The sequence below is a fragment of the Sabethes cyaneus genome, chromosome 3 (genome assembly GCF_943734655.1).
Source record: "Sabethes cyaneus chromosome 3, idSabCyanKW18_F2, whole genome shotgun sequence".
Taxonomy (NCBI): Eukaryota; Metazoa; Arthropoda; class Insecta; order Diptera; family Culicidae; genus Sabethes; species Sabethes cyaneus.
This window is the reverse complement of record NC_071355.1, coordinates 76,563,526-76,851,883: the sequence shown is the minus strand read 5'-3', so window position 1 is coordinate 76,851,883 and position 288,358 is coordinate 76,563,526. Positions and strand designations below refer to the sequence as shown.

At 39.9% G+C, this 288,358-nt stretch overlaps 12 protein-coding genes and 1 long non-coding RNA gene across 18 annotated transcripts; 6 read left to right on the top strand and 7 right to left on the bottom strand.

Annotated features, from left to right (window-relative positions):
• Window positions 1-5,697: 5,697 nt before the first annotated feature.
• LOC128742667 (coiled-coil domain-containing protein 174) lies at window positions 5,698-25,502 on the bottom strand. Of its 2 annotated transcripts, XM_053839095.1 has the most exons (5): window positions 25,456-25,502; window positions 24,965-25,051; window positions 24,485-24,903; window positions 24,129-24,430; window positions 5,698-7,063 (listed from the first exon to the last, which is right to left on the bottom strand). In XM_053839095.1, exons 2-5 carry the CDS (start codon window positions 25,004-25,006, stop codon window positions 5,709-5,711), a joined length of 2,118 nt encoding a protein of 705 aa, XP_053695070.1. In that variant the 5' UTR covers window positions 25,007-25,051; window positions 25,456-25,502; the 3' UTR covers window positions 5,698-5,708. The 2 variants fall into 2 exon arrangements, with proteins under 2 accessions (XP_053695070.1, XP_053695069.1); XM_053839094.1 differs by lacking the exon at window positions 25,456-25,502 and having other exon boundaries at window positions 24,965-25,089.
• A 379-nt stretch (window positions 25,503-25,881) lies between these two features.
• On the top strand, window positions 25,882-34,834 carry LOC128742461 (activating signal cointegrator 1 complex subunit 3). The gene is made up of 9 exons (XM_053838832.1): window positions 25,882-26,227; window positions 26,284-26,551; window positions 26,616-26,771; window positions 26,834-28,684; window positions 30,251-33,444; window positions 33,510-33,678; window positions 33,742-33,908; window positions 33,984-34,438; window positions 34,500-34,834. Exons 1-9 carry the CDS (start codon window positions 26,097-26,099, stop codon window positions 34,661-34,663), a joined length of 6,555 nt encoding a protein of 2,184 aa, XP_053694807.1. The 5' UTR covers window positions 25,882-26,096; the 3' UTR covers window positions 34,664-34,834.
• A 19,105-nt stretch (window positions 34,835-53,939) lies between these two features.
• LOC128741622 (unextended protein) lies at window positions 53,940-57,555 on the bottom strand. Its single transcript, XM_053837569.1, has one exon. It carries the CDS (start codon window positions 57,425-57,427, stop codon window positions 54,455-54,457), a length of 2,973 nt encoding a protein of 990 aa, XP_053693544.1. The 5' UTR covers window positions 57,428-57,555; the 3' UTR covers window positions 53,940-54,454.
• Window positions 57,556-61,442: 3,887 nt separating this feature from the next.
• LOC128742665 (copper homeostasis protein cutC homolog) lies at window positions 61,443-62,409 on the top strand. Its single transcript, XM_053839092.1, has 2 exons — window positions 61,443-62,061; window positions 62,119-62,409. Exons 1-2 carry the CDS (start codon window positions 61,501-61,503, stop codon window positions 62,347-62,349), a joined length of 792 nt encoding a protein of 263 aa, XP_053695067.1. The 5' UTR covers window positions 61,443-61,500; the 3' UTR covers window positions 62,350-62,409.
• Window positions 62,350-64,216, bottom strand: LOC128742664 (vacuolar protein sorting-associated protein 16B). Its single transcript, XM_053839091.1, has 6 exons — window positions 64,100-64,216; window positions 63,526-64,037; window positions 63,434-63,461; window positions 63,148-63,295; window positions 62,542-63,083; window positions 62,350-62,478 (listed from the first exon to the last, which is right to left on the bottom strand). Exons 1-6 carry the CDS (start codon window positions 64,166-64,168, stop codon window positions 62,437-62,439), a joined length of 1,341 nt encoding a protein of 446 aa, XP_053695066.1. The 5' UTR covers window positions 64,169-64,216; the 3' UTR covers window positions 62,350-62,436.
• Window positions 64,217-64,464: 248 nt separating this feature from the next.
• LOC128742424 (alpha-1,3/1,6-mannosyltransferase ALG2) lies at window positions 64,465-66,397 on the top strand. Its single transcript, XM_053838782.1, has 2 exons — window positions 64,465-64,552; window positions 64,619-66,397. Exon 2 carries the CDS (start codon window positions 64,621-64,623, stop codon window positions 65,866-65,868), a length of 1,248 nt encoding a protein of 415 aa, XP_053694757.1. The 5' UTR covers window positions 64,465-64,552; window positions 64,619-64,620; the 3' UTR covers window positions 65,869-66,397.
• A 6,773-nt stretch (window positions 66,398-73,170) lies between these two features.
• Window positions 73,171-94,927, bottom strand: LOC128744533 (protein krasavietz). Of its 2 annotated transcripts, XM_053841605.1 has the most exons (11): window positions 94,822-94,927; window positions 93,886-94,018; window positions 92,210-92,281; window positions 80,747-80,920; window positions 80,584-80,684; window positions 80,185-80,323; window positions 79,636-79,937; window positions 75,752-75,859; window positions 75,182-75,401; window positions 74,987-75,109; window positions 73,171-74,230 (listed from the first exon to the last, which is right to left on the bottom strand). In XM_053841605.1, the coding sequence occupies exons 3-11, from the start codon at window positions 92,268-92,270 to the stop codon at window positions 74,205-74,207; spliced, it is 1,254 nt and encodes a 417-aa protein (XP_053697580.1). In that variant the 5' UTR covers window positions 92,271-92,281; window positions 93,886-94,018; window positions 94,822-94,927; the 3' UTR covers window positions 73,171-74,204. The 2 variants fall into 2 exon arrangements, with proteins under 2 accessions (XP_053697580.1, XP_053697581.1); XM_053841606.1 differs by lacking the exon at window positions 93,886-94,018 and having other exon boundaries at window positions 94,822-94,918.
• A 22,030-nt stretch (window positions 94,928-116,957) lies between these two features.
• Window positions 116,958-118,095, top strand: LOC128743133 (probable 39S ribosomal protein L45, mitochondrial). The gene is made up of 2 exons (XM_053839657.1): window positions 116,958-117,060; window positions 117,119-118,095. The coding sequence occupies exons 1-2, from the start codon at window positions 117,013-117,015 to the stop codon at window positions 118,079-118,081; spliced, it is 1,011 nt and encodes a 336-aa protein (XP_053695632.1). The 5' UTR covers window positions 116,958-117,012; the 3' UTR covers window positions 118,082-118,095.
• Window positions 118,096-123,034: 4,939 nt separating this feature from the next.
• LOC128744407 (V-type proton ATPase subunit E) lies at window positions 123,035-127,167 on the bottom strand. The gene is made up of 6 exons (XM_053841403.1): window positions 127,011-127,167; window positions 126,834-126,898; window positions 125,415-125,627; window positions 125,221-125,352; window positions 124,968-125,162; window positions 123,035-124,905 (listed from the first exon to the last, which is right to left on the bottom strand). Exons 2-6 carry the CDS (start codon window positions 126,864-126,866, stop codon window positions 124,798-124,800), a joined length of 681 nt encoding a protein of 226 aa, XP_053697378.1. The 5' UTR covers window positions 126,867-126,898; window positions 127,011-127,167; the 3' UTR covers window positions 123,035-124,797.
• Window positions 127,168-132,497: 5,330 nt separating this feature from the next.
• Window positions 132,498-183,806, top strand: LOC128744713 (regulator of gene activity). Of its 4 annotated transcripts, none has more exons than XM_053841902.1 (8): window positions 132,498-132,619; window positions 134,336-134,840; window positions 149,295-149,825; window positions 172,705-172,927; window positions 181,647-181,949; window positions 182,027-182,231; window positions 183,109-183,273; window positions 183,506-183,806. In XM_053841902.1, exons 3-8 carry the CDS (start codon window positions 149,298-149,300, stop codon window positions 183,729-183,731), a joined length of 1,650 nt encoding a protein of 549 aa, XP_053697877.1. In that variant the 5' UTR covers window positions 132,498-132,619; window positions 134,336-134,840; window positions 149,295-149,297; the 3' UTR covers window positions 183,732-183,806. The 4 variants fall into 4 exon arrangements, with proteins under 4 accessions (XP_053697877.1, XP_053697874.1, XP_053697875.1 ...); XM_053841899.1 differs by having other exon boundaries at window positions 172,705-172,933; XM_053841900.1 differs by having other exon boundaries at window positions 132,498-132,642; window positions 172,705-172,933.
• A 3,410-nt stretch (window positions 183,807-187,216) lies between these two features.
• Window positions 187,217-190,775, bottom strand: LOC128742923 (myosin heavy chain, striated muscle). Its single transcript, XM_053839418.1, has 5 exons — window positions 190,331-190,775; window positions 189,474-190,262; window positions 188,444-189,407; window positions 187,481-188,389; window positions 187,217-187,416 (listed from the first exon to the last, which is right to left on the bottom strand). The coding sequence occupies exons 1-5, from the start codon at window positions 190,624-190,626 to the stop codon at window positions 187,219-187,221; spliced, it is 3,156 nt and encodes a 1,051-aa protein (XP_053695393.1). The 5' UTR covers window positions 190,627-190,775; the 3' UTR covers window positions 187,217-187,218.
• Window positions 190,776-192,894: 2,119 nt separating this feature from the next.
• On the top strand, window positions 192,895-193,278 carry LOC128744241 (uncharacterized). Its single transcript, XR_008412374.1, has 3 exons — window positions 192,895-192,997; window positions 193,055-193,145; window positions 193,201-193,278. It is a non-coding gene; the product is annotated as an uncharacterized LOC128744241 (long non-coding RNA).
• A 10,326-nt stretch (window positions 193,279-203,604) lies between these two features.
• LOC128739736 (uncharacterized) lies at window positions 203,605-268,713 on the bottom strand. The gene is made up of 9 exons (XM_053835232.1): window positions 268,649-268,713; window positions 267,455-267,499; window positions 255,638-255,802; window positions 254,967-255,087; window positions 241,342-241,489; window positions 240,335-240,783; window positions 219,650-219,805; window positions 205,508-205,646; window positions 203,605-204,365 (listed from the first exon to the last, which is right to left on the bottom strand). The coding sequence occupies exons 1-9, from the start codon at window positions 268,711-268,713 to the stop codon at window positions 203,605-203,607; spliced, it is 2,049 nt and encodes a 682-aa protein (XP_053691207.1).
• Between the last annotated feature and the right edge of the window lie 19,645 nt (window positions 268,714-288,358).

The following is a 288,358-nucleotide window of genomic DNA, read 5'->3' as shown; positions in this document are numbered from 1 at the left end:
CACTTTAAAAATATGTTTAAAAAATGAAAATACAAGATATTTTTTTCTGAGTCAATTTTTATTGAAGCAGTGTTTATTGAGAACCTTTACGACATATTTGGTGGAAGCACCCCCTCTTTGTACTTTATGACGAGCTTGATACGTTTCTCAAGAGAATTGCACGCGGCACGCACCTGGTCCATGGTCATCTCGTCCCAGATCACGGAAATGAGCTTCTTAAATTGGTTCATAGTGCTCACTTTATGTTCGCTCTGCTTGGCCAGCATGTACGACCATACATAAAAGTCCCGGGGATTAAGATCCGGGGAGCTGGGAGGCCACAAAGTCTTATCGAGAAAATCAGCCTAATTCTCCCGAAACCACGCTTGGACGATATTCGTCGTGTGGGCCGGGGTGTCGTTCTGTTGAAAGGCGTAATGATGTTTCCCGTAGAGGTCACGAAGTGCAAGGGCCGCAACCTTCTCCAGAACCTCGGTCTTATAGTACGCGGCGTTGATTTTTACGTTTTTCTCGATAAACACCAGTGGAATCTTCCCACGCTTTGATACGGCCCCCCAAACCATCACCAACGTGGCGCTCTGGAACCGCGAGATGTTTATGTGGGACGGGGGATACTGGCCAACGTCGGCGCCCACAGCTGATCATTTTGGACATTGTGCGACTATTGCAAGATGAAGAGTTTGTCATCAGATCAGTTTTGCTCTGTCCAGCCTCTTCTTCGTTGTAGCCTTCGTTACCCCGTTAACTTTGCGTTTCTTGTACGGCTTGCATCCCAGGTCCTTCGTCATGATGGTGTGGGTAGTTCCGATCGACACATCCAGGTCAACAGCGGTCTTCCGAATCGAGCGGTTCATTTTTCGACAAACCCACTCCCTCATCACCTTGATGGCTGCTGGCGTCCTCGCCGAACGCAGCTGACCGGATCTAGCACGGTCCTAGACCGAGCCCGTCTCCCGATACCGACGGATGGTGTTATAGATGAAATTCCGTTTCACCCCGTGGGATTTCAACCGCCGAAATATGTTGCCGGGTCGCTCACCTCTGACACCAATACCAACACACAGAATGCACAGGATGCGCACTTACACAACGATGAAAAGTCAAATTCGAATTTATTGAACACCCTGTGCGCCTTATTGGGCCGTATGATTAAAAGAGTTAGAGGAAATGCTCCCATACGATTTAAACGGGAAAAGCAAACTGTTTTATTCATACGGTCTATTATCTCCGGAACTTGAATTTGAATCTGCTAGGCAACTTGCTGCGGGCCTTATAGAGTTCGACCCCTGGGATTTGGTTGAAATCGATTTTCGCATAAGTTTCATCGTCCAGCAAGCACCTCATATAGTTTGCGAGCCCGGATGCTGGCCACAATTTGTTGTTTGAAGTTTCAGTTGAGCTTTGTATTTTCTCGGTAATATTTGTGCCTTCCAAAGGGACGGGTTCGGTAACAAAAGCATCAAGAGATGCCGAGAAGTGTCTGACACACCATTTTAGATCAAAAGTGGCTGAGCATATCTTCAACGACAACCATTCGCTGACCATTGACAACGCAAAAGTAATAAACAACTGCTCTACGTGGAAGATGGATGTAACGGAAAGTTTAGAGATTTACAACAGGTGCTCCTCCACTTTACTAAACAAAGACCCTGGAAACGGTTACTCTTGGCTTTTTATATATGTGCCAAAACACAGACATACAGAGACACACTCAGACGAAACAACTTCTGATTAAAAAACTTCGCTCTCTCTCCTTTCTCAGATCTCGGTTTCGCATTATTCGCATAATCCCATTAGGCTTTTTCAGGTTTTCCTCAATTTAGAATTCACCAATAGAATTTTGTTTACAATAGAATTAGTTTACCTACACTAACTGTAAAATTGCCTTGAGTAAAAGTCATAGGCGAAATACGTATCTGTCAAGAATAAAATACCCAGGTAACCAATAAGCATTTCCAATGCAATTTAAATGCAAACCAATAAGCATCTAAGTTGCCTTAAGGTGAAACGGTAGTGGATCCAAACATGGCCGGAAAAATGGGGCAATATCCTCACATGGGCGCCATCTTTTCGGCGATAGTTGGATTCAGTACCGCTTCACCTTGAATGCTACTTAAATGCTATTTTGTCAAAATTTGAGGCTATTTTACTACTAGCCCTCTTATAGTGCTGACAATGCTTATTTGCAGCTAGTTACCGACAAGAAGAATTTAAATAGAATTGTGGATGCCAATTTACAACAGTTATGCAGTCAAAAGTCTGATAAGCAGCAACCTGTAGTATAAAACGCCAGGGATGCTAATAAACGATTGATTTACTGCTTATACTAATGCTTGTTGGTTACCTGGGTATACATAGTAAAATTAAATTGGATAAGTTTTCTTTTTATTTAATTTTTAGGTTACGTATTCTACTAAGACGCTCCCAAAATTTCAGTAAATAATTTTCATTGTTCCAAGATTTTCACCTTTATGAACTACTATAGACATAGATGTTTGCGTTGTAGATAACTAAAAAGTGATACAATAATCTTATTCCGCAACCTATTGTTAGAAGCAAATACCACAAAATCCAATCTTCTTCTCATCCGTCAGATGTATAATAAATAGTTCTTCACATTTTACACATTATCCTCCTGCGTCCTGCCTGTTGTCTTGAATCCCTTTTACGACCGACCCCTTGCGAAACAGAAACCTTTAAAAATAAAAATTGCTTTCCACCTGGGGTATTTTCCAAGTGAATAAGTTTACCATTCGTCCCAGTAGCAACACCAATGCTAACAACTTTAAAATTAAATACGGTACGGGAGTTGAACAATACACATATCAATATGTTCTCCAACATTTGGCAGGTTTCATGTAATTCATATAAACGATTTATCAATTGTTCAATTGTCAACTAATGAATGATTTCACACCTTTTGTCTATATGATAACCCTAGTACTTAACATACCACGTAAGTCTCAATAGAGCAATAAATTTGCTTTTTTATCTTTCTACTGGTCATAAAAGGGTAGATCAACTGCAACCATTCACCGCAACAGCACGCGGTAGAGAAAAATAAAAATGCAATGAATAAATTAATCTGACAAATGCAGAGCTCTTGACTATAGTTACTATATATATAGTTCGGCGGATAGAAAACCAGGCGAATTGGCATCCCTGATTTATGAAATTAAATTTGAAATTATGGTGAAATGTGCAGGTTTTTACGAAAAATAATCACTGGCGGGTGTTGAAAATGACTAGTTCTATGAAAAGAAAGTGTATTTTTTTATCATTACTCCTGCATTTTGGATTTTGAAAAGCTTTTGGCTCCGCTTTTGACGTTTATTTGGCTCCCGATTTTCTATCCGCCGAACTATATATATAGTAACTATACTCTTGACTTGCTAAATAGAAATGCGATAAACAAACGACCTTTGGTTAGTTGTCTGCATTCGCTAGTGCCTATGCATGGAAATTTATGGAGGCTTATGATCCTGATTGAGAAGTCTTAATATAACACTCTGTGAAATTTGTTTAATAAGCATCAATCATCGATAGAGAACATTACATTAAATTTTAAACGTACTGCAAATCAAGACATTAGGTAGTGCACTAAAGCTTCTGATATATAAAATCCAACGTTTGTTTGTATGTTTACATATGCACCCGGACAAAATGTTTTGCTTGGTTCAGTCAAATTCTTGAATGAAATCATGATTTTGCGAAAAAAGAGATTGAGAAGAAAGAAAACATCACTTATACCGAACCGCTTATCTTAAATATGAAAAAAAAAAAACAAGGAAACCAGTTGATGATTAACTTTTCGAAGCAAACAGAAAGTATCTTTAGTCAACAAATATGCAAAAAATAAGAGATTTCAAACATTTTGGCATGTTTTTTTTCAGAACTATAATTGGTTAATTTTATGATTTTTATTAAGACACAATTTTTAAGTATTGATTTTTATCGATTTCTCATTATTTGCATTTGCATGCAGTTAATAAAAACTGAAGTAATGCTAAGTGTTGATTTTTATATAGGGGGAAGTCCCCCAGTACCAGACACCTAAGGATTTGCCTCGGATGTGTTTGTTGACGGCTTCCGATCGACCGACAGGATGTAAGTTCGAATCCGGGTGAGTGAAAAAAGGTATAATGGCGGCCTTGATTAATTTTGAGTCAACCAATGATTTCCTAATAAGTATCTCATTGAATTATAATATCAGTGATAATATAATTATCAAATCAGTGATAATTATATTGTCACTTTGCATACGAAAACCCGAATTTTCAACTCAAACGTAAAATTCGTATTACTATACGCCTGTGATATGTGGTGCGTCTCTGCGGAGACAACGCAAAAACTACAGTTATTTATTATTCACAGCTTCCGACATATTATGTGCGTGCGTGTTAGTCTGACAATTGGATATTCAACGAGGAATTCCATCATCGATGTTATCAACGGTCGATAGCAACCCAAGTAACAATTTGGGTTTTATAACACTCTTGCGATGGCATTTAATACCAAAATTGGTTATGAAAGCCGCCATAAGAGTACAATAAAACTCACATTGTTGCTTGGGAACAGGAATTTGAGAACATAGGTGAAAGTGGGTCGGAGGAGAGGACCGAACGAGATCTGTAGAGAAGCACTCGATTACAATCCACAAGGACAACGACGTAAAGGAAGACCCAAAGGCTCATGGCGACGCATCCAGGCTGTTAACGAGAATCTGTCCTGGCGACAGGTGAAAGCTATGGTGGGTAACCGTCGGCAGTGTAGATCTCTGATTTCAACCCTTTGTTTTACCGGACCGGCGGACATAGACCAATAAGTAACATTTGTCTGAACCGGTTGATTGTAAGAATTTGGAATACAAAACGGCTACCGGAGAAAGACAAAGGTGGGGTTATCTATGTAAAGGTTATCTGCCCGATCCACAAGAAAAGCGACAATCTGGGCTGTGAGAACCGCCAGAAATCATTTTCCACCGAAACTCATTAATTGTGAACCGATTTGTGAAAAGTTTTCAGGCCTGCTTCATTGAAGGACAATTAGCGATGAACGGAATCATTAAGCTGCAGCAGATCCATCAAAAGGATTTTTTTTGTTTAGATTATAGTTACTTTAACCAGTTTTGGGTCATTCGTGACTTCTGCGAGGTTGGGATTTGAACCCGGGTCCTCGGCGTGAGAGGTGTGAATGCTAACCACTACGCCGGGACTGACCCCTCAAAAGGATTTAAAGCAGCATATGATATTATCGAACACAGTGCTATGGAAAATAATGGACGAAACGGTAACTCAACAGACTGATTAAGATTGTGATGGGGGATTTCGGGTGGATTTTAGAGTTCATTCGAATCCAGCGGGTGACTACCTCTAGCTTGCCCGTTGTGAATATAGCGCTACAAGGTGTTATAAAAGGAGCGTGGCACAATCTAACAAATCTAATCAATTCGTCGACTTCACCGATGATATGGACATCGGTAAAAGATCTATGGCGATGGTTGATCAGTACACCAGAAGCAAGCGCGCAACAGAGAATATCTGGTTAAAGATAACTACGTCCAAAGCTAATATGTAAAGCTTTGCATTTAGCAGTGTTTTTGTTTTTCTCAAAATTTCTAATAATGGCTGTTAGCTCACAAACAGTAAAGAAAACTTAGCTACTATATAATAACTCATTATAAAATTCATTCATCACAAACGCACCGTTCAATAGTCTGCATTAGAGGTCCATTTATTCTTCGTCGACAAACTAGGTCCATCCGCTTTATCGGATTGATTCCGCAGGAACTTCAAACCGGCTTCAATGGATGCTTCTAAGGCCGATTTCGAGACTGGCGGTTGACGAGGTACCGGTTTTCGTTTGCCGGACGATGGGCCGTAATATTCAAAAGTGGGTGGTGGCGCAATTTGCACACCCCCCTCGGCATCGACTTGCCTACGCTCGATCTGCTGCTCAAATTCGTCGTCACTCAATTCGTTCCGTATAGGAATAGACTGTTGATGAGGCGGTTCAACAGTTTTGTTTGGAGCATCGTTTGTCTTAACAACCGAATCGTAATTCTTTCGCTTAAACTCCATTTTCTTGCCAGTGATCAATAACTTTTGATGTGGTTCTTCCGAGGGGATCTCACTAGAGAAAGGAGGTAGATTATTGGAAATTGTTTGGTCGACATGATCGAATTTTCGTTTAAACCCTTTTTTCTTACTAGTGAAAAATAATGTTCGATTCGTTTCCTCATGGAAAATATCGGTTTCCATACCTGGAATTGTTGGTAAACAGACCTCTTCTTTACTGCAACTAGATGTCGATTGTTGATTGCCATCTAGAAGCTTGTCAGTAGCGGAGGTACTATTGGTCCATCCAGTAGGACAAGGACCAATCAGTTCATCCTCGTCTTCATCTTCATTCTCGTATAGCTCTGAATTACTATACGATTGGAATAGTGGATTGTTAGACAATAATGTTTTTGGATTCCTGTCGTCATTTTGTATTTTGTCATCATCGCAATAAGATTTGAACAAAGGGTTATTTTTAAAGTTTTCCACACCTGCTGAAGGCTTTTCTACAGGTGGAGCAAATTCTTCAATTCTTTCCTTTCGCTTCATTTCGTTCCATTCCTCCTGAGACATAACATGCCATTCGCGAGCCGGTTTCCAATCCAACTCATCGTCTCTTTCTTTGCCTTGATCCCAAGGTCGCACGTGTTTCTGTCGTTCTCGTTCCCGTTTCTTTTCTTCCTTCGCTTTTTTCTTTAGCGCCTTGGCTTCTGCTTTCAATCTCTTTTTCTCAGCCGCTGTATCGTACAGTTCTTCGTCTTTAGCATCATTTTTTGCTGACTCTTCTTCGTCCTCCGGCGGCAACCCGAGCCGAGCTCGCTGCCTTGCCTTGGCCGCTTTGACTCTCTCCGCGATTATTTTATCGCGGGCTTTGCGCAAATCTTCCTTTTCTTTCTGCGCTTCCATCGTGGCTTCCCGTATGGAGTCCAGCTCATGCTGCTGGCGGATACGTTCCTCGCGATCGGTCGAAAACCCGTAGTAGCCAACGCCATGCTGACGGGCCTCTGTGGAAAATAGAAAGAAAGACATGATATGAAATATACATTCAGCTGAAAAATGTTCGAAATTAGTGAGCATCTTCACATTAACTTAACTAATCGACACAGATTTCACTTCCAACATGCAAGTCGCAGGCGATACAAGCATCTATCAAATTATTAAATAAATAGTAACATTAAAAGGAAAAGTCATGTCTTTCTCAATAAATTTTAGGTAAAGAATGAAATCAAACATGTGAGTATATTGGAACGGTGTCAAATCATGACATCGAACTATAACGGTATCTATTCCGAATAGATATAATTAACTTCGATTTGAAATTCGGCTTTGCAAGCCTAATTTAAAAAAAAATACTTTTCAAGAGAAAATACAATCCTTCAGTGAGAGAGACCGAACTCATTCGACAAGTAAACTACAAAAAAACTATCGATTTCATCATTACATATGGTCGGTGGATTGTATACCATTCCCCCGAAAACCATTCCCCAGAATTCCAAACCCCAGAATGACCCATTCCCCAGAAAACTATTTCCCAGAATATACTATTCTCCAGAAAACCATTCCCCAGAAAGTCATTATTCCGAAAATACCATTCCCCAGAAAGCCACTTCCCAGAACCTACCATTCCCTAGAAATCACCGCAATTACTTTCGTTAGTGAATTTCCGTGCAGTACAAGGACCTTCGTGACCATTCCCACCAATAATTCTATCAATTCGGCCTAGTCAATTGTTGGGTATATGCTGTCCTTACTCACTGCCGCTCGTTCGGACTTAACTACGGGATAACCTATATAGAGGTGGTTTCTGCGGGGGGACTGCCGCCGGTACATTCGGGTGAATGATTTTCTGGGGAATGGGATTCTAGGAAATGGGTTTCTGGGGAATGGGTTTCGAGGGAATGGCATACAATCTGGTTGGTGTTAAGTTGGACCGAACCAAGTAACAAAATTCTGATTTTGAGAAAAACGCGTTCAAAGTTTGCTGCTCTGCATGGTTTATAGCTATTAATCATTCAAAATCATCTCATATTTTTGGCATTGGCAAAATTCTCAATCGCTGTCATTAACTCTTTTTTTAATTTTGCGACTAAGACCGGTCTGATTTAACACCGACCATATGTAGTCGAAGAAACATTATTGCCTAACAATGAAATAATTACTGCCAGCAGGACTGAATATACCCCGTCATACTAAACTGACCCTAGAAACCTAGACACGAATAAAAGAATTCATGGAACGGTTACAAAACTTTCGTAAAAATAAAATTTTACTTTACGATGAAATCGCTTGCACGAAGCGTATGCTGCAAAACTATCCAACCCGCACCACGAAATGCCGACGCTTACATTGTTCTAATTATTTCATTTTGATAATTCGGGCAATTATATTTTTCCACTTACCTCGATGCTCTCGTTTGCGCGAAACAGCAGATTTTTCCCGGTTGTTATTACATTTTCCCTTCCCGTGGCAGCAGCGCCACCCCGCTGTCGCATAATCGACAGATGGTCGCTTTTCTCAAACGATTGTACGGCTCAAAACGAAGTATACTTCGTTCAACCTCGCCACTCCGACAAAGCGTCCTGCAGTACGATTATTACTTCCACCAGCTGGCCGGTCTACATTCCCATCCTCATCTGACCAGCAAAATGTTTGCCATCTTCTAGCTCCGCTAGTTTGCAATGCACACCCAACCGCCCGAGAAATGTTTGATAACAAAATGAGGATAATACGCGAAACATTCCCGATTAGAATGGAGTAGAAAAAAATAGTATCTCCTTATTATATTATAGTACTACCAAGTTGTAAGATTTTTTCAAACTCTATCTTGAAGTGGTAGAATTAAAAAAAAAACGAATATTTTTGTCGACGGTTTCCGAAACTATAAACTTTTGTTCGATCTCTGCATAATTGTTTACAAAATATGCATCAGTTGCGGCTTATTGTCAATGTCAGATCTCTTTAACTGGAGTATAGTAAATTGTTGATTTTACGATCGTTTTCCTCAAATTTCCATCCCACAATAATGCAATGTATATTAGTCAATGTTGACCGTCTGGCAGTTCGATAGAATGTCATAGAAGGATTTCGCACCAACTCGACCAGAGGTTAGCATGATCCCCTTAGAATCTAATGAAATTCTGTGTGTGTGTGAAAAGTTCATGTAAGCAGTGGCGACTCGTCCGCATGTTCAACCTGTTCATAGGACAGGCAACAAAATTCAACCCGACAAAATTTTTTTTCATCACTAGTTCATGATTTCGTTTGAACCGACGCACATGCAATACGAATAATTCGGTAAATTATTAGTTTAGTTTACGAAGCTGCTGAGCAAACTGTTCAACACGACGTTTGAACGTTGCTTTGATCTCAATGCACAAGCATATACCAACACATTATTCCTGGTGTTGATTCTGGGTACGAAGGATATAAAAAGAGAATGTGAAACAGCTTTTACTCGGGCGCATTATTGTCTCATTACTCGTTCATCTTCAGCATTGAACAACTTACTACCCCATATTCCTATGGCCTGCGCTTTGATTCCACTTTATCGAGTTACGAAGCTAATGAGCAAAACGTTCAATACGACGCTTGAACGTTGCTTTAGAGATTAGCACCAGGACAATGTATTGGTACGAAGGGGATGGCATGCATTATTCGCAAAATTTTCTCATTAACTCGTTCATCTTTAGCATTGAACAACTTACGCATATTGCTTGTGGTGCGTGTGGTGGTTATTCTTGAATTTGGTTCAATAGGTAAATTGAACGGAAAGTCTTAGGTTCGTAGTTAAAATTCAGAGACGGGTTTGCTGCTAAAGTAAACCGCCGTATTCCGTTGTTATTCAAATAATAGGGGTATTCCCGTAGCGCTTGTTATGTTGCGTATACGGAGTATTGCGTATTTAAACTGCCGCTACTCTGCCGCTTCCATAGAAACCGGAACTGCTATGCGAATTGCGGCAGCATATACACGAAATACACCGTTTACGCAACATAGCAAGCGCTACGTGCATACACCTAATGTTTGTTTTATGAATAAAATATAGAATTTCGATAATAAAAAAAGCTGCGTATTAATTTGTATTTTTCGCTGGTTGAACAGGTAAGCTAAACCACCACGAGTCGCCACTGCATGTAAGTAAGCAACTTTGCATACTCCCGCCCGCCTTCCAGCATTAGCGACTTTCACATAGTGGATTCGCCGAAGAGCTGCGCCAGCTCGTGGTTTATCCTTATCCTCTATACACCGTTCTAACATACCCCGCCAAAGATTACCCTGAACACACGACGTTCGAAAACGGCCAGTGCTTGCAAGTCCCCGTCGAGTATTGTTCACGTTTCGTACCTATAGAGGACTACCGGTATTATTAGCGTTTTGTGCATGATATATTTAGTACGTGGGTGAAGCTTATCAGACCTTAGGGTCTTGTAGAGTAAGTACGACTTTCGGCAAGAATACACCTGTGCATTTCTTTGCTATACAATTATTATCATCAACGTCTAGAGGTATACAAATTTGTCCACCACCTCGAACTCGCTAGCTGGTACTTGAAAATCCGCACGTTTCATAACACCTTCTAGCGCAATGTTGAACATGAGACAGGAAATGCGGTCGCCTTGACGAAGTCCCCTGCATGTTTCAAACGGGCTTGATAACGCGCCCGGTATCCTCACCAGGGCTTGAAAAGGGATCGCAAGTTGAATGTGACTGCCGTGAATGCGAACTTTCCGCATTCAAACTCCGCTTTTTGAACGATCATTTGACTGTTTTTTCAATTCAGTCAAGCTGCCGCTTGCGCTGCTGCCGCCTTACAATTCATGCGGCATCTCTGCAAAAGCAAACAGTCGATCTCCCGTTTTGCTTTGCGCTTTGAGAATATAAACTGCAAACTGACTGGAAGCATACGGTGACGTATTTTTTCGTTTCTCTTTTTGTCTCCAAATCGGCTGCTCACAGTAATAGTTTGTCACCCGGACGTCGGTCCGACGCAAGCAAAATATTCGTTTGTATTGGACGGAGTCCGACCGACTTCTTCCATGCACATGTAGTGGTTGTTTTTTTTTTGTAGTATTGAATCATACGATTGAATCATACGATTGTGCGGTTGCTTTTCGTAAGCGTGGTGACTGCCAGTCATTTGACTGTTTTGCAGTCATTCGCTGCTCCAAACGGTAAAGGCAACTTGATCGAAATGAAAATGTTAAAAAGCTTTAGAATCCGTTCATACTACTGCGTGCCATCGGCGTTTGACTGAGCAAACTGCCAGTTGTGTTATGCATAGCGTTCGTATTCCATCACTAAACGGACGGTGTGAACTTGAATGCGCGTTGGTGGGACTGCGGTAGAAAAAAAGGATCGGTCGAAGCCCTGATCCTCACACTCACACACCATCCACCGTGGCCTTAGTCTTGCATTCAGACTTTATAATTCTGATTGCCAGATCCTGACTATCAACCGATGCAGACAGATTACCAATGTATCCGGGCCCGACTTATTGTTCTTGAGCTGCTTGATGGCTTCGATCACTACTCCTATTTTGGCAGATCTCCATCAACTGCTTTCTCCTTTCGATCACCTCACGTTCTTTCGACAAGATCCCTCCGTTTTTACCCTGTTTCTTCCTGAGGGAGAAACAGCTGTTCTATGTCCTCGTTCTCAATTTATTCCAAGCGGCGCTTCTTATCCCGGAAAACTGAGTTTACTGTCAGTTTCTGTCTATAATGTTCCACGTTTTGCTGAGTCCCCTGCTGTAGCGTCGACGCCTGCACAGCATTGTTCTCGTGTAATACCATCTGGCATTCCTCGTTGTAATGTCGACACTTTTTAGCGATCCCAATGGCATCCACTGCACTGTTGATGGCTTCTTTAACGTCCTCCCAGTAGTCCCCGAGAGGGACTTTGTTTAGTTCTTCCTCAACCGGCAGTGCTACTTTTGCCTGTACTTAGCAGCGACTTCAGGTAACTTGAGTCGTTCCAGATTGTACTGTGGCGGGTGAAGGAAAGTTTTTGGCGCAGTTTAACTATCAAAAGATAGTGGTTAGAATCGCGTCACAGCAGGTTTTAATGTCGATGATATCCGAGAAGTGCCTTCCATCAATTAAAACGTGGTCGATTTCCGAGTCGGTCGGTTGATATTCAGCTCAACTGCCATTTTCCGTACGGAACCTTCAGTACGGGTACCTTTTAGACCTCTGCGGTTCTAACGCTTCGTTTTCCTCTGTTTTTTATACGGTTTTCAACCGATCCCGTCTCGACGAATCTTTTTACTATATAGTATGAAAGTCCTCTTCTTATGCCGAGTTGTTTGAGGTCACGAAAAATAGTGCTGCATGCAGCTCCGTTTCGGAATTTATTTATTATCAACGACCGTAACTTAAACATTAGTACGTGTACACCGAACGAGACACAATACAAACTACATCAAGTAAAACTTAAATCATAATGACACACATACATGGTATTAGTTTGGTTGTATTAATTGTATATGCCGTTGCAAGCACACAGTGTTCAGATTAAAAACGGTCAAACGAACTGGGGTCCACGGTACTAGTCTTGCCCTGGGATGATCCGGTTCGACTGCCTCCTTACTAACATCGATGCGCTTTAATACGTCTGCCAATGCTAGCGAATAGGAGGGCTTTGCTGCAACGACTATTCATCTTTGATCTGCTAGGAGTTAATATAGACAGCCCGGAGCTCGACGCATACTCGAGGCATACTCGACGAGCTGATTTCTTTAGGCTTCCATTGCACCGTATCAGTTCGCTCAAAACAATCCAATTGACGTATGTTGTGTATTTAATACTGTTTCTGACGATTATGATTTTAATGTTACTCGGACTAGTTTCAAACTTAGAATAAGTAATCACTAAGAACTTTCTGTACGAAATTTCGAAGACTGGTATAAATAAATAAATAAATAAATAAATTACTTTTAAGGTTCAGAAAAGATCAATTTTGCGGTTCAAAGGTACAGGGTACCAGCGAGCCACATGCCCTGAGGGGTGTTGTGGGTTCGAATCAGGTTGTAATCTCAGGTTATAGCTTGGTTCAACCCATGCACCTTCCAGCATTGGACAAAAGTTAGAAGGCACAACGACTACCTGTTAAGCGTAGCTACCAATAACCTCCCCCCCTCTCTCACCTTTTCTCTCTTTCCCCTCCATTCCAAAAAAAATTCATAGCTTTCCCCAATCGTCCCTTCATCAATTGTAGAACCACCGTTTCAAAAAATATTCATATATATGCTTGACCGCATTTCGACGTAAAGACTAAAAACACGAGGTTGGTCTATACAAATATCCACTTTTCAATTATATTTTTGAAAATTTTTTACACCGCTCACCAGATTCCTAAATGCGGGGCAAACCAACAACCGGGTTGAAAGCCCCATTAAGAAGCAAATAAATCAATAAATATTACTACAATAGAGTTTTCCGTGCTTTCATGATGTGCTACTACAATGAAACCGCAACAACCAAAATTTCTAACGTATTTGGTGTAAATTCGTCACATTTCACGTGACAGATGAATATTGTTGATGAAGCTTCTGTGTTCAAAATTATGATAGCCCAAACTTTCAGATAAGCGCTTTTGTAGTATTTCGTCTTACTCTATCCAAATACGTTACAGAATTCGACTTTACTATGACTTAGTATTAGTATTATTTACTATGACTTAGTATACTTAGTACTCGTATGAAGCACAACACACTCAATACACCGCTTATCTTAATAGTTGTATTATTTAAACCATTTTTCGTATCATCGAATCATTCTAATTATACAAATAAGATTTCTCCAATAACTAAAGCTTATATTTCAATGGATCTAATTTAAAATTTATTTTAAATCTATGAACGTATTGACGAAGGAAAAATTAAATGGAAGTGTCCAAAATTAAGTACGCGTAACGCACTAATTAACCGGACAAATATCGTGCCATCAAAACGAAATTATAAGAAATAAACATTTAGAGTGAATATAAAACAATGTATTTTTAGACATATAATGGTCAAAAGATTTTTCTATAAAAATTATTTAAAAATCAAATTCAGCTTAGAAACTAAACTTGCAGATATATTTCTATTGTAACACATACAAAGTACAAAACAAACAAAAAGCCACCGACAGCGATCGGGATGCAATACAGCTCGGGTTCCGAAGCATTCCAGCCGGCAAAAAGCACAACCAAAGCCAAATCCGGCGAGCAATGATTTTCTGTAACTATATATTCTGTGTAGTTCTACTGTTACGACTGTTACTACTTTCAACAATGGCAAAGCGGTGAAGCAGATTTTCATTCAACTTTTAATTAAATTATGACTATCCCATGTAACGTTGCGAACTGGTGTATGCTCCACACCAGTTACCAGAGCAGACGGAAAACTGGAGCAACAAATTACCCCTATTCGGCACAGTTTCCATCAAGAAATGGACCCCAATATCCCACTCTGGCTCGGGAAATCAATGCAAAACTGCGGCAAGGTTTTCCAGCAATAATTAATAGAAGGAAAATAGTTACCTTTAGTGAAAACTAATTGAAGTAATTTAATTTTCATGAGAACTAAAACTTGCTAAAAATTTTGGAATAATTCAATTTTCGCACAAAAACGTGTCCTTCAGAGTGACTAAAATATAAGATGGAACTGTACTGCACTGTTGAACTTTTTAATGAAATTAATGAATATTTACATATTGCATTTAGCATTTAGTTAGTTTGGAGGAGAAGTACAGAATGGATACGTTATGTACTAATCCTCCACACTAACTAAGAGTTAGTATGACTAGAATTAGAACTACAAAATAACGTGTTTCTTTTATCTCCTACTAAGCAGTTTAAATTTTCACCAAATTCTGCAAACAGTAATAAATATAATAATATATTGAAATGCTTGGTATTTGTTTTTTAAGGATAATAACATTAATAATGAAATGAATTGAATAAAAATCAAAAGAGGCGAACCAGCCGCAGGCTGAAAACCTCTCTAATATAGAATTAAAAAAAAAAAAAAAAAAAAAAAATAAAAATCAAAAAGGGTTTCTAAACATTATGATACAAGGCACATACCACTCCATATGTGATGTAGACTGAGGAACCGCGAATAAATAAAACTATGTCCGTAACAACTGCCAAAAGTCATCGCAACAAGACTAACATTCGAATTATCCTGAAGTTAGTTTGAATCCTTTTGGGAATAACGATCTTGCCAGGTTGACACAGTGTGTTAAAAAGGCATTTTTCAAAATTATCGTACCAGATGGGCCGAAGGATTCTAGAATTTCATGAGATGTTGTACGCGGGCATAGCCTATTCATAGACGTATGAATGAATACAATATTCAACCAATTTGATGCATCCTATTCTTCCAGAAAATTCCAAAGGTTAGTTATCCGATTTTCTCGGGGATCGCTGATTTTAAAAATTTGTATCTCTGAAACTAAGCATTACAATGCTTTTTTGAATGAGAATGTAGGCCAATTTTCTCAGCAATCAAAGTATCTTGAAAAATATTTACTCAAAATTGTTCAAGTCGTCGAAGAAGTTAGGGAACCTACTTCTTGGAAAATTGTCAAAATATCTTTTTCTTGTTTGTTTATTCATAGTATTTTAGTGATAAAAATTCACGATAATGCTTCTTGGGTGTTGATTTGGGCGATTAACTCGATTTTTGGATTTCCATGGAATCCTGTACGTTAATTCTGAAAAATAGAGTATAGCAGTATAGCAACAAAGCAAAGTTTTGAGGACTTGAATGAACGCCTTGCGTTTAAAAAGTCCTAATAAACTAATAATAACAACAACAGCAACAAAGCAAAATTTTGATTGCAATCTGAATATTCTAAGTATATGTAGAAAATAAATCGCATCCCTCTCCAACCATCAATACAATACAGATGTTTCAAAATCCAATCTAGCGCAGTACTGTCAGCGACCGTCACACCACCGTTTCTAAAGCGGGGTTCTACCAATTGAGTGCAGTATATGGCATTTTGGCACACTATCATCAATTTCAGTTGCGTAATCAGGTTTCTACATTTTGGTTACATCTACATTTTGGGTATAAATGGGGTCATAACAAATATTAAGAAATGTGTTATGTGTAAATAGCATTACTGTCCTTTTAACCATCAACTAGTTTGTAACTCTTACCCACCCAACTGTTGCGGAACGGTGACTTGCTCTTGTATGCACTGGCGACGAGTAGCAGGTTATGCCGATTTCCATGAGCCCACAGCAAATGCATAAGCAGTGAAGCACGTTTGGACCGGAATAATTCCCGTACCTGCAACATGACCTGCTCTCAAAATGATGAATTCGATAAGCTCATCGCATTCGGCTATGATTCCATGTTTATGAATAATTATTTCTGTGCCATAAGCTACAGCTTAATCGGACAGACGGCAAACAAATGTATTATTCAACAGGATGGAATGGGAACCGTGGACTTGGACTTGCAGCTATCGACGAGTTGAGGCAGACTGTAATTGTTTTAGGGTAATTTGTGAATGCAGACTCCACCTAGCCAGCCTCACTAACTGAAACTTGGTTCTTGGCATGTCCCGGCCGGCGTAAGTGAAACGGAAATTAAGCAGACCATGCAAACCACTGTATCACAATAAATGGATTGAGAATTGCGCTACTGTTCGGCTGGCGTCAGGGGGAAAGCCTACCCAATCGCATGAAAATGAAAATGGAACTGTTCGTGACAATGCTGTTTTATGGTGATTTGTTGCGGTTTAATCGTCTTACACATATGTGCTAGGCTAATTTGCCGTAAGGGAAATGTTTTTGCACATTTATGAGTGATAGTACTTGTGGAAAATGTAACTGTTGAAACAGCAGAGGTCAACCCACTGAATACGTTAGGAAACAGTTGAGAAAACATGTTTATTAAAAGTAAAAACCCTACTTTGGTTCAGCGTTGAGTCGCTTAATTTGGTAATAATTTTATGTCAATTCGTCCAGGAGGTGTAAGGGAAGTAAACTATCAAAAATTTACAATAATAGTGGTGTGCCATACAATATATTTTCAAGCGATTTCCCAATACATTTTCTAACGATTTGTACATCATACTGCACTGTAATATATTTGCTATTGTGTCAGTATACTTGGGACATGATGTTTTGTAGTTTTTTAATTTTGCAAATATTATAAACAGACAGGGATGGCTCGATCAATTTGACACAATTTTGATTCATTTGCCAGTAGTGTTCAGCCAATAAAAAAATTGAAAAAGCTATATACGGGACGTTTGTAAAACTAGTTATTATTTACAATTCTGCTGAATAATGCTAGACTGCATCTTTTGTATTCATAATGCTATACAGCTGCTATTTTCTGGCAGCATTGTAGTACCGTAAATACAGAAGATAAGGGGCCGTGCACTAATTACGTAAGGCATAATGGGGGGAGGGGGTGTTCCGCGAAATCTTACAAAATCTTATTTGGGGGGTTTAATCATTTCTTACCTAAGATTTTCACACACGAAAAAATTGTGAAAAATTCACATTTTTAATAGCAACTCATATTAGTTGTTACAAAAAGTTTTAAATTAATAAGTTGTGAAGTGTCGAAATCCTTCATACTGCAAGGAAAGGCATACCAACCTGCTGAGTATTTTAGCCTTGCCCACTCAGGGAAACAACAGCTACTTGTTCTTGAGCCATCTGATGTCATCGGTTTATGCTATCCAGCTTTCCACGAGCGATGAGGGTGGCTGATGGGTACAACTTTCTGAAGGGCACAGCTTAGTTAGCGGTTACTGCGGTTACTATGGAAACCGCTACGGTTGTTTGCTGGTTGAGAGGAAAAATGTAAACATTGTTTTGTTTTCGCAGACCAGCCGAAAAGGAATTTAGCTATACGGAAGCGCAGTATTGTAACTATTCTTTGCTGAAATATTGTCACATTGACCCAATGCAAAGACTATTTCACAAAATAATAGCTAAGAAAGCACAAAAATTCGATTTTCTTCAACTAAATTCCTCTTCGGCTGGTCTGCAAAAATGTTTACCAATCACCAAACAACCATAGTGGCTTCCATAGTAACCGCAGTAACCGCTCCTGCATTGAATGTCATAACCTAACTACGCCCTTCAGAAAGTTGTACCCATCAGCCGCCATTATCGTTCGTGGAAAGCTGGATTATTCCAACATATTTCGTTGCAATTACTTATCTCAATCCCGTAAGGCAGCCGCAAAATCCCTTATGCTATCACGAGAAACATTTTTGTTTAAAAGTAGCTTATTCAACTAATGTATAGCTGTACCAATGGAACTAGTGCTAAGCTACTATACAACAAAAATGTTTCTAGGGATGTATTGTTCTTCTGTTCCTAAAGATCCTGAATGCCGCATGTGACTAGAGTGGGGTCAGTATTTTGCTTCAAAGTAAACCGCGGGTGATCATCACAGATCTGTACATCAGACGCAACGGAGTGCCAATTCCAACATAAGACTATGTCGCGTGGCATCTAGAAGAGGCAAAGAAGTTCTTTGTACGCTACTTGACGAGGACACGTGTTTAGACGATTTAGAGTGGATCAATGCGCATTAAGTGAACGCTGGTAAGTTTTTGAGCATACACCAACATTTATTGACAACCTCAATGCTGAAATACGTTCTGTTCGTGAGTGGGCCATAAAGGGATTTACAACAGATAATGGATATTGTTTTTTTAAATAATTTTATTGAACGTTGGTTTTTATAAACTTGTTTAAACTTTGTTGACTGTTTCAATATTCTTTCAATGTCTAACTTTTTAAATAAAACTTTTTTTTTTGTTTCAAAAAATCTTACTAAGATTTTTTTCTGGGGGGAGGGGGGATTGGCCAAAATCTTACAAAATCTTATATCTTATAAATACAGCAAAAATTTATTCAGCAACCAGCTGACCCGACAAACTTCGTATTGTCACAAATTAAACTGTGCTGTACATAAATCGTGAATCTCGGATGACCTTTGTCACAATCTCGTTTCCAAGGAGTTCAACCTTAGATGATTCATTTTGGCAATTACGTAACTATGAAAGCATGGGCAATATACAAATTTTCAATTTTTGTTTCATAGTAAAGTAGAAAACAAATCCCCTATTGTTTAGCCACATAAAAAAAGCGGATAGCATTTGAAAATTCGCCGTGATTGTATAACATTTCGCCGAATACCATTTTGCGGAAAACCAATTCTCGGTTGACCATAACGCGGAATATACCATTTCGCGAAAAACCTTTTCGCGGAAAGTGCTACTTCGCAGGGGTGATCCTTTCCTTATTCGCTGTTGATCGTTCGGACCCAACTGAAGGAAAGTAATAGAGGTCAGTAGACCTAGGTAAACAAATAAACCTAGACAGCGGTAATTTCTGCGGGGAAAGTGCCCCCCTCAGTGGCCAGCGCCTCCGACGGCGGGTTGCTGGCAATGCTCACGCCCTGCTGCCGTCTCTTTAAGTGGTTTTTGACGGTCTTCTTATTGAGTAATGTTTTATGGAAGAGTTTAAAATTTCTCGAGTTCGATTAGTTTTTGAGTTACACAAAAATTTCTGTTTCATTTGTATGAGAGTCCCCTCCCCCCGTACTACTGGGGTCTCAAACCAACATGAAATAAATTCAAGTCCCCAAAATCCCTCACATGCCAAATTAGGTTCTATTTACTTGATTAGTTCTCGATCTATGAGGAAATTTTTGTTTCATTTGTATGGGAGCCCTCCCCCCCTTCCCTTTTACCCACACATACCAAATTTGATTCGACTACTTGATTAGTTCTCGAATCATGCAGAAATTTGTGTTTCATTTGTACGAGAGCCCCTCTCTTAGAAGGGGCAGGGGTCTCAGTGCGCCGAGACGACGAGATTTTGCTTTTGCAGTGCTTTTCTGTTTTGCTCTGTTCCCGAGTGAGCGTCAGTTTTGTTTCATCTTTCTTTTTCTGCCGGAGCACTACCGAATGCCTGCTCTCAATGTCAAGGAGCATATCGTTTCAGTTCATATAATTGCCTGTCCCATGTTCTCTTTGGGATACGGAGCAAATAATATTTTGTCTCCAGTGTGCGAAGAAAATATTACCTCTGCTTGTAGTTGTGCTCCCTCTGCGCAAGATGAGTGATTATAAGAGAAAACGGTATTCAGGCATCATTCGGAGAGAGAGTAAACGGTCGAACAGAAAACGAACGCTCTTGGTTGTGTGAGAAGCAGATTGCTCTGTCTCTATATGCTGAAGATGAGCAAAATTAAGCTTACCTAAAACTCCTACATGCCAAATTTGGTTCCATTTGCTTGATTAGTTTTTCGAGTTATGCATAAATTTGTGTTTCATTTCTATGCGCCCCCCCCCCCCCCCCCTCTCTTAGAGAGGGAAGAGATCTCTAACCATCATAAAAACCTTCTCCGGCCCCAGAAATCCCTGCATACAAACTTTCATGCCGATCAGTTCAGTAGTTTCCGAGTCTATAAGGAACATACGGACAGACAGACAGAAATTCATTTTTTTTGTTAGATTATAGTCACTTTAACAGCTTATGTCATTCGTGACTTCTGCGGGGTTGGGATTTGAATCCGGGTCCTCGGCGTGAGAGGCGTGAATGCTGACCACTACGCCGGGACTGACCCCCGGAAATTCATTTTTATAAGTATAGATATTGTAGATAATAACTATTTCTACAAATGTCCCATATATAACTTTTTTGTAATTTTGCTTGGCTGAACTGTTAAATGAATCAAGATTGAGTCAAAGTAATCAAGCCATCCCTGTGACCATGTAAACACACTTTTCAATTTAAATTTAATTTAATTTAATAAATAAATCAATAAAGATAAAACTAATCGATATTTTTTAGTTCAGATATTAACTCGGACTTGACGCAATAAGACGCCACTTCTGTAAATCCATCTACCGCAACCCGGGGGAAATTGCTCACTGGGATGAAAGTGATCAAACGTACGAGTAAACCAATTTAAAGTTTTGGAGGTATTGTGAAATTAAATTTAAAGCCTTTTTTTTATATAATATACTTAAAACTAAACCACTTACTTACTTATTCTAGTGCGATATATCCCTTAGGATTTTACCGGCATAGCAAATATTCTGCCAACAAACTCGATCCATAGCACTCCGTCTCAAATTTTTCGAGTGTCCCACACTTTACAAGTCTTGTTTCATCTGGTCTAACATTCTAGCATGATGCGCACCTCTGCGTCTGGTACTGATCGGTTCGAGACGAACACCATTTTTGCAGGGTTGTTGTCCATTATTCTCACAACAGGTCCCGCCCATTGTACCTTTTGAGTCTTAGCACCTTTCTGAATACTGGGGGTATGAAATGGGGAAGGCAACTAGGAAGAAGCGCCCAACATAGCTCTAGCCATCCCAAGCCCCTACCTAGCGCCTCCACGTGGCCCTACCTGGAAATACTTCAATTTGTATAATTGAGTAGCCAAGCTAGGAGGTGCGGGGTCGTGCGGTTTTCAGTTCCTAACCTTACAAATGTAGTTTTAGGCAACCATTAAACCACACGACTTTAATTTCAAGTATTATATGATTTATACTAATTTTTTGGTAAACTAATCTATTTTCAGAGAGCGAAATAAGGCGCTATATCCTTGGCCAATTGCAGCCTGGCTTCTGGTCTAAATGCCATTAGTTCATCCCTGAGGGTCCGGAGTATCACATAACCCTTATTAGCAAAGATACTCCCAACGACTGTAAATAAATCATTATCTATGTATATGGGAAGCGTTTGGTACGGGAGGTCCACGCTTTCTTCCTTCCCTTGATTTCAAGGAGTTTGATGGAATTAGGTATTTTTTCTAGTTCCACTTGATTCCTTGGAATTCTCTCTGCGGTACATGCTGCGCAGTTGGCCTGGCCGTTGACAAGAAAAATGATTGATTCAAGTAATCGTCATTTTCCAGGATGCCTTCCAGAATTGGCTGCGTTAGTGTGAGATTAGATTAGATTAGAGATTAGCACCTTTCTGAATACTGGGTTCCTTCCTTTTTCTTCATACACCGTCCTCACATGCACCACCAAACATGATCCTAAGCACATGTCGTTCAAAAACGGCCAGTACTTTCAAGCCCCGTCGAGCATTGTCCACTGGTCTTATTAGCGTTTCGTACATCATACATTTAGTACGGTTGTGAAGCTAGCCAGACCTTCAGCATCTTTGGCTCGAGCAGCACGTGCCAGACCTTAGGATCTTGTTGAGTCCGTAGTAAGCACTACTTCCGGCAAGAATATGTATGTGTATTTCTCCGACGTCATCCAAGACCCGAGGTATACAAACTCGACCATCACCTCAAACTCGTTCACCATACTTTTGCCTATGCAAGCTCGATTCGAGATCAGAGCAGAAGAGCGCGAAAAAAGAGATTATACTGTCGGTTGAAAAAGAGAAGTCCCGTGACCACCAAGATCAATTGACGTGCTTTAGATTTACTCCGTGTCGGTGATAATCCCTTTTCTTCCTCCATTTGATATCCGTTATATTCACCACTAATCCAACCTTTACTGCTTTACAAAAAAACTGCTTTACAATAGAGCTTGGTATACTGCTCCAGTAACCACTTGGAACATCCTTCCGACAATGTTCACGTCGACAGTGTAACAAATAGATTGGCTAGATTTGTTGAAATCGTGCCCCGCATGTTAAAACCTGTACATTTCATAACACCTTCTAATGCGATTTGAACAGGACGCACGAAATGCCATGACCTTGACCATCGTGGCTTTAATCAGTCTTGTCAACTCCCCGTAAAAGCCGTTTTATATCCATAATTTTTCTTACGATCGATGATATCGTAGGCGGCCTTAATATCTATGAAACAAGTGGTGCGTAGGAACTTGGTATTAACGACATTTTTGTAGGATCTGTCGCAACACAAAGATTTGGTCCGTTGTCCGTTCACAAAACTTGCTTGATAACTTCCTACGAATCACTCGATAGTTCTCAAGATCCCTCCGTCTTTATCCCGACGACTGAGAACGGTATGGGTGCTCCATGTCCTTACACTCTATTTCTTCCAAGCGGCGCTTCTTATCCCGAAAAAACTATGCATCTGGGTTTGCTGTCTTCATTTCTGTCTATAACGTCCCACGTCTTGACGGATGCCCTACTGCAGCATCGACACCCGCACTGCATTCTTCTCGTTTAACATTCTCTGGCATTCCTCGTCGAACCAGTTGTTACGTCAATCCCTTTCAGCAAACCCAATGGCACCTTACACTGCTCATCAGCAATACTCGAGAAGGACTTTGCATAGCTCTGCCTCACCGGCAGCGTTACCACAAGGCTTTGGTCTTCAACCTAAGCGCTGAGCTCTTCTATGACATTTTAACGTTATGTCGTGGGCAGTTGTCGTATTCACGCCCAAGCAGTAAGTATCAAAAAGCATCTTTATTTAATATTTAACGATTAAAAAATAATGAGTAACACGAATTATAACACCTTCCATGCGATTTCAAAATCATGAAAATCAAGTTAGTCGTTCAAAAGTTGATTTTTTTAGAGAAAAGCAAAGATTGGGAACACGACGATAATAATGAACTATACATAAATTCCTGTAATGTCTTTTAAATTCATGTCAATAAAATTTTCTTACAAAATTTCATCAAATTTTTAGTTTCGGAGTGTTAAACTCTCTCATTTGATACTAAGATACCTAGTTAATACCAGATTCATTAGGCCGTATGAATAAAAGAGTTAGAGCAAATGCTGCCATACGATTTAAACGGAAAAAGCTAAGTAAACTGTTTTGTTCATACGGCCTATTATCTTGGTTAAAATCGTTATACAATATTATACATGTGATGTGTTGAAAACAACTGCTCATAACTTTTAAAGTAAACGTAATAAAAAAAAAACAATACAATAACAATCTAATAATTCTAATAATAATTGCCTGTCAAACAAGACTAATAACGCATAAGTCGGTTTGGCCATCTCTGAGAAACGTTCGGCCAATGGACACCTGCACTACTTGTTGGAAAACCTTTACCGTTAGACCAAGTGTACGGAACTGGGGAGCTCACGGTGTATATAGTAATGAAGAAAATTTTAATAACATTGAAAACTTACCATCGTAAAGCACATCTTGGTAGGTCACTGCTTCCTTTTCAAGATTTTCTTTGTCTTGTTTGGCCCATTGTTCCCGCACTGCGCGGAACCTCTCTCCAATGGTATCTTCCGTGATTGCCATTGACGGAACAGGCCCAATGGTTTCATTATTATCATCGCTGTAGTTCGCCTCCTCGGTTCGCGCTCGTTGCCCCTCTCGTGGGCTCGTCGCTCGAGCCAGTTCTCTATCTTTCAGCAAACAATCTTCTAACTCTTCTTTCCGACAACGTCGGCTTCTTCCCAAAAAATCTGTGAATTCCACCCTGTAACAAATTTGTGTTATAGAAAGCAATGTTATTATAAATCCCAAATAATACCAATCGTCTTCCGATTCCTTGGGTCGTCTGCCTAGCTTTTCAAGCAGATCATTTTCCGAATCTTCATCGGAGCTACTACTTCGATATTGTTGCTCAGAAGATGACAGCCCGGTTTGCTTCTTTCGGTTAAACATGACCAGACAATTTTCGTCACTGTTTAATGAACCACCAGATGCTACCATCTTGTCATAGTACCGAGCCTTAGCAGTTAGAACCTTCTTAGAGCGCTCTAGAGCAGCTGAATCTTCTAACTCCAGCGGTACTGGGGCCGATTGGACAGCTCGTTTTTTCTCAGATCCATTATCAGCTGTTTCTAGTTTTGGTACTCTTTTTGGCACGAAATCATCGATCGAATTGAACGCTTTGGCACGACTAACTTCCTCCTGCTTGCGAAGCAATTCCGCTTTCAGGCTAAGAAGCTGTGGTAGAAATCATTAGAAAATTATACAGAACTATTAAGAGAAGTATCTCTATGCTTACCGATGACTTGTCTATATCTATTTTCTTATTGGGATCATTCATTGTCTTTTAATTTGCTTGTTTAGATGAAAATACAGTAGGTGAAATCTGTAGCGGATAAACCAACAAACGTTTTAGCACCGTAGGCGGACAGTGGAACAAAATTTGGAAATGTTTAGAAAAAGTTGTAAAGCAAACCGCAAACGTCAAAATCATATGACTCAACCATACTCGATTCTTTTTACAAAAAGACTTAAGTAATATTGGGGGTACACTGTATACAGATATTTGTACATGCATAAATCTCAGTTGCAGTGATTTTTGGCTGTACTAATGTTCCTGAATTTTAAAGTACTCCATAAACTATTTATGATATTTAAAAGATTAGATCGAGAAATTAAAATACTCCGGAGAAAACGGTAGGGTCCCAAATTTAAGTAAGCACGAATATCTGTATCTACGGCAGTTCTGCTCTCTAACGACTTTGGGTTTTGGAGTTTTAGTTTTCGTACCATTTATTGCGGAAACCAGAAATGCCCGCCTTTTCCGAAGCAGAAAAATGATAGCAGTCTTTCGCAAAACATATTTTTGTCATTTTTGTAGCACACCTTCCACTTCTAGTTTTTGCACAAAACAAACAACCACAATCACAACAAATCACCCTCAGCAAATCACGTCTGCGTGCGTTGGTTGATTGGTTTGTATGGTTTGTATACCCGAGAGTTTAAAAAGTAAAAAACATGCGGAATGTGCATGTAATAAAAAAATCGGATTTTTTATATTTTTGAGGCATCCTTTGAGTTCTGTGAACGTACCCATTCCCAAATCACTTGGCATCGTTTTGACGATTTTGACGTTAGCTCTTTCACTTTTCGTTGACGATCAATCAGCAACACTTCGTTGTGAATTTTGTCGGTCGTTATCATATTTTAGTTGTCTTTCACAGTTTTACATATTATAATTTTACTTTTGGAAGAAACATTAAAACAATCAAGAAAACAACTGCAGTGTTGTGTACTGAATAAAATAAACGTATTTGATATTATCAAAAGTAAACAGCAGACGATTTGTGCATAGTTGCGTTTATCCCATATTGTGAAATTTTTTTCGCGAATTTTGTTGCACAAAAATCGAAATACTCGAAGTTGTTAAGATGGCCACGGAATTACCGAAGCTTTCGCGTTCAATGCGTGCCAATACAGATTTGGATACCACTCGGGTACTTTCGAACCGGCCGGAAGATTTTCCGTCTCTTCAAATGTTCCGTAATAAACAGGCTCTAAGGTAAATAGTTCCCAAAAAAATTAAAATGCCATTATTATAATTTAATGCCATTGCAGTGGAATTTCCTGGAAGGAACTAAAACTTTTCATCAATCAGCACGTTGAAACAAAAGAAGCTTCGCACCTAACTATTCAGTTGCGTGAACTGTGGAACTACTGTCGAGAAATGTTGGGCAGCGAGGAAAACTCGGTTCTCATTGATGAAGCAGCAATATTTATTTTGCGACTCTTTTTGGACCAGAAAATTGTTATGCTAAAGCACACCTCGCGAATTAAAAAAATGTTCGGTCAAGTTCCAAACGCTTTGATAAACAAAATGTGCTTAGTAAGTACACAAATTAGATTGTAATTGTAAAATCCATTGCAACTGTTTTTTTTTCTATTTTAAGCTTGTCAGTGACGTGAGCAATCATCTAAATGAAGACTGCAGGAAATATCTCGAGGAGACTGAACAAACCGAGGAAAGTAGTACAAAGCAAATATGGGGATCACATATCAAGTGCAACCTGCCGGAAGGGTCGACCTCCGATTATAGCTTATTGGCGGTATGGTAGATTCAGCAACTTAAATTTATTTTAGTACATGCGTTTGTATGTTTCCGTTTTAGGACCTTTCACCTGCTCAACCGGCCGAAACCAAGTCAGCCGCAAAGTTTTCTATGAAATATGATAGCCAAAAACATCGGCAAGCACCGAAATCACATCAACCAAGCGCCTCTGGTTCATCAGAGGAAAAATACACTCGTTCATGGCTTGCGAAACAAATGCTTCCTGACCTAATAGACAATCTGGTTGAAATTCTCAAATCAGGGAAAACGAATGACGAACTGCAAAACGAGTTGGTAGATTATCTCGGGTTTGAAAAATTTGAGCTGATTGAGGAAATATTACAGAACCGCAAGCACATTATAGAACGCGTGAAAGCAATTGCACAAATAAACGTGTTTAAGGAGAAAGCCGTTAAAAAGTTAGAAGCTATGCAACACGCCCCTGCCTATTTAATGCCTGTAATGATACAATCAGAATCAGAGAAACAGCTTCGAAAGCAGGTAAATAAGGAAGAAAAAAAGCTAAAGAAGTTCCTTAATTCTGTGGGCGGCGCCGCCGACGAAGATGACGAAGAACTCGATCCATTGAAAATGCGACTCAACTATCAGCAGAGTTTGCTGATAGCAGCCCAAATGACACCTCTACTTCAGGACGATAGGCCACCCAGAACGATGGCCCCCAAACCACCCAAACAGGTTAAGTATCCTAACGTGTTCGATTCGTACAGTGATGCCAAGTCGCATGTCGGATTTATTGCCGGAGGCAAACTATTACTGCCAGATAATGTTGAACGAAACGACAATAAAATGTACGAAGAAGTTAAAATTCCTGCAACCGACCCGCCACCGCTTTCCATTGGGAACAATCGAATTCAAATTGATTCGTTAGATGAAATAGGTCAAATTGCATTCAAAGGCTGTAAGGAACTAAATAGAATACAGAGCATCGTTTACCCGGCAGCCTATCACAGCAATGAAAATTTGCTAGTTTGCGCCCCAACGGGTGCTGGTAAAACAAATGTTGCTATGCTGACTATAGTGAATACTATTCGACAGTATGTTGACCAGGGTGTAATCCACCGAGATCAATTCAAGGTTGTATACGTTGCTCCAATGAAAGCACTTGCAGCCGAAATGACGAGCGGTTTCGGAAAGAAATTAGCCCCTCTGGGGATATCCGTACGGGAATTGACGGGTGACATGCAGCTAACAAAAACGGAAATGCAGCAAACCCAAATGATTGTTACTACTCCGGAAAAGTGGGATGTTGTAACTCGGAAAGGTGCTGGAGATGTTGCTTTCATTAGTCTTGTGAAGCTACTCATTATTGACGAAGTTCATCTGCTACATGGTGAACGAGGTCCGGTGGTTGAAGCGCTGGTCGCTCGAACCCTTCGTTTGGTGGAGTCTTCTCAGAGCATGATTCGAATTGTTGGTCTCTCGGCTACTCTCCCAAACTATATCGACGTGGCTCGTTTTTTGCGTGTCAATCCCATGATTGGCTTATTCTTCTTCGATTCCCGCTTCCGTCCGGTTCCGCTAAGTACCAACTTTGTTGGAGTTAAATCACTGAAGGCTTTACAGCAGCTGGCGGATATGGATATAATCTGCTATGATCGTTGCATCGAAATGGTTCGTCAGGGTCACCAGGTAATGGTGTTTGTGCACGCTCGAAACGCAACAGCCCGAACGGCAAACGTGATCAAGGAGTTCGCCCAGCAGAAGGGCCACATTCAGCTGCTGACTCCAGAGAGCAATCCGGAGTACGGGAACGCTGTTAAGGCGATATCCAAGAGTAGAAATAGACAACTGGTTGAACTGTTTCACAATGGCCTAGCGATGCATCATGCCGGAATGTTGCGACAGGACAGAAATTTGGTCGAGAAATATTTTGCCGATGGCATCATTAAGGTGAGTCTCAAAAACTGTTGTTTTAACTCAATACAAATTACATTCACGGAGCCAGATATCTTATGTCTGTGTTATAATGATCAAAGGTTTGATTTTTTAATGTGGTTTTAACAAGTTGGCCAGGTTTGATTTGTCTTTATTGATGTAATAGGTTTGACCAAAAAAACTTATCAACATTATGTAGAATTATTAAAATATAGCCTAAGATTAGATTTTAATTGAACACTAGAGATATTAAAAGAAGTGACGAGATGGATATCAGTTCCGGGCGTAATTCAGCAACCTGTTTGATAACTGGAACGGCCGAACCCTACACAAATATGAAGCACTGTATTTTCCAAAAACAACGTTTTTGAGGAATAGAATATCTATTAAAATTCTGCGATCGCTCAGACTGTTGATTCCTACTAGTGAGCAACAGATCGAAAATCCGGCATTTCGTCTCTCCAACCAAGATTACGCAAAGTATAATAAATTCGCTTTCGTTTTTCTCGATATGTTTACTGAAGGTTTGTTCAGTGTCCATTTCCACTCCTAAATCACTGTGTCCTTTGAACTAAGCCCGTATTGAGATGAACCGTATTGAGAACGACCGAATGAATTCACGTTACACTTGGATACGGTCACGTTTAACCCAAACGATTCACGAAAGTGGCGGAAACGATTTAAGTTCTCTTGAAGAAATGTACAATAAATACTTCATGCCACGGACTCGTATAAATATTTTTACGTCATAAGCATAAATTAACCCGAATGCATCGGCTAACGTGTCTGGGAGTTCATGTGTGCATTGATTACATCGACATACTGACTTTTATCAGGGGGTATGTATATACAATAGAGCAGTAGTTTTTTAACGCGGATAGTGGCACTTATACATACCTGCTCCAAACGATTGCCAGTCATCGTGCGTATGATTGAACGACTTTGTCGGGAGGATAACGGGGTTCCGTAATGCCTGTTACAGGGTGTCCCGGTTCCAAAACGGCAGCGGCAGTAACATCACTTAGCAGGGGGTGGTAGCATACGGCGAAATACTCATTCTGGGTGGTGCTAATGGTTTCAATATTTGGCGACTGGGGTTTTTTTTTGGTACATCAATAAATTCTCAACACAGCAAGCCGGTCGGCCAAGTCGTAGGGTTCAATGCAATCGGTTTCATATCAGGGTCGAGACCAACTTTGTATGATACGAAAGTCATACTGCTTGTATCTTTGTCTTAAGGTGCAAGCCGTATAGTATCAATCGGATCGGTAATGCTCAGACATCGCAAAAAAATTTTTTGGACGTCACCATCAGTGAGCGATGGCCTTAAGCCAAATACAGCCCGAACTTTTTAGGAGGAGTTCGAGTAGTGGGTGATTTATGAAATGATTCGGTCAAGTCAATTGTTGGGTATATATGCTATTCTTAATGCTGCATTCTGGAAGATAGTTTTCTGGAGAATGGTATGATTTACGTACTATTGGTTCTTGCAAAGTGATCTTATTCATTTTTTGTGCTTTTATACATTTTACTGCTGTAGAAATCGCGTAATTAATATAATCCTACTCTATTAATCCGCAGGTGCTGGTATGTACAGCCACACTGGCCTGGGGAGTCAATTTGCCGGCGCATGCTGTCATCATCAAGGGGACAGAAATCTACGATTCCAAGCACGGTACGTTTGTTGATCTGGGTATACTCGATGTACTCCAAATTTTTGGCCGCGCTGGAAGACCACAGTTTGATAAGAGCGGCATTGGTACGATTATTACGACTCACGACAAATTGAATCACTATTTGTCACTTCTGACGAACCAATTTCCGATTGAGTCAAACTTCATCCAGTGTCTGGCGGATAATTTAAACGCGGAAATAACGCTCGGTACGATCTGCAACATTGACGAAGCGATCGAATGGCTTAGCTACACTTACCTGTTCGTGCGGATGCGGAAAAATCCGCAGTGTTATGGATTAAATTATCAAGATTTGCAGGATGATCCTATGTTGGAGGTTAAAAGAAGGCAACTGATAAGCACGGCTGCGATGGCTTTGGACAAAGCAAGAATGGTAAGGTATAACGAGCGGACGGGAGATTTGAACGTTACAGATTTGGGAAGGACAGCGTCGCATTTCTATATCAAATACGACACAGTCGAAGTGTTTAATGAAATGTTAAAGCCAATCATGAATGATGCAGATATAATTGCGATGATGTCGAATGCGCAAGAGTTTGAACAACTTAAAGTTCGCGATGACGAAATGGATGAACTGGACGATTTGACAAGAGTATGCTGCGAAGTTCCGGTCCGGGGAGGAAGCGAGAATATCCACGGCAAGGTAAATATTCTGATGCAGACGTATCTGTCGAAGGGATTCGTAAAGTCATTTTCGTTAGTTTCGGATATGTCCTACATTACACAAAATGCAGTTCGAATTGCTCGGGCTCTTTTCACTATTGTTTTGCGACAGAATAATCCAATTCTTGCTGGCAGGATGCTCAATATAAGCAAGATGTTTGAGAAACAAATGTGGGAATTTATGACACCCATGTACCAATTCCCGATAATACCCTTGGACGTCATCGAGAAAATAGAACACCGCGGGCTTAGTGTTCTGGCATTGAGAGACATGGATCTGAAAGAAATTGGAGAAATGGTCAGAAACCACAGACACGCTGCAATAGTAAAACGATGCGCTGAGGAATTCCCACTGCTAGAAATAGACGCAACATTACAACCTATTACTCGAACGGTTCTGAGAATCCGCATATTCATCACACCTTCGTTCAAGTGGAACGATCGTGTCCACGGAAAAACTGCCGAATCGTTTTGGATTTGGATCGAAGATCCGGAAAGTAATTTCATCTATCATTCCGAGTACTTCCAAATGACAAAAAAGCAGACAATTCGAGGTGAAGTACAAGAACTGGTTATGACAATCCCATTGAAAGACCCTCTGCCTCCACAGTATTATATTCGAGCTACCAGTGATTCCTGGCTCGGAAGTTCCAACTTAGTGCCATTGTCCTTTAAACACCTCATTCTGCCAGAAGTACACCCACCGCATACGGAATTGCTTCCACTTCAACCACTTCCTGTAACCGTTCTCAACAATCGTAAATTTGAATCGCTCTACTCATTCACGCACTTCAACCCAATTCAAACACAAATATTCCACTGCCTCTACCATACCGATAACAACGTTCTGTTAGGTGCTCCTACTGGCTCCGGTAAAACCATTGCTGCAGAGATTGCGATGTTCCGGGTATTCAAAACTCTTCCGAAAGGAAAAGTTGTCTACATCGCCCCTCTTAAGGCGCTCGTTAAGGAACGTATCGACGACTGGAAAGTTCGATTGGAAAGAAATCTTGGCAAAAAGGTTGTAGAACTAACCGGTGATGTAACACCTGATATCAAAGCCATCCGGGAATCGCACGTAATAGTAACTACTCCGGAAAAATGGGACGGTATCAGTCGATCCTGGCAAACGCGTGACTATGTTCGAGATGTCGCTCTAATTGTTATCGACGAGATTCATCTGCTTGGTGAGGACCGAGGCCCAGTGTTGGAGGTGATTGTTTCTCGAACCAACTTCATTGCTTCGCACACGGAACGTACGCTAAGAATTGTTGGACTATCGACTGCTCTGGCCAATGCTCGCGATCTCGCAAACTGGTTGGGTATTGGAATGATGGGATTGTACAATTTTAAACCTTCCGTTCGGCCAGTACCGCTATCCGTACACATCCAAGGTTTCCCCGGAAAACATTACTGCCCACGAATGGCTACCATGAATCGTCCTGCCTTCCAGGCCATTCGGCAGTATTCCCCCTGCACTCCAGCTTTGATTTTCGTTGCGTCGCGAAAGCAAACTCGTATCACTGCATTGGATTTAATAGCGTTCTTGGCAGGTGAAGACAACCCGAAACAATTCTTGCATATTCCAGAACAGGAAATGGAGCAAATTTTGATGAATATTAAGGATAACAATCTCAAATTGACATTGGCCTTTGGTATTGGAATCCACCATGCTGGTTTACAAGACCGAGATCGAAAAACTGCAGAAGAGTTGTTCTTGCATAGAAAAATTCAAGTGCTGATCGCGACTGCTACTTTGGCCTGGGGAGTTAATCTTCCTGCTCATTTGGTCATTATCAAGGGTACCGAATATTTCGATGGAAAATTAAAACGGTACGTAGATATGCCAATCACAGACGTGCTACAGATGATGGGAAGAGCTGGACGACCACAGTTTGGTAACGAAGGTATTGCTTGCGTCTTCGTGCATGACGTAAAGAAAAATTTCTACAAAAAGTTCCTGTACGATCCGTTTCCTGTGGAATCAAGCCTCTTGGCCGTACTGCCAGATCATGTTAATGCGGAAATTGTTGCGGGAACGGTTCAGACAAAACAAAGCGTTCTAGATTATTTAACGTGGACCTATTTCTTCCGACGATTGCTGCGAAATCCGGCGTACTATGAATTGGACAACATCGAGCAGAGTGAAGTGAATGGCTACCTTTCAACGCTGGTCCAAAAAGTGTTGGATACCTTGGTGCGAGCTGGCTGTATTTGGATAGCGGAAGACGATCGAGGACTGATTCCCACTTCAATGGGAAGAATATCTTCGTACTATTATTTGTCTCATCAGAGTATGCGTCATTTTGCTGACACCTTAAGGCACGATATGGCCTTTGAGGAACTACTACGAGCGATGGCAGATGCGTGGGAATTCGAACAGCAACCAGTTCGACATCACGAGGATGTTTATAATACGTAAGTAGTTGCTCACATTTTAGAAGTTGTTCAGCTGGAGTAATTTCGATTTAAATCTTCATTAGGGATTTATCAAAACTATGTCGACTGAAAGTGGATCCACTGTTAATGGACAATCCTCACGTAAAAGTATTTTTGTTGATGCAAGCTCACCTTTCTCGTTTGCCTTTGCCAAACTCTGATTACGGTACAGATACGAAATCAGTACTGGATCAGAGCATTCGAATAATACAGGTATGTGCTTTACTTTATGCAACCTTGGCATTACACGAATGATTTAAAATGATAATATTTTAGGCTATGATCGACATTTGCGCCGAGCGTGGGTGGCTGGCTAGCACGCTCCGGATTCAGCAATTGATGCAATGTATCATTCAAGGACGATGGCTCGATGATCCAGTGGTTTTAACTCTGCCATTTGTTGAGCCCCACAACTATTACGTGTTCAGCCAAGTGAAATTAGAGTAAGTATAAAGTTTAATGTTTGGTTTTTTTCTGTTAGTCCGTAATAACTGAAAATTATCACAATCAACTTTCAGCTGCAAATTCATTACACTTCCGATTTTAAAAGAAAAATGCAATCGCAGATACGAAGTTTTGGCCGGTCCGCTTCGTCAAGAATTCGAAGAATCTGAAATCGAACAAATTTACAAGGTCGTCTGTAGTCTGCCATCAATCAACGTCCAGCTGTCGATTCGTGGTCCGTACGACACAGACCCGAACGCAGATCGTTCGGTGATACAGCCGCAATCCAGAGATCACTGGATGGAGCTATACGCTGGGCAGGAGTACGCGCTGAACGTACAGCTAATTCGGCTGGGCAGTTTTGAGACATTGAACATCCACTGTCCAAAGTTCCCAAAAGGCAAGGACGAAGGTTGGTTCCTTACTTTGGGCTACCAAGCTGAAGGTGAATTGATAGCGATGAAACGGTGTGTCTACAGAAACGCTAAAAGCTCCCATCAGCTGTGCTTTGTCGCACCCGGTCGAACAGGTATATCAAACAATGTGTACTCAATTAGAATTGACTAAAGTTACAATGATGTTTTTTCTAGGTCGTTACATCTACACAGTCTATCTTATGTCCGATGGCTACATCGGATTGGATCAGCAGTACGATATTAATCTGGAAGTAATTTCCAGCTCTGTTATTCTACAGGAACCGCCAGAAAACGGAGATGGGGTAGACTATTTTACGCTTCAGAATGAAAAATATTGAACAGCCTTACTGGTTCAATTTGCTATTCTATAAATTCCACGCTGTGCTTTTCGTGCATCAAGAATCGAAACATTTTTTACTGCGTACGAAAGGTAGGTGCAAAAATGTGATTTGTTACTATATTGGTAATATTTATTGCAAGTTCTTTTTTGAAGCTGATCTATGTTTCGTAAATACATACAAAGCTATTTATTATATCAAAAATGCTGCACCCGTTTGAAGAAAATAGAGCAAAAAAGAATATTGTAATGATGATAAGTTTTTCTTCTGCAAGCAGAAAGTTTAAAAGCCGCAACACACTTAACCGCTATTATCATTTTTGGGACATTAAGAATTTTTATTTGCCGACAATTAAATTTTACTGTAAGAAGTGTCAGTTTCTGTATTTCATACTATTAAATACTTGTATCCTGATAAAAGGATCAAGACTTGCCTTTATTAATATGTTAGCTTTTTGATAAATTGTATGTCACAAAATCACAGAGCCATACTTTCATTTTCGTCGTCAGCAGCGTAGAGTCTATAGGTGGCTCGTGCTGTTTCAAGCAGTCGTCTCCATTCAACTCGATCTTGGGCCACTCGTCGTCAATTTCCCAGTCGTCTCAGAAGTCGCATATCAATTCCGACCTGATCAAGCCATCTTGCACGTTGAACCCCTCTGTGCCTTGTGTCGAAGAGGTTGCTGAAGAGGACTATTTTCATCTCATTGGCATCCGGCATCCTTACGACGTGTCTGGCCCACCGTAGCCTACCGACTTTCGCCAGATGTAAGATAGGAATCTCTTCAAACAATACCTACCTGTAGCTCATGATTCAAACGCCTCTGCCATTCTCTTTCAGTTTGTACTCCGCAATATATCGTTCGCAGCACTTTCCGCTCGAACACGGTAAGGGAGCGTATGTCCTCCGTTATCAGCGTCACAGCTTCAAGTCCATAATGACTTATTGGTCTGATAAGGTTTTGTACAATGTAGGGTACGGGAGGGTATTTTCAACCCATTCAGCGATGGCATCTATTTCTTCGGACCTAGTTCCAGTGGAAGAACAGGTGGTTTTGACGTTCTTTGAATTAAAAATAGTAGGTTACTTACAGTCTTGAGAAAATAGTTATAACATATTAAAATTGTATGTCGGCAAAGTATATTTATTGGCGAAAGAAAAGGCAAACAGGCTGAATTTAAAAACCTGCTGAATATACCCTCCCGTACCCTAGCTCTGATCAGTCGCGTAAGCTTACCAGAAAATCCGCATTCGTACATTATCTATCATAGCTGATTTCATTCGACTGCATCGTATGCTGCTTTGAAATTGATAAACCTGTGGCGTGAGCTCCCTTGAAGCTTGATTAGTAGTTCCCTACAAATCCTTGGACTATCCTTAACAACTGGTGTAATACTATCTAGGAGTGTACCTTGTAGGCAGGGTTTTTCATACGATACGTCGGGACATTAACAGTTAAGCCGATCATCCTTTGGATGGATAGAATAAATAACTCCTTCCATCCACTTTTCCATTAGCGTTTCCTCCTTCCAAATCTTGGAAATTATCCCCAGCTCTGCTCGTTCTTTCTGGCGCCACTGTTGGCAGTGTTACAAACAAAGCCAACACTCGTGTGGTCTAATTTACTCACACACGCGTACTCATTCTAACGAACACGCCGGCATAAGCATCCCTTTAAAACTCCCGCTCTTATTTTTTCATGCACTGCAACGAGTTTTTGCGACTATGTGTTTAGTTAACAGATACAGTCGTCGCTCATCGTTCGTCGTTGCAACCCGATCTGCTGATACCGGTTACTCACGGCATCTCGTACTCCTGCCCGTCTTCGAGGGTGAAGATGAAGAATAAGAAGAAAAAGTAACGCACCAGCCCCACGGGCAGCTGATTCCCCACGAATTTTTTTGATTCGGGAGTTAGCTATGTAGGAAGACGATGTGAGGATGTGCGTGCGCGAGTGTGTGGGTAGCAGAATGTCTGCACACAGCACCGGCGGTTTTCTTTTACACATGCGTGTGCGGCGTAAGCGTTGAATGTCATGTTCTCATACTCTTTCGCGTGTGAGTAGGCATGGTTGACTTCTAGCTCGATTTGCAACATTGCCTGTTCCCTGTACCCGATTTTACGTTTAACCTGCAACTCAGTCTTCTTCTGTATTCCGACGGCTCCGACGGTGGATACGTAATCCGTAGAAAGCCCGATTCGCGACTGCAATTTGCCGTTTTACTTCGCGGCTTATATCGACCCATGTCACGAGCGTACCATGGTATATGAATTCCTCAACTACATATCATTCCCCACCCAGCTTAACCTCGGCACCAACATTGTTTGGACTCCACGTTCCCTGCCAGTAACCATGTACTTCGTTTTTCAGTTTAAAGGGCTTAAAGGCCTCTTCTACTGCTTTACGGTTGATTCCGATGATATCTACGTCATCCGCACAACCAAGAAGAATGTAAGATTTCGTGATGATAGTCCCGTGCCTTTCCACGTTTGCTCTTCGTATTGCATTTTCCAAAGCAATAGCAGGTTAGAGACTTAAGTTAGTTATTTGGAAGCTTTTCTCTTATTAATTGCGTCCATTTTAAGTTTACATTCATTTTCAAATCAGAAATAGGCGAAAAAATTGTTGTTAACTTAACTTGTTAGAAAGCGATTGTCAACGTAAACAAAATGGCGTTTATTGCATCCGAAGTACAGTTTAATTGTTCTGTAAACATGACTGAGATGGATTTTTAAAACAACTATTACTTTTGAGGATACAAACGGATACAGTCAATTGACACTTGCTTTTACAGGGTTTTTGTTGTACTTTTAGGTAGGAGTTGATTGATCTGCCACCATTTGCCACCTTGGGAAATATTTAAGCTCAAAGAAGTACTATTTTTCACCAAAAAAGCTCAAAATCTCCGAAACATTAGAAAAATAACATATAATAATGTTCTACAGAAACGTTGATTTTAGCAAGATAAACAACTTTCTAGAACACTATGAACAGGTCAAAATTGACCAGAATAAGTCAGGGTTTAAAAACTGTTTTAAAGGGTTTGTCCACGAATAACGCTTCATAGATAATTTCCATGAAGAGATACAAGTATGGTGTCTTTGACAAAGTTGTTTGTATTAATATTTACTACAACTTTGCCGAAAGTACTACACCTGTATCTCGAATATATGAGAAAATAAATTTCGTATCTCACTTTTAAGGGAATCAATCACCCAAAGATTTCTCTCACAAGAAGGGGCTTATTATACCAAGAAATGTTCCTAAAGACACTACATGCGAAAAACTTCACGTTTTGGCGCAATATCACACGATCACGTATTTCGCTGTTTGAACCACTGTGCGATGCCCCTCTGGCATACGAAAAAAAGCATCTGATTCGTCGTGAAGCGATCATCACGAAAAACCAGTTTGATACTCACCGACGAAGGACTCCGCTAACTCTGCACCTTATAGGTAGAATTGAGCAATATAATGCCTCGAAAGTTTTTCCACTCGAGTCAACGTCCTTTTTTGGAAATAGGGCAAATGAGGCCATCCAACGTTTCCGCCGGCATTTGTTCTTCCTCACAGATCTTGACAATGATCCGGTGGATTGCTCCGTACAGCCCCTTGCTCCCCGCTTTTAGAAGTTCACCCGGTTTATCGTCCTTCTCAGCAGTCTTCACTGCTTCTCATACTCGCGTTTTAGACGGTGGGTTCTTATTTCCGCAGATCTAGTCTCTAGAATGTTATCGTTGGTCGACAGATGAAAGCTATGACATCCAATGACAGAATGGAAGAATTCCTCCCTCCTCATCAACGCATTTGCATGTCCGATGATGATTGTCGCGTCATGTTTGGGCACTGTCTATCGGTCCTCTTGAGTCTAACGTAGAACTCGTCCTTAGCATAATCGGGTTTATCATTTGTTGGTGCATATATGTTGATTAGGCTGTAGTTCAAGAATTTGCCCTTAATTTTCATATACGGTCATCTAGGGGTATCCACCGAATATCTCGTTGCTTTTGCTTTCCAACACTACGAAATCGACGCCATATTCTGCCTTTCTACCGCCACTGTAGTAGATGTGGTATTTAAAAGAATTGCCTACAATAGGGTCTACTGGGCGCAACTCACTTTCTCCGGAATTTGGCCATCGCGGACATCACTTACTTTAAAAATACATAGCTCTAACCAAATCGAACCAAACATCCTAGAAAGAAAATTGTGACAAAATAGTAACATTTTTCTTAGATTGCTGGAAAAATTTGCTTGCATTCTCGTATATCAATGTTGATTCTAAGCAGCTTGGTTCATGAGACATGCTCTTTGTTGTAAAAATTATTGTTCAGGAATAATAATTTTTTTCGACCATAACTTAACCGTTATGTGTACGGGAAATTTAACACCCATAAGTGTTCGGATGGGTACCCGGGTACCCACCGAAATGAAATGCTTCTAACTTTATCAATTCTTGACCGATTTTAGATCTTGAACCGTCAAAAGATTGGAAAATTTGTCTATTTTTAGAGCATGAGAGTTACCAAGCCTGGGACCACGTATGGTTCCCGTAAATCCGGATCTCCAGGACCATGTTCCGGATCCAAAACAAATGTGTACAATTGTCAATAAAACCACACAATATTGGTATCAAAATTCATGAAATCACTCCAGGAGTTGATGTTTATCCATTTTGAGTCCATTTAACGAGTTGTCTTCGGAATGGCCATTCCGGAGCAGGTTCCTGTGGGGCCTTATGAGACCATTAACCTGTTTGGACTGAAACCCTAGCAATATGTATATCAAAATTCACGAAATCACTCTAGGAGTTGAGTTTTATCCATTTTGAGTCCATCTGATGATTTGTCCCCGGAATGGCCACTCCAGAGCTTCCTGTGGGGCTCTATGAGACCAGTAACATGTTTGGATAGAAACCCTAGCAATATGTATATCAAAATTCGTGAAATCACTCCAGGAATTGAAATTTATCCTTTTTGAGTTCAGTTGATGACATGTCCTTGGAATGGCCATTCCGAAACAGGTTCCTGTGGAGCCTTATGAGACCAGTAACATGTTTGGTTAGAACCCCCAGCAATATGTATGTCAAACTTCATGAAATCACTCCAGGAGTTGATTTTTATTCACTTTGAGTCCATGTAATGAGTGGTTCCCGGAATGGCCACTTCGTAGCAGATTCCCATGGGGCCCTGAGGCCACTAACATGTTTGGGTAGAAACCCTAGCAATATGTATGTCAAAATTCATGAAATCCCTCCAGGAATTGATTTTTGTCCATTTAAGTCGATTTGACGAGTTGTCCTCGGAATGGCCACTCCGGGGACAACTTGTCAGATGGACTCAAAATGGATAAAAATGAACTCCTGGCGTGATTTCATGAATTTTGACATACATATTGCTAGGGTTTCTATCCCATAGGACCCCACGGGAATCTGCTCCGGAATGGCCATTCTGGAGACAACTCATCAAATGGACTCAAAGTGGATAAAAATCAACTCTTGGAGTGATTTCATGAAGTTTGACATACATATTGCTGGGGTTTCTATCCAAACATGTTAATGGTTTCATAAGGCTCCACAGGAACCTGCCACGGAATGGCCATTCCAAGGACATGTCATCAACTGAACTCAAAAAGGATAAATTTCAATTCCTGGAGTGATTTCACGAATTTTGATATACATATTGCTAGGGTTTCATTCAAACATGTTACTGGTCTCATAGAGCCCCACAGGAACCTGCTTCGGAGTGGCCATTCCAGGGACAGCTTATCAAATGAACTTAAAATGGATAAAACTCAACACCTGGAGTGATTTCGTGAATTTTGATATACATATTGCTAGGGTTTTCTATCCAAATATGTTAGCGGTCTCGTAAGGCCCCACAGGAACCTGCTCCGGAGTGGCCATTCCGAAGACTATAAGTTGAATGGACTCAAAATGGATAAACATCAACTCCTGGAGTGATTTCATGAATTTTGATACCAATGTTGTGTGGTTTTATTGACAATTGTACACATTTGTTTTGGATCCGGAACATGGTCCCGGAGATCCGGATTTACGGGAACCAGACGTGGTCCCAGGCTTGGTAAGTCTCATGCTCTAAAAATAGACAAATTTTCCAATCTTTTGACGGTTCAAGATCCAAAATCGGTCAAGAATAGATAAAGTTAGAAGCATTTCATTTCGGTGGGTACCCGGGTACCCATCTGAACACTTATGGGGTAAAAAAATTCGAAGGCCCCCCCTTCAACCCCCCCTGCTGCTACAGGCAATCTGTTGATGACAAATGGTTTATTCCCACTAGTTAGGAGCATTCTACGAGTTTTAGCTGGCTGAGTTGTCGTAAACCTTGTTTTTCGAGGCTATAAAGTCTCAAAAGGTACCCGGGTACCCAGCCGAACACATAACGGTTAAACAAACCAAAGAGCAACCCCGCAACATTCAGAACATAGCTTTTCCATTTTTTTTTTGAGTTTTCTAGCACCGCACAGTGGGACCAATAATCGAAAACGAGGTCATTTACTATTGCATGAAAAATGCATAACTTTTCAAGAGGGTATTTTAAAGCAGTTCAATAATAAAATATAGCGCATCTTTTAGGCACACTATTAGGCTAACCGTGAGTCCACTATTAAAGTGGTACAAATTTTTAAATGTGTCCATAAGATATAATTTCTTCAGAAAAGTTTTACAACACACTGAAATGACCAACATTGTTGAATACAGTCCCGTACAGTTCTCTCTTACATTTGGTGTAATAAAATGATTTATTTGAACAAAAAGCACCTAAAAATCAATTTTGCTCAATAAGGCCATTGCAAATCATATTTAAAGTTTTTGTCACCCCCCCCCCCCCCCCCCCCCCTTGGATATTGGCTTGAAAAATCGGGGGGCAAAAAAATAATTTGTAGGATATGAGTCAAATTTCTTTTTATAAAATCAATTGTCTGTGGGCTCTACAGTCTGAAAAACTCGAAAAATGAGTCTCCGAGTTGAATTAACGCTTCTAGCACGAAACAGAAATGGAAATTCGAACAATGGAATTTCCGAAAATCGTCCAAAAAAATTTTCCTTCGTTTTTGTCTTTTTTCGTATATTTTTGCATAGAAAATAATAACGTATTCGGTTTTCACGTTTAAACCTTAAATAAAAATTCTTAAAATCCATGTTTTTTTTGCTCGATTAAAAAATTCACTTTGTTTTTTTTTTTGCCATCCCCCCCCCCTTCAGTGGCCTATCTTTGCACACTATTTTCTTAGTACTTCTAAACGTTCAACAAAGTTTAATTTTAATATAGTTTTAGCATGTTAAAATACATATTGTTACTGAAGACTATTTATCGTTAGGATGCACATTTAATGAGTTATAAAATATTTTATCAAACACCACCAGCCATTTTTGCAGAATAGGTGAGAAAATTTGCTTCCATTTGTATAAAAAAAACTATTTCACGACACTTGGTTTAGAAGAAATGAATTTTTGACATAATATATGTGCGAGAAAATATAAAATTGTTTCCTAAAATTAACTGGGAATGGGATTTCGCGTGGGAGTCTAAATAGGTGGAATCTCAACAATAAGGAATCTCATTTTTTAAACGTTGCTTTATAATCCATTTACCGTGTACAGAATTTCCTGAAACTCTTCCCTTCGGCCCATTTTGTACTAAAATTTAAAAAATCATGTGAAAAATGCTAAAGTTGATAGGCACATAAACAGTGAAAGGGTATATTGTGAAGGTGGTACCGGTAACATCCGACTTGCAAAAAATGTCAAAACCAAATCGAACAATAGATTGAAAATAACAGTCACAATTAATTTAACACAGTAAATTCATCAAAGTAAACGAGAGTTTCCTAGCTTAGACGCTCCTAGCTGTTCTCCATTAAACTGAAATAAATTAAACACTATTAAAACTGTTTTTTTTTTAGTTTTTGTCTAAACATTTTCTAAAATGTAAATTGTATAATAAATTGCAAAAACATTCTTTTCAAAATTCATACGGTCTCTATAAAAATAATAAAATAAAAATGAAATTGTTTATTTATTTTCTTAAAATTGTGCATCTATTTCCAAAACAAACATGTGAGTAGACACTCTTAATAACAATACGAACTTAATTTTAATATATTCCTATGTTGATTCGCTATCAGTCAGATCGAAAACCGTAGTAATAAAACGTCATGGCAAAGATTAAATTCGCTTTTGGGTGGATTGAATGGGATTTGTACTTCCGAAGCCATAAACGCAAAAAAAGTCAAAACATGCAAGTGTAAGCATGTTGCAACCCGTTTCAACCGGTCGGGGTGGGTTTATATTTGGGACGCGTCAGTCTTGTCTCATCCATATTAATACTAGACGAGCGTCTTACCGTAAGCAGCGGCACGGTCCACTATACACGTGAAAATCTTGCTCCCACTCGGATGCACGATCCGGGGCATGCGCCTGCAGCCCGTGGTCTCTTCGTTGGTTTGAATGATCAAAGACTATTTTTAGTGTGATATTTTGTTAAAAACTTAAGCACAGTTAGCATGCCTAACGTGCGTAAATAGTTGACGTCATTAAGCGGTGTGTGAGAACCTTTCATAAAGGTAAAGTAATGACGAGCATGATGATTCAAGGCACATTTAAAAAACAGAGCTTTTTCTTTGGACTATCAACGACGCCTGTTCACTAGATAAGCCAAGGAAACATTTGACTAAGGTAAACATGTTGGTAAACATATCATGTTGACCAACACCCAAACTTAGTTCAGTAATGATTTGACTGATTCTTTTACCTCACATTGAAAATCAGACGATTAACCGTTGAACCTACAATTTGTTACTACTTCGAATGAAACTTCTCTTTTGAAGTTTTTTTTTAACTATTTTAGGGTTTTTATTGCGTCCTGTCGTGAAACTTTGGGCTATCACGTAGGGAAACTTTCATAGAAGCCTAAAATTGATCGAAATGAACTTGAATTGAAGAAAGTGTGGTTAAATTGTTCAAACAAGTCGCCCCTACCACTGCCCAAAATTTGATGAATGGAGTGAAGGCTAAAGTGGAATGGAATTGATTGAATATTGTCATTCGAACAATCGATTATTTTTAAGAAAGAAATATCGATGATTGAAGAGTATGAACAATAATTGTTAGACACTACTATGAAGTATATTTTTAGTATGATCATGCAATCAGTGATTTATAAAATCGCTAAATGTTATCAATAAATAGGATAACCTTCAAGATAATGCGAAAAAGAAGCAAATACTTCAAAAACAAAAAAGAACATTTTCCATATGGCACCTTGGTTTGCCATAGCGATACCGGTTGCAGCGAGATTTTTTCGGTATATTGGACAGCTGTCCACTTCGTCATTACAAGCGTGTTTTTACGAATCGAACTGAATTTGATATGTAAGGATCGACGGGGGAAGACGAGCACCTTAAGTATGTATGCTGATGTCTTCCTGTTTACTTACACTTTTTGTGGATTTTAAATCCTACGGGACAACAGATCAGCACTCCCGTAAGCCTGCATATTAGTATCTATAATCATGTTTAATCAAATTTCTCAATGTTGCTGTATGTAGATATTATATGCAGCACTCGATAGTTTATAACCATTATATGTTCTAGCGAGCTTCCCACCGTAGACCGTAATTCCCTATGTACGTTTTCATCAATGAAAGAAGAAATAAATTGCAATAAGATTATAAGTTTACCTGTCTGCGTGTGTGACTACCGCGATATGATTCAACGGTTCTATCAGTTCTATCATTTGCCTGCAGTGCGTGTGATTAATGTGAACTGAAGAAAGATAATGCAAAGATAAAATACTCTGCGCCTATTGTAAAAAACAAACTTGAAACACGTGCTAGTGTGACCGCCTTTGTTGGGAAGGGCTCGTGATACTCTACACCTTTGAGAAGGTGTGATGTTATTTGTCATTTCTATTTCCATTTATCTATAAATCATTTACAACTTGAGCATGAGTTTGTTTATTATGTGGTTTATTTATCTACTGTTTTTATTTCAATGCTTCTTTTCTTAGTAACCAACAAAAAGTGAAATCATGTCAAAGAGAGCATTCGCATTTTTTACGGCGTCCACACACGCACGACAGGCAACATTCAAGTTCACATGACGAAATGTTGTTTCATTCAATACCATCAGTGATGAAGGTTGTTTCCGTACCACAGACAAATTCTTTCGCGCTGGTCATGCCACGAGCTACACACAATTAGCTTGCAACATTCTTGGCATGTCCAGTGTGAAAATAAAATCCAAATATTCAAGTTTCTTCAACGAAGCGCAAATTGAAAGACATTCGTTAACCCTTTATCTCTACCTTGAGGTCAATTTGACCCCATTCTGAAAAGCTAGAATTTTCTTATTGTTGAATTAATTAAAATCTACTTCTTTCACGATTAGGTGTATCCACCGAACTTTTTTATAGAAGTTACTAGCTGACCCGACAAACTTCGTATTGCCAAAAATGAAACGGTGCTCTACATAAATCCTGGGTGCTATCCCCCGCAGTGGCCGGCGCTTCCGACGGCAGGTCGCTGACAACACTCGCGGCCTGCGGCCGTCTCGCCTCAATCATCTAGTGTTACTATAGGTAGTTTTGGTGGTCTTGTTATTGACTAATGTTTTATGGAAGAGTCTGAAATTTCTCGAATTCGATTAGTTTTTAAGTTACGCAAAAATTTCTGGTCTCAAACCATCATAAAATAAATTCATGCTTCTAAAGTCCCCCACATGCCAAATTTAGATCCATTTGCCTTATTAGCTCTCGAGTTATGCAGAAATTTGTGTTTAATTTCTATGGGATCCACCCACGCATAGGTGGGAGGGGTCATAATTCCCCTCCTAAAGAGGGGAGGGGTCTCAACTCTCCATAGAAAAAAAATTGCCAAAAGCACCCACATGCCAAATGTGTTCTTGAGTTTTGAGGAAATTTGTATTTCAGGTTCATCATAGAAAAAATTCTTGCCTCCAAAAACATTTAAAAAACTTGAACAAATGTCATCGTCAGCATAGAGCCGGAATGGCTCGTACTGTTTCAAGCAGTCGTCTCCATTCAACTCGTTCTTGGGCCACTTGTCACCTATTCTCAGGCGTCTCCGAAGTCGCAAGTCACTTTCGATCCGGTCAAACCACCTTGCACGTTGGGCACCTCTGTTTCTGGTGTCGGTGGAGTTGTTGAAGAGAACCGTTTCGTACCGTAACCTATCGACTTTCGTCGAAGAATTTCGTCGAACAGTGTCCGCCGCTCGCCACTTTCCGCCTTCCGTTTGTACTCCATCAAATGTCATCCGCAGCACCTTCACCTCGGACACGGCATGGGTGCGTATGTCTTCTGTGAGTAGCGTCACAGCTTACTAGTACTTACTAGTGTTGTTGTCCCCGATCACTGATGATCGAATAGTCGCATTAGTTTGATCACTATCTGCCGTAGCTGGTTTCTACCCACTGTACTGTATGCTACTTTGAAGTATAAATATAAATAAATATGTGGTACTTGGGCACGTTGTACCCCTAAGATTTCTGCAAGTTCTGTCGGATGGAAAAAATTTGGTCCGTCTCTAAGCAAATGTTTGACCGATCTTTATGACAAACCCATCTAGCAGTTATTTTCAATATGTATTTGTACAGACCGGCTTATTCTACATTATATGTACAGACCGGTAGTCCTCTACGGACTTGAGACAGTAACTTTGCTTATGGAAGACATACGTTTACTTGCCGTATTTGAACGAAAGGTGTTGCAGACTATTTTTGGTGGAATTTGTTTGTCAAGCATATAGCGGAGAGTTGCGTAGGCGTTTGAATCACGAGTTGCAGGTACTACTTCGAGAGATTCCCATCGTACACCTGGCGAAAGTCGGTGAAAAGCAAGGAAATTCGTTCTCTTCAAGAACCCCACCAGCACCAGGAATAGGGCGACCCAGCGTACTAGATGGCTCGATGGTGGGTTGAAGCCGGCTTGCGTAAGTCGATACACTTAACGGATTGACGACGAGCAGCCCAAGACCGAGTACAGTGGAGAGGAATTCTTGATACACCAAGAGACCCCAAGATATACCTCGGCTCTATGCTGGTAAAAGTAAGAAGTACTAGCTCTGTGCTCATAAAGGTGGTGCTGTTTCCTCGCACAAACTATCGTACTATTTTTCGACGTTGCCTTAAAATGTAAGCACCTGCTTCTTCTAAATTCTTCATCGAGAGAGCTATTACAAGATAACTCAATCTGTTTCGTTCGCTCCTCTCCTTGAAAAATTCGATCTACCAAGCCACCAATCAAGTTTTAGGTGATGGCGCCAAACAGTAGACACAGAGTAGTCTAAGAGTTGACGATCTGCTGTCTTAGCCGGTCTGGTCCATGCCCTCTCTCTAGCCTTTAGCCTATCTCGGCTCATCGATCATCCTCCACATTTTATTCTGCATTCTGAACAGACTGAAACTCTGCCGGTGAATACAACAATGACTCCTAACTAACCCGTATCTTGCTTGCACTGATTTGTAAGATGGTGGCATCTCTGTCTCTGCTAACAGCTGTTGAATTCGATGTTCAGCGCAAGGAAAATAAGAAAATCGAATTGTCCGCCATTATTGCCAAATTTTTCGCAAACCCTCATTTGTGAACCGTTGATCTAGCACGTGGGTTTCCTCTATTTTGCTATACAGTCGTCCGGCATCCTTGCAACGTAGCCGACCAACCATAGCCCCCTGACTTTCGCCACGTGTACGATGAAATTCTCTCTAAATAATGTTTGCAGCTCTCGGCTCTCCGTTTGGTATAATCCGCAACATAATTGGTTTATACGGCAACTGCACGTTTACTACGTTGCGGAAATTTGACAGAAAACCCATGGAAAATCTGAAGTCGATAAACTATCGGTATGATTAGCTATTTGTACACCGTCAGCTTTGTGTGGTGGTGATCGAAATATATTGTGAAAAAAAAATAAGTCCCGCGACTTGAATGTGTCGTTAAATCTTTTTTACTCGTACTCGTTGCTCCTTATTTGTTCGTGGGAGGCGAATGTTGTTTTTTGGAGCCTCTTCCTACCGCTTATTTACTTAAGTGGCTTGCCGTCCTAACATAACTCGGTTGTGGGCTACCGCTTTCCAATTCCTCGACCACCGAGTACTATCCACCAGATCTCGCACCACCTAACCACCTTGTTCGCTGCGCTCCCGGTCGTCTTGTTCTACTGGATTTGTGGCGAACACCATCTTTGCAGGGTAGTTGTCCGGCATTCTTGCAACATGCCCTGCCCATCGTATCCGTCCAGCTTTAGCCACCTTTTGGATACTGAAATCGGCATAGGGCTGTGCCAGTTTATGGTTCGTTCTCTACCTCCACACTCCGTTCTCCTGTACGCCGCCGAAGATCGTTCTTAGCACTCGTCGTTTGAAAGCTTCGAGCACTCGCAGCTCCTCGAGCATTGTCCATGTTTCAGTTCGTAGAGAATTACCGGCCCAGGGCCGACGCTTCCCGTAAGCAAAACAAGCAGCTGCTTGGAGCGCCTCTTTAAGGGGCGCCATTTCGGCTATATTAAAAAAAACTGGAGTATTAAATATGTATTGCCTAGGTAGCTTCGAGGTCCGATGCTGATCTAACAAACCAGTCGTTGTGTGTTCGAATCTCGGCTGGGTGGTGCTGCTAGAGTCAGTAGAATCGTTACATTAGCGCGGTAATTGTCCTGTGATACTCTAATAACCGGCTGCGAGGTCTGTCGATAAAGAAGGGTAATGTCTAAAGACGGTTATATCCGAGGCTTTGCTTTGGAGTATTAAATAAATAAGTGGTTAATATAAAATTTTCCTCCTTTAGCAGCATATTTAGAGCCGGGATGGCTCGTGCTGTATCTAGAGTTACTCTCCACTGTACTCAGTCCTGGGCTATTCGCGGCCAATTCGTTGACCGTCTCGGCACACACAAGTCAGGTTTAACTTGGTCAATCCATCTAGCGCGTTGGGCCGCTCCATTCCTAGTGCCGGTGGGGCTCTTGAAGACACCGGATTTCACTAAGTCTGGTGATTTTTTGAATCTTTAGTATAAAGTTATTGAAGTTTGAAAAAAATGCTATCCAAGTCGGGAAAGACGGACACAAAGATTTAGAATTCATTTTGCCCAACATCGATTTAACATTGCAAATACTTACATATTATAGATGTAAAAGTAACCAGAAGTCATGTAACAGTTGGAATAGGCCAATTTTTAGGAACGATTAATTCTTCATCATTTAAAATATTCAAGAATATAAAAGGGAACCGTTTTGTTTCTTCACTCAAAAGCAGGATCGGGAAGGGGGTTTTCCCAAAAAAGTTCTTTCCAAAATGCAAGTTTAAATAGGTTAATCTTTCTAAATACTGATAATTCGACGACGCGTGACACCTTTCTGCGAGTGTCCATCTTTCTCATATCAAGTGTCTGTCTTTCCCGCCCATTCCAAAAAAAGTATACATTTTGGAAGAAATTTACCAGCACACGTTGTAGCTATACTAGACAAAGACTAAAAGGTTCAGTTCGTATGAAAATTGCGATCAATTTGAGTTATATTTGAGCAGATATTGAGTCTTAACCTCAAGGTCTTTACCACCCTTCCCCAATGCTTCAAATTTACATTTGAACAGTTAAAGAAGCATCAAAATGCCTTCAGTTTTCTCTGTGATATTGGAAGCATAAATAATCTTTTGCTTCAAAATTTTTAGAATAGCTGCAAGAATTTTAAACATGTTTTGATAAATACACTGAAGTCGCTTTTTACGCGGTTTGTTTTTTACGCGACTACGCGTAAAAATACTCAAATTACAAAATTTACGCAGTTTTTTACGCATATTTCGCAATTTACGCGATTTTCGGAATTTACGCGGATTTGCGCAATTAGTCTATTTTTTCGCGTTCTGCCAGACCTGTTGTTAGAAATGTTAGAAACCCTTAGCTGAAGCGGAAATTTTTGTTTGACTGCTGCTTTCCAGCAACATATTAAATTATACTCCACACTTTTGCAACGGGCGTGGCTTTGACCTTCTGTTCGGATTCGGATTGTCTTTTTTTAAGTTACGGAAACACGATGAAAAAATTTAAAATAATTTAAAATATTTTTCAATAAATGCTGCAAGAGTTTGAGTTGCTCTTTTTAGAGATCCAAAAACGGGTCAAATATGAATGTTAGTCGTATTTTCCAACTTTTTGCATGAGGTACATTTAAACAGCTTAGCTCTATCCCCTTATTAACACCATTCACACCAGCTGAACTGGATGCTGCAGCCAATGACCTACAGAGTAGGATTATTGATGCCTTTACTGCAAACTGTCCGTTAATCACGCGGACAGTCTGCCGCGACGTGCCCTGGTGGAATGAATCGCTCAGCAGCCTTCGTCGGGAGGCTAGGCGTTTATTCAACAGGGCTAAGACCACGTCCAATTGGGAGGCCTACAGGGCATCTTTCACCAAATACAACGCAGTTCAGAGTCAAGTTTTGCGAAAGCATCCAGACTGTGCCTGAGGCGGCGCGACTCCAACGCTTTTTGGAGCCAAGGACCATAATAATGGCCTAGGCCAATTGAAAAAAGAAGTTGGTAGTCTTACTGTTACTACTAGGGAAACGTTGGAGATTTCTCTGAACACGCATTTCCCTGGTTCGACAGTGTCCACTGGAAGCGACGCCGGCGCGCAGCAGCGAGTTGAGTCATCACGCACTGTGTCAAGCGATTCGGTTCTACTTGCACGCCGACTGTTTACGGAGGCTTCAATCAGTTGGGCACTCAGCTTCTTTGAACCAATGAAGTCTCCGAGTCCGGATGGCATACCTCCCATCTTCTTATGAAAAGCGGACGAGATTATAAGTCCCGGCAAGCAGGCGGAAGGTCAGGGTGGTGTTCATACCTAAGGCAGGCAAAAAAGATAAAGCCATGCCAAAAATTTCAGACCAATTAGTTTGACATCAACGCTTCTCAAGTTGATGGAAAAAATCACGGATAATAGCATCCGTAATGAGTTTTTAAATAACTCTCCTTTGCATGGCAATCAAGAATCAACATGCGTACCAATGCGGTAAATCTACGGAAACCACACTTCACTCCCTAGTGACGCTGATTGAAAAGTCGCTTCAATACCAGGAGACGGCCCTTTGTGCTTTCTTAACATTGAAGGCGCTTTCGACAACACGTCATTCGCTTCAATTAATACAAAGAGCTTATTAATCAAAGAGCTTTCTGCTTTTGCCGCATCAATAAGCTTAGAGAATGTAAACGAACTAACAGCTGACCAGCAATCAAGAACTCGCCTTCAATGCAAACGGATTAATTAGCCATTCTATTGATTCTATGCATTATTCAGCTGCTGCTGCAAATCTTAGACAAATCGGAATGTCTTGATAAAGAAAACAAACTATATTTCGGGATGTTCGTAGTGGGTGCGGTTGGCTGCGGATCAGCTGTGTTTATGTTTACAAGCTCTGCCATTTGACAAATATTACCAATACTAATGCAACATTCAAATAAACGTTTAGGTTTTTAACGAACACATGAGATGTACAGTACAGTGTTTGTCGCTCTAACACAATAACGTTAGCCACTTTCGGTGTCTCCTTAATAAAGGAACTGATCAGCCGACAATGAGCTGGATTCAAGCAATGCTGTCAAGCAGGGAAATCAGGGAAGTCAGTCAGTGCTGTCTAGCCGTATGCAAGGAGCTCTAATGACACATTCCAGCGTTACGGGACACTATCCCTACAATGCAGATCGGTTCCTGTTTCATTAAATCCCTGGTATTCTAGTGAAAAATGAAGTACTCTTCTAATAGCTATTTTACAAGGTATTTGCCAAAAATTGGTAAAACAGGAGGCGATTCACAGGGTAACAATGGGTGCTAATTGTGTCCCGTAACGCTGGAATGTGTCTAATCACCACTATTTCGTGATGTTTACGAGAGGGGCTTAATATAAACCCCTCCAAAACAGTTGTAATACCATTTACTAGGCGGAGGAAACATACGCTTACTCCCCCTACACTGAATGGCGTCAGACTAAGCTTCAGCAATTAAGTTAAACATCGGGGTATTATCCTGAATCCTGAATTATCAAGAAAGCAATTACAGCCATCTGGGCATGCAGTTCACTGTTTGGCAAAGCCTAAGGACTGAAACCTCAACTACCCCTTTGGTCATATACTACTATCGCACGGCCTAGGCTAACCTATGCCACTCTTGTATGGTGGCCGAAGGTAAATGAGGTGACGGCGCATACCAAGCTAAACAAAGTTCAACGCCTGGTATGTTTGCAATGACCAGCGCTATACGCACAACACCAACTACAGCCATGGAGGTAATGTTATGCTTGCTGCCTTTACATCTTCATGTAAAGTAGGAAGCCGCACTCGGTGCCTTAAGGTTGCAAAAGTGTCGTAACATACTTGAGGGGGACCAAATTGGTCATCTTCGCGTACTAAGGGAATTCAAACTATCACCCCTAGTAACGACAATCTCTGACTGGATGGAGGCACGGTCTAACATGGATGTTCCGTACAGTGTAATTGATACTGATCGCACTGTATGGAGCAATGGAGGGCCTGTTTGTCCATCCGGTACCGTCTGCTTTTTTACAGATGGATCAAAAAGTGGCACTTACACAGGTTCCGGAGTCTACCGACCCGGCATAAAGGAAGCTCTTCCACTGAGCAAACGGCCAACCGTGTTCCAAGCGGAAGTATATCCAATATATACATCTGCGCCAAGATATGTCTAAAACGAAAGTATAGACATGCGAAATTCGGAATGTTTACGGACAGCCAGGCTGCACTATTGGCTCTCAAGTCCACCAAATGTGCATCCAAATTAGTTTGGGAGTGCAGCACAACCTTAAGAGAGCTCTCCCGCCAGAACAAAGTTTCACTATTCTGGCTGCCTGGATACTGCGGAATCAAGGGCAATGAGCTTGCCGATAGCCTAACGAGACAAGAATCTGCTCATCAGTTCATTGACCCGAACCGTTTCTGGGGAACCTGACCTGGGAAAAGCTAGAAATAACATCCAGTTGGTACCAAACGCAAGGCTGTAGACAAGCTAAACAGTTTATCTATCCAGACCCTGCAGTAGTTAAAAAACTAGTCACCTTAACGCGTAGGGAACTGTACACAATCACGGGACTCCTCGCCGGACATTGTCCCACTCTTTACCATTTAAAGAGAATTGGCAAGGTCTTAACCGACATTTGTCGCTTTTGCAATTTAGAACTAGAAAGTTCAGCTCACTTGCTCTGTGGAGCTCTTGCGTCTTCCAGGTACAGCTTCTTCGGAAGCTACCTATTACCTCCATACTGTGTATGGAAACTTCATCCCAAGAAGGTAGACGGTTTAATTAACCATGTAGTACCTAATTGAGGCACAGTCTCACAACCTAGCTAAACTCCATCAATGGGTATGACCAATCCGTAAACTATGTACAGCAATCGGGGCCAGCCACAAAAGACAATCTTCGTGACTGTCGCAGTGGCATTTTTGAACCCAGTGCCCTTCTGGCAAAAACCCCCTTTTTTATACCAAACTTTGGTAAGATGCAAAAAGCCGGCAGTCACCTGGAATTAATTGTTTGTGTTGTTTCAAATGAGAATTGAAGAAAAAATAAACTCGTGATTTTCGGTCAATTCGACGTTTGCGTGATATGCTGTTCTCACTTGCTGCCGCTCGTTTTCTATTAGATATGTATTTTTTGCTGTTTTTAATGACAGCAGTGTTACTTTTTAATGTTTGACATTTTCATTTATTTCATAAGTGTTTTGTGACAAATTGTAGTTTTTTTGATTTATCATATAGAATTAGAATCAACATTCATTTCAATTCAAGAATCAATTGGCATAAACACCAAGTGCGAATTTGGACCTAAAGCTATTTTTATTAAACTTCTTTTCAAAATTAAGTACACATATTCTACTAAGCCAAATATATTTTCATGACATTTTTATTGAAATTCTAATTTTTTTACTTACTGTAACAATCGAAAAAATTAATTTTGCTCACGTTTTCACACGTCGTATAATTGATGCAAAAGAACAGAGTAAAACTACGCCCGCAGGAGCGTTCTAGTGGGGATTCACGATTCAACGCTAGCGATGATTAATTGTTCAGGAAAACCGGTTCATTCCAATGTTGAAGAAAAAGCACAGACAGGTTAAATGATGAGAAAGAAAAATGACAATTTCACAAATTCGAACTACGTAAATGGAGATGTTGAAGAGTTTGAAACAAACATTGTTTTTTATTTTCTATATCATATCATACAACAGTTTCATTTTGGTTTTGTGGTTGTGAAATGCAGGAGTTTTTGTGTGGACACACATCGTAACTAATTTTATATCGTTTTGTTATCAACTACAAATTCTGGTTTGTTCATAATGCAACAGTTTTTATTTTCTCTCTAAAGGAACTTAATTTGTGTACTAACCTAGTGGTGATAATACATTTAACTAAAATCTCGATGGTAGAAAGTGATATCAATTTACTCGAGTGATCTTCGAGTTCGTCAACGACCCGAACACTATTTCCGCACCTTAACGTGGGCGGATCGGAAGGCGTCCAATAGGAAGAAGGGAGAAAAATTTCGCTTACTTACTAGTATCATTTCAGTGTATTCTTTTTTGAAAGAAAAATAAAACGTTAGGAAGTACATGCCACTTACATGATAGCTTTGATTTGATTTGTTTTCTTTGCTAGTAATAATAGTATTTTCTTTGACTACAACCAGGACTACAAACATTACTTTTAAACTTATGTTGCAAAAAAACAGCAGGATTAGCGATTATGATTTAGAACGGGTTAGCAGCGGTTTTTCCGCTTCATCAAACGTACGCTGAGAGGTAACAGCTAAGCTGTTGCTGCGCATGTTCAGAGCACCGAGCCCCATTTGCGCAGCATTTGATACTGGTCCATTGTTTTGGTCTGGAATAGGCCGATCGGAGGTCATGAATGTTGGCGACGGCGCGTTGCTCGTTGGTTTGCTGGCCTTCGGTGTTTGCAGATTCGCAGTATCCGCTCCGACGCTGCGATCATCCTCATCCAACGAATGCAGCAACTTTTCCACCTCGTCGTCGATCGGCTCCAACGAGTGATCCCCTAAGCGTTGCGAACGTTCCATCAGCGTGGCCCGCTTAGCAGCTAAGTACAAGTTGCGCTTGATCTGAATGTATACCACCTCAGTCACGGCTTTGACTGTATAATCGGGCAGGAAAATGTGACGCAGCATAGCGTCCATATTCAATGATTGTAGTGATCCCATAATCTGCTGCGATGAATCCACCGGCACATCAACGCCTACGTTTTGCGTCAAAGCCTGTGTACCAAAATAAGTAAAAGGGCCGCTTTCGAAGACCAAATTTTCTCTGCCCACCGTTACTTCTACACGTCCTTCAAGAATAAGTACGAAAAAGTCCGCTGGTTTGCCACGAGTTATAATAAACATGCTGGGGTCATTCTTGTCTTTACCCTTTTGCTTAACATGATGAACAATATCCTGATTAAGTAATCGACGGAGAATAGTTTCCGATACCATATCGGCTTTAAACGCATCTACAGAAGTACTAAGATATTGGAATGTTGCCAGTGTTAACTGCGGTGAAATGCGCAGTCGTTGCGAAGTCCCATCACGCCCCTGAGAAAATACGGCGAAATCTTGACATTTGGCTCGATCACGACGCACCTTTCGACGGTTGTCGGTGAATACATCGGTTTCGTCCATGATTTCCGCCTGGATCAATTCCTCGATGACATCCTCTAGCGTTACCAAACCGATAGTTTCGTAAAATGGATCCCCTTCGCCTTCGTTGTTGACCTGATGTACAAAGGCCATGTGACCTTTGTGTCCCTCCTTAAACTGTTTAAACATCACATCAAGAGTTACATCTTCGAATACGAAATGGCACGGATTCTGATAGAACTCACACAGCGTCTTAAGTTGTGTATTATCGTCCGGGTCGACAAAAGCGAGATCTTTTATGTAAAGCAGCGTTACAATATTCTTGCGTTCGCCTTCGTAGACTGGAATACGAGAGAAACCTGATTTCATAATTTCGGTGATGGTTTCAAAATCTAGCACTGCATCCAACGATAACATAAAAGCATCCTCAATACGTGTCATTACATCCTCAACAGTTTTCTTGCGCAGCTCAAGCACTCCAGAAATCACGTTGACCTCGTCTTTGTCTAGGTCGTTGATATCGGTGGTCACTTTGACCAACTCTTTTAGGCGCTCGCGATTGTAAAAGTTGCCGATTTCCTCACCTAGGATATAATCAAGCACCTTCGAAGTTGGATAAGCTAACGGCGCTGTTATCACCATCACAGCCTTAGTGATAAGAATAGTTTTCGCTCCGACGGCCAGTCCATGTCTTGAGCAAATTGCTTGCGGTGTTATCTCGCCAAAAATTACGATAGCAATCGTAGAACAAAGGACCGCGACAAGCCCAGAAGTTAAACTGTCCAGCAATATAGTGAATGTGGAATTTACTAGGACATTACCTAGTAGAATACTACACAGTAGGAAGTTTCCATGATCGCGAACTGGTTGAATAGCTCTTGCATAGCGCTTTTCCTCTTCCGTGCCAGTGTTGCATAAAATTTTCAGATCGGTACGATCCAATGACATAAGACCGAGATTCAATCCAGAGAATAAAGCCGAAAACATTAGACAAGTTCCAATGATTATAAGCGAGGCCCACAAGGGCAGATAAGGTTCATAACTTGTTATACGCATCCATGGATCTTGACCTTGATGAATGAACGGTTCAACCATTTGAGCTGACTGCTGCCTGTCGTCTCTAGTGTTCGAGTCATATTTAGCGCAAATGTAAAAATAATTTCCTTCGATGGGCAACGGAAACTCAACTTTAATCAACGCTGTATTATCAAAGGCCGATCCAGGTACTACATGAAAAATTCTGGTTACTGGCACCAAACAAGATCCGCCAAAAACATTGGGCTCCTGAGTGAAAACCACCACCGTCTCTTCACTTAACCCTTGCCCAAACAGGCGCAATGTGACGGTTGAATGGCTTAAAACAGAAGGAACAGCATCGTCGTCAAATGTCGGCTCCTTATCTGCATGCTCGACACGAAAGCCAAATATTACCAAATTTTTACCAAACGATCCACCGCTTGGGAGTTGATTTTCTCGTTTCCTTCCATCAATACTGCGCGCTAGACGACGATCACTGGACCCACCTTGTCGCATACCACCCGCACCATTCCCATCAGCCACTATCAAAGACGACAGAGGCGAATAAAATAAATTGTTTTGCTTTGCATCAGCAATACACACACCAGCTATCGATGATCCTTCATCAATTCCAACGTTCAGCCAATTCTGCTGATGAGCGAAAAATTCTACCGACACCAGCAAATGCGTATCGTTTCGATCGACGATACGAGCCCTTCCATCGTTATAGTGTGTGATCTGCTTCCAGCAGTCTTGTTCATGCGACACTATCTTTACCAGCAGCTCTTCGTCACTTTTCAATTGAAATCGGGTCAAACTGCTCCACCTCCCGTCCTGCTGCTGGTAGGAAATCGCTAGTAAATGCTGATATGGTAGCAGGTTATCTATGTCCACTAGCGAATCACTTTCGTCTCTGGTTACAGAACCTTTTTTTTCATCGCCCTCACTGAGTACCGCAGCTGCGACAGATTCGTCGAAGGTTTTCACTAGAACTATTAGCACAATAGCTAGTCCAATCGAACAATGTTTCTTTCTTCCCGATACACTTCTAGCTCTCGGCATATTTATTTTCCACAAAACATAAACGGCTACGGCTACACTGCAGAGGAATGTTCGCTATCGCGTATTTTATCTTCAATCCAAAATTAGTGCTCTCGCTTCGAGGTGATTCACTCTTTTGTTGTGACTTTGGTTTCAATGTTCGATCCACGGCACAGCAGCGATGGCGAAAAGCGTATAAGCGAGAAAAACACTGAGTAATGAGTGCACATCCAGCGTGCGGTGTGTTTTTGCTGACAGTTGCAATTTCGATTGACATTGACAGGTGATTAAAGCTGGAATCACACTGACCGTCAGCGAACATCATCGGCAACGTATCGTAACGGAACGTCAGTGATGGTCACACGCATTTTCAATGAGCGCATTCCAGCGGGGTGCTATCCCTATCTTAACGAACGGTGTTTGACAGTCGACTTAACGAAGGGCGCTATTTCAAGAAATGCAAGAAATAGCGCCCGTCTGACAGGTAGATTTGCTGCCAACCTTCGAGATGTGCTGAGATGTTGGCAACAAAAACATGGCACCCATCGCAAGCCCCTGGCGCATTCACACGAGTGCCTTGACGTTCTGTGATGTGACGTTCCGGACGCGTGTGAATGCTGTGAACACAGAGAACAGACATCCAAGCGAAAGGTCCCCACTTGGATAAAACTAATGTCAAATTAGTTGAGAAACTATAGTGATGATGTCGCTAAAGGCGCAAAAAATTCTACACTAAACTCACAACAGCTAGCATCTGGCGCTAGCATAACGCTTATCCAACTTTCCACGAGCGATAATGGCGGTTATTGAGCACAAGTGGGCAAAATCTTTTGACATTCATTGGAGGAGCGTCGAGTTCGCCCTGACGGAGTTACTATGGAAACATCCATGATTGTTTGTTGTTCGAATCAAGGTTCGAATGTAAAAATGTAAACATTGTTCAATTTTGCAGATCAGCTAAAGAGGAACATAATTGAACGGACAACAAGTTTTATGAATTGTGGCTTCGCAGTTATCGGATATTTCAGAGAGAATGGCCAAATACGCAGCGAAAAGTTTCTTATCAAAACGAGACGCTGTTCGAGAGCAAACTTGGCAACGGTTCGACTAATATGAAGTTCAATGTTCACGTTTGCCTCTGAGGGCATTCGAATGTTTAATTCGCACGTTTGTAGAAAGTATCCTGAGCCGGTGCTTTCAGGAAATTATGGCCACAAACCACTACAAAAGTTTGAATCCGTTCAATTATGTTCCACTTCAGCTGATCTGCAAAATGAAACAATGTTTATATTTTTACACTCGAACAACAAACAATCATGAATGTTTCCATAGTAACTCCGTCAGGGCGAACTCGACGCTCCATCAATGAATGTCAAAAGATTGTGCCCACTTGTGCTCAATAACCGCCATTATCGCTCGTGGAAAGCTGGATAGTCCATATATTATCAATTTCCCACCCTTTCGTACGCGATGAATTATAACCGTCGCGGGCGAAACCGTCGCCAGAATCGCCGCGGGGGCAAATATCGTTTATTTTGTCAAGTAAATCAATAGCTTACGTGCTAGACAAGCATAATATATACTTATAACTTACATACAGCCAAGCAAATTCTCTCTGCGACGATTTCAAGCTATCAAAAAAGTGAGCAGCGCGTTTTGTTACCAAAGAAACGGACAATATACTAGCGCCAAAGGAGCCAAAGGTTGTCAGTGCGCAAATCAAATGAATCATTCAGTTGGGAAACTATAGTGGTGGTGACGCTAGCATATTAGGTGATTTTAATTCGAAATTTTATCGAAGAATTCCCGAAAAATTTGTTCCTGAATGGATGTCTGTTCTCTGTGGTTGAGTCCAGCAAAAAGTAACCCTCACTCGTTTTGTATTTGTTTACATTTTTGCAAAATTTTTACTCGATTGCCTCTATCCAGCTTTCCACGAGCGATAATGGCGGATATTGAGCACAAGTGGGCACAATCTTTTGACATTCATTGGAGAAGCGTCGATTTCGTCCTGACGGAGTTACTATGGATACATTCATGATTGTTTGTTGTTCGAATGTAAAAATGTAAACATTGTTCAATTTTGCAGATCGCGATGACGGCATTGAAAAAGATTTCGTAGGCTGCTCGCACTTACAGAAAATCTCATGCCGAACTGTCAACGTGTGCGTGATGACAAAAGCAAAAATACTTCCCTTTCTTTTTTTCTCACGCAAAACCCTGAACAATATCAGCAACACCGTCATAGACACGGGAATGACACTTCTAATACCAACCTGTACAAAAAAAACGTAACCAACATAGAGCGGGCCCAAGCTGACAGGTTCATAGATGGGCTCAAGCTGACAACCGAGTCGGATGTGTAAATTGTTAAATTTTGTTAGTTTTAGTTTGATTTTAGCCAAGGTTTTAGCATTAGAGTGACTATATACAGAGTGGCGACAATGTCAAAATTGGAATAATAATTATCTGCCAGTGTCATTCCAATCGAGCAGACGACCTATCCAACGCGTATGCAGGAAAGAGAAAGAAAAACCTTGGAAAAACCGCATTGCATACATTTGGGATGACTTGTCGCCACTCTGTATCACTTAGCTAATGCCAGGCAGGCAATTGATGCGAAATACGCAAGGGAATGCTCCATTAACGAGAGCAGCGAGTACAACATCGAACAAAGAAACTCGATGTTTTGCTTTTTTCTTTTTTTTCTCGCTATGTTACTGCATTGAAATTTGACACTTTTGGAAGCGTTGACAGTTTTGGAAGCGCGATGTTATCCTCTGACAAATACATAGCAAGGGATAGCACAGCGCATTCCCTCGGAAATACGTTAAACTGTGAAAATTTATTCGTTTTGTGAAATCGTTTTGCCTTTGCCGCCTTTTTCATATGAGCAACGAAAATGTGACGTCATATCAGCCCCCTGGTCATAGCGATATAGACCAAATCATCATACCGTCAATTGACAGATACTGGCGCCCTTGTTTACATTTTGGAAAACTTTCCTTCCCGTTTATAGCGAATGTAGCGTGTGTTTTAACATTTTACAGGCATAATGGCTTTTAAATTTAGTCCTAATTCTGTTTAAACTCGGTTTAAATAACAAACTTGCCGTTTAAACGGCTGAAACTTTTTTGGACTCTGCGGTCTGTTTGTAAACAAGGGCGCCAGTATCTGCCAGATGATGTCACCTTGATTTGGTCTATAGACCAAATCATCATACCGTCAATTGACGGATACTGGCGCCCTTGTTTACATTTTAGAAAACTTTCCTTTCCATTTATAGCGAATGTAGCGTGTTTTTTAACATTTTACAGGCATAATGGCTTTTAGATTTAGTCCTAATGCTGTTTAAACTCGGTTTAAACAACAAAATTGCTGTTTAAACAGTTGAAACTTTTTTGGATTCTGCGGTCTGTTTGTAAATAAGGGCGCGAGTATCTGCCAGATGACGTCATCTTGATTTGGTCTATTAGCGAATCTAGAGTGACTATATACAGAGTGGCGACAATGTCAAAATTGGAATGATAATTATCTGTCAGTGTCATTCCAATCGAGCAGACGGCCTATCCAACGCGTATGCAGGAAAGAGAAAGAAAAACCTTGGAAAAACCGCATTGCATACATTTGGGATGACTTGTCGCTACTCTGTATATAGTCACTCTAAGCGAATCAATAGACCAAATCAAGATGACGTCATCTGGCAGATACTCGCGCCCTTATTTACAAACAGACCGCAGAATCCAAAAAAGTTTCAACTGTTTAAACAGCAATTTTGTTGTTTAAACCGAGTTTAAACAGCATTAGGACTAAATCTAAAAGCCATTATGCCTGTAAAATGTTAAAAAACACGCTACATTCGCTATAAATGGAAAGGAAAGTTTTCTAAAATGTAAACAAGGGCGCCAGTATCCGTCAATTGACGGTATGATGATTTGGTCTATAGATATAAACGTCAACAGCTCAGAAAAATAAACATTCCTAACTGAAATCGCAGGTTTAAAACTAAAGCAGCATGGAAAGTAGCTGAGCTTAGCTTGGGTAAGCAAGAATTATTAGGCACTTTTTTAAAGATATTGTAGCTTGAGAATAAAATGAGACCACTGCTCGAAATTTGTGTTGATTCTTTTGAATCGGCTATGGCTGCCATACGGGGAGGAGCAGACCGACTCGAGCTTTGCGCTGCCTTAAGTGAAGGTGGTTTAACGCCTTCCATTGGACTCCTCTGTGAAATACGTGACTATCTTGGTCGTGAAGCCACCAATCGCGAGCTACCGAAGCTATACGCAATGATACGCTGTCGCCGAGGTAGCGATTTTTGCTATAGCGAACCGGAAATGCGAATCATGATACACGATCTAAGACTTCTCGCTGAAGCTGGAGCCGATGGCTTTGTTTTTGGAGCACTAACCGACGGCGGGCAGATTCATCGTGAGCACTGCCAGCGAATAGCTGCCGAAGCACTGATTGCTAAGAAACCGTTGACATTCCATCGAGCTTTCGATTGTACGAATCGTGAGCGAATGGCTGATACTTTGGAAGTCCTTGCCTCGCTAGGTTTCAGTACGGTTTTGACCAGTGGGTTCGAAACGACTGCACTGGCCGGCGTGGAAGCCATTGCTCGAACCATCGAATTGGCTGCAGAAATTGAAGCTGTAAGTTTATATCAGATTCCTTTTTATATTTTATGTTGTTTTTCCAATGCGTTGTAGAAGCACGGCACATCAATTGGGATTATGCCTGGATCGGGCGTTAGTCCGAGTAATGTGCGGGAGATAATAGAGAAAACCAAATGCACGGCAATTCACGCCTCAGCTAGGTCTGTAAAAAGATCGAACCAACTGATTTCCCTGTCAATGGGTGGAGGCACTGCTGATAGTGAAGGATTGATGGTTTGCGATGAAACCATTGTTCGGGATATTAAAAAGATAGCAGATGCATAGTTTTCCTTTTTTAGCCAAAATACAACAATGGGAAATCATAGTAATTACAAATTAGTATAAACATGGTACAAATTACAAAAAATTCTATTATTTAATTAGTTTGATTGCATCACTTTTCCACTTATTGTTCTGTAAAGACAAAAAGACGGTTAACCTGTCTCTGAACATACTAATAGTAAGAAATCTATTTACCATTGTTTTGAGTGCGTTTTCAGCATAAAACCTTTCGCCCGTACCGGCTCCCAAAGAATCGCGATAATTTTCAAGCTCTCCTCGATCCTTTAAGGCTACCAGTGCGTCGACAATTCCTTTCTTTGCATTAACCTTCCTGGCTAGTGCTAGTCGGCGCTGAGCGTCATCTACCTTAGCGAGAAAGTTAGTAAGTACTGGTTCAGGAGCATGCAGGGCAAACAGCCGCAGAATTGTTTTATCCAATGGGATATGCACGTTGAACGACTTCTGCTTCAAATTAAGCCACGCTTTCTTTTCAAAAATGTGCTCAAAATCGAGCCAAGCCTGACGCTGAGCACGTTCATTCAAAGCGATCCACTCCAGTTGCGACTGGGACACCTGATGACTTTCGGCTAATTTGAACGGATTTTCGTTAGTCTGCAGCGACGTATCACCCCATTTGTAACTACTGCAAACGCAGAACAGGGTCTCCAGAACGGATCGATCTAAAATGGAAACCGTGGAGCCCGTGCTAACCGAATGTTGTTTGGCTATTTGAAACTCTGCAATTTACGTTTGTTTAAATTGAATTTTTTTTCCATATTTTGCATTATTTTTCGCACTTACCAATAAGATTGATGTAGTTTGTTACTAGTTGAGCATAAAAGCTGTTTGCACCGGGCTGCGAGAAGTAATCAGCGCTAATCTTTTTCAGCCTTTGTCGCTTAAATTCGATGTTGGTCGTACTTCGAACATAAATCGAAAATTGCAGTAGCTGAAAATGTTTTAAAATAAAAAAGCATACAGAAATAATCTATATCTATTAATCGAATTAGAAAATGTTTGTTGTGATTTCATGATTTTTAATCTTTACTGGTATCGTGACAATACTGTATCATCTGTAAACACTTACGCTTGCTTCGTGATGTCTGCCCAAAAATCTGAAATGAAAAAGAATTGTTTTATTTACATTTATTTTATAGTACTAAATAGGCAGAGGCTCACACTAGTAGGTCAGTACATTCGCTGACCCTCAGCCGAATGGCCATATAGTTGATGTAGTGACTGACAGCTTCAGGGCGAAACTGCAGCAATCTGTAGAACAATTTTTTCTTGAGAGTTTTCTCTAAAAATAGCACCACTTTCAAAATTGCATTCCCGTTTCCGGATGCTATTGCGGCATCCAGGAGATCCTCTTTCTCGCGCAGCGATCGAAACATTTCCAACGAACATGGTTTGCCTAGAATAAGCATGGCCATTGTTGAATCCGTTGAAGGGGCATAGCTGAAATGTTGGAGTTTTTTTCTTAGCAGTTTGACTTCCTCCTCTATGCTAATGCCCTTGGGTAGCGGCACCTCATGGCGAGATTGATCTGCAAGCACTGACGCCAGATCTTGCTCGGAAATTAGTAAGTGTAGCGGGAGCTCACTCTGCGCGCTTGGGTAGTTTACTTCCGACGTGTTATCTTCACTAAACAAACTTCGCCGGTTAGTGCCCGGTACTTCTAGAATGGCCACCTGTAGAATTAAACAAGTATTTTAACCCACTATTATGTGCAATCAATCAACAATTTCTGGACCTCATCGTCGTCAAAATTAAACGACTTATTTGCGGTATCATTCCAATAATCATCATCTTTTGGTTCCATAGTTAATTTTTATTCAAATGCACTGGAGAATGGAAATATGAATCATTTAAGTTTTTCTGTTTTGTTTATTCGAAAACAACTACTCTTGTTAGCTAGCTGTATACTCTGTATACTGTAAACGAGTACGAGAGGAACATAAAGATGCATCGAGATTTGCGACGATTGGAAATTAGAGCACGTTCACATTGCTTTGTTAAGTTTGCCACAGGGGTCATCAGCTGTTCAAACTTCAAAAATGACAGTACCGTTATCTCTCCCTCACCCACATGCATGTTTTGCTGGCATATATTCCATCATTGCCGCGTACGTCCGTACATACAACCTAACAACGCTCGAAAGTCGAGAGGATTTTTTTAAATTTCGAGAAAAAAACATCGTAATCTGGTACGAAAAAAAACCGTAAAAAAGCAGAAATCAATTTATTGATCAGTCGCTGGCATTTGTTTTCAGACATGGTTCGCATTTTGTTCGTTCATCCAGATCTGGGCATCGGTGGTGCCGAAAGGCTAGTGGTGGATGCTGCGCTGGCACTGCAAAGCAAAGGTCATACGGTCAGCTTTCTGACTAATCACCATGATCCGGAGCATTGCTTTGAGGAAACTCGCGACGGCAAGCTGCAAGTGCGGACAGTAGGCGACTGGATTCCAAGAGATATCTTCGGAAAGTGCTACGCCGTTTTTGCGTACGTCCGAATGGTGTATGCGGCATTATATTTTAGCTTGTGTCTATCTAAAGAGGAAAGATTTGATGTGGTATTTTGTGATTTAATTTCACTTGGTATTCCTATTTTTCGGCTTGCCAAATCGAAACCGAAAGTTCTCTTTTACTGCCACTATCCAGACCAGCTTTTGTCCAAACCAGGAAGCTTGCTTAAGAAATACTACAGAATGCCACTGAACTATCTGGAAGAAGTCACCACTGGTCAAGCCGATGGGATATTAGTCAACAGTAAATTCACCAGCCGCGTTTTTAAGGAGACCTTCAAACGAATATCTGTAGATCCGGATATATTATATCCCTCATTGAACACAAAGTACTTCGACGAAACAGTCGTTGCCGAAGAAGATCAAATCATAGGCATTTCACCTGACTGCTTCGTATTCCTTTCGATTAACCGCTACGAGCGCAAAAAGAATCTCAACCTTGCACTGAACGCTTTTCAAAAGTTACAGGAATTGGTAACTTCTCAGGAGTGGAACCGTCTTATGCTCATTATCGCTGGCGGGTATGACGAGCGAGTTCTTGAGAATGTTGAACATTTCGACGAGTTGGAAGAATTAGCCGAAGATATGGGTCTTCGCTCGAAAATAAAATTTCTGCGCTCACCGAACGATCGCGAGAAGCTATTTCTACTGAAACGTGCTCAAGCGCTGGTCTACACACCGGAAAACGAACACTTTGGTATTGTGCCATTGGAGGGTATGTATCTCGGTAAACCCGTGATTGCGGCCAACAGCGGAGGTCCAACAGAAACAATCATTCACGACCAGACTGGATTTCTGTGTGATCCCCAACCGGTTAGCTTTGCCAGTGCTATGGCCAAACTTGTTCGAGAGGACAAAAACTGCGACAGGATGGGTGAGATGGGTCGCAAACGTGTCCAGCAACGGTTTTCATTCGAGGCTTTCAGCACCAAGTTGGATAATATCGTAACTGATTTAGTCACTCGAACACAGGTTGAACCGCGCAAGCAAAAATAGCAAAGACTTGTGTTTCCGCTGTCGAGTTTTCTACTTTTACAGACCATGCGGAATGTAATTAATTGACTGCTTCATCACTTCCTGTCAAGTTTTGGTTAATTTTTTGTGTTGCTATATTTGAATGGAAAGTGATTGTAGGCTAATCATGAAAAAAAAAATTAAAACCATGATATTTTTAAGTGTTAATCAAAAATGATATGCAAATGTTGTGCATTTGTGACTAAAATATCCCCATAAGTTTGCCATTTAGTGCAAACAATGTGTGCTAAAATAGATTCTTAATTGTTTAAAAAAAAACTTTTTCTTACTTCTTTGTATTCTAACAGTTAATGAATCACATTATAGCAGGTTCAGCTTACGCTATCAATCACGCCTGTTTAGAGAACATTACTTCTTTTAAAACTTAATAGGTACAAGAGTCCTGAGAATAATGCTAAAATACTAGAATAGAGAAAATATTGTTAGTTGCGTGCCACTTTCATCGTAGTAAATATTGCATATAATACACATTATAGCCCAGGTTTTAAGACACGTAATTCACACAATTTACTTGATCAGTTATCCGAAGTTCTAGCCAGTCAATTGGCTATAGTCCTTCTAACGTCTCTTTTGTTATGGCTCACAACTCACATATTTAATGGCATCCAAGCAGCAATACCTGCACGAGCGCACTCCAAATGTGTGTCTCCTAGCTACTAGAAATTTCCATAATGCAAGAATCATAACACTTTCTCTGAGTTTGGATGTCCCTCCCCCTTTTATTACCACAGCCACTTGTACTAGCATCGCTTTTCTTTTCGTTAATTGCTAAAGTCGCTTTTCCTTATTTAGTCCCCCCAGGAGCTGAAGAAACTGCCCAGTTAGCTTCGAGGTACGATAGATAGACTAGATAGATTGAATTAGTAGGACCATTGCACTAGCCCCGTAATTGTCCTGTCTTCTTATAGCCGGCTGCGGAACCTGGCGATAAAAATGGGTCAAGTCTGAGAAAGATGTTTAAGCTCAAAGCTTTGATTTGGGCTGAAAAAAAGCCTGTTTTCAACAATAACGATTTCATAAGTCAAACCGAACCAGTTCTGGCAGATAATACATGAACACGGTTTGCCGGACCAACTGACGCGTACGATCAGACCTACTTTGGATCGAGTGATGTGTTCCGTGCGCATCTCGGGGGTATTTTCAAGTCCCTTCATGACGCGGCGAGGTTTGACACAAGGTGACGACTTATTCTGCATGCTTTTCAACATCGCTTTTGAGGTGATCCAAAGAGGGGGCAACGAAACGAGAGGCAACAAAAGTAGCCAATTCTTAGATCGTAGATGACTTTGATTTTATAGCCAAGCATTTTGTGACAGTGAAGAGGAGCTTATATTTTTATGCAGCTTTGAAAAAATGTTCTAAAGACAACACTTTCACGGTGCAGTGTTGTGTAGGGTTTGCAAGGTGCCTACTACTAAAAATCTGCTCCCCTTTTCCTGGACCTCTCCCGGAACTACCGTTAGATTTTGCTTCAGGAGGGAGGACGTACCTTAGAACTCCACCGTTGTCGTTGTTGGCTGCCGCACCCATCAGCTGGGACCTGGGCTACCACTGAGCCCCTCATCTGACTCTAGCTCTGCTATGTCAGGCCCTGTCATTTGCACTTGTTCCAGCTGTTGCAACTCCGTCATCACGTCCGTCACCACCTTAACGACGGTGCTCCGCGCACATTCTCTGCATGATATTGTCGGCGTTCTATTCCAACGACCGCAAGCATCTCACGCCGAGTGGCCTCGAAACGGGGACAGTTAAACAACTCGTACTCCGGAGTTTCCTCAGCGCCGTACAAACGAGACAAAAGAGCGACCCTACCCGTCCATACGTGCGTAGGTATTTTTTATAACACCCGTGACCTAACAGAAATTGAGTAAGGTAATAATTTATCTCACCATCTCTTCTACCGATCTAGGACAAGATGTTCTGGGTCAGCGTATGGGTCCACCTGCCGTGTTGAGCGTGGTCCCATTCCGCCTGCCGTCTCCAGCCTAACTCTGTCTCGAATACCTCTCTCGTTCCTTTGCCTATGACCTCTGCCTCGATATCCTCACCTAGAAGTATGCATAAGGCAATCATGCCTGCAATGACCCCAGTTGTATCCAGCGATATGGTGCGGTACCCGTACGCTACACGCAGTGTCATGAGTCTGAATACTTTGTTTGGGCATGCCTGATTGCGCTTGCTACCCAAAGTTGAGGCCAAAGCCAGTGCACCATACCTAAGCACCGACAAAGCAATGCGCCATCAGATGTCTCTTTCCACCTAGTAGGTCCATAGCCGTTCGACATAATCTTGGACAGCGCAGTAATTGCTGTTGACGCCCTATCATAAGCATAATCCACATAGCTGGTGAAGTTCTGCCTATTGTCAGCCATTACTTCCAGATACTTCACATTACGTTTGGAGACAAAAACTTGTCCCCCTATGATAAATTTGGCCTCTAGGGCTGCGTTGCGGTTGTTGATCATTACCGCTTCCGTCTTGTGGTATGCCAATCGTAGATTGACACCAGCCATTCATCCCTATATTACGTTTATGGTGTCTGATGCCAACATTTCCACCTCTTCGAGAAACTGGCCTACCACCGTTACGACGATATTGCCAGCGAAGCCATGTGATCGCGACCCTAGTGGGCAGTTCGATCCTCAACACCCCATCGTACATGGCATTCCAGAGCGTAGAACCGAGAATCGATCCCTGTGGAACACTCGCTGTAACTTTGTACTTCTTCGCTCCATCAGCCGTGTCATACACTCGCGTCCGGTTTTCGAAGTAGCTTGTAATCTCCTGTAATATCCTCGTCTTATGCAGCGCTAGCGCGATCGCTTCCCAATTAGCGCTGTTACAGGCGTTTTTGACATCGATCGTGACTATGGCACATTACCTGTCGCCCAGCCTCTTCGGTTTCATAGGCTTCTCAGCCCTCTCAATAACAGACTTGGTGGCATCGATAGTGGACTTTCCCTTGCGCAATCCAAACTGCGTCCTTGTCATCCCGGTATCACTTTCCACAACGGGCCTATTTAGGATTACCCGCCCTAGTAACGGTGTTAAGTTGGCAAATCGACCTGTACAATGAGGGGTCCCCTGATGGTTTCTCCGGCTTTAGTAGCGGTACCAGTTTTTGGATTTTCCATAAGTTCGCATGCCTCTTGGCAGTTCTCAAGCGTCTCTCTAAACATATCAGGGTATGCCTAAATATCCGCTTTTAGGGCTTCGTTCGGAATCCTGTCAGGACCGGGCGCTTTCTTCATTTTTAGGCCAATGAATTTCTCATTCGTGACCGAAGTGGGGGTGTCATTCACTTGACCGTACCGGGGTCGAAGGCCACCATACTGGATCGTGTATGGGAATAATCCACAATGGCTTTCAGCTTATGTGGGCAGCTTTCCGGCGAAGTAGATGCACCTGTCATCTTTTTCATCACCACCTGGTAAGCACCACCCCAGGGGTTTGAATCCGCATCACGGCATTTTTGCTGAAACAGGATTTCTCACGGAAGAATTATGCACCCTTTGCCGTAGTTTACGGAGTACAAATTGAAAGCGAAGCGTAGCGAAGCCGTATGAATTGCGAGCTACGGGCACTGCCAGGAGAGCCCATCGTATCGTCGAACACGTCGTAAGAATGCCCAACGACAATGCGGCGGTACCAGAAGCAGAAGGGCCATACGTGCGAAATGACTCAATTAGGTCGACGGCTTGCGACTTGTGAGTTTTCAGATGCCTGGGAAATACCGACGGTTACCCGCCATGGCTTTGACCTGTCGCCAGGAAGGGTTCTCGTCTACAGCCCAGATGTCGCTGGCTAAGCTGCGTCACGATGAGGCTCTGGGTCTACCTCTTCTACGCTGTCATTGCGGATTCCAATCGAGTGCTTCTCTGCAGATGTCGTTCGCTCCTTTGCTCACGGCGTGTCCGATCCACTTCCACCTACGTTCACGAATTTCTGTTGCTTACGGCCGTTGATGACATCGACGATAGAGTTCGTCATTGGATATCCAGTTATCAGGTCACCAGGAATGAATGATATATCGCAGACGCCGGTTAATAAATACCTGCAGTTTTTGCGTAATCTCCGCTGAGATGCACCACGTTTCGCAGGCATACAGCAGTACGGATTTTACGTTTGCCACTCCTGGTCTTCTTGATCCGTGTGGCTATATCAGGCTTGGTACCACTATCGGGCATTGTCTGGCTACCAAGATAGTCTACCTGCTCAACTTGTTGTCCCGCTACTGTGAAGTTGGTGCGATAGTCAGTGTTCACTGACTTAATCTTCGTTTTTGCTATATTGACTGTGAGACCTGCTGCCTGGGAGCTCTCGAAGAGGTCACCTAACTTGCTCTGTACATCGTTTCGGCAGGCAAGACAATGTCATCGGCTAGGTCCAGGTCATTTAGCTGCTCCATCGTTAGACGATTCCAAGGCAATCCTCAATTCGGTCAATTGCTCCAACTAATATCTCATCCATAAGGATGAGAAACAGAAGCGGGGATAAAATTCAGCCCTGTCTCACACCAGCAGTAACCCTTATGGAGTCGGACAAGACGCCGTTTTGCAAAACCTTGTACGAGAATGCCTCGTACTGAGCCTCGATGAGATGGACTAGCTTATCTGGAACTCCTCTACGCCCAAGAGTGCAGTCTTGATGGCCGCTTCAATTTCATCCAGCGATGGCGCTTCCGAATTAACGCGGTTAATTCGACGAACTGTTGGCGTCACACGCTGGTGGCTTTGTAGGTCTCTGGCATTTGAAATTCGGAAGAGTTGTTCAAAATGTGCAATCCATCGTTTAAGCTTAAGCCGTTCTGTACGGTCAGTCAGTAGCTGACCATCTCTGTCCTTTAGCGGCATCTTTGTATTCATCCTGACACCACTAAGGCGGCGAAAAATATCGTACAACAAACAAATATCACAATTGGAGGCAGTGGTTTCTCCTTGTTTGGCTAGGGAGTTAGTCCAGGCTCTCTTGTTCCGCCTACAAACTCGTCTGACAGCCCTCGCCAGTTCGGCGTAGCGTTGACGGGTAGTTATCTTAGCCAATCTGGTTCGCGCTCGCTCAACCCTGGCTTTCGTCTCTCGGCGAGTATCATGCGGGATTTCGTGAGGATTGCTCCATGATGGATCAGATGTTTACCCCACGTCAGTTATTAGACAAATTCCGGGAGTACAACTTGCAGACTCATCTGTTTGTGGACTTTAAGGAGGTATACGATTCAGTTAAACGAAATGAGCTGTGGCAGATAATGCTGGAACATGAGTTTTCCAACAAAAGTGGTTACGCTGATTCGTGCAATGCTGGATGGGTAAAAATCATGTATTCTTTTATGACGTTGGATGGACTGAAGCAAGGCGATGCACTGCCTGTCCTGGAAGGTGCACTACGAAGAGCAAACGTGGAAAGGAACGGGACTACCATCATGAAATCTAACATGCTTTTTGGTTTTGCGGATGACGTCAATATCATCAGAATCAACCGCAGTAGAGTAGTGGAAGAGGTCTTTAGGCCTTTTATATGACAAGCAGCTAGACTGGGACCATCAACACCGCCTAAACGAAGTACACGGTCCAAATAGTATTAATACCAAGGTGAAACTGGGCTGGTAAGGATATGAAGTAGTGGTGGATTTCATATACCTTGGTACGCTCGTGACATGTGACAACGATGATAAGCCGCGAAGTAAAACGACAAATTACAGCTGTGAATTGGATTTGCTACGGATTACGTAGCCAGCTGTAGTCCCATAGTTAACAAATTCGCACAAAACTGCTGCTCTACAGAACGCTTATCCTTCCGGTGGCCCTTTACGGACATGAATCATGAACGCTGAAGAAGGCTAATCGATGAGTTTTTGATCGTAAAATTCTGTGATCTATCCTTGGTGGCAAAATGGAAAATGGAGTGCGGCGCAGACGCATGAACCACGATCTGTATCAAGCATACAAATATGCCGATATGCACCCTGTTCCTCTTCGGTGGAACAAGCAAAATGGACTGTAGGGCTTCTGTCGGAACAAGCAAACAAGGCGACGGAATAAGGATTCCTGATGGACAGCTTGCCTTCACATGATCACTACTTGCAGAGCACTAGGTTGCTTCTGCAGACTCGCTGGGTTGGAAACACTTGCACTAGAGTCAGGACTAACACTGTTCTTCACTTTTGGACTACATTGCTAGTAAAACACTGGTAATGGTTATCGAATATAAACGCGGTATATTTCACTTCAAACTTAAACTCTAACGTACAAGGAGGGCTATCTTAACCTAAAGTGCACAAGTCGCACACAAATACCCCCACCACTCGTGTTCGATGTTCCACGGGAGTTCCATTAAATGGGGCAAACTCATGTTGGAGCGAAAACGGCTGCCCAGATAAAGTTCCAACTGGATCGTTGTCGACTAAGCGGGTGCAATACAAATGTCGCATGCATCGGTAAAGCAGAAGGCACGTTGATTATACAGGATAAATGTCGCTCGGGTGGATGTAAACAAATGTCGATAATGCAGAAGCATGATTATCGATGATGCAGAAGCAAGATGGATATCGATAATATTGCGATGATAAAACAGTTAAATTTCCAACTGAAACCTTATTCATTATTTTGAACGGATCTTTATTCCGTTCGACTTGTTTCGAACGAGCTGTTTTGCCCATTTGATTTTACTGGCGGAATGAAGAATACCATCCACCCACTTTCGTTCGAAATACAGAATAGGGGTGATAGTGGAGGTGGTACCATGTGGCAGTCTGCGGTGGGCTGGGCAGGTGCCTAGACGAAAGAGTAGCTCAAAATTATTTTCAGCGAGAACCAGGAAGAGACCGTAGACTTCGGGTAGACCAGGTGGATGTGCGCTGTCAAGGACGATGCACGTTCAGCTGGTGTTCGAGAGGATTGGAGAACGGCACCCCAGAACTGACAAGATCGATAACGGACCGTTGCCACTAAATGTAAAGTAATCAAATCGGTTATCAAATCAAAGATATCAATAATTATTCTATAGAACTGGCAGAAGGCAAAGCCCTTAAGGGATCAATCAGAAGTATCTAGTTGTCCAACTAACAATTTGCCAAATTAAGTTTACGACACTTGTTTTGTCTCCATTTGCTTCCAAATTATCATTTTATGCGTTTAACGTCCTAACAAATGGAATGCTGCTAGACATTTTTGAGGCGATATAGTTACCACTACTTTAGGACGACTTAAAGCAATCAGTTTTGGGGTTTCTCTATCTAAATTCGAAAATTTAAAAAGGTTTTCGGTTGATATTAAAATGTTATATTTTTACTTTAATTTTAAACTTTCATGCTAAATTCACTGCATTCTACCTCATCTCGAAAATGCAAGTCGTGCATCGATTAATCGCCGGGAAGAGTCTTTATTGGTTTCCAGGGATAAATAGAATATACCTAATTCGTTTATAAGTTTTACTTTCTTCTTCTTCTGTTTTTCTACAATGTGCTATACTGTTTTGTGTGTGTGTGTGTGGTTATAGTTCAATTAGCAAAAAAGTGGAAGACTCCAAACTCTGCTCTACCTTCGAGTGTTTTCCGCTGTTACCTGAACTGTTTGATGCACCGAACCGCGGTCTGCTGTTTTTGGTTCTAGTTCTATTTCGCTTAACGGGAGAGTTTACTGATTTATGATTATTTTTTTTTTTTCAAGCTTACGAAGCTATACAGTAGCAGATATAGGTATACAACTATACATCGTTTTCAACTTCCGCTATGTATATCCGTTGTTTGTTTTTAGAATTGTTGTCGGTGTGCACACAAAGCATGGCAATATGGTCACTATTATACGATTTGGTGCAACGTACGTACGATTTGGTGCAACAATTTCTTTTTTTGTTCAAACTAGTGTTGTGTTCTCGACCGAAGAAATAACTTCCACTATATCTTAGTTCGGTTTGCGGTGTGTATTAGTTTTTATTGATTTTCATTATTTTTTTTTTGTATAAATTTGTGTTCACGGTAGACCGTTTTATCTATTTTCTTTCTAGTTTTCTAGAGATGAGTTTGATGCTCTCCACGAGTGAATTTGCCATTACATTTCACGAGTAATTTCTTGTCGGCTCACGATTTGCCAGAAGTGGTAGCTCCTCTGTTTCCAGACTTAATGATTTACATGAAAGTTGTTGGTTGTTTGTTGTTGGTTGGTGTGTTTTGTATAGAATAAATATGTTGCATTTCGCTCGCTATATAATGTATGCGTGTGTGTCTGTGTGGGTCTAAAGAATCTCTCTTCGTGTCCTCACGATATTCGTCATAAGTTTGGATTGTTAGGGGGGCGCACCATTTAATCCTCCTCTTCGGATTCGGTTTCTGTAAGTTATGGATAGAATAAATTAAAAAGTGCATGTTATACTATTGAGATGTCCAATTGCGAGTCGCAAATTGAAATCTGTATATCGCTGTGGAACAGAACACAGCTTCCTAAATTTTTGAAAAGCAAGTGCTACTATTTCGGTGGTAAATCTCTGAGGGTGGTCATCTATTTATTTGTATGAGCTCGGAGCGTACCATGCGAAATCATGGAAGGTGCACTGGCACCGTGCTCATTGGTGGCGAACCGAAAACCAAAGCACCGACACTACGTTCAATATTAGAAGCACCAAGTGCGGTGCATACATAAATCGGTAGGAACCGTGTCACTCTGAGCGGTGCTTAAATAAGTCTCTGTCATTACCGTGAGCTGTTCCTTACTCCAATTATAAAATAAAATCTGGCTCCGTTAAGTATTCGCTCATGAGCAGTATAAAATGTAAAGATATGTAATGTCAAGTGAAGAACTATTTTGCGAATATTGTTTCTCTAGAAGCATTTTGAGAAACTAGTTCTGAATTTGCCCCATAAGAAACCTGCTCAGCTCCGTTACAAAATGACGGTCTCGCAATGGCAATGTATCGCTTTCTTTAACCACCGACGATGTTACTTGTTAATCGTCGGCGGTGAAACGAAATCGAATTTTTTTAGCATCCATTTACGACCAGACAAAGGCAGTGGTCCTGTGAAGACGGCTCAAAGTCCGGGGTTTACGTGATGCATTAGCAAAAAAAAAGATCCACATAAGTTACTCACCTTCTTCAGCATTTTGCAGCCACTCGATAAATTTCTTCATCTGCTCCAAGAAGTGCATTTTGCCCTTGTTTGAGTGTCCTTCCTTGTACCATTTGAGGATCGAATCCTCGGAAACAACCTCGGCTGTTGGCAACAAGATGAAAAATGACAAGTTATTAAACATTATAACACCGTCAATTCAGCTCGTCGCCTTACTTTTGTAGAACAGAAGAACGATCTTCTGGAACGCCTTCATAAAGTTCATGTTTTCGTAGCAGAACTCCTGTACTTTGAGCAGTAGAGCCATTTCCGATCGACTGGAGGTAGTGAACGCTTCGAACAGTTGCGTGTAAGTACGCAGATGCTTCAACGCTTGTTCGGCTACCAATTCCTCCTTTTTGTTCCATTCAGCCAGTGACATTATGGTGTTCCAGATCTGATAACGGGGGAAACAAAAGAATAAATTAGTGAACACATTCGCCGCTAGGTGGTAATGTTGTAATGTAGAATTCCGCCTGACATGCAGCTGATTAGTATAAGCAATCAGCAATGTGGCGGTATTCCGGTTATGATCTAGCAACCGTTTGAACCATCTTGAAGTGGATTTTTGTCTTCCAAACGGATTTGTCTAGGTGCCATTCAATTTACTCTTCTCACACATGACTTTTTACATTTACTCTAAACGTTTGATTCTATCTTTTTGTAAAATTCAAATATTTATCGTTGATATTATGCGTGAAAAGGTTAAACGGACACTATAGAAATTTGACGGACCAAGATACTTACGAGACCGATAACTTCATGTTCAGGAATGTTTGATCTGACCGACGTCTCCCTAAGGTCGGCTATAATATCTTTTGCTGACTTGCCATCGTTAATATCATCACTCAGCAACTGAAATAAATTGCAGAAATTAATACACGTTCAATTAGTTGACACGCTTATAATGATATACGTATTTGTATGGTGAAAACTTTTGTTCTAGATCTTGATGCATTCGACAACAGGAGAAAGCTGTCGAATTCAGTATGACATAGATTTGCTCTACCAGAATTCGCAAATGTTCATCGACTATTGATAAGTTGATGTACTAACCAAGATTCTGGGCACTAATATTTAGCGAATTTGTTGAACAGTTTTTCCGTGCTGTATCAAACCTAAGGCTAGTGAATGCTCCATACTTCGCACAGTGAAAAGAAGCATTCACTGAAACAGGTTTGAGGATCTTTATTGTAGCACATGTTTCCACACCAGCCGATTTACGCAACAGAAATACGGCCAGTTCTACTAATAATGTGCGGTATTGCGATAGTTTTGATACATAATCTCAACAATCTTTGCTTGATTGAATATAGTTGCAATTTGGAGTTAATTTCAAGTATTTTTCGTTTCTGTTTTCTAAACCGTCTCGATAAACGCCATTCAACCATTTTTTCTTCTTTTTCTTAAACTGTTTCGTTTACAAAATTCAAAAGATATGTCTTTTCCAAGCTTCTACCAACAAAACAAAACCACAGTTGGATCCAATACGTTGATTGTTTTCCGAGAAAAGGCACATAAAATTTGAAAGTTCGGTTTCTACAGGAGCGACATTTTATTAAAACGTTGCTAAATTTAGCTACCTAATTACAAAAAATGCAAGAAACGTTTCAGGTCATCAGCGTATAACAGTTTGACCCGGCGGGCATTATGAAGTAAATGTCAACGATGAATATAGAGAACAGCAGCGGTCCGAGGTTACTTCCTTGTGGCACACCAAAAGATTCGATTCATGAAAGCCAAGTTTCACACGCAATCGACGGTTGGCGTGATATGACGCTATCCACCAACCTAGTCGGTGCATACTAGCGATAGATTGTAGCAGCTAAAATATTGTGATTAGCTTTGTCAAGCTGTTGTCAAAGTAGTCTATTTGCTGTCTTTTCGTCGGTCTTATGTTGTCTTTTCGCTATTTTTTGCAACGCGTTTCGGCGTCTTTTTTGTCGCCTTTTCATGGTCGTTTTGCCATCTTTACATCACGTCGTCACTTTTTCAACGGCTTTTTACCATTGTTGACGTCTTTTTTGTTACTGTTTTGGCATCGTCATTTTGTCGATTTTTTTTCGATTTTTGTTGTTTTTTCATCACCTTTTTGACACCTTTTCTCACTGCCGTGTTTGTTTTGAAGACAACCAAAACTGCCACAAAAGACGATCATTAAGACTGTCGCAATGCCCTTCTGGCATATAAAAAAAGCAACCAAGCAAATGCTTTTTAAACTGTCATTTTGTCGTGCTTCGTCGTCTTGTTTACGCTTTTCTAGTCATTTTTTGTCGTATTTTCTGTTCTTGTTGTTTTTTTTATGGCTTTTTGCCATTCTGGCTTATTTCCATCGTCATACAAACGGCTTTCTGCCACATATTCGTCATTTTTTTTTGCATGTTTCGACGTGTGTTTGACGCTTTTTTTAAACGTTTTTGGTCGTGTTTTGTTTTGTTTTTTTTTGCCGCTGTTTTGGCATCTTTTTGTCAGCTTCATCATATTGTCATGTTATTCCGTCGTTTTTTGCATTCGTTAATTTTTTCGGCGCCGTTTTAGCGTTTTTGTTGTTTAGGCATCTTTTTGTCATCTTTTCTTTGTTTTTTATTGTCATTTTTTTACTATATCTTCGTTGTTTTTTCGTCTCTTTTTGTCATATATTTGTCATCTTTTCGTCGTCTTTTGTCACCTTATTGTAGGTTTTCAATCATTTTTTTTGTCATGTTGTGCTATGACCTTGTTTTACCGTCTTTTTATTGTCTCTATCGACTTTCCGACAACTATTTAGTTATTCCGTCATCCTATTGTTCTTTTTTTCGATGCCCTTTCGTCTTCTTTTCAGTATCTTTGTTTTCTTTTATTCGTGTGCGTCGTCCATTGCCACCTCTTTGCCATATTTCTATCGTATCTTTATGATCTTTTTACTTGCATTTCAAGGTATTTTCGTCGTCTGTTCATCGTTTTTTGTAGTCTGCTCTTGGCATTTTTGTCGGTTTTCCATCGGGTATAGCCGTTTTCACCGTCTTTTTTATTTTGACTCTTTTAAACGTTTTTTTGTCGTGTTTTTGTTTGCCTTGTCTGTCATATTCAGTTTTGTTTTTTGTCGCTGTGTTGGCTTCCTTTCGTCATCATATTCGCCTTTTCGTCGTTGTCATATTTGATTTGGTTGTTTATTTGTTTATTTGGTTAAAAAGTCAACAGATTTCTGGATCCTAATGACTAATAAAAATTACTAGCTAATGTTCTAAAGCGAGATTTTAACACGTTGCGGCTAACGCCAAAGTCAAAACAGGATAGAAAACGGAATTGCGTTGTAGGCCAGTTATAGTGCTAAAGATGCTGTAGTTGGTTCTTCTGTGTGGTTGGAAACAAATATGTACACTCAAAACGCTTTTTACGCGAAGGATACGTCCCGCGTAAATCAAAACCGCGTAAATTCTGAAAACCGCGTAAAAAACCCGAGTAAATTTCGAAAACCGCGCAAAAAAAATCAAAATTTCGCGTAACAAAACTTTGTGAATTTCAACACTACGCGAAAAAATAGACGTTTTGAGCACATCCGCGTAAATTCCGAAAACCGCGTAAATTTTGAAAACCGTGTAAATTCCGAAAACCGCGTAAAAATAGTCGCGTAAAAAAACGCGTAAAAAGCGACTTCAGTGTATTCTAGAAAAATACTAGGTATCGGGCTATTTTTTATATTTTTAGGATTGCTGAGAATTTTTTTGATAAAAATGTTTGTCACAATGTGCCCCATTTTGTGCATGTCCTGTAGTAGTCTTCAGCTTTGCAGTTAGGTACCGTATGATTATCTTTCAAATCGTGTGGATGTCTGAATCATTGGAATCGTGCTCAATTAGGACTTCAATCCGAAATGCATCATTTATTCCAGAAACAGTTCACTTTCGGCCGTCGGACTGAACAACGCACAGGTGGAGATGCATTCGCTCTGCTTAATAGACGGCCTTTGTTTTGTTTTTCGTTTGAAAAGTAATCATCCACACCGTACATATCGGAACAAACCTAGCGATATTTATATTTTCGATTTCGATTTGTTGATTTTTTCCGTGAAAGTATTGTGTTTACCCCGCGAACGTTTCGACCTTCTTCGGTCATTGACTACGCATTAGCACGTTTATCGTCTGCCTCGTCATCTATCTATTTACTGTACTTATTATTAAACTTGCCGCAAACCAAATGAAAATAAAAGTAGGATTCCTATTTCTAGCTTGTTTTCCAACTCTAACAACTCTGTTTTTGTTACATATACAGCAAAGATGTAGAATCAACTCAATTTACAAACAAGCAAGAATTTGAAGCTCGTTTGTTTTGAACGCGTAGCTGTCGTTTGTTGTTGAATGTATTTTTAGCTCTTGCACAAAAGGATGTGCTCCCCATTTTCACGGTCAGAATATATTATTCCAACCGTTTGACGAGTCACATATCCAAAGTGCGAAGAGTTGTGTTTCTGCTACCAAAAAGCGAAGCACAAACTCGACAAAAATACAATCTATTTATTATTGCACACATGCGACACCTCCCGACGGACTGTAGCACACATTCGGAAGGCTCTAATTAGGTGCGTTCGCTCGAATGTATTTGCATTCATATGAAAAAAAAGAGTCAATCCAGATTACAGTTGCATTTCTCACCTGTGTCAGTTCTCGTTTGGCTTCCTGGCTCGCCTGAGCCATATGAAGCTTGAAGATGTCCGCTAATTCTTTCTCGATGAACACGGTCTTCAAGTAGTCCTCGCTTCGTTTGTTGATCGGCAAGAAGTCCAGTAGACGATTATCAAGACCGCCCTTGCGCAGAACCGCTACCAGCGGAGCCGTGCCTTTTTCCTGCTTGAAGGTTACGAACACTTCGAGCAAGAACTCGAGTGCGAGACCATCCTTCGTCAGGTGCTCGTTATTCAGCACGAGCAGCACGTGCGGCGGTATGGAATTGTTAGCTGTGTGGGGAAAAGTGACACCGTTAATTAAAATTCCTAGGAAAGTTTCAACTATAATGTTCCAATCATCATTGACATCACAATCTCATATCCTCCAGCAGAAGATGAGAAAAGATGTAAGCAAAAAGAATGGACATTTCGATTTGGGCACTCTTTTATTTAATAAAACCTTCAATTTGTTGCGTTTATTATCAAATATCCGGGGATCCAGGTGCCTAATAAAAATTCCGTGTAAAATGAAACTTACCAATCCATAGGGCCGTCATGCGCGCTAGCTTGAGCCTTTCCAGTGGAGTAAAACCTTTGATGAAGATCAAAACCTTCTTCATTTCCTCCTCAAACATTTTCTCGAGGTACTTGTATCGACGCATAAGCCGCGTAAAGATCTATAGTCATGAATTAGAACATAATCAAAAAAGTACACTATTAGTTCATCTTGTTAAGCATATTACATATTGATTATTTTCGTGTCGGAACTCAAGAAAGATACAAATCCAATGCGAATCGCAGGAATTGAATTCAAGCAAAGATATTCCATTTTACTGTTGCACATTTGTCCACACCAGATGAATTGGGAAATTACATCAACTGGCTCTAGCTAAATATGTGCACAGATAGAATTGAAAACTACAGGTCAACTATTTACCTGTTCGTGGTTACGCATCGATTCCATGTCTTCCGATGCTGCGAATAGACAGCAATTGGTACGTGGTTTCTCGCCATCTTGTGAAATAGATCCACCGGGTACTGTTGAAAAAAAAAACGACCTTTAACTATGATGAAATTTTTTGCGGCATCTTTACACTCACCAAGTAATCCACCAGCAATCAAAATATCGAATAATACTTCTCCGTAGCGACGATAATCAAGCTTGTTACCGGCACTGTCTAAAAACTTGAAAACTTGTTCTAGATCTCCAGCTGCTTCAAGACCTGCAATGACCGCGTCACGGAATCCCGTGGGGTCATTCTTCTCTCTTTCATCTGCAATACACAAAACAAACCAGAGGCAGCTTATCAGTGCAAAAGTTTTAAAATTAGAGTTTCTTTCCGACAATAATCTTTCTTCAACTTTGTCTCAACTTTGTCAGCTTCAACTTTCGCAACAAGTTTGTTTCGTAATATGGTTGAAAAGAAAAATATACTTCAACTGCGTCAGCCGTTTTTTGTTATTTTGCGCTGGTCTTTGAGGAAGAAAAATCAACCTCGAAAAAGCATAGAGCGTAATATATTACGATTATTTTGTCTCGAATCGGTTACTAAATGCTGTATAAAGATGCTCGTTCGACCAGCTTTTGACGGTTATAAGCATGTGATCGCTCGTATGTTTTGGCGTCATTCTTCTATACTACAATCGAGCGCGATGGCATAAGCATTAGGGTGACAATGTGTTCACGAATGAAAAACAGTTACCTGTTAAACAGATTCATGATTTTTTATGTTGATCTTTGTTTGCCAAAGCCAAGAGCTTTCAGCAATACAAATACAAAGGCTACACAAATAATTTAAAAAAAATTATGACAGATAATTTAAAAAAAATTATGGTAGACAAGAAACGTATTAATCGCCGATAGGGACCCATAGCGTGCACACCACACAATAACGGCAAACGATGTAAAAACTTTGTAACTTCCCAAGGCCTCGTGATTCGAAATCGAAACGCCTTTTTTAAGCAAATTGTGGATATCAATGCCACCTGAATATCACCTTATCAACGTATAATGAACCAGATTGACCACGTGCTCATGAATGACCTTGTTCTTCCCTGAAGATCACAAACAAAGGTTCCTTCTCGGTTGAACATTAGGCAGCTAGATAACCCGCAATTTGCCGAGAACAACGCGCAAATACTTGATAAGACGGTTGGGGCAGAATGCGCTCGACTATTGAAAAAGCCGCTACCGTGGTACAAAAGAATTGCTTTGATGAGGAAATCTAACAAGCGGTAAAACTGGCTAGGAAAAATTATTTGAGGGTTGCCACTAGAGAGAACTTGTCCAAATACCGACGAGCAAGGAAACAGTCGACAACAACCACGATGAGGAGTAAAAAGCGCCAGGACAGAGATCGTAAAGAATCAGAACTATATGAACCAATCTCGTAAGAGATACACACAGAAACCTGACATATGTTGGGATGAGTTAGGGAATCTGGTCACAAGCGAGCGCGAGTTGATCCATAGATGGAAACAGTTCTTCGATGAACACTTTAAGTAGGCGGAATGGAGATTAACCTATTAATGCCCATGGAAGATAGTAATGTTCCAGCACAGAATCTCTAAGAAGTTAAACAATAAATCGAGTTGCTGAAGACAAACAAAGCTGCCGGTAAGGACCGTCTACAAACAGAGCTTCTTAAGCGTGGTCGAGAAACGCTAACAATGGCGCGACGGCTGGGTAATTTCCAAGACTCGAGATTCTGGTCTCGGGGACACTCTCTATGGGTAGCTCGAGACACGGCGAAGGTTGAGACAAAGTGTAAAAGTGACGGCTTGTCTCCTGCGTGCTATTCAACATCGCTCTTGACGTGGTGAACCGGCGAGAGTGCATTGAAACGAGAGACACGGTTTTTACCAAAGGCCAACGCTTACGCTTGTTACGTAATATAAACTGCATGTCATATTAATACAAAGTTGAGGCAAAGTCATACGAACGCGCAGTACCGATAGGCACACCCTAAAACGAATGGCAGCACTGACAAGCACTGACAAAACGTCAGCGGAAGGAAAATCCGGTTCGTTCTTCTTCTGCTGATATCGTTGAATATGGAAGGATGTTTTTTCAGCACGAGGCGAAGAAAAAGTGCGTTTTTTTCTGACCGGCCTGCGAAACAATTTGACGCGAGTGTAATCATACGTAGTGTGCGGGGCTACAATATCACTCGAAAAAGCGAATGGTGCTACAATCGTAATCGAAAGGCGAAAAAACAGAAATTAGTGCTAGTGCATCCCGCTCAATGCCGGTACAGACTGCCAAAGAAAACTAAACAATGCCAGTAATCATGAGCGCTACGAGAGTGAAAAGAAGAGGAGAAATTGAGGTTTTCGCCGATCTTGGAATCTTGGATCTTGGAGGTTTCGCGATCAGTCGCGGTGTTCTAACAGCCCGCGTGAAAGCAAGACCCCGGACCCCGGTGGTGATAGATAGAGGAAGAAAACAAGAAAAATTGCAATTACCCGTCCGTGATCCTCGGTGTTCGGTCGAAAGGTGACGGCGTGGATGAACGATCCAGCCGGGGGAGTACGACATTCGCGCAGTCATTCGAGCAAGCTGCTGTTAGCGCGGGATGCTCGGGAGCACGAGCGAGCACGAGGCCACGAGTAAAGACAAGGTTAGTAACTTTACTATGCTCATAGTGCTAGAAAAACTGTAAAAATGTATAGGCTTTGCAGATGACTTTGATATCATTGCGACAGCGGAGGCAATTCTAATCTTTGCCAGACGGAAAGTAGAGTCTAGGAAAATTGGCTATAAAAGACGAAATATATGAAAGAAAGCGAGAAGTACAATCACGCGCTTCCCACGGACGGTAACCGTTGACGACGACGAACTACAAGTAGTAGATGAGGTGTATTTGGAATCGCTGCTGACCGCGGATAAGATTAGGAAGGAGATTTAGCGACGCATCCAAGCGGGAAATCGAGCCTACTTTGCTCTTTGCAAAACGCTACGATCAAGAAGCATAGCTAGGAAGCTTGAAGCTGTAACACTGCTCACATACTCGCCCTTACCAAGTTTGAGTGAAGGCCCGCAGACGATATTTGGCGGAGTACTAACATATTAACGGTATGGACCCATATTTTTTTTTATATTTTTACTGTAACTAGAGACTTTATAAAGGAAAGTTTTATATGGGAATCGTTTCTAGGAGTCAAAACCGAAGTTTTAATGAAAAACAAATTTTTGATGGGAAACCTTTATTATCGGGGCATTACTCTCCTCAACTCTGCATACAAATTCTTCCTCCGGACTCTGTCGCGCAGACGGAGGCCGTTGCAGGAGATTTTTGATGGCAAATACCAGAGCGACATTCGAGAGGGACGTTCCAGGATGAACCAAATGTGCACCACGCGACAGCTCCTCGTTAAAGTCCCGAAATTCAACTTGCAGATTCACCGTTTGTTTAAAGACTTCAAGGCGGCGTACGATTCAGCTAAACGAAATGAGTTGTGGTACATTATGCTTGAACATAATTTTCCAACAAAGCGGATCAGGCTGATCCGTGCTACCCCTGATGGTTCCGAGATCAAACGTCAGAATAGCGGGTGATATATCGGACTCGTTTGTAACGTTAGATGATTTGAAGCAAGGTTGCAGCCGTCGAGGTTGCAGGCTATCGAATTCGATGTACAACATGCATTGCATTGGAAGATGCTGTTCGAAGCGCACGGGTGAAAAGAAGTGATACCATCATCATGAAATCTCACATGCTCCTAGAGTTCGCGGACGACATTGATATCATCGATGTTATAGTAGCCGTGGGACGTATACGCATCCTAAGGGGGAAGCTGTCAGGATAGGGTTTATAATGAACTCTCCCAAAACGAAATACATGGTGGTAGGTAGAAATGTTTAATCTGGCTCTATTTTGAAGGATCAGCTCTCCGGTAAATCAGTTGATTTGGCCACCGTGCACCGTAAATATTGATACCGACAAGATATCCAATCGAAAACATCAAGCATCTAATTTACTGACTGAGCGTTCGACAGAATATTTAATTTTAAGTTTAGATAAGTCCGATATATTTTCCACATTTTTTTGTTTTCGAATCATTTGATATCCTTTGAAACGCTTGGCACCCTAATAGAAACACATTACATAAATATCAGTAATAATAGGTCATCATTCATCCTCACCATTTATCTATAATGACGCAAGCTGGCGTTGACGATAGGATGCCATTGTGCTTTCACCCACTAATCAATGACGACGAGTGTAGGTAACTAGTCGTAACCAGCATTACATACCTACTACATACGCCTCTTATTGAATTGGTTAGGGCGGTAGTGGGTGTTCAAAGAAAAGCACGGAAAAGTAATCAAAAGCTGTGCGGCAAGGCAACTACTCATCGGGGAAATCCGTAGAGACAGACTCAGACTGTGAAGTGATTGACTGCTCGTTGTCGCACTCGAGTAAGTTTTGTTTTACATTCAATCTGTTCGCATTTTTCGAAAACAATGAAAACTCCAGATAAGTCAAAACAATGACGAGATAGATGTTGGCCATTAAAGTGAAGAACAATTGGCTGGGAAAAGAGCATATATTTTGATGGAAATAATGATTGAAATAGCATCCGGGTTGCCTTTTTATATCCTTGATGATCAAAAGTATGATAGAGCATTTGAATGTTCCTAATATAGAATTCATATGAAGATAATGGCCTAGTTGTACAAGCTGCGAAGATAAGAAAATGCTTTAGAAGATACAGTTCGTATGGTTTTGAATGTCTAGTATATCCCATGGTGTATCTAGCATGGTGAAACGCTAATGTGAAATAGTAGGCGAAGTGGAGCATATGCTTTTGTTGTGCAGGGCAGGAGACGAAACGATGCTCTGTGACGTAGGAAGTTTGCAGCTTTTTTTCGTTGCTTTGAGAATAAACAATAACCAAAGCAACGAGCAGCTTTGCAGCTATATTGACAACAGTAAACAAGTATCGCTTACCGCATGTTGAAGCATTTTTTTTCGTTTTGGAAAAATTAAAACCAAGGTAAGTACGTAATATTGTACTAATATTCCAAAGCGAGTCTAATGCATACTTTTTAGATGCCATCTTTCTGCGCGGTAGTGGGGTGCGACAACAAACTGTCCCGTAACCCAGACGTCACGTATCATCATTTTCCACGAAACACAGAACGGCTGAGGTACTGGATAAGATTTTGCGGTCGTGAAGATCGTTGGATCCCGCAGAAGAATCAGGGAATTTGTTCGTGTCATTTCAACGAGAACAGCTATGATATTAGCTATAAACTGCGACACGAACTAATTGGTGCTAAAATGCGCCGAACATTGAATGCAAATGGTAGTATAAAAACTATTTTAAGAGGAGTAAATTTTAATTAACACCCTTTCCAGCAATACCGGGTAATATCAGTATTCAAGATACAACAGTAGATCAAGTACAAGAAACACTTTTAGGAGACATTGAGATGGCTGAGGATACGTCCCACGGTTTGTAAACGTTTTACATACAAAAAGTGCATACGTCCGCAGCCTTTACGAGTTAGCACTTTTATCGGACTCTATGTTTTATAATTACTCGTTCCTACCTGTTAGACCGCTGTCCGTTCATCTGCATATGCATGTTCGCTTGCATATGCTGGATAAGCCTATTAAGCCCAACCATTATTCGAATTGGTATTGCAAATGTAATCCAAGTTCATTTTTAATTCAAGTGTGTCAGACAAGCAGTGAAAAGTAGAGCCATTGCTCTTTGACGTTTTACAATTTTTTCGCGATATATGCGGCTTTCGTAGTTTGGCTACTGTAATATGCACTAGAACTGAACTGTGTAGTGGCTTCGTCCGCTGGGAGGATCGAACTTTTAAGCTGTCCTACTAATTTCCAATAGATTACGTTAAAATATGTTAGAGGTAGACAGTAAAGTAGAGATAATTGGTAATACATGTTTGTATTGATACAAGTAAAATGAACAATAATTTATATATTATGTATTATTAACAAGCGCTTGTGAAATGCATGGACATATGATGCAAATGACGCGACTTATATGATGATAAGTTTTCGTTTTTTCACCGGCCGTATACTTATAATGTATATGTCGATTAATATGTAGAAACAATAAAAATATTATTTATTCAAATGCATATACCGCTTGTTGTCATATTATCTTTTCCAACATTTATAGAATCAAGCCTAAAATGTTTTGAAGACGTGGATTGCGCAGCAATCAATGAAGCTAATAAGCCCGAAAATAGTCCGCTGGTAATACGAGCATTGCAGTCAAATTCCGCGGAATCTGAGCTCGAATTAGCATTTCGCACTATCAGGAATCAGGCACAGCAAATAATCGAACTTAAAGAAGTAAACCAAAGTTTGAAATTGCAGTTGGATCAAAAACGAAGCACTGAAGAGAAGTTGACAAATGAGCTTAGTTTGGCAAAACTTCAAATTCAGCAACAACAACAATTCATCACAGATTTGAAACTTGCGAACTCCAATCTGGCTAGCCAACATGTTTCTGAAGGAAAAGCCTTTAGAAAACAACTCTATAATATGGAGAAGCAGTTACGAATTTGTGAACTGCAACATATGGATCATACACAATTTGTTAAACAAATGAAACTGTCCTTAAGAGAAGTACTATCGGAGAATCAAGTGGATGTTATCCTTGGAAGGAAGCAACGTGTTCACTGGACTTCTGAGGAAATATCGAAAGCATTTGCTATTCGCGTTTTAAGTAAACGTTGTTATGTGCACTTGAGAAACGAATTAAAGTATCCTTTACCGGGTATTTCTACGCTTCAGGACTATGCAAGACGGATAGATTTGAAGAACGGTTTATTGCGAGATGTATTACGAGCTATGGATATAGTTGGTCAAGGACTACAACCTCAGGAGTTAGCTTGCATTATTACATTCGATGAGATGAGCGTACGAAAAATTATGGAATACGATCAACAGGCAGACGAAATCGTTGGCCCTTACACTCATGCTCAGATCGTAATGGTGCGTGGCTTATTCAGTAAATGGAAGCAAGTGATTTTTGTAGCCTTTGACCAACCGATGACGGAAGATATTTTGAACAATATTATAAAAGAACTACATAACATTCGCTACAATGTTGTTGGTATTACATCGGATAACGGGCCGGACAATATTTCCCTGCGCAATAGAATGGGAATTACGATTGAACATACGCACTTCGACCACCCCGTAACTCAAGAAAAAATCTACGTTTTCGGAGACGCTCCACATAATCTCAAGTTAGTTAGAAATTGGTTTGTGGGCGAAGGAATTGTTTGGAAAAATCGTACGTTAAATACTAGGCTTTTACGTACCCTTATTAATGAACGAGCAAACTGCGAACTAACGCCAATCTTTGCTCTCAATAATGGGCATCTGGAGCTGTCTCCAGCTGAGAAGCAGAACGTATCGAAGGCAGCAAAACTACTTTCGCATACTACAGCAGCTGCTTTGAGAGAGCGATTCCAGGACACGGAAGACATGATAGAGGCTAATCATCTTGCAGATTTTGTAGAAATTGTAAACAACTGGTTCGACGTTTTCAATTCATTTAAGGTGAGATGCGTTTTCATTAAGTTTTCAAATTTCAAAAACAGTTTTTTGGCGCAAAATGAAAGTTCTGTTTTTTGACATGCATTTACTGCATTTATCTTGCTGCTCTGTGCACAGAGCAAAGAATATATTTTCGTAAACAGAAATTTTATTTCAATTAAAAAACTGCTCCTAAAAATCATAAAATCATTGATGCCTCATTTCTCCGTAAGGCTTTTGACAAAATAGAGTTAAAACAATCATATAAAGCAACTGGACAACAATTGGAAACTCTCGATAACATGTGGGAATTAATGTTCGAATCTCGAGGAATCAGAAAAGGCGGAGTGATATGCAAATCGCTGGCAGTGTTTCAAAAGTCTATTTTAATGTCCATTGTATCGCTCAAAGGCCTGTTTACTGACATGGAAAAGAAATATGCAATAAAGTTTGTTTCAACATATAAGGTAAATATTTCCGTTCTGCACATCATTGTCTTACAGATGATAATGTGATAGTTATGCATGTTTGCAATTTAAATGTAAATGAATGTTGTTTTCTAAGCTAAATCAAGACTTGCTCGAGAATCTAATATCGCAGATTAGGACCAGAGGAGGGTTGGATGATAGGCCTGCTCCGCTACAAGTTTTATACCGATTACGTCTGATTATTCTGGGTAAAAATCCAGGAATTACTCACCGGAACTCGAACACTATAGATCAGGATCAGAAATGTGAAGAGCGGGATGAATTTATAACGGCACAACTGTTTATAAAAGCCAACGTAGTTCCTAGTGTTCCTGATGAGCCTAAGAACTACGTTGATGAGTTTGCATTAGTTGATTCCTCGTTGGTTCCGAATGCAGTGATTGTACCGAACGATAGCAATGACGATCAGCTGCCAGAATCGCTATCGCTAATGTCAGGCCAGGAACAAGACGGTTTTATCTATATCTTGGGATGGATAGCTTACAAGCTCCGTAGTTCACACCCGGAACTTGGTGATAAAACGGCAAACATTAGTATGTTGAATAAGGGAAATATACCATCGTTCTTAGCACGGCTTTCGTATGGTGGCCTCACCGTTCCGTCTCCTGAGTTTGAATCCATTGGCAAAGCAATGGAAAAAATTTTCATTCTTTGCCAAGGGACATCCGGATTCAAATTCAAAACAGAAGTATTAGCCACTGTTGAACGTCGAATTGCGGAACAACACCCTAACTTCGATAAAACCATTATACAAAAATTCGTCAAAATACGCACCATTGTGCGAATGCGATACGGAAATCTCATAGAACAGGGCTTATTGAAACCAGAAGAGAAAGCAAACGATGAAGGACCTTCCAAAAAGATTCAGCGAAAACGAATTCTCAGTAAAAGTTGCACGGCTAGGAAATACAAAAAATTAAGTTCTCAGTAATCATGTGAGTAAAGGAGATATTTTTGGCAATAAAGTCAATTAATCTTCATTTTTCAGGTACTCTGTCTCCTTAAACAACTATAATATTATAATATTAAAAATGAATCGATATTTATTTGATAAGTATTCTATTTTACCGGTGAGTAGTGGGAAAATGAATGTAAAGGCCCACAAATTAATTAGTTTCTTATTTAGGGAAATTACCGGAAACTGTACGTGTACCTATTGGAATCTGTTTTACCTGTTTTTTTATATTCAGCAACGATTCATTAGCATTATCATTGGCATTAGCATTATGTTCGCACTATGGGTATTGTCGGTAAGTTGCAGGAGAGTAACTTCGAACGCTTCTGAACTAACTCTGTTTTTGTTTAAGGAAGTTATCGGAAACTGTAAGTGTGCCTACTGGAATCTGTTTTACCTGTTATTTGATATTCAGCAACGATTAGCATTAGAATTATGTTCGCACAACGAGTATTGTCGGTAAGTTGTGGGAGAGTAACCTTGAAGGCTTCTGAGCTAATTCTATTTTTGTTTAAGGAAGTTACCGTACCGTAGAAGTGGTGATCGCGAACAACAGCACTAGTATGGAGACCCAAGCGGGAAATTGGGACTAGTTTGCACTTCGCAAAACGCTACGATCAAGTAGCACACCCCGCCATACGAAGGTGACAGTGTACAAAACTCTCATCAGACCGGTAGTTCTTTAAGCTGAACTCGAAGCTTAACGGAGGATACACGCGCCCTTTTCGTGCTCGAGCGGACGTTGCTGCGGATGATATTTGGCGGAGTACAAACTGGAAGCGGAGAGTAATTTGTAATTTATTCATAATTTAACAGAAAGCTACCAGTTACATAATTTTTTTTACACCAGTCACGGAGAGTAGCGGAGGATTATGAATCAAGAGTTACGGCCCTGTTTGAAGAGATTTCCATCTGGCATCTATGGTACATCTGGCGAAAGTCGGTAGATTACGGCCGGCCAACGAAAACAGTTTTCTTCACCAACCCCACTGTAACCAGGAACAGAGGAGCTCAGCTAGTGATGTCCGTTAATCATTCGAAGAGAACCGGTTAATAATAAATTGATAATTATAATATAATATAAATATATATTCCATGCGTTTCACTTTTTAATACTAGCCTGTTCGAAAATGTATTGTTTACTTCTATCAAAGGTGATAACTGATTTACTTCGTCCAAATTGCAAAGCTATCTTCGATGCACGTGTTTTAGACTGTAAGCTTTTACAAACGAGATGCCTACGTCACAGGTTTTTGAAGCTTTTTTTAAATGACTGCTTTTGATTTTTAGCATACCGTTTCACCATGTCTAGATACACCATGGTATATCCATTGAAATAGTCACAATGACTGAATTCGCTACATTTTGCCTAACATTTCGTGTGTTTTCAGCAATCCACTTGCGAATACCGTGTGTTCGTTTCTCTTTTTAGCCCAACTCGTCATGGAACACAACGACAAAGGCGGGTTTAGAATTGATTTGCTCTAAGCACTGTAAAAAACGCAATGTCCCTGGGAAAGTTGCCGGACACTACGACAGACTGGAAGTGCTCGATGCGTTAAATGGTAACAAGAGGATTGCTCAAAATACCCACGTATTTTTTTTTTAGTTGGTAGGCCGTGCTTAAATTTTGTTTCTAAAAAGTGTCTAAAAGAGTTCAGATTTCATTGGCTTGAAATTTTTTTTTCAAATTTCTCGAATAAGTGAGTCCCAATTGATCTATTATTCATAATGTGGTGCTTTGGGCTCATGTTCTTCTGTATACATTAAACCAGTTTCTCATAAGGAACTGAGAACCTGGACTTGTGAGAAGATGGGTTTTAGTATCAGCATGGTGAAAACGTTATCTTCCGAGGTGATACGGCAGAAGATACGGTAGAATATGCTGATCAAGACCACACAGACAGGAGGCTGTCCGCTTGCTTAATAATTTGGTCTAACGTTGTTTGGCATAATCCGTTACAAGTACGTGAAACCTGAACTTATACCAAACAGGTTAACCTCGCCTATATGCACACAATATGAACAAAGACCAATTGCTTTTGTTTGTTCTAAATGAGTTTGTAAGTATATAGGTATAGCGATAAAAATTATTTCGATTTCCGACAAACAAAGAAACCAAATTTCATAAAACTTTCCATCGCCAATTGTTGATTTACCATAATTTTCAGTAATGCCGCAGATTGATGAACCACGGCACACTAGTCGTTATGGATCTTCAAATCAGGAAATCGCTCAAAACCTAATCGCTTTTCGTGACGCTTGCATTTTTAGATTTTTAGAGGCACAATACCTTCCAGTAAAATGTAATCCTAGGTAAAAACAAACTCAGTGTACGTCTGCTCTACTTTTCACCCGTCTTGATGAATGCCTTAATGCAGCTGGCAGAAATTATAGTGATTCCAAGAAAGACACAAATATAGGTATGTGGTTTCCCTTAGATCGATTATTATTGATCCACATACCTATGTCTATCGTAAAAACTGCAAAGCTAATTTCTTAGAGGGCAGTACGAGGAAAAACCTTCCTGCACACCGGGCTGTGTTTAACCTAGATCTTAACAATAAATTATTATCAGCGAACATTACTCACCCCTTTTCCTGGTCTTGATGCGTTGACCTGATAGTACTGGTCTTTCGGCTTTCTGACTCATACAACAAATTACTGCTCCATCAATGAGAAAATAAAAGAAAAGGAAAGAAAAAACAACATGCATTATTGTTGCGAATAACGTTTAGTGTTATTTAATCGGTTTCTCATTCCGTTGAAAAAGAAACACTGACGATATTAGGCAAAGATATAAAGCAAATAGATGAATGAATAAAAAATAGGTCTATTTCGTCAGCTCTATACATTTCGATCATTGCTACCTATGGCCATAAAAACATATTGAAAGAATATCAACTTAGAAAAGGTTTTATTTCCCAGCAATAATTGTTTGTCGGCTGTTTAGGTCAAATCAGTTCAAGCGAGACAATTCTTACTAGGTCAGGTCAGTCAGCACTAGAAGAAAAATTCCTTGCCCGATAGTGACATTGTAGCGAGGCTGCGTGTTAGACCGAGCATGGGTTGTTCGCTCGAATAACATAGCTAAGCACACGCTTGATTGGTTTGCTCTGACAGTATTCCGATGAGGAATTCTCCACGAAAGGAACTGGTAACAGTTGTTCAATTCGTGGACCACCACTGTCCACAAATGCATATCGTCGTTTCGCGGAACAAGGAATCTTTCCATTCATAGCTGACGAAGCCTCTCTAACGAAGCTATTTGAGTAAATACAACTTCAGTCACACGAAGTGTGGCAGCAGCGCCATAAAATAGAAGGCCAAAATGGCAATTAAATCATCTCTTACTTTCACCTTCGGAGTTACCAACCACGCTATATATTCATTATGGACCTTGGACTGTCATAAACAATTAGCAGACACGTAGGTAATTTAATGACGATTCGTTCAAATAATTGTACTGCAGACAGGTTAGATTAAAAGTCACACAAAAGGAACAGACGACATATTAATTGGCCACTTTATCTTATAGATTAAAAGGAAAAAAAAGATTTATTTTTGGAAATCATATTTAAGAAATGAAGACAAGGTTTTAACCATTTGCTACAGAAACAACTTTCGCTCAACTGCGTCTTAATTTTTTGGCATAAAAAATCGTAAAACTAAAACTGGCAACCACACAGGGTGTGAGAAAAAACGTGTACGTGTACGCTTGTTTTTTACGCCTTTGTGCAAATTGATTACGAAAAATTGTGACATAATCTCAAATTACGTGGTTTCTTGTGGAAAAAAAAAGCTTCAGTAAAAAGCAAATTTTTAGAACTTTCTATTAAATTATATTTTGCATTTAATAAAACTTCTATCATTGCAAATTACGTAAGTTATGAATGATCCTATTGCAACAGCTGCCTTCCCCTTCATCGTTGCTAAGTAGGGTGTGCAATTTCGGTTCACTGTTATTTTTAAGGCAGTTTCAAAATTCATAATTAAAGTGACCTGAAAACATGAGAAATGTGTTGCAAACAGATAGTAATAAAACTGCTATACACCATACAAAGAATGCTAGACAAAGCACAAATGAAATAAAATGGTGACTAATGTGAGACTTATGGACCTCCATTACTGTACGTATAGGTACCATGTGGAGTGGAGTGCTTTTTAAGTTGCCGTAGGTGAGCAAATCGAAAAATATAAATGTACATTTTAGAAACTGACGAAAATTAACAACCTAAGAGAAATTAGGACGTAAAATAAAAGCTTACTTAGTGACTGGTTTTCCTCGAAATACACGGATCCAAATTCAAATAGGATAACAAAATTTAAGCCGTTCTTTCCGGTCCCGATGGAAAAATTAAATTAAACTCAAAAACTAAAATATCACAATTTAGGGTCGCACTAAAATATGAAGAGAAAGAAATAAATATACTTGTTTGCTAACGAAAACTATGACGTGAAAGAAAAAAAACTGCTGTATCGCGCGGACACGTCAAAGAGCCGAAAACGTGGACACTCCGCGCTCGCTTCGTTTCGTTCACCGTCGCCGACGTCTAACAACTTTCCTTTCCTTTTCTTGATTCAAGTGCTAAAGGGAGCTCGTACGTATCTTCGCTTGTTGGATTTCGCGCGATGGAGTTTCCCTGTAGAGAAAATCCGACACTAACATCACTAAATATGTCAAGAGCACAAAACGTCCTGAACCGGTTCACGAATACTCTTCTTCGTATCACACCAGAGCTCACGATTTTGTGAATCATTATGTACCGTTAATTACGTACACATTCACTTCAATTATTAGATATCATTTGAATGTGTGCGTTTATACTTGAAGGCTTCGACTTTCCGAGCTCTCGAGTCCCGATCATTGGACATTGAATTAAAAAACTATGGCAAATTCCGTATTGATGCTCAAGGTCTACAAGTTTATTTCCTTATCCATTTCGTCCACCAGCGCATAAAGAAATCATGATTAACAAAGCAAATCAATGTATGAAACCGATTGCAGTAACTTTTTGTGTTGCGCTATACGGTACTGCCATTTTGCTTGAATGAATAATTGAATCGTAATTATAAAATCGATAACGACATAGTAAAAAAAAAGTGCACGTATCTTTATCGCGAATGAAATAAAACGAAACTTTAGGGGAAAAACCGCCGCAACGAAAAGAAAAATGGCTCCCGGAGGTCACGATTTTACTTACAGATTTTTTTCTAGGCTAACTCGCGGAGAGCAATGAGACAGAAGTAGTGAAAACAGGGAGAGTTCACACGACACACAACCGAATGCTTCACACCACACGCGCTGATTAACGAAAGTCGAAAACTCCGTCCTCAACGCGGAAAGCGGAATTGGATTTTTGAGACAGTGTGCGTATGCAGACCTTGCGCTGGGAATAGATACGAGAAATTCGAAGGGGTGTGTGTGAAAAACATGTATTTAACATCGAATCGGTTTAAACGTCAAACCAACACATGCATTTCCAACGGAAGTTGCAGGGGTGGCGATTAATTTCGAAAGAAGCCATTTTCGAATGAAAAAATCCGTTCGACGATTTTTAGGGCAACATTACCGATACATGACCACTACCCAAGTAACAATTTCAGGCTGATCAAACGCTTTTATAGCTGATTTTATTCAACCTGTGGCTGATCTATGGTTTAGATTTAGAATTAAAACCTTTTTTCAGCTCTTAAACATCTAAATCTGGTGATTTAATCAAGCTTCAGGCTAATTAATAGCTGCTTTCGAAGCTGCAATGAAACTAAATCCAGCTTTTTACGAGCCATAATGGCGGACGTGTTCGTTATATTTAAACAGCATATTTGACATTTCCCTAATACATCGAACGTTTTCTTTCCGTACATTCCTTTAATTTTACCGTGAACACGCGGAAAGAAAACATGCGATGTATTAGGGAAATGTCAAAAATACTGTTCAAATATTACGAACACGTCCGCCATTATGGCTCGTTAAAAGCTGGATAGAAACTTTTTTGCACTTTTAAATAGCCAATTTGCGCAATGCTGTCAATTCTATTTTTAGAACGAGAAATAGTTTTGCAATCTACTTTTCCAGTCGCTTAATCAACGCTTCATCAACCTTTATGCAGCAAAAAAAATCTATTTTTAAATTTAAAAAAATGGAACGCATCATTTTTATTTCGCCGTCAACGCGATATATTTTTAGTTTGGAATAACTTTATAATTCGTACAAGTAACCCAAGTAACAACGGTAGATGAATTGCAAGTGCAATGGCTGTTTACGGGTTGGTTTAAGGCGATCAAAGCTGCATAAGGTAAACACTCAAATGGTGTTTAAATAAGCGATGTTTAAGCCACTTTAAGTTTTTCAAACCAGTTCTCTCCCAAAAGCTGATAAAAAAACTTAATAGCAGATTTTTCTGCTAAGCAATCTGCTTCTAAACAGCCATAAACATCAAACCGTTTTACGGCTGCTTAAAGGTGTTAAAATGTCGAGTGGAAGCTTTCATTAGGCTCACAGCTTTTAAACTACTTTAAGTCTGCTTAAGGGTGTTAAAGTGGCTTTACAAACTTCTACCAAGTTTTCTTTCGGCTCACAGCACACATCCTGTCAGATCATAGAATTTCGCAATTCGGCTGACAGCAAAAGTTTGTCAGTTATCGACATTATCGACTGCTTCACGCTAGGCGGGCTGAGCTTCAGGTATAAAGATATTCTCACTGTCTGTTCTGCAGATGCAAATGGGGCGGATCATACGGTGAGTGCTTATGGATCAAAAGATGGCGGGCTCAATTCCCGGAAAAAAGACATGCATTTTTTAATTAGTTAGCTTCCCAAGTAACAATTTTAGGCTGATCAAACGCTTTTATAGCTGATTTTATTCAACCTGTGGCTGATCTATGGTTTAGGTTTACGAATAAAAACCTTTTTTCAGCTCTTAAACATCTAAATCTGCTGATTTCATCAAGCTTCAGGCTAATTAATAGCTGCTTTCGAAGCTACAATAAAGCTTGATAGAAACTTTTTTGCGCTTTTAAATAGCCAATTTGCGCAATGCTGTCAATTATATTTTTAGAACGATAATTCATGTGAGAAATGGCTTAAAAAATTGTTACCTAAAAGCTCGTCATGTAAATTTTCTTCAAGTGGTAGATCGTCAGCCATCAAATTTTGCGATTCGTTATCTTGTACACTATTATCTGCAAAAACAACATCTACTGTTTCACCTGACTCACTGCGAATATACGTATTTTGAAATAAAACGTAACCATACGTTTTATTCGTTTATAACGCATATGCAGTTAATATCGATAACAAACGATTTTTTATAAGTTGTGCTTTTGTTATTGCATTTAATATGTAAAAAGTTGCATAAATAACAATTCAGTTTCACAATACAATTATTGCGTACTACTGGCACATGAAACATAACGTTTAAGTACGTTATTTTTAGTGATCAAATTAACGATATTCTCGATACAAGGGCGATATTTTTCGAACCAACACATACAACGCATATTCGCAGTGAGTCAGGTAACACAGTAGTGCAGTACAGTTTTCAGAATTTTCATGTGACATGATGGTTTGGAGCGAATTTTCGGATAATTCCACATCCTCGACTTCAAAGCCAAAGCCTTCGTATTCATTTTTATCTTCAGTATTGCTGATTGCAAGGAAAATTGTACCATTCAAAGTGCGATATCGCTCATAAAAGTGCTATTTTGCATTAAATCGTTTCAGTACCTTCGGCGCACTTTTTCGTTATATTCCAAGCAATAAGTGCGCCGAAGAGACCGAAACGATTTAGTGCAAAATAGCACTTTTATGAGCGATATCGCACTTTGGATGGTACAATTTTCATTGCAATTGACAATATATTCAATTACATTTTCTTGCATCAATGAACTGGAAGTTTCGTATACCATGGTGGTAGATACGTCGTTGCATTTAATTGTCTCGTTGCTCGCACTGCTATTGAGCTTGCTGACGTTTGCCGCACGCACACATCGACGCGCGATTTGTTGTTGCTGTTGTTAGATTTTACATTGATTTTACGCGTTTGTTTTTGTTTTTCCCCAGTTATACCCCGGTAAAAAACATACGTTTGAGTGAAAAACGATAAGTTTTTGTATCCTCTTGCACTGGGCTTAGCAAGCTCTATTGTCTGGTAATTCTACAATCGCGTAGCTCGTAGAGGGTGGACATATACGGAAGCCTCACTGTCGAAATCACGGCACTCATTGGATCCAGACGACGCTGTAAATTAAAATGTTTATTTTTGCACACCGGTGCATCAAAATTTTGAACCCTACCTTTACAAACTACTGGGAGGAATTGGGACGGTATCCAGTTTTCAGAATTAATATTCCTTGGGCTGGCAGGTTTTCCTTAAAGAAAAATCAAGGATTATAATAAAATTAAACGTAAAATTTCAAATATCTACCTGAGGCAAAATGTCGACCACATATTCTAGCAAAATTAAAATTTATGTCGTTCCGTCCTACAGCTTCGATCCACAGTCTTCGACGTGTTACGTCTAACCGAGTTTTTCCTGCAGGAAATCGGTGGAACGATATTTTACTCCGTGGATAAACGGAAGTACAATCATTTATACAACATCGAGCCACCATCTCGTTTTTATTCAGGAAACAATGTTTTAAACAGGAAAAAATAGCCACTAAATCACAAAAGTATTCTTCCGTTCAAAAAAATCGGTTACGTTTTTGAACTCATCAACAAATAATCGTAGAGGCTTCCATAGTAATCGCCCAATAAACCATTTGGTTTGTATATCTCGATTGCAACTAAGGTATACGAAATCCTATCTGAACGAAAAAGTTATATTTCACGCCATATAAGAGCATATATGTATCAAAGTGGAGGCGATATACGTGCGAAAATTTTAACAACTATTTGTAATTCTATTTTGCGCAGTTTTTATAACACGCAACTAAATACTACTGAATATACACTGAGAAAAAAACCATGGTAATGCGAAACATGTATGCATGGTCATCTTAATTATATTGCAATATTGTAGCGCTTACCATGATTATTGTCAACTTGAGAAGTTTCGTGGTTAAAACTACTATGACAACAAGCAAATCGCTGACTATTTCCGTGGTTAAATTGACTTTTCTCTCATACTTCTAATGACAATATTTTTGCAGCTTGATATAACAATATTGAATTGTCAACAGGACCATAAAATTGGTAACTTACTAACTGTAAGAATATCATGGTAGTTTTAACATTTTTATGGGTTATCGTAACAGTATAAGTTTAGTGCTTTTCAACCGACTATGGAAACGCGTTTCTTGATGACAATTTTATGTTTATTTTGCCCTTTTTCTTTCTGTCATTTGAAACCGCACCGCCATTACGAAAAATTTGAGTCACGAGTGATGTGCTTAGTTGTGAGTTTTTTGTTTTTATTAAAATTTTTTTGATATTATGAACAGTTTGTTAGTGCAAAACAAATAATAAAAGAAATCTAATCTTTAAGTGACAAATTGTATTAAATTATTTTCTGTGTACGTGAAAACAGGTTGAATTATTTTACTGTGTAGTGTACTAACAAAAACAAACTGCTAAACTGTTATGGTGTAATCGGTGTTATTTATAGCTTGTCTGTTTTATTTTTTTAATTGCGGATGGTGCTGGACTTCCGCTCTAAACAGTTCAATCGGTGGTTTAGACGTGTCCGTGAAGTGTTTTTGGATAAAATGCGAAATGATGTCCAAATATTTCCATTTAACTTGACTGCGGCGAGGGAGCTGCGGGATAGACTGTTGGAAACGTATATTTGGAACTGTAATAAAGGCAATTTATATATCCTATCTGCATGCAGACCATCATCTATAGGTAGTATTCGATATTTTTTGATTGCATGAATTATTGGTATTATCTTTTCTTTAATATTCGTCAGGTATATTTGGATTACTACACATGAGACGCAAACTACTAGGAGCAAATTGTGATAAATAACTTTTTTAGGAAATGTACTGGCTAAGCTATGGCTTTACGATTGCCAATTGCAATCCTTGAGCGTAAAATATACCCTTGTGAATTAGTCAATGACCTGGTGAGTAACGATTGAAAATTTAATAGTCATAATTTAATTGAAATGTTTTATACAGATCGAGTAATCCTTAAGCGACAAACATGCTCTTGAGTTAGGCCTTAGAGAGATCGCAATATGTGGAGGCGCGAGTGGAAAAGCACTATCGCAAGCGATTGAGCAGAGAATCATTACTGAACATAGATTGCAAATTGCATCAAAAGTTGCGAAACACAAGAATCTTGCAGACAGGTATGCATTTAATGTTTTTATTTTATTAGCTATTAATATGCTTTGATTTCAAATTCTCTTTTATAAAAATTACTCAATCTGAGCAATTACTTTAGATACATTAATTTCTCTTCCATGAGTAGGTGGTTTGTTGAGTCCTTCAGCAACCGCCAGTTTTAGTTTCATGTATAGCATGTAACCTAACCTAATAACCCAATAACCAACACTCTCTACTTTTAAAAGCCGCAATTACCGTCACCGAGAAAAATTGGAATAATGCGAACGATTGCCAAGTCCCCATTATACTATATCTGCTCGATTTTTCGTACTTCTGAGCGATAACACTGATCTTGAATAACTGTCAAGAATTGCGTTATGAAACTCCCTCTTCTGTTGAGTACTCTTACCACTGCGTCCATTATTTTGAACTATTGTGCTATGCCCCGTTTATTTCTTTTACTGTACGCTTCAAGCTTACCTATCACTTGTTAAGTAAGTAATAGGCTCGTAGCTGGAGCGAGACAGGTACCAATCAGGGATGACTTGGTTTTTGAACGTTGTTACCTTGATCGGCGACGCAAAGCAGATCTCCCTTGGCTCTGGTAGACCATTTTTGGGATACTGCACTCTACGTCCTATTAGTGCTCCACAATTGCAGAGCAAGTGTTCCGGAGGTATCACGCTCGGCATTACACAAGCGACAAATGTTATCTTGTACGAAACCGAGATTCCGAAGATGGTATTTACTCGCACAATGTCCTATCACAAGACCGGTAAGCGTGCTGAGATTTCTTGATGTCAACTTTTGAGTAACCCTAATACACGGCGTTATAATTTTTTTGATTGTTTGAGGGATTGTACGGCCATCCAATTGGCCATGCCTGTTCGGCTTTCCCGTTGTGTCAGCTCACTTTTCAGCACACAGTCAGGGATGCAGCGAAATGGATTTGGAACCGTGAATGGAGGGTTAGATCCACATCTGGCTGGTTCGTCTGCAAGTTCATTCCACTCTATAGCGCAATGACCAGGAACCTAGTACAATTTTACCGAGTTCACTTGGCTTAGTTGCCGTAAGAAGCAATTGCAATCCCAGACAATTTCTGAGGAGCACTTAAAAACTTTAAAGGCTTTTAGTGCCGCTCCCATACCAATGAAACACAAATTTCCTCGTAACTCGTGAACTAATCAAGCAAGTGGAACAAAATATGACATATGGGTGTTTTTGGAGACAAGAATGTTTTCTATGATGAATTGAAACCTTTCCCCGCTTCAGGAGAGGGGGCTCCTATACAAATGAAATACAAATTTCCTTATAACTCGAGAACTAGTTAATCAAATGGAACCATATTTGGCATGTGGGTGTTTTTGGAGGCATGAATTTTTTCTATGATGAAATTGGACCCCTCTCGGTTTTTAGGAGGGGGGGGGGCTCCCATGCAAATGAAATACAAATTTCCTTATAACTCGAGAAGTAATCAAGCAAATGGAACCAAATTTGGCATGTGGGGGGGTTTTGGAGCCAGCATTCTTTTAATGATGGTTTGAGACCCCTCACCCCTGTGGTAGGGGGATAAGGACTCTCATACAAATAAAACAGAAATTTTTGCGTAACTAAAAACTAATCGAATTCGAGCAATTTTAGATTCTTTCATAAAACATTAATCTTGTTATTAATTAACCACCAAAAACTATCAATAGTAACATTAAATAATTCAGCGTGCGACGGCCACACGCCGCGAGTGTTGCCGGCGACCTGCAGTCGGAAGCGCCGGCCACTGTGAGGGGCAGCCCCCCGTAGAGATTACCTCTATCTAGGTTTATTTATTTTCCTAGATCTACTGACCTCTATTACTTTCCTTCAGTTGGGTCACCCCTGCGAAATGGTACTTTCTACGAAAAGATTTTCCGTGAAATGGTACATCCCGCGTAAGGTTTTTCGCGAAATAGTATTTTGCGAAACTCTATATTCCGCGTTATAGTCAACCGAGAATTGGTGTTCCGCAAAATGGTATTCGGCTAAATGGTTTGCAATGATGGCGAATATCTAAATGCTATCCGCTTTATTTTATCAGGCTAAGCAATGGGGGAAGTTTGTCGGGTCAGCTAGTTTGTTATATACTACAAAGTTTTAAATAAACATGTATTTTGTTCTACCAGCTCAATAGGGGCAAGATGGGTTAGACTGAAAAAGACTTGTGTGGCACTCTATGTTTGTCCATATATCTATATTTTTGAGTTTATTTATTGTTGTTATTAAATAAGTTTTTAGCTGGCCCGGCATATATTTTATCCACAAAACAGTTAATGCGGCAAAAGGGTAGTTTTCCGACATTTCACTTTTTGTCTGATATAACTTTTATTTTGTTTCGTTTTATTTATTTTGGTTATTTTTGGATTTATATTATTAGTGATTTATCTAAATAAATGATAAGCTGCTTAAAATTGAATTCGTAGAAAAACGCATCGGGTACTTTCCTTAGGTGACCCGTCTTGCTCCACCTGACCCTATATTCTATTATAGCTGTTATCGCTGCCTGGACGACTGTGAGCCAGTCTCCCATAGCTACAGATATTCTTGTTCTGGGACCGTACACTCCAGCACCCATTTTGCCTTCCATTTTTGACCTGTCGGTATAGAACTTGATTGAACCACTGTGGAGGCTAGGTCCCTCCCCAACTCATACCGAACGTGAGAGTTCGTTTAATGTGTATGGGATGTCATAGTTGGTTCTAGCTTCCATCCAATCACTATTCATTTCCGCAGCTGGACCGACAAACAGGTAGAAGATTCAGGATACTCAAGTGACCGGTTTTATCTCCGTCGAGTATTGTCTTCAATCGTTTAAGTGTTAGGACACTTTTCTTAGCCTCTAACTGAACATGTTGGTTCAGGGGTAGTAAGTGGAGGATAGCTTCTAGAACCTTTGAAAGTGTGCTTTTCATTGCTCCAGTTACGGCCATGCATGATAATCGTTGAAGTTTGTTCAAATTTTCAATAGCTGTGGCTTTTATTAGTTTTTGGCCACCATACCTACGAGGCATAAGCTATGTTAGGTCTCACAACGGCGGTATAGACCCACATCACCATTTTTGGTTTGAGGACCCATTTTTTTCCTACCAGTCTAGAACATACCCATAAGGCAGTCTGCCTTGCTAATTATTAAATCTAAGTGTGCGTGCCAAGATAGTTTAGCGTATAGGATTACTCCTGAGACGAGACTCTACATTTAATTTCTTCCTTAAGGTGTAGAGATTGTAATTTCAACTTCTTCTTCCTAGTGAAACAACACAAACAATTGTTGTTATAGAGGGATTGATGCCCAGGCCTTCTTTACTACACCAAGGCCCTCTGCATTCTATCCGATATCACGTCGTCGAATTTTCAAAGAACCATGATGACCAAATCATCAGCAAAACCCACAAATTCGAAACCTTTTGCCTCTTAGCTTCTCACAAGATCAGGTCCAAGACTTCCTGCCTCATAGCATTCATGAATGTAGGTTCATTGTTTTTATTAGCAATGTCGATATTGTTTAACGAGAGAAATTCTAAAAGGCACTCATCTCGATTGTTGATGTCGGTGCCAGCGAGGTGGTGTGGCTGTCAAATCACATACATTGTCCATGTCCCACTCATTGGTTTTAATACCTTTGGTGCTGGGACCTACTTAAAGGTTGATTCGTTTTAAAAAAACTGAAATTAATTAGAAAGCAGTTAAACGTAGCCTTTTAGTTATAATTTAACTATTATTAGCTGTTATTTTCGATACGCTGGCTGGTTCCAAATTGTCGCCATTCATGGATGTTTAGTCCGCAAAATTTTGACAATTTCACACCCCTGGTCGGTGCTTCCCCCAAGGGGTCGGACACTCAGCACATAGTGCCTCGGCACTGCAGAGATATTAAACGGCACACCTCTAAAGCCTTATAAAAATAACATTTATATGGCTTTACACACCTCCGGTTCAATTTTACATATGAAATGGGAGCACTGCCAGTTGTCAAAATCATCTCGCACGGTTGCCAGATCTATCAGATTTTAACGAATTTAACAAATCTTCCAGTTCGGCACTTTCGGTACAGCACCGGCACAGTTCGGTTCGTTTCAAGTCGCCTAACATAAAAACGGCTGTGCCGAGTGACCGACCCCTTGGCTTCCCCACAAAATGCGATAGCGTTGGCATCGCAGCCGATAATACAGTCTTTGTTGACTTCTATGCAGAATTTGACGAACGCCGCAACCTCTTGAGTTGCAACCTTAGGAACGTCTCCAGGAAAATGGGGCGATGCTACGATAATATCGGATTTCCCTTGGCGATTGATACCTCAACTCTGATCGCCACTATGTCTCGTTTGATGAACTCTGTAATGGGCAAACAATTAATGTTTGCGTTGGCCAAGACAGCAGCTCTCGGAGGATCATATTTGTCATCATAGAAGAACTTACATGTTCTTGTTTGAATACCTTGTATTCTTCCTTTGTAGACCCAGGGCTCTTGAATCAGGGGTGGTATTGCCATTTTCGTTTCGAGTGATTTTAGTTCGTTTCGCCCATTCATTTAACGTGGTCGAAACGAACCAAAATCACTCGAAACGAGAATCGCAATGTCACCCCAGGGCCAGGTCCACACCGTGTTCGATAAACCTCCTGAAAATTACGCCCGAAACAGCTTTCGCAAGTGGAAGGTTTATCTGCACTGTATTTTTGTGATTTTTCCGCTCACTGGCATTTAGGAGAGACGGAATTACCGGAGGTTTGGCCTCATGGAGGCCGTAGTTTTCTTACTACCAGTAGCCGAACACACTTTGGATCGAGGGGGAGCTGGCTTCGTGTGGTCTCGCCTTTCCCACGTATATTACCGGAGTTTCCTAGAGACCACTTTTTTGGTTCCGCTCGAGGTTTCCACTCCTAGCGCCGAGGTTGCGACCCCGTTGACGGCCGAGCGTATCATACTCCACCCGTTTTCGAGGGTCGAAGCATCTAGCTTTAAGCGCACGTGTACTGCTATTAGGTAATTGTCCGAGTCGGTATCCGTACCCCGTAGGGAGTGTACGTTGGTGATATTCGAGAAAAACCGGCCCTCGATGTGAATATGGTCGATTTGGTTCGAAGTTCATTGGTCAGGTGATCTCCAGGTGGCTTTTTGGATATCTTTGTGGGAAAAGAAAGTGCTTCTGATCACCATCGCTGGCCGTTGTCGTTCGTATCGGTGTGCAGGCTATGGGACCCGATCACCGGTCTATACATTGCTTCCCTGCCGACCTGGGCGTTCATATTGCCGATGACGATCTTGATGTCCTGTCGTACGTTGCCTGCAGCTGTACATAGAACGCTTCCTTCTCGTCGTCGGGTCTACCTTCGTATGGACAATGCTCGTTTATGATGGTGTAGTTGAAGAAACGGCCTTTTATCCTCAGCACACACATCCTCTCGTTGATCGCTTTCCAGTCCATTACGTGATCCTGCATTTTTCCCAATACTACGAAGCCCGTTCCCAGCTCGTCGATCGCTCCACCGCTCTGGAAAAATTTGGCTTTACCGCCACGGATCCTCCACACCTTCTCGCCTTTGCGACAGATCTCTTGCAGTGCCGCGATAAAAATGTGAGCCAAAATATTTCGGGGGATGGGCCAAGGCCGCCAGGCCCCCCTGGCTACGTGGCTGCTCCCACCATTATTATTACGGCAGATAAAATAAAGCTAATAGTATTTAAATATTCACCGTGATTATATAACATTTCGCCGAATTTTCGCGGAAAACCAATTCTCAGTTGACCATAATGCGGAATATAGTGTTAGCGGAATACCATTTCGCGAAAACCCTTTTAGCGAAAAGTACTATTTCGCGGGTGCGATCCTCACTTACCCGCCGTCGCTCGTTCGGACCCAACTGAAGGAAAGTAATAGAGGGCAGTAGACCTAGGAAAACAAATAAACCTAGACAGAGGTGTTTTCTCTGGGGACTGCCCCCCCTCGTAGTGGTCAGCGCTTCCGCCGGCAGTACTCGCGACCTGCGGCCATCTCGCCCTGAATCATCTAGTGTATATAAGCAGTTTTTAGTGATCTTGATATTGACTAATGTTTATGGAAGAATTTTTCTCGAGTTCAATTAGTTTTTGAGTTTTGCAAAAATATCCGCTTTATTTGTGTGAGTACAACCCCTTCCAGAGAAGGGAAAACCCCACCTCATCCAAAATTTGGTTCAATTTGCTTGATTGGTTCTCGAGATATGTAAAATTTGGGTTTTATTTGTATGGGAGCCACCCTGTGTAGTATAATAAAATATTTATAAACTCTATTATCCGTTGATCTAGTAAACATAGATTCTTGGATATGCTATTTAATATACATACTGGGAAGTACAAACTTTACAACTGGGCGGCACAGACGTATTTTCATTAGCAGCACTAGCTAGTACAATAAGAACCTTCCCTGGCCCTAAAAACCGCATACAAATTTTCACTCCAATCGGTTTAGTAGTTTCCTAGTCTATAAGGCACATGCAGAACAGACAAAATTCATTTTTCTGTATACCCAACAAACATTTTTGTTTAATAGTATACCTTATTAAAACCATTGTATAGCTAATACCGAGTAGCAAACGCCTGATAAGTTGTTATATAACAAAAATATTTGTTGGGTACAATATTTTCTTTTTCTTTATATTTTCCGCAACATATTTTTAAGAAAATTTGCATCTGTTACTTGCTTCCGAAATATCGAACATAACCGGATTGCAGCTCTTTACAAAAACTAGGAATGAGCCAACACCATCCAGCAATCACAACATTTAGCCTCTATTGTGCGAACGGTATTGTTGTCGGGTCCAAGATCCACGTCATAGATCTTCTTGATTCGTCGTAAATACAATACAATGATCACGGTTTGCTCACCAACAGATGTTTTATATCGGAATCCACAGGCCAGTGAAACTTTTTATTTTATTAGGCCAGTGAAAAAAAAAAGAATCAATCCAAAGTTTTAATCGCCGTCATTATAACTCCATACCGTACGAACTACAGGAAGCACCATTTGTGCTTTAGGTATAAAGAAATAGAAAAATCATCTTTTATTATCTTCAAATACACCATAATAACTCTTTTTAGGACCAGCAATGAACTCGATTAGGACTGTTTCAAACGGTTGAGGCTAATATGTTGTTTTCCAGGTACAGTGTTTTACTGGATATTTCAGCAAAAAAAACAGAGGAAAGCGGCAATATAGTAGACCGACAGGAATCAAAAGTTAGTACATATTTTTCCTGACCGGTAGAGTGGCAGGTGCGGAACAAGCGTAGCATCCAGATGATCAGACAAACCAGTTCGAACATCCTGCCACACGTACAAACAAAAAGCAGGTTCTGGAACTGCCAACGATGGCTGATTCGTGTCGGGAATTGAGGATTACACTTTCGGTACCTTCAGTCGAATAATTCAAAATGACATCCTATGTAACACCAGCTAGACCAGTGATGGCCAAACTGCGGCTCTTCAATTTGGCCTTTGCGGCCCGCGAACTGGTTTGATAGATGGCGGACGGACACTATAGGTTGAATTTATTAATGTCAGAAGTCATTTCGGGCCGCGGATCTATTGGGGAGATCTGATTTAGCCCGCAATATGCTTGTACCGTGGCCACCACTGAGCTAGACCATCGTCAAACTATTTCCGTCAGCAGACACTGGAGCACAATAGACTTCTAAAACCGATCAGAGTCACAATTAGCAACTCCGAGACTTTGAAATATTTCAATCGTAAAATCTACTTCTACCAGCAGTTATGACGTCCTACTTGATCGCAAGATTTCGGCCGGCCTTTAAACTACCCCGAAACTACGGCATATCCAACGAACGAACGAAGTGAGTATTTAATTTTTGTCGTATTTCAATGTTTATTCAATTTTGTTCATTTCAGTCGTCTGTTATTCAAGTTGCTGACACACTACGAACGGACATAACGAAAACATCGCTCACAGTCGATGGTATTTATTATGAGGTTAATCCAGGATTTGTTGAGCAAAAAGTCTTCATCTCAAAAACTAGAATAGAACGTAAAACGCTTCCGATGCTGGTTCCAAAAATTTAGCGTACCGATTTGACCACAATGATATTTCAGCTGTGAATTAACGATTTCCTGCAGTTTGATTTTATGGATGCTCCGCTAGTTGAATTACTGTTGCCTGCTTCAGACCTATTGCACTCTTTATCTGCATTAGACAACGAAAGACAGCCGGCATGATTAGATTGCCGTATGACAGACTTTCCCTTAGAACCGAACATATATAAAATGCTAATTATGTCGGTTGTACCAACCTGTTCTGATGAAATTGATCAGAAACCAATTGTTAAATCACTTGACGGAGATCACCTTTGCTTGCCGTTTATAACAGTTGAAATAACAATATTTTCAATGCATGGTGCACGGTGGAGAATCTTATCCTGTAGTTAATTGGCATCATGGATAGGCTTAAGTTAGACGTGTTGTCTGCAGTCAAGAATACGGCATATGTCCAGAAAACTATTTCCAGGATTATCGATTTTCCCATCCGTACAGGATTCTGCTGCATAATGCCCCCGGGAGATGTTTCCAATTTATTCGAAGTCCCAATAACCGATGATCGTCATTGGATGTGCCATCATGATAAGGATTTTTAGAGTAGTAGCTACACGGGCTCGACAACTTTGAGGTAAATATTGGTATGTGTTAGTTTAGCACACGTCTAAAACCGCTTCTCATCCCAAATAGGATAACGTGAAGTCTATGCCACATTCGATTAATGTTCAGGCAGTTCAAACTAATAGGTAGCCAGTGGTTTCACTTCAGTATATTCCAGCTAAATATGCCAGATCTGACCGGCTCTGCTGCAGGCTGAACATCGCAAATTGTGGTTTTAGCCGCGGATGAATCTATACTCGGAATGCAGGTAACCACAGTCAGCAAACCTACACTGCAGATCCACACCAAAAACGTACGTAAAATTCCTGTTAAAATTATAGTAATCTACGATATATATGTATAGACATAACCGATTGTTTGTTATTTGGATTGTGAAATGATGAGAAATCCGTCTAATTTATTTATATATTACCGTTCACATTATGCTTACTTCGAAAGAATCATATGAATCTTTTGCAATAATTGAATGTGGTGCATCTGCAAGTATACTTGAAAGTTTCTCTGCAAGTATACCTGCAGGTGCACCACATTCATTTATTGCAAAAGATTCGTTTGATTCATTCGGAGTAAGTATAACGTGAATGATCATAAAAACTATAAAATTTATAGTTGAGATGACTACGTTCATGGTTATTTCAACAATAGTTAATAACGTCATTTTTACCACGAAATTGTCACGACAACCAACTCGTCCCGTTCATTGCGTGTTTAAGATGACTATTTTCTTGTCAGCAATATCATACAAAACCTGGTCATGATAACAAAACCATTGTCATGATGACAATTGTATAGTTTTAAATTATAGTTGTCCCAACCATACATGGTCATTTTTACCATAAAATTGTCACTGCAACCAGCTAGTTCCGTTTATTTTTTTGTCCAAGATGACTATTTTCTTGTCAGTAAAACTATACAAAAAGTGGTTAAGATAACTAAAGCATTGTAATGATGACAATTTTATGGTATACAGATTATAGTTATGCCTACTATGCGTGGTCAACCGTACCATGCGTCCATTGTTCAAGCTTATAGTCGAAATAACCATGAAAATGTTGTCTAGACCAGTTTTCCCAGTCGGTTGAAAACCACCATACTTTTCTGGTCAAGCTTACCCCTAAAATGGTAGAATTTACCATGAAATTTTTCTGTGTGTATGATATAGATATAATCATATATTGCAATTGTCTATCCTGCTTTATAATACACAGTCATGAATTGTATATGAAGACACGCACGACTGCAAAACAACTTATTGTTCACTTCGATTTGACATACTCTAATCATTATACAACTCCAATATGAAATTGACATGAAAACGATTTAATGTGAACTTTCTATTATGATTTTGTGTTATCTGGGCGATCCTGCATAAAAAGTCAAAATCAGTCTGTATTGTGAAAACTTTAGTTATTCTCAAAATTGTAACTTAAGAACTAATTATATATTACATATTTCTGAATTTTTGATATTATGCAGAAAACTTTCAATTCACTAAAAAATAAAAAAAAGTTCTGAATACTCAAATAAATGCAGCTTTCAGTAAACGATGGCTCGATTTTCGAACGTAGCACCTGAATCTATAATTTACAACGTGCTTATTTGCCGTCTGGAAAAAATGGAATATACCAGGATTATAGCTGATTGTATCTGGGATTTTTTAATTTGTGCAAATATAAATCGTTGTTCATACCCAAGTAACCACAAGCATTAACGCATAACCCCATATTGGCTATAGCTCGACATCGCTAATACCAGACAGCGGTATATCAGCAATTCGCATGGTTAAAACTTTTGTATAAACATTGCTAATGCGTTTAAGCATTATCGTAAATTAGCATTATTAAAAACACTATTTGCGTATATAATGTTACAATATGTTGCTTACAAGCCTTAGGACAAATCTTTAAAACGTACCGTAAATGTTAATAAAATGCTTATACCTGACTTCGTTTTTGCTTATTTACGGCCACTACTCATGCTCTGTTTCACCTAACTGCTGCTGTCTTTTTTCAACCAATTGAATTCTAAAATCAACTACGAACGACGATTTAAGTACGACTAATTACAACCCACTCATCTATAACAGCTGTGGTTAAGATATCAAAGGCGCTAGCAAATGAACCATGCAGGGATACACGCACCCATCAGGTTCAAGTCTCATTAAAGGTAACATTTGAAATGCAAAAAAAAATCCATTCGTCGTAAATAATGAAGTAACGCATAGCTTGAGAAGCTGCTAGAACCAGCGGACTTAAAAAATAAATATGAAATATATTTATTTTTGTCTTTTGACACGCCGGCCGAATTGATGTTTTTATATTTTTTTCGCAAACAAGTTAAAAATAACGATATGTCGATAATGCAGGCGAAGCGATGTTTATTTCATGCCGTAATGGTGCTTTAGCAATTGCTATTATAATGCAGCTTTAATTTGACAATAGTGGGGCCTAGAGTGGGGCCCTTTTCCACTTTATTACTGCATTTATTGTACATGTAAGAAAATAATACATTATATGATATGCTTTGTAGCGCACTATAAAGCATTTCAATTGAATTGATATAAAGCTTCGTGGTTACTTGGGTATTTTTATGCTTATTCATTCTCAAAAAGTAAAACAGAAACTGGGTCGCGTTTCACTTTCGATCGTATATCACCATGAGGACCTGTTGTGACAAATCCAGGGCGAATAGATACGTTTGACCCAAACTGCAAACATGAGCCAGTTGCAAGAATAGAGATTAAAAGATGGTATAACACGCGAATGCCACAAATGAGAAACCCGACAGATTTCTAATCGAAAAAGCCAAAGCCCATCATATCGTCATCCTCGGACTCAGATTCTTTGATCTTTTCCTCCTTGGTGGCAGCGACCGGAGCAGCAGCAGCCGCAAATTTGCTCGGATTCTCGGAACGGCGGCAACGGTCAGCAGATTATGCTTCAGGTGATTTCACTGCTATAATGAAAATCACGATGCATCAAATTTTGCTTATGCATATGTCAATGCAAGACTTACCTTTATTACAGTCAAACCTTTTAACCGGAAACACTTTTTTTTTAATTTGGGCAAATAGATGTTTATATTTTTATGCTTATTCATCCTCAATAAGTACCCAAGTAACCACGAAGCTTTATATCAATTCAATTGAAATGCTTTATAGTGCGCTACAAAGCATATCATATAATGTATTATTTTCTTACATGTACAATAAATGCAGTAATAAAGTGGAAAAGGGCCCCACTATTGTCAAATTAAAGCTGCATTATAATAGCAATTGCTAAAGCACCATTACGGCATGAAATAAACATCGCTTCGCCTGCATTATCGACATATCGTTATTTTTAACTTGTTTGCGAAAAAAATATAAAAACATCAATTGGGTCCTAAAGCCCTATGTTGTTTTTAGCTTGAATCGATGAGGTTAGGGTTAGGAACACATATTTTGATATTCAATTTTATATTTTTAGGCTATTGCCGTTAAAAACCTTTTTTTTAATTTTGTGAAATTTTGAACAAAAAATAAACATTTGGGCAACCTTATATAGACAAACTATAGTTGTGCATGGTTGTGTCAAGCGGTGTCTAGACAACACGAATTATAAAAAGAAACCATAGTATGTCTTGAAATGTCACGGAAAACTTTTTGTTTACCTTCACGCTCATGTGTGTCAAAAGTTGCAAAGTCAGGAAATGGCTTGGCAATCGCGACCTAAAACATTTTCTGAGTTTACAGCTCATTTTCCGGTTCCGGTCATCTCAGTTTAATTAAGGCCTTTGTCAAAATCAGCAATAAGCGTAGTGACTGCACTTGGTCACAGCGTGGATGGCTTCAGTTTTCGGATGCAACACCCGCCATCGAGATGCGACCGTGTTTAGTTAGAAACGCACAGAAATTTTTGGTCTGCCGTTCGCCCTACTGCTGATTCACATCGGAATAGCAGAACATACCAATCTGATTGATAATACGGTGCCAGTTTCGGTTGGCGTTTTTTTTTCATACTGTTCTGCGGGGTCGATTGTACCGAGATTATACTCTTGGCCATCAGTTTGACATCGTTTAGTCATTCTTAGCGCAAACTAGATTTGGACAAAGTCTAGCACCGTGAATCGATGGATTGGAATACATTGCCCGAATCAAAACTTTTATCCGATAACTAGTACAAATTTGATGTTCCACTTCCTTACGACCAGCAAAACGCAGACAAGCACAAGAGACAACTGCGAAGCTGTAACTGTCAAAACGATCAGCTGCTCAGAGATGCCATATTTTCTAAAAAAATGTCTGCAACTGCTCGAAAACCGGAAAAATCGAGCAGTTTTCCGGCTACTCGAATTTTCTGGTTTAAAAATAATCTGCGAAAATCTGCACACTTTTTTAGGAAGTCTGTGAAAGTTTAAAGAGCTTCGAACAAAAATCTGCAACAAAACAATAAAAGTCATAAAAACTGCAAATATCTGCAAATTTATAATCATCTGCAAGACCGTTCCAAAAATCTGCAATTTGCAGACAAATCTGCAAATCTGGTATCCCTGCAGCTGCTCTAATGTCAAACCAGAGTTGCCAGTGAGAAAAAGTTATCATTGTTGCCAGAAACGTGTTATTTTCGTTATGTCAAGGAAGATCTCTAATGTCAAGGGAGAATAAATTACAATATTTTTGTTTTTTAATTTTTTAGTGCTCTGCATCTTTTTAAAAAAGAAAAAACTATACTCTGGTAGTCATAATGAGAAGCTTTATCTTTCCTTCTAAAAAAATCATCTTTTTATCACAAATTTTAGGACCCAATTCGGCCGGCGTGTCAAAAGACAAAAATAAATATATTTCATATTTATTTTTTAAGTCCGCTGGTTCTAGCAGCTTCTCAAGCTATGCGTTACTTCATTATTTACGACGAATGGATTTTTTTTTGCATTTCAAATGTTACCTTTAATGAGACTTGAACCTGATGGGTGCGTGTATCCCTGCATGGTTCATTTGCTAGCGCCTTTGATATCTTAACCACAGCTGTTATAGATGAGTGGGTTGTAATTAGTCGTACTTAAATCGTCGTTCGTAGTTGATTTTAGAATTCAATTGGTTGAAAAAAGACAGCAGCAGTTAGGTGAAACAGAGCATGAGTAGTGGCCGTAAATAAGCAAAAACGAAGTCAGGTATAAGCATTTTATTAACATTTACGGTACGTTTTAAAGATTTGTCCTAAAGCTTGTAAGCAACATATTGTAACATTATATACGCAAATAGTGTTTTTAATAATGCTAATTTACGATAATGCTTAAACGCATTAGCAATGTTTATACAAAAATTTTAACCATGCGAATTGCTGATATACCGCTGTCTGGTATTAGCGATGTCGAGCTACAGCCAATATGGGGTTATGCGTTAATGCTTGTGGTTACTTGGGTAGAATAGAAACTGGGTCGCATTTCACTTTCGATCGTATATCACCATGAGGACCTGTTGTGACAAATCCAGGGCGAATAGATACGATTGACCCAAACTGCAAACATGAACCAGTTGCAAGAATCGAAATTAAAAGATGGTATAACACGCGAATGCCACAAATGAGAAACCCGACAGATTTCTAATCGAAAAAGCCAAAGCCCATATCATCATCCTCGGACTCAATCCATAACACTTGTTGTCCGTTCAATAATTGAACTTCAATTATGTTCCACTTCAGCTGATCTGCAAAATTGAACAATGTTTACATTTTTACATTCGAACAACGAACAATCATGAATATATCCATATAGTAACTCCGTCAGGGCGAACTCGACGCTCCTCCAATGAATGTCAAAAGATTGTGCCCACTTGTGCTCAATATCCCCCATTATCGCTCGTGGAAAGCTGGATAAAAATGTTACCACAGACAAACAGACGAGACACTCGCGATAATTCCATCGTCCAATCATAAATCACTCATTTTTCAAAAAAGCATGTTTCGCAACATGGCCACAACGCGGCGGGCGAGTGTTGCTTTGAGTTTTCAGTATAAAACCATTCAAATGTACAAAACCCTACAGCATAAAACCCTGCAAATGCAAGCTACTCCGCAACATGCATAACAGAGGGTGCTAGTGTGCAAGCAAAATGTGCAGGACGATGGTTTTTAAAGGATTTTCTTCTAAGTGTCATGTCAGTTCGTCAGTGATGTTACTTTTGATTACTTTACTGATTCCCGGGCAACCATTTCTTCATGTTTCTTCATTTTCCGATATATCAGTCTTTAAAGACACCAATAGAGAAAATCGATGGCGATCGTTACCATTTCTAAAAGAAATTTCTATAAACTTTAATCCAACTTTTTACGAGCCATAATGGCGGACGTGTTCGTAATATTTTAATAGCATTTTTGACATTTCTCCAATACATCGCACGTTTTTTTCCGTACATTCCTTTAGTTTTACCGTGAACGCGCGGGAAAAAAACGTGCGATGTATTGGGGAAATGTCAAAAATGCTGTTCAAATATTACGAACACGTCCGCCATTATGGCTCGTAAAAAGCTGGATAGAAAATTAAAGTTTACTTCATAAGGATCTTCACCATAATATCGATATCAACCGTCATCTTCGAAAATAAATATCAATTTCTGTCGCTATTGCTAATTGCAAGGAAAATTTTATCATCCAAAGTGCGCAATCGTTCATAAAACTGCTATTTTGGCTTAAATCGTTTCGGTCTCTTCGGCGCACTTATTGCTTGGAATGAAACGAAAAAGTGCGCCGAAGACACCGAAACGATTTAATGCTGGATCGCAGTTTTATGAGCGATTTCGCACTTTGGATGGTACAATTTTCCTTGCAATCAGCAATACAATTCGTTATTAATCTTGACGTATTTTTAATTGTTTTTATTTTTGGCTCGGGCAAGTTTCGAACCCATGCAATAAACTGTACCACTAATCTTCAGATCTACGACTACTCTTGGGGAGCTTAGATAAAAATGGCAATCATATTCTCAAGGACCCCATGCATGTATTAACCTATTGGCGAATTCGTCTATGTACGAGAGTCGTAAACTAATTTGGAGAAGCTGGCAGAAGATGCTTGGGTTCAGTGCTCAGTTCAAATGATTCGGCCAACGTATTGTTAATTTCGGGTTGAACATACATCATATATGCACATGTATACGCAATCGATGCCATATTCTTCATTATCCTTTGTCAATGATAAAAGATACAATGGTATCAAAACAGAAGCAGTTTTATATAAATATCTGCGAAGAAAATTGAAGTTTTTGCGATACTTTCATACTGAACGAAATTTAGTGTAATATCTTTAAAGATTTTTATCAAATTACTGACAAAGAAAATGTTTTAAATGCGAGTATCGATCTATGAAGGAGTTCAAATATTCGTATCGATATTATTGAAAACTAAACGTAAAGATTTATCGTCACAAAGCTTTATTTTTGCATAAAGAACTACATAGGAATTTCACGAGTGGTTGACCGAGTACCTCTGACTACCAGTAATCAATGATTTGTGATTACTAAAAATTAATTATGATTACCAATGATTACTTAAGATTATCATTGATTATTATACTGATTACCTAATTAATTCGTAAATGATTATAAAAGTAATCTCTGGTAACTACCGTGGACCCCCGTTGGTTTGCACGACGTGCAAATTAAAAATGGTTCAAATGTCATTCTCAATATGACATCATTTGCTTATGCAGACAATTCACATAAACACGATTTGTTTGTACTAATCTAGCGTGTTTATTCTGTTTTACAATGCGTTTTCCCAACGATCATGGTAGAAATCTGATCCGAGAATGAAATATTCGCTGCTTGCAACTGCCAACTGAAACAAATCACCAAAACAATAACAAAGAGTAGGGCAGCCAGTTCACACAAGCTCGAGCATATTTAGGGTTACCAGTTGTTCAAATTAAAAACTAACCCCGTTAGTTTGCATGAGGAATCGTTCAAACGAACGGGGGTCCACTGTATAAGGATTGCATAATGTGCGACTGTATTAGTGGTTTGTGTGCATCGTGAAAAATTTTTCGCTGCGAAAAAAATCTTAGAGATGCAAACAATAAACCGCGTATACGTATACGCGGCGAATTGTGCGTGCGGTAAATGTCAGCAATCTCTATCCAGCTTTTTACGAGCCATAATAGCGGACGTGTTCGTAATATTTGAACAGTATTTTTGACATTTCGATTTAATATTACGAACACGTCCGCCATTATGGCTCGTAAAAAGCTGGATACGCACTGATACGCCTTGCTGGAAGCCCCTCTTGAACGATCTTACTTTCGAAAATAATTTTCAACCCTACTTTTTCGAAAAACGGCCTCTCTTGTCGATTTCGACATTTTCGAAGGAAGTCCACAATATGACGTAACTGTCATAACAAAATCGTATTGATTTTGATTTGGTAATGATGTAATTGGACCTAAGATCGGGAGAAATTATAGTAATTTACGATGGCCTCAATTTCGTCTATTAGCCACATTGGTTGCAAAATGCTGCAGGTATTCTATTCATGACTTACATTCTCTACTCAAATCTGTTACGAAAAATGCTTTTTAGCTGCCCCAAGTAGGTTTGCTGGCGGCGGGTCTGCAAAACATATTTGCTATGCAGCAGCAGCAAGTTCGTCATCGCCGTACCAAACATTGGGATCCAAGGTGGAAGAAACTACGTAAAGCCAAAGTTGTTAAGATAGACATACCCAATCTAAATGAACGTGTGGAGGATTTGAGCCAGGAACAAATGAAAACAAGAATGAAGGAGCGCGGTATACTACCGCCGCGCCCATGGTTGGAACGTCCTTTCCATATCAGCTGCACAGGCGGAGTGTTTGAACCGTATGTTCCACCAGAAGGGGATGGCAAGATGTCAGCCATTTCGAAAGAGGGGGCCAAGCAAAAATTTGAGCTGTTGGAAAAGAAAACCAAGTCCATGATGGCCATCAGGAAAATCCGTAACTACGACGAAGATTTTGAAGCGCCCGAGTTTGCGGCTGAAGCTCAGAACATTTACATTAATGCGCATAATACGTTGGCCGAAAAAAATAAATACAAGCTGCGGGAGCTAGTAACTGAGCGAGCCTATCCAGAGTTGATGCATAATATAGCAGATAAAACAATTCACTGGAAATTTCTCCAGTCCCTAGAACCTCCACGAGTTGTACATGCTCGTGTAACGGATGTGATTAGTAAGGAAAATTTGTTCGCTCAGGTTACAGTTCGCTTCCACACCCAGCAGATGCTTGCTATCTATGACCGTTTCGGTCGGTTAATGCACGGAAGCGAAGCTATCGTGAAAGATTGCCTTGAATATGTAGTATTCGAAAAGCATTTGTCCAATGAATACGGAGTTTGGCGTCTACACGAAAAAATAGTCCCCGACTGGATGCCACCGAAAGCACCGGCTTACATAACGTATCGTGTGGACGACGAACCACCGGCACCGCCAGAGCCTGAAGATAGTAAGGAAGTAACGGCTGCCGATGTAGAAGGAGATAAAACTGTTACTACAGCTACGGCTTAAGATCGTCGACGGTTAGAAACAAAATAAAATAAGATCCTTTGGTAGAGGGATCTTTAAATCTTCAACTTCATCGCGTTTTAATGCTTTCTTAAAAATTGAATAATTTGTCGTTAAACGATTCATTGCATTTTTCCTATATCGCGTACCTATTATGAATTGTAAAATAGTAAATAGTTAAAATTCACTAATGTTCCTTTAAACAGCATTTTGGTAGAATGCAATGATTGGCATATTTCTGCTAACTCTAATTACCGGGCGTTGTCGTCTTGGTCAGCTGCCTAGAACCGGGGTGACTCGTGCTGTTTCGTGCCGCTTGTCGCCTATTCTCCAGAGGTCGTAAGTCATTTTTGGCCTGGTCTTGCACGTTGAGCCTCCCTGTTCCTGGTGCCGGTGGCGTTGTTGAAAAGAACTATTTCGTCGCCTTACCGTCCGGCATCCTTACGATCTGTCCAGCCTATCGACATTTGCCAGATGTACGGTCGAAATCTCTCCAAGTAGCGCCTGTAACCCGTATTTTTTATAAGCCTCCGCCATTCTCCGCTTTCAGTTTATATTCCGTCAAATATCGTCCCTAGTACCTTCAAGTCTATAAAGAACTGCCGGTCTGATACGGGTTGTTAGGTTCGTACGATGGCGTTTCTTGATCGTATTGATTTGCAAAATGAAAAGTAGGACCGATTTCCCCTTGAATGCACCGTTGAATCTCCTTACTAGTTTATTTTTAGCTCAATTCTCCTAGACTCCGCTTTCAGTCTGGCGTAGATTGCCTCCGCCGGTGCAAAGTTCCTGGCTGTGGTATCAAAGTATTCAGAAAAGCTCAAGAATTGGCTACCTATGGTGAAAATCGTATCTTTCGTATCGATGGCCGCGTTCGTCAGATTATTTCCTCGAGAGCGATGTTGAACAGCTTGCAGGATAAGCCGTCACCAAGTCGCAATTACTCGATCCAATGTAGTTCTGCATGATGCATTATCTGCCATAGCTGTTTTCGATCGACTGTATCGTATGTTGCTTTGAAATCAGGGGGACGTGTCCCCATAAAACCCGCCTGGTAATTCCCTGCGAAAGCTTGTGCTATCAATGATAGTCGGCGTAACAGGATCTGGGAAAGTATCTTGTACCAGCGTTATGTCGTGATTGTTGCAGCAGTTCTTTTTGTAGATAGGACAAGTCACTTCTTCTATCCATTCCTCCGGTAGCTTCTCATCCTTCCAAATCTTGGAAATCACCGAATGTAGAGCCGTTCCAGCGTTTCTCGGCCAAGTTTATAAAGTTTTGTCGGTAGGAGGTCCTTACCAGCGACTTTGTTAGTCTTCAGCAAGCCGATTTCTCGTTAATTTTTTGGAGATCAGGTGCTAGGACATCGTTCTCGTGTCAGTGTGGGGCGTACTGTCACGATGGTCCTCCGCCCTTCTGCGACACAGGGGGTAAGCTGATCTATTTTATTTATCGGTTGGTGCATGCCCTACAATCCAGCCGTAAAACATACTAGTACAGCCAGCAAATAATGTAAATAGGGACCGGAACAATTGGTATAGACCAAGGAAACAAAAAAGGATTAGCGATTGGAAGCTTGGAGCATGGAACTGCAAATCTCTCATTTTTCTGTGAAGTACCCGCATTCTTTCTGACTTATTGAGGGCCCGCAAGTTGAACATTGTAGCCCTGCTGAGGTATGCGGGAAGAGGTCTACGATACATTTGGAAAGGGATGAATACACCAACTACCAGAGCTGCGGCAATACTCACGAGCTGGGTACAGGGGGTGGCCAATTGACAGCCGTACGTGCAAGTTGAGGATTAGAGGCCGTTTCTTCAACATTAGCATTATAAACGTGCATAGCCCACACCTAGGATGTGACGAAGACGGTAAGGACGCTTTTTACGCGCAGCTTGAACCTGAATACGACAACTGCCCAAGACATGACATCAAAATCGTCATCGGAGACCTCAACGCTCAGGTTGGCCAGGAGGAGGAATTCAGACCGGTTATTGGTAAGATCAGCGTACACCTGCGAACGAAAACGGCCATCAACTCATTGATTTCGCCACCTCCAAAAACATGGCCATACGAAGTACCTTCTTCCGGCACAGCCTCCCATATCGGTACACCTGGAGATCACCACAACAGACGGAATCACAAATCGACCACATTTTGATTGATGGAAGGCACTTCTCGGATAACATCGACGTTAGAACCTATCGTGGCGCAAACATTGATTCTGACCACTACCTTTTCATGGTTAAAATGCACCAAAGACTTTTCTTTGTTACTAACATTCGGTACCGTCACTCGCCACGGTACGGAACGACTCAAGTTACCTGAGGTCGCTACTGAGTACGCGCAACGCGAAGCGCAGCCGAAGGTGCCATTGGATTCACTGTCAGGAGTCGACGTAACGACTGGTTCGACGAGGAATGCCAGAGGATGATAGATGAGAAGAATGCAGCGCGGGCGTCGATGCTGCAGCAGGAGACCCGTCAAAACGTAGAACGATATAGACAGAAACGAAAACAGCAAACCCACTTTTTCCGGGATAAGAAGCGCCGTCTGGAAGAAATGGAGGAACAGCTGTATCGTTCGCAGGAATGGCGTAAATGCTACAAAAAACTGAACGTATCTCACAGAGGCTTCGGGACGCGAGCCGAAACAGACCCTCCAAAAGGGTCGCGAATACCAAGTCCTTACGCATCATCTATTCCTAGATTTCATGGCCGCCTATGATACTATCGACCGTGAAGAGCTATGAAAAATTATGGACGAAAAAGGCTTTCCCGGGAAGCTGGCTAGACTGATTAAGCCGACGATGGATAATGTTCGGTGCTGTATGAGGATTTCAGGCGCGTTATCAAGCCCGTTTGAAACACGCAAGGGACTTCGACAAGGCGATGATATTTCCTGTCTTCTATTCAACATCGCGCTAGGAGGTGTTATGAAACGTGCGGGTTTTTACATACGGGGCACGATCTTCAACTACTCTAGTCAATTTATCTGTTTCGCTGACGACGTGGACATTGTCGGAAGGACGTTCCAGGCGGTTGCTGAGCAGTATACCAAACTGAAACGTGAAGCAGTAAAGGTTGGATTAGTGGTGAATACGTCCAAAACCAACTATATGTTAGCAGGAAGCACCGAGCGCGATCGAGCTCGCATAGGCAATAGTGTGGTAGTCGACGGGGACGAGTTCGAGGTGGTGGATGAATTCGTATACCTCGGGTCTTTGATGACGCCGGATAACAACATTCTTACCGGCAGTCGTGCTTAGTACGGACTCTACAAGAACCTAAAGTCTGGTAAGTTTCACCCCCGTACCAAATGTACTATATACAAAGCTCTAAGACCGGTAGTCCTCAACGGACACGAAACATGGACAATGCTCGATGGGGACTTGAAAGCACTGGCCGTTTTTGAACGTCGTGTTTAGGACTATCTTTGGCGGTGTATGTGAGAACGGAGTATGGTGGAGAAGGATTAACCACGAGCTAACCCAGTATCCAGAAAGTTGCTAAAGCTGGAAGGTTACAATGGGCGGGACGTGTTGTGAGAATGCCGGACAACAACCCCGCAAAGATGGTTTTCACCTCGAATCCGGTTGGTACTAGACGCAGATGTGCACAGCGTGCTCGATGGTTAGACCAAGTGGAGCAGGACCTGGAAAGTGTGGGGCAGTCGAGAAATTAGAGAAGCACAGCCATGAACCGAGTTAGTTGGCGAAACCTTATTGTGCAGGTCAAATCCTTGTTCGTCGGTATTTAGACAAGTTCTTCCTAGTGACAGTGCTCAGATAATTTGTCCAAACAATTTTTTTTTCTCTCCACCGGTTGTTGGCATTCCTTATCAAATCAATCATTTTGTGTACTCTGGAGCTCTTCACCAATAGCGGTATCTCCGATGGCAGAAGCACTCGACTGGAATTCGCACGGGCAGCGTACCTAAAGACTCATGGCGACGCAGCTTAGCCAACGACATCCTGGCTGTAGACGAGAACCTGTCCTGGCGGCAGGTAAAAGCCATGGCGGATTACCGTCAGCACTGCAGATCTCTGAATTCATCCATTTGTTTTGCCGGACCAGCGGACATGAAGACATAAGTAAGAAGACAACGTTCACGATAAGGAGAGAGTCTCTGGGTCTCTCGAAGGCATAACTCTGAGGGCAATATTGATAAATCGCCTTTGGATGCCTTCAATTCTTAGAATCTAGTTGAGCTGGTATGGCTGGCAAATCACACAGACTTTTTCAAGCAAAGGGCGGATTGCAAGCAGCGAGGAACCTTAAAATCTATTTGATTAAGCGATAAATCCTAGCTTTCCGGATGCTTTGGAAATACGTAGCAAAATGGTGGACGTTAAACATAATTTTAGAATCGAGTAAGATGCCGAGATCACTAACTTGCTCAACCCTCCGGAGAGTATTTTCATTTTTACTGTAGTCAAAGATGATAGGGTTCTGGATGCGATAGAACGTAATTACCTCACATTTTGCTGTGCATCTGGTTTGTAGTACTGAAGTTTTTGGGCGTCTTAGCAGAATACGAAACCTGGAAATTAAATAAAAAGAAAACTTATCCAATTTAATTCTACTATGTATATTTTATTCGTGACAGATACGTATTTCGCCTACGACTTGCCGCTTCCTCAGTGTCTGTTTCCGAACTACCCTAACTAAGTTCAAAAACAGACACTGAGGAAGTCTGCAAGTTGTAGGCGAAATACGTATCTGTCACGAATAAGATATACATAGTAGAATTAAATTGGATAAGTTTTGTTTTTATTTAATTTCCTGATTTCTAGTAGCATAACTACATCGTTGAAGAATAAGAAGAACAGCAATGGGCCCATATTGCTTCCTTAAGGAACACCAACCTATTCTAACAACCAAAGCGCATCAAAGTTTAATCGACAAACTCGATCTTCTTTTCAGTTCTACAGTGCAAAACAAATTACATTTGCCTCATGGTCGGTCCTTCATCCCGCACCACAGCAGTTTTTCTTTATTTTTGATTATTTTTGTTCTGTTTACTAGAGCTACACAACTGGTTCTTTTCCATTCTCCCAATACAAAGTATACAGCTCGTTTAAACATGCTTCGGTTCGGGGGTTCGCTTATTGGATGACTGTGCATGTTTGTGAATTCATAGAACGGTATTTCTACTACGGTACTGAAATTACTTTTTATTATATATCTGTGTGTGTTTTACAAATTTCAAATTGATTGATAGTTCCCACCAAATTAGGTGTGAGTTTGCCGGTGCAATACTAGAGTGAAATAAAACTAAAAATCCGCTGCATGATTGGGTCAAAATGTGTTTACGAATATACATGTTTGTCGTTTAATTGATACCATCGAAAGCGTCTCCCAAACGATAGTTTTGTCTAGCGTTTTTTTTTTTGTTAAGTATTTTTATTTTTTTTGTTTCAATTAATGATGTATTATTGATCAATTTTTATGCATTATACTTTAACTATTAGGTATATTAATTATGATTACAACAATATCTATATAATAATTACATATTATCTTTTACATACTTTTACCTTCTTATATTATCTTAAAATTAACTTCGCAGTTAAATCGGGGATTTTTAATGTGCCAATTGAAACCAACATTCGATTTGATTGCTGCAGTCTATGTTTTGTGCCTTTCATGCTTACTGCTCAACGGATCTTATTGTTTTACTGAACTTTTTTTACTGACTGACTCACACACCGATACAAAGGATTCTTTTGATTTTATAGATCCATTTCAACACACAATAGTTAATAATAGACAATAACGATTAAACATTTCGCATTCATGCCATTGCTTCAACATTCAGCAAAATATTTATCAAAATTTCGGTGCAAGCGAAGCAAGATGCTGTGGCAAGAGTTTTGAAACATTCAATCGTTATAGTCATTAGTTCCAGCAATTCACAAAATCTACCAAATGACATTCTGTTTCAATAAATTTTTACAGCAAGTCGTGAATCGGATAAAACTGCACAAACAATCAAACCGAATAGGTCGACTAACAGAAAAGAATCATACATAATTTGATGGATCAACAATAGCACTTACGAAATAGCCCATCATTGATCCGTACTGTACCAAAAAAACGAAGGAATGTGTACAACGTCGAAATTTATGTTATTTCTATTGTTGTTAAGGTTTCGATCTTGTAATTCAAAATCGAATATCGCCAATGCCGATGAATATTTCACTATGCAACAAGTTCTTGTCTTAAAATATTATAAAATAAAACAAATTTCTAAACTATTAAATGATACAATCAGATAAACTAATAGCATATTAAGCAAACATCAAAAAGAACGGACTGATTTTTTCATTTATAACATTGGAGTAAAACTCTAACCGAAAGATGACCAACGAATGGCATAAAAGTTTTCCCTCCAGGATGGAAGATGGCATTTCGGGGGAACACGAACAACAGTAAATGGTTTTGAGTAAAGAGTAGTGTGGCTTTTGAACGATTCCACAGCCATCTGACGGTTAGAATCAGCTCAGTTACATAACTACTATAATTTGTTGGCGCGATACAGCGTAAACTTAGAATCTGGTGGAACTGACCTTACTATGCGTAATTGCATCCGATCTATGCTGTACTTTGTTTTCAACTTTGTTTATTGTATGTGTATTTCATTTTAGACAGAAAAAAACGACGAAAAAAGGAAAACTGCTTGGGGCGAAGCACATTCTGCAGAACTGTGGATACTGTTTAGTCGGTGAATTTACGATTGATGTTGCGACCGAACAGAGCATTACGGATCGCTGGTATCAGCTGCTGGGCGATGAGCTCCAAACGGGACTCCAAAGTATTGGAGATCTTTTTATCGAAACATGTATTATTATAGAGTAATCAAAGAAAGCATGATAATTGGAACGTACCTTGATGCGACCAGACCGAGTGGTTAGATCGATTCCTCCAGTAGTATCTGCCGGCAGATACGTGGTCGTATCGAGAGTTACTTCAACCTCCTTACCGGACGTTTTCTTGTAATCTGCGACAGCCGATGGCAGAATATTTTGGATCAGCTGAGCATCAACTTGGCGACCTCGTACGACCACGTCGGCCTCCATGAGCTAGTTCAATGTTAAAGTGTTATAAGCTGTGGATAACCGTTGTACAACTTTGGCTTACCTGCAGCAAACCCTGAGTGATGAGAGCGGAGAGAACCTCGCCGTAACGGACTTGGTCACGGGTGACCTCTCCCAGCCGACGACGACATTCTTCGAGTACGTTGGCGACGTGATCTTCGCGTACTTTGAGCACCTGTTAAGCAAATGGTTTTGTCATGTCAAGCACATTGCATTTCATTCAACAGAATTTAGTACCTTCAGACGAGCTTGGTTCAGCATGTTAGAAGACTGAATCTTTTTCTGCAGCTCTACTTGTTTTTCCTTTTTCTCATAATACTCCATGATCTTCAGACGCTGCTGCTGCACCAAACGGCCCTTCTCGATGTTGAATTCTTCCTCGGCCTTGGCGTCGATTTCCTCCGCCTTTTCATTGGCCTCCTGCTCGATGAAGGCCATCATATGCTTGATCTGTAGTTATAGAAGATGAAATAATATTTATTACCGATTTGTATTTATTTTATTTAGCAATTAGGGTTGCATCCCGCTCCCTGGAAACATTAGCAAGAAATCAATTTTCCAGGATGCTGCGAAAATCTTATCTCTTTCTACTAGAAATACTATTTCTATCGTGTAGTTTTTATGCATAGAGACATTTTCAGATATTGAAAGCACTCGAGGAAACATATTTTGAAGATACGTTAGCCGAGAAATCACATTCGGATTTAACATTCAAACTACCAAAAGCTTTTGGACTTGTGCAACAATCTCATATCTAGCTCTTATCTCACGATTATTTTTGAAGCATTAAAAAAATTTTCATTGTTATGAAAAAATATTAACAGTAATCCGACATCCAAAGGTGTTCCAATTTCGAAAGGGGCTTTTCAGTAGAACTTTAAGTATGTTCTGAACATAAACCTAGTCAAACGTAATTGTTGAAAATATTTAGTACATATTCTTGTATATTTCGCCCTTCATAGTAAAACCAAAATTATAGTTTTAGAACTTTTTAAGAATCGTCATACCACAAAAATATGACTTAATTCAGTCCATAGGCTTGCATTGGAAACGGACATCAATAACATGGCGCTGTGCCTACATCATATGCGATAGTATTGGTCATGTGACACTTGTCTCGACACAACTCGATGAGAATTTTGATTGAGATTAGCTCCTCAAATCAAGTGTTAAAAGGTTCAGTTTTACACAATAAATTCACAGCTTATTTCGAAAGCCAAGTTGTTGAAATTATTACGAAAAAACACACTCTTGCCATCCTGCAACTCATCGAATTTCGATTTCATCTTCTCTTCCAAATAAAACCACACACATGCAAAAAATTTCGCTGCCATTCGTTTCACATGATAGGTGGTCCCGTGACCAGCAGCAAAATGTGAATTTTCATTTTTAAGTAAATTCGTATAGTTTTTCCTTAACAATATTGCTACAGTTTAGATAATTCATTAACTAGGATTGCAACAGTACATATCCAAGAAGGCATGATTGCAAGAAAAACCTTAGCCCGACATTTTGCGACCATTTATCTCAAAAATTCGAAACTGCATATAGAATTTATATTTTGATTTTCATTTCAACCTATCGCAATATATTTCAGATTTAGTATTTGTTATGCAATAGCTTTATCAGGGCTAGTTTTCCGGTGAAACTACTTACCTGTTTCTGGACATCTGCGTCGCTTAGGGCCATTTTGCGAGGAGGAAAGTATGATACGTATTCACCTGCAAAAAGTACAATCACCGAATAGAAATTAGGTGTTTCCTAAACAGACATTTTTACACTGAAACTAATGGAGAATTTTGTAAAACAGATACGACAGTAAACTGTTCGTACCGGAGAAAAATTAAAACTCAAAATCTGGTACTGTTGTCCCAACTCCGCTCGTCGGCTGCTTTCATCCACTACTAAGCGAAGGCTTCAGATTCCTAATTATGTACTGACTTATCGTTCGCACGCAATAATAGAATAGTAGTGAAAAATTACGAAAGAAAAAATATCTCACATGACAGGCAGTGAAGATAATGAGAAATAACGAGAGAGCGACTCTCTTCTATCGCGCACAATCAGAGGCCAGGCTTGACATTGACAGTTTTACATTGACAGGCATCTCGACGTACAGAGCCCCGCTAGCAAAACAACGGTAATCGAACATCCCAAGGTATTGCTAGGCAGTCATGTTTTTGCAGTCAACATCTAACCATTTGACACTACTATACGTTCTGTTCGTTTCACTCTGCAAAGCCGGTATGCTGGCAGATGGGTATTATTTTCAAATCTCAGCCAGATTTTTGAAAATAATACCCGTACCGACAGTAGATGTTGGCTACTGTCAAACACATAGGGTAAGGATAGGGTTGCCACTCCCTTGGATCATCCACATCAGAGAACAGACCCGCTTAGGCGTATCCGGCAGAAATCGAACAAAAATCTGGCAGCGAAAAACTTTTTCTGCCAGACATTCTGCCGGATTTCTGGCCGCCGTCACCCAAGTAGCTGGCAGACAGCCATGTTTTCGATGCCAACATGTTAGCGTTAGTGTAAACGACAAATCATATTTGCACTGGGCTTAGCAAGCTCTATTCGCCACTCTTCACACAAGTTAGCTCTTCAGCTGTCAGTGGGGCCCACGACTCCTGAGCCCGCCTGGTGTTAGCTCTCGTCAACGCAAAGCAAATGAGATAAAGGTGCCAGTTAGCTGCCGTCACCCATGAAAACTAGCAGAAATGACACATCCGATTCGGGCAGAAATTTCGCCTTGCGGTTTTTCTGCCGGATTTCTGTCAGAGGTTTCGAATACAAACCGGCTCTGTACCGATTCAGCCATTCAGCTTTCCCTCTTTTTTGGAGGGTAGCAGCAGCGAATTGTAGCAGCAAGAAGCGTGCAATAAACAGGTTAACAGTTAAATTATACCTGCTTTAGCGGGGTACGCTGCTGAAAAGAAAACAGCTCAAGAAAAAATCTTGCTATTTAGCGAAGAAATTTTGACAACTCCAATGCAAGCAACCACCTGTCATTTTTTCTTGTGGTAATAATTGCGCCGGATATTATTCCGTACGGAAAAGTGACGTTTTAATTCACCTGCATGTAAAACTGCGCCATCTGAACGTGAAATAATATTTCTTATGAAGTGCGTACTGCTTAAGAAATCGTAAACGAAATCGATTTCTTGAGCATTTCTTGTCCTATCTTTTTACCCATTACTTTTCAGCAGCGTACCCCGCTTTTGTCATGTTCCATATTATTCTCTTACCTTTTGCCCGAAACTGCAAAACTGATGAACCACTTTTCTTCAGCCTCAAAGTGTCACATTTGACATAAAAAGAATCGAGCGAAAAATGAAGACTGGTTCTGTTTGTTTTCTGTCAGGCATCCGACTTTTTCGTAAGCGGGGACATTCATCTTTGAGCTCGTAACGTGTGTAAAAGCTTAGCCACCATTTCGAAAGTAAGCGGTAATGCTCCCGTTACGTGGCGCTCACATCACTAACATACCCAGATAACACAAAATCGTAATAGAAAGTTCCCATTAAATCGTTTTCATGTCAATTTCGCATTGGAATTGTATAATGATTAGAGTATGTCAAACCGAAGTGAACAATAAGTTGTTTTGCAGTCGTGCGTATCTTCATATACAATTCATGACTGTGAATTATAAAGCAGGATAGACAATTGCAATATTTGATTATATCTTAATCATATATTCAGGAGTATTTTGTTGCGTGTTATAAAAACTGCGCAAAATAGAGTTACAAATAGTTGTCAAAATTTTCCCACGTATATCTCCTCCACTTTGGTACATACAGTGGACCCCCGTTCGTTTGAACGATTCCTCATGCAAACTAACGGGGTTACTTTTTAATTTGAACAACTGGTAACCCGAAATATGCTGAAACCTGTGTGAACTGGCCGCCCTGCTCTTTGTTATTGTTTTGGTGGTATGTTTTAGTTGGCAGTTGCAAGTGCGAATATTGCATTTTCTGATCGGATTTCTATCTTTACCGTTAGGAAAACGATATGTGAAACCGATTAAACACGCTAGGTCAGTACAAACAAATCGTGTTTATGTGCATTGTCTGCATAAACAAATGATGTCATGTTGAGAATGACGTTTGAACCATTTTTAATTTGCACGTCGTGCAAACCAACGGGGTTCAAATTAAAAAGTGTTCAGATTAAAAATGGTCAAACGAACGGGGGTCCACGGTATATGTTCTTATATGGCGTGAAATATAACTTTTTCGTTCAGATATGATTTCGTATACCTCAGTTGCAATCGAGATATACAAACCAAATGGTTTACTGGGTACTTGGCTTTGGTTGTTAATGTCTGTCAACGATTTGATTTTAGCTTTCGTCATATTTTCACCAAAGCTTTTAACAGTTGTTACCAGTGTTGGGCACCGCTAATTCGCTAATTCGCTAACCGATGCAATTTGCTCGATAATCGTGGAAATTTCACTAATCACTAATCGCAAACTGCAAATTAACAGTTACTGTTTATTTTTGAACATATCGCAATAACTTGCATTGTAATCTATCACTGTACAAATTAATTGTAATTTACATTTATTACAGGCTTTTCTTAATTTACCTAAAATCAAAACCTATTATAATGGATAAAATGCTTTACAGTTTGTTAATTTTAAAATAAACAGCGGCACTTCATTTGGAATCATGGCCCAGCAACAATTCGGCTAGTCTGAGTATAAATTATAAAGTATAACTAGCGTTTCTCGATTAGTCGGTTAGCGAATTAGCGAATTAGCGGTGCCCAACACTGGTTGTTACAATAGCTAACGTATTGTTTACCCAATCTACTGGACTCAAAATAAAGGTAAACATCATTCATCAAAAATAGTAAACAATTATTGAATAATTCGTTTCTAATTCTTCGGAGAAACTGTCTATCTGTACCGGATTGCGAACCTACCAGATGGGAGTAACGGAATCGCTTGCAGATAACTTTCGCCAATTGAAATTAAAACGAACTTCATGGCGATAAGGGTGATTTTGATCATGAATTCGGTGTTACGAGTCATTGGCATGTAGGTCTAGAATATACCGCGATTTTAGTGGTCGCCACATTTGAGGTCAATGAATCACAGCCAAACGCTTCTCAAAGATCAAAAAGATGAGAAAAGATCGAAAAGACTTAGGGTACTGCCAGAGTGCAAGCGACATGCGACGCGACGCGACATTTCTTCGCCCTCATGTTGCTAAACGTACAGAGTAGACGCGACAGCGACGCGATACGACTTCTCTCTCATGTTGCTAAATGCACAGTCCTGCTTCGGGCGAAAAAGGGTTGCGCGTATAACTACAGCAAGAAATGTTGCGTCGCGTCGCATGTCGCTTGCACTCTGGCGGTACCCCAAGGGTGCAACCACCAGAGTGCCAGAGTCACACTTAGGCCCCGTACAGAGTAAGCGCGACAGCGACGCGACACGACTTCGCTCTCATGATGCTAAATACACAGTCCTACTTCGGGCGAAAAAGGGCTGCGCGTATAACTACAGCAAGAAATGTCGCGTCGCGTCGCATGTCGCTTGCACTCTGGCGGTACCCTTACTGTTTTTACCGGGTTATCGGTTCACGGTCCAGGGTCCACGGTATACGTATACACGACGAAGTGTGCGGGCGGTAAATGTCAGTAATTTCTATACAGTGGACCCCCGTTCGTTTGAACGATTCCTCATGCAAACTAACGGGGTTACTTTTTAATTTGAACAACTGGCCACCCGAAATATGCAAAAACTCGTATGAACTGGTTGCCCTGCTTTGTGTTATTGTTTTGATGGTTTGATTTAGTTGGCCAAGCAAATGCAAGCAGCAAATATTTCGTTCTCCGATCGGATTTCTATCATAATCGTAGGGAAAACGGAATGTAAAACAGATTAAACACGCTTGGCAGTACAAACTAATCGTGTTTATGTGCATTGTGTGCATAAGCAAATAATGTCATGTTGAGAATGACATTTGAACCATTTTTAATTTGCACGTCGTGCAAACCTATGGGGTTCATAAGTGTTCAGATTAAAAACGGTCAAACGAACGGGGGTCCACGGTATACAGCCGCCCATCATCAATCCTTATTAGCAGGGTTGGACATTACCGTATTTTTTTCACTGGGAATATTGTTTTCGCCGTATTTCTGACAGTAGGTTTGTTCCTTTTGTTCTCTCAGCGGTCAGCACTGTTCTTCTCATCAATGCTTCACGATAAGCACAGACAATAAGTGGTACAGACAACACACATTTCGAAAACTGAATGGGCGTTTTTAGGGTGCACCTTACTATAGAGATTGCTGACATTTGTCTTACGCATACTTTGCCGCGTATACGTATACGCGATTTGTATTCACCGGGAAATTTTTTTTCCATAGCGAAATCGTTTCGCAATGCACACAAACCACCAACACAGTCGCACATTAGCTACCCTTATAGGGTAAATCTCGAGTATTTTTTCATTTCAACGTATCTGGCAATGAGAGATTCTCTTCGTGTCGATACTAATGCATTGAAAAGCAAATTTTGATAACATTTGGATAGCTAGTGATTCCGGCAACCGATTCATGCAAAGCTGATGTGTCAAAATGCATTTACTATAGCCGTAAATAGCGAAAGAGGGAAGACACGAAGAGAGATTCCTCATTGTCAGATGCGTCGAAATGAAAAAGTACCAGAGAAATGATGAAATCGATAACATACCATACAGCAATGCACAGATTTAATGCGTTTTCGTCGCGAATTTGTGCGAATTGTTCATAATAAAGATTGTTAGAAAACTTACTGCATGTTCATATATGTTACTTTCATGGAACTGAAAAGGAAGTTGAAAGCCATTGACTTTCGGCATTGATGCTATACGAAACCCTTCAAAAAAATTTAACCAAATGAAACGAAATTCTATAAGCGTTGCTTAGTAGTGTGTCACTTCACTGTATTGGTGGTTTGTGTGCATCAGGAAACGATTTCGCTATGGAAAAAAAATCGCGATGAATACAAATCGCGTATACGTGCGAAGTGTGCGTAAGATAAATGTCAGCAATCCAATAGCAATCTCTATTTTTCTGTATGGATCGCTTATAAATACCTAAATAATAAACTTGATAATGTGTAAAACAAAATGAGAGAATCGCCCAGAGTGCTTCCTCTGTTCATGCGTTATCTGTGAGATTTTGATTTTACAGGACTGCCATTTTGATCTGCTCTCGAGCGTGTACCTCTCTCACTTCGCTGCTTAAATTTCGCCCGCTCTCATTCATACGCAAAAATTGCTCTCACGGTTTCCCATCTTCTCGCACTATTCCAATATGTCAGCCATTGTTTGAAACTGAACTCCTTTAGCTAGAAATTGTTCGCAGTTTTCGATCATCTTTTTGCGATTTTCATGTGTAGAGTCTAGCCAGTTCAGTGCGATAATAATACAGTGTGAAAATTACGGTAATAGAAAGCGCTTCCGTGAAGTACGGTTATCAGAGTTGTGAATTATTTGTGAGCCTTTACTCGTTCATGTATTTCGTATCTGTGTGTGACGATTGATTGCTTTCCCGCAAGTCTTCTGTCGTCGGATCTATATATTTTATTCAGTCAAAAATTTTGAGTGGCCCCGAAAATTACGTCGCTATACAATTACCTGGAGTTCGACAGTTAAATAAACTTTCCGTTTGCGAAGATATTGTACAGAAAGTGTTAGGTCAGCAGTGCATAGAAAATAAGCTAGTGGAAGGTTTTTTCCTCGCTTTTTGCGCTGGAGGAAATCCAGCAAGTAGCAGCTAATCGATTGGTGGAGTAACCTAAGCAAAAAAAAAAGACGAAGCAAAACGGTTCCACAATCGAAGACGTGGAGCTGCTTGCGCGGAAAAGTGTTTGCCGCAAAAAATGGAGCAAGAATAGTTTAAACGATATTGCTAAAAGTGAATAATTCTCCGTTCAGCCGGAAGACAATCGATAGAATCCGCATATGAAATTAAAATTTTTTGGAACGCGTCTCATTCGCTACAATCGTTGCGAGGAACAGTTGTAATGAGCTGATGAGAAATGTCCACCTCCACCTATCAGGGGACCATAGCCAGTGGACATTGCAAATTTTCGGGAATATTGAGACAGGGATTTACTGAACACTACTTTATACGGATGTAGCAAAATGTGGCTTCGGATGTTGCGATTGTGTCCTCCTAGTAGCATTTTGACGTTTGCAGTGACGTTTGCCAGTGCTAATTTAGCTAGGGTATAGCGCGGCATACTGGACTCTGTGCTGGCTAATGTGACTTCTAAATGTAAACAATACGTGTCTATTATCAGCGAGGACAATTTTTTGGGGTTATACCTGCAGCATATTGATTTTAGGTTTTTTACTAAAAAGTTTCAAGTGTAATTTTTTCGTATTTCATGTTCTATTTTTAAAGTACTGTGCTAAAAACTCGAAGACCTTTTGGGAGATCACGTCAGTAGAAATAAATCATAACTGCACTGAATGTTACAGAAATAAAACGTGTTTATTTCAGTGCAAGTAGTTTCCTTAAACGCTTCATTTGGGTTTTTGTACTAAAGAACACAAGAATATAGGAAAAATTCATTTAAAAACTGCATTTCAGATAGTCTTTCCGGCAATTTGGTATGCACTAGATCAAGTAACCTTAGCATTCATTTAAACTCTCTGATTTTCCAACAGGCAACAAAATCAGATCGGTAAATAAAAGATACACAGCTATCGAAAAAATCCTTGTCATAAGATTAGTTTATTGATTCCAATCACAATTTGTCACAGATCACTATATGTCCGGATACCCTAGTGTTAGGTTTTCCACTGGCATTCCGCTGCTGTTTCGTTGCCCCAGCCAAGGGAAATGAAGTGCATCGTTGTCTTGTCGGAAGATCGGTCGCTCCTCCGATTGCCCTTGCAGCGGTGGAGAAAAATAATTCTCCACCTTGCTTGCGAAAAAAAGTGCTGTAGGCTAGTTTCCTTTTGGTGTAGTAGTTGTTCATTGCTCTCTGATGGCTTATTCTTCATACCAACCGAGCCTGATTGGCGAGGTGGTGTTTGTTCTTCTGGAGCACTTCCAATTCCAAGCCATCTGCTTTACACAAACAAGAAGGCAAGCAGAGTGTGGTATCGTCAGTTTCTACATAAGTTTTGTGTTGTGTATCTTCATTCAGGTCTCCGTTTTTTCGGTGTGTTTCCGAGAAGTGCAACAGCAGAAAAAAGCAGCCCGAAGAAAGTAGTGCACAAGTGAGTGGTCACCTTCGTCGCCATACTCAAACGAATCCCGACGAAAGAGTGCGAGAGCTGAGGAAGAAAAAGTGATCTTCTGACCAATCTAGTGGAGTGGAAAAGTGTGCGAATTGTGAAGAAAATAAATCGTAGAGAAGAGTGTCCGGATTATGATCGTTTGCTCGTGATACAAGATTCATTCAACAACAGCGACAACGAATATATTCGTAAACACATATACACACGTATCGGCAGACAACTGCAGCAGATCGGCAGAGGAATCCACTCGCTCTGGATTGATCCGGTTTGCTTCCTGAAACTACAATTAAGCGTAATCAACGCCACACACAACACCAACAACAAACCGCTCCCGGTTTAAGTCGGTTGTTTTCGTTTACTATAGAGGATCCTAAGGATACAGTTTTTATGAATCATTTCCCATTAAGTTAGGTAAGTGGAATCAACAAATATGTGCCAGGTAGATTTAATAAATTTGAAACATGATGCTCATCGCTCTTGAAAATGATAAAAATTAAATTTCTTTAAATTGATTTTTGTTATACGTCTTTCAGTTTTTTTCGTTTTTGAAAATAACGCGATTTCAACACATTTTATTGATTACTGAAGCATCCAAAACATTTAGTAATCCCACCTGGCTTAGTGATTCTCAGTAATCTCAATGCCACGATCGTGAAATTAAATGTTTTTCCAAACATCCCATATTTAAAAAAGACTGCCAGATACCTAATATGGAATTCGCTTGGATTTTTTGAGTAATTCAATAATCTGTTTCAGGGAACTGATTCAGGGCTTCAAACTCCTTGAGCGGTTCGTAAACTATGCACTTGAAAAGAATCTTGCCACAGAAGACGCCTAAAAAAATGTCCCTGTGTTTTACATAACATTCTATTTTTTTATTTGTAAAAAATCATCGGGTTCTTAGTAGTTTTCATGATATAAAATAAAATACAATACGCTTACGGCAGAAAATACTCTCGTAGATGATACAATATTACAAATGTATCATCTACGAGAGAGTCGTCGTTGAAAGTTATTAGCCGTCAAATTGAAGTCGAACCGATCGAAAACTTCGTTGAGTCGCATTGCCATAAATTGGATAGGGTCGTATAGTCCATAGTTTGCATTCCGTCCTTCCAGGTACAGGAAATTTCTAGTTTTGAGGTGTCGTTCAAGATCATACATGTACCGTTGTGAGTCTCCAAATTAAGTCAGCGGCAGCGTTCCTCATACGGCGGTAGGTTTCTGGGATCATGCCATAGAAGACTGCGCAAAGCATACCGTAAAAATTTCTTCTGTATCGCTTCGATTCTGGCGATTCAAATTTATTGAACAGATCATAGATCCTAACTCCAAAACAGACCCTACAAGTGAATAGTACAATGATCGAACACAGTACGGGCCAGGGACGTCCTTCGCGATTTTAAAAATAAATCCAAGTTGCTTATTGGCCCTGGTGATAACGTCGTTGTAGTGTATATGGAAAGTTATTACGCTATCCACAACGACACCAAGATCACGAATATGATGGACACGTATCGCATGTCCCGCCATGGCTAAATTTTACGGAGAAAAGAGATGGCGAAGCACTTTGAGATGATGACGGTAAGCATGTTACTCGGGGACCAATCTTGCTTCGAATTTATCCATTAGGCATTGTAGTTCAACGCAAAGCAAAGCGTAGGTGCTACATTCCGTTATCGAAACTTGATCTTCTGTTTCTATACGACAGACTTCGCAGCCAGCTGTTAGATTAAAGGACAATTGCAGGGTCAGTTGCTACGGTCCTATTGACTCTAATAGCCTCTCCCAGCCGAGATTCGAACATACGACGACTGGCTTATTAGGCCAGCGTCATACCTCGAATCCAACTGGGATGCAGTCGGGTATAAATGGCAAATGGAAGGCAAATGAGGAAGCGTCCAACATAGCTCCAGCCACCCCAAGCCCCTACCTAGCGCCTCCACGTGACCTTAGCCGGTAATGCTCTTTTGAGTAGCCAAGCTTGGAGGTGCGATGCTGGGTGGGTCCCGGCTGCCTAATCTCAAAACTGCGAATTTGGGTGACGGCTGAGCCACACGACCTTGTTAGGAGGTAAGCTTAATATAAGTTATCTTAATTATTTGTTTCGTTTTAGCTCATGAAGCACCTCTTACTGTACAGTGAAAACTCTGGCCGAAAAAAGTTTAAATATTGTTCATGGATACCAGAAGAAAAAATTAAATTAATAATGGAAGCACTCATGGAAACTCAAATGATGCAACTCTATTCCATTCGAAGGACTGCTAGTGGGATTGCTCTATTTTTGCCCATATATTCTTATATTGTATATTCATATAAAACATATTTTATTACATTGCAATATACCATCATTATAGTATAGGGGAGGGAGCATCAGGGTATCGAATGAATCGAAGACTGCTGAGGGATGTGGTAACCAGCCCAAGCCATATAGGGTCGGAGAGGATTTTGATGCGCCCTTCTAGCACACAAATCATCACGCAAGATAAGTTTGCACGGCGAAGTTATGTATCTAGAAACCGGAGGTCTATGCTGGAAGGAGTGTCTTATATTCCCGTGGAATCATGTAAGCGACATTGCTTATAGATCCACCCAATCCATTTTGGTCCTTCAGGAACAGCATTGACATTGAAAAATTCGATTCTGCCGTAATTCAACTTGCATACAATGGGAAACCCTTAAGTGATGGTGGCTACCCCCCTACATACACATACATACATACATTAGGCGTTGTAGTTCAATGCAGTCGGAATCCATTTTGATCACCTTAAAGACTTTTACATCGTCGGCATCAAATGACCTACAGCCTGGTGACAGTTCATTTATGAAAAGAGAAAAAAGCAGTGGTACAAGGTTACTCCCCTGTGGTACGCCAGAGATGTTACAGAACGAATCGGAAAACTCTGACCCGATCTTCACACTCATCTTATGGTGTGTTAGATACGATTGTAGCCACTTCAGATCCGTATACACTGCGTCAATTTTTACCCCTTCATTCATGTTACGCAGGCAGCACGAGACAAAATCAATGAGATTCGTAGGGACTGCATGTTTTAGAAAAAATCCGTCCTGGACTGAAGAGATGCAGTGTTGACAGCTAGCGAACAAAGTGTCGTTCACGATTATCGCGAGTACTTTAGAGCTGGTGCAAAACGAAGTAATCCCTCGATAGTTTACAACGTTGCGCTTAACGCCATTCTTGTGTACAGGGAACATGACTGATTTTTTCCATTGAGTAGGGAACTTACACTGTTGGAATAAGGCAGTTGAACAATAGTGAAAGAGGTCCAGCGAGGACAGTAGAGCACTTTTTCTGGATGCAAGATGGAATACCGTCAGGTCCAGCTACTGACGAATATTTTAGTTTACCGAAGGTAGTCTCGACAATTTCCTCAGTTATCCGCAAAACGTTGAGGTTGGCGACTTCGTTAGATGTGTTTCTGACAGCGGAGGCAATTTGTTCCAAGGAAGCATGAAATCGATTAAGTCTGCATGAAGTGTGTAGCAAACAGGTTACATTTATCGTGCGCAATGTAGGATTTCCGATCGTCCAGAAGCAGATCTACAGGCAGGCCATCTTCAATTTTTCTTGCAGTTGACAAATGACCAGAACTTCTTCAGAATTCGCGAAGGCTTCCTTGCATACGTAGAGTATACTGTTCATATAGAAGCCGGTTGTACGCTCGAACTTTACTACAGGAATGGTTAAAGTGTCGTCGGGTGGCTTGGCAGCGCGATCTCTGAAATGCGCGCAGAGCGGCAGATCTTGCACGTTTCAGTCGACATCAACATTCTGCATGAAACAAAAAAGATCTACCAGTTGTATGTATCAGAATCAGTGTTGTATGTATGTACTAACCTCTGAAACACGGCCTAAAAATTCAATTTTAAGTGAAGAAATTAGTCGTCCTGCATCGAAGGCCAGAAAATTTTCAAATGGATACCTATTTAAATTCAGAGCATATTTGTAAATGGGTTGGGGCATTTCTTTTTTCTTTGGTTAAACAACTGTAAATTTATTACGAATGATATATTTTTCTCATAGCTAAGCATGGGTTCGTGAAATACCTTTATGTTGGTGAAATAGTGGTATTGTTTTAGAAATATATCTCCATTAGTACTCCCTACGATAAAACTGAACCTTGTCGTGGTGTAGGGCTTTTTAACTAATCAGTAAATGAACAGCGGTCACGTTTACTTCTGAATGTGGGTATAAATCAAAATACTTTTGTGATTTCAAGTGGGACTCGGGGTAAAAATTTACCAAATGTGATTGTTGAGTTGTTCAGAAAGTGCTTTTATTCCGTTTAAGAATAAGGCCAGTATGGGGATCTCTGACAATAGATGAAGTTTTCTGGGATTCATCCCTGTTTATAACAACTGTCACAAATATCTCCGAAAAATGTCGGATTGATTGAGTTGGTCGGGGGCTTAGGGTTAGTAAGGGGATGTAAGCGGGATACCAGATCCGATTGGATGCCGAAGCACTTCTTAGTAATAGCACTTCTTAGGTAGCAGATGGGAAAATTAGGTCAATTCGTGTCGCGTGTTCAAGTTTCGGCTAGGCGGTGCTGCTAGATAGAGTAGGATTTTTGCACTGGCCCCGTGGCTGTCCTGACCTCTGATGGCTGCCCGCGGGCTCTGTCTATGGGAAGGGGTCGAGTCTTAAAGAGACGTTTAAGCCCAGAGCTTTACAGCACTTTGGTCTCGAGGGTTGGAAGGCGGGCGAGTCTCTATATTTTGAAGCTTCTGTCGACTACCGCGAACGTCCAGCTTGTGCTGCGCTCAATTTACTTTGTATCGTGGGAATGCATTGTGAATGCTAAGGGGATGAAAGATTAAATTTGCCCTGATAAGTTGATCCGAGTTGCTCCGAAATTTGTCTTATCTATTGGTTCATTTGTGGTTGTTTGTGTTGGAAAACTAAAAGCGGGCGCGCGGTTGATGACCAGTGTCAGGCGGGGCTGACGAATTCTCCACTTCTTCACTATACCACATATTGCAACTCGAGTGGTACAAAAAGTCCAAAGCACATTTACAAATTCGATCTATTATTTTTCTTCTCATCATCATCATTATCATCATCATCGTCATCATCATCATTATATTTAAAATATGACATTCCGGCCTTTGGCAGAGAGATCTTAGAGTCAGTTCGTGGAGTCCGCGCAGGGCCGAAACGCCTCCGCCTGCGGGTATAGGCGTGACGGCTATGCTTGGGGCTCTACCTGTGTTTTAGTGGGCGCCAGTGCCTGTCTCGTCAGGTAGAATTGATGTTTGAGGTCTCCCTGACACTTTGTTGACAACACAAAAGGGCCCAGCGCAGAGTTTTATACGCTATTAAGCGACCAGTTGGATAACCCGAAAAAAAGGAAAAAAAAAGGAAAGAAATATATCTCCATTAGTACTGTGCGGTGTATAATTTTACTTATTTCATATTATAAACGGAATCAATTAAAAGCGTAGATTTCCTTAAATTTCAAGGATTATAGGAGACTAGACCACTGCGATTTTAGATTTAGATCTATTGTGGTTTAAATTTCAAGGATAATTTGGTTCTTCCTGTTGTAAAATATACGTGCTGCGTTTGATTTGCATTTCGGGTCAACGTTTCGTACGAAAATATTCGTTCATCGTGAAATATCGTTACTTTGCAAAATGTGAGATAACATTGCTTTGAAATATTGAGGTTAACAGAAAATAAGAGATTCCGTGAAAAAGTTCTACTGTGGGTGCATAGATCAATCTATTTTCTAGACACGAGTGCACCTAATGGTGTCTTTAATAAACAAACTAACAAAACAATCTATCTTCTAATGTCTGACCGTGATATTATGAAAAAAAAATTAACTGCGTGATGCGTCGTCTCTGCAAATATTTTATTTTCGGGCCAAAGAAGGTTTTAGTTTTGCTGACTTTCCAAAGTTTCATTAAGAATTACTGAGTACTTGCAGCGTATTTCGAAATAATTTTCCCGTCCATCATTCCGCCCTTTTAGACTTTCAGCTTCACTTTCATTAAATGGATTTGAAAGAACTTATCAGATTCATGTTTGCGTTTTTATACTGATTTCGTTTGACTGTATTGTACGCGGTCTTAAAATTCATAAACAGAGAATGAGTCCGCAAGTTGTAGGTACTCTCGCAATTTATCTAGGTTCCGTCACAGGCTAAACATCTAATCCGTCATTGAGGGACATTCTCGAACATTTGTCTGATATTCACTGTCTAAAGGCTACGCTAATAATCTCAAGGTAAAGAACAGGGCATCAAAAAGCACAATTGGATAAAAGGTAGGAGTCAAAATGACTACTTGTCAAGCATAGCTACCAATACCCCCCTTCCTTTCCGCTCTTCCCCTCCTTCACCAAAAAATTTTTCATTTCTTTCCCCTGCCGTCCCTTCATCAATTGTAGAACCATCGTTTCAAAAAATATTAATCAAAAAGCACTTTATACGCCGAATTAGGCAATGTTATGCCTCCCAGTTGGCTCCGAGGTATGACGTTGGTCTAATAAACCAGTCGTCGTATGTTCGAATTTCGACTGGGAGAGGCTGTTAGAGTCAATAGGATCGTAGCAACTGGCCCTGCAATTGTCCTGCACTCTAACAGTTGGCTGCGGCGAAGTCTGTCGTATAAAGGTCAAGAACAGAAGGTCAAGTTTCGATAATGGAATATAGCACCTTCTCTGCTATGCCTCGAAACTTCCCACAAAAGTGTCGATGTTCTTTTTTGTTTATTGAACGCATCACGCGGTTCAATCATTTATCCGGCCACGAGATTTTTCCTTAGGTTTTAGTGATGATGCGGCAGATCGCTTTGTACGGTCATACGCATTCTGTTCTTGTTGGTTTCGGTATTTCTTTCCCCATTTAACAACGTCTGGAAGTGTTTCTTACATCTAGCTATATCTATCGGGTTGCCGTCCCTATCGTTTTCAATCACTGGCATGGGAACATCCTGCTTCTGTGGTAATTGACCATTTTGTGTATCGTTCTTAGTGAGAATGTGTACGTGGGGAGCACTTACTCTTCCTGGTCGCATTTCTATTGAACATGTAGTCTTTTCATCAGCTCTAACATCTCTATACCTCTCTCATCTGACGCCTAATTGATATAAACATTTGACTGCTGCCTTGGTTCTTCTCGTCTGTCACTTAGCCGTTCGGCACCAAACCAGCTCAGAGTGAGTGTGATTTTTTGACGTAGGACTACGTCTTTGTTTACTGTAGTGGGACTGGTTAGCACTTTGTGAAAACAAAAATAGAACTGTAACGTTTGAATGCAAGATTTCAAATGCTAATAACTACTAAACTACTGAACGAAACTGAACAATTTATATGCCGTTGGATAGATAAAATGACCAGCAACATTATGCAGGGGGCAATTTTAATGAGGGCATAAGAGGGAGGCTGAATCGACGCCGCTAACTTACGTGCCTGTTGCCATTCATGCCAAAAGAGAAGGATATTCGAAGGGCACGTCATATTTGCGGTGAACGTGCTTTGGTTTTAATGTTATTTGTAACCAATGGCCTTTTTAAAGGCCACAAACATGTCATATTTAATACAATAATCTATGGGCTGGTCATTCATTACTCTTTCAACATTTATGATGCATAAAAACCTAAAAATAAAAATAAGAAAACTTATCCAATTTAATTCTACTATGTGTATTTTATTCAATGACAGATACGTATTTCGCCTACGACTTGCAGGCTTCCTCAGTGTCTGTTTTCGAACTCACACTCACTGAGACACTGAGGAAGCCTGCAAGTCGTAGGCGAAATACGTATCTGTCATTGAATAAAATACACATAGTAGAATTAAATTGGATAAGTTTTCTTATTTTTATTTTTAGGTTTCGTATTCTACTAAGACGCTCCAAAAACTTCAGTCATTTATGATGCACACAAGTGCTTTTTAAAAGAAATGTTTATGTCTCAATGGTTGCAGGCGTTGTACTTATGAACCCCCGTCCACGTATTTTCAAAGCCACCATTGCATTCAATGAAGAATTGAATCTGAATATTTCGCTCTTCTCTTTTAAACATTCACTTAAACAATGGCACTCACACATTCTTATAAACATACATATGCTAGAAACGCAGTTTACATTAGTATTTGATCTAATGATCTGATATAGTCCCAGGTCACCCTTTCGTACAACCGTTTGGGCTGTATACCTTGTAGTTTTATCTGATCTGAATCTGATTTTTGGCTTTTGAAAGTCTCAAAGTGCCCTTCCGAGCATTCATAAATGATACGAGTTCTCAAGATCTCTTTGGTCGTAGCAAATCTTACAAGCCTTAGACCGTTATTATTGGTAAATGACTGAAAGTGATGTCTTCCAATGAAAGGACCAAAGAGGTCTTTCTTTATGCCCTGTGTGTTTGCATCACATGACTTGGCGGTTTTGACTTATTGGTTTGAGCATGTAGGTATTGGATAAACTGTAGTTGAATAATTTACCCTTATTCCTAAACAAGCATATATGGTTGCGCTTACCGGCTTTAGGCACGTTAGGTATAATGTACGATAGGCATAATGAATGATAGGTATAATGGACGATAGGCATAATTTATAAAACTTTGCTATCTCTTGAGCCAATCATCGCTCCGTCACAATAACGTCGTTTGGCATCAATACACTCAGGGACTCAGGGCTAGATGGCCACAGGTCGCAAGTGTTGTTGACTCTCCGCAGGTGGGGGATTGTCCCGCATACTAGCTTGCTTAATATCCCTCTTCAGTCTCCAGTTCAGCGTATCGTTGACAGGTAATTATTTTAACCACTCTGGTTCGCGTACGCCCGGTTTTCACCACTCTCAGCTCATCGATCATCCACCAAGTTTCATCCGTCCCCCTCCGCCCACTGCATACTTTGGGGAGAATTTGGACACTGGTCGTGATGAAGGCGTTTCTAGCTCCCGGTTAATTATTCTTTCACGGTTCGACAAAGGTTCGACGGTACTCTTCAAGTTGTTCGACAAAATCCCTTTTACCGTCGGGATTCTCCAATCGGCGGGCATCTTAACTTTTTCCTTCCGTTGCTGGACGGAACAACTCAAAACAGGCATAATTTTCTATACATTATTTCTCTTACTCCTTTTTGTGAGTTCAACGCAGAAACTCTTTATTGATTACCATTTTACTCAAAGTTAAGTGCTATTGCACCTCAAAATGAGTAGTACTTGCGTAAATTACGAATGTTTATACATCTGTTTACAAAACAGTTTAAACTACTTAGCTGAGAAATGGCTAAATTGCTCAGATTTTTGGCCTGTTCCAATTTTTATGAAAGTGAGCCAGACCATAGTTTTGAGTCGAATTTCACTCATTTCTCCATTAATCTTACTCATTCGTGTATTATTTTTTTTAGCGTTATGCGTCTCATGACGCGTTCAAGCTCCGCGTTGTTTGATCCAATGTTCGCGTTCGAATGGATTTGAATATCCCTCTTCGGGATTTTATCTACACACACTATTCAGCTGGCTGTAGAAACTCTTGCTCCTGCATGTAGGCAACATCTGTTGGCGCATAGCACTGGTTTGCAGTTTTGGGCACAGTGGGTTGTTAGCCTAAGGTTCCTATTCCGCCGACGGGGCTGCCATCCTAGAGTGGGCTGGAGCCCCTGTCTCCCCCCTTCTCTGTTGGCCTACGACAACCAAGGTTTCGTACTCCAGTCGGAACCACGTGGTGCTATGGATAGGACTTAGTGAACAGAGGTGGTAGATTTGGATCTTTTTTTTAACTGAGTCGATTGACCCTCTTGCAAGCTGATTGTTGGTACAAAACATGCCTATCGTATTATGCTTACCACACATTGTGCTTTTTACACATTATACCTTTACGCTATTATGCCACATTATATATATCGTCCGTTATGCCTAATATATTTATGCCTAACATCCGTGTATCTAATAAGGTAAGCCCGTATATACGGTCATCTACGGGCTTTGGAATACGGAATACTTTCATTAACATCAAAACAATTATTATAGTAGGAAAACAATAATACAGTGGCTTTCAAAGCGATGTTGCAGATCCCATTGTCCGATAGAAGGAATGTTTCTCTGTTTCAACCACTCCGGCACTAGTTTTCTTTTTTATTTTTGCGATCCATAGCAGGGTGATTTCTTGGGCGCTTCTTTGGGCGTGTGCTTCCATTCGTTGCTTTAGGTTTCCAACACTGTGAAACCGATTCCGCGGTCTGATTTATTACCGTCACTGTTACTGTATAGTGCCAGTACTTGAAAGTAGTCCCTGTGTTTGGATCTACTGCAAAGGGAGTTACCCAGAGATTCCTGTATTGCTAGAAATTTCCTGTATTGCTGTGATCACCATTTGATGTAATTGCCACACCGGCGATTGAAGTTCCATGAAACGAAGCTGGCAAACCTCGTTATGTTAATCTTTCTTCATTGTGTAGTTGCGGGCCAGTTTGCTGTTTTCTCAATTAATGTTGAATCAGCGAGTGTAGTTGTGGAAATCAGTATATGACTAGTTTTGATCATAAATAGGTTTAGTACGTTTATGCAATTAGAAGTGCAAAAATTGTACTACTTGGGCTTAAAGCTCCTAATTGTAGTTTGCAGAACAGCTGCCTATATTCGTTGCAATGAAATCAACGAGTGTTGCTGTGTCAATTTGTTTTCACGGTAGCACAATGTCGAATGCAGAGAATCATTTTCTAGAAGCCGAAATCACAGTTACAGAGCCGCGGCTGTTGAGATGGAACCGGAGAGTGGTACTTTAAAATAATCTATACCTATAAAGAAGGATTTCTGTCTGTCTGTCTGTCTATCTGCCTGTCTGTCTGTCCGTATGTTCCTTATAGAATCGAAAACTACGGCACCAATCGGCATGAAAATATGCATGTAGAGGTTTTCTGGGGCCAGGAAAAGTTTTAGTGATGGTTGGAAACCCCTCCCCCCACTAAGAGGGGGGGCTCCCATACAAATGAAACACAAATTTCTGCATAACTCGACAACTAATCAAGCAAATAGAACAAAATTTGGCATGTGGGTGTTTTCGGTGACAAGAATTTATTCTATGGTAAATTGAGACCCCTCCCCTCTGTATAAGGGGAATTATAACTCCTCTTTAAAAGGAGGGGCGTCCATACAAATTTCCTCATAACTCGAGAACTAATCAAGCAAATAGAACCAAATTTGGCATGTGAAGGTTTTCGAGGGCAAGAATATTTTCTATAGTAAATTAGGACCCCTCCCCACTTTAAGATGGGGGGCTCCTGTACCAAAGAAACACAATTTTCCTCATAACTCGAGAAGTAATTAAGCAAATGGAACCAAATTTGGCATGTGGGTGTTTTTGGAGACAAATTTTTTTTCTATGATGAATTGGGACCCCTCGACGTTTTAGGAGGGGGGGATCCTATACACATGAAATACAAATTTCCTCATAACTGAAGAACTAATCCAGCAAATGGAACCAAATTTGGCATGTGAAAGTTTTCGAGGGCAAGAATATTTTCTATGGTGAATTAGGACCCCTCCCAACTTTAATAGGGGGGGCTCCTAAACAAACGAAATACAAATTGCCTCATAACTCGAGAACTAATCAAGCAAATGGAACCAAATTTGGCGTGTGGGTGTTTTTGGAGACAAAATTTTTTTCTATGATGAATTGGGACCCCTACCCACTTTAGGAGGGGGGGCTCCTATACAAATGAAATTCAAATTTCCTCATAACTCGAGAACTAATCAAGCAAATAGAACCAAATTTGGCATGTGGAGGTTTCTGGAGGCAAAAATATTTTCTATGGTGAATTAGGACACCTCCCAACTTTAAGAGGGGGTGCTTCTACACAAATGAAATACAAATTTCCTCATAATTCGAGAACTAATCAAGCAAATGGAACCATATTTGGCATGTGGGTGTTTTTGGAGGCAACCATTTTTTCTATGATGAATTAGGACCCCTTACCTTTGTAAGAGGGGGGGCTCTCATACAAACGAAATACAAATTTTCTCATAACTCTAGAACTAATCAAGCAAATGGAACCAAATTTATCATGTGGGTGTTTTTGTAGGAAAGAATATTTTCTATGGTATATTTTCTATGGATTTCCCCACTTTAAGAGGGGGGGGGGGGCTCCTATACAAATGAAAAACAAATTTCCTCATAACTCGAGAACTAATCAAGCAAATGGAACCAAATTTGACATGTAAGTGGTTTTGGACGCAAGATTTTTTTCTATGGTGAATTGAGACCCCTCTCTTCTTTAGAAAGCGAGTTATGGCCCATCTCCCCTTTAAGAGGGTGAGCTTCCATACAGATGAAATGCAAATTTCCTCTTATCTCGAGAACTAATCAATCAAATGGAACCAAATTTAGCATGTGGGAGTTTTAGATGGCAGAAATTTTTTCTATGGTGAATTACGACCCCTTCCCATTTTAAGAGGGGAGCTCCCATACAAATGAAATTCAAATTTCCTTATAACTTGAGAACTAATCAAGCAAATGGAACCAAATTTGGCATGTGGCATTTTGGAGTCTTGAATTTATTTTACGATAGTTAGAGACCTCTCACCCCTGTGGTAGGGGGATATGGACTCTCATACAAATAAAACAGAAATCTTTGCGAAACTCTTCCATAAAACATTAGTCAATACAAGACCACAAAAACTATCTATAATAACACTAGATCATTCAGGACGAGACGGTCGCGAGTGTTGCCCGTGACCCGCCGTCGGAAGCGCCGCCCACTGGGGGGCTTGCAAAACTCGAGATTGTGACAAAGATCATCCGAGATTCATGATTTATGTACAACACTGGTTAATTTGTGGCAATACGAAGTTTGTCGGGTCAGCTAGTAATGTATATACATTACTTTATGTCACGGTGAAATTTTATGACATTTAGAACTTTTCAAGAGGTAGATTTAGAACGAAAAACTTAAATTAATATTCGACACATTTTTCACAATGGTATACCCAACTTTTGAAGCAGTTTTGGCGTCCCGTCTAATCAATTTGGTTTATTATTCCATATTGACAAATAGTAAAAATAGATTTCTAATCGTTCAAATCAGTTATCCGATTGAGTAATTTCTCCACAATTAGCGAGAAAGTTCGAAAAATGACAAATTCTGCGTTCGCTCGAAAAACTTAAATTGATATTTTCCGATTTTCAGTGGACGTGGTATATTTCTATAATTTATTTATATTCAAAATGAAGACTTGTATAGATCAAGATGTATAAAGTAAACAGTTTGGAAGCGAAGGTAAATTATAATTAACAAAACGTGGTGGTTCGCACAATCAATTCAGCCCAGTTTAGAATTTTCCGTATCCTCGCCAATGCGATGGAACCTTTATAATCACGATTTCAAATAGCGTACGTGCCACCAAGGTAGGACACATATGTACATAGACACGTGTCCGTGTGTAAATGTGCGGCTCGTTGGAGTGACAAGTGTTACGTACAGGAAGCTGTGAATCCTTTGAAAAAAAGGGACTTGTCTTGCCGTGATATGAGTGGAATTTTCTCAACAATAAAAAATGCAAAGTGTACCGGCATCGAGAAAATGAAAAAAAGCACGTAGTTTTTTTATATTGATGTGCGCGATGATGAAACTACGGCTGATGTGAATTAAAGAAGTGCATATTTCAGAGCGTTTCTAGTTCAATTTAAAATCGCTTCTAATTGCTTCTATGACAAATAATTTGATGTTGAAAAGTACCACTTACAGACTGATTTCAATATTTAGACATCCTTCAGGTGGTCTGGTGAAGCAAAAATAGGTAGATTTTATTTATCCGATCGAAATGCCTGCTCCAGGTTTTAGAAGCAATTTACACACGGTAGATTCGTATTTTCAAAATCATAACTATTCATTTTGAATAACATTACTAATCTCCTTCGCATTCAATAGTTAGCTTGCTTTGTTGTATAATCCAAACATCCTACTAAATCTCAGCGTTCCAAAGTCCACTAGGAAGTATAGTATCATGTCTGAAAAAGTATTAGCTAATATCACTCATCTGTAGTATCTGGTACGTGCCTTGCTATTGAAAACATGGCAGACAGACTACGGTGTGACCACTTTATACCGCGCCTCTACTGCACCCATGCTTAAGTCTGGTAAGAAGAGAAGTCGAAAAAGCTGTGTTTAATGCACTTCTTTTTGAGACCGTTGCGCTTTGATTCGATCGCTTGTTGTTGTCACCAAGTGTGTTCCGAGGCAGCTGGAAAATTGCAAAGCCTGTAGCCTGTGTTGCGCTGCTTATTCAGGGATTTCTTCCACAATCTGATGATGGAGTCTCCTTTCGACACGATGAGGCATGTAATAAAAACATTCCTCGATTATACAGAACCGTTTTCAAGACGATTTAAATACCTGCGCCGGAGTTGTTTGTGGTTGTATGTTTAGCAAAAATTATGCGATCCGGAATACTTACATTAACATCAAAACAATCATTACAGTAGGAAAACAATAATACAATGGCCTTCAAAGCGATGTTGCAGATCCCATTGTCCGATAGAAGGAATGTTTCTCTGTTTCAACCACTCCGGCACTAGTTTTCTTTTTTATTTTTGCGATCCATAGAAGGGTGATTCCTTGGGCGCTTGCAAGGGGTCATTAGTGCGGGGCTGTTATCTGGGTTGAAGCGGGAGTGAAGGGAACACAATTGCTTCGTGTATTTGTGCATCCATGGTTTAGTCGAAGCGAGCGATGGAATGAACGAATCTTGGGAAGAAGTGCATTAATTCAAGTTTTTTCTCTCCATTCTCTCTCTTTTCATACGCGTTCTACATCGATTCATGTTATGACGACAATATCGACAACAACAACACCAACAACCGTTCCTGATGATTCCGAAACCTTTCGGACTGCTGTAGGTTATGGCAAACTTGAATTTCCAACAGCCTCCGAGAAGTATACCAAGTAGTGCATCGTTGAGTGGGAGAGGAGGTACTGCGGGTGGCTTCGGTAGCTCATTATCGGGCCATGTCACACCAACGTCTGGTATGTTTCCAACTGCAGCAACGGGAGCAGGAAGCTTCGGAACGAGTCAGCCACCTCATTCGCAACAGCAGCAGCAGCAGCAGCCGGGACAGCAGGGGCAGCAATCGACGGGGCAAGGCGGCCAGAATCAACCCCCGCAGCTGTCGCCGAGTACCGCTGGTGCGAGAAACGGTGGAAACGGTGGCGGAGCGTCGAGTGGTGGTACCAGCAATGGTGGAAGCGTGGTCGGTGGAAGTAGTGCGAACCCAGCAACCTCCAGTGCTAGTACCAACGGTTCCCAGCAGCAGCTTCCTTCCTCGAACTCGTCGGCGTCTAGTGGGGCGAACGCGAGGAATAGTTTGTTCGGTGGACAGCGGGGTTTCGCGGATCGAAGGCCAATGCCGGGACTTAGTGGAACGACGATGGTGAGTTTGTTTTGTCTTGTTTTTTTCTTGGCGATAGCAAATTTTTTTTCAATTGTACGCGTTCTAAATAGAGTGAGTAAGTAATTTGGTCCATAAAGCTGCGCAATAATTCATATTTAACTACATTATTCTTCAAATATAAGTTCTTTGGAAAGCTCATCATAACGAACCCATCACAAGAGATTTGTTATTCCTATTTGATTTTATTAGACCTGCAGACTTGGTGGTTTTAGTGCGTTAAACCTGACTTTTTTTGTCATGAATAACAAAAAAAGTTCAACTAAAACTAGATGAAAGATAGCAATTCAAATTGCTGTTTAGTTTTATTAATGCTAAACTTATTAAACCTCTCGCCAAAATTTTATTATGACCGATTTTGGTGGTTGGTAAATAAATTTGAATTTCAATTCAAAGCGGAAATACCATAATAATATCATAGATGTACATATATGGTCGGCAATCTTTGTTTCTTATCACCGCTTGAACCTTTCTATGCAATTGATTCGGAGAAGTTTGCGACATTTGCTGACTTGACTGGAATTGTTTGCGAAGCATCTCCTATTTTCATTTCCTTTTTAGGCGGTGTGCCACAAGACAAAGTTCGATCGGATTAAGATCACACAACGGGACCGGTTATGAAACGACATCGACCACGCGCTTTCCATAAACTGTTTGTTTTTTTATTATATTTTGGATTACTATCTGGAATAAATTTCCGTTTAAAGGAAGCATCGCGTACTTCATATATGGTAACATTACCTTATCCAAGATGTCCCCTTAGTCCCATTGTTTCCATGATTTAGAAAAGGAGGCCAACTTCAATCCAAGAGACAAGCAGTCTTCAAATTGGTACTGTAAAACATGTACAAATATTCCACGGTAAAATAAACTAAAGTATATTTTTGTATCTTGAAACATCGTATATTCCGCGTCTGGGAAAAATAGTAATTTGCTTCTTTCGCCAAGTTGGTTTAATTTTCTAGATCAAATAAATAACGATCTACTGTGTCACCATGCGAATATCTTGGAAACGATCATGTTTTTACCATATGCAAAGCGCGAGATGCCTTGGAAGTGGAGGATTATGCAAATAATGATCCTAATATGTAATTCGAACCGTGAAGAAATGGTCTGTAAACCGCAAGATTGATGACACTACACGATTTGCTCACTAGTTTCAGTTCGCAATCTGATCTGAGACAAGGCCTAGGAAGAAGCCGGGAAACTAGAAAAAGTAAAAAAAAGTAAAAATCTTAAAAAGTAGTATTATTTGCAAAACCTTTATTAAATTACTAGTGTGACTGATTTGCCCACTCAATTTTTTGCTTTAGCTGAAGTTTTTGGAGCGTCTTAGTAGAATACGAAACCTGGAATTAAATAAAAAGAAAACTAATCCAATTTAACTCTACTATGTATTCTTGACAGATACGTATTTCGCCTACGACTTGCAGGCTTCCTCAGTTCGAACTTTAGTATTAGTTCGAAAACAGACACTGAGGAAGCCTGCAAGTCGTAGGTGAAATACGTATCTGTCAAGAATAAATATACATAGTGATTCATTAGTTGAAAGAAGTCAACCTAGATTCCAAACTAACTTTAATAATATTTGGTTTTTAGCTTACACACATAGCTCCTATTCCGAAAATATTCTCGTTGTAATGTTGACTACTAGGATTACGTCTTAGGGCAAAGTTTGGCTAGATAGGGTGTCATTCCAAAAAAATGTTTCTCGGAAACAGTGCTTATAAGTCTCATATTAAATTTATGTAATACGCCTGAGTTGATGCAATATACTGCTCATTCTTTGCTGTTTCTAGTACAGATGAAATTAATTCAGCATTGCTAACCTGAAACCAACGATTTGAATCACTTGCGTTCAACTGGGAAGACCAACACTGTCAGCAGTTCAGTAGTTATGTCCATTGGCTGATAGATAAAAGAATATTACCAGGGGTAAAACTGTATGCGCATATTTTAAACACTGATAGCTTAGCGGTTTCCTGGTCGATTTTCAATATTTTTGCACCAATTAAACGTGTCCGCCCAAATGAAGAACGCTATTGATTCTTAAGTGTGCACTAAAAGCTTCAAGGACGTATATTGCTTAACATCATTATATTGCTCACTGGTTCGTCTCATACTGGAAAGCAAAAATTTGTCCGATTTGGTTTGCGACGCCTACGCTGGCGGGACCCATGTAATTTTTTGTATTAACTTTTTCAACCAGTAACGCGAATGATGTCCGTTAATCAACATGTAGCTCTGTGTTATTTATTAAATGTTGACTGCAAAGCGTTGGAAGCTACGCAGACTTGTATCGCTATTTCGAGATCAGTCACTGAAACTGCGTGGCGGCTTAATTTAAAACTTTACGGACAACGCAGAGCTTGAATTAAATCTATCAAAATAAGATAATTTTTCGTCTGTAAAAAAACAGTCCATTGACAGGACATGATATGCGAAGACTCAAACCAATTATACCAGTTTGCAGTCAAAACTAGTATCAGTAACGTAATTGCATCTAATTTAGTTAAATAGCGTACCTCCGATTGGCTCTCAATTAGACCAGATGCGACGCATGCGGTCTACAGCTAAAAAAGCAAAGCCTTGGGTTTATACCGTTTTTAGGCATTATACCGTGTACCCCCGCTGGAATGTCCTTCCTTAATCTGAATATTTTTAATCTGAACCCCGTTGGTATGAATGCGTTCACATTAAAAATTGATCAAGCGTCATACACAATGGACGGTTAAGTTGACCAGGCGAATTAAAAAAAAAGCAAAAAACCTTAATACGTTTCCTCTTGCTCTCCAGCTTTGGAAATAGAGCTCAAATGCAACTTATCTCTCTCCAACACTCAAAATAGTCCATTTTAGTTGATACTGTCGAGCAAATTTCCTCTTCTACGATCTGGATGTTCAGAATTCGCGCATATTCGACATGTTTTCAAAACGTTTGTTTTCGTCAAATCAAAACAATAAGGTCATAGGGTGCGCGCCTTGCGCGTATGTGAAAGTGAATAGATTTACTTTCAGATTAAAAATGAATCTGAAATCTCTGAAATTATTCATAGATTGTTGTGGATATATGGAATTATAGCATACTTTTGGACCTAAGAGTGCTCAAATTTGATTCTATATATCAAATCTATAAAAAGGTCCGTAGTATCAGCTGTAAGGGGAGGCAAAGTACCTACAAGATACATTCGTAGTCCTACGCCAAGCCTGAGTTTGTGTTCTGAGACATATACCCCTCTACTTGTTTTTAAGTGTAAGTAGTTGAGTGGAAGTGGAAGTGGAGTGAGTTCTAGAATATCTATTAAGATACTTTTTCATGAAAAAACCGTATTGTAAAATGTTTGATAATATTTCACAAATCATGGATTGAAAAATGGCGTCAATAATTTACATACGTTCTCCGCATAAGTCAATTTTACATACATTTTACAATTTACATAAGTTCTCTCCATAAGTCAAAACTAAAAGAAATCTTTTCCAATTAAATTATACTATTTATATTTATTTCGCGACAGATACGTATTTCGCCAACGACTTGCAGGCTTCATCAGTGTCTGTTTTCGAAATATTTCGTATTCTGCTAAGACGCTCCAAAAATTTCAGTAAAAGAAATCTGATTAAATCTTATGTTGCAAGGTTTAACATTTAATGGGCATCGCCGTAAAAATGATGCGATCAAGATTTTCATAAAAGTACACAACACCCAAAAGAAGTTCAAGTTTTGATTTTCATGCAAAAATAATTATCTGGACGAGCGCCAGGTGAGACATGATCTAAGCTATTTTTTCCTTTTTTATTTCGAAAGTTCTGCCCAGCTACTTTTTAAAAAAAGCAAACCCTTAGGTTATACAGTGTGACACATAACAAAGTCAACAAAAACAAAGTCATATATTTTAAATAAAGGCTTTATTTTTAAATAAACAAAGGCTTTATTTCGAATTATGGTTTTAGAAGTTGTTTATCCATAGATACAGAACGCAACAAACAATCATTGCTCTATTAAATCGCCTTTTGCCTGGATAACACGCTTCAAACGCTTTTTGAAGTCGTTACATGCGGCACGCACTACTTCCATCGGAATGTCATCCCATATCTTGTTGATAACAAACTTAAAGTCATCCGAATTATAATATTTATAATCCTTGAGCTTCTGCTGCATGTACTCCCAAATACAAAAAAAAACCAAAGATTCAAATCAGGAGAACTTGGAGGCCATTCCTTTTTCGATATGAAATTCGTCATATTGGTCATATTGACGCCTACACAAGATTTGCAGTGTGGTGAATTTCAATACCGTGGTACATCCCGTTTGTGCTTTGGAACGTCGATGATCGGAACAGACCACAAGTGATCATTTTGAGCATGATGCGGGGTTTGAAGAACAAACAACTTCTCATCAGAAAAGAGCAGCGGTTTGCATCGTTCCTGCCGTTTTTGTTTTGTTGCTTCCGTTAATCCATGGGTTTTACGTTTTTTGAATGCTTTCACATCCAAATCTGTTTTAAAAATTCGACGAAGAGATTTCCCTCTTGATATTCAGCTCAACTGCCTTTTCCGGTCGCAACTGCGACGAATTCGCTCTCGAACAACATATTTGACCTCTGCAATTCTAACGATTCGTTTTCTTCCGAGTTTTTTTGCGGTTTTCAACAGATCCCGTCTCGACAAATCTTTTTACTGTATAGTATGCAGATCCTCTTTTTATGGCGAGATGTTTGAGATCACGAAAAATAGTGTTGCATGCAGAACTGTTTCGGATTTTATTTATTATCAACGACCGTAACTCGAACATTGGTATGTGTACATCGAACGAGACACAATACGAAAATAAAACTACGTCGAGTAAGACCTAAGTCATGATGCGCACGCGCATAGTATTAGTTTGAGTGCATTAATTGTATATGCCGTTGCAAACATAAAATGATTTTTGTTCGAATATATATGTGTCACACTGTAAACGTCTTTGAGACTTGACCCTTCTTTATCGACAGACTTCGCAGCCGGTTATTGTATGTAGTACATGACAATTACGGGGCTAATGCAACGATCCCACTGACTCTAGCTGCACTCCCCAGCTGAGATTCGATGGCTGGTTATTTATAGTTATTTTACAAATCAGATTTTATACCTCCCAGTTGGCCTCGAGGTATGATGCTGGCCTAATAAGCCAGTCGTCGTATGTTGGAATCAAGACTGGGAGAGGTTGTTACAGTCAATAGGATCGTAGCAACTGGCCCTGCAGTTGTCCTGTACTCTAACAACTGGCTGCGAAGTTTGTCGTATAAAAACAGAAGGTTAAATTTCGATAACGGAATGTAGCACCTAGGCTTTGCTTACAAATCAGATTTATTACAAAATTCAAATAAAGCGTGTAAGTTACCCATAGAAAAGTTTTAAGGTCAACCATTCTGTTCTAGATGCCCTTTTTCTTCAATAGCAAAAATAGATAATTTTTTGCAATTTGCAGAGTTCTTGTTTTTCAAAGATGATAACTCTTGAACGCATGGTCAGTGTTGCAACACGGCACTCCCCTGTTGATGAAGGTTGGCTGACAGACCCCTGACCTGACGTTTGCAAAGCGAGCCGGCTGACAGACCCTTGGTCTGACGTAATATCATCAGTAACGTACCGAGGAAGGCAAAAAATGTAAACAAAGTGATCGGGGAATTAAAGCATAATTGTACAATTGAACGATCGATCAGAATTGAAGATTTAGTTTAATAGAAAAGAATAGTTTAAACAGAACAGATTATAAAGATACGGTTTCAGATTTAGCAGATTAGACCTGTAAGTAAAGTGATAAAAATAATGGTGAAACAATAATTATAAAGTTATATTTACCTGCAGAAAGCGATACCTGTAAAAGAGAGGTTAGTTAGACGGAGATTACTTACCTGTTAAATCAATCTGAAACTCGACCGGGAAAGTTCCTGTAAAAGAAGTATGCTGAACAAAACCTAGAAAAATACTTACTCTAATACTTACCGTGTTTCTTCGCAGGAAGATAAAATATAGCGTGAAGCAGCAGTGAAAAGTGTAGGAAGATTAGAGGAACAATAGAACCACTTCTTGTAAGTACATAGAAGGATAAAATAAGTTGTAAAACTAATATCGACAAATAATTGCAGTTTGAGCGACACAAAATAAAGGTCTGCTACAAAAAGGGTTTCTTTCGAAACATTCTCAAAAAGAAGGTGTCATTCGTATAGGGCACAGAGATGTCGATCCAGCCTCAAAATACGTCTTCCGATGCTGAATCTGCTGCTGACGATACGGAGATGAACTTGACTGCGACGCCGTGCGAAATTTGTGGACCGTCAACTATTAATGAAGAAATGGTAGGGTGTGACGGATGTGAAAAATGGTTTCATTCCCGCTGTGTAGGAGGAGTCGACATATCAAAGTCTGCCAAGTGGTACTGTAAGGGTGCGGCTTGCCAGCAGCTGGCTCAAGAGTACAAAAAGCAGCTGAAAGAGGCTTCCAAAAGGAAGAGTAAGGGCCGTAAGAATACGGACGAAGCGGATCAACTTCCTGTCGATCCGGGAAAAGGCGTTTCCAGTATGGAGCAGAAAATAAAAGCACTCAAGGAAAAGCAAAAGCGAATGGAGGAGGAATTGGATGCAGAAATGATGTTGAAGCAAATGGAGAGAAAAATGATGCTGGCAATGGAGAAAAAGAGGATTGAAATGGAAAGGAAGATGCAATCGGAAGAAGAAGAAGAAAAGAGACTGATGCGGGAAACAGTTCTCAAAGAAAAGTGCGAGCAGATAAGGCGAATGAAAGCTGATCAATTGGCATTTGAAAAGCAAGTAGCAGAGCTGGACCGGAAGCTGAGCGAACTGAAGAATGTGTCACCGAAGATCACGCGGAAACAGACCGAAGTGGAAAAGCTGAAGCAACCTGAAGAAGGAAATGCCGGAGAGAATTCCGAAGATGAGTTCGACGATTGCGAGCATGACAGCGATCAGTCTAAATTATCGGCTAGGGTGCACAATGTCGCCATGATAGAGCAGAAGCAGATTGGGCCTACGAAAGCACAGTTGGCAGCAAGGAGGGGCTTAGCGTACAAACTTCCTACGTTCTCTGGTAAGCCATCCGAATGGCCACTGTTTTACGCGGCTTACAAGGCTTCGAACGAGATCTGCGGTTATATGGACCATGAAAACCTGGTTCGATTGCAAGAGTTTCTGACGGGCGATGCTCTAGACTTGGTCAGTGGGCAGCTGCTTCTTCCGCAGTCTGTCCCAAGAGTGATCGAAAAGCTTCGTATGCACTATGGTCGTCCGGAGCAACTGCTTAAAAGTCTGCTTGATAAAATCCGCAGACTAGAGTCACCAAAATCGGACAAGCTAGCTAGTTTCATTCCCTTCGGAAACGCGGTAGAGCAGCTGTGTGAGCACTTGGAAGCTTCGGGACTTCAACAACATCTGGTTAATCCGTTGTTGATCCAGGACTTGGTCGATAAACTACCCGACCCCGATAAGCGAGAATGGGTTCGGTATAAGAGGCACGAAAGGGAAGTTACCTTGCGTACCCTGACGAACTTTCTCATGGATATAGTGGCGGATGCATGTGAAGCTAATGTCAGCTTCGACTACGAGTCAGAGTTAAGATCCAATGGAAATGGACAGTCTGCTAAAGCGAAGCTGATGGAGAACAGAGCATTATTTAGTGACAATGAATCCGATGAGTTGAGTATTGAAGCGAACGAACGTAAGATCCTGAAACCCTGCAAAGTATGCCAGAACACGAATCATCGCCTGAGGAACTGTCCAGAGTTCAAAAGGCTTTCGTATTCCGATCGGTTAAAGGTGGTTACACGCGAAAAATTGTGTTGTGTGTGCTTAAATGGACACGGTGGACAATGTCGACTTAAAGTCCGCTGCAATGTGGGAGATTGCAACGAACAGCATAATGCCTTGTTGCACCCGGTCGGAAACGTGTCGGGATTTAGTGCGCATATTCGGTCAAGCGAGTCGGTTATGTTCCGAATGATACCGGTGCAGTTGTACTACGGTGACAGGTCAATTAAAGTGCTAGCGTTCCTAGACGAGGGTGCTTCAGTGACATTGGTGGAGAAAAACTTGGCGAATCAGTTGGGCATCACTGGTGAGCAGGAGAGTTTGACGATCAGGTGGACAGCTGACGTCACGCGAGAAGAAACAGAGTCTCGGCGGATGAATTTATGGGCGTCAGGTGTTGGAGTGGGCGCGACCAACAAATTGCTATTGCATAGTGTTCGTACTGTGCAGAAACTAATGCTGCCGTGTCAAAAATTGGATACGAGCAAGCTAGCCACACGTTACGAACACATGCGAAATCTGCCGATTGAGTCGTATGACGAACAACCGACACTGCTGATCGGACTCAACAACATTCACTCCTTCGCTCCCTTAGAAATGAAGGCTGGTGGAGCTGACGAGCCAATCGCAGTGCGATGCAAGCTAGGGTGGACGGTGTACGGACCAAAATGCTCCACGATAGCTGATACGAACTGCTATATTAGTTTCCACCAGGAGGAATCAAGGATAGCAGTCCACCAAGCATCTATCGAGGATAGACGAATGGACAAGAAACGTCCGTATAAGCGCGTAAAATCAGAGACGCGGCCGGGCAGTTGTTTAGGCTTCGACAACCTAGGACCCTCCGAAGTGGTAGTGGGCCGCCGAAAGGAGAAGTGTAGCAAACGGCGAAAGAGAAGCGTAGCAGAGGCGGTGATCAAACGAACCGAGGAACGAATCCAGCAAGGGAAAATGAGGGCTGCGGATAGATCAGAAGGCAGTGTACAGAGGCGTGCTTGGCAGTGTTGGAGATTCAGTAAATCCAGAACGACCAGGAGTACACTGGATGTTACGGGCGGGGGTGTTGCAACACGGCACTCCCCTGTTGATGAAGGTTGGCTGACAGACCCCTGACCTGACGTTTGCAAAGCGAGCCGGCTGACAGACCCTTGGTCTGACGTAATATCATCAGTAACGTACCGAGGAAGGCAAAAAATGTAAACAAAGTGATCGGGGAATTAAAGCATAATTGTACAATTGAACGATCGATCAGAATTGAAGATTTAGTTTAATAGAAAAGAATAGTTTAAAGAGAACAGATTATAAAGATACGGTTTCAGATTTAGCAGATTAGACCTGTAAGTAAAGTGATAAAAATAATGGTGAAACAATAATTATAAAGTTATATTTACCTGCAGAAAGCGATACCTGTAAAAGAGAGGTTAGTTAGACGGAGATTACTTACCTGTTAAATCAATCTGAAACTCGACCGGGAAAGTTCCTGTAAAAGAAGTATGCTGAACAAAACCTAGAAAAATACTTACTCTAATACTTACCGTGTTTCTTCGCAGGAAGATAAAATATAGCGTGAAGCAGCAGTGAAAAGTGTAGGAAGATTAGAGGAACAATAGAACCACTTCTTGTAAGTACATAGAAGGATAAAATAAGTTGTAAAACTAATATCGACAAATAATTGCAGTTTGAGCGACACAAAATAAAGGTCTGCTACAAAAAGGGTTTCTTTCGAAACAGTCAGAATGTTTTAATGTCGATGCCAAAATGTCAAGAAATCTGTTCCGAATACACCACGCAATACCACGCCGCGCCAGTTGAACATTTCTGAGACGTAACGATTGGCACAATCAAATATGAATAAAAACTTATATTACTTTACAAGTAATACATTGACCTGTAGGCAGCTCATGAGGAATACACTGAGTTGAGTATGTTGTATCAGCAAAACGGTATCAGTAGTCAAGATAATCTGACTCCAGTATTCATCGTAATCAGATTCAATCCATTGAAGAAACCCGATTGATTATTGTTTAGCACCTTTTTCCAATCGACATGACATTGTAATCACCACATTCAAAGTCATATTCTTCGGTTTTAATGCTTGATGGTCATAAATTAAACCTGATTAGCTCAAATAGGGAAGACGTAGTAGCAATTTTTATCAGTTTAAGCCACGCTGCATACACTTACTCTTAGTGTGCGAAAACAACAAATTCTATTCCTCCGTAATACCAATTAACGCTTCGTGCGCCGTACAGGTCCTGTTGCTGAATGAATAAACAAATGCCTTGATTTGAGTAAGATTCATTCGCGTTTAGCGGGTAAATGCGATTACCCACGGGTCGGGTTGGGTAACGTGTCTGATATGGGAAACAAATATGTGTCATATGAGCGAAGCAATAAAAGAATCAAGCCGCTAATGGGTTACCTGTTTTGGATGGCTGTCCAGCGAAAACTTCGCCGGTAGGGCTTCTTCGCGATTATCGTCACTGTTATGCCGGCAGAATTCAGACGAACTGCGTGCGGTGAAATTGCGTGATGCGTTGGATTTGTTGGGAAAGCATCATTCAATAAATGCAGATTCAACTGTGTGTCCTGTTTTGATTAATTGCACGGCTCACTCCAGTTTATCGTCATTTGATACATTTGAAAATTTTGCATTCGAGTGGAACATAGTTTTTTCGAGTTTTCCACTGTCGTAGAAAATTTTAGTAGAATCCCGTGTTGTATTTTTTCGTGAATGTCTAAATTAGCTTACACTTTCGTTAAAAATGTTGTTCTAGAGTTATGTATTTTTGAGATAAGACAATCCGAACATCTATGTAGTAGTTTTCTGGGAAAATGGGTGAATTCGAATTTTTTAATTATTGTTTTTGTTCAAAAATCCATGAACTATGCTGGTGCGACGGTGATAATATATATTGCGACAGTTTGAGAACAAAACGTAATTCAGCTAGAATTACAGCTTCGGCACCATTGAACATCCATCTTTCTATATCATGTACATATTGCCTTTGCACTGACCCCTGTTTTACGATAATGATATGTAGAAAAGAAAAACAGTATGCTAATAATGCTCTACCGTGTGCGTTTTGTAAGCGTCCACACAATGTGTCGGTGGCAGAAGGCAATGCGCTGGGGTAGTGCAACATACACCACACAGTACGAATGCTGCTTAGAACATCACTAACAATAACTACTACTACTGCTACCACTACTAAAGTAACATTTGATGCGAATGGCGGTGACTGTGCGAGGCCGAATTCAACATCATTCGCTGCATACTTATACACGTCAGGTGTTCAGAAAATTAGCGGCTCCACCCTGACCACGCATCGCCACCCTCATCGTCATCAACTACGTGATGTATAGCATAAACGTGAAAGCAGAGACAAAATAATGTCGGGAAAACATGCGCCGTGCTCACATTTTTTTTTGGAAAATAAAAAACCAGAACCAGAGTGTAAAGGGCAGTCGGACGCATGGGTTTTTTGGTGTTTGATGTAGATACGAACATGTTCCGAAGTAACTGTGAAAAGTAACTGTTGCAGTAAACTTTGCGTAGATGGATTTTTACCATAACTCATCAGACTGAGATTGGATTAATCGAATTTTATTGATCACTAAAGTATTATGACAATTTCACAAACGGGTATATATGACCAAAGTAGCCAATGATACTTTGTTAAGTATAAAGCACGCACCAGTTTCGGACAGATCGCGAATGTTTTCATCGAGCTGACCGGAATTGGTGGAGCACTGCTTTGCGATGAATCGTAAACTGACTTGTTTATCATGAAAGTGGATGGAAATAGAATTTTAGCACGTTTGCGAAAATATTCAATCGTGTTGAACCAACGTTGCAGCGTGATTAGACATATTTTACGTTTTATCACATATTTATGGTAATGAAAAATTCATAACCACTACGATTAACATAGATATAATCAAATTAAAAATAAGCAGTTTTAAGTACGATTTGTAACTATATTTTATGGTTTCATAGCGAATGTGTTATCATAATTTTATTATAGTGAGTATACGGGATCGGTACTTAACACTTCACCTTCGTGGTGATAAATGATGATTTTTATATGAAAAAATCTGAGGAACACGATTGGATTGCAATTTTTGAGATCAAATTGTGGTCATTGAGAGCAAAATGTAAAATTAGTTTTCAAATCGAATTAAAAAACATTTGGTGGCAAAGCAAAACCTTTTTTTTCCATGTTGGGTATTTTTATCACTGCGACCATTTGTTTGATCTATTGTGATATATCCCCCATTTTACTATAGCTATGTTGTCGAGATAACGCACCACTATTAGAAGCGACCGTCATTGTTTGACTAATAGCATTTGTCCAGTCCGGTGATACATTTCGGATAAAGTGCACTACCGTACTGGGAATTGTGCTCCAAATATCAAAGGGTTCTAACAGCCCTCTGTCGAAGAACCTTAATCTTTTATTAAAAATTGCCGGACATCGGCATAACAGGTGTTCCGAGTCTTCCTTTTCTATGCCACAGAAGCGACATATATCATCTTGAAGTTTTCCCATTTGCTTCAGATGATAGCGGCTCGGACAATGTCCTGTTATTAGACCAGTATAGATGCTTAGATCTTTCTTTGAAAGCTCCAGTATTTTGCGAGTCATAGAAATGTTTGGAGAGATAAACCGTTTCGACTGCCTAGCATTGAAGGTGTTATTCCAATTTGATTCCACTTTCCTACATTCCCATGCCTTCAGCTCCATTTTTAAAGCAGAAGCAGATAGGCCGCAAAAGGGCTCAGGTCCTATAAATTGATGAGAAGATCCGAATCTTGCAAGCGCATCAGCCCTTTCATTTCCATCAATTCCACAGTGACCTGGGACCCAATATAAGTTGACTTGGTTACGGCAAGATAATTTTTGGAGTGATTGAATACATTCCCAGACGTGTTTTGATGTGCATGTCGCCGACTTTAAAGCATTTAGAGCTGCTTGACTATCGGACATGATGCATATATTTGAATGTCTATAGTTTCTGCGCAAGCACACAGTAGAACACTCTAGAATTGCTTGAATTTCAGCTTGGAACACAGTTGGCCATCTACCCATAGAAATTGACATGTCTATTCCTGGGTCAGTTACTCCTGCTCCCACTTGGTTGTCCATTTTTGAACCATCTGTGTAAAAAACCGTCGAGCCTTGGCGAAGATCGGGACCACCGTCTTCCCAGGAATCATGCCTAGGCTCAAATACACGAAAAATTCGGTCAAAGTTGTATTTTTTCGCCATCCAGTCTTCATTATTGATTACCAGAGGATTAATACTAATAGTCTTTAGAATACTGAGATGACCTGTAAGATCACCATCAAAGAGGTTCATAGATCTTTTGATCCTCAGAGCACTCTTTTCAGCTTCTAATTGTATGAACTGATGCAGTGGAAGCATATAAAGTAAAGCATCCAATGCCTTCGACGGTGTACTTCTCATTGCACCTGTTATTGAGAGAGTGGCTAGCCTTTGAAGTCTTTCTAGCTTTTTCTGAGAAGCTTTCTCTTTTGTTTTTGGCCACCAGACCAACGAGGCATAGGTAATCCTGGGTTTCACAATAGCCGAATAGATCCACTGGATCATCTTCGGTTTCAGTCCCCATTGCTTACCAAAAGTTCTTTTACATATCCATAGAGCATTTATTTATTTATTATTTACTAGCTGACCCGACAAACTTCGTATTGCCACAAATTAACCTGTGTTGTACATAAATCATGAATCTCGGATGATCTTTGTCACAATCTCGAGTTTTGCAAGCCCCTCAGTGGGCGGCGCTTCCGACGGCGGGTCCAGGGTTGCCACATACACAGATTATTCTGTGTTTAACAGATATTTGAAAAAAATCGCCTGTACAGAATCTGTATGCATAGAATACAGATTTTCGCCAAATTACACAGATTAAACAGATTTTTGAGTTTTTGCATGAGAGTGAAAAAGACGGAAATAGTCAGCAAAATGACTCTCTATCTCTTTCACTCTCATTGTTTTGTATTGGATAGATTTTTGCACAGATATTTTTCCTCGCCGTACAGATTGTCAGATTTTTCCAACAAAAAACACAGAATTATATGTGGCATCCCTGGGCGGGTCACCGGCAACACTCGCGACCGTCTCGTCCTGAATGATCTAGTGTTACTATAGATAGTTTTTGTGGTCTTGTATTGACTAATGTTTTATGGAAGAGTCTCGAATTTCTCGAGTTCGATTAGTTTTTGAGTTTCGCAAAAAATTCTGTTTTATTTATATGAGAGTCCATATCCCCCTACCACAGGGGTGAGAGGTCTCTAACTATCGTAAAATGAATTCAAGACTCCAAAATCTCCCACATGCCAATTTTGGTTCCATTTGCTTGATTAGTTCTCGAGATAAGAGGAAATTTGCATTTCATTTGTATGGAAGCCCACCCTCTTAAAGGGGAGATGGGCTATAACTCGCTTTGTAAAGAAAAGAGGGGTCTCAATTCACCATAGAAAAAAATCTTGCGTCCAAAACCACTTACATGTCAAATTTGGTTCCATTTGCTTGAATAGTTCTCGAGTTATGAGGAAATTTGTTTTTAATTTGTATAGGAGCCCCCCCCCTTCTAAAGTGGGGAAATCCATGGAAAATATACCATAGAAAATATTCTTGCCTACAAAAACACCCACATGATAAATTTGGTTCCATTTGCTTGATTAGTTCTAGAGTTATGAGGAAATTTGTATTTCGTTTGTATGAGAGCCCCCCTCTTAAAAAGGTAAGGGGTCCTAATTCATCATAGAAAAAATAGTTGCCTACAAAAACACCCACATGCCAAATATGGTTCCATTTGCTTGATTAGTTCTCGAATTATGAGGAAATTTGTATTTTATTTCTGTAGAAGCACCCCCTCTTAAAGTTGGGAGGGGTCCTAATGCACCATAGAAAATATTTTTGCCTCCAGGAACCTCCACATGCCAAATTTGGTTCTATTTGCTTGATTAGTTCTCGAGTTATGAGGAAATTTGAATTTCATTTGTATAGGAGCCCCCCCTCCTAAAGTGAGGAGGGGTCCCAGTTCATCATAGAAAAAATTTTTGTCTCCAGAAACACCCACGTGTCAAATTTGGTTCCATTTGCCTGATTAGTTCTCGAGTGATGAGGAAATTTGTATTTCGTTTGTATAGGAGCCCCCCTCTTAAAGTGGGGAGGGGTTCTAATTCACCATAGAAAATATTCATGCCCTAGAAAACTTTCACGTGCCAAATTTGGTTCCATTTGCTCGATTAATTCCTGAGTTATGAGGAAATTTGCATTTCATTTGTATAGGAGCCCCCCTTCCTAAAGTGGGGAGGGGTCCCAATTCATCACATAAAAAAATTTTGTCTCCAAAAACACCCACGTGCCAAATTTTGTTCCATTTGCTTGTTTAGTTCTCGAGTTATGAGGAAATTTGTATTTCGTTTGTATAGGAGCCCCCCTCTTAAATTTGGGAGGGATCCTAATTCACCATAGAAAATATTCTTGCCCTCGAAAACTTTCACATGCCAAATTTGGTTTCATTTGCTTGATTAGCTCTCGAGTTATGAGGAAATTTGTATTTCATGTGTATAGGAGCCCCCTCTCCTAAAGTGAGGAGGGGTCCCAGTTCATCACAGAAAAAAATTTTGTCTCCAGAAACACCCACGTGTCAAATTTGGTTCCATTTGCTTGATTGGTTCTCGAGTTATGAGGAAATTTGTATTTCGTTTGTATGGGAGCCCCCCCTCTTAAAGTTGGGAGGGGTCCTAATTCACCATAGAAAATATTCTTGCCCTCAAAAACTTTCACATGCCAAATTTGGTTTCATTTGCTTGATTACCTCTCGAGTTATGAGGAAATTTGTATTTCATTTGTATAGGAGCCCCCCCTCCTAAAGTGAGGAGCGGTCGCAGTTTATTATAGAAAAAATTTTTGTCTCCAAAAACACCCACGTGTCAAATTTGGTTCCATTTGCTTGATTAGTTCTCGAGTTATGAGGAAAATTGTGTTTCTTTGGTACAGGAGCCCCCCCTCTTAAAGTGGGGAGGGGTCCTAATTTACTATAGAAAATATTCTTGCCCTCGAAAACCTTGACATGCCAAATTTGGTTCCATTTGCTTGATTAGTTCTCGAGTTATGAGGAAATTTGTATGGAAGCCCCCCCTTTTAAAGAGGAGAGGAGTTATAATTCCCCTTATAAAGAGGAGAGGGGTCTCAATTTACCATAGAATAAATTCTTGTCACCGGAAACACCCACATGCCAAATTTTGTTCTATTTGCTTGATTAGTTGTCGAGTTATGCAGAAATTTGTGTTTCATTTGTATGGGAGCCCCCCCTCTTAGTGGTGGGAGGGGTTTCTAACCATCACTAAAACCTTTCCTGGCCCCAAAAAACCTCTACATGCATATTTTCATGCCGATTGGTTTAGTAGTTTTCGATTCTATAAGGAACATACGGACAGACAGACAGACAGACAGAAATCCTTCTTTATAGGTATAGATTATCATTATGCTACTAACATAAGACATTGTCTTTTAAACCGTTACTCCGAATTGAATGAGCAAATTGGTGGTAGTAGTAACATAACAATATAAACGTTACTTAAATTATTTTCATTTAAATTTTAATTAAGTTAAACTAAATTGAATTAAAGTGCTCAATACTTTTCCTTTTAAATACCGATGATGATTGAATGAGAGTTAGATTATTTGGCAGCGAATTCCAGGATGCTGTACCCCTAACGAAAAAGGAATTGCTATATTTTGCAGTAAAGTGTCGTGGCAATAAAAATTTATAATATCGGTTACTTTGAGATGAGATTAATTTTTCGTATAAATAACCAGGCTGTTTAGTCTTCGCAAGTTTGAATAAAAATAAACAACATCTCGATTTGGCAAAATTATTAAAAGGACAACCGATCAGTTGATATTGCAAATGCGAAACTGGTGAAAAACGGTTTAAATTAAAGACGTACGGTACACATGAGTTTAGGGCAACTCTAAGCTTGGAGTTGGCAAAGAAAGAAACATCGAACAGGAGATAGTCACATGCTATGAAATGAGGAAGTATCAGGCTTTTAAACAATTTTAGTTTGGTATTAACGGATAGAAATGCCGCAGCTGTGTAAAGCGTTCTTAAGGAAGAATATATTTGACCGCATTGTAATAAAATATATTTATCAAAATTGAAATTTGATTGTATTGTTATTCCAAGACTTTGAGCGCTCTCTACAAAATCAATAATATTATCATCTAAAACCAAGATGGGTTTCTTGGAAACGTTTCTACTATTATTGTTAATGAAGAGGGCGTGCGTTTTGTTTCCGTTTAAAGATAGTTTGTTTCTAACGGACCATTGAGATATACTTTTTATATCTAAATTAATTTTATTTGAAATACTCTCAGCCGAGTCATCTACACAATCGTAATAAACTTGGACGTCATCAGCAAAAATGTGGATTCTGCAATACTTGAGGATGCTGGGCAGGTCATTTATGTACATCGAGAATAAAATTGGACCAAGTATAGAACCCTGAGGCACTCCGGATGTGATAGGGAGGAAAGAGGAAAGAATGTCATTGCTAAAGACTGCCTGCGAACGTCCAGTTAGGTACGACTCTATGAAACTAGTGGCATGTATGGAAAATCTGAAGTTTGTTATTAATTTCTTGCACAAAATTTTATGAGAAATGGTATCAAAGGCTTTTGAGCAGTCCAGGAGTATAAGAACAACGGGTCGTCCTTGATCTAAAACAATTCCGATGTCGTCAAATACTTTCAGCATTGCCGTCTTAGTGCTGTGTTTAGCTCTATAGCCTGATTGAAACTTGCTAAAAAGATTGTTTCTTTCTATAAAATATTCCATCTGTTTTTTTTACTATTCGCTCAAATACTTTTGAGAGTGCACTGAGAATACTGATCGGACGCATGTTTTGTAGAGAGTTACCAGGCTTTTTCTTAATTGGAATAATTTTGGATCTTTTCCATAGACCAGGGAAGCTCGCGCTACTAATTATTGCATTAAAAATATGTGTTATTGCTTAAATAATTAGTGGATTAATTAGCTTTAAAAATTTAATCGGGAGATAATCCAAGCCAACTGCATTTGATTTCATGTGGTAGAGTGCGTTTATAACTTCGATTTCATCAATTGGACTAAAATAAAAAGCATTCTGGTGGACCTCATTTGGTAAATCGTCTCTAGGATCACTGCAAGAGCTTGAGAAATTATTAACAAAATTTATGTTGATTTCGTTGGAACTGAAATTGGAAGGGGATTTGTAGCTTTGTTTACAGCTTGCTCTAGATGTGTATTCCAATTGAGTTGTCTGTCAAGAAATACTCCAAGGTATTTGACAGTGTCTGAAAGTTTCAAGAGTGTTCCTTTCAAACTTATGTTACTCAATGTAACTTTTTTTCTTCTCGTAAATGGTATGATAGTAGTTTTATTGGCATTAATGTTGAGGCCCTGCCTATCACACCATGATGAAATAAAATTCAAAGCAATTTGCATCCGGTCAGCGATGATAGAATCAAATTTCCCACGAACAAGCAAAACCTTAGGCTTAAACATCTTTCCAAGACTTAACCCTTCTTTACGACAGATTTTGCAGCCGGCTGTTAGAGTACGGGACAGTTATGGGGCTAGTGCAACAACCCTGCTGACTCTATCTAGCAGCACCGCCTAGCCAAGATTAAAATTTATGACGACTGGCTTGTTAGACCAGAATCGTGCCTCGAAATTCACTGGGCGGTAGCACTGTCGGTAATTTTTTTTTAAATCTGGGGTGATTTCCTAGGAAAATGTGTTTTTTTCTTAAACCTAATACTTCCGGAGATATAAGCAAAAAGGTAGTTTTTACAATCGACGGGGTTAACGGTACAAGAAATTAATGAAACAAATGTGTTGTTAGTATCTCAGGGGAGACAAGGAGTGTAAGGGAAACCGCGAAAAATTAGGTAAGGGAGGGTCATGAAGTAACGCTTATTAAGTTTGTATAACGTTCCTTTTTACCCAACAAAATCAGAGGGTTTGACAAAAACAAGTGTTTTCTTTAAAAAAGGTGCTTCCGTTAATCGTGAGGAGGTCTAGCCGGTAAAAAATTTGGGACTTTTATTTTCTGAAAAAATTTGGACTCTTCGAAGTTGAGAACGGCTGGGCTTGAGAAAAAAGTTTATATGTATAAGAAAATTTGTTCAAAATAATGCGTAGAATTTAATTTTGCTACAGTTTTTCTAAAATAATCAGAGGTTGAGAAATTCGTAAATTGAATATATGCCGAGCATCGGCAAACGATTTTATCATAAGAAAACAGAGACGCAAATTATTCAATTCGGCTATAACTAATGAGTCATATACATTCACGCTTCATAGCATCGCCGAATATACGAATATTGTGTGCAAAGTAAAAGTGCGAAATAACACCTTCTGCAGCTTCTAAAGCAACTAACACTACTTTAAACTAATCTCTTTCCATGGTGATAATATTTTGAACACTTTTCGGCGTCCCCGGGCATCCTATGCCCGCTAAATCGGCCACACTCAATATTCAATTTTTGAACGAATTTTGATGTTCGCAATGATTTTGATTCAATTGAATTTCAACTGAATTGAGTTGTCACGACAGCATTTATGCTCCATTCAAAAGAGTGTTACATTTATTGCAAAGTGAATAGAAAAAAGTGTTTATTTTAATTAAATAAAGCCTGGCTAAAAATTAATCTGGACGCATAGAACAATCTCTAATTGACTGGAGTGTTGCAGAAAACATAAATGACTGTATTGCAGTATTTTTATTCAGCGTTAAGTTCTGTTTCCCTGCATTTTTAAAGTCGTTCTATCGAAACTGTCCAACATTTTTCAATGGGGGAAAACTGCGGCTAATTTGGAGGGTTCATTTCCTTTGGCATGAAATTGACATTATTAGATGCTTACAACTCTAGCACCACTTTTGAGTATACAGGTCGGACTCGCGATTATCCGGGAGAAAAAAATGTTTGTACATAGGTTTTTTTGAAATGTATTTACGTTCAAAATGTGCTTAACATTATAAAAAAATTCACACGGATAATCGAGCCCGACCTGTAGCAACAGCTACAGGATGTCCCACATCAAATTGCACCACGGAAGAAACGCTGTTCGCATCTTACGCTTAACTGCACTCAAAAAGTTTTGTACAACCTAGTTGCAGCTTCATCTGTATGGAAATTCACTTTTCTTCATGTCTTCCTCAGACTTGACCTCCTTGGGATGCTTCCGTAGTGCTTCATAATAGCGTAATATTTTTCAATGGGCCTTAGTTCCGGTGCGTTGGAGGCGTGTATGTTCTTGGGTACGAAAGTGACTCCGTTGGCTTCGTGCCACTCCAATACATTCTTTGAATATTAGCACGAAGGTAGATCCAGCCAGAAGATCGTAAGGTCCTCGTGTTGCTTCAACAGATGAAGCAGATGCTTCTGTAGACACTCCTTAAGGTAGATCTGCCCGTTTACAGTCCCGGTGGTCACAAACGGCGCACTCCGTTTGCCACATGATATTTCTTGGCCAAATTATGTATTTCTTTCTTTGGGGCGAACCAACCAACGGTTGAAAGCCCCATCAAATAGTAAATAAATAAATAAATGTATTTCTTGGCATACTATAAAAGTGTCTGCTTCCTTACTTCCTCTGGAACATCAAACTTGTGCTGGGTGGTGAAGTACAGTAGCCCCGGAAGCTACCGGAAGTCCGCCTTGACGTAAGTCTCATCATTCATGATGAGAGAGTTGAGGATTTTCCAGGAGCTTGCGCAAAATAAATTCGCGACGTTGCTTTTCAGGTGACGCCATTTTTTTCAATTTTCGAAAAACTGACCGCGATAAAAATAGTGTAAACAATACACTCTAAACTACTTCTATTCAAGTTTACAAGAGAAAATACCCAATGGGTAATTTTCTACAACGTTTCTTCCGTGGTGCAATTTGATGTGGGACACCCTTTAGCTAAATCAGACCGGAATTTAACGTTACCTTTATGTTTACGAATAAATGGTAAAATCTGTTTCTACAAGCACGCTATGTAGCGTTGCCAGATTATAGCCTTTTTTGCGAATTTATCAGCAAACGCTAACTTACATGTACCTAGCACATTGCCAGCCCAGCTGCCATGTAAAATTTTTTACCAGAAAGTTGCTTGAAATTTATTTTCACGTAGGTTTCGTCGTACATTAAAATTGAATGTTGAACTTCGTCAAAATTTGTTCGCACAAACGCCCAAGTCTTGACTAGCATGATTTCTAGCTTTCTAGTCTTGACTAGTAAGCTTTCTAGTGCGCGGATATTCCGCTTGGTTTGATAGCTGGCATTGTACCTTCTAATCATAAATTCAGGGGAAGAAAGAATACGAGGACCTCCTGTACCAAGCGCTTCCCCTGTAGATAATGATCTATTTACAGACGTTGGAAGTATCTTTGCTAATAAAGGTTAGGTGATACTCTGGACAGTTGGCCAAGGATATAGCGCCCTATTTCGCTCTCTGAAAATAAACTAGTCTACCAAAAACATTAGTTTAAATAATATAGAACTTGAAAATAAAGTCGTGTGATTCACTGGTTGCCTAAAACTATATTATTTTTATTGGCTGTCAGTCTTATTGAATCAGAACAGATTTTGTACTTTCTCCAACGTTTCGACCATATTTTGTAGTCTTAATCAAGGATTTAATACTGTCTGTCCTTTGTCAATTGTCTTCAATCATTTCTTCGATCTGTTCTGATTTAATAAGACTGACTAAGCCGATAAACATAAAATAGTGAATTTCACAGTCGACAAAACATACTTAAAACTATAGTTGTAAAATTGAGAACTGAAAACCACGTGGAGGCGCTAGGTTGGGGCTTGGGATGGCTAGAGTTATGTTGGGCGCTTTTTCCTAGTTGCCTTCTCCATTTCATATCTTTGCCAAGAGTATTAGTTTTATTGCACATAAAACATATATAAAAATACTATACGTAGTCATTGCATTATTGAGACTTAATTTCTCAAAAGTAAAAAAGGTACGCATCTTCGAATTTTTTATATTTTATGTAAAAAAACCTCAGCTTTCCTATAAAGTATAGAAGGTGGTATTCTCATTCGTCTTCATACCATTAAAAACAAAAAACATGCAATAATTTTTTCCTTCTTTTGCTTGTATGTGTTTAGTTTTAGAATGTACCTTGATGGCTATACTGAGGCGGCCTGATTGGAAACATTCGAAGAATAAATTTTGAAGCTCTGTGCACACACAACATTATTTTACTAGCAGCTGGGTAGTACATCATATCAACACATTGAGTCATTGAATGGACTTTTTCCTTGTGGAGCGCCATTCTGAACCCCGAGAGCCGCTGCCCGAAAACCAGTTTCAATTGGTTCAACTTTCGTTGTATTTCATTTAGATAAACCGAGCAAAATATGTTATGCCTACGAATGGCAAAAGGCGTGATGAGGAAGCACGTACATATACCAAACCCGCTGTGTCGAATATGAAGGTTGTAAACAACAAACTGTGTTATCTCATCTTCGCTGGCGAAGTCTTGGTTTTACGCGAGCGTATAAAAAAAAATAAATATGTTGTCAATGATATGGCAAAGGGAGTGTTTTCAACAATTTGCACATTTGCACTTTTCAATAATTATGAGTACAGAGTTATAATTAGTAACATAACTAATGATATGCTAAGCTCACTCTTCGGAAACCAATGACTTTGAAAATAAAGTATTGGTAAATATAGAGCAACAGGCACTTACAGTAATTCTTCAGGTATGTTGCTAATAAATTTATTCGCGATAATTCCTTGAATACAGGATTTTAAGATAGAAATTACATAAATTGAACGACACACTAGCAAAGAAGTGTGTACCCTTTACCGGTACTGATATGCAACCAACGACACTTGAATAAGCAATTATCACGCATTAGTCCTGCGTTATTCGAAATTTCGAATAGCAACGAATGCTATCTACGAATGTTTACTTATCGCTAGGTGTTGACAGATTTTTCATTTTTTTTTCATTTGTCTTCTTTTCAGTCTAATATGGTCTCGTTCATGCAGCCACGAGGATATGGATCTCAGAGCGGGAATAGCATCAACAATTTCCATAGCGTGTTCGACAACGGCACGGCGGAGACGGGAACGCCTCCCCTGCTGGACCTGTCCGAGTTTCCGTCGCTCACGAACGCCCGGGGTGGCCAGAGCGATCAATCGTTACCCCAGTCGAACGCGCTGCAGCCTCCCGGGAGCAAACCGTACGGTAAGTGTAAGTCAATGCATCTTTTCTTACTTTAGTTGTTTAAGGTAATGTTAAGCTAGAAGAGGAGAAAAAGAACAGCTCTCTTGCACGGAAAATGGTACCCAAAGGTACGGCAATACGATCTGTTCTTCATCTCCGTACTTTTTCGCTGCAGCGAGTAAGATTCGCACTGTCGTTGTTATTCGTTAGCAATGTTAATGGCAGTCTTGATGGCACAGCGAAGCTAACCTCTGCTGCTGTAAAGGCCTTTAGGTGCGCCTTTTATTCTTCTTATATTCGTAGATGTACTCTTAGTCAGCTAGGTTTTTACTGAATAGATTTTCTCCTGTTGGATCGCTGGTTCATTCGCGTCCATTGAATTCAACTCTTGTGGTTGTGGTATACATCGTTTCGGGCTCGTTTACCCTCGATTGAGGAAGTGATCGACTGATGACTAGCACATCATTCTATAAGTTCATAGGATGGTGCAACTATCAACAAATTCTTTAGTTGTTAGAAAAATACGATTTGAAATCGTCAAAAACTCCGGAAACGTCAAAGACTCCAATGGTTTGGTGTCCGTTCACGGCACGTACACATATTTTTATAACAGTTTTGGCCAAATGAAAATTATTTTATCGTAGTTTTCCCAATATAAAGAGATGTAAAAAATATCTCTAGATTCTAATAGGATAACATTGATAATTTTTCACCGCAAGAAAGTTATTTTCATATGAAATACGATGGTTGATAAAATGAATGGCATTTTACCCTAGTTTGCTCGATGTACAAGTAGATATTTCTGAATTGATTGGCTAGATTCATCAAATGAAAGCTATTTTGAAATGAATTCCATTGAGCTTATGTTTGTTTACATCATCCACTTATTTTGTTATAATTTCGGCAAAAATGAAGAACGTTTCATCTAAATTTCCAAATCGTTCATAGCAAATTAGGTACCGTCAACCGGAGATACTTGCGACACCGGGGTTATTTGCAACCAGGCTTGGCATACACTTTTCGCTTTGATTTTGCTCTTTTGATTACTGCTCCTCAGCCAAGCAGAATTTGAAAAAGCTTGCTCGAGAGCTGCATCAACACGGAGTGGAGATCGCTGCTATTCAGGAAGCTCGGTGGCCAAATTCCGGAGAAAGGGAGTTCCTTGCAGTAGACCCTATTGCAGGCAGTTCTTTCAAGTACCACATCTACTACAGTGGCGGCAAAAATGCAGAACACGGAGTCGGGTTCGTAGTGTTGGGAAAATAAAAGCAACGAGTTATCCGGTGGAGGCCCGTAGATGACCGTATATGCGGAGGAAAAGGGCAAAAGCCTGAGTGCTAATTCCGTTATCGAAATTTGACCTTCTGTTTTTATACGACAGACTTCGCAACCAGCTGTTAGAATACAGGACAGTGCGGGGTCAGTGCTACGATCCTATTGACTCTAACAGGCTCTCCCAGCCGAGATTCGAACATACGATGATAACGGTCTGAGGCTCATAAATTTTGCCGCGGCCAGAGGAATGGTCATCTGTAGCACCTACTTTCCACGTTTGAATATTCGGAAACACATCTGGAGGCATTCAAATGGCGACTCTAGCTCGATCATGTCTCGATTGACGGTCGACACTTTTCGGTTGTTATCGATGTACGGTCTCTTCGGGGACCAAATATCGACTCTGACCTCTATCTCGTAGTGAGTAAGATTCGCGCAAAGCTGTCGAACACGACAAAAGCTCGCACTGAGAGGACGCTGCGTTTCAACATCCACGGGTTAACGGCAGACGGTGTAGCAGTGGAGTACGTCAGGAAGTTTGACCAACGAATCGCAGAACAGCAGGTAGAAGGAGAAGATATAAATGGGCTGTGGAGGAACATCCATGGTGCCATTGAAACAGCTGCGAGATAAGTGGTAGGCACGACGCGTGGAAGACAGCGTAACAGTTGGTTTGATGCCGAATACCAGAGAGTGACAGATGAAAGGAACCAGGCTAGGATTCGCATGCTCACTGCGGCAACGCGTCAAAACAGAGAGAGGTACAGAGAGACTAGAGCTGGGGAAAAAAGAATCCATCGTCTAATCTAAAGAAACGCGAGTACGAGTAGCAACGACACACGGAGTTTCTATAAAACGGTGAGATGCAAGAATTTTGCCATGCCTGTGATGTGTAATAATAGTGCTATCACCTGTTTACCGACAAAACGGCGGTAGCAGCCACCAGCCAGGTGGAAGGAGCACTTCCAGACCCTGTTGAATGGAGAGGTAAACGCGGAGATCGGCAGGGACAGAATAGGAATTGTAAGCGATGATCAAGCTGTGGAGCCACCAACATAGGAGGAGGTTAACAAGGCAATCAGTGAGCTGAAAACCCGTAAGGCTACTGGGAAGGACGGTATCCCGGCGGAACTTCTAAAAGCGGGGAGCGAGCGGCTGTGCGAAGCAATCAACCGGATCATTGTCAGGATCTGGGAGGAAGAACAAATGCCGGAGGAGTGGTTGGATGGCCTCATTTGCCCAATTTCCAAAAAGGGATATCCACTGGAGTGTAAAAACTATCGAGGAATTACATTGCTCAATTCTGCCTACAAGGTGCTTTCCCGTATCCTGTTCTGCAGACTGAGACGGTTAGCGGAGTCCTTCGTCGGCGTGTACCAAGTTGGTTTTCATGAGGGTCGCTCCACGACGGATCAGATGTTTACCCTGCGTCAGTTGCTAGACAAGTTTCGGGAGTACAACTTGCAGACACACCATCTGTTTGTGGACTTTAAAGCGCCGTACAATTCAGTTAAACTGGCATGAGCTGTGGCAGATAATGCTAGAACATGGTTTTCGGACGAAACTAGTTACGCTGATTCGTGCGACGCTGGACGGATCCAAATCGGTCAGCAATTCGCAAAATTTTTCGTTCAGCAATTCGCAAGCTGCGTTTGAATTCTCTAATACATGTATATCTTATTTGAAAAATATCTGGATAGAACATTGGACATGAAAATCAAAAATAAGATTTTGCACTATGTCTTACATGGCGCTCGTCGAAATACTTAAATTTTTTTCACGAAAATCGACACATGAGCTTTTTTCAAATGTACTTTCTTAAAAAAAATAGTTATCAGCATCGCTTTTACGATGTTGTAAATCAGAGGATTCATCGGCGAGCACACAAACAGTGGGCGAAATCAAACAAGGTCAATGAGGCTACCAAGGCTGTGAATCATAATGATATTTTTAAACTTCTAATCAAAGTTTGACAGTATAGTAGGTAGTTATTTTCTCCCCGGTTGAAAATAATTTTGCATAGTGGATTATAATTATTTTTGAGAGTTCGACTTTGTTTTTGTGTTTTTTATTGCATGGGTAAAAATAGATGAAATTTTGAGCAAAACTGGTTTAGAGTGTAATGTTTACATGTTCAAATTTCGTCACAATCTGTCAAGCAGTTATCGAGATGGCTTCTAAGCAAAAAGTGCTTTGACAAAAAATTGTGGGCGCGGTCGTGGAAAATCCAGGACAGTCCAACGGATGGATTGCGCGAAACAGTTGGGAATCGACCATTCAACCGTCTCCTGTTCAAGGAGACCTAGACGACCCTGCAGCGGAAGAATAGCGAAGATGACCGACCCCGTGAGAGCAAGTTAGGTGAGGGATTACTTTAAGTGCAATCTGCAGCAGACAATGAAGTGGGCCGAACTTCACGTCTTCAAGCTAAGCAAGGTGCTAAAACGAACTGATGAACAAAATACGGTGGCCAAGTCCCGCGCCAGAAAGCTGGTTGATTCAGAAAGCGGTTGATTCAGCTGAAATGCATCGAAATGGATGCCCGGCCTCAAGTCTTACGTCAGAAAGTGGATAGATGTTCCAGAGAAGTTCATAAAAAAGAAGGTCGACAAATTTGCCAAGAAGTACTTGGTGTGGTAGGCGATCAGTGGGCATCATCAATGACCAAATATACAAAGAACAATGCCTCCAGAAGCGCCGTTACGCGAAACCGGTGATGGAGCGGTACGAAGCCAACGATGTGGTTTTGTGCCGAAGGAGTCCACCAAACTCTCCAGAACTTCATCCAATAGAAAAATTCTGGGTGGTTGTGAAGGACAAACAGGGAAGTGTTTGAAAATCGATCAGGATTTGAAAAAAGAGTGAATGAAAGTGTGTAAGAAAGATGGCGCAAATGTTGCACAAGATTTGATGGGTAGTGTTAAGTCCAAGGTGCGGGCATTTCGCCTACTGTGTTACCTGACTCATAACGAACCCCTATTTCTGAAATTCTAAAATCTCTCATGCTTTTATTTTTGGAGTAAACATGTAATTTCTTATGTTATATAGTTGATATTTGTATGCTCTATTCGAATATATGATCAATTAAACGAAAAACCACAAAGTTTGTGAGTTACGAAACCCTCCCCCGTATATAACGTATATTCGTTATGAGTCAGGTAACATAGTAGGAGTAGAGGTTAAATAAATCAACTTTGCAAAAACAGAGCTAATATGTGTTTATTTGTTTGAGAGTTTCAAAAATATCCGATTAAAAATAAACTTTTGGTGATCACTTTAGTCTTATGCATTTTTTTCGAGTACTGTCTTAATTCCAGATAATGAGAGAAGGTACATGTAAGAAGAAAATATCAGCATTCGTTTTAATTCGCAAAATTTTAATTCGCGTAAACTTAAAAACTATTTTGGCCAAAATATGCCAAAGTCAAAGATGCTGATTGGGTTACTGCTTATATTAATGCTTATTGGTTACAAACTTATGTTTGGAATCTAAATTTGTATGCTGTAAGAGGATTCTAAGTAGCTGTGACTGACGGGGTGGGACGATGGCATTTCAGCGTAACAAACATCTGCTTTTATACCGTTTTTGCGAAACTCTATAAAATGTCATATGTTTATTCATTTTAGAGACATTTATTGTATGACGTATTAGGTACACATTAAAAGTGTAAGAACATTCAATAATAACACTCAATAAACCGTCAAAATGACCTCAAACTGCTATCATGTAGTACAGCCAGTTTCAAATTTCGTATTTTTAGCGATTTTTTTCTAGTTGGCATTTAATAGTGGTTTTTCTCAAATGGTGTAATTCGGTTCGCAATACAACAGGTCATTAAAGTTTAAAGAGTTGCAATATTAAGGTGAACTAGATGACTAATTTAGTATGATAAGAACTGCTGACTGATGTTTTTCCTCACCAGTGTATGTAGTTTCATTGTCTGGAATAACTAGCAAACTGTCAATAATAAACAAACAAGGTTATTTACAACCAGAGGGGAAAGTTGATAAGTAGTACTACGAGTAGCGATAAGTAGACGAGTTAGCATTGTTTGTAAGTAAAACAAATTTCGCCCATCCATCGGGTTATTCCAAGTACATATTGCATTTACATGCTTTTATCTATCTATACCTATAAAGAAGGATTTCTGTCTGTCTGTCTGTCTGTCCTGTGTTCCTTATAGAATCAAAAACTACTGAACCAATCGGCGTGAAAATTTGCATGTAGAGGTTTTTGGGGCCAGGAAAGGTTTTAGTAATAGTTAGAGACCCCTCCCCCCACTAAGAGGGGGGGCTCCCATACAAATGAAACACAAATTTCTGCATAACTCGAGAACTAATCAAGCAAATAGAACCAAATTTGGCATATGGGTGTTTTCGGTGACAAGAATTTATTCTAGGGTAATTTGAGACCCCTCCCCTCTTTATAAGGGGAATTATAACTCCTCTCCCCTTTAAGAGGGGGGGTTTCCATACAAATTTCCTCATAACTCGAGAACTAATCCAGCAAATGGAACCAAATTTGGCATGTGAAAGTTTTCGAGGGCAAGAAAATTTTCTATGTTGAATTAGGACCCCTCCTCACTTTAAGAGGGGGGGCTCCTGTACAAATGAAATACCAATTTCCTCATAACTCGAGAACTAATCAAGCAAATGGAACCAAATTTGGCATGTGTGTGTTTTTGGAGACAAAATTTTTTTCTATGATGAATTGGGACCCCTCCCCACTTTAAGTGGGGGGGGGGCTCCTATACAAACGAAATACAAATTTCCTTATAACTCGAGAGCTAATCCAGCAAATGGAACCAAATTTGGCATGTAGGTGTTTTTGGAGGCAAGAATTTTTTCTATGATGAATAAGAACCTCTCCCCACTTTAGGAGGGGGGCTCCTATACAAATGAAATACAAGTTTCCTCATAACTCGAGAACTAATCAAGCAAATAGAACCAAATTTGGCATGTGGGTGTTTTCGGTGACAAGAATTTATTCTATGGTAAATTGAGACCCCTCCATCTTTATAAGGGGAATTGTAACTCCTCTCCCCTTTAAGAGGGGGGGCTTTCATACAAATTTCCTCATAACTCGAGAACTAATCAAGCAAATGGAACCAAATTTGGCATGTGAAGGTTTTCGAGGGCAAGAAAATTTTCTACGGTGAATTAGGACCCCTCCCCACTCTAAGAGGGGGGGCTCCTGTACAAATGAAATACAAATTTCCTCCTAACTCGAGAACTAATCAAGCAAATAGAACAACATTTGGCATGTGGGTGTTTTTTTGGTGACAAGAATTTATTCTATGGTGAATTGAGACCCCTCCCCTCTTTATAAAAGGAATTATAACTCCTCTCCCCTTTAAGAGGGGGGGGCTTCCATACAAATTTTCTCATAACTCGAGAACTAATCAAGCAAATGCAACCAAATTTGGCATGTGAAGGTTTTCGAGAGCAAGAAAATTTTCTATGGTGAATTAGGACCCCTCCCCACTTTAAGAGGAGGGGCTCCTGTACAAATGAAATACAAATTTCCTCATAACTCGAGAACTAATCAAGCGAATTGAACCAAATTTGGCATATGTATGTTTTTGGAGACAATTTTTTTTCAATGATGAATTGGGACCCCTCCCCACTTTAGGAGGGGGGGTCCTATACAAACGAAATACAAATTTCCTCATAACTCGAGAACTAATCCAGCAAACGGAACCAAATTTGGCGTGTAGGTGTTTTTGGAGGCAAGAATTTTTTCTGTGATGAATTAGGACCTCTTCCCACATTAGGAGGGGGGGGGCTCCAATACAAATGAAATACAAATTTCCCCATAACTCGAGAACTAATCAAGCAAATAGAATCAAATTCGGCATGTGGAGGTCTTTGGAGGCAAAAATATTTTCTACAGTGAATTAGGATCCTTCCACACTTCAAGAGGGGGGGCTTCTACACAAATGAAATACAAATTTCCTCATAATTCGAGAACTAATCAAGCAAATGGAACCATATTTGGCATGTGGGTGTTTTTGGAGGCAACCATTTTTCCCATGATGAATTAGGACTTCTTACCTTTTTAGGAGGGGGGGGGCTCCCATTCAAACGAAATTCAAATTTGCTCATAACTTTAGAACTAATCAAGCAAATGGAACCAAATTTGGCATGTGAGAGTTTTAGATGGCAGAATTTTTTTTCTGTGGTGTATTACGACCCCTTTCCCTTTTAAGAGGGTGGGCTCCCATACAAATGAAATACAAATTTCCTTATAATTTGAGTACTAATCAAGCAAATGGAACCAAATTTAGCATGTAGGAGATTTTCGAGTCTTGAATTTATTTTATGATAGTTAGAGACCTCTCACCCCTGTGGTAGGGGGATATGGACTCTCATACAAATAAAACAGAAATTTTTGCGAAACTCAAAAACTAATCCAACTCGAGAAATTCGTGACTCTTCCATAAAACATTAATCAATAACAAGACCACAAAAACTATCTATAGTAACACTAGATAATTCAGGACGAGCCGGTCGCGAGTGTTGCCGGTGACCCGCCGTCGGAAGCGCCGCCCACTGGGGGGCTTGCAAAACTCGAGATAGTGACAAAGATCATCCGAGATTCATGATTTATGTACAACACAGGTTAATTTGTGGCAATACAAAGTTTGTCGGGTCAGCTAGTTGTTTATAATTCAACATTTTCCAAACCGAGATTCTCACATTGTTGCAATTTGGATTTGAGCCAAGATGATATATCGATTAAAATGTATCGTGAAATTATTTTGATTCAAACTGAATGTTAGTACAATCGAATCATATCGATAAGTTTAAAAGATATGTATCTTTGATAACTGTTTTTTTATATATTTGAACGCCCTCTTACAAATTATGAATAATAATTGTGAATTATTATTGTATTGTAGTTATACACAGCTCATTTTTACTGTTTAAAACTGATTGAAGTTTGGTTAAAACGGTTCACGATAACTTTAGGATGTTTAAAAAAAATCATGAGTATTGGAATGTGTATTGGAAAGGTCAAATTTATGTTTTAATCTGACAGATACGCAATTCGGTTCCATTATCCGGGTTTATTCGTAAACCCAACGTTTTGAAATAGCTGGTTGTCTAAGGCTACTCAATCGAAGTTTGTCGATTGCAGCAATATCAAGCTTTAAAACTGATATGTTCTACTATGCAGAAACCGATCCTATAATAGGTGACAGTCTTAAAGCTCTTAGTCTCAAGCACAGACTTCAAATAACAGTTCAGTTTAGTGTTTTTAAATTTAGCCGTAGGTATTTCGGGCGGATAAAACTTAATACGTTTTTATTTTTTAATATTCATTTACGTATACGTACCTACGTATTTCAACGTTCATTTTAATTTTACTATAAGTATATAAAATAGTGTTAAAATAATTTGAAGGTAATTGATTGGATTTCTAATGCTTTATTTTCTTTTCTGTATCTTCTCTTCCCGCCAGTCGGAATGGTAAAACAACCGACGTCCGAGCAAACGGAGTTTACGATGTCGAGTGAAGACTTCCCGGCGCTGCCCGGTACCCAGAACGTGGAGAGTGGCCAACTGGCGGCGAGTCAGGGACTACAGGGCGTTCATCATCACCATCATCATTCAGATCATCATGGTGCCGATAGTCTAGGTAAGACGGGTGGTCCGATCGGCGGTGCTGTCGGCATGGGAATGGACTTGCAAAACGACGCTGGCAATTCCAACGTGAACATGGATAAGGGAGCTATGAAACGAGGCGTACAAACATCACCCAATGGTAACTAACTAGGCTTATGCCGTATGCCAGCCCTAAACGGCCATCCTAAATATATGTTTGCCTTTGCCTGATTCCAGGAATGGTAACGAATATTCCTGCTAGTATGGTCAATAACCAATTCGGTATGGTTGGTCTCTTAACGTTCATCCGCGCCGCCGAATCCGATCCAAACCTGGTAACGTTAGCGATGGGCCAGGACCTTACGGCACTCGGACTGAACCTGACTTCGGTCGAAAACCTGTATCCTAGTTTCGGCGGCCCCTTTGCTGATTCCCCGGCGAGGTAGGTGTAAAGCCATGACATTAGAATTATTGTCATTATGTTGACATTATTGTTCGTTTTAATCACTCTAACGCTACAACGTTTCATTTTGTGCAATGTGCCACTAAAAGTCGTATTAAAACACCTGTTTTTCTAAAATAGAATTATGCGAATTTTATTTTCAAAGTGACTTGCAGCCTGAAAATTAAAAATTGTTAAAATAGTAATGCAAAATAGCGAAACTCCCACGTAAGAAGATTAAATAATGCTGATACCTAATCATTAGATAGCCATGAAATATGAACAATATTTTCGTACAAATGTAATTTGATCCTCTAATTTTGTGCAGTTAAACCCATTTCCTTATTATCGCCCAGATGTATTAAAATAACATAATAATATTTTCAAACGGCACCGTACATAAAAGGTCTTGCCAACTACAATATCGCGCTGTAATTTTACATCTATCTAAATTCGAAATAACTGATCTTAGCGATGAAAAAACAACAGTTTCTCATCAATTCGAAGCTTCCACTTTAGGCTCTCAATTCAATCACAGTGAGAAACCTGAATTATTCTCAGTACTCAAACAGTTCCTACTTTGTATTAGTTAGTTGTATTATCCGTTATATAGTTTTAGTTTGGTATTCTGATTATCCGTTTCTCGTTAGGATGCAGTTAGTAATTACTACTAAAGTTAAATATGTGTTTTAATCTGCAAATAATATTTGTGCTCAGGTAATTGTTTTTGTGAAATTATATGTAATGAGAATAGTTTAGTCTAATATCGTCAAATTATTGTTTTGTTAAGGATAGTGTTATGATGAGGGGACTTGTAGCATTATTTTCAATCAATTTGAAATATTTTTTGTAATCACATTCTTGTTCCTATTTGCAGACCCCAAGATATCGACTACAACGTACCACCAGAGTATTTGATCAACATGTCAATAAGGGATAAGCTGTCGAAGCTCACGTTGCAAAAATATAAGGATGATCTATTATTTTATTTATTTTACACGAATGTTGGTGATGTGATGCAGTTAGCAGCCGCAGCAGAACTGTAAGTAACCCTCGGTTCCTACCTGCTAAGCGTTCCGTTCCCATGTCCCCAAATACGATACTTGACAATCCTATAAAAAACTATCTGAAGCAAAAGAAAAGGTTTGAAAGAGTATCTTTTCAGTAGGGAACACACAATTGCACACACAGAGCGGAAGGTGAACCTGTGCTTTGCTAGAATGTAACTTATTCGGTCCGGTCGTTTGCTAATGGGTATTTTTTTTACATTCCAGACATAGTAGAGATTGGCGATACCATACGGAAGAAAAAGTGTGGATTACGCGTGTGCCGGGCATGACACCGTACGAAAAGAATGGCACAACCGAACGTGGCACGTATTACTACTTCGATGCGCAAAATTGGCGACGAGTGCCAAAAGAATTTCAAGTGGATACAGTGAAGTTAGATAAATGTCCGAATCTAAATGCTTACGTTACGATGAGCGGACAGCCTGTATAATATTTATTAATTTGTAATTAAAAGAAAAAATGCGGAAAACAAAAAGAAGAAAAGAAAAATTAAAAATTTTCTGATTCAGTAATCTTTTTTGCTGTGTTTTTATTGATCTTTTCTGGGCAGGTCTTGGGTATTTTGGAACGTATTTGTCGATGAACGTTGCACTTCTCGGAAGCGGTTGATTTCCTCGAGATAAGCAGCACTGTTAGCCAGAATAACGCTGGTAGTTAAACGGCATGTTTTGACTGAAAAGAAAATGGTCGTTGAAATATAAATTTTGTTTTCGGTGCATCCTTGTTCTTACCTCGTAGTTCCAGGGTTCGATTGGTCATTTTTTGCAATGCATCCATGGTTGTTTTAAATTTTTGTTCATTTGTGTCCATTATTTTTGCGTCGGATTCATTCAACTACGCACAGAATTATTCTTTTGTGTTTTCTATTATTCCAGTAACATAACCTTTCATTTCAGTTGTCACATTTGTATCGGAAACACGTTATTAGAGTGGTTAGAGTAATGAAGAAAATATAGTAAAGATTTAGATTGTCTAGACTGTCGTTTTATGAACATTATTGTAACCTTGTATCGGGTTTTTGTTAAATTTAATTTCAATTGAATGAGAAAAATGAGAAGATGCTCTTTCGCTAATGCATAACGTGTTTTTGGGTTGGTTATAGCGGTTAGACAGGTTTAAGGAAAATGGTACTATTTTCAGCAACTTTTTCGATCTCTACTTCCGTACTTTTTTAGACTTCTTACAGCACCTGAAACAGTATGTGACGGTATGTTGTAGTCTCGACCTGTGTAAACTGATTTATTTTCAAATGTCGCATAACAATTGCTGACGTTGCATTGTGTGGAAAACAAGAAATTCTGTTATCGTTATTAGGAATTGTAACTTTTTTGAAAAATGTACTCAATTAATTGGATTGCCTTCCTAAGACATAGCATGATAAACAAAATTTCTCCAATTCATTCGGTTGTGGGCACTCAGTTGGAATCACGGTCCCCAATTCGTTGGACACCGAATATTCTTCGCCAGATGCAGATCTCGCTACACCTGGTCTAACCATCTTACTCGCTGTGCTCCTGGTTGTCCTGTTCCTACCGGATTTGAAGCAACCCATCGTATTCTTTCTGCTATAGCCATCTTTTGGAAACTGGGTTCGCCATAGAGCTATGCTAGTTCATGGTTCCACCTCCATACTCCGTTCTATTGTAACCCGCCGAAGATCTCTCTTAGCACTCGTCTCCTCCGAGTAATCACAGGTCCTCGTCCGCGTGTCATGCCGGTAAAATCAACTGTTCTAATGAGTGTCTTAAACAGGGGCTTAGTCTGTTCGACCGCAATTGCTTGCGAAGCCCTGAATAAGCACGACTTCTGCAGATCATACGCCTCCGAAACTCACGCATGGTGTTATTGTCCACTGTTACCGGTGAGCCAGGATAACCAACTACCTCAAACTCATCGCCATCGTTCGTTACACTGCTGCAGTTGGTTTTCGCCTCGGCTAGCATGTAGTTTATTTTAGACGCATTTAGCTTTAACCCAATCTTTACTGTGCGCTTTAGTCTGACATTGTTCACCCACCGTCACAGATATTTTGCCGATAATATCCATGGCATCTATAAAGCAGCCGAATTGACTGTATTTGTTAACGATCGGGCCCACGTGTTGATATCCGCTCGGTTCGTAACACGTTGTAGGGTTATGTTGAACGGCAGGAAACCCTTTGTGGGATTTGAATCTTTTCGATCGATGGTATCTTATGCAGCTTTAAAGTCAACGAACAAATGGTGCGTGGAATTTTCTGTATTTACGGTTTTTTTAGAAGATCTGCCGGCTGCCGCAATGTAAATATTTGATCCGTTGATCGTCCTTCAATGAAGCCGGCTTAATAAATTTTCACTAACACGGTGTGACAAAATTTTTTTTAATATACTTTGTAAGTGACCTGGTGTACTTCGTTAGTCGCACCTAGTGCTTCATGAAGACATAGGACATCATCCTAGCAGCCCAAAATTTCAAGTTATTGCAAAAAAACGTTTTTTGGCTAGGTGTACACATACTATCATAAATAACTCAATCATTTTCCAAGCCATTTTAAGTTTTTTATGCCTTTTTGGAAAGCTTAGAGGACAAGCTTTCAGGATATATACACATTCACAATGATTCTTCAAAAGTTAGACGAGATTTTTCCAAATAAATATGAAATTTAACTAAAAAATAAAATTTTTCTCACTTTAGGGGTCCTGAAAGTGACCTTAAAAATGACCCACATTCCTCAGCTCAACATCACTTGTTTTATATTCAATCCTAAGACTTTGGTTTCAGAAGGCAAGAATTTTTTCTAGGGTGAATTGAGAGCAACCCTTAGGGTTGTATACCTTGTAGTTTTTTTAACAGTCAATTTATATACCAAATTAACATAATAATCTGAATGATATACATTGAAATGATTTAATTAAATGATTTTTAAAAATAGGTTGGAACATAATCGTTAATTAACGTTTTTAGCTAGTTTCGGTCAAACCTTTGCAATTTTAATGCAAATTCTATAGGAAAGAAAATTCAAATGCATCTTCAACCATTATTTGGTGGCCCTTAAAAGGGCCGATTGATGGATGATTTATCTAGCTTGTTTTGAAAAATTTACTTAGGACTCGTGGGTTGGTGCTTTCAAGGACGACGACTTTATCCAATTTACCTGACAACAGAAGTCTGAACTTCGCGAGGCGCAAACGTAGCGCTTGATGTACCTAAACAGATTCAAAGCGTCACCAGCGATTCGTATTGAATTGGTATGCGTTAATGAAGTTCATCGTTGAAGAATTTCCGGTATCCGAAGAAACGCCGAAATTTAGAATAGGAATTCCTAGCAGAATGACGGACCAACAATACAGAATTGTGACGATAGGATAGCGATAGGATTTCTTTTCCAAAAATGTGCAAGGAAAAGTTACGTTTACAACATTAACATTTATTTTGTATACAGTTCATGCTATTCTATTTCGCTAAAACTCGTGATTGATTCACTCGATATAAATGTTTTCTATTGCCAACAAGTGTAATAGAGAATTTAACAGCCGCAAACAGTTGCACACTGACCGTTTATTTATTTTATTGTACAGTATATAAACATGGCAGAGAAGGGCAGGGCAGTTTGAAGGACAGTAATACAGTCGATATGTCGTGTTCCAGTGATAGAGAGCTACCGACAACATGTCGTTTAAATGCAATTTCAAATTTGTTAGGCTAAGCATCAGCCTCACTAGGTTAGGTTGTTATTTAAGTACTGATTTGCACAGTAGCGTTGCTACTGAGATTTAGTTGTCCTGAAAAAGGAACGAATTGAAATCTGTATTCTATACTGTTCGTAAAACTTCTTGCTATTCTACACTTTTGATTTATTTAAAAATGTAAAATCTAGAAAGAAGAGGATTTATGAAACAGAGCATTTGTAGAAGGAATCATCTAGAAATTGGAACCGTTTAAACGCTTTTTTTCTGCACACTTAACTTAGACTGATAATCGTTTTCAATTTTGGCGATATGCTCTTTCATACTGCGGTCCTTGTTTTCCAACGCTTCCTTCATGCGATTCTGCACCTTCAACAGTGCTGTGTTGTAGCCTTCTTTGATGCGATCATATTCCTTCAGCATATGTTGCTCCTTATCCTCGGCATATTTCTGTAAACAATAGAATAAACTTTAAAATTTTCCTTCTTCACTTCACTCAAAGGAAAAATTCTACCTTATAATTAAGAGCTGTTTTCTTCGCAGAATTGTACTTCTCAGTCACCATATCCAGACTTTTGTTGTATTCATTCTCAAGTTCCTTAAACTTTTCGATCACCTCGATTTCACGCTCGTGGAACATTTTTCGCTCTTCGGTGATTTGCTTCGTCAGCAGATCCATCGATTCCCGCTCGGATTGAATGAGTTGACGTTTTTCGTGTAGTTCGCCCTCCAAAAATTGTACTTTTTGCTGAGCATTGTTCAGTTCCGCCTCGTAACGTTTCATCACTTTGTCCTGCTTATCAAACAGCGTCCGTACGTGGTCGTCCCTCTTCGCCAGCAGTTCCGTCATTTTTTCCCGCTCGGTTTTGATGGCAAACTTCAGCACATCTACCTCCTTACTCTTCGCTTCTAGTTCATTGACTCGATCATGCAGTTCATTTTTCAGTGCTGAAATGTTGGCCTCGAACTTTAGAAACTGTGCCTTGAATTTCTCTTCGATAACTTTGATGTCAGCGGCAACAGCACGAGCCATATCCTCGCGTATCCGTTGCTCTTGCTCGCGAGTTATCTTCCGTATTTCTGCTTCGCTTAGTTCTTGCATCTCAGGGGAAGTTCCAACGCTTTGGTCGCGGCATTGCTGCTTCGGAGGAGGAGACGTTGCATTATCTCTGGTTGAACTTGTGCCGCTGCTACTGTTATTGTTGCTACTGTTATTATTATGCTGATTGCGCATAAATTCCTCAAACTGAGCCGCTTTCTGCTTCAGCTCATCGATCAAATAGTCCCTTTCCGACTTCAAGTCCAGTTTTTGGTGCAGGTCAGCAATGGTGGCGCGTGCTTTTTGCAGGGAACCTTTCAATTCATTGATCTCACGCAAATGCGACGCATTAGCGTTCTGTAGATGCAAATTTTCAATTTCCGTCTGAAAAAGACTTACTGTTAGTGCTATTCGATTGGTATTTTTAGTTAGACTTACCTTTGACATCTCCACTAAATTAGCAACACATTTCGCACAACTGTTATTGCCTTGCTTTTGTACCGACGCTTCACTACTACTTTGATGTCGTTCGTGAAACTCTTTAAGCAGTTGCTCATGGTCAGCCTTCTCTCGTTCTAGCATCTTGCTAAGTTCCGATGATTTCAACTCGGCCAATCGTAAAGCCCGTTCTAGCGAGGAAACCTGTTCTTTTTGAATTAACAGTTCGTTTGCGATATCCTGTGACTTCAGAGCAGCAAGCTCTCTACTGACGGCATCTTTGCTGTTTGACAGGTCAATGTATCGGTTCTTCAACCTCTCGCATTCTTGCTGCGCATCGCTGAGGAGAAATTTCTGCTTCTCCAGTTCAAGCTTAACTGCGTCAAGCGAATTGGAGCTAGCTTCCAGGGTTTTATTTTTTTCTTCTAACGTATTATTAGTTTTCTCCAGCAGAGATATTCTATCTTCTAGTTCCATCTTTTCCTGCTGTAAGGCAAATATTTTATCTTCTAAAACATCCTGCTTGTCAAAACTAGATCTACGTCCGTGCCTGGAACTGTTTTTATCCTTTTTATAGAACTTGTCAAGCTCATTTTCTAAAATTTTCAACTTTTCGTTAACACGATAGGCTTCCTCCTTGTAGTGGTTCATCTGTACCAGCGCTTGGCTTTCATCTTTCTTCAGTTGTTGAATTTCACTCTCCCTAGCAGCTAGGTCCGCTTCGAGCCGCTGGATGGTTTCTCGTTTTTCCTTTTGACCATTCATACAAATCAGTAGTTCGTGTTTCAATTTGGTTACCTTTTCCTCAGTAATTTTCATATTTGCATTGATAGGGGTGCTGCCAACTAGATTCTTATGAGTTGCCGCGAACGTACAAGCGGCATCTTCAACCGACATTTCAGTTGCATCCTTGGAGCAAACCAGACTATCCATCAGCTTTAGCTCGTTGTTGGAAGCTTCGAGTCTACGGATTCCAATGAACGTGAATAAAAGGGAACGTAAAAATGCAAAGTAATAATTTAAGACTTACCGATTGGTTAATTTATTAATGGTGCACTGCATATCCTGTGTTTGCTGTTCGAGGGCGTTGAGTTTGGATTTCAGCCTAAGATTGTCCTGGCTGTAGCTGGTCAAATTCATTGTTTTCGTCATTAGAGTTTCACATTGTCGTTGGGATTCTTCCAGATTGGATTGTAATCGTTGTATGATTTCGGTCTTTTCGACTAGCAGCGTATCCCGGAGCGATTGCAGCTCTTTGTAGCGTACTTCCGACCGGCGCAATTCTTGAGTTCGATCGTCCAAATTCGAGCGCAAGTTGTCGATCTGTTGCTGCATCATGGTAACTTTTGCGTTATGCCTTTCTTCGGCCTGCTTTAGGAGATGATCTGTGTGGCGGTCGGCTTTCAAACCAACATTTTGCTCTACCATGCGATACTTATGTAGGGTATCTTGAAGCAGTGTATTTTTGTTCTGAAGTTCGGCTTCTAGTCGAAGATTTTCCTCTTCCACAGATTTAACCTTTGCTTTTAATTTACAGATGTTGTCTTCCTGTTCGGAAATTTTTGTTTTGCTATCCACGAGCAGGTCATGTGTTTGCTTTCGTGTCATATTTGCTCGATCGCGTTCTCCTTCTGCCAACATTAGCCTTTTCTGCAGTTCGCCGTACTCTTTCTCCTTCTTAAGCATAAGCTTACCGACATGTTCCAATTCGCGACACTTCGACTGGTACATTTCGCGCCAATGGAAAGCCTTTGGATCATACTGACCGTCTCCACCACCCTCCAGAATAGGACCATTTTTAGCGTGAACATCCAAGATTCTGCTAAGTATAAAAGATAAATTAAAAGTTTGCATACCTATAATACATCACCATAAATTTGAAGTTACCTTTGTTCTCCGAGTGTCACTCCGGTCATTGGTGTCGGCAACGGAGTACGCGAATCGGTGAGATGTTCCAAACAGTTGGATAAATAATTGGAAGATTCCACCGTGTCGTTTCGATCGTCATCGTCGTTCTCGATCAAATCGTCGAAGGCGTTCTCAAATTGCACTTCTAATTCGGCATTGAGGCGTTTTCGGTCTTGTAGCTGCTCTTCCTCCTCGGCACGGTGCAGAGCACTAGTGTTGGCAACCTGAATACTTTCACCGCCCCCGAACAGTGTAATCGCCGGATTATCATTCATTCTCCTTATTCAAGATGCCTCCGTAACTGCCTGCTACACGACCAGACCTTCACTGTTCACGCGACGGCGGATGATATCATTCTGTGACTTTCAAGGATTTTCACTTTCGTGCGCTGGTAATTATTGTGGAAATATGTGCAAAGAAAAAAAGAAAACAAGCTAGAAGAATCGCACTCGCGAAAAGGAATTTTTGCCGGGTGGTTACAGACGCGGTTTGAAGAAAACTATAAACAAACGTTTTTCTCGACCTTGAAAAAATGAAGCGGCTTTTGCAGTTTGACAGACAAAACACTGCACTGCATGCGCCCTGGTGGCGGGCACGCATAATATAACGTGAATGTGAAAAACAAGATTGACTTTTATAAAAGTCCTAAGACCAGCAATATTCAATTTTCAATAATTTTTTGAAATATACCAGGTAACCAATAAGCATTAGTATAAGCAGTGAATCAATCGTTTATTAGCATCCCTGGCGTTTTATACTGCAGGTTGCTGTTTATCAGCCTTTTGACTGCAGAACTGTTGTAAATTGGCATCCACAATTCTAGATAGAATTAACAAAAGGGCGAATGTCGCAAATGTAAACAAAACTAGTGAGAGTTATTTTTTGCTGGGCCAGCATAGGAAAATCAACTCTCACTCGGTTTGTTTACGCTTGCGACATTCGCCCTTTTGTTAGTACTATCTTCAATTCTATTTAAATTCTTCTTGTCAGTAACTAGCTGCAAATAAGCATTGTCAGCACTATAAGAGGGCTAGCAGTAAAGTAGCCGCATATTTTGCCAAAATAGCATTTAAGTAGCATTTAAGGCAACTTAAATGCATATTGGCTTGCATTTAAATTGCATTGGAAATGCTTACAGGTTACCTGGGATGTGCTATATAAAGTTCATCTTGATCTGCTGAGTATTTTTGAACCAGAAAATTAGTATTGTCAATTGCCTTTTAGACTTTTGGTATTTTATTCATAAATGTCAAAATATTTTCACACATGCATTTTCCTCTAGTTGCTTTAAATTGTAATTGACAAATGCATCTTCAATTCGATCACCAGTTGATTTGTGGTTATTTACTTGTAAATCCCCGTTATCCACTTCGTTCTAAATAAACGAATCCAGCAGTAAAAAGAAAACAAAAAGCAACAAATGCCTCTCGTTTCGAATGGGAAATCGAATTACAGTAAACACCCGCTGCATGTAACCGACAAATAGTTTTGTAGCATTTCGTTCATAACAATTTTCTGGTAATTTTTTTCATAATATTGCAGGTTGCATCAAAAACGCGAAATACAAGGAACTTGCAGACAAAATGTAATTAAAATCCCAGCAGCGAGCTGTTATTGATTCATGTCAAATTTTTGCGAGCCGTCAAATTGGTGATTACTAAACAGTAGATGCAGAAGAAAAGTGAGATAGTAGATACGTTTTGGGATCGTTTGATGGTTATTTCGAAATATACAACTGCAAATACAGTCAAATTTCGTTAATTGCACTAAGCTTATCGCCGATTTTGACAAAACCTTAATTAATTAAGCTGAGCTGAGCACTAGCAGTTCAAATGTTGTTCATGTCATCTTTTGGCTTAATCAGATCAGCCCGACTAACAAAAGTTTTCCTTAAAACCGACGATAAGCTTAGTGTAATTAACGAAATTTGACTGTAACTCAACATATAGTGCAAAGTGACTTAAATTTGACAGCAGAAAAACTCACGTTACGAAAATTCGGTGCCACTATGTTTGTTTACCACAAGTTGTCAGAGCTGCTGCGCTCGTATCCAGTGATGCAAAAGTTTCGAAAAACTTTGGAATAAAAAATTGCATTAATGTAACAAACATGCTTGCAGCATAACATGTGATGTTTTTAGATTCTATCACACAATTTTTGTTAAAAATATTCTGAAAATAGAAAATAGCATGAAAACAATTTGATTGATATTGTTTGAAGAAGAAAAACGACTGATAATATTCTCTATTTCGAAGCACTGCAATGTGTTACACTTCGAAATTATGCCGACAAAATGCGCTCAATTTTCCCACAGTGCAGTCGCTGTAAGTACGCAGCCCGCACGTCTGTAGTAAAAGAACTACGGAAAAATTATACCAGCTCTCCAAAAGAGATCACTTAGAAAGCGCTCTCAATGCTAAGCTACCTTACCTAACACATTCGCAAGAGCAGATCAGTTTCCGGCGAAGCATGAAGTGGAATAGTCACCACTCCGGTGACGTGTCTTAATTTTGGATTTATTCCGCTTCTGCGTAACCGCTTCTCGCGTGAATATTATTCTGCTTGATTAAACCTGTGATATTGAGTGCGGAAAACCACATCTTCCTAACGGACGTATTAGGATACGCACCGGTGTAAGCATAACAGGTAGCTACCCTGATTAATTATCGCCGAAATAGTAATGGTAACTATATTACTATTTAGAATTACCAGCCTGCTGAGTGAGGAGAAGACACTCACGATCAATCTCAATTATCACACGGAGTCATCGACGGGAAAATTCATGCGATCAAAGGTAAACCAATGACAAACACGCGGTAACACAGCCCTAACCTAAATCTAATTGGCAGCCTGAAGTGTGAAGTACACGACTTGAACCATCCAAACAGCAAGGCAAAGCATAGGCGACAAACATCGATCCAGGATCCACTCGTAGATATATGGTGCGCCCGATCGAAGCAGTACCGTTATCAATAACAACGACAAGCCCTCAAAAGAGGTAAACGGCAACGCAATTTGACATGTGATGTGACGTAGACAATATCGATGTATTCATTACAGGGCTTTTTTCTTTACCCAATCTGATTTTCGTGCTTCGACGACACTTCTACAGTGGGTGGCTACTATCGGCCGGACGAGGACCGTATTGTTTGAACCGTATTCATTGAGACCTGCGTCGCGCGCAGAATCACCAGATCGACAGGCCTGGTCACGTAGGCCGACTCGGACTTGATTGCTGATCCCGAGACGTACGAGCACTTGCTCAAAGACAAGCAGCATCGGCAAGACATCCAGATAGTGCGAGTGTAACATCCAATTCGCGATAGGCTACGGCCTTCGATTTGTGCGTGTTTGTAACCAGCAATGATGCGATCGGATTAGAATAACGACAAAACACACTTCGTTCACCGAGAAACCGTAGGTAGTAGAAATGGGGCCCCAACATTAAGCAAGCGATGTGTTAGCAAGTAAGAACAGAAGCAACAGCTGAGGCGGATCTTTTGTTAAATAGATATTGGTATAATGTACACCTTGTTTGTTTCTTGTGACATTTCGATACGGCTTATCAAAGTTTTAGACTAGTTCCTTGGCTCTGCGGGTATCGGTGTATGCGTTTTGTGATTGATGATTCGTGGGTCGGAACGGATTGCGAGTCTCTTGTCTCTTCTATCGACTGAGCGAAGCGGTGCATCAGTCGACGACTGTCAGTGCGCGATTCAATCAACACATTAAATTTTGCAACAAATGGCAATTTAGATCGCAACACTGATTGCAGATCTTTGGCTGTTTCCTTGCAGTTGCTGTGTATTTAGTCGTTTCACTGAAACCTGCAATAATATTTTAAATTTACGCAATAGACTCGCAATCTAGTGTAAATTGCAATAGACCAAATCATCATACCGTCAACTGACAGATACTGGCGCCCTTGATTACATTTTGGAAAACTTTCTTTTCCGTTTATAGCGAATGTAGCTTGTGTTTTAACATTTTACAGGCATAATAGCTTTTAAATTTAGTCCTAATGCTGTTTAAACTCGGTTTAAACAACAAACTTGCCGTTTAAACAGCTGAAACTTTTTTGGACTCTGCGGTCTGTTTGTAAACAAGGGCGCCAGTATCTGCCAGATGACGTCACCTTGATTTGGTCTATTGCATCTTCTCTTCAATAAAACTGCCGAGCTATTCCATAAACACATGGGCGACGGGGGACGGATAATTCCCCAGAGGAAAATTTGTTCTCCACTTTCAAACCTAAAATTTCACAGCCAGCTGTTTGGAGCACAGGAAAATTTACGAGGTTGGTTTTACGTCGTAGTCGTTAGCAGCTTAGAGCCGGAGTGATTCAACTCGATCTTGGCTTTTTTTTTTGTATGCCAGAAGGGCATTGGGTTAAAAGGCCACTGCGACAGTCTTAATGATCGTCTTTTGTGGCAGGCCCCGATTGCTGTACACAGTTTACGGATCGCTCATACCCATTGATGGAGTTGAGCGGAATAGTTGTAATCCTGTGCCCCAATTCGGTACTACATGGTTTATAAAGCCAATGACCGTTTTGGGATTTAGGCTCCATACCTGATATGGAGTAAGAAGGAAACTTCCTAAGAAGTTGTGCCTTGATAATGCAAGAGCTCCGCAATAGCAGAGCAGATGCGCTGAACTTTCAGGTTCAGAGTTACAAAAGCGGCAGGTGTCAGATGATACCTTGCCGATATTCTTTAAATGATAAAGAGCGGGGCTGTGTCCTGTTAGGAGTCCCGTGATCGTGCGTAGTTCACTACGAGTTAAATGGAGTAGTTTTTTAGCTACTGCAGGGTTTGGGTAGATAAACTGTTTAGCTTGTCTACAACCCTGTATTTGATTCCAACGGGATGCTATTTCTAGCTTTTCCCATGTCATCAGTTCGCCTTTCACGGCGGATGTGGAGGTGCCCAGAAACGGTTCAGGACCAATAAATTGCTGAGCTGATCCTTGTCTTGCTAGGTTGTCAGCAAATTCATTGCCTTGATCGATCTTGGGTTACTCGTCGCCCATTTCCCTGGCGTCTCTGAAGTCGCAGTATTTACTCAAAAAATAAAAAATGTCGCTTTAGACCTGGGAAAATCATTTCGCACGTTGAGTTTCTCCGTGTCGGTGTCGGTGGGGTTGTATAGAACCGTTTTCTTTACGATGTGTCCGGTTCACTGTAGTTTACCAACTTTTGCCAAATGTACGTTAGTAATCTCCCCAAGCAGTGTTTGTTGCCCTTGATTCATGCACCTACGTTACTCTTCGGTTTCTGCTTGTATTCCGTCAAATGTAGTCCGCAAAGGCGCTTGTGTCCCCCGTTAGCATGGGCAATCGGTCTAATAGAGGTTTTTTTACATTGTCAGGTCGTTCGGCGGCTTATGCCTTTTAATCGCAGCGTTTCTCGAAGGACAAAGTAGGCTCGGTGCCCAGCTTGAATACACTGCTGGAGCTCCTTATTTATGTTGTTGTCCGTGACTACCAGCAATCCCACATACACGAACTTAGTTACCCCTTCTGGTTCGTCACCGTCACGTCGACGATTACCGTCCGCGAAAAAGGCACGTTCGTCTCGTTTGAGGCTCTGCCATTCATGTATTAGGACTTCGCCGCGGTTAGTTTGAGCCCAATCCTCCTAGACTCTGCTTTCAGTCTTGCGCAGATGGCCTTCGCCGTGGCAAATTTTCTGGCTTCAATATCAAAGTCACCTGCGTAGCCAAGAAGTTTGCTACCTTTACTGAAAATCAAACCTCTCGTTTCAATATCTGCTCGTCGGATCCAGGGCCCTACAACGTCACCTTCAATTGCATAGCGTCACTCATAAATGAAGCAGTGAAGCTTCGGTTTCTACAGAAGCAGCACCGCTTCAGTTTCAAACTAGCTTCAGTCAGCGTCAGCACAACGGGTTTCACTTCGTCATGACGATTAGTTTCAACTTTTCAGTAGTACTTTTCTATAAAATATTCAGAAGAAGACCAGCAACTATGAATGCAAATGAATTGAATTTGAGTAACAATTCCTACAATGCAACGCATATTAAAGTTAACCTTGTCAATGTCGACAAATCGTGTCTGACTTTCTGCCGTCGTCAATTGAAACAGCCACCAACTTCAACTGAAGCTTGCTTGAAACGTTCAGTTCAACAAACGAAGCAAGTCACTTCATGTATGAAGCGAAGGTAAGAGAAAGTCAGTTTCATTTATTTGTTTCGACGATGCCGGGCCCTGGTCGGATCACCTTAAGAGCGATGTTGAAAATCAGGCAGGATAAGTTGTCAGCAGCACCCTGGCTGTTTTTCGAAGAGTCTCGATTCTATGGACTCTAACTGCCTCTTCCAGCCGAGATTCGTACATACAACCTACCTTGATGCCAACTGGGAGGCAAAATTTTAACACTTAATTGTCTTCTATTATTTCAATTTGATGTTTTGGTTGAATGTGGAACATTTAATTTCAACCACAATAGATTTTAACTGGAAATAATTCCCTATTTCCTGAATAAATTTTTTACGGTTAGGCTATGTTAGATTTTTTTTCTTGTAAAACCCCCGCTAGGGAACATTTCTGACTACGCCCGTGCATAAACACAATTAGTATCGAAGTCAGTAAAAATATTTACTGAAATCAAATAGTGTTTTTGTATTTACCTTTGTTATACTCAGAGGTTGAAGAATTCGCGAAAAAATGATTATTTGAACCGATGAACATCCCTCATGAACATATCCTATTCGCCTGCCTCACCGCTTTGAATTTTAGCACAAAACGCGTACTCCGTCACAGCCCCCACCTGTCGAGACGTGAACCTATAAGGAAGTGCCTTCCAACATAACGTGCATCCCGTACAGTCACCCACCCTTATTCTGCGAGGCGAGTGACGTGACTATTTGAAGTCGCCGCGAATCAGGTGACAATTGTCACCTAGGTGACTCGCTTTGTCACCTAGGTGACACGGTTTGTCACTTAGCTGACAGGGGTTTGTTACTTAGGTGGCTCGGTTGTCACCTAGGTGATTCGACTCGCCGTGGCGAGTCACGGCGAGTAACAATTGTCGTATTGAGTCACGTGACTCGCAGAATAAGGGTGACCATCACAAGATTTCTTCAATTGAATATTGTTTATCTAGTCTAGATAGAGGGACTACTTTGGGAAAGATCCCATCCCCCGTTCATATGAGGCCGTCTAGGATTTTACCGCGCCCAGAGTCAAGTTGCTTTTGATTTGTGTACCATATGATGACGTGCGTTCAATGGGACACATTGTCTTCTTTACACTCAAGTTCACTTCATCAAAGCGCCGGCTTGCTGGTTTGCCTTCCATTTTCACTGCAGCTCGTCCAGAATTCTTAAAATCGATCTATAGACGATATACCAAGTGCCCTCATCTAGACACATTTCCTTAATAATATTGTTTACGTTGAGCGTAGGCATCTCCGTGCGCTTCGCTTCAAATCTGGAGCATACAAAGACCAGATGCTCAGAAGTTTCCTGCATGCCACCACACTCCGGACAGAAGCGTGACCGAATAGGTGTAAATACTGTCTGAAGCAACCATGTCCCGAAAGAAATTGCGTTAGATAGAAATTTTCCGCGCTTTTTATTTACCCAGCCTGAGAGAACCGGAATTACCCAGGTAACCAATAAGCATTACCATAAGCAGTAAATCAGTCGCTTATTAGCATATCTGGCATTTTATACAGCACGTTGCTGTATATTAGCTTTTGAACTGCGTAGCTGTTGTAAATTGGCATGCAAAATTCTATTTTAAATCTTCTTGTCGGTAGTCAGCTGGTAACAAGCATTCTCAGCATTATAAGAGGGTTAGCAGTAAAATAGCTGTATATTTTGCCAAAGTAGCATTTAAGTAGCAATTAAGGTGACTTAAATGGTTATTGGCTTGCATGTAAATAGCATTGGTAATGCTTATTGGTTACCTGGGTAGTCTTTGCGTCCAACTGCCGTTAATTGCGGCATTCCACTCCTGCTGTCACTTGACGAATGGCTCTGCTCGCATGACTTTTCTTCTTCCTCCTTCCTTCCTTCCGCTACATTTATACGCATTTCCGTGATCCGGAATTATTTTGCAGGGTTTCGAACGCAACAACCCAGGCTGGACCGCCGTATGGCAGTACCGACGAGGATACACTAGCTAAAACACACCTTTTGTTGCTGCCTAGACCAGAGATGTTTGGCATGATACTGGCCAGCGTGCAGTTCACTTTTGCCGCCTTCTCATAGGCATAGGCAACGTGGCTGTTGAAACTCAGCCGATCGTCAAGCCATACGCCTAGGTGTTTCAGTCCACGCTTCAAGATTATCGTATACTTTCCAACCGTGATCTTCGCTCTTTGAACCGACTTTCGGTTGCTAATCACTCGCATTTCTGTGTTTTTTTAACGAGTAGGGAAATTTGCTATCAGACACCTGAGAAGACAACTCAGGGAGTGGGGTTTGGTATCCCGACCCCCCTACTGGGGCGTGAAGATCCCGACCCACTAAAACCCTACTCGAGTCTCCAGCCTCAATCCCCCCTGGCACCACCTTATCGGTATTACTTCAGGGAGGGGCTATTGTGCTTAACGCACACTCTTAGATAACTACTGGACTATGGTAGTGAGGCTGTTTATTCGCCGTTGATCGGCTTTCCAGCGGTTTTGTAGCTCAAGTACGATCTGGGTAGCAGCCGCATTGACCGCTCCCCAGACTTCCGAGCTAGAACACATCTTTTGGACTAAGTTATCCGGAGTACCCAATAAACATTTTTTTTAAGAGCAGTTTATTCAACCATTATACAGCTAATATCCAGTAAACAAGCGCTTGATAAGCTGTTATTCAACAAAAATGTTTGTTGGGTAGTGTCCTGTCCGCTCACTGCCATCATGTTGCTTCTCACGCCCGCAAAACGAGGGCATATGAAGAAAGCATGTACTGCAGTTTCCTCAACGTCCACGCATTCGGGACACGCGGGAGACTCCGCCTGCCCAAACTTGTGCAGATACTGTCTAAAACAACCATGCCCTGACAGAATTTGTGTCAGGTGGAAGTTGACTTCGCCGTGGCGCCTGTTGACCCACCCGGATAGTTCCGGGATATGTCGATGTGTCCACCGGCCTTTTGTGGAATTAGACCATGCCCGCTGCCATGTGATCATCGAGGCCGATCTTGTGGTACTCCGCATGCCTCTAGTTCCACGTTGGTTGAAGCACTCTACGTCCTCGCTGATGATGATACCAATAGGCATCATGCCCGCTAAGACGCAGATTGCGTCATGTGAACCTGTGCGATACGCACTCGCCACTCTTAAGCACATGAGACGATAGGTGCTGTCCAGCTTGGCTAGATAGCTTTTGGTACCTAACGCCGATGACCACACCGGCCCGCCATACCTGAGTATGGTCTGGACCACGTTGGCTAAAAGCCTTCGCTTGCTGCCATATACCGCAGAGCTATTAGAGATCATACGAGACAATGCCGAAATAGCTGTGGAAGCCTTCTTGCAGGCATAGTCGACATGGCTCCCGAACTTGAACTTGTCGTCGACCATTACTCCAAGGAGTTTTAAGGACCGCGTTGACGAAATAGTGCAGTCCCCGACGCTTATATTTGCTTGCGGCACCGACTTGCGGCTGTTCACCACGATAACCTCCGTTTTATGATGCGCTACGTCCAGTTTCCTGGATCGCATCCAATCTTCAACAATGCTTATAGAGTGGGCAGCCGTCAACTCAACCTCTCTGATAGATTCACTGTAGACTTCCAAGGTGATATCGTCCGCAAAGCCGACAATCACCACCCCTACCGGGAACTTTAGCTTCAACACCTCGTCATACATGACGTTCCACAACACCGGGCCCAGTATGGAACCTTGCGGAACCCCTGCGGTGATTGGAACGCATTTTTGACCCTCCTCCGTGTTGTAGTATAGCACAAAATTCTGGAAATTTCGCATCGCATTTCTGTGTTGTGGTGGGCTATTTACACCTTTACATCTCGCATCCAGCTTCCAATTATGTCTATCGACTCAATCGTTAACATTTCTACCTGTTTCAGTGACTCTTCTGTTATTGCAGCTAAAATATCGTCCGCAAAACCAATTATGTCTACGCCTCTAGGCACATTCAGCTTGAGTACACCGTCGTACATTACGTTCCAGAGCGATGTACCCAGGATAGAGCTTTATGGAACTCCCGCTGTGATTCTGATCGACCTCTGTCCCATGTTGGTCTCATAGAGAGGCAATCGATTCTTGAAGAATCTTCTCACGATCTTGCACAAATAATCAGGGATCCTCATTCTATGAAGCGCTATAGCGATGGCCTCCCAGCTGACGCTCTTAACGCATTCTCAACGACGATCGTTATGCACAATGTCGGTTTCCTCTACGCTTCTGCTTGGTACTTTCCGCACTCTCGGCACTTTCGATCACAGTGCGAATGGCATCCAGTGTAGATTTCCCTTTCCGAAACCCGAACTGCCTCTAGGAGAGTCCATGGTTACTTCCCAGACATTCTGTCAGCCTGTTGAGAACGATTCTCTCCAGTAGTTTCCTTAGTGTGTCTATACGAAGCATGATCTCCCGGAGGTTTCTCTGGTTAAGGCAACTTTCTTCTAGACTTTCCATTTACCTGGAAAAGGACCATCGTCTAGGGATTTCTGCAGAACTATTCTAAACATATGCGGATTTTCTGCGTTCAAATCCAGGGAATCACTATCAGCGGGTAGTGCTTCCATGGATAAGGCATTGTCGATGGCTTTCGTTTTTCACTTTAGCTCGTTGACTCTACGAAGAAATAGCGTACTGCTAATTAATAATAGAAAATTGAAATTCCTCCAACCGAAATTGTTCCAAGATCCGCCAAAAATTATGAAATGCTACGAGTTTCCACTATTACTGATACACCCACTATTGCTGGTGCATCTCCCCTCATGGGGTTCAGATTTTCAGAATGTTTAGATTAAAGAAGGTGATATCAGCGGGAGTTTATGGTATTTTCTATTGAAATTACTTTCTGCATACAAAACAGTTCACCAAGCTCTTGAAAGAAAAAAAAAACACCGTTAGAGATGACGTTTGACTTTATTTTAAAGAGGCTGTATCCTAATTAACCGAAGCCAGATTTAATCGCAACCCACTTAAAAATACCGCAACTTGCGAAGTTTTACACAAAATTTTCCACGGTTGCGGAAAGCTCCAAAGAAAGTCATAAAACCAACTGTCCTAAATCTTGAAAATTTTTGGTGCAATTTTTACTATGATTCGATAAGTTAGTTTTTATCTTCGCGGTAAACTATCCCGCGTGAAAACTATGGTGTAAGTTCAATCTTGTATGTAAAATTGATACACCCAATTCTTTTTTTGCACGGATTTTTTTACACGGATTTTTTTTGCACGACTTTTTTTGCATGGTTTCTCGAAATAACACGGTTTTTCTAAAATTTCACCAACAACAGTTGTACACCCATTTCTTTTTTTACACGGTTTCTCGAAATAACACGGATTTTTTTACACGGGACGCATCCCCCGTGTAAAAAAAGAATTGGGTGTATAACGCTTTAGTTCCCGGTAATTGGCAGTAACGTTTTTTTCGTACTAGCTTCTATTTTATTTATATAGATAAGCAGTAATTCAGTGGGAAAACTTCTCATGTATTGGCCATTTGGCACCATATGCTAGAAAACAAAATTTTTTCGTCTTTCAATTTAACTTTCTGGCAAGTGGAAAAGTTTTCATGGAATTGTTTTCCGTAAATAAACACTGATGAACATTTTGATTCCTCTACACACATGGGTAGTGTTACGGAAAATCGATAAGGAAAGTAATTTAATGAGCCGCCTTCCCTTATATTAAAGAAGGCTAGCCTGTGAAACATTGAAAAAATCGATTTCTTATTTTATGATAAATTTTATCTGCCACTGAAAAATAATTATGTAAAATCCTTTCAATCAATCTGTAAGTAAGGTATAAATGAAAATTAACAGATCAATTTTTGAAACTTGAAAAATCTCTGAACGGTGTAATAAATTGTTTTATATTCCTAATGAACACTTGAATGCAAGTTTTATTTGCATCCCTACCAGGGATTAAAATTTTCACTCACATGTAGGATAAACGTATTTCGCTCACCCATTCTTATCACATGACAACTAGATGTTGTAGTTATCTGTTCGTATAAAGCGGAAGAAAAACATTTTTCCGCTAAAGAAAGAGAGTTGATAATATTTTTTTCCCAAAATTCATAGATTATCGCGCGTTTGAGAGGATAAATTGAATGCCTGATCCCTACAATAAGACTCCATGCAATAATCTTCTTTTCATATATCGCCCCAAAGCACTGTTTTGAATTTTGGATATGCCGGTTTTGGGTATCGAATATCATTGTTTTTATGCATAAATACATAATTTGTAACTTCTATACCTACTAGTTCTATTAGTTTACGGTTGAAAAAACAATAGGTTTAAAATTTGGAGTGTATTTCACCGTATTAAGCTTTCTCTATAATTTCTAGTATCTACTGAAAATTTAAGAAACCATTGGTGACTTCGACGAAAAATTCATTTTATTATTACTGCTACAAATCAACAAATCTATATTTAGTTTCTACGCAGAGCTTTCCGATAAGTCGATTTTTAATATGACTGAACATGTAACAGAGTGTAACTTTCAATCCTCAAATGTGACGGTTATAATTCCATTTTCAGAGAAGATGAAAAATTTTCGTCACGTGAAACACTTTTTTTCGGGACTTTTATTAGATATTGAATTGCGTGCTAATTTTGCCTAAAACATTTCCATGCCTTTCGTGAGCTGAACTATGTTTGAGACATCCGTTCTTTCTAGGTTTCTTCTATGAAAATAACCCTGTTTCTTTGTCCACAAAATCTTGTGTGTAGTACTTACGCGTTTCTGCATCGAGTGCCAACATCTCTTACAAAATAGACACATTTACCTTTGAATCCAACATCACAATTAGAGTGCTTCCGTATAAAATATTCACGAAATGGTTAAATCTACACTTTGGCTTAGTGTCAGTGTCTGTTTATAAATAGCTGTATGTGTAGAGTTTCGATAAAATTCGCTACCTTTGCTTTGGTTTTTGTAAAAACATTCAACGCTACCCAGCAGGTTGAGAGTAAATGGTAGAAATATACTACAAATTTCAATACAATCTCTATTTTACTTAAACTACTACTTATCAGGGCTTAACGGGGTGACTGACAAGGTTGCAAGTTTCCTAAAAGTTAGTTTAGGTGTGTTTAATGTGGGGTCAAACCATCGTCAGCTGTTTGCGGACAGTGAATTTGCGCCTCGACGCTGAACTCTTGCTGGCAAGGACCGGCTTCGTTTAGATTTGACTTGCTGGAATCCGACTTGACCAGATTGCTGATGTTGGCTGTGATGGCCTGAAAGTCTTCGGTAATCACATCGATTGTACTATTGAGGTTTTCGTTAAATTTAGAATTTTTGAACATTTCCCTTCGACTACTTGTGCAATTGTCCTTCAGTGACGTTGGTGGAAGAACATCTTTCGCGGCAGAGGTCTCCGAAACGGATCGAGACGGTAATCGTTTGTTCTGATTGTTTAGGTCTGTTATCCTTCGGTCATCCACCGCGTCATGAATACTAATTTGCTTCGTTAGTGGAGATAGCGGGCCTAGATCAATGCTGCCACCGCCATTACTGGTCACCGAACTAGCCTTACGATTCATCTCTCGAAGTTTCCGAAGTCCACTGAGCGTTGTTGGACCATCGCCGGAATCTGACAGCTCCACATTGCCTAGTACGAAGGGAAGCTTCAAGGAAACCTCTCCGCCCATACTGCTGAGCACTAGCTTAACTTTAACATAGTAGGACACATAGATTGCGAAAACGTTTTTCTCCTCCGATGCGGAAGATGCAATCATTAAACCTCGCGGGGCGCTGGTAGCCAACTTGGAGTTGTAGGCCGACGAGGTGGCATCGTTGTAATTACTACTGAACAGGGCACCTTCGACAGCGATCCAATTTTTCGTGGTTCCTGAAATAAAGATCGTTATGTCATTAGTTTATGAGCTGAATCAGCATCACGTTCAATACAGTATGGGTTTGATTTTGGAAACAGTTGTGACAATTTCGAGTTGCCAAAACTGCCAATTTCACATCACTGATAGGCAAAATAAGGTGCCCATGGTAAGGTTATTTGGTTCCACTTAAATTAAACATACTGTAGTCTTTTGATATCTTATTTTTTATATTCTTTTAAAGTTTCACGTAGGAAATATCGAAATTAAAAAATAGTTTACGGTCGAACTGTTCGACTCTGTGGAATGCTGATAAGCTCCCAGAGTTTCGAAAAACGACTCTTTCGACGGACAAATCTAAATTCGAGCTGTTTAACCGAAACGGCGGGTTCTGTGTGGCCCAGATCGGGTGAGGAGTTTCAGGGGTGCCACATCTAAGGCACGGTGAAGCATGGATGAGGAAATGTGATGGTCTGGAGGGTATTTTTTGTGGAGTAGAGGGGGAAGCCTCGTGAAAATCAACACAGGATAATGACGGCATGTTCGTACATCAACGTCTTATGGGAAAATCTGAAGGTTTCCCTGGTAGGCTGTTCGTAATTCAGCAAGAAAACCAATCAAACCATACTGCCAAGAACACCAATTCTTTCTTCCGGTCATGTCGGATTAAAGCGCTGGAATGGCCTGCACGAAGCCCGGATCTCAGCCCCATCGAAAATTTGTGGGCGATTGCCGATGCCAGGGTTGACAAAACTGGTGTCAGGGCCAATAAAAATAAATATTTTGAAAACCTGGGGCGCACCTGGGGAGAATCAGATACACAGCACCTAAAGAACCTACTATAGAGAATGCCAAAGTACTAGCAGCAGGTCCTGAGGGTTAAAGGAGGGCACGTAAATTATTGAAATTCCTTTCGTTTAATTTCGTTTCATTTCTGTTGAGCCAAAATGTAATGGGCGCTTTTTTGTCAATGTTTTTTTTTCAGTAAAAATTGAATTTTATTTCAATATGGTAAAACTATTTTATTTAGTATTGCGTGAGGGAAACTTTGAAAGAATATCAAAAGTAAGATATCAAAAAAGACTATAGTATTTACTTTAATTTGAACCAAATAACTTATTTTGACAATCAGTATACATTCCAGCTAATAATTTCTTACCTCTAACCGGAAGTAGCGAATACGATGCATGTAGTGTATCCCCCGGTCCGATATGTTTACTGACATCAACCTCAGCCACTATATTTTTGAATTTTCCATTGCTGAACATGCAAACGTCAACATGCTGGACAGCGATCAGCTGCAATCGAAAAGAAAATGGTAATCAGCTAGATTGGAATTTGTAGGCATTGCTTATAAGCTGGCAACGTGAATTTCCTCATTAATAAAGTAAAAAAACTTTTTCTTTTCATAATCTCGTATGATTTTAAATGTTATTCCTGTGTTCAATTACAGAGAAAACCGATCAGTCATTTGGAGGCTTCATTCTCGGTTTTTTGCTCAGTAGATGCTCATTTGACTACAGCGCCTTAACTAAACATAATTCAAAAATGTAGTGTAAAGCTACCTGTAGAGCTTATTATTATCTACATTAATATTGAAGAAAGTTTAGTTTTATCACAGACGAACTGACATGACACATAGAAGAAAATCCTTCAAAAACCATCGTCTTACATATTTTGCTTGCACAGTAGCATCCTCTGTTATGCATGTTGCGAAGTAGCTTGCATTTGCAGGGTTTTATACTGTAGGTTTTTTCATTTGGGGGGTTTTATACTGTAGGTTTTTCACATTTGTATGGTTTTATACTGAAAACTCGAAGCAACATTCGGGCGCCGCGGTGTGGCCATGTTGCGAAACATGCTTTTTTGAAAAATAAGTGGTTTTTGAATGGACGATGGAATTAACCCGAGTGACTTGTCTGTTTGTCTGTGGTTTTATCTTTTGTATTTGCGGCGCTATACGATTGCTACCCCGTTGGTAGCCAAATGAGCGCTCTTTTTGCTAAGAGGTAGCCTAAGTTGGTAGCCAAATGAGAGCTTTTTGTAGATAATAATTATCTCTACAATTGCCTTTTACACTACTTTCTCGAATTTTGTTTGAGGCGCTGCAGTCAAATGAGCATCTACTGAGCAAAAAACTGAAAATGAAGTCTGGTCATTTGACCATGTAGAAACTACAAAGATCAAGCATTTTCATGAAATATGGCGAAATATATGATCTCCCACGTACAACCAGCAATGAAAGTAACAATAACCCAACATTTTTGTTGAATAACAGCTTGTCAAACGCTTGTTATTTAGTAATTGGCTGTACAATGGTTGAACAAGCTACTATTCAAAAAAATTGTTTGTTGGGGATAGTCTCATTTCTAGAACGACTTTAGTCACTTAGTTTGCTTCCAAAATATTCTTCCTATTCAAGTCACGTCTGAGGTTCCCTATGCTTTCAAGGTCACAAGGTTCAAGGTTCAAGCTGTCCTGTATTCTATAGTAGCGTGGTCCACGAATTGAAATTAAGCAAAGTCTGAGAAATTTCCGTTGGAGTTTTATGGGAAAACAGATGCAAAAATTATTTAATTTTCCATGCGATTACCCTGCCATCTGGTAATGAATTTACCTATGCATCGCCAATCCTAGCAACCTTGCTGTCTTTAGAAAAAACTGACAGCGCTATCAGTTGATTTCCAGCAGCTATGGCGAAAACTGTCATGCAACTTCGCTCGATGCTTTGTTTGTACTGTCAGCTTCACTGCGGAGCGATTAATTTGGACATCGTGGGGCACTTCCTGTTCGTCGGATATAGCGGTCCCGCATTTACAACATCTTCTCTCTTCTAGAAACAGCTGAGAGCGCCAAACGAAAGTCTGGTTCCGGAAGCCCAACGGTGCTGTGTGACTGCAAAGTGTAGCAGAAGCTGAAGAGGTAGGCCAAGAACAAGGAGGCCTAATCGTTCGGCGCCCTGCACTGGGAGGTCGGAGCAACCAGCCAAACGGTGAAGAGGTGGACATTTTTATGCGGAAGCGTCAAGCGAGGCCAACCGTGTCTAAGCAACAGGCAATCACCTAGAAAGAGCGGCTAAGTGTGCTGATGAAACATCTTTCCCGCGAAGCGCGACTTCGTGGTTATCATGAACAACGAAACCGACTTAGCGTTGGACGGCAACGATTGACTGGAGACCGGGTACTTTACGTACCCCACTCCAGATAAGCGATTGCGTCAACGTTACCAAGTTTTTGAAGAAGGTCCGACATGGGTTGACGATCAGCGAGCAGGGAGCCGCTATTCTTTCCATCGGGGTTTGCGATGAACGTGGAGATTTAGCCGGACCTGGCCTCGGCCAATTATGTCTAGAGATCACTGGGGGAGACGAACCGGCTGCAGATACCGAAAACCACCAAATCTTCGATTGCGAACGTTCCCTAGCTGCAACCGATAGAAAATTTTTAAGCGAACTTCAAACGGAGAATCTACTTCAATAATTTTGTGGCCAAAATGAAGAATCAGCTGATCACTAAGACCACGAAAGAGCTGAAGAACATGCCGACATGCATCTTTTCACCGACTATGACTGAGGTTTTGGAGAACTGCTGTATGGCTGCCGATGCGTCGACGCATTTTTGTAGAAGGCTTAATGAGCTCGAAACTCCCCAAATAATATTAATCGTTTGTATTCATCACCCTTCATCCCATCATAAGACTTCAGTAATTAAAAAATGAGTTTTGTTTTGTTTAACAGGTGGCGAAAATTATTAATCATTGCACTAAAGAAGCTATACAAGATACACTAATTATTTTATTGCTTTTCATGAACCGGAAAAATTTGCTTGTTATTTAATGAACTATATAATACAAGGGTCAATAATTGCTGATTACGCCGGTGTTCTTCAACGGGCATAACTTTGGATGGTTGATAAACTTCGTCTGACTGAAGATAAGATTTGTTCAAACAATCCGTTCCATACCGTTGTATGCTTTGTGACCAAAATTCTGTATAAATAAATTTGCAGAGGGACCATAAGATTTTAGTCATAATGGGTTCGCTGATGGATAACTGCATTGCGTTACTCATAACAATCATATTACTTTTTGCAAAGTGCAGTTACGGAATTACAACGAAATGTAATGGATGTAAACAGCTGGTAGTTTCAATAGGCTCAACTCAGTTTGAATTTTCTTGTGCTCAGAATCAGTATTGTACCATTGATAAAAACAGTTCGGAAAATGCATTTTGTACGCGGCAGATTCCTAATGGTTGCGAACCAACGGGGTTCACAAAATGGCAATCAATAAAAGAAGACATAATAGTCGATCCGGCTCTATTTCAGGAATTTTCTGAAAAATCAACAACGGATAAAAATCCGCTGGATTCCACAGCACCAGAAACAACAACAACAACTAAAACCACAATCGACGAAAATCTTCCGGAATCGACAACCCCAGATCCAACAACAACCGTTGAAACTTTGCCGGACTCGACAACACCAGATCCAACAACGACAACAAAAACAACAAGCGACGAAAATCCGCCGGATTCTACAACACCAGAAACAACAACCGACGAAAATCTTCCGGAATCGACAACACCAGATCCAACCACAGCAAAGACAACAACAGATGAAAATCCGCCGGATTCGACAACATCAGATCCAACAACAACAAAGACAACAACAGATGGAAATCCTCCGGAATCGACAACACCAGATCCAACAACAGCAAAGACAACAACCGATGAAAATCCACCGGATTCGACAACATCGGATCCAACAACAACAGAAGAAAATCCGCCAGATTCGACAACATCAGATCCAACAACAACAAAGACAACAACCGATGAAAATCCTCCGGAATCGTCAACACCAGATTCAACAACAACAGATGCAAATTTACCGGATTCTACAACCACGGATGCATCTGAATCTACGTCAGAGATACCAACGACATTAATACCAACCACGACTACTCCAAGTCCACCAAAACCCGATGAGGGATTCATCTCGTGTACTGCAACTGGATTGTTTCCAGATCCACACGATTGCCGTCGATACCATTACTGCAATTATCCATCGCATGTCGACTCCTGGGTACAGGAGTGTCCGCCAGGTTATACCTTCTACTACGAATCCTTCAAAGCGAACGCCTTCCCGTGCAAAAGAATCGCTGGATCAGTCACTTGTACTACTATCGAGTGCTCGCCAAGCTCTCTGTACTCTGCTTACGGACCGAATCCGATGTTTTATGCGTTTTGTTTCACCAGCAGTGTAACGGGCAGCACCACAATGATTATGCTAAAGTGTAGTGATGGGGCACATTTCGATGGAACGCGTTGTGTTTTCCAGTGTCCCACGGAAGGCTTGTTCGCCAATTCGATGAATCCGAATCAGTATTATTCGTGTTATTATTCGGGTAGCAAATTGATTAATACTTTGATGAACTGTCCAAATTCTAAAGTTTTCAATCCGGAAAGAAACATTTGTGTATAAAGAAATTGTTGTCATACCATTTAATTTTAGAATGTTTATTTTATCCCGGATAAAATAAAATCGAATAAAATGTTAATGTGTGGTATCAAGAACTTGGTAAACTTACGAAGTAATCAAGTATATCTTGTTTATGTCCTGCTCATTAGATTTATTTTGATTATAATGTCATCATATGTGCTTAAGGTTGTGCCTTTATTGAGTTGAAGAAAATAAATGATAATCATATTGGTTCAAGTCTGGTGAGTAGGTAGGGTGCGGAAAAACTTTCTAACTAGGCATCTTGTCGAATACACGACCAATTCTTTTTTGATCGGAGCCCGGAACGGATTTTAAAGAAACTTATCCGAAATCTAAAACCGACCTTATGACCTCTGAGAGATTAATCACTTTACCATGTGAGAAATGACGTATCTTACTGACGTTAAAACGAGCTTTATGGAAACCGATTCCCAATTCTTCACTTTCATACGATCCAGACCATTTCAGACAATGATTGAAAAAATCAATATGTTTTAAATAAATTTGATAAGTTTCTATAATTCAATAATTTGATAAGTTTATTTCAAAAAGCCATATCGCGGTCCCCTAAAAACATCGGAATAACAACGGGATCAAGTGACATAAGGTAAAGACAAGATTTTTGGTGAAATTCATAAATTTTGTGCTGAAAAATATCTAAAAACAAAAAAGCTATGACCTTTTAAACGTTATTTACGGTGCTAAAAGTGGTATAGGTATTTACTATGTATATGCCTTGTATATTTCAGTCGTGGAGCTTTCTATTGTATCAGGCAAAAAAAAAACGAATGCTAAACTCTTAAGCAACAGAGAATGTATAAGTTGGCCTTACTTGAATTTCGAATAAACCTCGTCGACGCATTGAATTCACATTTTTTTGATCCTGAAATAAGTTGATTCAATTCATTCGAGTATTGTGTTACATTATCATACATCAATGTGTATACATATAACATAGATGCTTGAGATCAAATCGATAACGTGAACTATATTTAGCGCAACACTTTACATGATTTTTGAGCTGTAAGCCTTTATTTAAATTTCATCAACACTGTGCGAAGTCTGTTTTGCAAGTGAAAAATTGCAAAGGTTCTATTAACTTCGATTTTTTTCATATCAAAAATATTATATGTTTATTATCACTAGCACCAGCCCAAAATATGCTCACTGATATCTGTCATAAAAGCAGATGAGCTGAATTCAATATTATTTCCTACTACACAATCACTTTAACTTATTCGCTATGAGTGAGGCTCTTTGACCGGAAATGTTTCACTTTGTCTCGTCACATTACTAGATTTGAACGAACAGATGAGTTCTGATGAATAGATAACGTTCTTGGAAATAATCAAAAGTTGTGCTAACGTAAAGGTGGATGCAGTAAATTATTCTATCATATTTTATGAACTGCAAAAATTTGCTTGCTGTCTAATAAAAAATACACGGGGACAATAATTACTGATTGCGTCTAGTTTTTTTTCTCAACAAAGCATGAGTTGATGGGTGATAAATTTCGTCTAGTGGAAGATAAAGATTTGTTCAAACAACACCGTTGCGTCGTGAGCAAAATTTTGTATAAATAAATTTGAAAAGTAACTATACGATTTTAGTCATAATGAGTTTGCTGATGAATAATTACGTTCAGTTACTCGTCACAATCGTGCTACTTTTTGTCAAGTGTAGTGATGGAGTTACGACAAAATGTAACGGATGTAAACAACTGGTAGTTTCAATAGGCTTAGCACAGTACGAAACTTCTTGCAAAGAGGATCAGTACTGCAACATTGACGTAAACGGATCGGGAAATGCAGTTTGTACAATCGAAATTCCCGATGGTTGTGAACCAACGGAATTCACTCCAACACGGCAAGCAACAATGCAAGATACAACTTCAGAACTATCAACAGTTCAGCCAACTACGTCTGAGATGTTTTCAGAAAAGAATACGACGGATTCTGTAACTTCCGGTCCCACAACGGCAGAAAAAACTACGTCGGGGTTTACTATACAAGAAACCAGTACGGAAATATCAATTCCAGATACATCCGAGTTAAGTTCAAGTCCAACAACTATAGTAGAAATTCCGTCAGAGTCTACAACAGAACATACGAATTCCGAAACAACTTCCACTGATATATCCGAGACTACTACGAATCCAACAACAACGGAAGAAATAACAACCACTGAAACCTCCGCTACTTCGAATCCAACAACCACAGAAGAAATAACAACCACTGATACCTCCGAGAGTACTTCGAATCCAACAACCACAGAAGAAACAACAACCACTGATTCCTCCGAGACTACTTCGAATCCAACAACCACAGAAGAAATAACAACCACTGATACCTCCGAGAGTACTTCGAATCCAACAACCACAGAAGAAATAACAACCACTGACACCTCCGAGACTACTTCGAATCCAACAACCACAGATGAAATAACAACCACTGATACCTCCGAGAGTACTTCGAATCCAACAACCACAGAAGAAATAACAACCACTGACACCTCCGAGACTACTTCGAATCCAACAACCACAGATGAAATAACAACCACTGACACCTCCGAGACTACTTCGAATCCAACAACCACAGATGAAATAACAACCACTGATACCTCCGAGACTACTTCGAATCCAACAACCACAGATGAAATAACAACCACTGATACCTCCGAGAGTACTTCGAATCCAACAACCACAGAAGAAATAATAACCACTGATACCTCCGAGAGTACTTCGAATCCAACAACCACAGAGGAAGTTTCGTCAGAGTCAACAACTGGAGTTACAAATTCAGAAATAACAACCACTGATACCTCCGAAACTACTTCGAATCCAACAACCACAGAAGCAATAACAACCACAGATGAAATAACAACCACTGATACCTCCGAGAGTACTTCGAATCCAACAACCACAGAAGAAATAACAACCACTGACACCTCCGAGAGTACTTCGAATCCAACAACCACAGAAGAAACAACAACCACTGATTCCTCCGAGACTACTTCGAATCCAACAACCACAGAAGAAATAACAACCACTGACACCTCCGAGAGTACTTCGAATCCAACAACCACAGAGGAAGTTTCGTCAGAGTCAACAACTGGAGTTACAAATTCAGAAATAACAACCACTGATACCTCCGAGACTACTTCGAATCCAATAACCACAGAAGAAATAACAACCACAGATGAAATAACAACCACTGATACCTCCGAGAGTACTTCGAATCCAACAACCACAGAAGAAATAACAACCACTGACACCTCCGAGACTACTTCGAATCCAACAACCACAGATGAAATAACAACCACTGACACCTCCGAGAGTACTTCGAATCCAACAACCACAGATGAAATAACAGCCACTGATACTTCCGAGACTACTTCGAATCCAACAACCACAGATGAAATAACAACCACTGATACCTCCGAGAGTACTTCGAATCCAACAACCACAGAAGAAATAATAACCACTGATACCTCCGAGAGTACTTCGAATCCAACAACCACAGAGGAAGTTTCGTCAGAGTCAACAACTGGAGTTACAAATTCAGAAATAACAACCACTGATACCTCCGAAACTACTTCGAATCCAACAACCACAGAAGAAATAACAACCACAGATGAAATAACAACCACTGATACCTCCGAGAGTACTTCGAATCCAACAACCACAGAAGAAATAACAACCACTGACACCTCCGAGAGTACTTCGAATCCAACAACCACAGATGAAATAACAACCACTGACACCTCCGAGAGTACTTCGAATCCAACAACCACAGATGAAATAACAACCACTGATACCTCCGAGAGTACTTCGAATCCAACAACCACAGAAGAAATAATAACCACTGATACCTCCGAGAGTACTTCGAATCCAACAACCACAGAGGAAGTTTCGTCAGAGTCAACAACTGGAGTTACAAATTCAGAAATAACAATCACTGATACCTCCGAGACTACTTCGAATCCAACAACCATAGAAGAAATAACAGCCACAGATGAAATAACAACCACTGATACCTCCGAGAGTACTTCGAATCCAACAACCACAGAAGAAATAACAACCACTGAAACCTCCGAGAGTACTTCGAATCCAACAACCACAGAGGAAGTTTCGTCAGAGCCAACAACTGGAGTTACAAATTCAGAAATAACAACCACTGATACCTCCGAGAGTACTTCGAATCCAACAACCACAGATGAAATAACAACTACTGATATCTCCGAGAGTACTTCGAATCCAACAACCACAGAAGAAATAACAACCACTGACAACTCCGAGAGTACTTCGAACCCAACAACAACAGAGGAAGTTTCGTCAGAGTCAACAACTGGAGTTACAAATTCAGAAATAACAACCACTGGTACCTCCGAGACTACTTCGAATCCAACAATCACAGAAGAAATAACAACCACTGATACCTCCGAGAGTACTTCGAATCCAACAACCACAGAGGAAGTTTCGTCCGAGTCAACAGCTGGAGTTACAAATTCAGTAATAACAACCACTGATACCTACGAGACTACTTCGAATCCAACAACCACAGAAGAAATAACAACCACAGATGAAATAACAACCACTGATACCTCCGAGACTACTTCGAATCCAACAACCACAAATGAAATAACAACCACTGAAACCTCCGAGAGTACTTCGAATCCAACAACCACAGAAGAAATAACAACCACTGACACCTCCGAGAGTACTTCGAATCCAACAACCACAGATGAAATAACAACCACTGATACCTCCGAGAGTACTTTGAATCCAACAACCACAGAAGAAATAACAACCACTGATACCTCCCAGAGTACTTCGAATCCAACAACCACAGAGGAAGTTTCGTCAGAGTCAACAACTGGAGTTACAAATTCAGAAATAACAACCACTGATACCTCCGAGAGTACTTCGAATCCAACAACCACAGAAGAAATAACAACCACAGAAGAAATAACAACCACTGATACCTCCGAGAGTACTTCGAATCCAACAACCACAGAAGAAATAACAACCACAGAAGAAATAACAACCACTGACACCTCCGAAAGTACTTCGAATCCAACAACCACAGTAGAAATAACAACCACTGACACCTCCGAAAGTACTTCGAATCCAACAACCACAGAAGAAATGACAAGCACTGATACCTCCGAGAGTACTTCGAATCCAACAACCACAGAAGAAACAACAACCACTGATACCTCCGAGACTACTTCGAATCCAACAACCACAAATGAAATAACAACCACTGAAACCTCCGAGAGTACTTTGAATCCAACAACCACAGAAGAAATAACAACCACTGATACCTCCGAGAGTACTTCGAATCCAACAACCATAGAGGAAGTTTCGTCAGAGTCAACAACTGGAGTTACAAATTCAGAAATAACAACCACTGAAACCTCCGAAAGTACTTCGAATCCAACAACCACAGAAGAAATAACAACCACTGACACCTCCGAAAGTACTTCGAATCCAACAACCACAGATGACATAACAACCACTGATACCTCCGAGAGTACTTCGAATCCAACAACCACAGAAGAAATAACAACCACTGATACCTCCGAGACTACTTCGAATCCAACAACCACAAATGAAATAACAACCACTGAAACCTCCGAGAGTACTTCGAATCCAACAACCACAGAAGAAATAACAACCACTGATACCTCCGAGAGTACTTCGAATCCAACAACCACAGAGGAAGTTTCGTCAGAGTCAACAACTGGAGTTACAAATTCAGAAATAACAACCACTGATACCTCCGAGACTACTTCGAACCAAACAACCACAGAAGAAATAACAACCACAGAAGAAATAACAACCACTGATACCTCCGAGAGTACTTCGAATCCAACAACCACAGAGGAAGTTTCGTCAGAGTCAACAACTGGAGTTACAAATTCAGAAATAACAACCACTGATACCTCCGAGACTACTTCGAATCCAACAACCACTGATACCTCCGAGAGTACTTCGAATCCAACAACCACAGAAGAAATAACAACCACTGACACCTCCGAGAGTACTTCGAAGCCAACAACCACAGAAGAAATAACAACCACTGATATCTCCGAGACTACTTCGAATCCAACAACCACAGCTGAAATAACAACCACTGAAACCTCCGAGAGTACTTCGAATCCAACAACCACAGAAGAAATGACAAGCACTGATACCTCCGAGAGTACTTCGAATCCAACAACCATAGAGGAAGTTTCGTCAGAGTCAACAACTGGAGTTACAAATTCAGAAATAACAACCACTGAAACCTCCGAAAGTACTTCGAATCCAACAACCACAGAAGAAATAACAACCACTGACACCTCCGAGACTACTTCGAATCCAACAACCACAGAAGAAATAACAACCACTGATACCTCCGAGAGTACTTCGAACCCAACAACCACAGAAGAAATAACAACCACTGACACCTCCGAGACTACTTCGAATCCAACAACCACAGCTGAAATAACAACCACTGAAACCTCCGAGAGTACTTCGAATCCAACAACCACAGAAGAAATAACAACCACTGACACCTCCAAGAGTACTTCGAATCCAACAACCACAGAAGAAATAACAACCACTGACACCTCCGAAAGTACTTCGAATCCAACAACCACAGAAGAAATAACAACCACTGATACCTCCGAGAGTACTTCGAATCCAACAACCATAGAGGAAGTTTCGTCAGAGTCAACAACTGGAGTTACAAATTCAGAAATAACAACCACTGAAACCTCCGAAAGTACTTCGAATCCAACAACCACAGAAGAAATAACAACCACTGACACCTCCGAAAGTACTTCGAATCCAACAACCACAGATGACATAACAACCACTGATACCTCCGAGAGTACTTCGAATCCAACAACCACAGAAGAAATAACAACCACTGATACCTCCGAGACTACTTCGAATCCAACAACCACAAATGAAATAACAACCACTGAAACCTCCGAGAGTACTTCGAATCCAACAACCACAGAAGAAATAACAACCACTGATACCTCCGAGAGTACTTCGAATCCAACAACCACAGAGGAAGTTTCGTCAGAGTCAACAACTGGAGTTACAAATTCAGAAATAACAACCACTGATACCTCCGAGACTACTTCGAACCCAACAACCACAGAAGAAATAACAACCACAGAAGAAATAACAACCACTGATACCTCCGAGAGTACTTCGAATCCAACAACCACAGAGGAAGTTTCGTCAGAGTCAACAACTGGAGTTACAAATTCAGAAATAACAACCACTGATACCTCCGAGACTACTTCGAATCCAACAACCACTGATACCTCCGAGAGTACTTCGAATCCAACAACCACAGAAGAAATAACAACCACTGACACCTCCGAGAGTACTTCGAAGCCAACAACCACAGAAGAAATAACAACCACTGATATCTCCGAGACTACTTCGAATCCAACAACCACAGCTGAAATAACAACCACTGAAACCTCCGAGAGTACTTCGAATCCAACAACCACAGAAGAAATGACAAGCACTGATACCTCCGAGAGTACTTCGAATCCAACAACCATAGAGGAAGTTTCGTCAGAGTCAACAACTGGAGTTACAAATTCAGAAATAACAACCACTGAAACCTCCGAAAGTACTTCGAATCCAACAACCACAGAAGAAATAACAACCACTGACACCTCCGAAAGTACTTCGAATCCAACAACCACTGATACCTCCGAGAGTACTTCGAATCCAACAACCACAGAAGAAATAACAACCACTGATACCTCCGAGAGTACTTTGAAGCCAGCAACCACAGAAGAAATAACAACCACTGATACCTCCGAGACTACTTCGAATCCAACAACCACAGCTGAAATAACAACCACTGAAACCTCCGAGAGTACTTCGAATCCAACAACCACAGAAGAAATGACAAGCACTGATACCTCCGAGAGTACTTCGAATCCAACAACCATAGAGGAAGTTTCGTCAGAGTCAACAACTGGAGTTACAAATTCAGAAATAACAACCACTGATACCTCCGAGACTACTTCGAATCCAACAACCACAGAAGAAATAACAACCACAGAAGAAATAACAACCACTGATACCTCCGAGAGTACTTCGAACCCAACAACCACAGAAGAAATAACAACCACTGACACCTCCGAGACTACTTCGAATCCAACAACCACAGCTGAAATAACAACCACTGAAACCTCCGAGAGTACTTCGAATCCAACAACCACAGAAGAAATAACAACCACTGACACCTCCAAGAGTACTTCGAATCCAACAACCACAGAAGAAATAACAACCACTGACACCTCCGAAAGTACTTCGAATCCAACAACCACAGAAGAAATAACAACCACTGATACCTCCGAGAGTACTTCGAATCCAACAACCACAGAGGAAGTTTCGTCAGAGTCAACAACTGGAGTTACAAATTCAGAAATAACAACCACTGATACCTCCGAGACTACTTCGAATCCAACAACCACTGATACCTCCGAGAGTACTTCGAATCCAACAACCACAGAAGAAATAACAACCACTGATACCTCCGAGAGTACTTCGAATCCAACAACCACAGAAGAAATAACAACCACTGATACCTCCGAGAGTACTTCGAAGCCAACAACCACAGAAGAAATAACAACCACTGATACCTCCGAGAGTACTTCAAATCCAGCAACCACAGAAGATATTCCGTCTGAGCCTACAACACAAGACACAGGTTCATTAATAACTACAACGACGGATGCATCCGAGGCTACTACCGAAACACTAACTACAGTAGTTCCAACCACTTCTACGGAACTCATTATCACGACTACCCCAATTCCACCGCAGCCTGACGAGGGCGCGATCATGTGCACTGCACTTGGATTGTTTCCAGACCCACACGATTGTCGTCGCTACCATTACTGCAATTATCCGTCGGACGTCTATTCCTGGGTACAGGAGTGTCCTCCCGGCTATACCTTCTACTACGAAGCGTACAAGGCGAATATTTTCCCCTGCAGAAGAATCGTTGGGCCATTCAAATGTACGACTATCGAGTGCTCGCGAAGCTCTCTGTACTCTGTTTATGGTGCGAATACTATCTTTTATGCGTTCTGTTTCACCAGTAGTGTAACCGGCAGCACCACAATGATTATGCTAAAGTGTAGTGATGGGGCATATTTCGATGGAACACGCTGTGTTTTCCAGTGTCCCAAGGAAGGCTTATTCGTCAATTCGATCAATCCGAGCCAGTACTACCAGTGTTATTATTCGGGTAGTAAGTTAGTTAATAATTTGATGAACTGTCCGGGTTCTAAAGTGTTCAATCCGGAAAAAAACGTTTGTACGTGAAGAAAGTTCAGTCATTATATTTAGTTGAAAAAATCTCCCAGTGATATAAAACAGTTTGCGAGTTAAAATAGTTGTATATTTTTGTTGTACAAATAATCTAGTGCAGTAGTTCTCAATCTTTTTTGGTTCTTGTAGTATTTTGCTGCGAACTATAGTTTTGGAGAGCCCCCATTTGAGAAACGCTGATCTAGTGCATCATTTTTTGGTAACCGCAAAAACGATAAAAATCTTACTGAACCAGTCTCATCTTATCAAATAATAATGACACGTATTTGAACGAGCTTTGCTCATAAGTTAAATTTGTTTTAAATTATACTAGTTATAAAATAATTATATGTGTTTGAGATTGTGTCTTCATTGCGGTGACAGTGAATGCGGCATGGACCGGATGTGCTCTGCCAGCAGCGATGGCGGCGGCGTTTCTTTCAACAAGATGTATATAACTTACCCGTATTTTCCTCACCACTTTTCGGCTATCGTTTTTGATGTCGAGCGTAACAGTAACGTTTTCACCGTGCACAAATGCTGCCTTGTTTAGTGATGCTTTCAGATTTACTCGTCCGTCAGCCCAGAGAAATGGTTTGTCCACCGATACCTGAGGTCCCTTGAAGAGGAAAAAATTGATCTGTTTAAATATGTGTAAGCTGAGTTTGATTCTAAATTTTATTTACTGTGATTTGTTAATATCCCCATTGTCATATTCATTATTATTCTAACAAGTCAGTATTTTATGGTTTTTGGTACGTAATGGTTCGAAGGTAGGACTACGTCTTACGGCAAGGTAAGGGTTGAAGATCGTTATGAAAAGTATGTATCCTCTGGTGCTGATGTATAATTACAAATGAGTAAACTTATATGAATGAAACCTACTTCAGAATAAATGTTCTAATTAAACTATTAGCACATAATATAGCAGCGTTTATCTTTTAAATTTAAATTAAGAATGCAGTCCTTATCAAACCCTAACGAATCAAGCGTTTGAAAGCGACAAGATGAAAGCTAAGTAATAATTAAAGCTTAAGTTTCCTTTCAATTAAAGCAGCAGCCGCCGGAGTGTTTTCAATCGTGTACTACCGACTGGTGATTGTTGCTCTTTGTGCTTTTTCCTGCTCTTTATTGTCGCTCGCTACCACACTGTACAACCCTTTCGGGTACGGTTGCTTCGCCTGTTTGCGATTGGTTGATCCTATCGGACGGCTCAGTGAGCACCGGTTTTGCATTATTAAAATGTCATCAATTCCGCTGCAGGCGCAGTGGAAAGAGCAAACCGAGCTGCCCGCGGTGTCAGCGGTGTTTGCTGGGAATTATGTTAAGCGTAGCGGCTTATGAAGTTGCTCGACTGTGTTTTACGACGTCGGATCCTAAAATAAACTCTCGGATGAGGGCATATTAGCTTCGACTGGAGGAGACTGATGCGTCAGAGATGCTGCGGGAGAATTTGTTTTGTGCTGCGAGATTTTTTTCTGAGCCTGGTTTGTTCTGTTTTTTGCGTCTTATGTTAAATTACAGTCGGACATAATTACGACGTGTGTTAAGCTACAAAAAATTATGACTAGAAATTTTCACTAATACGTCTAAAAACAGGCAACTGTTTTATTTTACCTAGCAGATACAACAATAAACAGGAAATTTTCCGCTTTTATGAACGGGAATAAATATAACGATAAAAAGCCTACAAATATTTTTTCCTGCTGAAGCGGACCGTAGAGGGTGAAGGACTCACTGAAATACACCGGATATGTCTGAGAGCTAGCACAAAAGCAACCCTACCAAAAAGGTGTAATCATGCTTCAAAACTACCCAGTTAATTCGCGCGGCAAATATGAAAACGGCGGCTGTTGTTTCCGGTCTAGCGGAAGCAACTTTTAGCTTCCAATTTCTTGGAATTAGGGTCGTCGTCGTCGTGGCCGGCATGCGTTCAAGAGGATAACAATGATCTGTTTATTTTTTTTTCTTTCAAACTTAGCCCACACACATCCTGCAGAACCAACGGGGGAATAGCGTTAAATTTATATTTCAGCAAACTCTTCTGCAAAGCCAGGCGGAGTGACGTGAAGAAAGCTACGTAGAAGGTAAATATTTCAGGTCATGCTTTGTGGATCACCCGTGGCTCGTTATAAAAGAAATTGCAACCGACGTGAAAGCCGCTACACTATGACTTTGACCGTTGTCTTTGGGTGGATGTTATTGTTGTGTAGGAGGAGGAGGAGGAGGAGGAGTAGAAAATGATAGGACAAAAAGCACACCAAATGGGGTTGGCTGCTATTTCAGTTAGCCTCAAGGTACATGATAGAAGAAATAAATCTTCTTTTCATATAATTTCAAAGCCGCCACGCGAACGGTCGGTTCCGGGTTGATAATGGTTTACTAGAGCATCTTCCGAGCAATGAGCAAAGAATGGTAAAGTCACTGCAACTGCCTGGAAGCAATTCGATAGAGAAGGTAAACGGTTGTATTTAACGCGATGACAAGCTTTGACAAAAACAAAAGCTCTTGGGTATTTCTCGCAGGACTGCGAATAAATAAGTATGCGATTTTCTCTCCCTCATTGTGGGATGTGGTACACCTACTGTTTGATGACAGTATTTTGCATTACTTCTTCTTGATCTGCTTGAAGTTGAAAATATGCGTATCTAAAATTGTCAGCAGCGTAAGCTTTCACCTAACAATAGATATCATCATCTAACGTTAGAAGCGCTGTCAGCCACATGAAGAACTTTATTGGCTTTGTTCATCGTTTTTTCGAAAGCTTATCTTGGAATGAACGGTGGGTTGTGGAACACGTCAGTGCACAGCAACTCGAATGATGGCGAACCAAATTTAATGAGGAAAAGCATCAGAAATGCTAAGGAAAGCCAGAAAGATTACCGTAAGTAAAAAAGTAAATTTATACGGGTTTAATTATGTCGACATACGTACTTCATGATGATGAAGCGGTGTTGCGTAGGTGTTACTCTTCAGTAAGGGAACGTCGTCATGGTTGTGTCGATCACTTTTTGGCTTTTTGCCATAAATTCTGCTTAAGGAAGATTTCGGCTAGGCTAAAAATACGGCACAATTAAAAGCAGAAAGCAGTAAGCAAAAGGCAAAAAGCGCTGTTGTTGGACCACCGCTAAAAGCACTATGACGATACAAAAATGAGTTTTGTGCGCTTTTGAGCCAAGTAAGCCTAATTTTAGTCACATTAATCTCTGCTTATAATCTTTTTTCACATTAAAATTTACAAGTTTACTTCTCATTATTTATTTCCAAAATTCATAGTTCACGAAACAAACTTTTTTTTGTCAACTTTATCATCAAATACTTTCATAAATTCTCAGTAGAGAACCATTGCAAAAAAATTTCAAAATTTGTGCCACCTATGATGAAGCGTTCTTCCAGAGGCCAATTGCTCTCATTCGGAATCGAAAATGTTTGATAATGTCTGCTTCAAAAATTGTCAGCAATGTTATACTTTTGTAATGTACCTACTAACGTACAGAACCAACGTCATTATTTTCGTATCTTATTATCTTAACGCCAAATGATGTACAGTCAGTTCACAATCATGGGTAACACACAATTATGAGTCATTTTAGCTTTCTCTGGCGAATAATGCGTGAATATTATACCAATTGATTGATAAAATTGTTATTCATGGGTAGCACTAACAATTTGATCAATCATTAGGGAGTATTTAAACAGAAATTAGCAGCTAAAGCTAAATGACTCACAATAGTGTGTGACCCATGATTGTGAACTGATTGTATGTATTATTGTCACAACGACACTGGTTCTACTACTCAGTATAGGTTCATGTTTGGTCGTTCCGTTTGTACGAACATGATGGAATTTACTCCGTCCTGCATTTCACTAATGAAGAACAAGAAACAGGTTGATGTAATTTAAACAGACCTGAGAGATCGAAGCGATCATGCAATATTATTGCGTAAACTTACCCGGATCTGTGCATGTGTATCAACAGATGATACAATGGTTAAGCACGTACTTGCGTGGTAGAGTACTGTGTAAGAGGTGTCGTTTCTGTGTTTCTGTGTTCGAGTGTTTTTGGAGTTCTGCAAGGCAGCAATACGGAACCGCTGCTATTCTCGCTGCTTCTCAATGCCATTATTTTCTATTTGGCCAGATGCAGACTTATGTATGCTGATGATATGAAACTGTTTCTTGAAGTTGAAAAAGTTGATACAAGCTCTACTTGATATTTTTGTTGTTTGGTACAAACAAAATTGGTTTATAATAAATGTTGAAAAATGTGAGTTGATGAGCTTTTTAACTTAAAACCTCCGACTCTTTTTAGTTACCAAATAAATGGGACTGACTTGCGAAGAATGGATAATGTTACTGACTTTGATATTGTATTATATACTAAGCTTACATTTAACTCGCACCGCGAAGTATTTATCTCAAAAGCTTTGCGTCCTCTCGAATTTATCTCGGAAATTGGACACGACTTCAAGGACCCACTGCCTTAAGGACCACTGCTTCAGATCTGTAGCTTGATATGGTATCCTCAACAACTAAAGTGGACCCTGCGTATTGAATGAGTGCAGAAAAATTTTATCCAGCTTGCTTTGCGGTATCTACCATGGTCATTGGCGTAGCTAGATAATTTCCCTGCAGGGGGCCTAGGGGGTGCCTTCCAAAAAAAATTTCACTATGATCCAGTCACGCCGGCTGTCAGCGGTAGCACAGGGTTTTGTAGGGAAATACTAGACGGGCTTCATGAGAGCCCGCCCAATTACGGACGAGATGTTTACCATCGGACAAATCTTGCAGAAATATCGGGAGTACAATGTGCCCATGCACCACATTTTTATTAATTTCAAAGCAGCATCAGATGCAGTCGATCGAGACTAGCTATGACAGATAATGCACGAACACGGTTTTCCGGATAAACTGGGGCAAACGTATTTCGATTTCGATTCGAAACGTATTTCACCATTTGCCACCTTGGGAAATATTTAAGCTCAAAGTAGTGCTATTTTTCATCAAAAATGCTCAAATTCTCCGAAAGTTCAGAAAAATACGTATAATAATGTTCTACAAAAACGTTGATTTTAGCAAGATAAACAACATTCTAGAACACTATGAACACGTAAAAGTTGACCAGAATAACTCAGGGTTTAAAAACTGTTTTGAAGGGTTTGTCCATAAATAACGCTTCATAGACAATTTCCATGAAGAGATACAAGTATAGTGTCTTTGACAAAGTTGTTTGCATTAATATTTACTACAACTTTGCCAAAAGTACTAAACCTGTATCTCGAATATACGAGAAAATAAATTTCGTATCTCACTTTTAAGGGAATTAATCACCCAAAGATTTCTCTCACAAGAAGGGGCTTGATATACCAAGAAGTGTTCCTAAAGACACTATATGCGAAAAACTTCACGTTTCGGCGCTATATCAAACGATCACGTATTTCGCTGTTTGGACCACTGTGGGGTGGTCCAACAAAAGCGAAGTCTAGGAGGATTGGGTTAAACATAAGTGCGTAGAAGCCTAAATACATGAAAGAAAGAGGCTCAATAAATCAAACACGTGCCTCACACGGACGGTAACTGTTCACGGCGACGCTTGCTGGAAGCGGAAGGCACTGCAGACAAAATTTTTGGCGGAGTACAAATTGAAAGCGGAGAGTGGCAGAAATGAATGAATCACGAGCTACAGAAACTGTTTGGAGAGATTCCCATTGGCATCTGGTGAAAGTCAGTAGGCTACCGTGGGCCGGACATGTCGTAAAGATAACGGACGGCAGTGCGACGAAAACAGCTCGTTTCAACAGCTACACCAGCACCAGGAACAGGGAGGCTTAACGTGCGAAGATAGCTCGACCAAGTCGAAAGTGATTTGAGACTTCTGAGACTGGGAAATTGGTGATGAGTGGCCCAAGATTGAGTTGAAGGGAGACGACTGTTTAAAACAGCATGAGCCGGGGTGGCTACTAGACTACAGATGATGACAACAACTACGCGTTTGCGATACCTAGTAGAAAAGGCAAACATCAACGCAATGGGAATATATACACTGAATTTTTTCTGGTCTTTAAATTACAATGAGGAAAATTTCTGGAGGGGGCCGGTACTCCAGGTACCCCCTCTAGCTACGGCAATGACCATGGTGTAATTTCGAATTATTTGTTAACTACATTCCAATTCATATTTTTTTATTGAATAGTTATGTATTAGGCATTCCGGGAAAATTCATCTTTTCATTTTTCGTCTTTCGTGATTCTGCCAAATATATTTTCGGCCGTCTGTGCCAGTTGTTGAAATTCGGTCATTTGGATTTCGGCTTTTTGTTATTCGGTTATTTGTGTTTTGGCTGGTTGGTACCAGCTGGGACAAGAGGCTTCATTATATACCTCGAGCCAGTACTACTCTCATAATTAGCCCGGAGAGAGACTTCAACGTCGGTGAAGCAGAATTCAGCTCAAAGTTAGGGTGTGTGTATGTTTTTCCCTACTGCTTTGCATCACCAATCTCGTTACTAACGGGTGGCAACTAAAATTTTGGAATTTTGGAGAGTATGTATGTGTTAGCCCTCTTTCTCCTCTTTTTGTTAATATTGTTTGTTTTGTTTATTCTTACCCAGTTTTGCTAAAAAGGGCGTCGAAACAAGAAGCATTTCTGGAGCGCGTTGTATACTTCTACGATCTGCCACAAAAATCTCGACAAAAAAGTATACGGTACAACATTTAAAAAGCAAATATGTTGCGGCTTCGACTGTTTACCATATCCTAAGATGACCAACAACTATTCGCAAGCAAGGTAGTGGAAGACCAGCCAAAATTATGGATGCTGAAAGACATCGTTCTCTTTCTCGTTTCTTCAACAACAAGCCCTCTGGTTTGGCTATCAATTAAGATGCACCAGACGAATGTTTGAAGAAAATTTTGATCCCGTTTCTACAAAAACATCACGCAGATAGACTATACGTGTTTTGGCCGGATAGGAGCATCATCGCATTACGCCAAAAAAGCACAATCATTCCTGAATACCTATTCGATCCCATTTTTACACAAAAACCACGACCCGAGAAATCTGTCTCAGTGCGCCCAATCGAAGATTTCTTCGGAATTTTGAGTTCCTTGGTGTACAAAAATAACTGGAGAGCCACGAACTGCCAACAGTTGATTGGTAGAATCAAGAGATACATTCGCAAAGTTGACATGACGGCAGTATAACGCTCCTGTTTCGACGTCAAACGAAAGCCTTGCCGAACAACCAATTACGGACCGTTTTCAAATGTACACTAATTGTTTTTCAACAATGGATAATGTATCTTTAATTTCGGTAAATCACATCTTCTTCATGTATCTTTGTCTTTTTTTGACAGCGTGAGTAAAAAATTCCAAAATTTTAGTTGCCACCCGTTAGAACCAGGTAGTGGAACAAGTTCAATTGCCCATGGAGAAGCGGCTTCATTACGCACCTCGAGTCAATACCATCGTTGTAATTTGTCCGGTCAAGCCTCTTTTAGATAAATACAGAATTCAGTACAAAAGATGGTATGTTTGCCATCGATATCACTGTTGGACTCCCGTCGATGGCAAACATATTTCCCGAAACCGGTCGGTCATAGGTAAATTTTCCGTTTTGTAAGAACTATGCTGCCCCTCTTCGCATAACAATTCTATATCGATTTTTTGTTAATTTAATTTTTATTGCGAAAATTAGTTTGATTTTGTCTGCAGTTTAAGGAAAACTAATAAAATAGCAGGCTTTGTTCGTGAAGAATGGAAAAACAAAACCAACTTGTTTTATCCCTTGTCAAAAATGTTCGCAAAACAGTCACGTTCATTTCTCCCCGTAATGATATTGTATTGGATTGGAGGCACTAGCGGGACCAGACCTAAACAGAAGGTGGGGCACCGACCTTTCAAATCAAGTTGTGGAGAGAAAATTATTAAGTAATTGTAGGTTAGCGAATCTTTTTTACGTAATCAATTAGGACTCTTACATTAAATCAAATTTAAAATAGATTTTGAGATTAGACATTAGATTAGTGTTTGGGATTGGGACTTGACGTTTTGTTTAAAATTGGGTCGAAATTGAACTAAAAATTAGACTTTAAACTGGATCTGAATTGAAAGTAGCAATTGGACTTTGAGTCGAAAAAAAATTGGAATTAAATTAGATTGGGTGTTGAGCTCAAATTGAGCTTGAAATTGGACTTGAAAGCAGACTCGAAATCAGACCGACATTGAATTCTACTTGACATTACACTGGACATCGGATATAAAATTGGACTTCAAATTAGACTTTAAATCGGAGCTGAAATGGGTATTAAATTCGACTTGGGATTGGCTTTAAAATTGGACCTTAAATTCGTAATTCAACTTCAAATTGTACTCAAAATTGGGCTTAAAATTGCACTTCAAATTATTGTCACGCTGAGGACCCAGGTTCAAATCCCAACCCCGCAGAAGTAGTAGTAGTAGTAGTAGTAGCATTTGTATTATGGGGTTTTCAGCCGTAGGCTGGTTCGCCCCTGAAGTATAAGATTACATTTCATTTTAAATCTAAGCTATATATTATTGAATAAATTTGCATCTTTTAGGAATTGGATCATTGTTAATTCTGTCACTGGATCGTTACTGAGCGCTTCTCTTAAGCTGCTTGGGATGTTATGGAATTGACGCGAACCCCGCAGAAGTCACGAATGACCTAAGCTGTTAAAGTGACTATAATAAAAAAAACTCGATTTAATCCACCTATTGGTGAAAGGAACCTTTGTTATACCATATCACTTGTCATTTGAGATAGAATTCGACGCACCTTCGGAACATAATTAAACTTTTTGATAACATTCACTATGGTAGTTATCATCATCGAGTACTTGGAGGTGTCGCATGACGGGTTTGTTATGATTCAAGGTGCTTCTATGTTCAAGTTTCATATATTCCGGAACTTGTTCCGGACATATCTTCGGAACCGTACATCCGTTCCAAATTCTGTTCAATAGAATTCTTCTACGCCACAAAACTTTGCGTTCCTAGGCTTATCTCAAAAGTGGTGAAATTCACATGGGACTGTTATGCATTTATGGGCAGTAATGGTAGTTATCGTCAACACATATGCATGTTACATACACATACTGATACATATACATATACTGATAAATTTGTAGAATATTTTTTTCTTGGGCAGAATTGATATTTAAGGGGGAGCCTTTTATCTTCAGAAATGTTGAGCCCAGAGTATTTTTCGGTTGGAGGTCTCGTTGAGAATTCACAGTAAAACTGAGGGATCGCTTGAAGGGAAGTGCAATGCTGTACCTACAATAGTTTAAACGCTTTCCTCGAAACCATATGTTTTCAGCGACGGTGCGTGTATCTTAGTATCTAGAGGACCGATTTGGCTGATTTTCGTTTTGACGTGTAAAAATTAATTATCTAAATTGTGACGTAGCCGCTTTTCGATATCTCAATTTTTCAATTTTCGCTGTATTTTTAAAAAAATCGTTACTCTTCGCAACCAGTAAGAGGTAGATAGCTACTATGCACAGCAAAGTTGTTTATTTTATTGTGTTCTACAACTTTTGTGGAGACACTGTACTTTTTTGGACGCATTTAAAAACACAAAAATTTGTAACACCCTAATAGGTAGATTTACGGTCACCCTAATAGTGTAGAAAGTTACGCCATTTTTTAAAGCTCTTTCAAACACACATATTTCCTGTAAAATTAAGCATTTTTGTGCTAGAGCACATGATCGCGTGTTTTTCTATTTGGTTCATATCAGTAAAGTTTGCTTAAATAATTTCATCAATGTTTTTCAAATAACTTTTGATTGGTAAAGCCAATTCTAACGAAATTTGGCAGATATGTTCACAGTGTTAAGGCCTCTCGTTTGATACTAAGATAATTGAAATCTGTTTAATTATCTGGTTAAAATCGTTATGAATAATTGTAATTCTTTTTATGCTGTACACGACTGCTCATAACTTTCAGATTAAACGTCCAATCAAAGAACAAATCAATAGTGATCTATGAGGCTATATTACCTACCAAATGAGACTAATAGCGCATAAATCGGTTTGGCCATCTCTGAGAAACATTCGACCAATTGACACCTTTTTAAGCATAACTTTTGAACCGCTTGATTGTTTTCGATAAAACTCTCCCAAAAAATTTGCAGTAGCAAGAGCCTTCATTTGATACTAAAATTGTTGAAATCGGTTGAGCAGTTCCGAAGAAAATCATGTCACGTAATTTTAACATTTTTGCTTATAACTTTTAAACAAAATGTCGGACCGCAAAACCATTCAATAGTGATCTACAAGGTTATAACACCTTTCAAATAAGCGTAATAGCAAACGAATCGGTTCAGCCATCTCCGAGAAACAGACGACTAAAGTCAAGCGTCACATACACACATACACGCACACACACACACACACACACACACACACACACACACACACACACACACACACACACACACACACACACACACACACACACACACACACACACACACACACACACACACACACACACACACACACACACACACACACACACACACACACACACACACACACACACACACACACACACACACACACACACACACACACACACACACACACACACACACACACACACACACACACACACACACACACACACACACACACACACACACACACACACACACACATTGCTTAATTCGTCGAACCTTATCGATTGGTATATGTGACTCGGCCCTCCGGGCCCCGGATCAACTTTGTGTTTTTCGACCAATTTTTAAACATTTGTTATAGTAGGGTAAGGGCACTATAATTCGACCTATGAAACCAACGCATGGCTAACGAAATGCAATATATCGTCCAAATAGCGCTATTTTTTCGAAAATATGATAGAATAGTACAAAAGGATGTATATTCAATTAACATTTAAAAGAAAATAAGTGTACGATGTATATTTTTCACTCATTTTCTCGTTTCAATTCAATATCCCATTGGCCTTGTTTTAGTTTTCGACCCTTGCGTGTTCTAATATTCGACCCAAGTATAAAGTAATGTACTTTCAAAGTCGAGGGTTGTTTAAATTGATGAATTCAATGCAAAAGAATAACTGCAACGTTTCTGTAATATCACATTGGTATTATTTTTATTTTTAACTAAACCGTAAACTTTTTTGTAGACTATTTAAATTCCCCTTCTCCTTTGAATGAATAGATGAAAAATGTTTGAAATGCAATCCCGGAAAACGCCTGAAGTCATACAATTACTTTCAGGTCTGTCATGGCTTTTGAACGAGGTCGAAAAATGAAACAAGCGTCTTTGAAAGCATACAGCAGGCTTTTTCGACCGGTCGAAATCTAGAACACAAACAGTTTGGCGTTTCAATTTTCGTGCTTTTTTAAAAGTCTTTAATTACATCATAAAAAACAAATAGGCACTGCAACAAAAGAAAATTGGACAGAAATATTGCCTTTTCTTTGTATAATAACATATTGCATGAATTTAGTGTCCTAATATACACAATTTATGGAAATTTTGATTCCGTATCTGTTTTCACTAGACGGAAAGAAAACATTCGAACTCCAATCCCAGTTTAAAAAACTTGATTATTTGGACGTACAGACGCAAATTTTGGTGGGGTATTGCCAAATTTCTAGCAAAAGGTTGTTACCTTGACAATATCCTAAATAATAGCTTTTCTCTACCTTTTTCTTAGGAATCTATTTGATAAATGTTTCAGCAGTGGTGCGAAAACTAGCACAGGGTCGAAAACTAGATCCCTTACCCTATAACAAAGGTAAAAAGTTGGTATTGACTTCAAATCGGAGTTAAAATTGGATTTAAATTAGACATAAAATTAGACTTAAAATCGGACATTATATTGGACATAAAATTAGACTTAACTTGAAGTCAGAAGAGAAATTGGAATTAAATTAGGCTCGGAATTGGTCTTAAAGTGGATTAGAAAATTCCTGATATGGTGTACCATAGTCGGATTCACATAAATTACAATGAAAAGATTTATCCCATATTTAGTGTCATTCGTAAGGATTGCGAATAGAACAAAAAATAAAAATTTGTATATGATACACACATTTATAGTCATCCTGTCTTACACGAGTTGTTGAGCAACGAGAATGAGATGAAAATATTACACCGTCTGGCAAGCAAGATAGCATTCACTGCCGCAGCAATACCATAACAATAGCTACCATTTGTTAGCGTTCTCGATTGTAGAGCAGCTCAGAAATGAAAAACCACAATATGTACTACCGCAAAATTCAGTGCCATTCTTCATACCGTCTATCCTATCTATGCTCGAATGGGTGTAAAATTTTCAACTCTACATTCGATACCTACTATATTGTTCTACACAATTCTGATACAAGAGCTGAGCGTAACCAGCAATTATCAAATGGCTCGAATTCGTGCTGTCGACTTTAGCACCATCGAGCAAGGCTTAGTGTGGTATGTGGTTCGCAGAGATGCAACGAAATAGCCAATAGTAAACCAGCTGGTTTCGTTTGATCTATAAATTTTGTTTTCCAAATGAAAGGCAGTCAAGCCCCCTTGCTGTTGACTAATTAGTTAACTACTGAAAAACAACTCTGATGGGCGCCACCCCAGTGAGTGGCTAACCATGAATATCTTATCGATTTGTTGAAGTTGAAAAGTTCGACGGTGGTTGGTCCATCCAGTAACGGCTACACAGTCACAAAGGCATGGGACGTGCGACGATAGACGAAACGCGTTGAATTGGAAACCTTGAATTTCATGGCTTTAGCTCAAACGAAGCGATCAATTGAACGAAATATTTGTTTTGCGATTTATATTTGCCAACGCTGATCAAAATACCGTTCGTTGTTTGGTTTCGGCTAACTGGTGAAAATTGATTCGTTAATATATGCTATCTGGTGGAACCATCTGCAAATTTATGTTCAGCAAACAGGTTTTTATGGTAATCGGTAGAATGAAACAAGATTTGTAATTCGTCGAAATGGTGTTATAAAGCAATCTTCTCCACCAATTGAGTATGTGACGATGGAGGCGCACGGTGACTGACATTATGACCGGTTTATGTGTGGGATTAGATAGCAATAAAATTTTCATTTTCTATCATAATATTTCACTTTCTTTGTGTAGCAAAAAAATCTATAATATTAACCCGTTTTATTATATTCCCAAGCATTATGCCAACCTCCCAGCCGCGAGAGGCATCGACAGATCTGTTTTCAATTGTGAAAGTTTTCTTGCACCGCAGTTTGATTGTCAGAACCAACCTATTGTGTTTCGGTCAATATTGAATTACCACGGCACGGGGTTGAGGAATTTATGCAGACTCGCACCCAGTGGTGCGCGATGGTTGGGTAGTCGGTTCTCCTTTCGCGGTAAATGCGAGCGCATTGAAGCCAAATAGCTGGTATCAGCGTGGCTATTCGATTACCAGCATATATTACCGGTGAAATACTAATTTATGATCGGTTCATTGCATGCGGTGCTAGCAGGTGTTGGGTGTGCGGTAATTGAATTTATTGCAAGCCGATGAAACGTAATAATGTGCTAATTGGTCCGGAAGACTACAGGACAATGGTAAAAATACTTTACCATAGTTAATTTTAGATGGAATATTAATGTTTCAAAGAGGATGCAATAAGTTCATAAAAAAGGGATATATAAGTGAAAATGACTCCCTTTCCATTAGTGACATTTTTAAATTACGACCGCTGGTTTCGAAGCGGGGGTTGCATATCACATTATCATATAAAGACCAGTTTACACTATCCGATTTGTTGGCCTGACTTCGACCGCAATCATAATTAGCAAGTAGGATAATCTGCACAACTCATTAATCTTTGATGAATATGATTGATGATAGCAGACGAAGTAAGACCATCAAAACATATAATATAAATGAGCCTTAAATAATTTACGATTACCTATGAAACTTTAACATTAAAATTCTTTTTTTGTTATTTTGAAGCGTGGCGTTGCACAATGCTCAACTATTATTCTACTAGCTCATTATCGTGCCCATACCCGACCTTTTAGAAGAATGTTTTGGCCTGAAAAAATGGCGTAATCGTAGGATAACGAATCTGTCATTTCAATAGGTTGAAAACCCCGTACTTGCGAGTGAATTGAATTAAAACCTGATTTAATCCACCTTTGTTATACCGTCTTACTTGCTATTTGGGATAGAAATCGACGCGTCTTCGGAACATAATTCATCTGTTGGTTAAATTAGATACGAAGTTTTACTTAAAACTAGCTGATTGCCCGATCTCACTCGGGGCCCCTTTGCCACATGTACATCTGTTTTTGTAACGAAAACTCACATAATGCAAGAAACAAAATCCTTTTTTATTTGAATATGTCTACTCCTTTTGTCAGTTCCTCTCATGTTGTACCTCAGCTACTTGTAAATCTATCTTCTTCTCGGTAATGCCTATAAATCGAAACAAAGCCTTTTTTACGTTATTGAACCTCCCCCATTTTATTGGCCACCCTATTCTCCCTTTTAGAAATAAAACAACTTTTACAACTGCTATCGTTCCAAATGCAAGAGAAACGCACCTCTTAACCCGGTTGAACCTTTCTCTCCCTTGAAAGAGACCGTCTCCCTCTTTTGTCAACCCCCCGGTGCTGATTTTTTTATGTCAAAAAACATGTGTTTGACAAACGACGTTTGATGAAGAACAGTCCAGAAGCTCCGGAGCTATAGCGGAACATACATTCATACTCACGTTCCTCGTACCCCTTCTACCCCGGTTCCTTCCCAGTCAGGTCCCCCTTCTGTCACGTAGCTAATTATGCATTGGTATGCTCAATGAAAATCACTATAATGGAAACGAATCAAAGGTTTATTTACCATATATTCCTCCTCGGTGGAATCCTTCTCTTTTCTCAAAGTCAGTTGCACAACTGCAATCGATTTAAATGCAAGAGAACCGCAATTCCTTTTACTTATTTAGATCGCTCTACCGCCCCCCCCTTGTTAGGCATTCCCCCCTTTTGTTAACTTCCCAGTGCTGCTTCTCTAAAGTCAAGGAACATTTCTACCAAGTTTGATGGAGAATTGTCCATGCATTTCGGAGTTATGGTCTTCCCCCTGATATGCCCCCTTCCTATTATTAGCCCCCCTCTTTATTCAACCCCCTGAGTTCTGATTCCCTTATGCCAAGGAACATGTGTGCCAAGTTTGATGAAGAACCGTTCTGGTGTTTCGCAGTTATGGCCTCCCCCTCTGTTATGAGCCCCCACCCCCTCCTCTTCTCGTCAACCCTTCAGTGCTGATTCCCTTATGTTGTAACGTTGTGCCGAAAAAAATAAGTTTTTTTTTTGATAATTAAGTTATTTAAAATAGGAGATCGATAGTATTTAGCTATAAACCTAACGGTTCATGTCTTGGCTGAGCATGAGAATGCCACCCAAATGGTTTGAGTCCCGGCTACTCCTAGAGGCGGAAAATATATTCCTATGAGTACTAAAAAATACGTTAAAATCTCGCGATTTAGATCGGTAGATTTAAGTAGCCATATTTAAATTAAAACCCGAAATTCAATTGAGAACAATTGAACGGAAAGTCGTTTAAAAGAAAGGGAGCGAGATGGAAGCGGACATTTTCGCAACGGATCTAACTGCGCAGAGACGCACATTTAAGTTCAATTTTATAGTGAATAGATTCAAAGGAATCGAACTAGTGCTATTCAAATTATTTTAAAAGGTGTGTAAAAGATTAATTGTGTGAATTTGTTCTATTGTTTTGTAATTGTTAACGTGCTATTTTAAAATTTTATAGTTTGGTGGTGCGTAAGCAGAATTTTGACTGGCGTCCGTATTCTTAATACGGTTTATAGCAGAATAAGGTAAATTTTTGTTTTTCCTTTTTTATTATATGATTGTAATTGTATGTACGTTCGGTTTGGACAGCGCTCGTCCAACGGGCGTTTTATTCTGGGTTTCTACGTTCGGCCATTTCTTCGTTTGAGTTCGTGTGCTAATAAAAGGTCCGCCCTGAGGGGTAGCCAAACGGAGGCGTTGGTAAGTTCGCTCAATCCGTTGCGAAATTTTCACGGCGGTCGTCAATTGCCGCTCGTGGTTTCCGACCCAACCATTTACGTTACAACCTTTCGTGGGTCGAAGTCCGAGAGTCGGTCCTCGTTTCGTGCGTCGCCAATTGCGCACCGAGGTACCGAGTCCGAAGCTAGGGTTCATTTCATTCGCGGCGGTCGGCAGCGGAATCTTAGTACGCGAGGGCCGTCAGCGAGTACGTTCAGCCCTTGCGGAAGACTACCCGGGAATCACGCGACAATTGCGTCGTCGTGAACACTCTCGTTGATACAAGTCGATAGCTATCTGTCCAACCACGCCACCCTCCGCAACTTTAGTTCGACCATTTAGCACACGAACAGACCACACGCCCACCGTCTCGAGCAGCGCCGACTGGCAACGTCAAACGCCACTGAAGGTTCGGTGGTCTACCCGGATCGCACCAGGCCGCCGTCGTCGACTACTACAAAACCCTGCGCGCAGGTAGGTGGAAACCCTCCCTGAATAGTGTTGCCTGTGCAAGAGTAATGTGCAATTCGAACGAACAATAAAGCTAGGCTAAAGTTAACTTGAGTTGAAAGTTGTGCACACGAAAATTTGTCTTTTGCTGGTATACCGCCATAATTCCGTTTAGCGGCCATACGAACTATAAATCGCATTCGATAAGTTAACTCTAAACGATAGAATAAACTCACACACCGAAGCTACGTTTTTTAAATTCAAATAGCGATAAATTCCCTTTGTGCGTTTCCGTTCAGAAATTCGTCCGTTGAGTCTGCAGTTGAGCCGTACGAGTCGTCCCTGGAGAGTTCTCAAAATAATAGTCGGGCAAACACACGACCGGTGGTCTCCCCTATTCGGGAGTGGCGCAAAAGCCACCGAGTTAACCATAAAGCTTTCTCCCGATCTCGTCACGGTTACAATGTCAAGAAACATGTATGCCAAGTTTGGTGAAAAACCGTCCAGGCATTTCGGAGTTATGGAGCTTCCACCCTCCTGTTACGTCCCCCCTCTTATCAAGCCCGCAGTGCTGATTCTCTTATATTATATATATAAGGAACATGTGTGCCCAGTTTGGTGGAGATCGGTCAAGGCCTTCTGGAGTCATGGTGGAACATACAAACATACAAACATACTCACACTCACTTATATATATATAGATTAGTATTGACAATTTTCGTCTAATTCTGTTCACGTTTACATCATTTCTGTTTTTATATGTTTCAGTCCCGTTTTACCACTTTTTGTTCCGTGTTTTCTGCGCTTCTGTTCCGTTTTTACGTTTTTGCTTTCACTTTCCTTTCATTTTTCTCACTTTCCTTCCGTGTTTTCCGTTTTTTGTGTTCTGTCCCATTTTGTCAGTCCTATTTTTCCGCCAGATTTGCGTAATTTTCTTTCTCGTTTTTATCATTTTCAATTCTTAGTGGTTTTCTAAAGCTTTATCTCCTTTCCTTTCCGTTTTTCGATTTCGGCTGTTCCGTTTTTTCGTCTATTCTGTCATGTTTATTCTGTTGTTGGCTCACTTTTTTCCCGTCCATCTCTGGTTTTCCTTTTTCTTTTTCTCCCGTTTTAGCTTCTGTTTCATTTTCCAGTTTTTTCCAGCTATTTTGGTTTGAATTGTTTCCCTCTTTTTCTCTCTCGGTTTTACCTTCTTCTGCCCACTGTTTCCACTTTCTTTGTTTTTTCTTGTTTTCCTGTTATATTTCTCGCACTTTTCCTAAGTTCATATTTTCCTCTGTTGCATTTTTCGTCTTTTTTCTCGTTTTCAAACTAAGACCAGGCGTTTTTTGTCATTTTCTGTCCCTTTTCAACTCTTGACTTATTTTCGCAACGGGTTTTCGTCGTTCTTTCACTTTTTAAATCAAATTCTATCTCATTTTTGGTTTTTATCTGTTCTTCCTTTTATTTTGTTCTGCTTGTCCTCCTTTCGGGTCATGTTCTGTTTTTCTTGTCCGTTTTGTCTTTCTTTCTCATTTTTTTATTTTCGATCCTGTTTTTTCTCTTTTTCTGTTCTCCGCTTTCCTGCTCTCGCATTTTCTCGTTTTCCTTTCCCCTATTTTTATTACGTTTTTTCACTTTTTTGTCTCGTTTTTTTTTCTATTTCTATCCAGTTTATCCTCATTTTCTTTTTTCATAGGGTTTTCCTCTGTTCTGTTCTGTCATTCATTTTTTTCGGTCCAGTCTCCTAGTTTTTTTTTGTTTGATTATAGCCATTTTAACAGCTTGGGTCATTCGGGACTTCTGCGGGGTTTGGATTTGAACAGGGGTCCTCGGCGTGAGAGGCGTGAATGCTAATCACTACACCGGGATTGACCCCTCCCTAGTTTTTTGTCTCGTTTTCCTTCTTTTTCTCTTGCTTTTCCACTTTTTTCTCTTTTTGTGTTTCGTTTTTTCTTCATTTTTTCTTTTTTCATACCAGATTTTATTCTTTTTCTCTCTCACGTTTTTCTTCTTTTTCTATCCCGTTTGTTCAGTTTTTCTTCATTATACTCTTTGCGTTTGTCATTTTACCTTTTTTGCTTCTTTTTCTGGAGCGCAGCAGAAGGCGAACTGAATCCATCGATAATATGCTAACAATATTTACTAACATTTTCATGAGAAACTGTTTGCTCTACGTTGTTTGATTCATCTGTTATGAACTTTTCAAACAGGTAAATATTCAGACAAATCACAGAAACTCAGCTATAACTCAGGAACAACAGAAATGTTACCATGAAAATTTAATCATTATGATCGTATCATAATGATCGTATGATGATGATGATGATGATGATAATGGTCCAATTTCAATCCAATTCCAAGTTCAATTTAATTTCAACTTTTCTGTCTTATAAATTTTGACATTTAAATGTAGAATTTTGATTTGATTTGTTTTAGTTTTTAAATATTGCTTTGTTTTGCTTTCTGAATTCTAATTCTTGAATTTTGTCATTATATTTAACCTTCAACTTTATACATTCTCTTTTTGAGTAAAATTTTGACATTTGACTTTGATTTTTGATTTTAAAACTTTTGATAAGAAGGCTCTTAAGTTTTGCCTTTTGGGTTTCAACTTTTAAATTTTGATTTGGCTTTTGATTGTGTTTTAACTTTTAAATGACTTTTTGGCTTTTGATTTTTAACACTTTAACGTTTAATTTTTGTCTTGACTTAATTTTTGATTTTTAAGTTTTTGCTGTTGGTTTTCAAACGTGGCTCTGACTATTGATTTTTAACTGTTGATTTTTCAATTTTGCCTTTCGACCATCGATTCCTTGACTTTTGACTTTAAACGATAAAAAAGAGATCGTTTCAGTTATTCTACTAAGACGCTCGTTTCTGGTATTCTACTAAAACGCTCAAATAAACATTAGTTAATTTTGTATTTTCGACTTTTAAATTTTGCTTTTAATTTTCGACATTTTTAATGTTGACTTCTGAAGATTGGTAACGTCGAATTTATGACATTTGACTTCTTATTTGTGGCTTTGAAGTTTTCTATTGTGAATTTGTACTTTTGACTTTCAACTAAAATTCTGATTTTTGTTTGCTCGACTATCGTATTTTGACTAAGCCCAATTTTAACTTCTTTACAAAGCTGATCTGTAAAGTAGCAAAACGGGGGATCAGATAATAAATAACCTTAAAAAAATAACCTCGGTTACACGTTTAATTCCAATTCTAATTTCAGTTCAATAAATCCTATTTCAAGTCCAATTCCATGCCTCATTTCCAGTCCTACTCCATGTCTAATCCCAAAACAAAAAAATTACAAACAAAAGGCAAAAAAATCATAAAAGCAAGCAATATATTTGGACGTATACAACCAGCCAGCCATCAGCAATGTACTTGAAGAGTACAATTAAAAAACTTGAAATAAATGCCAGTCCTAAAAACTTCTTTAATTACGTGAAAACCAAACTAAAATTTAACAATTTTCAAACCATAATGCATCTTGATGAACATTTTCTAAAGAAAAACCGCAATTGAATATTTTGCATTTTATCCGGATCATCAATCGATATTGGCGTCAACCAACTTCAGGATGGTTTAGAAGGCTTTAAAAAATCCAGATGCCTCAAAAGGTCATAGACCTGATGGAATCCCTCAAGTATTTATAAAAAAAATCTTGCAAAGAAGTTCACTGCTCCCACTGCTAATTAATTTATATATTTGTTTATCCAATACTTGTTGTTAATGGACCACCCCTTGGTACAGAGTAAGATACAACATTATAATTTACTGTAATCGGAGCATTTCATCGCATTGCCATACCAATTCTGCTTTTCAAATAGCAAAAACAAAATTGGAATTAAACCAGGACTGCTGAATCTGCTTGAATCGCATTTATCTAATCGCCAACAAATAATTAAATATAACGGAAAGAACTCGAAACCAATTCAACTCACTTTTGGCGCCCCTCAAGGCTCTCGTTTAAGATATCTTCTTTTCATTTGCTATGTAAACGAAATTTCGTTCATTCTCATGGAACTTAAAGTGCTAATATATTCCGACGACATGAAGCTCTTTTTGGAAATAAGAAATGAAGAAGACATATAAATGTATTTCAGCATGAAATGCATTAGATCACCAGCGTTTCCAAAATGGGGGTTCGCGAATCTCCGGGGTTCGGCAAAAAATTACTTCGCTGCAGAATAGCGTAGGGTAGTATAGTTCCGCCAGGAGATTCGCGAACCAAAAAAGATTGGGAACCACTGCACTAGATGTTAAAACGTGTATTAACAAAACTGTTGTGTTCCACAAAAGAACCGGAAGTTTTGGTTCAAAGGTGAAGTGAACTTTAAAATAAAATTACTTTGGAATCTCTAATATATCAGGAACTATGTTAACATGGTTTTATGTGCTATGTACATCATTACTGGGGTATAACAATGTAACATCATGCTCTAGTCCAGCAAAGGATAATTTTCAATCCGGAAAATATTTTGCTCGAATCGAAAGACAAACGTTGTACGTGTAAGTGATTGCACTACGACAACTTGCCATAGTAGTACACATTTTTTTCCTTTACTTTTATAGGAAAACCGCCCGTACAGCTATTTTCGATCCTTCTAACTACCCTACCCCGAGAAATTCCGTGGCATCGCGTGAGTCAGTAAACATACTTACTTTGTTCACATCCGTCAGCTCAATGATACCGTGCTCGCCATAGGATTTGATGCCACCATTCGTGCTATCCACACTACTGCTGTGTCGATGAAGCGAGGTCAGCTTGAGAGACTTCGGTGACAGACGAAGTCGAAGAGACCGGGGCATGGTGCTAGTATTACTGTTACTACTACCGGAAGTTGGGTTGACGGCACTGTTTGCCGTGCCAGTCGGAGTAGTGGGATTTGTGGCGGTGGTGGTACTGCTATTACTTGGCGGGTCCACCGTGATAGGAGGTGACTTTGGACCTGCACTGCTAGTTCCGCTTGCGCCACCGCCGACGAACGAGTTGAGGGTGGCTGTCTCCAGCGTGGATGCCTTCGTAGAGTCGGGGCAAATCTTATGAGTTAACCTTATACCTAATCTCACAGTCGACCGGCGTTGGACACGTTCGTCCGCTGAGGCCTCCGCTGAAACGACAGGAAAGGGAAATGAGAATAATTATGCACTTCGGTGCCTACTTGCTGGTGCATAATTAACCGGAGCAGGGCACAAGGATGCATCTCTACTGTGTGTACTGCCCGCGTGTAGTACAACGTTGTGTTCAAAGCTTTACCGAAAATTGAAGATTTAGATAATTGTGCGGACACAATGGGCGATGGGTTCAAAACTAATTTTATTCAAAAATTTATTTTATTTTTAATATCTAAAACATTAACAAGAGTTTTGTGGAAATTTACTGACTATGACTTTTTTCCGTTGAATCGTTCGCCCATTGTGTCCGCGCAATTATCTAAATCATCAATTTTCGGTAAAGCTTTGAATACAACGTTGTACTATACTGTTTTAAAAAATGTCTGGCTGAAAGAAACATAGTTTTGCTTTTAACTGTACAATACTAGAAGCATCTATCTATTCGTTGGGCAAAACTAATAGATGTGAATCACCGCATTAGCGACACACATACATATATATATTAAGTATAAGCAGCGAAGCACCGCAGTGCCAATTTTAGAATGCATATTTACCCGTATAGACCCGCACGTCGTAACTGGTGCCGATAGGAGCGCCGGTGTAGCGCTTGGCCGGCAGTAGCTGGACGCTCGGTGGAGCCACGGTGCCAATTTCCAGCGCGAAAGGAACCGCATTTTTTCCCAGTCTGTCAAGTAAAGCTTCCTACTCGCAGGATGGTGGTCGTTTGTTGAGGTGAAGTGACATTTTTTTTTCAATAAAACCACAGTTCATCGAGGTAGGTAGCATCAGGTTACATGGACAGGCCGCCACATGTGAAGTGAAAAGAGAAAAGAAGCCAAAGAAGGAATTGAGTGTAACAATAATTAACTTAGCAAATTTTCGTGCAAAATGGCGTTCTCGTGACCAGGGATGGCACAATCACTTTGACTCAATTCACATTCATTTGACAGTACCGTCTCAATCATGCAGAATTTGAAAAAGTTATAGATGGGACAATTGAAGAACTAGTTATTATCTACAACTTTTCTAAATAAAGTATTGCTGTATCTTTTGTATTTACGGTGCTACAATGCTAGTACCTCTTTAGTGACTAAGTGAACGTTCATTTAGTCAATGCAGCGCCGTAACTACAAAAGATACAGCAAAACTTTGTTCAGCAAAAATGTAGATAATAACTAATTCAACAAATGTCCTATACAGAACTTTGTCAAATTTTGTTTGGCTGAGACGGTACTGTCAAATGAATGTGAATTAAGTCAAAGTGATCGTGCCATCCCTGCTCGTGACCATGACTAATCGATAGATTACGAACATCAATTTTTTATGCAATTAAGATTACAATTCAGTCATTAAAAATGTTTTAGAATATATCAGTCATCTATTTTTGTTACTTTGTTAGCTATCATTCATTTCTCTCATCGTTTCCATTTGGTATATGTTATAGGTTATATATGAGGTTATGAGTTATACATTTTTAATTACCATAAATTACATTTCTTAATTCTCAATCTTGTTTTTTAATTTTCTTTTATTTGCATTTGTTGTTTTTCTTCCCTGCTTCTTTTCTTCTATTTGTCTTTTTCATTTTCGCTTTCTACTCGTATCCCTTTGTCATTTTTTGTTTCATTTTCATATTTTAAAATCTTCATATTTTGTTTGATTTTTCCAATTGGTATTTACTTTTTCCCTTTAATTATTTTCATGTCCTGAACGTAAACTTTCATTGTTTATTATAATCATTATTAAAACAGAATTGTTTTTCATCTCTCATTTTCGTACAAAGCCTTGTGTATAAAAATCTTTATAAAACGTGACCCTTCTTTATCGACAGATTCCGCAGGTTAGTGCAACGATCCTACTGGCTATAGCAACACCGTTCAAAAGAGATTCGAACGTACGACGATTGGCTTGTTAGACCAGCATCGTTTCTTATAGCTAACTGGGCGGTGTTACTTCGTTTTCAATTTCTTTGAGATTTCTCATTCCTATATAAGTTTTCTACTAATATCGCCAATTCCATTTCCTCTTTCTATTTTCTTATTTCACATTCCTAAATCATTATTTAGGCTCCTCTTTGTGTTTGAATTTCTCATTTCACTCTTCGATTTTCTTCTTTGATTAGCTTTCTTCTTTTACTTTGAGAATTTTTGTTCTTCATTACTTTTCTTCTTAATTGTATTGTCTTATTGCATGTTTCCAGTAATCTTTTTTTCACCAATTTACGTTTTACAATTTCATCTTCCTTTATCGTTTAGCCAATTTTTTTTATGTAGTTTCAATCCAGGGGCTTGTTCACCACCAATTCTCTTTCTAATATGTTTATATATCTTTCTTACCTCCATTCACTACTGCCCTGTGCGGCATATATTTAATATCTTTCCCTATTTGGTTTATTCTTTTCTCTTTCTCATTTGGATTCATTTTCTTTTTACATTTTCTTTTCCCCGTTAACTTTTTCTTTTGAATTTTTCGTTTCACTTCGTCATTATCTTTTCTATGAACTATCTTATATCCTGTTTTTCATTTTTTTTAATTCATCAATATATTCCCTCTACTATTTTCTGTACACTGTTTCTCCTTCTTACCTTCTATTCTCATTTTCGTTCCTATTTTCCATATCTATTTTCTGCTTATCTTATTGGATAGTTTTTTCTCTGTTCTCTGTAACTGTTATTAGTTTAAATTTGTCGGTGCTTTTTCTCAGTCTCGTTTTTTATATTTCATTTTTTTTCCTGTTTTAGTTATTTATTAAAGTTTTTTTTCTGATTTACTTTTTCTTTTTACTTGTTTATTTATCCTATTTCCTATCCCTGATAAGTTTTTCGATTTATACAACCTCCAACATCATTTCTTCTTTGTCATTTCACTTTCCTGGTTGCATTTCCTATTTCTCTTTATCGTGTAGCACCCCGACCCCTCATTGCGTAAACCGGATTTTTTGAATAAATCAGTTAGGTTTGCACAACCCCGCGACCCAGGTCGGCAGGGAAGCAATGTATAGACCGGTGATTGGACCCCATATCCTGCACACCGACACAAACGATAACGGCCAGCGATGCATCAACTTTGCTTTTGCAACTTTTGGACGAAAACGGCTTTCCGGGTAAGCTTACTAGACTTATCATGGTTACGATGGATGGGATCCAGTGCTGTGTGAGAATCTCGGGTGGACTGTCGGACCCATTCGAATCTCGCAGGGGACTTCGACAAGGAGATGGTCTTTCCTGCCTGCTATTCAACATTGCGCTTGAAGGTGTTATAAGGCGAACGGCGATCGAAATGCGGGGCACGATTTTCAATAAATCCAGTCAATTTATCTGCTTTGCTGACGACGTGGATGCTGTTGGCAGAACATTTGAGGCGGTGGAAGATCAGTACACCAGACTGAAACGCGAAGCAGAGAAGATTGGAATGCAGATAAATACGTCTAAAACGAAGTATATGCTGGCGGGCGGGACCGAGCGCAACAGGGCTCGCTTGGGCAGCACCGTGGTAATCGACGGGGATGAGTTCGAGGTAGTCGACGAGTTCGTATACCTTGGCTCGCTGGCAACAGAGGACAACAATACCAGCCGTGAGATTAAAAGACGTATTATCAGCGGAAGTCGGGCCTACTACGGACTCCACAAACACTTGCGGTCGAACAATCTGAGCCCCCGTACAAAGTGCACACTGTACAAAACGCTAATTAGACCGGTTGTCCTCTACGGGCACGAAACGTGGACATTGCTAGAAGAGGACCTACGAGCACTCGGAGTTTTCGAACGGCGGGTGCTAAGAACCATCTTTGGCGGAGTGCAAGAGAACGGTGTATGGAGGCGAAGAATGAACCACGAGCTCGCGCGTCTCTACGGCGAACCAAGTATTCAGAAAGTGGTTAAAGCTGGACGGATACGTTGGGCAGGACATGTTGCTAGAATGCCGGACAACTATCCTGCAAAAATGGTTTTCGCATCAAATCCGGTAGGAACAAGACGAAGAGGGGCACAGCGAGCGAGGTGGCAAGACCAGGTGGAGCGAGATCTGGCGAGCACTGGGTGCCCGCGGAACTGGAGATCAGTTGCCATGGACCGAAACAGATGGAGAAATTATACTGCGCAGGCCTTGTCATAAGACGTTAGGCCAATTAAGTAAGTAAGTAAGCATCAACTTTGCAGCTTCCCGAGGCTTGGTGATCAGAAGCACTTTCTTTCCCCACAAAGATATCCATAAAGCCACCTTCATCATCTTTGGGAACACTGTTACCGGTACGCAACATAGCATTTTTGTGCTCTCGGAAAATTGTTTTTTTTTTTGTGCGAAAACAAAGTTTTTGAGTGCCGAGTGCTAGTGCTAAAGGTTTTTTTACCGCTACTGCAAGCATAGTTTTTGTGTGCAGGTAGGTAACAGTGTATAAAAGTGAAAATAAGTGATATTTCTGCCTCCGTAAATAGTGGAGTATTCATTAGAAGGCAGACAAAAGGTTGTAGCAAAGCGCGTGCCGCTGCTACAAAATCTGCAGTGTGTACCGCTGTAAATAAACTCTGATATCTAAAAGTGTGTGGACACGCAACAAACTGTGCTGCCAAGTTCATTGCAAAGGAAATTACTGAAATGATATTCAAAGTATATTATATTTTGGGTACGGTATTCCCAGAACCGCAACTTTAAATATAAATATATTTCTATTTTAGTTGATTATTTTATTTCAATTTATTTTTCTTAATGCAATCACATATACATTTATAATTAAATTAATTTATTGTTTTATTGTCCATATATTATATTAGCAACTTATTTATATCATATTCTATTAGTTTATTTATAATTATTTATTTATTTATTTATTTTTTTTTCTCTACTGTTGAACATGCATATTCAGACCTTTTCTCTTACAGATAAATCTAATGCTTAAGTGTTCTCAAATCGCATAATGAAAATAGTTAATAATCCCCATTTTTGTGCGCTTTATTGACATTTTCATTATGTCTGGATACCAATATTATTATTTTTTTTTTTTCAGCTTTACAGACACGTTCTGAAATTAATAGGTGAAATAAAATGAATAAGGGACCCAAGACGGAGAATTTGGAGAAAATGGAGACGGAAGAAATCTTGGCAATTGAGGAATCACTAGAGAGCCAATTGCTAAGAGATAACGGCTCGGATGGCCAATCTTGCTCTTCCTCAATCCTAAACACCCCAAAACGTGTTAATCCGTCTGGTAGTGAAAGCGATGACGAAATCAATGTCACTATAGGGCCGATTACAGTAGGACAAGAGGAAAGTGGGCCATCTGAAAAGAACCGATTAATAAAGAAATGGCGTAGGCAACTGTCAAAGAGCGAAAGGAACAAAATGAAGAAATTATTGCAGTCTGGGCTTTCTAAACAGGAAGCTCGGATGAAAATATTTTCTGACGGTGTTCCGGAGACTCCGAACGCTGCCAAACGTTCAAGAGACGGTGATCTAGGAAGTAGTGGAGAGAAACCCAACGCTAAAAGGACTAGACCTCACCTATGTCCTTCGCAACGCGCTGGGTTACCCTGTAACCAAGCAACCACGTCTAGAATGGAGTGTGATCAGAGTGACAAGGAAGCTAGAAAAGCTGGAGGCGCCCAAAAGCGACCTAAAAGTTTGTCAGCCGACTTTAACTCTCCCGGTCGCTCCTTCAGGGATGTAGTTAGCACGGTAAAGGTAGGGATAATCCTAAACGGCTATCCTAGTAAACAGATGTCAACGGCAAATATGGATGCCGTACAAAATGCATTGCTTCTGAAAATTGAAGGCCAAAGACACGCGACGGTAAAACCGAAGTTTGCAAAATGTAGCTATAAGAGTGGTTACTTAGTCCTATCCTGTAAGGATCAAGAAACTGCTATATGGCTGAAGGATGTGACTCGGTCTCTTACCCCCTGGGAGAACGCTGAACTGATTGCTGTGGATGAAAAAAACATACCTCGTCCAGATATGTTCCACGCGTTCTTCCCGCTAAGCGCAGATTACAGCGACGAGCGGCTTAAAGGACTCATAGAGAGTCAAAACGACGGAATAAGCACAACGGGCTGGAAGATCATTAAGCGTACTAACCCGAACCATCATGCAGAATGGAAACTGCACTTGGATGAAGCATCGCTAAAAATTTTATTGGAGCGTAACTTTATCCTCAACTTCCGTTTTGGAGAAACGCAGCTGAGGAAGATAAGTCAGGACCAGCGGCGAATCGAAAATAGCCGAGAAGACAAGCCCAAGCAAAAAAGACCAAATGACTCGAGTGCGGGACCAAGCCGAGCCAAATCGGAGGCGTTAGCTAGTAGTTCCAGGCAAACAGATGAGCGAGTTTGGACAAACGAGAAACGGCAAATTATTAAACGCGACAATTCCACCCGAGAATTGCATTCTGGGTCCACTGCTCCGCCTAACGAAACGAGGAGCGAGAAACCCAAAAACAATGAAACCAATTAAATTCCTTCAGGCGAACCTCCATCATGCTAGAGGCGCTTCGGCGATCCTAAGCAGGAGGTTCGGAAAGGAGGGAGTGGACATGGCGTTGTTGCAAGAGCCATGGTCTAATAAAGGAATAATACTTGGTATTCATACACAAACATGTAAGTTATTCTACGACGAGAATCAAAGCTCACCCCGAACCGCAATTCTCGTTAAAGATACACTAAAATGCTATTCCATTACAGAATTCATTAAACGTGACATCGTTGCGGTCATGGTTGAGGTACCAACCACCAGGGGAAAGACAGAGGTCATAATGGCTTCAGCGTACTTTCCGGGTGATGTCCCAGAGGTGCCTCCTCCTGAGATCGCGTCGTTCATCAGATATTGCCGGGAAGTCAACAGGTCCTTCATCATTGCATGTGACGCGAATGCACATCATACCGTGTGGGGCAGTACCGACATTAATACTAGAGGTGAGAATCTTCTTGAATATTTGTCACATAACAACATAGACATATGTAATTTGGGTAATAAGCCTACGTTTTCAAATGCAATCAGGGAAGAAGTTTTAGATCTAACACTGTGTAGCTCTGTAATCTCGGAAAAAATACGGAACTGGCACGTTTCAGACGAAACTTCACTCTCTGACCATAAACACATTGTTTTTGAATGGGGGGAAGGCGGTACTCCGCCCGTAACATTCCGCGATCCTAGGAAAACAAATTGGGATCAGTATACTCATTACTTAAACACAAATGAACTTAATAATTATGGTAGTGTTGACTCAAATCAACAGCTTGAATCACTCTCACAAAAGTTAAACGAAGTAATTCTTAATGCCTACAACAGCAGCTGTCCTATTAAGCAGTCGTCCTCTAACAGGGACGTGCCGTGGTGGAATCTCAAGTTGGAACGTCTTAGGAAAGGTACTCGGAAAATGTTTAATCTAGCAAAACGCACTTCAAATTGGGCTCAATATAGGAAGGCCCTTACTGAATACAAAAACGAAATTAGGAAATCTAAGAGGAAAACATGGATGAGAACGTGCGAATCCATAAATAATACTCCAACAGTTGCAAGACTACACAAAACCCTTGCTAAAGATCATACGATAGAACTAGGCAACCTTAGGTATCAGGATGGGGCTTCCACAAAAACTCCTAACGATACTCTAAGACTGATGATGGAAACTCATTTTCCGGGCTCGACTGAATGTGGGGTTTCGGAAAGCATTGGCGTAGTAAGTTCTGCAGAGATCTTATCAGAGTCTAGCAGGGCAGAAGATCTACCACTAAACATTGCTGACGAAATTTTTACAACAGCTAGAGTGGAAAATGCTGTCAGATCTTTCCAACCCTTTAAATCTGCAGGCGTCGATGGGATTTTTCCAGCCTTGCTTCAAAAGGGTGAAGCAATCCTAATACCGACCCTTACTAAGGTTTTCAGGGCAAGCTTAAGGTTGAATTATATTCCATCGACATGGCGATTAGTAAAAGTCATCTTCATACCAAAAGGTGGTAAGAGAGATAGGACGAATCCCAAATCCTTCAGACCCATTAGTCTATCTTCGGTACTGTTGAAGACAATGGAAAAAGTTCTAAAGGATTACATCGATTCAACGTACATGCAATCTTATCCATTATCTAAATTTCAATATGCATACCGAGCTGGCAGCTCAACAGTCACAGCGCTCCATTCGCTTGTGGGAAGAATTGAAAAATCCCTTTCAGTTAAAGAACTCGCTCTTTGTTCATTCTTGGATATTGAGGGAGCTTTCGATAATACTTCCTACACATCTATGGAAAATGCTATGAAACGAAGAAAATTTAACAAGTACATTGTTGACTGGATTCATACAATGCTTGCAAAAAGAGAAATCACTTCTAAGCTTGGTGGATCGTCTATAATGATAAAGGCTATGAAAGGTTGTCCTCAAGGAGGTGTTCTTTCGCCACTTATGTGGTCCTTGGTGGTAGACGATTTACTCAGAACTCTTGAAGCAAAAGGTTTCGAAGTTGTAGGCTTTGCAGACGATTTGGTCATCATGGTAAGAGGGAAATTCGATAATACGGTTTCAGAAAGAATGCAACAGGCTCTGAAACATACCCAAATCTGGTGTAGAAAGGAGGGCCTTAGCATTAATCCGGCAAAAGTCGTAATCGTCCCATTCACAAAGAGGAGGAAACTCAACTTGAAGCCTCTCAAGCTTGAAAACAGAGAAATCCAATTTAGTGAACAGGTCAAATTTCTAGGATTGGTCCTAGATGTCAAGCTCAACTGGAATGCACATCTCGACGCCGTGATAAGCAAGGCAGTCAGTGCATTATGGTTGTGCTCGAAAACCGTTGGTAGAAAATGGGGTTTAAAACCTAAAATGATCATGTGGATCTACACGGCTATCATACGACCAAAAGTAACGTACGCCTCGTTAGTGTGGTGGCCAAAAACAAAAGAAGTTACCGCCGAAGCAAAACTTGCAAAACTCCAACGACTTGCGAGCATTGCAATAACGGGAGCGATGCGTAGCACTCCATCGAAAGCCCTAAATGCAATTCTCAATCTGCTGCCTTTGCATGAATTCGTACAAATAGAAGCGGAAAAAAGTGCTCTAAGGCTTAAAAGGTTCAGGCATATTTCGGATCTTTCTGGTCACATGAATATTCTGAAACTTTTCAAAATCGGGCCCGTGCTAAGTATGAACGGAGATTGGATGAATCCGGAGGATAACTATGATACTCCCTACAAGGTGTGTGAAACTTCACGCTCCGACTGGGAGAGGGGAGTTTCTATGGTTCGTCAAGGCTCAACGATATTTTTCACGGATGGCTCAAAAATTGGTTCAAAAACTGGTGCTGGAATCTATGGCCCTGGAACAAAAATATCAGTGGCTATGGGACTATGGCCAACTGTGTTTCAGGCGGAGATCTTTGCAATAATTGAATGTGTGAATGTTTGCTTGAGAAGAAGATATAAGCATGCAAATATATGCATTTTCTCTGACAGTCAAGCAGCATTGAAAGCGATAAGCGCTTGCAAATGCACATCAAAAATAGTCTGGGATTGCATTCTTTCATTACGGCAGCTATGCCAAATGAATACAGTAAATCTATACTGGGTTCCAGGGCATTGTGGCATTGAAGGCAATGAAATAGCAGACGAGCTAGCAAAAGCGGGCTCCAATTCGGAATTCATCGGTCCGGAGCCTTTTTGCGGTATATCAAAATGCACAATCAAAATGGAACTTAAACGCTGGGAAGAACAAAAGGTGACGGCCAATTGGATGGCTGTCAGAGGTTGTAACCAGTCAAAAAGATTCATTAATCCAAACGTAAAAACTACTAAAAAGCTCATAGAGCTCAACAAGAGAGCTCTGTGTACATACACCGGCCTAGTAACAGGGCACTGTCCGAGTAGACATCATTTAAAGAACATGGGTCGTGTTGAAAATGATGTCTGTCGCTTCTGCAATCTTGAAAGCGAAACGTCGGAGCACCTGCTCTGCAGTTGTAGTGCGCTTTACACGAGCAGAGCTAAATTTCTTGACAAGAGATGCTTATCTCCTAGTGAAATTTGGTCTGCCAATCCCGGGAAGGTTATCGGTTTCATAAACCATATTATACCTGACTGGGAGCGTGCAGGAGCAAATGACTAGTTGTCTATAATGGCAATTGGCTTGCATGGCACGTACGGTAAACAGGGATATACTACAAAAGTTCAAATTAATGGACAAAGTAGTCAAATCCCATTCTAAAAAAATAAAAAAAAAAAAAAAAAGCCACCTGGACCTCCCTACGGGGTGCGTATATTTACTCGGACCACTACCTAGTAGCTGTACATGTACGGCTAGAGTGCTGTAATTACCGCGACACCAGATTTTGTATCTAATTATAACTCCCCGACAAATCCTCCAGAAATGTTGAGAGTACAACGTGCCTAAGAATCATATTTTAGTGGATTTCAGAGCAGCATACGATACAGTTGAACGCGAACAGCTATGGCAGATAATGCACGAGTACGGTTTTTCGAACAAACTGACGCGGCTGATCAAAACTACCATGGTGCGAGTGATGTGCTACGTGCGCGTTTACACCCTCGAGTCCTTTCGAATCGCGCATAGGGTTGAGGCAATGGGATGGACTGTTCTGTATGTTATTCAATATCGTTATTGAAGGTGTGATCCGGCGAGCGGGCATCGAAACGAGAGGTACGATCTTCAGCAATAGTAGCCAACTTCTTCGCTTTCGCAGACGACCTTGACATCATTACTAGAAACCTTGGGACGGCGGAGGCAATCTACGGAGGCTAGGAGGATAGGGTTACAAATCAATGCGTCGAAAACCAAATATATGGTAGGAAGATGCTCTAGAGAAAGCAACATTTGCCACCCACGGACGGTGACTATTGCCGGCGATGAACTGGAAGTGGTTGATGAGTTCGTATATTTGGGATCTCTGGTCACCGCTGACAATAATACGAGTAAGGAGATCCAACGACGCATTCAAGCGGGAAATCGAGCCTACTTTTCCCTCCGCAAGACGTTTCGATCTAGGAGCATACGCCGCCGCAAAAAGCTGACGACGTATAAAACGCTAATCAGACTGGTAGTCCTCTACGGACCTGAGTCAGTAACTTTGTTTACGGAAGACATACGTGCATTTGCCGTATTTGAACGAAAGGTTTTGCGAACTATTTTTGGCGGAGTACAAACGGAAAGCAGAGAGTGGTGGAGGCGTATGAATCACGAGCTACAGGCATTGCTTGGAGAGATTCCCATCGTAAACCTGGCGAAAGTTGGGAGACTACGGTGGGCCGGCAACGTCGCAAGGATGCCGGCCGACTGTGCCGTGAAATCCGTTCCCTTTAAGAATCCCACCGACATAAGGTATTCGATTTTGGTATGCCTCGATTTTGGCAACAAAAGTTTTCGTTTTTGGCAACACAAGCTATTTCACTTCCAAAAATATGCTTAAATATCAGTTAGTTTCCGCATACATGCTTTAAATGACGAAAAAATGATGCCCTGAGTATGTTCATGAAAAAAAAAGTATGTGGTTTCGAACAATAATATTTTTATTGCCGTAGGACTACGTCTTACCGCAGGGTGTCAATAACTTATTTGCACCGGAGGGATAGCTCTTGTCGGACTTTTTAAACATAAAATGGTTGCAATCGTTGATTAATGATATTTAGTCAATTTCTAAAGCTTTTACATTAAAATTTTTCATATCGAAAAAGGGTTTCGATTTTGGCACGGTTTCGAATTGGGCAACATAGGCGACACGCATTTGTTACCATATTCGAAATCCTGCTGTATCTCAATTCTTCTTTTCTGTCTGGGTTACCCGTTCTGATTTTCCCCTAGAACTTTGTTTTTATGGTAACCAATTTCATTTTTACAATCCTTACCTTGTCTTATTTATCTTTTTTATTATTTCTATATTGTCTTTCATGTTTACTTTTCTAAATATCTCTTACTCTTACATCTCTTTTCGATATTTGGAGTTTTATTTCACTTTTATTTTTCTATTTGTCTCTAAATTTTCGTATCTTGGTCCCTTTTTTCCAGCTTGTACCCACCTTTTATAATGCTTTTTTTTAATTAATTTTATTTTTATTTTACTTTTTGCATTTTCTTTGTTCTATTTACTTACCATTTCTTTTCTATTTTGTTAGTTGATCCATGTTGCTTGTTTACTAGTCTTGATAGGTTTTTTTCCATTTTGTATACGATTTCGCATTTCAATTTTGTGTATTATTATTGTTTTTATTTTTCTAACTAAAGCTTCAATTAGTTTTTATAATAACGCTTTAACTAAACTAACTAATTGATCTTCCACAGACAAGGGTGTTTTTCTGTCCTTTTCTAGTTTACCGTCAGCCATTTCAAATAACAATTGGAAATGATCTATCTTCAGTCATTTTATTGGTCTTTTTCATTCTTCGTACCTGTTTATGTTCCTTATTTTCAATTTTCTTTTTTAATTTTTACTTTCTGTTTTTCTATTATGTTTTTGTTCACATTAAATTTAATTTTTTACTTTTCTATGTTTTTGCCACAAACCTTATTACATTTTTCTTCTCTGATATATTTGTTTTCTTCTTCTTTTATTTTTGTTTTGATTACCCTTTTCCGTTGCCTAATTGCGGTAGTTTTGGTTTCCAATTTTTCTATTTTTTGTATATTATTTATTTCCCATTTTTTCTGCTGTTTTTGTTAATTAAAAATTTGAAAACCGGCAAAATTGTCAGAAATAGGCAGCAAACGAATGAAAGGTTGCTTGCAAATGAAATGAATGAAAGGTTGCTTGTGTTCTAATGAACCTCCAGTACACTGTCATGGCAATTAGATATAAAAGTTTTTCGAAAAGTCGGTCACCACCAGCACTTTTATTTCGATAAAGTTGTTTCGAGTGACACGGTAGAACTTTGGTTGTTGCGCAGCAATAAATATAGTTACAGACAGTTTCGGAGAAATGTGTCAAAGGAAGTTTTAACATCACTTAGCGAGTTTACATACTACATTGCTTTCTACCACCGCAAAAACGTTACCGGTTTTGTTGATGTGTTATGGTGTTATTTTATAACACCAAATATTATAATCAATAAGATTGTGTTTAAAAAAGATACTGTTCTTTTGAATTCATACTATCCATAAAAATTTTTCCCGTGCTCTGTTTTTTTCAGTTTGTGGTTTGTTCCGCGGGTTTATTCGTATATTTAAGTATGGTTCTCAGAATGCGGCTCGAGAATTTATTTCAACATCCAAATTCAAATAACTTGTGTCGCAAGGTCAGAATACTTTCTCGCTCAGTTATTTATGTTACTGTGTATTATTTACCACGTTTTTTATGCCGCCTAAAAGTGATTTCGTGCATAAACTTTCAAGTTATTCCGAGCTTTTCACTTTGCCTTTTGGAATTTTTATGCTTTTGAGCTACATTTACAAAGGCTGACTTTTTGAATCGATTTAATCGCAATGGCATAAAGAAGGAAAAAATATGTTTCACACGGTAAGATGGATCAGAATAGGAGATTTTCAACAGTTGGCCCCCCACCCTCCCACATTACACCCTATGAGCTTTCAACTACGAGGAAATATGATGTTGCATGCAATGAAAACCATATTCAACACACTGCCAGCATAAAAAATAGTCACACACAGGACACACACACAGCCGAGAAGGTAGGCCACCGCAGAGTTTTTTGTGTGTGAAATATTTGCTGTTCAGCTAAGGTTAGCTTTTTAACATAGAAAAACCGGTGTCCGCATTCTTGCTTCTAGCGAATGGTGCTGCTGCTGCATGGTTGTTTGCTTTCCCTATTACATGCTTATACCCGTGAACGTGTTGGAATTAATAATGACGAGCCACTTCACTTTAGACTGCCTCGCTCCACTCCACATGTGGGATCTGGCAAAAACAACCCTTGTGTGTTCATCCCATCACCAAACCTAAGGTGTTTTATAATGTTTTTTTTGTGGTATAAATTATGTCTACTGAATGTAAGAAATGTTTAATTTGACTTTTTGACCATATGGTTTCTCCACTGTGCCGGTAGTGCGGTAATCGGGAGGTCACGTAATTGCTGTCTTCTTCCGTTTTGCGTTCGGAAATTGCTTCTGGTCGGTTAGTAAATCCTAGCGGCAGCATATTGGAGGTTTCACACTTTCTAAGCTACGTACCTATATACATAGCCTTCGATAGCTAGATATGACGCCGCCGCTATAAAATGGTTGGTTTTCGATATTTACCTGTAGCGGGGTTAGTACTTCCGGTTCGGCTCCCGCAGGCTTAGGCCAAATTTGTTGTAAGGCGATGACGGCTTCATTGCAGAACTTCAGACCCATAACTTCTTCATCCTCGCGTCCGTAACTAGGTGGAAATAGTGATGCAAGAAAAGTGATGGAAAGAAAATATAATTAAAATTAGTATAATTGAATTTTATGCGGCTGCGTTAATTGTTCACTGGGAGGGGTGGCTTCGTCTACGTAATTTTTAATTATCGAACTCGAACACTTGGCAACGATAATAATTTTTCGTCCACCTTTTTGTGGCTCTAACAGAGGAATTTCTACAAACATGTGCTTTGCCAAGTTGAAAAACAACCATGACTGAGTGCTTTTGCATTACCGCTATCGTCATCCTTTAATTTTTGAATTGATGCCTTATTTTTAACACATTAATTGGAAGCCTTATTTTTAACACATTTTTGGCGATAAAAGAGTTACTATTTTAGAATACTAACTATAATTTATTACATAATAATCATACAGTAGTTCACGTTACTAAATTGCAATTTCATTAAACGCTAATAAATGTGGCGTCTCCACCGAAACCAAAAAGAAAGAGGACACATAGTTATTTTTCTTGTTGTGACGGTAATCTCACCGTTGAACATTTTCTCTCATCTTGGTCCACTTACCGAAAGGTCAGCGTCAATTGGCCGTATATTTTGGCATCATTAATGATTTTCGAATCGATGTAGAGCACTCCTCTGAGGGGCTCGATGATTCCTTTTCGGGCTACCAGCTCCCGGCTGCCCAGGTACAGCGTCAGCAGCTGATTTGAAGACGTTTTCTTGTATACCCTGTAAAACGAAGCAAAACGAGAAAAAAATTAGAATGGATACGTCCATTCCAATCATAAAGGTTTTAGAATGTGAATCCGAAAAGATGTTTTTGTTTACGTCGTTTAAGTCGGACACTGGTTAATGATTTATTGATTTCTATTCTATCTATCTATCTATCTGATTAGACAAAAATATTCACAAATATCTAATGTGAGGTTGATCGACCTAACTATCGAAATGTCGAAACGGGTATGAAGATGAAAATAATACCATCCTTCTTTATTGATTGCGAAATAGTTTTACACGAAAATTTCCTATTGATTTGCTTGGAATCGAAAGTAGTAATTGAAAATTACTTATTTATTTATGTATTGATTTATTTACTTTTTTATGGGACTGTCAACTACTAGGGACTGTCCATTCTGTGAGAGTTGTAAACCTTGATACAGATAAATTATTGTTTCGTTTATTTAATGCCACTACACATGTAATTTGATGAATGTTTCTTATAGAATTATTTCTCAACTTTCCGATGGTGGTCTTAAAATTAGAATCGGTTGGGAGAACATGACGCGAACGGCGTTTTTTTATAAAATCCAACATGACGGCTAAATCCAAGATGGCCGCCAATTTGTTTCCACTTCGTTTATAAGCCCTATCTCTCCTCTTTACAAAACCGTGTCGTTTGTAGTTTGTTTCATAGCAAATTTTCGAAATAACAATAATTATATGAAAATTTTGAACCTTGCTACAAATAACTGGTTGTTTTATTCAGCTAATGCCATTGCACACCTAATTTTATGAATGCTTCTTTTGGAATTTTTTATCAGCTTTCAAATGGTGGTCTTAAAATGAAAATCGGTCGGGGGGCTTATGGTGAAAACGGTGATTTTTTGATGAAATCCAATATGGCGACCAAATCCAAGAAGGCCGCTAATTTTTTTTTACTCCATTTGAAAGCTCTGTTCTTCTTATTTACAGAACCGGGCCATTTGTTAGTTGTTTCATGGCAAATTTATGTAATATCACATAATATAGATCTCAAAGTTTGCTCAAAATTCAACTTTTTTGAAACTGTTAGGTACCTTGGCGAACGAGGGGTCCACTATTTCGAGGTATTAAACATGTAATTCTTATTTTTCAACCATTTTCAACCAATTAAGTGCAAAAGTTCCAATTTTTGAAGACCTCGTGTCAGTAGTGGCCCCGTTTCAGCGAGAATTACTCAACGGTATTTTTTACAATTTTCGGAGGGAACGGTAAAAGAAAATCTTTCTCCTACCGTTCCCTCCGAAAATTGTAAAAAATACTGTTATAGAAACTTATTTGGTGAATTTTTCAGCAGTAGTGCGAAAACTAGCGCAGGGTCGAAAAACTAGATCCCTATTTATGTGAAAATAAATTAGGGGTGTTTTGATATACCGTTTTAAATTGCAAAAAAATTATGATGTTGACAAATTAGATAAAACTGATAACATCATTTAATTGCGCGGCCAAAAGCCCATAGAAAAAGTATAGTGGTATGTTTTGATATCAAACTGTTTTAGAGATATTTAAACCCGAAAGTGAAAAAGGAAGTAGCGCCACTGCTAGGGGGGTTGATCAATCGGTGCAAAACTTTGGGAAATTGGTTGTGGGGTCAGAATCAATAATTATGCCAACTTTAATTGGAATCGCTGATGGTCGAAGCCAATCTTTCCGCTGTTTGTGTTCACTTGAGATGGAATGACCCATATACTGTTGAATTCGTACTGTTGAACTCGTACTTGATAGCAAGTTTCTGATAGAATACGTATGTATGGGGCGGAACAGGATTGGATAGTATTAATACGACGAGATAGTTTTTTTTAACATTGTCAGTCATTGCAAAAACTGAGCGCCCAATGAAGAATTATTTGAATTTTGATAAAGCCAAACTATTCTATTGAACGGAACAAATACAGTGGTAGTGAATGGCAGTGGCTCGGAAACTTAAGATTTTATGATAAGAATAAACGACTAGTAATATTTTAAGTTTTTTGGAAACATGGCAAGACAATTTGTTTCTTTTCTTCTCATTTTTCTCATTTTCATTTTTTCTCATAGTTCAGTGTCGTGAATAAATTTTTTCTCTAATATGCAAGGTTTTATCATAAAACGCTGTATATAAGTCCTATGTAAAGGCCCAAACACAATGCATACGGATTTTAGTACGTTGCGGATATTTGACAGAAAACCCATGGAAAAACTGTCAAGTTGCCGCAACGTAGTAAAATCCGTATGCATTGTGTCTGGGCCTTAAGTCCTATGTCAACCATGTGATCAGATTTGGAAGACAACCCTAATGATCTTTTTTCATGCTTTTCATTTCATACGCAATCTTTTACGATAATAGAGCGTTATAATTTTCTTTTTAATAACTGCGACAACTTTCGACTACCGAGCTTGTCTCCAGCGACCTGTAGACACGTTTGCAAATAGTTGCCAATCCGTTTATCGTTCTAAAATTTTTCTTTAGACAAACCTGTAAGGTACCCCGGGGCAAGTGGGAATACGGTGTAAGTGGGAACGACGCTCATGACTCTCTTCAACCTTATTTTCTCCAACTGAACCTTTCTAGAAATGGAAGATGCAACTCCAACGCATACATCAAAATTATAGTTTAATTATAATTAGCTTTCAAAACATCAAAATTGAACTTTTAAATTGGGCGTCATTTTCAATTTGCGTTGAACGTTGGACGCACCTTTCTATAAATGATATTTATAGAACAGTTTGGTCACATTCTGAAGATTCATAAACGATGTTATTTGACTCTGGGAAGGCAGAGTAGATAAAATTAAGCAAATCTGCAACTAGATGTGAAACAATAAAGCGGTGTAGATTACACAGTCGAATAAACTCTAATTATGCAATTTTTAGGTCCCACTTGCCCCGGGGTACCTTATATTCCTTTGCCGGTTGATGAATGTGATGAATGCGCTTCCGCGCTGTTATATAGTAGATCAGGTAATGAAAAAAGTTTACTGAACAGTTGTAAACAAAAACTGTCTTAGTTTAGAAGTCTGTTTGAACTGAACTTTTTTACACGTGCAAGAGAAAAGTAATTCTCAAATGTCAGACATTTTTAAGGATTTTAATTTAAGGATTCGAGTGAGCTCACTGACGAGAAATTCCACTATACTTTTTACTACCAGCAGGGGGTTCGCATTGATGAAACCTTCAGCGAGAGTTACAGTTTAATTTCAGGCTTGTAGAATTACCCGCACGTATGAATGCAATATATTTGCGACAATTTGAATGCAAAAGATCTATAATCAGAAGAAGCTTATTGGCTAGAACGCCGCCGGATGGTGTATGAAAAATAATGATGATTGTTTGGACCATCATAACACCCCCTTATAATATACCAGTCTACAATACAGTTTTTAAACACAAACAAAGAACACTTCAACAGGAATTTCGTTCTAAGGAGATTAGCCTTTTGTTCTTTAAACAGGCCCGTCAATCACATTCCAGTGGCTATTAAAATTTCTGTTAGTTTTTCTCTTCTTTCTGAGAATGACGATTTTGTACAAATATTGGGTTACAGCTTTTTTTATCGTTTCATAACTGACGGTAAAAATAATTACTTTCCAGTTTTGGGAATTGCCATCCGCCTCTTGTTTCATAGACGAATTTATGATTCACAACCGTTTGAACGTTTGAATGAAAAGCTCAACGGTAAATGAGAAGGGAGCATCAACAGCACCGTGTGGCACTGAAAGCTTTCAATCGGGGTCATTGGTTTTATATTGGGGAAACAATATCCGTGAAACGGAGACAGATCCCCGGTGAATTTGTTCGTTCGCTTGCCAAGCATCGGCAAGCTGATATAATTTCCGACGGAAGATTCAATTATTCATCACATGAAACAATGCGCCACGTGGTAGCGTGGCGTGGCGGTGTTTCTTTTGTTGAAATTTCTTGAACTGAGGTGCCAGTACTGCTTTCATTTTTCATGAAGTTCTATGTAATATTTTATTTACAGTAAATGTAAAACAACTAAGAAATCTGATATTAAGAGATTTTTATGTTAAATGTTTCAATTTTTTTCAAACACAATCACTATTTTGCCCCACAGCATGTTTTTATTTTGTCAGAATGGTAGGAAAGTAGGTGACAGAAGACAATTTCCAGTTTCCAGGAAAGATGACTGAGCTTGAGCATTGGAGGTAAAAAGCGCGAGTTTTGCTTCACATACACTAGAAACATATAATATTCATGGAAACATGGAACGAGCAGCGGCTACGAATGGGAAAATGCTATTGCCAGTAAAGGGTTTAGGGTGAGGTGAACGATAAAATAGGTGCTCGGGGAGTGATATAAGTAGTTTGTATCGTATCTCGAAAAGCATGCAGAGAAAGGAGGATTCTATTCCATTGAGTGGAATACTTCTTTTTTATCCATATTTTAAGTTTTACAACCCAAATGTTCGGGATCTTTCACTATTTACGACATTGTGTGTTTCTTTAAATAATCTATGCTTTTATCTGTTTGACGATACGTTGATGTTTTTTTTCCTGTGTGGACTCATCACTGCGACCAGTATAGTTGATCTATTGTGATATCGCCCGGATGTTTGCTGTATGATCTGCACTGCATTTCTTTTTGCTATAAACGCTATTGAATGAGCGATATGCTAATTAAATTTTATGCGTGCTTGTGTGTATTGTGGTTTACCCTTCCTTCAAAGTTTGATCTACTTTACCCACTTATTCCTCGCTGCCTATCCCATATTATAGCCGTCCCTGACGAGGACTGATTCGCTCCTCTGACCAGTACACCCCCCATGTTGATGGCTAAATACCTATACTTTGAAATGTGTAAGTATGTAAATCTTTCAATGATATGCTCTAGTAAGACATAGCAATGTATCAATAATACTGAAAACATCGCTTCGATGGTACAACCAAAAACCACGAAGCCACAATAAGCACCGATATATGTAGTTCGCAAATTCCCCCGGAGTTAATGTTATTCTCATATGCTACGAAACAGTATCGACAGCATTATAGATATAGAATACTTTAACTAAATATATAAATAACGTTTAATACTGATTTGCTAAGTAATAAAAATCTTTTAATTAGATTTTAGCTCAGAGAACAACCCAGATTCTTCTGTGATTGTATGTATGCTCTTCATCTAGAATATGGTTTATTGATAAATTATCATTAACATATTGGATTGCTCATATCCTGGCTGCTCCCGTCGGTGGTTCGCTATTTATAGATGCGCTAGCCTAATGGCATTATCGATGTTTGATACAAATTGCTAGCACATTCCCATATCGTCATCTCCGTTGGTCGTTTAGTAGACCAGCCTCATAGTGGTGTGCAAGGCAGTGATAACTAATAATACGATAATGCATTGAAAGCTCACGCATATTTGAACATGTGGTGGAAGTACACATAGTGCTCGATATTATTGCTTCACAGACAAGGGGAAATAATACTGGAAGCGGAAATGGCAACTGTTTTTTTTTATTCGACAGCCTATACTCCCACGTACCGTTCTTTCACAATCCAACTAACCTCCTACAGTCTCTACAAACCGATATTCGAACATTAGGCGATTGGATTGTTAGCTCAGCATTGTAACTCGAGAGTTACGGTGGCAGCTTACTACCGAGAAGCTAAAGCATCACTTTTACGTAGTTGATTGTAAATGTATGTTTGCGAGATTGCTTGTTGACTGATAGCGCCAGAGCCCATAATTATAGTGACGAGTGAACGACAGTCCACGGAATAGTTAAATGTACAGACAGTAGAATAACGAGAGTTTATTTATGCTGTAATTTGTCTAGCAAACAGTCGTTTAATCTGCTGATTAGCAAAGTAAACTTGGACCGGTGTGTTCCGGCTGCTCCATGTAAACTAGTCAGCACCCGGAACGAGGCAAACTAAGCCGTTGACAAACTAAGTTGTGCGTATCATACCGAGTATGGAACACCAACAGACAGAGTCCTCGAGACGGGAAGACTGCCACGACGGGACGTGACTTGGATTTTAGTAGGAAGCCACATTGGAAAAACAGTGCTATTTTCCACGGCAAGGTGAATAATTGAAGCGATACGTTTAAACCTTGATTTGCGTAGCTGATTACAGGTAGATACTTCTGTGAACCTACAGATCAGAATGATATAATGAAGATGCCCTAACATTTATACTCTTGTTAATATTTACATTTAAACGCTTGTTATGAAAAGAGCATTTTTCAGAACTTAACTAATAATAAAACCAATGTTTAAAACAATCACATCGTATCATCTCTCTTCAAATTAACAGGCTTAAAATTACCCCGTCGGTGGGCCTGTTGCCCGAAACCGGTCGGTAAAAGATCAACATATTTTTTTATGATTGTAAGAACGATACGTGTTGTGCTCCATGTTAATAGTAATAGTTTAAAACATCACTCTAGGCAAAAAAAAACAGCTGAAAAAAGTTTTTCACAAAATTTTCCACTACTCTATAGAAAGACGGAAAAACTATGTTCTAATTCTTAGAAATTTTTAACATATATTTTTGTTTGCGGCTCCTTTATTTTTCCTTTCCCAAACATTTATTTAATTTAAATAATCATATCTCAGGAATTAAACGTCACAGAATAAATATACTGATATGAAAATGTAAGTACCTAAATTGGGGAATACTGAGCACACTGTTGACGGACGGTATTCTGAACGCTCCAGTTTAACGTCTTATGTGTTAAAAAAGCTAAGATACAAATTTTGTATTTTATACTAAATAGTTTTCATTAAGCTATCATCTTTCGAAACCCTATACAAAATATACGTCAACATTCGCGTCCGACGAATCGGCCGATTTCAAACTAGTTCATTGTTTTTTTTACCAACGTTATTCATTTTCGTTGTATATTTATTTATTTGATAGTGTTGGAACGTGAATGTGATTAAAATTAGCTAAAAGCTCTTGTTTGTCTCTGGCCGAATTTTCGGTTACTTCGATCGACAGCGTTGTTTCTTCTATGACAGCATTTGGTAGAATTAATCATGTAATTTAGTGTAATTAAGGCTTGTTTGCGACAAAATCTGGACACCTCAATTTTGCAATAAAACAAATTTGTTAGAAGTTTAATTCATGAAATTTTTTTTTAATATTTATGTGTATATCGTTATGAATTATCAAACAAATTAACATTACTTATTTGGACTGCTTGAAAAATTGGCGAACTTTGGAGTTTACCCTTGCCATGAGGGTCAGTGCAGACTTGTTGGCAATCAATTTAGCTGCGTTTGTCCAAGATTTTCGAAATTTATCTATAGTTGTTGCTTGTTATTTGTGCTGGAACAGCTCTCTCTTCACCAAAGCCCAATACCGCTCGATGGGGCGTAACTAATATTCTTTCCCATTCCATAGCATTTGATAACGGGTGGCAACTAAAATTTTGGAATTTTTTCGCGGCCCTTATGCTCAACAACAAACGAGCTCAGAGAGAAATGAGAGTATGTAAGTGTAGAGTTCTGAATTGAGAGACTGGACAGTTAAGTGGATTCGCCTCCTTCGGTACAATATGGACTCCATTAGCACTATACCATTCCAAAACATCTTTGACGTAGTGACAGGATGCCAAATCAGGCCTAAAAAGCGAAGGTACATCATGGCTGTGTAGGAACGGTACCAATCGTTTCTGCAGGCATTGTTCACGGTATATTTCCTTGTTAACCGTTCCCGTAGTGATGTAACTTTTGCTTGCTCGACCTCAGCTGCACATGGCCTGGCATACTAAATATTTTTTGGGGAACTTGGCTTTTTTCTTTGTCCTAAAATGCTCTGCAACGCCATTCCGTTTCATGGCAGTGTAAAAAGACTTACCAGGAAGCTATTTAAAGTATTCTAGGACATACGTTTCATCGTCCATTATAACGCATGGAAACTTCGCTAAATATTTGCGATTAAGCTTACGAGCGCGTGTTTTGGCCGTCGTATTTTGCTTATCATTACGGTTTGGCACAGTCCTCGCCTTGAAAGACTTCATGCCTTGTCGTTGCTTAGAAGTGTGCACGGATGTTGTCGACATTTTTATTTTACGAGTAATGGTACGTACAGAAGGATCTTGTCTCCTCCGTAATATTTGTTTTACCTTCGCATCCTTGTGGTGGTTCCTCAGATCCGTTTTTGTTCCACTTCCCTTCTTCCTAGCTGTTGTCAAGCGAGTATCGAACGATTTTAAAACACTGTGAATAGTTCTTGGAGGAAATCCAAGCTTTTTGGCAAGTTTTCTTAACAAGATATCCGGATTTTCATAGCGACCGCACACAATTGCTTTTCGCACCTGCTCTTCTTTCGACGCCATTTTACGCTGAGCGCTTGTAATATAAACAAGTGTTATATGTTCAGAAAGAACAGACATACGTCTATCACTCTGCAAAACATTTCACTCATTGTTAATGTATTTCCGAAGCTGTGTGTGTTTAGGGGTGTCCAAATTTTGTCGCGAACAAGCCTTATAACATTTTATAATTTGAATTGGTTTCATTATTATTATCGTTGTTCGTCGGATAAATATTACTTTTACGGCAGCACAACATGAACTCACGAATCACGAATAAGCAATTTATAGACGTAACAGCGTACGATATCTGATAGCATGAATCCGAGTAAAAATAGTCGAAGATCTGAACTAATCGCCAAGTGACATCGCGCGCGTTTCAATGAAACCACACCGAATCCACGCATAGCTTCCGTCGATAGATCATATCGTTCATTAAGATGAATCCTGATCTATTCCTCTTCTACTCACAAAAATTCCTCTTCCGAAATGCAGAGGATTCCCTGGTCTATAGTACTCAACAATTATTGGACTAATATTCTTTCCCATTCCATCGCATTTGATAACGGGTGGCAACTAAAATTTTGGAATTTTTTCGCGGCCCTTATGCTCAACAACAAACGAGCTCAGAGAGAAATGAGAGTATGTAAGTGTAGAGTTCTGAATTGAGAGACTGACCATGTCACTCAAAAACTCGCATCATTAAACCAACGACATTCACTGATTATGTAAAACGTGTTTCGCTGGTTTAATGATGACAAGTTCTCGCGAGTTACTGAGTTGCCATGGCCAGTCTCTCAATTCAGAACTCTATGCAAGTGTTAGCTTTCTCTCTCCTCTTTTTGTTAATATTTTAGTTTTGTTTATGCTTGCCCAGTATTGCTAAAAATGGCGTCGAAACAAGAAGTATTTCGGAATCGCGTTGTATACTTCTCCGAACTGCAACAGAAATCTCGGCAAAAAAGTATACAGTACAACATTTAAAAAGCAAATATGTTGCGGCTTCGACTGTTTACCATATCCTAAGATGCCCAACAACTATTCGCAAGCAAGGTAGTGGAAGACCAGCCAAAATTATAGACGCAGAAGGACATCGTTCTCTTTCTCGTTTCTTCAACAACAAGCCCTCTGGTTTGGCTATCAATTAAGATGCACCACACGAATGTTTGAAGAAAATTTTGATCCCGTTTCTACAAAAACATCATGCAGATAGACTATACGTGTTTTGGCCGGATAAGAGCATCATCGCATTACGCCAAAAAAAAAAACGCGATCGTTCCTGAATACCCATTTGATCCCATTTTTACCCAAAAACCACGACCCGAAAAATCTGTCTCAGTGCGCCCAATCGAAGATTTCTTCGGGATTTTGAGGTCCTTGGTGTACAAAAATACCTGAAGAGCCACGAATTGCATACAGTTGATTGGTAGAATCAAGAGATGCATTCGCAAAGTTGACATGGCGGCCGTACAACGCTCCTGTTCCGACGTCAAACGAAAGCTTCGCCGAACAGCCGATTACAGACCGTTTCCAAATGTACACTAATTTTTTTTCAACAATGGATAATGTATCTAATTTCGGGAAACCAGATCTTCTTCATGTATCTTTGTATTTTTTGACAGCTTGAGAAAAAAATTTTAGTTGTCACCCGTTATAAGCGTCTCGAAAATGCAAAAACACAAAATTCGATTTTTCCAACTTTCCATAGTAGAAAATTTAATCATTTTTTTTATAACCTCAACAACTGATGAGTTCAAGGTTATATTAAGGCGGAAATGATTCTAAGAATCAGTTTTTCACCGAAAACACTTCTACATTTCATCAAAGGGACAGACCCGTTAATAACAGGAGCTATACTTGGTCTACTCTACCACACAGCAAATGAGTTTTTATTATCCAAATGAACACTTATTATCATAAAATAATTGTGTAATTATTACGGCAAGCGTAAATATCACCCTTTTGATCGTTAACCATCAACAGGACTACGTATTCATTATCGATTACATTGTCGGTGTCATTTTAAAGTTCAAAATTATTCAATGATTGAACAGGACAACAGGCTGTATAGAACTGTAAAATAATTGTATGATAAAAGAGTGCCAATTTCATCATTGTTCATTGCCTATAGATTGTTGACAACCGCATAGATAAACTGGGCTGCACAGAATGTTGTTGAAAATATACTACCGTCTGCCGGGGTGATATTGGGCCAAAAAGCATAGGTTTTTGTTCTCTAGCTTGTTATACACACAATTTAGCGATTACGTTGATTCAAAGCTTGCCAATATATACTTCAATGTTTAATTAACAACTGCCAGAAAGATGGTTTAGTTACAAAGAAAATTAAATAAAACAAACTTGCAGGTAGCAGCCAGGTAAAATCCCAGCAGCGAGCTGTCAATTATTTATGTTAATTTATTACGATAGATTGATGAATATTTGACAGCTCGCTGCTGGAATTTTATTTGCAAACTATTTACAAGATTTTTGCATTTCGCGTTTTTGATGCAATTTGCAATAAAATCTAATTCGAATGCGTCAACATGTGTGGATACTCTCCGAGATTCTGGTCAAGTTTCATTCTTTTTCTTTTTTTCTCTTGTTTAATCAGGGCTAAGCAATGCAAAGTGAAATAATTTTAAGGTTCAAACACGCACCATTGATTTTCGGAATTTCAAAAACAGTTTTTATGTTCAAAACAAAAAATATGTTTACGAAAATTTGTGATTGTGTTCTGACAGACACAAAGTACGAAATGAAAACAGTTTCATGAACATAATTTTTGTTTTGAATAAAAATGCTTTTGAGATCCCAGAATTCAATTACGTGTGTTTGAACCTTAATAAAGCATAACGACGGTCAATTGGCCTGTGCTGTGAAAGGTAAATTATTTTTTTACTGAAGAAATGTCGAAAGCTATATTGAAATCGGACATACTCGAAGAAGATTTTTCATTTTCCTGGCTGATTTCACCTGGCTGAACGGTCATTCAACTGTCAAGTTAACGACTGTAGCGCCTGACTCCACTACTTGGGAACCTCAGGGACGCCATTGGTATTGTACCACTGTTTGGTCGAATTTACATACATAAACAGAGACAGTTTGTCAAGTCGGGCCAGAAAAGCAATGAACCTTAACCTTCTTTTTTAATTTGTAGTCTTCCGGAGAACTCTACCGATCGGACGAAACTTCTTGTTTAGAATTTGTTTAAGAATTTAGGAAAATATAAATTTGTGTGAATATAACTTTTTGAAAACTAAAATATCAATGAAACGTCTTTGAACCTTAAATATCCTAATTGCAAAAGGTAGAGTACGAATTGTAAAGCAAAAATGTAAAGCATAGCGCTCTTACCTTTGCGATCCCATAGGGTCCACCTCGGAATCCCTTGAATATTTCCTGAGAATAAACATAGAACATAGGAGTAAACAATCATTAAATAGTTATTCCAATTGTTAGGTGTAAAACTACAACAAGACAATCAAAACAATACAGTTGAGTTCACTGTTTTGAAACATCGCCTCTCCGTGGCTCAAAGTTGAATTGCAAAAGAATAAAGAAGAACCGCAAAAAGTTTGTTATCCAAGCGAAACACCCACAATGCAATGATGAATTATTCTTTCAACGGTAAAGATTACTTTCATTAGACGCGAAACAAATGTAGGTGCTTTGTTCTTTGCCGGCGTAACTTTTCCGTTGCATCCTGTTTGTGCAAAGTGCAACATTGTGCGGATACAAACGGATGCAGACGGATGAGTTGCTGATAGTTTAAGTGAGGCATTTGACGCGAGAAACTTTTCTAGTTTACCACAATGTTGCGGCGGCGTGTTTATCGTCGTCTGCGATGAAAAACATTATTAGACAAAAGCGCAACAGAGAAGATGTATAGGTATACATTTATTTGGATGCCGGGCTCCGGTTGAGTGCGGTACGTTGCATGGTAAACTTTGAATGTAACAGGAAGGCGAGCATTCTTGATGGATTTTTATAATATTTACAAATTACAATGGAATACGTTGCGGGGGTTTACATATTGGAGCATGCTTTAAATTGTTCAGCTTAAGTTCCAGTGAAAGCAGCGGAAAGATAAATTCCACACGAGCTCAAGAATCAAGGCATTGATATTCAAGGCAGAAGAAGTAGAAAAATGTATGCCTAAGGCAAGCCAAGATGAATAACAAAGAATACGGGAGGTAGGTGTTGTTTAGATCTGTCCGAATTCTTCCATAACAAGTATCCTCTTCGATTATCACAGATGAAGCTCAATGGTTTGTAATATCATTATGTTATGCATAATTTAGTGTTTTAGTTATAGTTATGAGTACGACGAAATCTCGACAAAAGAAGCAAATTCAAGGTTGAGTTCATGTCAAGAAAGCTGCTTATTCAATTTTTTTGCTAGGTTCGAATAGACTCAATCTCCCATACATATGATATTGATTTGCAAACGCAACCTAGACTGGTCCCGGCATGAAAAACCAGAAACATTGTCTCTCATATAAGTGGAAAAGCTTGTTACCGCTCTACACACGCTTGCTTGGTACGTACCTTTCCTCCGATGTGGGTGATGGTGCTTTGCATATCTCCTGATCATCTTCTTTTTCCTTCAACATGCTTTCTTACGTTACTTCCGACGATCGCTGCTGGACTGAAAACGTTTAGCTGTTTTCTCTACCAAAAGCAAGCAACTATAAGCCTATCAAATTTCTTACAATCCTCACCGGCGGCGATGTGACATGCTTTGAAGTCCTTTCGCTGTAAGCTGTCAAACAAATGCGAATGATTTCACTATCACAAATTCACTGCTATGCGACGACTTTGGGTGGTGCGCTTCCGAAGCGGCCTCGATGGCGACTCGGTGTGACTCTTTCATGCGGAGATTGATGGCGAAACACTGTTTGCCTCGGGAACACAACTTGTGCCAGTGCAGGTTCGCCCGAACCGGGCGTTTCAATAGATTCAATTTCGGGTCTCTATGGAAGCAAAACTGATCCGTCACTCATGAATAATTCAATTAATTTGTGTGCAATTCACTTTTTGGAGCTAGATTCGGGGATTGTAGTTTGCTATTGTTGCTAAACACATTCGTTCATTCAAACAGTGCCATGCAAGTGTCGTTCTGAAATGTGAAAGATAAATCGTAGGTATTAGCTTCAATTTGACTGAATTGGGACGTTATAAATTGAACTGCATAAAAATGAATGATGTATCAAACACAATGGACGATTGTTTGGTAATGATTTTAAACTACTGGATGCATATTAGAGTGACGATTATGCTCGTAGCAATAAATTTAGATGTTTATAGATATGTTACTATAGACCACTATACCAGATACACATTTTTACCGCATGTAAATTGTGTATACATTCAGTCATTCCATGAAAAATAGTACGATCAAAATTTAAAAAAGCCCCAATTTTGTTCAAATCTTGTATATTTGTACGATGGATATAACTAAAGGCTTCAATTCAGCATTTTTCCTAAAAACGTCATTAAGATTAAGATATTAAGATATAGATATGATATGACTCCAAAATCATTGAAATCAATTCAAAAGTTATGCATTTTTAACGGCCTATTAAAAGTCAAAAATTGTGATTTTTGAACTCTCACTAATCCAACTGAGAAAGAGGTGTGATTTTGACAACATACATTTTTGGGCTCCTCTCAAAAAAACAAAAGCGAACTAATGCTATAATACTAAAATTATTAAAATCGGTACAGTGGTTCAAAAGTTATGACTTAAAATAAGGCAAAGTGATCAAAATGACCAGCTTAAGTTAGAGAGAGAGACATTCTTAGCGTCAACTAAAAGTACTGAATCTTTTTCAAAAGGAATATGCACAAAGAAATTTTAACATTTTAACAGCACTTTTTTTTGATAAGTTTGTTGTATAAGTACATGTATATTAACAAGAACAAGAACAAGAACAAGAACAAGAACAAGAACAAGAACAAGAACAAGAACAAGAACAAGAACAAGAACAAGAACAAGAACAAGAACAAGAACAAGAACAAGAACAAGAACAAGAACAAGAACAAGAACAAGAACAAGAACAAGAACAAGAACAAGAACAAGAACAAGAACAAGAACAAGAACAAGAACAAGAACAAGAACAAGAACAAGAACAAGAACAAGAACAAGAACAAGAACAAGAACAAGAACAAGAACAAGAACAAGAACAAGAACAAGAACAAGAACAAGAACAAGAACAAGAACAAGAACAAGAACAAGAACAAGAACAAGAACAAGAACAAGAACAAGAACAAGAACAAGAACAAGAACAAGAACAAGAACAAGAACAAGAACAAGAACAAGAACAAGAACAAGAACAAGAACAAGAACAAGAACAAGAACAAGAACAAGAACAAGAACAAGAACAAGAACAAGAACAAGAACAAGAACAAGAACAAGAACAAGAACAAGAACAAGAACAAGAACAAGAACAAGAACATAAACAACAAGAAAACGGCAACAAAAATGTTCCTTGTTAGGTTCAAGAGAAGAAATCAAAAAGAAAAAGGCCAAAGGAAGAAATCAAACGAGTGTAAATCCGATGAGAAAAAGGCGGGAGAGAAGTCAAAGAAGGAAAAATTGCAAGATGAAAATTTACAAGATAAAACGTCAGAAGACAAAAACTCAGAAGAGCAAAGTCTGACAAATGCCAGAAAAAAGAAATACAGATAAGAAAAAGTCACAGGAAAGCAAGTCGGAAAAGGACAAGTTAGAAGAAAGAAATAGTCAAGAAAAAAAGACACAAGAAAAAACTTCACAAGATAAACGGCCAGAAAAGATGAAGTCTGAAGAGGAAAGTCAGAAGAAAAAAATCGGAAGAAAAAATTCAGAAGATAAAAGTAGATAAAAAAATGTCAGAAGAGTATAACCAGAGGAGAAAAAACCAGAAGAGTAAAAGTCAGAAGAGCAAAAAACACAAGATAAAAATCCAGAAGAAAAAAAATTCAAAAGAGAACAAATCAGATGATAAAAACGGAAGAGAAAAGGTTAGAAGAGAAAAGAATAGAAATTATACAATGTGAAAAGAAAAAGACAGAAGTTACAGAATCAAGAGAGAAACTATCAGAAGCGCAGAATCCAGTAGAGAAAAAGTCAGAAGCGAAAGTGTTAGAAGATATAAAGTCAGAAGAGAGAAAGTCACAAGATAAAATTTCATGATTTAAAAGGGGAGAGAAAGTCCAAAGAGGAAAAGTCAGAAGAAAAAAATACGAAAGATGAAAAGTTACAAGACAGAAGCAGTCGAAAGTTAACGCGTCAGGAGAGAAAATATTAAAAGAGAAAAAAGAGAAATCAGATAAGAAAAAGTCAAAAGAAAAAGACACAGAAGAAGAAAAAAAGTCGAAGCAGCAAAGTCAGAAGAGAACAGGTTAGATCAGAAAATTCGCAAGATACAAATTCTCAACATAGAAAGTCAGAAGACATAAAGTTAGAAGAGAGAAATTGAGAAGAAATAGAGTCAGATTGTTTATCTGAGTCAGTGGAACAAAATTTAGAAGAAAAAAATTAGAAAAGAAAATATCAGAAAAAAAGTCACAAGAGAAAAACAGATTTGAAAAGCTCAGAAGAAAAAAAAAGATTAGGAAAGGTCAGAAGAAAAACAAATCAAATGAGAATAAGTCAGAAAAGAAAGAATCAGAAGAGAAAATGTTAGAAGAGCAAAATCCAGAAGAGTGAAACTGAATAGCCAGTAGTGTTAAAGTCCGAAGAGAAAAAGTCAGGAGAAAAACGCCAGAAAAGATAAGTCATGAAAGATAAGTCAGAAAAGGTAAGACAGAAAAGATAAGTCAGAAAAGATAAGTTAGAAAAGCGAAGTCAGAAAAAATATATCAGAAAAAAAGAAACAGTTGCAAGAGAAAAGATCATAAGATAAAATTTCAAAAGAGAAAAAAAGTTAGAATAGTAAAGATAAGACAAGAGTAAGACAATAGAAGAAAAGTCAGCAGAGTAAAAATTAGAAAAAAACCGGAAGAAAAAAGTCAGAAAAGAAGAAGTCATAAGGTAAAAACTTAGAAAAGAAAAGGCAGTTAAGCGAAAAAATCAGAAGAAAAAAGTCAAAATAAACAATTCAGAAGAAAACCAAACAGAAAAGAAAAAATCCGGTTCCTCGAGCCAATATCCTTGGACTGTTATTTTTTTCGCTTTATTAAAAGAACTAGCTGACCCGACAAACTTCGTATTGCCACAAATTAACCTGTGTTGTAAATAAATCATGAATCTCGGATGATCTTTGTCACAATCTCGAGTTTTGCAAGCCCCCCAGTGGGCAGCGCTTCCGACGGCGGGTCACCGGCAACACTCGCGACCGTCTCGTCCTGAATGATCTAGTGTTACTATAGATAGTTTTTGTGGTCTTGTATTGACTAATGTTTTATGGAAGAGTCTCGAATTTCTCGAGTTCGATTAGTTTTTGAGTTTCGCAAAAATTTCTGTTTTATTTGTATGAGAGTACACAGGGGTGAGAGGTCTCTAACTATCATAAAATAAATTCAAGACTCCAAAATCTCCCGCATGCCAAATTTGGTTCCATTTGCTTGATTAGTTCTCAAGTTATAAGATAATTTGAATTTCATTTGTATGGGAGCTCCCCTCTTAAAAGGGGAAGGGGTTGTAATTCACCATAGAAAAAATTTCTGCCATCTAAAACTCCCACATGCCAAATTTGGTTCCATTTGATTGATTAGTTCTCGAGATAAGAGGAAATTTGCATTTCATTTGTATGGAAGCCCACCCTCTTAAAGGGGAGATGGGCCATAACTCGCTTTCTAAAGAAGAGAGGTCTTAATTCACCATAGAAAAAAATCTTGCGTCCAAAACCACTTACATGTCAAATTTGGTTCCATTTGCTTGATTAGTTCTCGAGTTATGAGGAAATTTGTTTTTCATTTGTATAGGAGCCCCCCTCCTCTTAAAGTGGGGAAATCCATAGAAAATATACCGTAGAAAATATTCTTGCCTACAAAAACACCCACATGATAAATTTGGTTCCATTTACTTGATTAGTTCTAGAGTTATGAGGAAATTTGTATTTCGTTTGTATGAGAGCCCCCCCTCTTAAAAAGGTAAGGGGTCCTAATTCATTATAGAAAAAATGGTTGCCTTCAAAAACACCCACATGTCAAATATGGTTCCATTTGCTTGATTAGTTCTCGAATTATGAGGAAATTTGTATTTCATTTGTGTAGAAGCACCCCGTCTTAAAGTTGGGAGGGGTCCTAATTCACCATAGAAAATATTTTTGCCTCCAGAAACCTCCACATGCCAAATTTGGTTCTATTTGCTTGATTAGTTCTCGAGTTATGAGGAAATTTGTATTTCGTTTGTATAGGAGCCCCCCCTCTTAAAGTGGGGAGGGGTCCTTATTTACCATAGAAAATATTCTTGCCATCGAAAACTTTCACATGCCAAATTTTGTTCCATTTGCTTGATTAGTTCTTCAGTTATGAGGAAATTTGTATTTCATGTGTATAGGATCCCCCCCTCCTAAAACGGGGAGGGGTCCTAATTCATCATAGAAAAAACTTTTGTCTCCAAAAACACCCACATGCCAAATTTGGTTCCATTTGCTTAATTACTTCTCGAGTTATGAGGAAAATTGTGTTTCTTTGGTACAGGAGCCCCTCCTCTTAAAGTGGGGAGGGGTCCTAATTTACTATAGAAAATATTCTTGCCCTCGAAAACCTTCACATGCCAAATTTGGTTCCATTTGCTTGATTAGTTCTCGAGTTATGAGGAAATTTGTATGGAAGCCCCCCCTTTTAAAGAGGAGAGGAGTTATAATTCCCCTTATAAAGAGGGGAGGGGTCTCAATTTACCATGGAATAAATTCTTGTCACCGAAAACACCCACATGCCAAATTTTGTTCTATTTGCTTGATTAGTTGTCGAGTTATGCAGAAATTTGTGTTTCATTTGTGTGGGAGCCCCCCCTCTTAGTGGGGGGAGGGGTTTCTAACCATCACTTAAACCTTTCCTGGCCCTAAAAAACCTCTACATGCATATTTTCATACCGATTGGTTCAGTAGTTTTCGATTCTATAAGGAACATACGGACAGACAGACAGACAACCAGACAGACAGACAGACAGACAGACAGAAATCCTTCTTTATAGGTATAGATGTGCGCTTTTCCTTGATCAAATTACTTTCCTCTAGCGATTTTTGAATAAATTTTAGCATTATGAAAAGTCTAGAGGATAAAAAATTTTACAGTCGCAGGTTTATAATTTTTCTTCTTGGTATATACTACTAACAGGTTAGTTTTAAATGCATCTAAATTATCGTGGAAACGTATTGTGGAGATTCCACCATTTTAAATTCCCACGCGAAAATTATTAGCGTGGTTATTTTCTACGTGTCCCACACATGTTTGCAATTTAGCAATTTGAACCATCAATTTTTTGTTATTTCCTCCTCACTGCGCCACTCCTTGCTTGACAACCATATTTTCCATATATTTGGTAAGTACAGGATAATTATTATTAAAATATGAATTTGCGTTGGACTCGTAAATTGCTGCAAGGTACAATTCCGTAGATATTTTCATTGTTCATAGGAATCGTTAGTGATACGAAGGGCTACTACTAGAATGGTATTCAAAAAATGGAAGATATCTAATGTAATGTTCGCATCCCTGGAACGATCCTATCAGTTTGTCAAGTTGCGAAAGCTGTTGTCGCTTGGCTGGGTTGTTTTAGGCTGAATTTACTCTCGTGAAAAATAAGACAAGCAAGAAAACGGAAAAAATCTGCGTAAAGTTACGGCATATGCACATAGATGTTCTATCGGAAACTGTTTCATTACGCGAGTAATAACAAATTAGCCCTGACAAACGGCATACGTAGATATTTTAATTCATTCTAACATTTTAGCGCCATGAAACCGCTGACAAACTGACAATGTGTCATGTCCTGAAGAAAATCCTTTTAATATCACCGTTCTACACATTTTTCTTGCACATTAGAACCCTCTATGCATGTCGCGGAGGAGCTTGTCTTTGTAGGATTTTATACTGTAGGATTTTTACATTTGAATAGTTTTGAACTGAAAACTCGAAGCAATGCTCAAGCGCCACGGTGTGACCATGTTGCGAAACATGCTTTTTTAAAAAATGAGTGGTTTTTGAATGGACGGTGGAATAAATGTGTCTGTTTGTCCGAAATTTCTTGGTGAAATTACATTGCAATGTCAAAAAAATATGTTTAAATTTGACAAAAGCATCGAAAACTAAGGCCACTACAGATATTTTATAAAGTTTTTGTCCTTCCGGTGTTGCCAAAAAAAGAGATTTTCTTAATCGCGCAAAAAAATGCGTCTTATGCATTTTTCCTTAAAGTTTAAACGTGAAACCCAAATCTATTTTTGCTTTTCATTTATACGTTATTTCTTTCATACAAAAACCTTCAAAAACAAAGACAAAATCAAAAGAAATTTTTTTTGCCGGTTTTCGGAAATTCTTTTGTTTAAATTTCCATTTCTGTTTCGTGATAGAATCGTTAACAACCCGTAAACTCGTTTTTCGAGTTCTTTAGGTTATAGAGTCCACAGACAATTGATTTTTTAAATTAATTTGACTTTTATCCCACTGGTCTATCAAGCGAGTCCAGTCGTCGTATGTTCGAATCTCTACTGGGAGTGAGTTAATGGGATCGAAGCCTCGCAAGTTGCCTATGAAGTCTGTCGAACAAAAAAGCTGAAGGATAAATTCCGTCGGAATATAGCGCCAACGCAAGGCTTTGCTAAGGCTCTATTAATACTAGCGGTATACTATATTGTTACGGTATGTTAAATAGTAATGGTTTAATTTCATGTTTGCCTTGTTACGCCAAGTATCGAGTCAAATACCATTCTAATGACCCCGAAAGCCAATTTATCCACAACGAAATTGGTTTACTAATATAATTCCGAAGATTTATTTTCTATTGGCGGGAAATAGATGGAGCACTCGAATCAAAATCTTTTGCGTCAACATAAATCCGAAATGTTTTGTTTGCGAATCATCGTGATTCCAGCTACGGTCATTTTGTTCCATTATTATTATAATCAATACGGCTTATCGGTTGGCCCCATGCTGACTGCTGCCAAAGCAGTGCAGGTTCTTAGTTGAAGGCAAAAACAGCACCAGTCACAGTCAGAGCAAAAAGGAATTCTGTTTTTCGTTTCGATAGAAAAATATTCTAAAACTAGTGCAGATTTAAATTGAAGCCATCCTTTAGCACTTTTTGTGTTTTCATACATGGAAAAAGCAATAATATCCTCTCCTACCTTAAACGGGATTGTTACGTCAGTATTCTTCGTTTCCAAACGTTTAGAGCCAGATTTAGGACCGTGATCAATCCAACGGACCGGCGATGTTATCATGTGAGATTACTGTCCGGAGGGTGGGCAAACAATAATGGATCAGGAATTTGAAAGATTGATCCAATGAAGCGTGACACTAGAGTCAGCGTTCTCTGTGCTCGAACTAAGAGGTGGGATGCAGGTACTATAGGTATGTGGTTGAAACTTTCTACACATCACAGGTGAACCGTTCCGTGGTATCCGAAACGATTCACTTATGAAATTGAAAGCCAGTTAAATGTTTGACATGCTTTCCACAACTGAAAGTCAATACAATCTGCATATCGGTAATTGTTAATTTCGTGATAAGCTGCTCCGCAATCAGATTGTATCATATCATATCATATCATATCAACCTTGAAGATATGTTTCAAGGGAAACACATATACAGACAGGCAGAACAAAAATATATACGCAATTTTAGTTACATTTTTTGCATTGTTTTCTGCGGGTGCTAATTGCTTTATGCAGCCCACGTAATTATGATGTATTCTCTACCAGCAGTTTCCTCTAAAAGCACAGCTGCATCAACGGGCTAATTACTTAGTAGTATAACTCGAGTCGCCAAGAGCACCTGAGAACTACTTTCTTTGACCTTTTGTTGTTTGTTATTTTATGTATGCAAATATGTTGTCCGTAGAGCAATGCAGCTAACCTGCTACATGAACGATAGCGAGGGAATTATGTAGTTGCATACTAGCAAAGTACAGTTTACTTGTACGGTCAGGTTATGATGTCGTTTATAAATTGTGCTCTCTGCCAACAGTGGAATTTTTGGTTATGGAAATTGACATCTGTGTTTGTGTTTGCAATTTTTATGAAAAACATACATTACGCTTCGTTTGAGCTAGACCAAACGAAACACACGGTTTCCGATGCTTCGCTGAAACCCGTAACCTTGTATAGAAAATGACCGCTTTGCATTTTGAAAATGACATGGTTACATTATTATGACTTTAACAGCGCTGAGACACATTCCAACAATGTTTGTACCTAAATATAGTTTGTACTATGTAGTTTGCGTACATTGAATATAAGCACTGATGCAAATTTGTTGCATACATTTTCTCACGTCCATCTAGTGAAAGATTATAAACAATGGCAGTCTAGCGATCGTAGCTGATAACTAATTGCTAAAGTGCTTAGCACTATACACGAGTGCAAAAATCGTGCGCCTGTCTCATTTATTAAGCTCTAAAATACTACTCGAATTCAGATTGCCTTGTAAATTTTTAAAGTGTTAATTTTAGGCTAAATTTTATCTTCATCTTCTTGGCAAAAACAAAGTGCTATGATATGTACCTAAATCTGTAGTTCACAAAACTTCTTCGTCTTTGGCATACCTAAACAAAATTATAAAAATCGGGAAAAACGTAGATGAATTCGATTCAGAAAAGAGTGGTCAGAGCTTTCACGCGGGTCAGAGATGTCGCAAAACAAAATTCTGACAAATTCCTGGGCAGGATTTTTATACGGTAACCGGAAGAGTAATAGTGGCAGACGTTTCCGAGAATATGAAACTGTCAAGATCATCATCGTACAATCATTTTCATATAGAAAGCCCAAACTTAGGAATTTGCTCGAAAATAAACGGTTTCCTACTTGTCATTTTATGAAATGAGCAGTTCTTGTCATGTTTTTTTTAAATTTAACGATTTTGGAGTTTTGCCTAGACATGCTTAACCTACACATCATCAAGCATATGTAAATAAGAAAATATTTTGTATTTCAAGTATTCTTCCTAACTTCTTATGTTTGAAACTAGTGAAACTTAAAAGTTAATTTGCTATTTCACGAGTTGGCGGTGTTCTACCAAGAATGAGTGCTCTCTCAACTGTTAAAGTGGTTAAAGTTTACGCAGACGAGAAGGTATAAACCGAACACTTTCCGTAGATAATTATTTCCTCGTTCTTCTAGATATCTAGGTCAAATGCTCGATCTAAAAACTCATTCTCCTCACTTCAAGAATGCTTAACGCGAACAGATACAGGAAAACCTTTTCCCGTTTTCTGGACTTTTCTGTGTTGCCGTAACTGCTATAGGCATCACTTGAAAGGTCGGAAATTCTACTTCCGCCTCGCGTTTCGATGCGAATGGGGCGTTTCGGTTCGTATATTTCTCATCTATTTGCGGGTGACTCAAGAATAAAAGTTTTCCTATTTTCATAGAGCCAGCGAAGCCAAGTGAAGTCAGCCAGCAGGCAGACTCTGATTGCCACGCGCGAAAATAGGTAGGTTTGTAATCAATTTTATGAAGTATGCTTATAGCTAAACTAGCGAGCTCTCGGTAGTGGAATTCTGCAACTAACTGTTTAGCTTTTTGGGGAGGTATGGAAAATAGAGGCATTTATAAACACATTTACGTAATTAGTGTTGGGATCGTTGGTGCTTGGCGGGGAAAGCTAAGACATTAACTGGTGCGAAAATTTTTGCGTGGTGATTGAAAACAGAAGGTTTTACTCATAATTTTTAAACAGCGATTTACTAGAGTTCGTTGTTAATTCTAAGTTTTGAGGTAAGCTTAAAAAATGTTTATGCTATTCAAAGGAAAATACTGATTGTGTTCACTGCCCTATTTCTGTAATAACGAATTTTTTTATTCAACCCGGGTTGAAAAGAGATGAATTTTATCTATCAAATAGGAGCAAATGAACACCAAAAATCAATCCAGTTCCAACCCGGACTGAATAACTATCAAACTGTCAAATTTTAACTAAAAAGTTAAAAATTTCGCGAAATGGTTCACAGCCTCAGTCGAAATTGAGAATAGACTAAAACTAAATATTCTTTTTTTGATTAAAAAATACAAACCCAAGTAGGTAAATGACAGTAGATGTAAATTTTTTTCTGGAAGTTTGTAAATGATCAAAGGAATGAATCTAAATCGCCTTCCTCAGTGATGTATAACTACAGTCGTTGGAGCTCCGTCTCGCAGAGGATTAGTGATCTCTGTGCAGTTAAATATAAAGACTGGAACGAATGGAATCTGTTACTGAAGCTGTCCGTTTTCCCTTGGTCAGTCTTTCGTCCATATCGAGTTAAACGAATGGTCAGCAATATTTAGATTCAAAGCATTTTGCTCCGTTAGCCCTGATTGAATTCTGTCTGCTCTGCTGAAAAAGTGCACGTCTAATCTGCTTACTCCATCGTACATCGTATCTTTAATTGGTCTTTGGCTATAGACAGCATTCCAACTTTTTGAAAATCTTCGTTTTTGTTTCCCGTTTACAGGAAAGGGAAGAAAATGCACATTGAAGATTTATTTGCCCTGAGCTCGGTTGCTAAACTATTTGAGCTTGGATTTTTGGATGTTGCCAACAATACTTTGTTGAGGACCAGCATGGATATACACGGTCAGTAGTAATAACTGTCAGTAAAGTAAATGGTCAAAAAAATAAAATAATTGCATAAATTTTAAATTTGAATGTATTTTATGTAAGCACATCGATAACATTTGTCTTAAATCAGTCCAATTCAAATCTTTCTTCCTTTGCTTTAATTACCAGTTGTACTGCCGGTACTCGCATAACAGTCCCATTTATATAGCAAACTCCATAGAAAACGGGACTGTTATGCGAGTAGCGGCATTTTATAAATATTGGTCGTAGTTAAACATGTTGATAACATATAAGTTTGTCTTAAGTAAGGTTACGGTTGGTCAGATGGACTAGATTCATTCTATGACAGACAGTTAAGCACACTGTTTAATCACCAACTGATGCTAGTGTGCTTTTTGTTATGAATTTTTTATTGCGTGAACATATTGTTTCGACCAGAGGTCGTCTTGGATATTAATTCGCAATATAAAACTAGTAACATTATTTCGCAATATTATATAGCCAAGCAGTGTACTGGTTCAGCCAGGATGTATATTGAAACGATCCGCAAATTTGAGCATAGTACCGGAAAAAAATAAATACATCACTAGCGTCACCTGGCGAGTGAATTTTGTTCCAAAATATTCAGAATAAAATGGTCTCGACTATTTGAACAATTATGCCGTGGACACAAATATTACATCTAGTCAGTATTCTAAGCTGCGATAAAAAAATTGAAAAACAAATGGATCACCAATTCCACCTAGCGACCAACTTCTGACCCACACTATTACCCATAGGTTTTATCTATCACATGACCATGTTCACTGCAGATCTTGTTCAATTTTGCCGTAAGCAAGAACGATTTACACGAAAAGAATTCATAACTTTTAGACAAAAAAAGTTGATTATTCCCGCATTAACGCCATCTTGCGAGCAAATACTGTAAAAAGCCAAACGTAACCTTGAGGATCTCGTGTACGCGTATATTTTTGTAGAAGGAACCATCGTTCTACGTGGTAAGAATATCCTGATTAAACGTCTGAAAAAAATCGATTTCTTCGACTGTCTTACTAAAACCCCTCCTTGTAAAAGGTCCCTTCCACCAAGTCGCCTATAATATAAAAATTGCGGTATTGGGTAGATAGATAGTCCATTGGTTCATTCGGCCGTGTTTCTTTGTTATTTCTTTAGTCCTAGCTCTCCCAACACCTACTATACAGTGGAAATATTGACCGTAAATTTTTCAATAATGTACTGATGGAAACTCTAATGACGCGACTATATTTCATTCAAAGGGCTGCTGGTGAGCTCGTTCTATTTTTATCCATATTTATTTGATTTCATTATATATCATGTGCAGGCATTCAATTTATCGTTTCAAATGCGCGATATTCAATGAATTTTGCCTACTAAGACTTATGACCTAGCAAAAGAGAAACGAAAATGTTTTATACATATGTATTGTCGCTCGTGAGCGCAAGTTATCCATATTTTCCTTTATCCCTCGAAACACGCGATCATGATTTGTTTATTTTTAATTTTTCGTAACACGAGTTTATCCTCTCTTTGTTGCGAGAGGATAAAGCAGTATCAGCCGTTTTTCAGAGACGAAAATACACAGGTTACTATTGAATTTACCAAGCAACCAGTCAACAAGAGAGAGACATATAAAACAACCGAATTTATGTATTTGGGTATCACCATGGGTTTCATTATATACATAGTAATGCATTAGAGTTTCGCGCCAATTCTACCTGCGATTTATATTTTTCATGGTTCACTGAGTGAGAGGATAAATGTTTTTCAGCGAAAAATGCAATGAGATATTATCAACTCTCATTCTGCAGCGGAAAAATGTTTTTCGTTCGCTTTGTATAAACAGATAAGCACAGAATCTAGTTGTCATATGAGAAAAATGGGTGAGCGAAAAACGTTTATCCTACATGTGAGTGAAAATTTTAATCACTGATCATGTGATAAATTCGTTATATGCATTATATAATAAATTCAAGGGATACAGAATACAGGGGCATCATATGAGTGGAAGACTGGATGATGGAGTGAGTAGTCAACCGGAATCGCTAGGAGGAAACTCCTAAAAGTCTAAAATAACATTTATGTTGCACTCTTCGAACAAGCAAACCATCACAGTGATAGTTGTCTGATGAATTTTCTGCTCCGTCTGATGTTCCTCAGGGCAGCCACCTGGCACCGTTCATAGTTCTTGTGTACGTCAATGATGTGAATTTTAAACTGAAAGTTCCTCGTTTATTCTTTGCCGACGATTTGAAAAGCTTCGGTCGCGTGCTTGGGCAACAGCTCTATTGCCTATTGTCTATTGCCTAGAGCCAGGACTGTCCTGCACTTAGTGTACCTATTTTGCTTATTTAACTGTAACACCTTAGCCAAGCAAAATTCGAAAATGTTATGCATGGGGCATTCATAGAGTCAATTATTATCCATAAGATTGCTGAACTAAGTATTGCTCTATATTAAGTATTTACGGCGCACTTTGTTACAATTCCTTTTTGTACAATGAGATAAATTCTTTAACACAATAGCCTTTGTCTTCTTACCGGCTTGGGTCGTCTTGGTTGGTCTCCTGGAAAAAACTACAAAATGGCGGACTTACAACCCACGCCAACATCAATGGTCACTGAGCGGAATAAAACTATAACGAGCAAACTTCAAAGACAAGCAAAAGGAAGTGCAAATTTAAATAAATTTACAGCTCGAAAATTACCAGACCATACATTTATTTTTTTTAAAACAAGGGTTAGTAAGTCACTTTTACTTGCGCAATTTTCGCCGGAAAACTTCCTTATGGCACGCCGCGTGCCGGGATGGTTGCTGCTGCTGCTCGTTGGTCGACTTTGGTGACGGGTGATGCGAGGGGTGATCCAGGGGTTGAATCCACTACAGGAGGTACAAACGGACGCAGCGGCGTCCCGCTATGATGACAGGGTGCACAAAACCAATAGTCACAGCCGTAAATAAGTTATAGCCAAGCTGGCCAAGAATTGTTTCACCGACGGGGGCACTGTCGCGTATCTAGGCCTAATAACGAACGGCCGAATCGCAACCCAGAGGCACTGCGCACAAATAAAACTACGGTTTAGCGTCCAAACTGGCTTGGGACGAATTTTCACGACACTCTTCGATCGGTCCTTTGACCTTAAGCTAGTCCCCTTTGCGATTTCAACACTGGCTCACTAGCTACGGCTCGTACTGTTCGGGTAGGCTATCGGTGGACTTAGCGTTCGCACGACACTGTGTTTGGCCTGATTCGGTGGGTCCCTTGACCTCGCGCACTGTATACCTCCGGGTTCACGGTCTAATTACAAGATCTCCTGCGCCGGCAGTTGCGGGTGCTTTTAACCATCCTCGGTCCGTTTTCCGCCCTGAACCCCCCTTGCATTTCATCCCGCTGCCCCGTTGTTTTCCCTACGGCTGCTGATGGTACTAAATCTATGACAATTTTTATCGTTTTATGTTGGTGTCCCGATCAAACTTTAACTGTATGATAATTTTAAAGTAACGTTGCATGCAAAATATTTATTTAATCTATCCCTAACCATAAAATTGAATCCTAAATAACATCAAGCAAAACTAAACTAACCAAAAAATATAGCATGCAACAAATAAATAACAAAAAAAGGAAAATAATTTAAATAAATAACTGGGAAAACAATTTTTAATAAATAATATTCGAGGACACCAACCTGGGCTATTAAACATAAAATAAACGTCTCTCAAACATGCAAGCACAGAGAACTGACATTTATTTTACATTCAGACATTTACTTACAATATTTACAAAAAAATAACAATATAAATAAGGGTAATAATCAAGCTGGCCCAGTGACCAAAGGATTTTATTGTGACCGTGGCAAAATATGGTCACAATTTTCCCCGAGTCGGATTAAAAAAAACTGAAGGTTTTTTTTCTATTTGAGTGCTGACATCCGATGCGACTACTTCTCTTCCAGTATCAGTGCAAAGTGTGGGATGATTGTTTCATGATAATCAGAGGATCTCTATCCCGCATTTTGTATGACACTAGAAGAGTGAGCCTGTCCACCATCCATCATCGTTTAATGCGACAACTTCTCCCTCAGTATCAGTTCAATTCGTGAGATGATTTGTCATGGAAACCAGAGGAACTCTTTCTCACGAATTGTATGACACTAGTGGAGTGTGCCTGACCACCAACGTCACCGTACGATGCGACAACTTCTCCCTTAGTATCAGTTCAATTCGTGAGATGATTTGTCATAGGAGCCAGAGGAACTCTTTCTCACGAATTGTATGACACTAGTGGAGTGTGCCTGGCCATCAACGGCAGATGCGACTACTGCTCCCTGAGTATCAGGTCAATTCATGAGATAGAATCCCGAAGAACTCTTTCTCATGAATTGTGTGACACAGAGGCAGTGAGCCTGTCCATCTTCGGGATGCGACTACTTCTCCTCCAAAACCTGTACCATTCCATGGATGATTTTTCATATTAGACAGAGGATCTATATCCACTGAATTGCATTAGGTATTAAAGCAGTGAGCCTGGCCATCCGCAGGATGCGACTACTTCTCCTCCAATGCCAGAACTGTTCAGTGAATGATCATGTGAAACAGAGGATCTCTTTCCATGGGATCGAATTAGATTTTAAAGCAGTGAGCCTGCCCATCCAAACACTCCGTCCGAAAACTGTCAAAATCAGAATCAATCAAACTCTCCGATTGTCCTTACGGAAGATTTTCAGTGTTTATTATCGAATCTCCGTGTTGCGTCAGACAAAAGATTTTTCTGCCATTGCCGCGCATGTTGAGTAGAAATGTCTAACAGAACCAATAACGAATTAATTTTACTCCACCGAAGCCTTATCAAACAACCGGCTATCTGTTTTTCTTTTCCTCGTCGCAAATATCAATTTGGACCAAACGAATTTCAATTTCCTTCTCATTCGTGCTATTCGGTCATTCATTTCATTCATCCATCCCTACTGTAAATTTCTACGTTCATTCTAGACCTTTTAACCAACATCATTCATACCATTCAACCATTCCTTTCATTCTTCCTTCGCATTCATTCAAATCACGCACTCACATCAATCGCAACTTCATACTACACTATTTATGCTAGGGCGCCCTAATATTAACTTATTCTATGTCATCAAAAAAATATGATGTACGATGTAAATTAGTTCACTCGTCATGAATTTCCCTATAAAATATCTCAACTCGTGAGAACAGAAAGTGAGAAACACACAGAATGACACTATTCACGTTAAGCGTGTAATGTCGACTGGCTGCGTACGTGCGCAGACTGCTTGTACAGCCTGACACAACACAACCCTGTCGTCAAATTGTTTAGCTTATTTACTTATGTTTACGGTTCTGTCAAAATCATGATTATCCCAACATGGAACATATCGCCCTTGTGGCGAAGAAGTTTGAGCAATTTTTGGACGGAAAAGCAGCTAATATGGACAATTTTCGGTAAGTATTGGTAAATAATGATCTTTCTTTTTGTTTTTCTTTTAGGATCGACAAGGTTTTCGTCAAATTAGCTGATGGAGCGCGCTGGCAAGCGAAAGAAACATACGGGGTGTTTACGGTTATTTTGGTATTGGAATAAAGTGTGATGCACTTTTTAGTGTTTTTTTTTCTTTTCGATTAAGTGGTTTTGTTTTCAATTTCGCGAGTAGTGATAGAGATGGCATTTAGCATTTCGCGAGTGATAATGCGTTAACCGGGCTTTAAGTGCTGAGCTGGCCAAATGCCAATGCTCTTTCCTTGCAAATCTTGCAACTCATAGGAAGACGATCCTATTTTTGCCTTCACTTTGCAAGGTATATAGAGCGGACCGTACTTGGCATTGTAGTAAACTGCTGCACTAGAGGGTTTCATGTTCTTGCGGTAGACTAGTTGTCCTTCGGAAAACGATTTCGCGAAGCGACGATTACGCAAATTATACCTGTGCTGAGAAGAAACGTGTGCTTTTTCGAGATTCTTGCGGACGGTTTCGAAAATACGACTGAACATTTGATTGCGACGATCTTGCAGCTGTTCAGGAGTGAGCTTTGCGTCACTGCGTTCGAGCTGGTGATCGACTCCGGCTTCAGAAAACTCATGGCCATGAGTGATGAAGTATGGCGTAAACCCAGTCGAGGAGTGCACACTGGTATTGAGGGCCATTTCAATTTCGGGGATTCGGGTGTCCCAAAGACGCTGATCTTCCTTTACGTATGTGCGAATAGCGGCATTTATAGTACGATTCACTCGCTCTACAGGATTAGCCTGAGAGTGATACCGTGTATTTAGCCAGTGGGTGATTTTAAAGTGCTCTAGCAAGCCTTTGAAGTCCTTCGACGTGAAACTACTGCCGTTATCGGAGATGATGATTTCCGGTACCGAGTTTCGCAGGAACCATTGGTCCTTCAAAATCGCACACATTGGGGAGCTGTTTACGTTTCTCGTGGGGTGGATCATCACCCACTTTGAAAAGTAATCGCACACAACAAGCAAGTGTTGATTACCACGTCGACTACGGGGAAGCGGACCAACGAAATCTACTGAAATTATCTGCCAGGGACGACTGGCAATTTTCATTTTTCCCATTTCAGGTACCACTGGAACAGAAGTAGCTTTTACTTCCTTGCACGTTCCGCATCTTTTCACATAATTGCGAATTTCGGTTGCCATTTTCGGCCAGTAGTATCGCTGCCGAATTCGCGCCAGGGTTTTATCATAACCGGGGTGGAAGATTTCGTCATGGCACTGATTCAACACCTTTTCCTTTTCAGCTGGCGGCGGTATTTGCTTCCACTCGAAACGTGAATCACAAATATCGTCGGGCACGGATACAAACTTGAACAGTTTTCCCCTCTGGACCTTAAAGTCTACAAAATCATCTGGTCGATTAGATACTTTTCGCAACATTTCGGAGTACCACGGAGAATCAGAAATCGTCGCGATACTGCGGGAAAGAGCGTCAGGAACAATATTTTCTTTACCTTTGCGGTGTCGAACGGTCATATCGTACTGTTGCAGATCTAACGCCCACCTACTGCACCTGGATCCCACTTTCCATTTAGTGCTCAGGATATGAGTTAATGCTGAAGAGTCTGTTATCAGGGTGAAATGGTACCCTTCAACATATCCTCGGAAGGCATCAATGGAAAGGATGGCAGCCAGTGCTTCCTTTTCAGCAGCGTGATAGTTTTTCTGAGGTGTCGTTAGCTTGTGCGAATAATACGATATGACACGTTCTTCTCCTGCCTGTTCCTGAGTCAACACTCCCGCGACCGCCACGTCACTAGCATCCGTCTGGATGGTGAATTCCCGACTGAAGTCTGGACTTCCCAAAACGGGTGACGAGATCAGTCGCTCTTTAATATTGCCAAATGCTTCTTCGGCCGCCTCGTTCCATTGAATGGATTTGGTTTTGCTGTGCAAGAGGTCGGTCAGAGCTGCGGTTTCACCGCTGAAATTTGGAATGAACCGTCGGTAGTAGTTCGCCATTCCTAAGAATCTTCTGAGTTTGGTAACAGTGGTTGGACGTTCGTACTCCACAATGGGACGAATCTTGTCGGGATTTACTTGTAAACCATTAGTACTCAGAAGATATCCTAGGAACTGGATCTCCGACACCCCAAATTTCGATTTAGCCAGGTTTATGCTAAGATTGGCCTCTTTCAATCGACGCGCGATTTCTCCTAGCAGTTGCAGGTGTTGTTCGAATGTTTCTGTGACCACGACGATATCGTCCAGGTACACAAAAACGAACGGCTCTAGCACCCCATGGCCAAGCACCTTGTCCATGAGTCTGGCTAGAGTAGCGGGACTGTTAATCAGTCCAAAGGGCATCCGGGTATATTGGAATAACCCTTTACCTTGCACACTGAATGCGGTGAACTTTCGCGACTCTTTTTCTAAGGGGACCTGCAAGAAGGCTTCAGAGAGGTCTATAGTAGACAAATACTTTGCCTTCGGAAGCTGCCCTAGAATTCGACCAGGGTGAGGCAAAGGATACGCATCTCTGACCGTTCTTTCGTTAATCTTACGCGCATCTAAGGACAACCTGACTTTATTTGGCTTTATTACTGGCACACAATTCAGCGACCAATCGGACGAACTTCGCTCGATGATCCCGAGATCTAAAAGACGGTTGAGCTCAATGGCAACCTTTTCTTGCGTCTTGGGAGACATCACATAGGGAAATTGTCGGACAGGTGGCTTGCTTTTCCACTCTTCAGCTATAACTATCTTATGCTCTGCACCGTTTGTCAGGGTTAAATCTCCTTCTCGGGCAGGCAGAAATTGTTTCTTCACCTCCTCAATAGCAGCGCTCTCTGCTTCACTTAGAATTGATTCAGAATCAAGTGGTACTGTCTCAGCTAATGTTGCTACGAAGTCTTCCCTGTCCTCATGCATTTTGGGCTGGATATGGAATTTCTCCCAAAAATCCATCCCACAAATACAGTTTATAGACAGGTTTTTGACAACTAACGTAGCAATCACTTTAACAGTATCCCGAAAATAGAACGGAAGTTGAGCTTGGCCAAGCACATTGAGCTCATTTCCGCT

Coding starts and splice junctions, on each gene's coding strand:
- LOC128742667 (XM_053839095.1), bottom strand. CDS start 25,006: ATGAATGATCCCAATAAGAAAATAGATATAGACAAGTCATCG. Junction 24,904..24,964: donor TAGATATAGACAAGTCATCG/GTAAGCATAGAG, acceptor TTTCTACCACAG/CTTCTTAGCCTGAAAGCGGA. Junction 24,431..24,484: donor AAGGAATCGGAAGACGATTG/GTATTATTTGGG, acceptor AATTTGTTACAG/GGTGGAATTCACAGATTTTT.
- LOC128742461 (XM_053838832.1), top strand. CDS start 26,097: ATGGCCACGGAATTACCGAAGCTTTCGCGTTCAATGCGTGCCAATACA. Junction 26,772..26,833: donor CCGATTATAGCTTATTGGCG/GTATGGTAGATT, acceptor TTTCCGTTTTAG/GACCTTTCACCTGCTCAACC. Junction 28,685..30,250: donor TTGCCGATGGCATCATTAAG/GTGAGTCTCAAA, acceptor ATTAATCCGCAG/GTGCTGGTATGTACAGCCAC.
- LOC128741622 (XM_053837569.1), bottom strand. CDS start 57,427: ATGCCGAGAGCTAGAAGTGTATCGGGAAGAAAGAAACATTGTTCGATT.
- LOC128742665 (XM_053839092.1), top strand. CDS start 61,501: ATGAGACCACTGCTCGAAATTTGTGTTGATTCTTTTGAATCGGCTATG. Junction 62,062..62,118: donor TGGCTGCAGAAATTGAAGCT/GTAAGTTTATAT, acceptor AATGCGTTGTAG/AAGCACGGCACATCAATTGG.
- LOC128742664 (XM_053839091.1), bottom strand. CDS start 64,168: ATGGAACCAAAAGATGATGATTATTGGAATGATACCGCAAATAAGTCG. Junction 63,296..63,433: donor GCAGACATCACGAAGCAAGC/GTAAGTGTTTAC, acceptor AAACATTTTCAG/CTACTGCAATTTTCGATTTA. Junction 63,084..63,147: donor AAACTACATCAATCTTATTG/GTAAGTGCGAAA, acceptor CGTAAATTGCAG/AGTTTCAAATAGCCAAACAA.
- LOC128742424 (XM_053838782.1), top strand. CDS start 64,621: ATGGTTCGCATTTTGTTCGTTCATCCAGATCTGGGCATCGGTGGTGCC.
- LOC128744533 (XM_053841605.1), bottom strand. CDS start 92,270: ATGAGTCAGAAAGCCGAAAGACCAGTACTATCAGGTCAACGCATCAAG. Junction 79,938..80,184: donor CATGACGGCCCTATGGATTG/GTAAGTTTCATT, acceptor TTCCCCACACAG/CTAACAATTCCATACCGCCG. Junction 74,231..74,986: donor GCTGCAAAATGCTGAAGAAG/GTGAGTAACTTA, acceptor CATAACTTACAG/AAACCGAATCCGAAGAGGAG.
- LOC128743133 (XM_053839657.1), top strand. CDS start 117,013: ATGGCCTCAATTTCGTCTATTAGCCACATTGGTTGCAAAATGCTGCAG. Junction 117,061..117,118: donor TTGGTTGCAAAATGCTGCAG/GTATTCTATTCA, acceptor AATGCTTTTTAG/CTGCCCCAAGTAGGTTTGCT.
- LOC128744407 (XM_053841403.1), bottom strand. CDS start 126,866: ATGGCCCTAAGCGACGCAGATGTCCAGAAACAG. Junction 125,163..125,220: donor TCACTCAGGGTTTGCTGCAG/GTAAGCCAAAGT, acceptor ACATTGAACTAG/CTCATGGAGGCCGACGTGGT. Junction 124,906..124,967: donor CTCGGTCTGGTCGCATCAAG/GTACGTTCCAAT, acceptor TTCGATAAAAAG/ATCTCCAATACTTTGGAGTC.
- LOC128744713 (XM_053841899.1), top strand. CDS start 149,298: ATGGCAAACTTGAATTTCCAACAGCCTCCGAGAAGTATACCAAGTAGT. Junction 149,826..172,704: donor GACTTAGTGGAACGACGATG/GTGAGTTTGTTT, acceptor TCTTCTTTTCAG/TCTAATATGGTCTCGTTCAT. Junction 172,934..181,646: donor GAGCAAACCGTACGGTAAGT/GTAAGTCAATGC, acceptor TCTTCCCGCCAG/TCGGAATGGTAAAACAACCG.
- LOC128742923 (XM_053839418.1), bottom strand. CDS start 190,626: ATGAATGATAATCCGGCGATTACACTGTTCGGGGGCGGTGAAAGTATT. Junction 188,390..188,443: donor ATTTAGTGGAGATGTCAAAG/GTAAGTCTAACT, acceptor AGTCTTTTTCAG/ACGGAAATTGAAAATTTGCA. Junction 187,417..187,480: donor AAACAGCTCTTAATTATAAG/GTAGAATTTTTC, acceptor TATTGTTTACAG/AAATATGCCGAGGATAAGGA.
- LOC128739736 (XM_053835232.1), bottom strand. CDS start 268,713: ATGTTGAAGGAAAAAGAAGATGATCAGGAGATATGCAAAGCACCATCA. Junction 267,500..268,648: donor TCACCCACATCGGAGGAAAG/GTACGTACCAAG, acceptor GTTTATTCTCAG/GAAATATTCAAGGGATTCCG. Junction 255,803..267,454: donor GACCCTATGGGATCGCAAAG/GTAAGAGCGCTA, acceptor TTCGTTTTACAG/GGTATACAAGAAAACGTCTT.